Source organism: Oreochromis aureus, linkage group 17, assembly GCF_013358895.1.
Source record: "Oreochromis aureus strain Israel breed Guangdong linkage group 17, ZZ_aureus, whole genome shotgun sequence".
In the NCBI taxonomy this organism is placed as follows: domain Eukaryota; kingdom Metazoa; phylum Chordata; class Actinopteri; order Cichliformes; family Cichlidae; genus Oreochromis; species Oreochromis aureus.
In genome coordinates this window covers 3,898,718-4,142,510 of record NC_052958.1, presented here as the reverse complement: position 1 = coordinate 4,142,510, position 243,793 = coordinate 3,898,718, and the positions used below count along the sequence as shown (strand labels likewise).

Sequence of the window (243,793 nt, the reverse complement as noted above, 5' to 3'; positions counted from 1 at the left end):
AAACAAATTCACTAAACGCAAAAACAAATTGAAAAACGCAAAACAAATTGAAAAGCGCAACAACAAATTGAAAAGCGCAAAAACAAATTGAAAAGCGCAAAAACAAATTCACTAAACGCAAAAACAAATTGAAAAGCGCAACAACAAATTCACTAAACGCAAAAACAAATTGAAAAGCGCAAAACAAATTGAAAAGCGCAAAAACAAATTGAAAAGCGCAACAACAAATTGAAAAGCGCAAAAACAAATTGAGAAGCACAATTACATTAAGAAAACCGGAAAGGGTAGGTACCAGTCGGCAACAGGAGACATCACTGATTGGATGTCCGCGCTGTTCGTCTTTGGAACCGGAAGTTACTCTGCCTGTAGCGCATTTCGTTTGAAGAAGAACGGCGGAATGTTTTGTCCTAGCTATGGGAAAAAGCTGGTTGAGGAGTCACCAAACTTTTGCAGCGGCTGTGGCGAGAGGCTTTATCACGCATCTTGCATCGGAGACACTTCACTCCCATTGAGTAAGTTAATAAGCATAATAAAATGTTTGTTATTTATTGATTTATTAGCCTAGCGTTAGCTGTTTCCAGACCATAGCAGACCAGAGGGCTGTTCCACTAAGCGAGCTCAGAAAATCGAGGCTCATTTGAAAGTGCACGCAGCTATCAAAATGACTGCTCAAGACCTTTCTAGTAGTGAAGGTTTGAGGGCAGTTCTAGTGTTAACAAACCTCGCAGCTAGGGTGCCACGGACCAGACTTGTCCACAAGCATATTGCATAATGAATGAGCAGAAAGACTGCAGGTTAGCCTCGTTCCTGGAACCGAATTTGGGGCAATCGAGCCTGGATTTTCAGAGTGAGCCTGGCTTTTGGGATTAGCTTGCTTCGTGGAACAGTCCTCTGAGCATTTCCATAACTGAAACGATAATAAATTAGTTCATTTATTATGTTTGGTTAACTTTAGGAACTAACACTATTATGTGTCTATACATTAAAACTTACTGGTGTAGAATTGTATTGGTCAATAGTATCAGTTACATTGTCATTCCTTGGTAGAAATTTTCTAGTGAGATTATTCAGTGTTGTCCTTATTTGCGTGTTGTGTGGACAATGGAATGTCACATGAATGAATGTCTTTAATGTGTGACATTGTAGTACATTTTCCTTTGTTTCCTTTAGCATCACAGACTACCTCAAACTGCCCGACTCCAACCTTCAGCACCTTCTTAGAATACAGAAAAAGAAAAAATGAAGAAGAGAGGCAAAAGTTTTCTGAAGGAGGAAGGGCTTAAAGAAAAAGGAAAAAAGAAAGGTTCAGGTAGTTTGGCTAGCTCTGTCTGAAAACAAGTTGAGGTTAATTTTCTAATGACATTCTTTTGTTATTCCTTAGGGAGTTGTGTAAAAATGTTCAGTGTAGTAAAGCTATCCAGAATAAGAACAATTGTTTACGAGTAATTGTACATTTAGGTTGTCAGGAAGATCCCTCTTTTGCAGTTAATAAATATTCAAGTTTGAATAGATCTGCTTAGAGTCATATTAGTATCTACTTGGCCCATTGTTCATGTCTTTTTCCTTACAGATAAATGTCGGCTTGATGACCATTAAAAAGGGTGGTTTGAAGCCATACCGTGGAAAAACTATTTTCCTAACAACAGACCCTGACGCTACTGCCACAAGTCTGCTCAATCAAGCTGTTAAAAAAATGAAGGACTTTAACAAAGATCTAAAAGATGGACCTTTCCTTCTTCTGTATCCGGATGGCACTGAGGTCATTACTGTCCCTGGAACACAAAGACCATTTACACTTGAGGCTTATAAGGCTGAAGTTGGCAAGCCTTATCAAAGAATCACTGTTTTCATCTGCTTGAAGAGTGACTTTGAAGATGGTAAGCTGCTAATGTTTGTTTGGATTTTGACACACATTCCCTTAGTTTCAACAAATGCTAATTCTGAAATTGTGAAATGATAACATTACGCATAAAGCACCCAAGTCAATAGCATACCTACATTAAAATGGTGAATGGCCTGTATTTGATATAGCACCTTCTAGGGTTCTACAACCCCTCCAAGACACTTCACAACAAAACCAGTCATTCACCCACACACATTCACACACTGCTGGTGATTAGCTACAATGTGGACACAACTGTCCTGGGACTCACTGATTGAAGCAAGGCTGCTGTACACAGATGCCACCTATCCCTCCCACTACCACCTCCTGGCATGGAGGGTGAAGTGTCTTGCCCAAGGACACAACGACTGTGACAGACTGAGCAGGGCTCAAACCTTCAACCTTTTGATTACAGGGCGGGCTTTTAACTCCTCTGCCACCATTGCTCCCTAAATTAGCTTGTATATGTTATGTTTCTTCCTGGAAACATGAAATTCAGCCATTTTGGATCTACTGAGTCATGAGTTTTAAATGCTAACTTTATGCCTTTCGTATTAATCTATTATTGATGATCAAATAAAGTTTCATACATTAGTATGAATTTAGTTAGCTTAGCTTAATTTGTTTTCATGTTTTGTAGTTGGAGAAAACTCAGACTTGTCTGACTCTGACCCAGAGATTGTTATTAAAAGGCCCTCTGAGTTTGATCTTGCTGATACACTGGTAAGTACAATTTAAAATTTTTAATAGAGTTTTCTTGTTGTTTAGCCACCACCATTTGCCTCAGTTCAGTAAAACAGTTAATAGTTATATGTGAAATACATTTTGTGTGTGTGTGCGTGCTCGCGTGCGTGTGTTTGTTTGTTTGTTTCAGCCATGGGAACTTCAACATGAAAGCAGTCCTTTACAGAAAGCGGCAGAATATGAGTAAGTGATATTTGAAGAACATGTAATCTTTTACTGTTTTTGCCTACACTTTGTATTAATGAGATATACACTTTTGTCATTCATTCTGTATATGGTTTTGGAACATGGACTACATAATACTTGTATTGCTTGTTTGTTAATCAAGATGCTTAAATATTCTCAAAGTGTCAATTAATATTTTCACAGTACACAACAAAATGCTTTTCTTTGTTCTCTAAGGAAGGGTGCTGGGGATCTTGTGCTTGCTAATGAAGTACAACAGGTAAAAGCTATTTTATTAGTAAAACAGTGCAGCAGACAATCTCCACCGCCTTTACTTTGCAATTAGATAACGATTCACTGTTTGCTGAGCCCCAGAAGAACCTGTGTTAGTAATTTAAACATTTGAATCAATTAACCGCCATCTTGTTCTGTACAAGACATCATGCAATCATGAGAGAAGTATATATACCTTTAAAAAAAAAAAAGTTTCCCTTTTCTTTAGAGACACCAATTTGCAGGCACATGGAATTATTGCAAATTTGGCACTGGAACTTGACCACAAGAAGGTCAGCAGGTTCAATATATCAAGGTCAGCTGTATGGGATGGAGCTGTTAGAGGATTTCGACGCAGCACATACTCTGACAACTACGACATGTTCATCAAGTTTAATGATGATGCTGGCAGCTTTGAAGAAGGTTTGGATACAGGTGGCCCGAGGCGTAAATTCCTCACACTTCTTATGGGCAGTTCATGAAATCGCCCCATCTTTGATGGACCTCCAGAGAGCCGTTATCTTGTATATAATTCAAGAGGTGGATGTTTTCTCCGTAATTATTACAATGGAAATTTTAATAAAATTGGCGTATTTTTTCATTAGCATATTTAATAGCAATTAACCATGATAATTATGTGCCCTGTATAACAGCTGCCAGGCAAGATGAGTACTTTTTAGCAGGAAAGATGATCGCTGTATCCATTGTGCATGGGGACCAGCACCACATTTCCTCTCCAAGAACCTGGTCAACCACATCACAGGGAATCAGAGTTTCAGCGCCACTGTAGAAGATGTGCAAGATGAGGAGATCACAAAATTCTACATCAGGTAGAAAATTACCTAGGCTCAGGGAATGGGTTTACTTAGAAGACACTTGGGGCCAGTTTAAAAGATTTAATCAGGATAAAAGTTATCCGGGTTGGATCATATCTTGAAAGTAGGTTCAAGGTAGATTCTGTAATCTGAAAGGACAGATTTCCAACTCCCAACAACACAAGTGAAATAACAAATTGATTATTTTTTAATCCAATGTTTGAATGAATCGTAAAAGTAGTGAAAATTATATTTTTGTTTTTCTTACAGTAAACCTTTTTTTTTTTTTTTATAGGTCCTGAAAGCTGAATCAGAGAGTCTTTGCATAATCTTATTTTGCAAAACAGCACAATCTTCAAACTGCTGGATGCCTCAGAAACGTCAAGCCTTTCGAGAAACAAGCATTTGTGGAGGAGTACCTCAGATGGTACATCCTTGAAAGAAACCAAAGTGTCATTCAACGGTAAACTCATTACTCCTTTTAAATTCAGGATGGCCAGTTGCTCATCACAGCAGCCACTGACATTTTCAGACCTTCAGATGTATATGAAAAAACTGATTCAGTAGCATCCGTGTGATCTGATAAACAACAAGTTAATTCCTGAGCCACTGTCGCACGCTATTAACCTTTTGACACTAGAACTCTAATTTAGTATACATTTATTGTTCACAATGACCCATAATAATCATAGTCATGCAACATGATTAATTTTTCAGTTATTTATAAAAAGAGGTGATCCCTTGTTTGACACACTTGTTTATTCCAGTGTGAAAGCACTATTTTTTTAAATGCTAACATACCAATGAGCTCTTCTTTTTTTGCTGTCACAGTTAATTTCTGAGCGCTATGAATTGTTTTTGTGTATGAGTGATTCTATGCATTTGAAATCTGTCCAAATTTATAATGAAAGATCTAGTAGGTAAAGACATTTAAACACAATTTAGAAGACTGCAATAGTTATAGCTATAAACCAATTATTAGTTATTTGTCTATCCTTTGCAGATTTAAAGATGGACTGGAAAGTCTGAATTTTTTAAGTGCACTGCAACAAAATTCCAGTGTGCTGGCCCCACTCCTATGCTTCTCTGCCAAGGCCCTGACTGCTTCAGAACTGGAGAGCATGTTCAGACCAGATCTCAGCCCAGCAGGAAGCAACAAGCGGCATAAGGAGGTCCTAACACTTGGCTTTTGGGCAGATTATCTCCTTGATTGTGAAGGTTTGAATGACCATTTTTATTTGTTTATAGTTTTATGAAAGGAGAGGTGAGGAAATAAATTTTCTGTAATGTACTACAGTGTTTACTTTCTTCTTTCAGAGAAGGCAACAGCAGTGTGTCTGGAAGATTTGATGATGTTTGCCACAGGGCTGACGGCAGTTCCACCGGCAGGAATGACACCACCACCATGCATCCAGTTTTAAGTGTTTTGCCTTTTCCAGTTGCAAACACCTGTGCAAATACTCTGAAGCTACCCATCTGTGACTCATACAGCATCTTTAAGGCCAACATGGACTTTGGAATTCAAAATGCTCCAGGATTTGGATGTTCTTAAATCAACAAGGTCATCAAGTTACAGTTACTGAGTTACCCTGTTAGGTTCAGCTGCCGTTGGCATACTACTTAACACATTCATGTGACAAGCAACTTCCATATTGTTAAACATTTAGTTGTTTTTTCTGAATATTGTGTATGTTGGAAAAGTGACAGAAATGCTGGACACTATTTGTAAATGGTTTTATTAAAGAAAATTTTAAATGTTTCCTTGTGGTTAAATGTTAATATTTAAATCCATGCCAGTTGCTATATATTATGAACAATATTATATTCAATTTAGCAAGAGGAAAGGAAACACTACTAACATTTAAAATGAAGGAAAAACAGAAGGGCTGGAGCACTCAAGTAAGTCCAAAGGTTTTATTAGGTGCAAAAAAAAAGGAAAGAAACTAACGTTTCAACACCGTGTGTGTCTTCGTCAGAGTAACTCTGACAAATGTCATTACAAACTGAAGTTCAGTTGGTATCTAAAACCCAGCTATGTCCTTCAGGGCCAAATACAGTTCTGTGGCCGATTCCCAGTCTTGTGGCTGCTGCAGTGTGTTTTGTTGTACAGCCTGTTGTAAATATTCCCCAATGTTTGGATCACCACACAATCCAACCAGTAGCCCCTCCTCGGAAACACATCCAGTTCCTCTCCTCAACAGCAAATCCACAGTCTCTTGAACCATATCTGCAAAATGAAAATAGAACAGTGAAGGATTTTTGCTGACAATATGGAACTATATAAATCAACGCATGCAGTGACATGTTATAAACTGCTCTATCATACTTATGTGTAAAATTATGAATATATATTAACCAACTTAAGCAATAACAACACCTTGCATTTAGTTTGATGCAAAGGTTAATTTTGTTAAGAACTCAAATACCTGTGAGGCAAGAGATAGAGTTTGTTTGGAATCCCCCCTGGACACGATGCAAGTCTGCTTGGCCGGATCCTGTGTTTGTTCCAGAGGTCTTTGCATTCATCCAGGTCTTTCTGTAGAACCCCTGTGAAGCAGAATCTCAGCAAGCATTGGCGTTCGTGGCTTCCATTGAAGTTTCCAGAGTCTCTTAGGTCTCCAAAAGTCCATCCAAAACTGAGACCTGGGTATATAATTAATATTTAAGAATCAATTTAGCTTTGTTCTTGGTCATTTTATAGGGTTTGTTACATTTTGGTCCCATTTAAAACATGCCACAAATGGATGTCAAACAAAGTAATGCATATTAGTTTTCCATAAATATTGTAGCGACCCTGCAGTAATGTTCTTGTTAAAAATGCTGTATTCTTTTCACTCTGTTCTGTGTGTTGATTGTGAGGAGTGGAGAGTTTGGTCTGAGTTTTCATTTTGTATTGGCGTCGTTAAATCTAGGCAAGCATGCTCATTTCGGCACAACAGCTGACAATGACCATTTTGAGTTCCTGCAATAAAGTGACGGCTGTTAACGTCTATCTCATCCAACTTTTCAACACGTCCAGCAGGGACGCTACTCTATTTTCTTAAATGCATGTAAAAAAACAACAATCTGATCAGCTTTCACTGTAGCTTACACCTACCACACACAAATGTACCCACCTTCCTCTTCTGAAATAAGACCACCATGACTCGATGCGCTGATTCCCAGTAGATGATCCGTAACTGTGGCTTGACGATCCAGCATAATAGTCCGTGTGCGCGTGACGGAGGGTACACTGTATTGCTGCCATAGTCCCATTCTCAGTCCCGAAGTCTGTTCGTAATCTCATTGGTATCACACCAAGACTCTTTACACAGTTTATATAATTGTGAGCTATAACAGCCGGGTTGTTGTTTGTTGCTCCACACACAAGCCACATCAGTCTTCTTGAAAAGCCATCTATACATCCTGACAGGGTTTCAGTTTATCATAGCCATCTACATGCCATATGTAATTGGGCCCCATGGAGTGATACGTGCGTCTTGTGAACCTCCTTCGAGTTCTCAAAGCGATTCCTTGAGGATTTAGTTGTCTCAACAGCCTCATAACTACATCACGCTTGACACGCAGCTTGTGTTTTTGTTTGAGAACTTGCCACATGGTCCGATATCCAAACAATTGTCCTGGTCCTCGAAGCTCGGACAAAATGGCACGCCTCACCTCAGGAAGTGGAGAATAGTTGCCTCGTCTGTACAGTCCAGATTCTTTTAAATGTGTTTTCCGTGTACGCATACTAATTGAAATGTCATGATTACACTTGAGCATATCCAGTATCACCTCGTATGTATGTCCTGAATCAAAAATATTCTCGAATAGTGACAGCTATGTTTGGGTCACCGCTAATGTTCATGTTTGAAAATAATGCGCTACAGGCAGAGTAACTTCCGGTTCCAAAGATGAACAGCGCGGACATCCAATCAGTGATGTCTCCTGTTGCCGACTGGTACCTACCCTTTCCGGTTTTCTTAATGTAATTGTGCTTCTCAATTTGTTTTTGTGATTCTTCTTTTGTTGTTGCGCTTTTCAATTTGTTGTTGCGCTTTTCAATTTGTTGTTGCGCTTTTCAATTTGTTGTTGCGCTTTTCAATTTGTTGTGCGTTTTGTGATTTGTTTTTGCGCTTTTCAATTTGTTTTTGCGTTTAGTGAATTTGTTTTTGCGCTTTTCAATTTGTTTTTGCGCTTTTCAATTTGTTGTTGCGCTTTTCAATTTGTTGTGCGTTTTGTGATTTGTTTTTGTGGTTTGCACTTCAGGGCCACCGTAGGGGGGGGTGAAAACGATGTGCCGGGAGTCTGCTGTTGAATTTTGGACAAAATGCATTCTGGGATATATAGCTGTCCCAAGTCCACACCGATGCATGCTCGATAAAACGGGCGGATCGAGAACACATCCGGGACTTTTTCGCGTTCTCGGCTTGATGCGTACTTCGAATTGGAACAGTACTTGGTCTCCGACTGATGACGTATCACGAGTACACGAGAACGCAAGTACGCACAAGTACGCATATTGATCAACGCCCTAGATCTCAACAATGTCTCATCTAGGATGACAGGTTTTCAAGCAGGTCAAGTGCCTCTATGCACTTAATTAGTTTACATATTTTCTTTATTTTCTTCATTTCATATGTCATTGTACTGAATTTGAGCAACCTTAAGCTTGATGCAGACTACTTTTAACAATTATCCACCTCACATCATAGCTGACTGAGATGCCTCTTCATATTAATATTATGTTATTATTAATGTTATTTTATATTACAGCAATAGTATATTACAATATTTTATTTATATTTTATTTTGCATCCATCGAGGGATGGGGGTGATCTGCAGTTTCACCCCTTCCCAAGCTGGAGACATTTTCCTTTTCACACACTTTCCTTGGCTGAACAATGACAAAACCTTAATATACATCTCTCTATTTCATTTAATATGTGTTTGTGAGTTATTTTCTTTCATTCTATTCATTCTGGGCATGGTCTTCATCCTAACTATGTTTCATTGTTAATACCAGTTTACAGGTTATCCTTGCTTTTATTAGTTTGAATACAGTAGAGATAAGCTCTAATTTAACATTTTGTTTATTCCACTTTATTCCTCTTGTGTTTATATGTATTCAGTTGGGTCTGTATCCAGCCCTTTTTAAACTTTGATCTCTAATCTTTTACTTGACGAGGGATTATTATGTTCTTCCTAGTCTGAACTGCTTCTTTGTTTCTTACAGTCACGTACAAAATGTCCCTCTTCTCCACACCTCCAGCATGTAGTACTAAAACCACTGCTTGGTGTGTGTCTAGGCCTGCCTCTACCTCTTGCTCCTGCCCTGTGCATTCCTCTCCCTTTCTTTTGGATTACTCCTGCTCCGGTTTGTTGTTTTTCTAAACATTCCTCATCAGGTGTTAATTTTGCTTGTTTATTCTCCATGTTCAAAGATTTTGCTGGGCCGTCACTGGCACGCTTGACTTCAGAGTGGTTTACTGATACGCCCTTCGACTTCACTTCTAAAAAATGAAGCGGTATCAGTTTTACGAGATGAAACTCAACTGTCTCCTTTGTCACCTGGGCCCTGTTTCAGAAAGCCGGTTTAGTGCAAACTCTGAGTAAGTATACCCTGAGTTAACGAAAACTCTGGGTTTTCGGTTTCACAAAGCGAGTTTAGATTAATTCTGAGTGAGTTACTATGACGACACACTCCGTGAAGCTAACCTGCCCCCTAGCAGGTTTACTTCAACCCTGACCTTCTCCGCCTCTTTGTCGGAAACCTGACTGTAGGAAGTGTCAGACATGGCGTGCCCCTTCCTTGAAGAGCCAGTAGATGTTGAAGCCCAAATTCTCCGCAGAGCTCTCCGCCAGGAGAGAGTGATTAGAGAGCGTTTGGACATTTTATCATTTCCTGATGATTTTCTGTGTGAACGTTACCGTTTTTCAGCACAATCTATAATTTATTTGAATAACATCCTCAGGCCTTATATTGCTCATGTGATACATTGCGGACATTCTCTCAGTTCTGTACATATTATTTGTATTGCACTTCGGTTTTTTACAAACGGGAGCTTTCTGTATAATATTGGTGACGCTGAGCACGTTTCCAAGGCTACCGTCTGTCGGGCAGTCAGGAATGTTACAGTTGCACTGAAACATCTCCTGTACTCGTTTGTGGTGTTCCCCGGTCATAGACCCACAAGATTTATCAAAGAGGGATTCCACAAAATTGCAGGTATCAGGATGAACAAAAAATTCATGATGTGGTGATACTTGAACTACTACTTAAATTTTACATTTATTTTCAGGGCTCCCAGGCGTGATTGGCTGTATAGATGGCACTCACATTCCAATCATTGCTCCTTCAGTAAATGAAGGAGACTATGTGAACAGGAAGTCTTTCCACAGCATTAATGTACAGGTACATAGTTCCCTGTAGCATTTCAAACTGACAAATTATTTCATTATAGTAATGGAGTATAGTAATTTACCTCTTATGTAGGCACTTGTGTCTTGCGGGGTTATTGACTCAGAGGATGTCCCCGCAGAGATGCCTTCAGCCACAGGGCGCCCACTGCTGAGGGCCAACTGCTCAGCCTCTGTGAGTGGTGGTGGTGGTGGAGGACCCCCACCTGTTTTTCGGCCCTCCGCTTTTTTTCCTGTTGGCTATAACGGGTCACATTTGAGCATACAGAGTAAGCAAATATGTACTTGTAATGTGCTCAGATAATTTCAATAAGTGCTTACAGAAAGAAAATTAATGTAGCCTCTAACTGCAATTGATTTACATAGGACAAACAGACCAAGCACTATGGCTCATAATGCAATTACACCTTACCTGTTTGGACTATATTTTTATATTTCATTTTTACTTGCTGCCAGGAACGTTTGGGGCCTGTTGGGTTGCACCTGCGCTCACATCACAAAATAAAATGTATAACATAAAAAATAAAATGAAATATAATAAAATAACGTGTTAAATGGGTGGAAATCCCTAGATCAATGTTTAAATTAACACTCACGCATTGACTCTGTTGGCTATGTTTTGCCATGCGTGCTCCCTTTCTTTGCAGCTGAGGCTGTGTTACTTTTTTTCATAAAAATTTGCATGTTATCGGTATATGCTGCCATCAGAATTTCGGCCTCAAGCGCTGTAAAATACATTGACGCGCCTTCTTTCCCTCCGTCTCCATGGTGACTCGCTTAATCTGTGCTCCACTAATCAGGGCTTTATGTATCCTCTCGCGTGCGCGCTTAACTTGGGGTTAAAGCAACTCCGCGTTGATTGAACTAATTGTTATCAGCCTTTCTGAAACCGAATATTCCGAGTTGGACAGTTCGGGGTTACTCAACCCTGAGTATCATTTTTAACTCTGAGTTTTCTAAACCCGCTTTCTGAAACAGGGCCCAGTACTTGAGCCTCAGCAAAAAACAAAAATAGAAGTAGTTCAGCAGCGTATTGTGCTGTAAAATCAACTTACTTCCAGACACACACACACAGAGACATTTGCGCGCTTTTACAATTTGTTACGAAGTATTTTATGGCTACTTCTAAAAACCAGTCTAAACAGTCCCTTTTGGCGAACGTAAACCTAATTTGAATTCCTTTGTCTCAACGTGTTTTAATTTGCCTAAACGTATTTTAATTTGTCACGAAGTAATTTTGGCTACCTCTAAAACCCTAGGTCTAATTCAGTTCCTTACAGTGAATCCTAACCTATTTTATTTTTCACAAAGTAATTCCGGCTACAGCAAACCTATTTTGCGCATTTCTGAAAACCTTCTCGGCGGTTTTATATATCAAAATAGTGTTTCTCACCCTCAGACGTCTCACTGGTGGTTCGGATCGTCAGACTGAATCCCGCCGCCGTGGACCAGAACGGCCCGGACTCGAACGTCCCGGGTCCTCCTCTTAAAGGGCTGTGCACAGTCTTCGGTGCTGGCTCCACGGCGTCAGGAAACAATGTGCCAGATCCTGGAACAGAGTCACAGATAACAGTTCTGATATTTCTGATCCGGCTCTCGAAGGACCAAAATAAATGTCAAGAGATTTATTCTAAAGACACTTCTTCAGCTAAGAGTCTAAGGGTAGAAACACACACAGACGCTGTGGTTTTCACTTGTATACAAGGGCGGTCACAGAACGCTCACACCAGAGTGGGGGCCCTGTGATGCGCGCCCTGTTTCCACTCTGGTCTTTATTTATATACAAAGCAATACGTCTATTCATAGGCAGAGGAATGTTAGTGCGTAGGGAGTGAAGATAAGAGTGGTTCAGGTGTAGGTGTGTGTGTGTGTGTGTGTGTGTGTGTGTGTGTGTGTGTGTGTGTGTGTGTGTGTGTGTGTGTGTGTGTGTGTGTGTGTGTGTGTGTGTGTGTGTTGAGATTCAGAAGGACGCAGCCCCTCTTTTTGTTAGAGAGCGCAGATAAAAGTGGCCAGCTCTCCTCTTCCTGCTTGTTCAGCTATTATCGCTGTGAGAAAGAATTTATAAAACAGTCTTGTAGTGGACAACAGTCTAAGTCATCAAAAGGTCAACATACAGTATTCTATCATATGCAAACTTATATCATTAAAAGCTTATACTGACTACAATTTTCCATTGACAGTAAGCATGAGGCACATTAGAATAAAATTGTGACTGATTGCTTAAAAATTACAACATAAAAGCAATACTTTGAGTATTCTATTTGTTAGACCCCCATCTGATCTTCTGCTGCAACTCTGTTAAGCATAGTCATCTTCAAATGGCCTTCATTTGTCTCCTATAAAAAGGAGAATTTCATTAGGCCAAGAATAATTTTTGAACTACTGTGACAAGAAGTGCAGTAAATGTAATTTGATGTAGAATTCTGAATTTGTGTTCCTACCTCGGTCCCACCCTGTTCGGCCCTCCTTGGCCTTTTTGTGACCTAAAGGGAAAATAAAGTTAGTAACTGTGAGCTTGCCTGTTAAACCTTTGTTTCACACTACAGCACTTACCTTATATTTGATGAGCTTGAACAGATGATAGGACAGCATGTCCTCTTTCATCAGCATAAGACTGGGATCCACTTTCTGTTTCAGTCCACCTGAAGACAAAGGGGCCATATGCAACAGTGATACAAGGTTCGGTTTCCCTGTCTAATGCTTGTAATCAGTTGTGATATTTTTACCAGTGTACAGACTGACTATCACTCCCACAATCACAGTTGTGATGAATCCAATGACAGAGAAGTAGAGGTAAGAAGGAGAGTGCCAGTTACGTGCCAGCAGATGTCTGGTGAGAGAAAAATTGAGCTTTTGTCAGCACAATCACACAATACTGAACTACAAAGTTTCTGATCACATGATATACACACTCTGCCACACTTACGTGGCACCATCTTGCACTTGAACCATGGTAAATGAGTTTCTGTGTTGGAAGAGCAGTAGTCCAGTTGAAACTCCCAGGAGTGGTGAAGTTACAACCCTCGGTGCTTAGTGACAAAGGTCGGGTCATCTCAAGGTCAGCGTAAGACCGCATGGATCCGATGCTTACAAACAGGGAAGCAGCGAACCCAAACACAAGACCAAACAAACCGCCCTGCAGACAGACCAGTAGCTACACAGTGAAGTTTCCATGTGGTTCACATCAGGGTAGAACTGAATTCAAATATTGTCTTCCTGTGACTTAACAGGACTGTCCACCTCCAGCCTAAGCCTAAATGCAGTTTGTTTTGTTTGTGGATTTTTGCTGTGAAAGTTATTTAATTTCTTCTTTAATTCAAGTGTCACTTCTAAATGGAGTGCCCCGTTGTTTAAAAGGGAAACAGACAACTTCACATGCACCATGCCCTGAATTTTTAATAGACAAAGCATCAGTGCGATTTGTCGTCTGCAGTTCATGGGGATACCATTTAGCCAATTTATAATCCAGATTCATTTCTCATGTTAAGGCAATATAATGAAATCAAAGCAGAAGGAAGAAGTCGAAGACGTACCGTGGAGTTGGCAAATGGACACCCAACACAAACAGACCAAACATAGGACTTCCACTGACCCCACCGATGATGGTTCTTGCCTGTGAGAGACATCTGAAGTGAAACCTTAAATGCTTTATATACACACACACACGTTTAAGAAGTTCATGTGTTTGGCAGGCCACATTTAAGATTTATGCATTTTCATGTTGTGACTTGTATCAACAGATTCTCACTACCTGAGCAAGTAGTCCCATAAGTGATGGCAGGTCAGCCATAGAAACACACAACACTCCGATACCACAACAACATCGTGTAACAACTGACATTTTAATCATGAAGATTTATTAACTAATTCAGCTTTAACCTCAGTCACATACCAGTGCTCAATGGACAGAGTTAATCATGTACACCATGTACTGTGAACAGATCAGGTACGTACTCAGTGCTCTGGAGATGTGAAGCAGTTGTCTGTCAGTCAGTGTGACATTTGGCTTGATCAGGTCCTCTACAGTCACTGCAGCCAGTGTGTTGATGATTGATGAGACTGTACTGAGTTTAATAAAAGTTATTAAAATGTCTGCAAATCATGTACTTAATATTTGACAATCATTTAAACGATGAAACAGCTAGGAAACAAGATGCATTAAGTACAAGATGAGGCCCAGCTTTTGATGCTGGGAACTGCAAGACTTTATTAGCAAATCTAAGTGTATAAAACCTTAAGGTGCCACTGTATACTGCTGCAAGAAATAGTCCTGGGAGGCCAGGGTAGCCTTTCAGGATATCCATGACCAAATATGGCAGCAGCTATGAAAAACAAAAAAAAGATCAACTTAGTGCTTGTAAAACCAAAGGCAGATCCATTAGTACTTTAAGTGATATTAAGTTATGACAGAACTCCAAATACCTGATCAGAAAAAGAAACTTGTCCAGCTGTCCATGGATCAGTCCTTATAGAGAGAGTAGAGGCACAATCCTGAAAACACTGCAGATCCCAGGAACAAAGAATAACTTACCACGCTGATGAACACAGCTCTGAAAGAGACCAGGTGAAACCGTTGAAAGGATACCTTTCCATTCTGGCCAGGCTGGCATTAAGAAAAATCTACACTTGTTTATGGGTGCACTGTATCCGGGCCCCCTTAGTTACAAGACTGAGGGTCCTTAAATCATACCAAGTCTAGACTGAGTATTCTAGGGTCTTGTTTGCAAGTACACTGCACTTAATAGATTAGATAAGCAGAAAATTGACTAGCACATTTTTTACACTTCCATATGCAAGCCTGGAAATTTTCCACAATTCAGTCTAAATTCACACATTTTAAGTGATAAAATAGCTGTTTTAGTTACAACAAAATCCTCCCATCAAATTATGACTCACATTCTGGCATGAGTGATGCTCTTGCAGGAGTTGTATCTCTGAACCTGAGTCTGGCTAGTTCCACTGGCCATGATCCAGCCAAGTGTCCCACCGAAGGCTATGGTCCAAAAAGTGTGTCGTCTCAGAGGGTTCAAGTCAAAACAGTATACCTATGAATCATCTAAAGTGGAGTGAAATTTGTGTAACTTTATTCATATTTAAAAACAAAAGCAACTACATCCCCTAATCATTTCACGCAAATGCATCAATATGACCCGTAACTACAGGTTATGAAGAACATAGAAACCTCCTTAGCCTGCTCTAGTCTACTAAGACTAGAGTAGCCTAATATCGGCAAACCTGCCAGAAGTTGAAGGAATGTGAAACCCCTAACACTGCAGGACACATGGGCCAAACCAGTCAAACTTCCTTTCTGTTAGTGTACAGTTTCATTATACGTTTAAATACATCTGCAAGTCTATCAATGGACCATCTTAAAATGTAAGAAATGTGTAAAGTTTTAAAATTGTTGCTAGCTCATTGCAGAAGGTCTTACTGTTGACCCACTTTTTTTTTTTTTTTAAATTGATTTTTTCCCCTTCTTATCTACTTTGCTCAGAGTCTCTGGTAGACCAATTATGGCCCCTTGGCCTTACGTTTGACACGCCTGGGCTATTGACTCGTTTTGACTTATTCAATTTTTAGAGCCGTTTTGTTTGAGTTTGCCTTTACCTGGACAATCATTCCCTCTATTGGGCTTCAGCCAGAGTTCTTTGGCTTATTTTCAGACAATAGTACAGAAGCAATTCGTTTCCAGAAGTTCAGTCTATCAACGTGCCTAGTTCAAGTACTATGATTTAAATGCAAGTAAAGAAAGCAGTGCTTTTGTTGCACTCAGTTCCAACAGTGGGGCTCAAATATACAAGTACACTTAAGTTAAAATTTGAAATACTTTAATTTACTGTGCATTTCTATCATTTGAATTAAGATGTTGCAAAATTGTACTCATCAATTTGCTAAAACAATTCCTCAGTATTGAGATGCAAGGGTTTGAATATGCAGGCTCCTGAAGTCACTTTATTTTCTCCCCTTATACTCACTCCAAAAAGTTCAGTCTTCCTCCTTGTTGTGAATTGGACAGAATTGAGACTCCTCCTAAGAGGAGACACTTGAATAGGACACACAGAAGGCCTGCTAACATTATTCCAACCTAGAAGATAAAATTGGATCATTACATCAAGACATTTACAACTAGAATTCAAGTTTAATTGTGATTTAGAGTTAAACGTCCTGGCACTCAAAATGGACTCATTTGGTATTCTTCCATGGAGGCTATGCAACATTAACAGTAAGCTTGCATGTTGAAACCTACCTGGAAAACATCTATCCAAACCACTGCCTTCATTCCACCCTGCAATAATGAGCCCATTTAAATGCAGACAGCCAAAGCAAGAAACAGTTCAGTTTAAGGGAAATGTATAGCAGAGAGAGATGACTTGTGCAGCTTTTGTTGTTCCATACCAATGCGCAGTATACAGTACAGAGTATTCCTGTTACCACAATTACCCCCCACAGATTCCAGCCAGTCACTGCAGAGAAGTGGGAAGACTTAAAATATTGGTCACTCAAGTTCCTGCAAGTGTCCTCGTGCAGTAACGTTTCCTGAATCTGTCAGCTTTGGACTGAACATACCTTGATTTAAAGCGAGGGCTGGAGCATAAATCACAAGTCCAGACAAGAGGAGCTGTGGTAAAAAAGGACAAATGGCCATCTGGTTACAGATATGTGGCTCAAGCCAAACAAGTCTTAAACTTGCTTACTGCCATACTCACGGTCTGAATAAAAGTGAGGAATGTTACCAGCAGACGGGTTACTTTGTTATAACGCAGCTCCAGATACTTAGTAGAGAAGACCGTTACTCATACAACATCCAAACACACTTTTTAAAAACACAATAGCAGTAGTAGTGCATTTATTGTACGTTAAACAGTCTTATTTAAAAAAAATAAAAAATTAAAATAATAATAGATTAAACCAGTTATGAACTATTGTGTAACCAGAAGCCAAATAAGCAGATATCTTCCCTTTAAAATATGGACGTGCTTCTGTTTATTGTACACAATCTGCAAAAAGCTGCTACACTTACCTGAAAAGTGCTGGTAATGGGCAGCCTGTAGAAGACTGGGAGAAAGATCTCAGATGTGAACACCTGGGCCAGAAAATGCCCAAAGCAAGTATAGCCTATGATGGCTCCATAGCGGTATACCTACAGACAAGGAGCGTTTCCAATTCATCAAAGAGGAAAAGAAGCAAGACCATGACACACATGCAGGTTTATGAGGTTTAACAAGTCACACAGTCGGGCTAATGGAGTTGGTGCAGTAGACTTGAAATACTAACAGAAGTCCAACCCTGAATAAATGTTTTTACTACCGCATGGACGTCAAACTCATTTTTCATCGTGGGCCAAATAGACTGGACCAGTGAAACTACTGTCATGTAATTTAATTCGCATTCCATCTGAGATATTTTAATATAAAAAGCATTCTTCCAATAATACAACTGGAACATTTTATTAGCTAACAGAATGTTTTTACTGTAAACTCAAATTTCTATAGAGCTATTTATGACTTTGAACTGTACTTTTGATAAGTATAAAGTCATAAATAGCGGCGGGGAAAGTTAATCTCAGGAAAAAAGGAAAGCGCAATGAGAGAATTTGAATCTGAGGCCAATCCGCCACATTACCTCCACCGGAATGGATATCAGCAAGACAGACGACAGGACGCTAAAGGTCAGGGACAGGGAGACGGGCAGAGCGGTGAGTTTTCGACCTCCAGTTAAGAATTCCTGGGTATTTGGCTGCCCTCTTCCGATCTTAGCGTAGTATAAGCCGATGGTTGCGGACACCAGCAGCAACGAGTCAGCTCCAGTCAAGTCCTCACACATTTTGTTACAAGTCAGAGCAAAACTAACAATAACGCTAATTTACTAAAACTATAACGCCAGATAGGCCTTTACAAAGCACTGCGAACCCTGCTTTCCATGAGGCACAAGCTCGCTATGTGTCCAAGCTCTTCAGCTTATATATTCCTAAACACCTATAGTTATGTTAGTTGTTAGCCACAACCTCCACAGGTGACGCTGATTAAGACTCCTCACCTGGCGGCCGTGCACTGATTGGAAACAGGCGGGTTCCCGCTAACATTTCATGATTGACAGGGGATTTCTTTAAATCACCCTGCCGTTCTTTGTTCAGCTGAGACACCTGAGTTAGAAAACACACAAACACTGCAGATTTTCTTTAACTCGCGAGGGCAGCCATGAAACACAGGATCTGCACCTCATGACTGTCTGCGTCCTTTATTTATACAAGATGTTTCTGTGTGTGTGTGTGTGTGTGTGTACAAAGATAACAACGTCGCTCAAAACAGCGGGGTTTTCCCCTTTTCTACATCTGTATGTTCTTGTAAAAGAGCTGAGGTTTCACTTCTCAATATTTAAATGTTTTCTGAAGACAGGAAGCGGTTAGTAGCTGCACACAAGTTACTAGGTGAAAAGTCACATAGACATGTGCTTAATGATAAAATAAAAAGATACATTTCATATAGCTGATCACATTATACAATATTCTCCTTTGACAATGATATATGGAAAGCCCTCAGTGCCAAACATAGCCACTTTTCTTCTTCTTGTTTTCTCTCCCATTTTTTTCCCAGACAGGTTGCAAACATGGCTAATATGACTTTCGGCAAATGTAACCATGATATAATCTCAAATGTCATATGATATGAAACAACCTGTCCAGGGCGTACCCTGACCCCTTCCCAATCACAAGAATGTGACTAAAGTTTTTATATCAGGGCCTAGGCCCTGTTACATTCTTTCAAAGGGTGTGATTGGCTGGTTTAATAACGTGTTCAGCTACTAAATAAATAATCCAACTTTTCCAAATACTTTCACTCAGTCGCAGCAGATGGACGTCCCTCCCTGAGCCTGGCTCTGCCGGAGGCTTCTTCCTGTTAAAAGGGAGTTTTTCCTTCCCACTGTCGCCAAAGTGCTTGATCATAGGGGTCATATGATTGTTGGGTTTTTCTCTGTATGTATTATTGTAGGGTCTACCTTAAAATATAAAGCGCCTTTAGGCGACTGTTGTTGTGATTTGGAGCTGTATAAATAAAATTGAATTGAATTTAAATTGAATAGTAAGATATGTACACTACATTGGCTAGTTATTTGCACAGTAAGGGCATTTCTATAGGCTAGTGTCTCAAACTGAACACAGCAAGTTTTGCAGTAATTTTTTGGCGAACATTTACAAGTTGATGATCTTCCCAACAAATACTTATCTCCTATATTTTAGGATAATAATTAACACTTATAAACTCCAATAAACACAGCAAGACATTCAATGTAAATGCCTGACAAAACAAACAAAAAAACAAAACAACTATCTACTGGTCCTGTAAGGTGAAGGTTTCTGAGGCCCCAAGCCTCCTAATGTACACTGAGGTAACCTGGTCTCGTTGAAACTACCTGGGGTGGCCTAGAATGTGATGATGATTGAATGTGCCCTGTCCTGTGGAAGTGGGTGCATTCATGATTCAGGTCACTGAGGGAAATGCATGTGCAAAGTAAGGCTGCATTCAAACAACATCTGCTTTGGGGGGACCATAAATTAACTGATTTTTTACTTCATCTTCCTGCACTTGCTCCTACAGGTGTAAGATGTGAGCATCATCTTGGTGACTCCCATTTGGACCACAATTATGTAGCCAATTGCATTTTTCACATAAGGACACCTCTGGGAGCTCCTGGTCTAACAACACTTTCAGTCAAAGGCACTTGGGACACTTTTTCAATCCTCTGCAGCATCAGGTCTAGACGTGGCTCCTTAAAGAGCCAAGTTTCCAGCTATAAGGTTGCCCAAGTCTGTGATTAGTACCCTGTACATCAACGCTTACTCTCAATGTTACCATATTTACATATATATTAAGCAGAACTTAATCTAGCAACTGAGGCTACAACCACTTTAAAAATATTTTTACTAAGATTACAATAGAAGTGAGAATTTAATAATTTTTTATAAGCAGTCGCACTACTGGCCACCACAAAATAATCCAGGTTTAATGCACCTACACCCATTTAATTCACTTCACAAACCTAAATGCCACGTCCATTCAGAAGAAGGGAAGAAGTAAGCAGGGCAGCCTCTGCAGAACTGCATGCACATTGGACATGGGGCTCTGCCTTATGGGCCACATGGCACGGTGCATCTCTAGAACAGATTTGGAGGGTCTTCGTCAAACCCATCAACTTTCATCAGGTTGGAATATGGCATTTTGCAGTTAATGTGATGAATTTTCACTGGGCTCTGCTGTGGCCCAGGAAGACAGAGCTCGAAACATATCAGCGCCCATCAGTCTCGTAATCAGCATGGCATATTGGTACAATAGTAACATTTTCCACCAAGACTATGAAGATAGTTATTTTGTTCCGATGGCACACAACGGATCACACTGGAGAGAACCAGGCTGAGAACCTAGCTGGCTTTTCATGACTCCACAGGAGCATGTCAAAAATACAGACTCTAATCAATTTAATTACATGTAATTTTATTACATAACAATATGTTAACTTTAATGGAATCTGATTAAATGAAAAAATGATTTAAAAAATTAATTAATTGAATAAATAAACCTTTGATTTTTATATATTTCTGTGGCATTATTAAAATTATTGCCTCATATTTATTGCTGATTGGTCAGTACATAATAACTATTGCACAATTTAAATTCAAACAAGTGCTAGTCTGCATTTGCAGAAAGTCCCACCATAATTCCTCTTCTACATTGCATTTCCTGTATAAGATCATAGAGTAACAAAGAAGCTTATACTTTAAAAAAGCAGCTACATTCTTAGGTGGAAATGCTGCTTTGTGGCAAATCCAGCTCAACATCACAGAAAGCAGGATTAGGATTGCCGAATGTCTTCTTCCTGTCCTTTTTCAGATCAAGCTTTCTTTTTCGTCTCATGGCCTAAAAAAAGGGAACACAAAGCAGAAACTCACTAAGTTAACCTGTCATATATGATATTCGCTTACTGCAACAGTACTTACTCTCTCTTTGATAATTTTAAACAAGTAGTAAAGACTTGTGTCTTCTTTCGTCAGCCTGAGCCTGGATTCTACATTCAGCTTCCGACCTCCTGAAATGTTCAATAAAACACACACAAAAAGCATCAATAACCTCCTTAGAGGACAGCATTAACCATAGCGAGCTGAATAAAAATGTTATTTACCTGTCACCACGCTGACTATCAGTCCCACACTTATAGTTATTATAGTTCCAATTGGACTGAAGTAAAGGTAGGAGACTGAGTACCAGTCTGCCAGCGCAGGCCTGCTGATGGGAGTCCTGAAACCAGAAGTGAAATCTTGCTCATACCATCAAAAGAGCAATTGTCATCAAGTTTTCTAATGTCTACTCATCAGTGTGCTAAAAAATTATAAAAAAAAAAGTTACTTTATGGATCTTTTCTATTAGCTACACTTACTTGGTATTGATAAGTACTGGGGCTGTTGTTGTGGAGCTCGGCAATGTTGGGAGATCAGTGGAGGTCCAGCTGAAGCTGTCCGTCATTGTAAAGTTACAGCCTTCAGTGGTCAGTGACAGAGGCCGACTCATTTCAGGGGGAGGAGGGTATATCTGAGCTCCGATGGCCACCCAGAGAGACACAGCCAGCCCCAACACAACACCTGACAAAGCTCCCTAGAAGACATTTTAATGAGTGCAACATGAAAAAGTGTAAAATTTCAGAGAAAAAGATACAAAGGATATGCAAAAGTTTTAAGGGGCGATTAAAGAAGAAGCCTTATTAAATAACAGGGATATACGTAGTATGAAGGTAGATAAAGTACCGTGTTTTTTTGCTGCCGTCCGTCAAATTCAAAATGAGCTGTTATTTTTTAAGAAATGGCACATTTTCTGGGTCTCTATGTTCTAATGTGACTAAAATATTGATTTATGAGCTTTGCAAATCATTCCATTCTGTTTTTATCTGAATGTTTATTGACAGCCTTTTTTGGAGTTAGGTGTGCAGGTAAATAGGGATATACTTACTTTTGAGGTGGCAAATGGACAGAGAATCCCCAAAGTGAACAGTCCAAGTAAAGGACCTCCAATGACCCCGAATATACTGATGACTGCCTATATAGAGGAAAGCACATACCAGCTAAGCTGCAGACGGCACATTCTATCATTAACAAATGCATAGATCCTGTAATAGTTTTCCTTTTTTGATTAACTAAACCGTGGAGTTTACACACTGACAGATTTGTACCTGGAAGATCGGTCCTAGAAGTGAGGCCAACCCAGCCATCCCAATGCATAAAACTCCATACAGGAGGCCTGCAAACAATAATGGTGACATATTAACATTCATTTGGTAATAATTTTTCATAACTGCTTTTTAGCAATGCCAGTCTTAAACTGAACACAAGGATTATCTACTTACTCGTTCCTTTTGAGATCCAGGCCAGTTGCCTCTCTGACATGCTGGCATATGGTTTGATTAGGTCTTCCACTGTCACTGCAGCCAGTGCATTGATGCTAGAAGAGACTGTGCTATGGGTTCAAATAGTTAGAAACCCAAGAACAGTCGAGTCAAAAACGAGGCATGATACAACTAACTTGCCTTTTAGATAGCAATCACAGCATTATACTGCAAGCTGCTACAGTAAACACTCTAAGTTCTCATTGTGTACTTAATCTGTTGAAAGTATTATCTTAAATATTCAATAACCTTAAAGATCCACTAAATGCTGCTGCCACAAACAGTCCAGGAAGGCCAGGATAGTCTCCCAAGACGTCCATCACCAAATAAGGCATCAACTACAGAGAAACAGTGAGACTGGGTTAATGGATCAAGAGGGCCAGAGAGTAATACTCTATACAAACTACTGATAATAATGATATTAAACTGTCAGTTCAATAGTACACACACAGTTAAGTAATTAAGTAGCTACTATTTACTATTGATTAGTAATATTCAAATTTTTGTTACTTTGTAACTTTTGTTACTTTTGTAAGGTTTTATCACTGATAAGACACACACCCATGATTTCAAATAAGATGATAGTGTCTCAAAGATTAACACAGGGTGTACTTTGGCACTGGTGCCATTACACATTTTTCATCACAATAGTGAGTCTAACTATCAAATGTTGATATAAGGGCCTTGGTTAGGACATTTTCATATTACAGTTTAATGAAGTGAATTCTCAGTCTTGAGACACTCGTTTCTTTATATGCTGCTGGGAAAAAATGGGAAATGGGTGCAAATTCTAATGAATAAAAGTCAATATTTAATATGACCAAATTTATTCTTCAAATGCCTGAACTCTCGCAGACAGCTTTCTTGCTTGTTTTTTTTTAAGTAGTCTTCAGGAGTAGTTCTCCTGGCTTCTTGAGAAACATTCAAAGCACTTCTGTGGATGCGTGCTGCCTTGTGCTCTTTTCTCTGTCCACATGATCCCACACTGCTTCAATAATCCTGAGGTCAATCCATGATATCCATGACTAATAGTGTTCCATTGTGGTTTTTCTATGCAGGTATGCTTTTATTAAATTGTCATGCTGAAAAATCAAGCTATTTCCAATCCATTCTAAATTTTGCACTACTGGCTAAACCGCAGCCATAAACCATGACTGTAGTTTTCTGTAGTTTCTTAGGCCTACCACTTCTTTGTCATCTATTTGTCCTGTTTCCCAGTTTGCACCCAAAAGAGCACACTGCACACCATGCTGAGATGAAGTTTCTGACTAGTAGCTCTTTGGGAATCACCTTGTTGGTTGAAAAATACCATTTTATGCCCGACAAACTGTGTTAGTTTTGGGATTAAGCTAAAGAACCTAGGAAAATGATGTGTTTTTGGCACACAGTGCTGGTAATAGAGTGCCTAAAGATATTGTTTAAAATGAGTTCTTACTGGTTTATTTCTCAAGTTAGGTGCCTTGATGCTTGTTGGGGCAGTTATAGCAGAATTATAAGAAGTAATATGAGGTGAACTTTCTATCATGTGTGAGTGTGTGTATGTAATTTGTTACAGTGTAACTCTCAACTTTGTCATACCTGATCAAGTGCAGAAAGCAGTCCAGATGTCCAGGGGTCGCAGCTTTTATAGATTGAGTAAAGACACATGCCCGCAAACACTGAACACAACAGTATCAACCACAGACCTAACAGGTTGATGAACAAAGAACTGAAGAAGAAAACAGAAAATAAATGTACTTAAATTCATTTATTTTTATAAAAAAATTAGTTATATAAAATATATTATATATTTATATATATATGTATTTTATTTATATAGTGCCAAATCACACCAACAGTTGCCTCAAAACGCTTTATATTGTAAATACAATAATACATACAGAGAAAACCCAACAATCATATGACCCCTTATGAGCGCTTTGGCAACAGTGGGAAGGAAAAACTCCCTTTTAACAGGAAGAAACCTCCAGCAGAACCAGGCTCAGAGAGGGGCGGGGCCATCTGCTGCGACTGGTTGGGGTGAGGGGAGGAAGACAGGACAAAGACATGCTGTGGAAGAGAGCCAGATTAATAAGAACTAATAATTAAAGGCAGACAGGTATATGAACATAAAGTGACTACAAAAGGTGACTGAAGAAGAAACACTAGACCTACTGCAGCATAACTAAGGGAGGATTCGGGGTTACCTGATTCAGCCCTGACTATTTGCTTTATGAAGAAGGAAAGCTTTAAGCCTAATATTAAAAGTATGGAGGGTGTCTGTCTCCTGAATCCACACTGGAAGCTGGGTACACAGAAGAGGAGCCTGAAAGCTGAAAGCTTCTTTTAAATATGGATGAATTTTTATATTAGTCTCTGCAGTGTAACATTCTAAGTATGACTGACCACTAACTGGCATGTTTAAAGGCAAGTTTTTTGTTGAGAAGCCAAAATTGCTAACTCTAGTGTCTTTAGTGCCCCCGTACATACATCGTACAATAAAACAAGACTCACAATCTAGCATGAGTGATGCTCTTGCAGGAGATGTATCTCTGAACCTGTGACTGGTTGGTCCCATATATACTGGTCCAAAGAAATGTCCCTCCAATGGCAACAGTCCAAAAAGTGTGTCTTCTCAGAGGGTTTGTATCAAAGCTGATGAGACATAAAAAGGGAGAAATCTGAGTTTATTGATCGCTTCTGAATTCAAGAGGCTGGTTAGCTAATTTCCAATGTGCACATTCACAAAAATTTGCTTTAAAGGAGTTTACAACAAGTGAAATCACTAGCAATAAACTAGTAATGCTTCACAGTATGAGACATTAAATTTCCACACAACTGCTACAGTGCTTAGCTGCATTTGTAGAAAGAATTGTTCCTATTGGTGTGTATGTAAATTGTTGTTGATTTAATGTTAATATACTGAGTCAACCCATAGCATGAAAACTGTCACTGTACACTGTTGTTACTGTTCCTCTTCTGCCGACAGCTGACTCTTTTCCTGCTGCTAAATCGAACATTCATTTTAATATTTTGGTGAATACTCACTCCCAGAAGTTGATTCTCCCTCCGTGTTGTGAATCTGAAAAGATGTTGATGACTCCACCTTGTAGGATCACAGATGCGATGATGACAGACAGAAAACCTGCGATCATTACACCAAGCTGGAGGAAAAAAAATACCACTTTTAGTTTGCTTATTGAATGTTGATGGAAACGGTGATAAAAACTAGTGTTTGATTTGTAAACAAGAGCAGAAAATGCTGGTGTTTTGAATGAAGTGTGGCTAAGCAAGGATTCATTTCTTGCTGATGTGGTGTGCAGTTACTATTTATGAAACACCAGTGTACATTATTGTCTCTCCAACCACAAGCAGCATGAGGCATGACAGATGAGCTCTGATTTAGTCAGTACCACACCAACCACCTGGCGTGTTATTATTTCCCTGAGGAGCCTACCTGAAACACGTCTGTCCACACCACTGCCTTTAGACCGCCCTGTAACAATGCAGACCAAAGTCAGATTTCACAAAGGACTGCTGTATATTTCCATTCGAGGTATGACTCTTTTCTTGGACCTTCAAGAACCAAATAGGCACCAATAACTGCAGATATGATACTGATTACAATTATTGAGTCAGACATTGCATTAAAAGGTAGAAGGTTGAAAAACCTCCACATGTGCATGAGTCTAGGGAAGCTTAAGTAGTGCACACTTTCTGAGGTTTCTTAGGTGTGTAGAAGTGTATCATCATGATGACACTGAGATCCTCTGATCGATGGTGATCGGGGCTGAGCTCAACTTTGTGGCCTGCCTGAATGAACCCATTTTGTCCCTATTTAATAATTCTTGTCAAAATGCATTTAAAAAATTGTGCACGGCAGAATTCATTCAAGCAATTTGTGTTACATACCAGTGTGCAGTAAAATGTACAGACCACTCCTGTGGAAATGACCGCACCCCACAGATTCATCCCGGTCACTGAGGAATGAACCACTGGTCAGTCAACTGGATAAAACCGAGTACCCGTAAGTGCCCTCGTGCAGGAATGTTTTATGAATGTGACCACTGTGTTGGACCGCAAGCAAACATACCTTGGTTTAAAGCAAGAGCTGGAACATAAATGACAATTCCACTGTAGAGGATCTGTCACAGGAAAAAAAAAAAGTTCCCCGAGTGACTGATATGTGGTTTTACCTACACAGGTCAAAACCCTGTAATTATGTGTAGACAGGCCTCTTACTCACTGTTTGGACAATGAACAGCAGTGTGCCCAGCAGACGGGTTGCTCTGTTAAAACGCAGCTCCAGATACTTCATAGTGACAGAAGTAGAGAGACAAGATAAAAGTATGAGTAAGGTGATGCATTTCTATCAAGCCATAAAAGGTTTTCGTCTCATTTTTACAAATTAACCAGCGTCTTAAAGTTGAACCCAGTCACTCCCTTGACTCCTCTTTGGTTTGGATCTATCGATAATCTTAAAGAAATAGTTTTTCATCCCCATGCACCGTAGTTTGTGACATAAAGTGACACAAAAGTAACATTTGAAACTTCAAAACCACACACCATAATGTTTAGTAGCTGGGGCTCTCTTTACAAACCACTTTAGAGTTTCTTTACCTTTTACCAAGTTATTGTTATCTAAGTCCACAAAAAGGACGTGATCTTTATTATTTCAGTATCATTTTTGTTTTGTTTTTTACCAAGCCTAACACAGGCCTTTTATTTGCACAGTACTGTGACGGCGATCAGCTGTCTGTGTCCCTTTCTCGATAACTGTTTAAAATGATCTTTTACATATAGACATTTCATTCCTGTATAAATAGAGGCCGTTGGATTGCGAAAGAGAAATCAGACGATCCACACAGCACACCACCGATGCTGGCCTGAAAAAAAGGAAAGAAAAAGGAAAAAGTACTCTTACCTCAAAAGTGCTGGTGATTTCCAGCTTGTAGAAGATGGGGAGGAAGACCTCAGATGTGACCAGCATCGCCATTAAATAGGAGAGACCATAAAATCCAATATTAGCTCCGTATTGGTAAACCTACAGAGGGATTGTATGAATTATTGTAGCTATTAAAAAAAAGAAAGTCCAGCCTTGCTTCCATTCAATAACCGTCACATTTTGGATTTGTCCCTTGTGAATCTGTGTTTTACCTTACCTCAGCTGGAAAGGACAGCACTGTGATGGCTGACATGAAGCTGGCAGTCAGGGACAGGGAGACGGGCAGAGCTGTCAGCTTGCGGCCCCCTGTTAAAAAATTCCCGGGGTTTCTCCGGCTCCTGTCCACCCAGGCGTAGTAGATCCCGACAGCGGCGGACACCACCAGCATGAGAGCGAACACCACATAGTCCGCCAATGCAAAGGAGGCAACTGCCATTCTAGTCAAAGTTGGAAACAAAGCTTTGAGATTTAGTCAGAAAGTTATTCAAACCTCATCCATGTGTGGAAGTCCTGGCACATCACCTTCTCACTCAACACTGAGCTGAGAGCAAAATCACACTGCAGCACTGTGGGTGTGTGTAAGGGAGGCAGGGAGGGAGAGAGATAGGTGGAGATAGAGAGCGAGTTAGTTAGTTCCAGGGAAGTACAGTAGGTGCAATATATGAAAAGTCCACAGGCCAGCAAATATTTGTGATATCAAGTCTTCGTGACCGCAGTAAAAGTGGTTTTTATCAACCCCATGCTTGTGTTTCAAGAGGTTTTTCTGTAGAAAACTGTGTGTTTTTGACACTGTTTTTGCCTTTTTATACTTCCATTTGCAGAAATACACACTTAAAGAAATGAACATGCCACTAACACAAGAAAATTATTTTTTTTATTAAAAATTGCAGTGTGTCATAGAGACAATCATTTTTTGTCTTTATCTTGCTCCTCATTGTTGCTGTTTCAGTATAAGAAAAAAGCCCCTCTTCAAATCATACTAAAAACACTACTGTCCATCAATGTAACAATAACCGGAGTTAGCAGAGCGTATCTTTTTGAGCGTGTCTGAAGTGTGTGGTAGTTTTTGATAAGGGATACACGCCTCAGAATTCAGCAAAGCAGATAAAAAGAGGGAAGGGACTTGAGAAGTTGTGTAAAGTGTGATTTTACTGGCAGTTTTGAGAATGTGGAGTAGATTTTGAAAGCAAGCTGTAGGACTGGATTTTTCTGGATTTGAATCCTTGTTGTTGCTGCAGCACCAGAGTCAGCAGGGCTACAGTTTATCAGACTTTATCTTTATCAATCCTTGTGTGGGATTCATTAATCATTTCAAAAATAGGTATATAGCAATACTCATTTTTCTAGAGTAGACTATGATATAAATGAAAATAATATCTTATGTTATTGTCTATAAATATATGCTATAGTAATGAAATGTCTGCACACGCACAGACTATAAACACATGGATAATCACAATTAAGTCTTTATTTCAAATCTATATGTAAGAAATGTCAATAAAGATAAATAAATGAACATGAAATAAAAAAAATGATGAGAAATATTGATCATTCCCTGTTTGAAAGTCACTAGGAGGTAGCACATGCTTATTAAGTCCAGCCCCTATTTAGCTAATTGTGTATATCTGTTTCGATTATACAGTCTAATATATAAATTCTTATCTTAAAAAAACAACCCCCCCCCCCAAAAAAAACGAATTTCCCAGAGGAATCCACCCGAGGGATTAATAAAGTTTTATCTTATCTTATCTTATCTTATCTAGACATTATCCATAAATAAATTTACATTTTTTTTTTAATTTTACCACATGTGACCTTAAAAATAATGAGTGTTTGTGCTCCAAACCTTGTTAACTATACTTAACCACCCTTATTTCTATTTCGTATGACATGGTGTACTTTTGTGAATGGTAACCCAAATCTCCACATAGTAACTCAAGTATGATAAAACCAATGAACTACATCAGGTATGTAATGATCTCTGGGGAGTATATAAATGATTATGTATAATATTATATAAAAATTCACTCCCAACATAGTCCCCACAAAGGGGAAAATATGTGTTTTTGTATGAGGCTGCAAATAAGTTAATTTATGACTGAAGATGAACATTTTAAAATTGGGGACTGACTAACTTTTGAAGCCATCCTCAAATAGCCACTCAAGAAACTAAACTCTTTCCAAATAAAGCTCCACTACCATGAAAAATTAATATAATTCTAACAATTTATAAATTAAAAATAAACCATGAAGTATGTTTTTTTTCTGTTTACAGCAAGCCTCTCACTTTCGGTAAAGACTCAAATGTTATTATGATCCTTCTCACAGTGTGAATAGTTGCCTGAGTGGCACGTTTACCACTCTGGTCACGTCTTATTTGGATGGATGGGCAGATATGATGATGTCCTTTTAGGAAATAACAGGGACGATCTGATATCCTCGTGTTGGCGTTGTTCCCACATCATCATAATTAATGTTGTTCCAGGGTCCACATTACAAGTAACCAATCACCTTCTTGTGACGTCATACTTTTGCGACTTCGAAAAATACCCGCCTTAAAAAAACAAATGTTCTTCGGGAAACCGCCTTTTCTCCGCCGATCCAGCAATTTCAATTCCTCTCAAGATACTTTTCTTTAATAAACGGTAAGCATAATACATATGTTTTCCTTGAAATGGATAGCTGTTTGTTTGCTAGTGATAGGCTACTTGCGAACCAGTGTTCTCCAGACAGAGAATTGCGTGTCAATGTATTATGATTTATTATGAAAGTACAGGTGAATATAGCTCTCCCGTCAATATATTATGATATATAATAAATGTACAGGTGAATATAGCTGTCAAAACAATGTCAGGCAAAATTGCAGTAGCTTCCCTGATCATTTTACAAACATAAGTGAAGAGAATTTGAACTAAAAGGCCTAGACTAATGGTTGTGTGCTGAATCTATGAATCAAACTATCACCTGGAAACATAATTACCTGGTCCATAGCCGTGAAACTGGACATGAGTTCTTGATTCTATGGAGATTAACAGTAATCCAGAAATTTACAAATTTGTCCTGGGCCATCATGTAAATGTTGTCCCAGGGACATCGTGTTAAAGTTGTCCCTGGGACATCGTGTAGATGTTGTCCCTGGGACATCGTGTTAAAGTTGTCCCTGGGACATCGTGTAAATGTTGTCCCAGGGACATCGTGTTAAAGTTGTCCCTGGGACATCGTGTAGATCAGCGGTCCCCAACCTTTTTTGCGCCACGGACCGGTTTATGCCCGACAATATTTTCACGGACCGGCAATAAGGTGTCGCGGATAAATACAACAAAATAAAACTAGTGCCGGTACCGAAAAAAAGAAGATTTATTCATAACACACGTGAAAAGACCCAGGAAAACCGAGTTAACGATAAAAACGATAACAAAATAACGCTGAAAACCGATAAAAACCCTGAAAACCATACATTTCACACCTGAGCCTCAACTCTCGCGGCCCGGTACCAAACGACTCACGGACCGGTACCGGTCCGAGGCCCGGGGGTTGGGGACCGCTGGTGTAGATGTTGTCCCTGGGACATCGTGTAAATGTTTCAATGTGGCCTCAGGTAAAGACAAGAAAAGAGACTATTACAAATTCAACTGCATCAGAGCTGGAAAAAAAAGTCGAAACAGCTACAGAGCAGTGGGCTGTAAGGCCTATGTTTCATTTAAAGTACTCAAATGTTGGAAAGACCACACAGTCATCGTGCAGCATACATATGATAAGCATGATGGGCATGATCCTTCGGACCCAAAAGACGCACATTTCAACAATATTTCCAGTGGTTTGAGGAGGAAGATTGAGGAACTGCTTTCCCTTGGAACTAAGCCAGCCATCATACTAACCGAATGTCATAAATGGGCCAAAGAACATGGACACAGAGATCTTCACAACAGAGAGCATTTTGTCACACCACGTGACATTGACAGTGTTAGAACCTGCATGATGAGGAAGAAGCACTTTAACTGTAGAGACAGTCAAAGTGTACATACCTTACTTAATGGAAAACATCAAGAACATGTTCTCTTCTATCAACCATACACATCTGACCAAGAACTAATGATTGTTTTGCAGACACCTGTAATGAAATCAAACATGGAGAACTATGCAAAACAGTTAGTATTTGTTGACACCACCCACTGTGTTAACCAGTATTCATTTCCCTTATTCACACTTGTTGTAAGAGATGATCATGGGCGTGGAGTCCCTGTGGCCTATGCTATTGTCAGCAACGAAAGTCAGAAAACCCTGGAAACTGTTCTTGGAATAGTTTGTGAGCATTTCCCAACTTCCCCGAGGTAAATAATACATTGACAGCTATTAATTTTGAAATAATTCCTTTTCAAAAAAGTTATAACATGCCAGAATCTAATGCTATAGCTGCAGCATGGGCTGCAAAAAACTTTCCTTTCCAGTTGTTAAAGTTATTCCTATAGGCTATATGCAGTATTTTATATATCTACTTGTGAGTTGAAATGTTTAATTTGGCATTGAAGTGGTGCTTTGAGATAGCAAAAACATTTTCATACTGTTTAATCTCATTTAGTGTTTTCTTGTTTTCTGTAGAGCATTTATGGTTGACAAAGACTTTGCGGAAATAAATGCTTTGCAGAAGGTTTTTCCAGAGTCAGCTATCCTTCTATGCTGGTACCATGTCTTGCAGGTAAACCACATTGTTTTCTTTTCACGTTGTCTAAGATGCACCTGAAACACATTTTTACAACAGGGTCACTGTTGTTATGATTTGCCTCATTGTGACATTCACCTACTCAGGTTAATGAATATAAAGGGATAAAATGTTGAGTGACTATGTCCATCCATTTAAGACCACAGTGCACTCATCTTCTGGTGGCTGCTTCCCAAAGCTCTTTTTGACATTTAAAAATATGTTTGCCTGGTAGATTTCTGTAATGCACAGGTCCTCTTGTCCAGTGAGTGACAGTTATTTTTGTACGTCAGCTTTCTTTTATGCTTTTTGTACAGCTGCTCCTCTGTCTCTCTCTCCAGATTAACTTTTTTTCTCTTACATTGACAGGCTGTTAATCGATGGCTTTCAAAATCTGAGTCTGGGGTCCATGGGCTTTCTAACACCCAAAAGAGAAATGAAATCATTTCTTTCTTTGGTAAGCTGAAAGCTTGCACATCTGTAAGTGTAATTTGTCTATTTCACATTTTGATTTCTTGATTACACTAAGAGCATAATAACTTTCAGTTGCTAAAAAAAAGTTACAGAGAGATACAAAATAGATTTTTGAAATGATTTCTAAAACTGGCTTCTTATCTTGCTTATCAAAACAAGTACTTAAGCTGTGCAGACTATCATTGTGTCGCCCACAGTGCAGTAGAACTTGTGAGTGGGATTCTTTCACAGACAGATGCTGAAACCAAATATGCTTATAGGTTTAGTGTTCCTTCTTAGCCATTGTAAGGGAAGAAATAATTGCTTCTTAATACAAAAACACGACATATTATTAATAACTTAAAATTCTTAATGTTATTCAATAAAAGGAAAAGGGCTTCAATACATAATATTAAAGATTTCAATAGGTCTGTTAAATGGATTGAAATATATTCTGTTGCATCCAATTCTCTTAGGAGGAAGACTTTAAAGCCACATCAGCAGAGTTTTGCCAGACATTTAAGCAAAACCCTTATTGGCCACATGTGGTGTGACTACGGCCGTCGCTTCAGTCACGCTCGTTCTGAAACAAACAATGTGATTGAAAGGTATGATTTATTATTTTGACCTCATTCAATTTTATTGATGAAAAAAAGATGTTATGCATTAATCCAAGAGGCTAAACTAAGTAGGTTCTTCATGTCATTGCCAGAACAGCTTTTAGGCGAATCCTTTAAATTCTAGCAGTGTTTTTTATGTTATCACAACAAAAAACAGAGTAGGTGGATTTGCCTAAACCAGCTAAACCGGCACAGAGCATTCCTTTATAAAAGACGTGTGCAATAGGTATTCCAATTTTTTTTTAAATAATACACTCTTGATTTAAACTTTAAATTCCTTCAATTACAGTTATTAATCATTTCAAATAACTTTTTTTCAGATTTTTCCACCGCCTGAAATACCAGTTTTTATCTGGCTACAAGAATAGGCGTCTGGATGATCTAGTCGAAGTGCTCCTAGGGAAGGCCGACGACTACTTCTCAGTCATAAAAACCCTGCAAGATGTGGGCCGCATGAAAAACAGGTTTGCTGACACCTTGTCTCAAGTTTCAGACTCTGCTTCAAGACTGATGAAAAGTGGTTGGGCTCTTAAAATTACAGTCAAGAACAGCCATGGAGTTAATGCATATCAAGTCCCATCTGAGTCAAGAGAAGACATAGTGTATGTCTGCCCTGTTGAGTCCTACTGCAACTGTACATATGGCTTACGAGGACTTCTTTGCAAGCATCTAGTGTTACTTGCAAAATTAGCAGAGGTTGACAATGACATCTATCCAAACATGGAAACAGACATTTCTACCTTGGCAAGAATTGCAGTGAAAGAAAGGCGTTACTTTGTACACTGTGAGGACTTGAAAGTGATAAAAATGCCAAGTTTGTTTGGAAATCTGTTTTTTTGCATCGGCTGAAACACTTCAGTGCACTTGTTGTACGTTCTCTCACTATAACACATGTGCTTGCCTGAAGGTGGCTTGTAGCCATTTTAAACAAATGAAAAACTCTCTGAAAAGTCCTTCATCAACTTTGAATGACACTCCTGTAGTTGAAAGCACAGACAAAAAATGCACAGAAGATGCGGTTGGAAAACTAAATGCTGTTTTAGACACAGTTAAACAGTGGGCATTCATTCCAGAGGGCATTACTGCAATGATAGATGAACTGCATACAAATGTCTTAAAAATAAAACAAGAAGTAGGCAAAGGTATATGTCAGTACGAAATAAAGACGACAGATAATGCACGCAAAATTAGGCCATTGCATTCTAGCAAGAAACGTTCGGCCAGCATCGACATTCCAACAGTCTGTGAAAATGAATGTGAACAATCGATAACCACTGAAAGGGAGACATCCTCTGGAGAAAATGAAAACCTTTTGGAATACAAAACAAGAAAGAGAAGAGTTAAAGCTAAGTATATGCACAAGTAGACTTTTGTGTAGACATTTCAAAGGGACTGCATCCATTACTTCTGTTTATTGAAACCTAAAGCTGAATAGCTGTCTTAACTTTCTGCCAAGGAACAGATGAAAAGAAATTGTTTGGTCTCTCTCAAGCAGTTGTTATTTATGTGTGTTATTCATTACTTTGGCTTGGTTGCTGTTTTTGATACAAATTCATCTGTGCCCATTGTAATACTATTTTTATATTGCTATGTATTATAAATGAAGGATTACTTATTACTAGTAAAAGTCTGCATTTGTAATAGTTGGTATTATTTATAAAATATGTGCTCTTAACTTTTTTGCTCCATAAAATGGTACCTGTCACTTTTTGGACATAGAGTATCAGCTGTTGAGGACCCCTGGCTCATACAAAATAGAAGTAAAAGGTTTCAACATCCAGCCTTTTTATGATTAAATACAAAGTGTAATAACAGAGTTATTGGGGTGTGATTTTGTTAATAGTTAATCATCCTTAATTGTAATTTAGAGTATGACTAAGTATAACTTTAATAGTAATGATGAGTAAGAAAATAAAAAATTCAATTAACAAAGAAATGGGGTTTTTAACTCCCGAGAAAAAAAAAAAAACAGAGCAACCAAAGCAAAGCATTGCTGCTGAAATGGTTCAATCTACAAAAAAAATTGAGATTTTACCATCCTGCCTCTAAAGCTTTAAAAACTGAATAGGCAAAAATGTAAACCTTACTTACATAGGTTAAAGCTATAGTTTTCAGTACCATTATGACATGCACTCCACATGAGTTCCCATCCTGTTGATGTGGGTGGCTCACATGTGACAAAGTCCACTCTCCAGTGCAGCCTCTTGCTGAAGCAAATGAGCTGAGAGATCGCAGTTATTACAAATAAAAAGCATATAGAGAAATCAATAACCACGTTCGGTAATGATTTCAATTAAATTAAATATGTTATGTTAAATATGTTGATTAATTACCTCCAGTTTTTCAACACCGCACTTTTTCTGACCTCCGACTCTCCAAATGAATTCATATAGACTATGGTCCTCTTGGGTATGTCACAAAACTGTTTTGTAAAAAGATGGATATGGTAGGCTTGGGCCTTGAGCCTTCCTAATGAGGGACGCTGAAAAGTATCATGCACTAGAGAGAGTGCAAAATCTGTGCAACTTACAAACAAGGTCCAGTGGCTGCCGTTTTCCAGACAGGCTCCAATCAATTTCTCATACATCTGAAAGATGTTTTTCTGGAAATAAAAAGAATGTGACAAGTATGTTTTTCTGTCAAGAATGACACTGCAAAATTGCGAAAGCTTGTCAGGTGAGACTTGTAATTAATTCTGCAGATACACAAACATATAGAAAGTGTCATTTTTTTGTTTACATTAATTAAGTTCTATAGTGTGTACGAAACAAATCAAGACCACAGACTCACCACAGAAGTGGAAAAACTAAAGACTTTTCCACTAAACTGTTAGTGGACACCAAACTTTGTCGTCCTTGTTAAATGTAGGTAATCGAGATACTATCATATGATTTGGACCCAGTGGCGCTCCGTAGAACGATTTTAGGCAGGGTTAAATAAATACTGCTTTACTATTGTCTTCTTTGTGTTGAAGTCTATTCTGGCATGTCTAACAAAGTCTAACAAAATTCCTTATTTATTCTTTTTTTGTGCATTTACAACGTCAATGAGTTGAGAAGCAGAGAGGCGAGAGATAGCAAACGAAACCGGAAGTAAATAGGGGTTACTTCTCTCGCCTTTTCTCCTCCCCGTTAGTCTTCGGTCTAACCACGCGGAGAGAGGAAAACTTCCCATAATTCTTTGCTCAGCATGGCTGCCTCCTGTTGTCGGCGTGTGTGTAAACAGTTGTAACATTTGATAAACGAAAGAAAGAAAAAAGTGCAGTTTTCATGAGTCTTTTAAATCGCACACAGATCTCTGGAAATCCGCTCTTTTCTTATCAAGCGACGAGGCCAAGATGAAGATCAAATCCAAGTCTTCGTATCACAAATCGGAGAACACCTTCAGGGTAAGAGCCCACAAACACACTGCGGCGTGTTAATAGTACAGCAGCAAAGACAGAGCTGAGAAAAGCTAGTTTGATGTGACTCTGTCATATTTATAATAATTTATGTACCATCTGCAGCACGTTTAAAGTCATGTGATCTGAGGTTCTTTTGGTCTTTTTTTTAGTTTCTCACATTTGCTGAAAGACTCGCCAACGTCAACATCAACGTGATCCATCGCATTGACAGAACTGGATCTTACGCTGAGGTCTGGAATCAAAATATTCCCCTTCTTATTACGAACACCACTCTCATTTGATTGCATTCATCTGTGTCTTACTGCTGAGTACTGTTTTGCTCTCTTTGCAGGAAGTAGAAACATACTTCTCTGAAGGACTTACAAAATGGAGGGACCTCAACTTGACCATACATTTCAGTATGTATAAAGAAACATGAAATATCCCATACCCTGGGGGAGCTTGTGTGTTAGTATTCTGGAGGAGAGATTTGCACGTGAATCTAATACTTTTCCTTCACAGCCACGTTTCTGAAAGAGGTTTCCAACAAGAGCCAGTCATTCAACATGCTGGTTTTCCATCAGAAGTCCATCGTGGAATCTCTGAAAACCCACCTGGCCGTCCAGAACAGTCTGGCCTACCAACCCCTGCTAGAGTAAGAAGTATTTTATTTTTTGTAGCTGTAGACTTGCATAGAATCATCAGGCTGCAATCTAAGCGCCTAATTTCTTCCTCCAGCCTCGTGGTGCAGCTGGCCAGAGACCTGCAGACCGACTTTTACCCCCACTTCCCAGATTTCTTCCTTCTGATCACCTCACTGCTCGACACAAAGGACACAGAGCTCCTGGAGTGGAGTTTCACCTGCCTCTCCTACCTATACAAGTACCTGTGGAGGCTTATGGTGAAGGATATGGCCAATATCTACAGGTGAGACTTAACATAAAGTCAGAGGGGCGAGTACATTTTATTTTTTAATGAAATTTGAGATAATCAGGAATCTATTTTTAAGACTTAAAATGACTTAAGAAGCTAGTTTTGGGAAGCAAAGTGGGTGAAAATGGGTGTATGCTTTGTAATTTGACCTTAGAAGTGCTCTGGTTTTCCTTCTGCATCCTTCGCAGGTTACTTGTGTTACTAGAGATCAGATGCACATGTGATGGTTAAATGTGAAACCTCTTTCCACCCCACAGTTTGTATAGCAGCCTGCTGGCACACAAGAAGGAGCACATCCGCATCTTTGCAGCAGAAAGCTTCTCCTTTTTGATGCGAAAGGTTGGTGATTTGGGTTCATGTCTCCATTTCTTGTTACTTTTGATTTACTTGTCATCTGCTGCAGTACATTTCCATCGAACATCTTCTATTATTATAGACGGTTCTTGTATAGCACTTTTCTACTCTACACTCAGCACTTATTTCTTCCTCTAAGTGCACTTTTATCTAACGCTCATACACATTCACACTCCGATAAACTTGTTGGGAGGAACTTGGGTTAGCATCTTTCCCAAGGATAGGTTGGCATGCATTGGCATGCAGACTGGAGCAGCCAGGGATCGAGCCGCCAAACTTCTGATTATAGATGACCTGCGCTAACCACTGAGCTTGTAGCAATTTCTTTCCTTCTACTGTATTTCTTTATTTGTTGTCGTTTTCCCTGATGAACTGGTGTGTCACTTTGTCCTGCAGGTTCCAGATCTCGATGCTCTGCTCACCCACGTGTTCTCCGACCTAGAGGAGCACCCTGACAAGGTGGAGGGAACGGGCCAGCTGCTGTTTGAGATGTGCAAAGGAGTGCGAAACATGTTCCACTCCTGTGCTGCTAATGTGAGTTAACAGAGTGACTGCACGGGATGGACGTCACTTAGGTTGAATTAAGCACTTTTAGGTGTCGCTTATATAACTTGATGTGCTAAGCAACCTTTTTATCTTTCCAGGCTTTCTCTGTGGCGTTGCGTAAGCTTGGCCCAACAACCAGCCGTGGAGTCTGTCTCCCGTGGACCTCTGTTAGGGACGCTCTGGATCACATGGTCCAGGCAGCAGCCGATCACGTGGACAGAGAGCACATGCTGGTTTTGTGGGAGTCCCTCCAGGTAAGGCTGGACTCTATTTTGTGTCTTTTCTGCACTTTTTTTACTCCCTGCCACGTGTTTTGATGGGGGCGTGTCCTCTTCTTAAGGCCAGCATGTCGGAAGTGCTGGACATTATGGAGGCGAAGGGGAAAGATGCAGACCCCGCGACAGAGCAGCTGGAGAGCCTTCTGTTCATTCTGCACACCCTGGCATCCCACAAGGGTGGAGCCAAGGTCACCAAACCGGAGTCTGTCTGCCAGGTGAGAGGAGAATCTAAGAGATTTAATTATATATAGAAATGCGAGAAATTCCGTGCGTTATGTGCGTCTGATCGTACGATCTCGTCCTCACAGATGGTGTTGAGGCTGATCCAGAGCTCGTGTCTGTCAGCTTCCTGCTCCCGTCTTCTTCTCCAGATCACCTCCTCTCTGCTCCTCGGGGAGAACGTCAGCCTGCCAAACTCACTCATCCAAGAGACTGTGCAAAAGGTTTGTGCATGTAAACATGGCTTTTTTGCATCTGGTGTCACAGTGTGCGTAAGGACTGCATTATAAACACGACCAGAAAGAGAAAGTTGCCCGTTGCTTACGTGCAGACTCTCTGGAAATCTTCTTTATCAGATATTTCGGAGCACTGTGGGGCACGATCTGATTCTGGAGTTCACCAAAGAGATGTTCACCATGAAACAGTTTGAGCAGGTGAGTTGACTTTTTTATTTTATGTTTCTTTTGAATCTCGCGGACTAACTCGCTTCCTCCTCTGCTGTCCTCCAGCTCTTACTCCCCACCCTGCTGCGCTTCACCACAGGGCTGTTCAGCCAGGGTGATGCCCTCTCTCGCCACAGCGGCCTGGATGTGTTGGTCAGTCTGATCCTCGCTAAAGCTCCGCCCCCCACAGATGGCTCCATGGCCTTTGAAACCTACCCACTGCTTTTCACCGGTCAGACAACAGGGTGAGAGTCTATGGTGAAATGTTATTTTCTGCTGTTGTCGTGTCATTTTCCACGAGGTAAATCTGTTTTCTCCTCCAGCAGAGTGTTTAGCAGGAAGTTGGAAGTTCAGCTGGGCCCTGCCGAGTCAGAGCAACTAGCTGTGCCTGAGCTGGTGCTGTCAATCATTAAAATTCCCGATGAGCCGAACCAACCCGTCAGTAACCTCTCGCTGCCGTGGGCTGCACTTGTACTGCTGCCTCATCTCAGGTAACTCCTCCCTGCAGTCAGACTCCTTTTGGTCGTGTGTGCAACAGCATTGGTCAAAATGAGGAGGTGGTCAGGAGCAAGGTACAACAGTGAGCGTCTACGGGCATTTGTAAAGCATCTTAGCGGTTCTGTCATGGTTTGGGGCTTTTATCAGCCAGTGCTGTTGGGGATCTTGTCAAAATTGATGGAAATATGAACACAGAAGCACTATCAGTCATGGACTGACCTCCCCTGGAGCTCGAAGCTCAACATTGTTTAAGTCATCTTAACTGAGAACAAAACAAAAGGCAGCCAACATCCAGAGAAGATGCCTGGAGAGGATTAGTTTTGGTTCTGCAATGTAGTTGCGTACATTTCTTTTTCTTCTGTCTGTTCAATGCGTAGAACTGGCTTTTGTCTGGCTTTTGTGCTGGGAGCCTGTAGTTTGTGTTATGAGTTCAAAAGTATTGGAGATGGATACAAGAGGAAAACCAAAATAACAACACTGGTCCGGCCAGGTTGAGTCAAACGATGATTTTAATGAACACACGTGTGGGAGAGGAACACTGTACGCAGACAGCATCGGATCTCAAAATGGTGGAGCATTGCTCAAACTCTTATAGCCTCTAGTGGCCCCACCTAGTCATAAAAGCCTAAACATTCACATTCTTTCTCTCACACAGCGCCTAAGCTATGACCTCGGCTCCCTGTTTATCTGCTCCTGCTGAGATGGGGCAGAAAACATCTCCAGTATATTCTGTTCTCTTCTAATGAGATCATGACTCTCTGAAAACAGTATTTCTTATAACTCGGCCGTATAATGCATCATAAAACAATATCATTCATTCACAATAAATCAGCAGTCTAATGTAATGCAAAACACTTTAACAAATGTAATAGTTATCACCTTCTTCTAATTCAGGAGAATAATGCAAACTAAATATTTCACAATCTTTAATTAGGGGTATAACATGGCATATGGTAATATTATAATCCCACATTCCCCCTTACACCCTACAATCCAGTGTTGCAGGGCACTCTGTCCCCCTTTAACGTATGGACCATATGTGAGATGACCTCTGTGTTTGCGCAGTTCAGATGCAAGAAAAACTATGATTACAACAACAACAGTAGTTACAGATGATTCCCCTCACTCCCCAGTTCTCCCACAGCTTTATTTTGGTGCTACCTTATACCCTTGAAACGTACTCAGACTAGAACCTCTGTCCGAGGAGCTTTTAGCCTTTATTTTATTGCTGCAGCTACCAGAGTCTTCCAGTCGGGTGATTCTCTGCTCTTCTTTCTTCAACCTCAGGGGTTAGACCACCCTTCAGTCAGTGCACAGATCAGGGGATTATTCTGCCCCGATTTCAAACGATGATCTGTGTATTCTGGGGTCACAGATGTGTCCCCCAGAGAAAGGAACAGGAACGTGTCCCCCTTTTTACCAAGAGCCTCCCGAATCTTGTTGGTCTGGTGTTCCTGGATTTCCGCCAACCCCTTCATGGTTATTGCTGTGTTTATGGGATCCATCCTCTCCAGGTCACTAGTCGGAGCCCAAACGCCATGACACTTGAACCCAGTTGGTGTCTTGGCAGTCTCTGTGTCTTTCTCTGCTGCGAAGGATCCTCTTATCTCTGTGACCTCGTCTGGTGTCTGTTCCTTTCTCTGTAAGAGACAGTAAACCAACACACCTCTCTTCCTGGCCCTAATAATCTAATGTTGTTATCCATTGTTCCTCTAATGATTCAAAATCGGTTCAGCACACCATGTTCAGGACTTCCTGACCAGTGACTTATTCTACTCATAATTTATGTGTGTGTAAGCGTGTTTGCATTTAGCCCTCTGCACTCAAGTCATTTCCTACACTTTATCAGTCCGGACATCACGCCGAACGAAGCTTATGACCTTCAAAAGACCGAGTGCCAACTCATTATGAGCACATTTGCAATGTGTGTATGAAAATTATTAAAACCACTCATTTTAAAGGTTGCTGTGAGCTAACTCTGACAGTTGCGGCTCAAAGTTGATGCTACCAGGGAGCAGAAGTGAGGCATTTGGGGGCCAGGGACCCATGACTTCCTCTGGATTTTCATGGCAAACTTGACCCGAGTGCTTAAAATAAAAATCCGACCACACTCAGAGGCAACCCAGAGCAGCGGTTCCCACCTGTTTTGCACCACGGACCGGTTTTTTCTGACAATATTTTCACGGACCAGCCTTTAAGGTGTCGGGGATAAATACAACAAAATAAAACCAGTACCACAAAAAAGAAGATTTAGTCAGCGTTGGGGACCGCTGACCCAGAGAGTTGGGGAGAATTTCAGTTTTTTTTTTCTTTGTCACCTTACAGTGTATTCATACACAGGCAAAAAAAGAGAGAAACATGTTAAATGTTAATATTTACACTCTTTTGCTTCAGGCCTCTGGCTCCAGCTGCTGTCGTACCTGATGTGACAGCTTTCCTAAACCGCCTCCTGTGTGAGATCGAGGCAGAGAAACTAGGGAAAGGTTTGTGATTATTTGTTTGGTTGGTTTTTATTAACACAAATGTTTTCATTCGGTTGCACTTTCATACGGCTCAGTGGGATAATTAACAAATACGTCCAAAGCAAATAAAATAAGGACTGGAATTAATCATTTACCAACAAGTTAGAATGACTGGTTGTGATTTTAGTTATTTTTTAAAAGTCCGAGTTAACCTTAAACTTCATGTCAGGGATTTCTACAACCCTAAATTTGGGCACCAAAGCAAAAACAGATTAAATGAAGAGGAAAATTAAAATACTTTATATATTTAATCCCCCAAGATTTAATGAGGTTTTCCCCAAAAGTGGTGAGGGGTGAAAAAGTAAACAATGATTTTTTTAAAATTGCAAATTGAGTGACTCCTTTCTTTCCTGTCCTCTCTCCAGCTGCTCTGTTCGTAGCCAGACAAGCCCTGAGCTGCCTCCTGTCTCTGGACAGCTCTGCCCAGCTTCTCTCACTGGTCACGGTGGAAAAAGTCAACTCGATCCTACGGTAAGCTCTGCGTGTGCGACCTAAAAACACATTTAGCACCCTTTCTCTGTTGCTGAATGAGTCTCAATCTATTGCATCAGATTCTAAACATCTTTCAACAACCTGTAACTGCTGTCGTCGTGATTGTCACAGGAAATTTCCCACAGACCTGTCAGCTCTGCTGCTAGCGGACTTGTACTACACTCGTCTGTCACTCAGTGGGGTTTCGGAGCACCTATCCCACAATGCCTTGCTTGAACTCTACCAGATGCTGTACTGCAACCTCTCGTCCAACATTTCTAAGGTTTGTGCCAGATCACAGAACATTTCGGAATAGTTTACAGAACAAATTTTTCCCCCTTAAAGTTGAGATATCTCACAACCTGAAGGCGCTGATTGTTTGGGTGTTGGTAAAAACAGACATATTTAAACACAGTTTTGTTCTTTTTTCAAATTCAGATTCGTCTGCTGACTCTGAGGCTCTTCTCTCAGTTCGATGCAGAGCTCCCTCCACAGACTGAGGTACAACACCCGCAGATTCTCATTAAACACATTTAAAGTTCGGAGTTGTTGGAAATGTTGTTTGACTGTCTTCGTCCAGGGTGAGGATAACGTGGAGGTGCAGTCGGTGTTCGCAGTGTGTCTGCAGGCAGAGTTGGTGCCGGCTTCAGTGCACGACTACAGAGAGAAGCTGCTTCACCTCCGGAAGCTGAGACACGACCTGGTGCCGCGCAGCCTGCCCCGTGGGCCTCCTGGCACCGTCCAGCAGGTGTGGAGAAGAGCAGTGATGAAAACATGACAGGATGAATAGTGATGCATGTCCTTTATCATGTGATAAGTTGTTTTTTTTTTTATTGTTGCAGAGAGTATAAATACAGTATGTTAGCATATATAATAATGTTATGGTGGCCCTGAGAGGCCAAACGGACTGCAACTTAAGAAAACACCAGCAATAAGTTAAACGCTGCAAAAGCACACAAAACACAAAGGAAATAGAAAAAACAAAAATGGAAATAGGAAAAAACAGATTTCCAAAAGCATAGGGGAAGTGTTTCTGGGGAGACAATAGCCCGACGGACCAGTTGCAGGAACCAAAATATGCTATGAATTGTGCTGGGAGACACTTAAAAGAAGTGGAGGATCTGTTAGTTTTGTGATTAAAGAAAAGATGAGAGGTAAGTGTGTTAGCCTAACTATTAGCCTAAAAATCCATCATCAGTATTATATGAATCATGAGATTAAAACACACTTACCTAGCATGTTTTGGTTCCTGCAACTGGTCCGTCGGGTTATTGTCTCCCCAGAAACACTTCCCTTGTGCTTTTGAAAATAAATTTCTGTATTCTTTTTTTCCTGTTTCTGTTTTGTTTTGTGTGCTTTTGCAGCGTTTTTCTTATTGCTGGTGTTTTTTTAAGTTGCAGTCCGTTTGGTCTCTCAGGGCCACCGTATAATGTAGTTATAGAGAAGTTATACGGTTCCCATACATGAAGGGAACTTTTTTATTTTTAGATTCTTGGGTGGATAACCTTCCTCTTGTTTTGCTTCAGGTTCCTCTGCGGTACCTCATTGCAATGCTGTTTGTGAACTTCAGGCCTCTGTGGGACCCAGTCATTGAACTTATTGTGTGAGTGTAAAATAATCACGCTTGTTTATGCTTTGCCACGTACGTTCCATCATCTATGCTCCCGTCTTGTTACATGGGCCTTTCTAAATGAGTATGCTGCTATAGAATGCTTAGGATTTCCTCTAAGCTGGCCTTTCTGTCAAATTACAGCCTTTTTCTGCATTTCCTTTAAAACTACGTTGACACTTTGAGGTATCCATGGAATACATTTGGCGTAAATGGGTTTCTATCTTTCCTCGTTGCAGGAGCCATGCCAGAGGCATGGACAACAAGGACTTCTGGATGGTGTACCATGAACATCTGGAGATGGTGGCCGGGCTGGCAGGTAAGGCTGTTTGGTACTTGTGTCACAGCATGTAATTATGATGGCATATTTATTTACCTATGAATGCCTTGAACTGCCAAAAACACATTAAAAGGGAATTCTGCTTTCTGCATGTAACAGAGAAGGAATTGGAAGAAGATGATGATGATGATGATGATGAAGAAAAGCCCAGTGTTCAGAGCGAGCCAGGCTGTGATGTCATTGAAAGCGGGGATGTGGGGACTCTTTTCCTAGAGCAGCTGAAGTTGGCCTCCGACCCCAGTGAAAGGACAGACTTCACTAACTTCCGCAGTTTACTGTGGCGCGCTATGGCCCAGTTTACCGACAGAGTAGAGCCACGCAGCCGGGAACTGACCCCGCTGCTGCTCAGGTTTATCAGGTCAGTGTCAGCTGATCGACCATTTTCCTTAAATTTTATTAAAAGAATATGTTCTGTTATCTGATCTTAATCTTGGCGCTTGTTGGCAGGAATGAGTTTTATCTCACAGACCTGCTGGTGGCGCCCACTCAGGACCTGAGGAAGAGAAGCGATGCTGCCCTGCAGGATAAATCAGGGATGACTGAGCACATGGAAGAAGGGGAAGAGGAGGAGGAGGAGGCAGAGGAAGGAAGCAAACAGCAGAGGAAGTCACTTCCAAGAAGAGCAACGGCCAAGTAAGAAATATTTGTAATACTGCAGTCCTCAAAGCAATGAAGTTGTTTTCAGGGATATGATTTGCAAACTGTTTTTGATTTTACCATAATTTTTTTAATCATGTTGTTTCTCTGATGTCAAAGTGATAGCTGCTTTATTATTTGTAGTTACTAGTATAATGTCTGGTTTCCATTTTCACTTTAGACTTCATGTAAAGTCTGTTTAAGGTATTTAACTGCACAGCATTCAATTTATTTGTTGGATAATTGCATAAAAATATCTCCCAAAAAGTCACTTAAGTTTCTTGTTACTTAGAGACCACTCTCCTAAATTTCCTTGATATGGTTTAAAAGAGCAAGTTATAAAAATACATTTCTCTCCAGGTTTTATGGGGTTGAAAGTGACCAAGAGACCAAAAATGCAGACTTCATTTCTGCTCTGACGTTTGCCATTTTACCATGGAAGTCTGTGGATTGAGTCTCTTTTGGATTCAGCCTCAAGTGGCCAATCAGGGAACTGCAGCTTTTGCCACAATTTTATTTTATTTTATTTTATTTTATTTTATTTTATTTTATTTAGCCCTATGGGTTACCTATTCAGTTCAATTCAGCTTTATTTTTGTAATGCCAAATCACAAAAACAGTTGCCATCTGGGGCTTTATATTTTAAGATAAAGACCCTGCAATAATAGAGAGAAAAACCCAACAATCAGACTAGCCCCTATGAACAAGCACTAGGTGACAGTGGGAAGGAAAAACTCCCTTTTTACAGGAAAAAGCCTCCGGCAGACTCAGGGAGGGGCGGCCATGTGCCGCAAGCGCTTGGGCGTGGGGGTAGTTTTTACCTAGTGTGCATAATTAAATCAACTTATATGTATCAGAAAACTTTCATTTTTAAATAAAACTTTGATATAATAACTATAATATAATTCTAGTGTATTGTGCAGTAAGTAGAACATAATGAACTGAATTTGTCTTTTGTTTCTCAGACAGCTCATCGCTCATCTGAAAGTATTCGCCAAGTTCACCAACCCTCGGGCTCTCTATCTGGAAAGCAGCCTCCATGAGCTCTATAATCAGGTAGTGCCCAAGTCTGTAGCATGCAGCGTCACACACCCTGTCCTTAAAACATATGAGTTGTTCCTTACTTGAGTCATTTTGAAGCGGTTGCTATTTTCTGGCAGTTGTATCATAGATTTCTTCTCTTATCTGTCTGTGTTCAGCTGCTCACCCATCAGGATCAGCAGATTCAGCAAGTGACCCTGGAGTGTGTCATCACATACAAGGACCCCAACATAGTTCCGTACAAGTAAGGAAACTACCCTAATCACCTTAGGAGATGGAGAGGAAGTGATTACAGTGCAATTCTCTTTGGCAGCGGCTCTCTCTCTCTCCCTCTGTCTCCTCTTCAGTGGTTTTATTGTTAGGGCTCTTATCATCAGCCCTCTGTGGTTACAGATCTAGGAATGCAGAGTTCCACCTCTGTGCTGTTTCTGTCTGACATTATGTTCTCTGCTGTCTGTTATCAAGATATCCATTTACCACACATTCAGCCAAGCCACAGACAGACGGTCTGATCCAGGGGCCATTACAGATGCTCGTGTGTGTGTGTGTGTGTGTGTGTGTGTGTGTGTGTGTGTGTTTGGTGCTTTGTTCAGGATCAGCCTGACACACTGAGCTGCTTTCAGAGTCTTAATTACATTTTTTTGTAGTTTTTTGCCACTTGTAGATCGAATTCTAATTCTTTCATACAACACATGTATTGTTTGTGCTTATGAAACATATTACAATATGGGAGAAGATATTTTAGCAAAGGTCCTGCAACACCTTTACTGAGTGTGTGTTTGCATTTTTTCAGGGAGAATCTTGAGAGGCTGCTGGATGACAAACACTTCAAAGAGGAAATCGTCCATTTCAACATCTCTGAGGAGACCGGAGTGGTTGATGCTTCCCACAGAGGCAAACTTATACCACTGCTCATGAGGTACTGTACAAGTTCCACTATAAATTTTCAACTGTAAAGGTAGAGGCAGCATAAGCATGCACGAGCAATATCAAACTTTTAATTTACCACACAGCAACAACGAGAAGGTTTTTTTGCCCCAAACTTCTGACTCTTGCACAGTCTTGGTTGTTAAATAGCTCTATTTGGGTTACATATTGCCTTCTTAGTTCATAGATTTACTCTGGTGTCCTCGAGAAAAAGAGGATGTTGCTTTTGTTCACACTCTGGCTGTTTGTCTGATGCCCTCCAGTTGCTGAACATTTCTTCTGTGTTTTGCTTAGAAAGATTTTTTGTTTTGCTCTGCATTACATCCATCCAGTGTTTTACATAAATCAGCATGATCGCAGCTTCATGCTGTAACCCATCTGGAGAAGTAGTAAAACATTTTTACTACCTTTAACTTTCATTTCTAAATTTATTTTGGCTTTAAGGGGAAAATTTCTTTCAGAAAATCACGTATTTTATTGTAAGTTTGTACAGCTCAGTGTTGTGTTGTGTTGTGTACGACACAGGATCCTGTTTGGTCGTCTGCGCTCCAAAGCAGGCAGCAAGTTTCAGGGGAAGGCGAGCGCCACCTACCGGTCCTCCATCATTCTACGCTTCCTGGCAGGATGTCAGGCTGAGGAGCTGGGGATGTTCATTGACCTGCTTTTTGAGCCAGTCAGCCATCACTGCCAAGGTAGGATATGAAAACGTCACAAGTAATTTATAAAAACAGACAGAGTGTCAACAGGTTGCAATTAATCTGAGTTGGTTTGTGATAAAATGTGCTTCTTGTCTGCAATGCATCTCTTTGTAGTGGGGGACTTGATTCACCTGGTGCATTCCTACATAAAAGGAAGGTTGCAGAGTGCCTGCATCTTTTTACAGTTTATATATACAATTTCTGTATGTGTAGATGGCAACAGATGCTCGACTTTTAAGGCTTTATTAGAAACAGATGCCATGTAGTTTTGTTGAGAGCCCGAAGTAATATTGGACAACATTGTTGCACGTTATCAGATAATCCAAGCGAGATCCGCTAGCAAAGTGCTTTCACAGACTATTTGGGTACAACAGGCACTCACAGATAGCTGCTATCTAATGCAGATGTTTATAAAAAAACAACAACAACAAAAACGAACCAATATTTCATCCATCGTTTCCTCCTCCTGCGTCCTCAGGTTCCTGTCTGGCTGCAGTTCAGAGGGCGATAGCAGATACCGACCTGGGTGCTGTCCTGCCGCTGGGCCGTCTTCACAGCCTGCTGAACACAATAAATGTGGTGATCCAGAAACTGGGCCACCTCATCCACGTCTACCTGCCCAAAGTGCTGCAGATCCTAGTGTGTGTCACAGCATCCGTGTCCACCATTTTGGACCAGAGAGACCAGGTAATCAGAATTATTCTTTCAGGCTAGAAGTTGTTTAATAGTCCTAACACTTTTTAACCGTCCTTATTCCTTTCTGTAAAACATAAATATAAAGAAGTTCATATCTGCTCTCTCAGCTGCGAGCAGGCTGTATTAATCCTCTGAAGAACCTGAGGAGACTCGGGATCCTGAGGATCCTGGACTTCTTCGATTGCTTTGACACCTACAGCTTCAGGCCGGATGAGATTGATGCTGTGTTTGAGGCAGCGATCTGGCCTCAGGTACGTGTTGGAGAAAGATTTATGTATTCTTACTGAGTATTTCTTTACTTTGTCCCGGCTTTCTGTTGAGTTTAAATTTGTTTTTATATGCAGGTGCGCCGTCTCCAAACAGAGAGCACCTACTCCCCCACCCCTCTGCTGAAACTCATCCATGTGTGGTCCAAAGATGCCAGGTCAGCATCCTTCACAGCGTTGGCTGGTAGCTTCATCCAGGCTTAGTAAACCGTGCTCAAAGAGATTTTTTTTTTAATTGTTTCAGGTACTTCCCCCTCCTTGCCAAGCAGAAGCCAGACCACCCAGAGTGCGACATCCTTCTAAACGTCTTCGCCCTCCTCTCAGCTAAGAAAGTATCTCCAGCAACCATCACAGTAGTAATGGACATAGCTGAGTATTTGGCAACAGCTGCAGACTTTGTTGCCTCGGACACTGAGACGGAGCTCAGTGTCAACGCCTGTGTGTTCCCACAGCCTGCAGAGGGAGCTCTCATCGCAGCAGGTTAGCACATCGTAACGAGAGTTTGGTTTGATTTCCCTCTGCTGCTGATCACTGTTAAACGTGCATATGTTGTATCCTCCAGATTCACTTACTCAAGGCTCCAGATTGCTGCTGCCTCACATTCCCACGCTGCTGCGCTACTTCAGCGGAATTGTACGCAACACAGACAGACTCAAGAAGAAGAAGTTCAGGGTACAGGTGGCCAAAGAGCTCAACATCCTGTCCAAGTGAGTTGAATGTCAAGTGACTCATTTTGGGTCGAGATAAAGGTTATGATTGTGATTGTGGTTATTGTTATACACGCGGTTGACTCTTCCCCAGCTAACAGTAGGATGTGTCACTCTCTCGCTGCCAGGGTCAGCCGATTTGTGAGCAACAAGGAGCAGAGCTCGATGCTTATCAGCCTGCTGCTTCCTTACCTCCAGAAAGGCAACAAATCACAAGTAAGACTTACAACTGAGTTTGTTAAATGACTGTAATTTCAAGGTTCAACATCTGTAGTAACGACATTAATTTATAAAAACTTTTACATAAAAGATTTTGTAGTGTTAGGGTGTGTGCTCGAGAGGTTCTGCTCAAGATGAACTTTGTTTCAGGAGACAGAAATCGACCTCCTGGCCACCATACAGAACCTGCTGAGACAGTGTGACAAGCCCTCCGTCTTCCTCCGGCCGCTCAGCAAACTCTTCTCCATCATTCACAACAAGCTGCCAAGGCAGGCCCTCACCAACGTCTTCCAGGTACAGCAGAGAATTAATGCAGCGTTACGCTGTCTGTAACTTATAATGTAGGCATGGTGAGATCAATCATCAGCGTATGGACAGATGCAAACCCAGAGCACTTAATCTCACCATTTTCTCCACCACAGTCCTGCTGTTAGCCACTGTGTTAAAATGTGTTTGGCTTTGTCTTATTTTTATTTATTTATTTATTTAATTTTTATTCATTTCGGGGGGAGGTGGATGACTGTGTTTGAAGTTACCAGCTAAGAGTAAATGATACTCAACAAAAATAAAATAAAAAATCGACTACTTTTCCAGTTCACTGCACACCAAGCTAGCTAGCTGCTATAGCGGCCATGTATTTGCTCCCGCCTGTCGTTCTGTCATTCAAAGCAGCCACGCCCCTATTTAGGCCTAATTTTAAGCCTTAGTTGAAAGCGGTGTGTTATGTAAAAATTCAACATCCGTTTGGCTGTTATGAACTGAGAATTTTGTACCAGACGTGTGAGTTGGTGAATTTATCATGAGAGTCTATGGGGATTGACTGTTTTTTAAGAGTCAGCCTCAAGTGGTCATTCAAGGAACTGCAGGTCTTGGAATTTCTTCTTGTTTTCACTTAGCTACACCGCACTGAATATCCTTTATGCTCGCTAAACTGTTCTGTGATAGTGCATCAAGTAACATAAAATAAAAAGAGAAATGTGTTCACTCCTGTACAACATTAGCTGTTGGAACTATTGTATGTCGTTGCACTGGGTGTCCAAAAATAGTATAAAACAGTGGTGTGAAACATAAGGACTGGGGCCCAGAATTGGCCCGGCACTCGAAAATGTGAAGGGGGAAATCAATTTTGAACTTTGAACCGTATTTTCATAAGTTTTGCAGATTTTTCTACTGATACAGAGCTTTCCCATAACCATTCATACTACACTAATGTAATTCAGTAATAGAGTTCTGTAATTTTAAATGTTTACTGCTTACAGTTTAAGCCGGTATTCCTTCATTGTGTAGAAAGTACTATTGAAACTGCACTTCTTTTTCTAATAATAAAATATCTCAGGGATCAAATGTGTAGTTAAGCTTTTGTACACTGACAGAAAGTGGAGTTTCACCAGTCTGGTGAGCTGTATGTGGCCTGTGATGCCTGGTGTAAATGAAGACAAATTGGGACAAATAATCAAAATAGGAACTAATCAATTTTCTTATAAATAACAATTAAAAGAAAGTTGTTATTATTACTTTTTGTAGCCCTTTTAACTGACTCCCTGTGTGCGCTGCTCTGTTCTCAGACTCTGTCGGATCTGGACCCTTCACTCACATACATCACTGACTTGGCAACAAAGGTGAGATGACTTGCGATATTATTATTTAGACAATTATGAGGAACATTAGAGAGGAAATAACATCTAACTCTTCTACAGGTCTGAACTGTAACCTCTGCCGTCATGTTCAGTCTGGGTCACGATCCAAAGAGCAGCAACTAACGGGCTTTTCTTGTGCTCACCTTTGCAGCTGAACGCGTTTGACAGTCGACACTTGGATGAGATCCACTTCGACGTGCGTTTGACGGCGTTCCAAGACGCCACCAGACGAGTCAAAGGCATGCAGACTCTGGACCTGGACTACATCAGCACCGTCATTCACAATTGTTTCCACACTTATGAGGTAAATAAATATTCACTGTGACACTTTCTAAATCATTTACCTTCAGGATAAACATTTCATTGGCTGATGTTTTGCTTCTATTCTCATGTCGCTCCTCTGATGCAGATCGGGGACATGTCACTGGGAGACAACGCCACCTTGTGTCTGTCTGCAGTGATCACCCAGCTGGCAGCGGTCGGGCCCGGAGAACAGATCTACAGGGACGTAGTGCAACACATCATCCTGGACGCTGTGCACAAGGGACTCCGCAGCAAAACGGAGGTAACGGCTGTAACTATGGTTACCGCTTTGTTGTTTCTGTCAAATGACACAGATGCTTGCTATGAAGCCACTAAACTCACTTGCTCCCTCTGTTGTGCTTCTTTGTCTTTCAAGAGTGTGCAGCATGAGTATACAACCATACTGGCCTGCCTGGTGAAGACCTTTCCTTCCAAGAAAGAGTTTAGAGACCTGGTGCAGCTCGCCAACTACAGCGACCTCGAGTCTGACTTCTTTGAGCACATGAAGCACATCCAGGTAAAAGAGAGAACACAAAAACTCACACTTCTGCCTCCTCCTCCTTTATCCGACTGATCGCCTTTTCTCTCTGTTCAGATCCACCGTCGGGGTCGTGCCTTGAGAAAACTCGCCAAACAGCTGACCGAGGGTACGGTGGTGTTGACGCCCCGTTCCCTCCAGAACTACATCATGCCGTACGCCATGACGGCCCTGCTGGACGAAAAGATGCTCAAGGTTACTTGATTGTGGTTTCATTTGAAAGTTCAGGACGTATTTTTTTCCTTTTTCTTTGTGTCTAACATCTTTATTATTTCTCCTCCTCCATACTGCAGCATGAGAACATGATATCAGCATCGGTGGAGGTGGTGGGCGCGGTATGTCGCAGGCTCACCTGGTCCAAATACCTCTACTACCTCAAGCAGTTCATCCACATCCTGCAGACAGCGCAGGCTGAACAGAAACTGGGTGTCAGGTAAGGTTGCACATATCTGTAGTCACACCATATCTTTTTTTGTCGCTTCTTTTTAAATTACCTGTTGTTCTGCTTTACTTACTCCAGTTTGCTGGTCACCGTCTTGGAGGCTTTCCATTTTGACCACCAGACCCTCAGCAGAGAAATGGAAGCCGCCAAAGCCAGAGAAGGTGAGTGAATCGGTGGGGTGACGTGAATTTGCTTGACTAACTAAATGAATAAATGAAGTAAAGAAATATAAATGTGTGTCTTTGGGAAGCTGGGAGTGTGGAAATCAACGCAGACGACAAAAACGTAGCTGCAGATGACGAATCTGACGCAAGCGACGATGAGGAAGAGATGGAAGTCGACGGTAATGCTTCCACTGATGTCCCCATGGAAATGGAGGAAGCTCCTGCCACTAAAGTCAAGGCGAGGGCAGCTTCTAAATTATCCACGGCAGTGAGTGGACTGCCGCAGAGCGCGGAGGAGCTGGAGTCTCTGATCGGTTTGATCCATCAGACTGTTAATGAGAGCGTGCTGCCCCGTCTCCACAAGTGTCTCAATGCAAAGGTACGACGGACACGAACGTTTGGATGTGTTGGTAGTTTTTCTAAAAACCTTCAGGAGCAGAGTGATGGTGATAGTGTGTGCGTTTCCTCCAGGTGAAGCGTGACGAGGAGCACAAGGTAGTGAAGTCAAAGGATGTGAAGGATGAGGAGGTGGTGCGTATACCGATCGCCTTCGCCATGGTCAAACTAATGCAGACACTGCCTCCGCACATCATGGAGGCCAACCTCCCCGGGTACGCAGCACAAAAAAGATCATCTGTTGTGTATTTCAAACCTTAGACAGTAATATGACATCCAATTGATTATTTCTGCTTCTTTTACAGGATTCTGATCAAGATTTGCGTTCTGCTGAGGAACCGTTTCCAGGAGATCCGTGACGTGGCGAGGGGAACTCTGGTGAAGATAATCGAGACTTTAGGCTGCAGATATCTGCAGTACCTGCTCAAAGAGATGCAGGGTGTTCTGGTCAAGGGATACCAGGTTGGAATACACACACCCACACACACGCAACAATGCAGTCCTGCAAACACCAATAAATGCTTCAGGTCACCTTAGCTTTATTAATATAGCGCATGCATCATGCAGCAGTATGTGCTTAAAAGAGTACCACAAGTAGAAGTATGCAAACATAAGTACAAGTGTAACGTGATAAAAGACAGTGACAGTTATCTTTTTATGTGCATGCTCAGACTTGTATGAGTACATCTAATTCAGCTAACCCTAGACAGGATATATAATCTAATGTTACATCTGATATCATAAAAATGTGTCACAACAGTTGACATGAGGCAAACCTGATCAGCCTAATATTTGTCTGTTTTTGTCCCTCCTCCATCCAGCTCCACGTGTTAACATTCACAGTGTACCAGCTGCTCTCAGCTCTCACTCCAACCCTAAAGAGCGGAGACCTGGACCCCTGCATGAACATGCTCATTGATGTAAGCTTGACGTCTTTCAGGAAAATTTTTTTCTTTTTACTTTTTTGTATTTATATTCATCTCTGTCCCCCTATTACACCCTCCTCCTCCCTGTTATTGTTGCTCCACTGACCAGATCTTCAATAACGAGCTGTTTGGGACGGTCGCCGAGGAGAAGGAAGTGAAGGGTATCGTTTCCAAGCTGATGGAGGCCCGCCACAGTAAGAGCATGGACTCTTATGAGCTACTGGCACAATTCTGCAGCAAGGAGAGCATCACCAAGCTCATACTGCCCCTGAAGGAGGTGAGGAGGGATTTGAATTTAGAAACAGGAGATAATTGGTAATCAGTCACAGCGGAGGGTAATCTTTTTAAGAGGCCAACAAGATCTTTTTGTTTGTTTGGTTTTTGTCAGTTTTAAGATTACCTTTGAAAGGATGAAGATGCATCTAAGTGTGCCAAATAATGAATTGACTGATTGTCAGGTTATCAAATATAAAATTTAAAAAAAGATTTTAAAAATCAATAATTATAAAAAAGTAAAAAATAAAGATGGTTACATTTGGTTACATTTTTGAAAAACTTTTTTCCAGCAGTCATATTGACATGAAATATTTGGCAAACAAGCACTACTGATCACATAAATCATGTTTCTTGCCTTTGCTAAGACTTTGATTAATGTACAAACACATGGTTACCTACCTAGCTAAATAGCCTTTGTGAAGGCCTCTAATAATGACTTTTTTTTTCACAATTAGTTTTCTGTTATAACTTATCTTCACTCCAGTAATTTTTTCAGGATAAAATCACCTGAACTCTTTTTCTTCTTTTTAACTTGTAGCTTTTAAAAACTCTAAAATCTATTATTATCAACACAAAGTAACAACTTTAAACACAAAAACATATAAACAATAATCATAGCTAGTACTTAAATCGAGTTTACAAAACATTGCAAAGCATTTTTTAACATCAGTGGAGTAACAGAGCCCTACTGTGTGGCTAATTTAGCTTAATTAAAAATGCTATCTAACATACTTGAATTGTCAGCTAGTTAGCTACCTAGCTAAAGCTAACTAGCTGCTGGATTGAATTAAATATAACCATATATTTAATATATAACTCTTGTGCATAAATAAATTTTGTTAGCTGTTTTAGCTAGCTAGTGTCTTTAACATTACTTAATAGTATTTCATTCTTAATTTTTGAGTCCTATTGTTTCCTATTGTTAGCAACAACATTTTTAACAAATGTGTTAATTACTAACAACAAAATTCATAAGTCGAACAAAATGCCGTTGTTGATACAAATTTCGGTGACGGGTAAATTACGCACGGGCGACATAATGTTGCCAGTGTTTTGGTTTTTTTTTGAAATAGTGAATGTAATATAAACTCTTCATCTAAATTATTTTTCATTTTTATTTCTCTCAAACCAGATCTTGGAGGCTACATCGAGTTTGAAGGTGTGTAACCGGGTGGCTGCTGTACTGCGGCGACTGGTCTCAGGTCTGCTTGTCAACAGCGGCATGACTTCACAAGACATCCTTCTGCTGAGCCACGGCCTTGTCAGCCAGAGCCTGCCACTTCTAACGAAAAGAGACCGGTACACACACACACACACACACACACACACACACACAGTCTAAAATCAGAGTACAATAAATTATTTCTAATATTTTTCCCAATTTTCTGCCTATCTCATGTTTGCTTGTAGGGACAAAGCATCAGCTAAGCCTCCCCCAGATCCCAGACTGCCCCCTCCCAGCTGTCTGCTCCTGCCTCCCACTCCAAAGAGAGGAGGTCAGAAAGCTCCTGTCAGCAGCCGCACCAACATGCACATCCTGGTGGACGCCGGCCTCAAGGTGCGCTTTCTCTAACAATACGAATAATCTCTGTAACATGGCACCCTGTACTTTTATCTCAAGAAGGAATAAATGTGTGTTAATGTGTGTATGTGTCTAATGCTCAGCTGCTCCACCTGAGTTTGAAGAAATCCAAAGTGACATCATCCGATCCCTCAGCCCTGGAAATGCTGGATCCTTTTGTGCACTTAATGCTCACCTGCCTCGACTCCATGCATGTCAAGGTACTAACACTTACCTGGGCATCTTTTTATTTTGTTTATCATGGATTGCTTAAATAAATCTCCATCAACCTCTGCTTGTGTCCCTCTCAGGTGATCACAGAGGCTCTGATAGCGTTCACTTGGCTGTTAAAGTTCCCTCTGCCAGCAGTGGAGCAGAACGCTGGGCAGCTGACCAAGCAGCTCTTTGTCCTGCTGAAGGATTACTCTAAGGCTGGAGCCGCCCGCGGGGAGAACTACCACCTGGTCCAGAACTGCTTCAAGGTATAAAATGCATCGTACTCTTTAAAGTGAGGTTTAAAGAGTATTCTTTAATAATCAGGGATGAGGTAACATGTTTCTTTTTCTTAGGCCATGACTGTTCTGGTGAAGAATGTCAAAACCAACAACATCTCTGAGACGCAGCTGCAGGTGCTTCTGGGATACGCCGAGGAGGACATCTACGACCAGTCTCGCCAGGCTACTGCCTTCGGTCTGCTGAAGGTAAACCAGTGGAGCTGTAGTCAGACACATTTCTAATGTAATGTGCGGTGTGCTTACGTGTGCGCGCGTGTGTGTGTGTGTGTGTGTGTGTGTGTGTGTGTACACTCCAGGCAATTCTGTCCAGGAAGCTCGTTGTTCCTGAGATGGAGGAAGTGATGAAAAAAGTGGCCAAGTTGTCGGTGACTGGCAGCAACGCTATGATCAGAATCCACTGTCGACAGGTACAAACTCCTTTTCTGCTTTCACACCGACTCATTTGCAGAATCTCAGGTCCAGCTTCTAAGTGAACATGTTTTTATGTGGTGCAGATCTATCTGAAATACCTGTTGGACTACCCGCTGGGGAAGAAGCTGAAACTACACCTGGAGTTTGTGGTGGCACAGCTGCGCTATGAGCAAGACACGGGCAGGGAGTCAGTGCTGGAGATGCTGGCATACATCTTCCAGACTTTCCCTCAGGTGTGTAAAAATGTACAAAATAATAGAAACGGCAGGATAATGAAATCCAGCCACACTGTACGATTAATTCCTCAAACATTCACAACATCGATCCTGTTGTCAAACATTGCTTCTTTTTTTCTTTCCCTCCCATTCAGAAAATACTCTTGGGGCACAGCGCTCTGTTCTTTGCCCCGCTTGCTCTTGTTGTGGTCAACGATGACTCTGCGCGGTGCAAGAAGATGGCAGCCATGGCCATCAAGACTCTGCTCACACAGTTGGACTCGAACAACCAGAACACCCTGTTCTCCATTGTCAGCACTTGGCTGAATGCAGAAAAGGTACATACAAAAAAGCTTGTTTAGACCTCATTTACTCTTCATAAGTGCTTCAGTTCTTGGTGGCATAGTTTCCAGTTCTTAGCTGAAAGGAGTGGCCCTCACTGTGGTCTTCAGTTGCTGTAAACCATCTGGTTCATTATTAGACGTGTGCGTTCAGAAATACTCCTTTGCATATTGGTTGTGGGGGGTTTTTTTTAGTGACTGTTTCCTTCCCATCTGTTCAAAGCACTCTGGCCATTCTGCTGAAACTGGATGTTTTATGTTTATCGGACCATTCTCTCTGTTAACCCTGTTGATGGCTGTGTGACCAGCAGCTTCCGAAATACTCAAACCATCCCATCTCGCACCAATAACCACACCACGTTACTTAAATCATCTTTCCTCCCCATCCCATTCTCATGCTCAGTTTGAACTTCAGTGGATTGTCTTGACCATGACTACAAATGTGTGGAGTTGCTGCCATGTGATTGGCTGATTAGATATTTGAATTAATGAGAAGTTGAGCAGGTGTACCTAAAGTGGCCCGTGATTGTGTATATTCTTCCAGGGGAACAGTTTTACTAGTTAAAGTGAACCGTTAGAATAGATAATTTTTAAGATTTTGTTTTGTTTATCCCCGGTCTGGCAGACCGGGGTGGTGGTCCCCATCTTTAAGAAGGGAGACCGGAGGGTGTGTTCCAACTACAGGGGGATCACACTCCTCAGCCTCCCTGGGAAAGTCTATGCCAGTGTGCTGGAAAGGAGAGTTCGTCCGCTAGTCGAACTTCGGATACAGGAGGAACAATGCGGTTTTCGTCCTGGTCGCGGAACACTGGACCAGCTCTTTAGCCTCTCAAGGATACTTGAGGGTGCATGGGAGTTTGCCCAACCAGTCTACATGTGTTTTGTGGACTTGGAGAAGGCATTCGACCGTGTCCCTCAGGGTGTCCTGTGGGAGGTGTTGCGGGAGTATGGGGTGTCTGGCCCATTGCTACAGGCCATTTGATCCCTATACAACCGTTGCAAGAGTTTGGTTCACATTGCCGGCAATAAGTCGGACTCGTTTCCGGTGGGTGATGGGCTCCGCCAGGGCTGCCCTTTGTCACCCGGTTCTGTTCATAATTTTATGGACAGGATTTCTAGGCGCAGCCAAGTGGCGGAGGGCTTTCGCTTCGGTGGCCTCAGAATCTCATCTCTGCTTTTTGCGGATGATGTGGTTCTGTTGGCTTCAGCAGGTGAAGGCCTCCAGCTCGCACTGGAACGGTTCGCAGCCGAGTGTGAAGCAGCAGGAATGAGGATCAGCACCTCCAAATCTGAGGCCATGGTTCTCAGCCGAAAAGGGTGGAGTGCCCACTCCGGGTCGGGGATGAGTTCCTGCCCCAAGTGGAGGAGTTCAAGTATCTCGGGGTCTTGTTCGCGAGTGATGGGAGAAGGGAGCCGGAGATCGACAGACGGATTGGTGCTGCACCGGTCCGTCGTGGTGAAGAGGGAGCTAAGTATAAAAGCGAAGCTCTCAATTTACCGGTCGATCCACGCCCCTACCTCACCTATGGCCACGAGCTGTGGGTAGTGACCGAAAGAACGAGATCGGGGATACAAGCGGCAGAAATGAGCTTCCTCTGAAGGGTGGCTGGCCTCTCCCTTAGAGATAGGGTGAGAAGTTCAGCCATCCGGGAGGGGCTCAGAGTAGAGCCGCTGCTCCTCCACATTGAAAGGAGCCAGTTGAGGTGGTTCGGGCATCTGACAAGGATGCCTCCTGGGTGAGGTGTTCGGGCATGTCCCACGGGAGGAGGCCCAGGGCAGACCCAGGACACGCTGGAGAGATTACATCTCTCGGCTGGCCTGGGAGCGCCTTGGTGTTCCCCCGGGTAAGCTGGAGGAGGTGGCTGGGGAGAGGGAGGTCTGGGCTTCTCTGCTTAGGCTGCTGCCCCCGCGACCCGGCCTCGGATAAAGCGGATGAAGATGGATGGATGTTTTGTTTATATCTTATAGTGTGGTAATGTCAAAATGAGTGCAGTCAGCGTTAATCTCGTTAATACGAAGTTAACGCCATAACTGCATTAATGCGGCAAATCCTCGTTGGCGAATTAACACGGATTGCCCCGTGTGAGGGCTGCACGGTGCTAACGCCTTAACAACCTAACCGCGTTGACACCGTGCAGCCCTTGCTTGGGGCGATCCACGTTAACTCGCTAACGGGGATTTGCCGCGTTAGCACTAGTTAAAATCTATGAAGGGCCAAAATCCACAATAAATAAATCATTGGTCACATTTATTTTCTATAAGCAGTTAGGAGATGATTACATAACTGACTGGTTGATGTAATTTGTTTAATTGTGCATGTGGTGGCTACATTTAGAAATAGTGAAATTAAATAAAAGATTACATTTTTTTAACAGAAAAGCAAACTTGATGCACTCATATGTAATGTGTCAATTATTTATTTATTCAACATTTGGCAGTTTTGGTCCTCCATATATTAAAGGTCTTATTACAAAATCTGTCCTTATATCCGTATAACTTCAGAAATGTTCTCCTTCCCAGGTCAGCCTGCGGCGTCTTGGGGCGCAGATTTGCGGCCTGTTCGTGGAGGTGGAGGAGGAGAAATTTGCCCGTCGACTGGAAGACCTGCTGCCGCTGCTGGAGAGGGAGATCAACCCCGACAACTATGAAGATGTGAGTCATCACACAGGGAGAAGCAGAAGTGCGATTGAAGGCAGTGAGTTCAGAATAAACGATCAATTTGTAACTTTCTCTTTCAGATCGAAGAGGAGCAGGAGGAGAAAGGAGCTGACCGGCTGCTCTTCAGTTATCTGACTCTCCTCACTAAACTGAGCAAACACTGTGGATTCCTGGAGCTCAGCAAGCCTAGTGACACACTCCGGAACATCTGGGGTAAAGAGCGCACATGCGTTACCTCGCTGTTACTGACATATGCATTCTGCACATGCTCATTAAAACATGTCCCTGCCTTATTTTAGGTCACATCGAAGCCCACCTGCGGTACCCTCACTGCTGGGTGTGGCTAACGGCCTCACAGCTTTTCGGCCAGCTGTTTGCAGCTCACCGGGCAGAGCAGCTGGTCACCGTTTGGAGAGGTGAGGGAGATGCTTCATCTCAGTTGGCAGCCACCGACTTTATCACCTGCAACCTGGATAAGAAGGTAGAGCCAAGATGCTTTTTTTTTTCTCTTGCAGCAGATTTGATTTCTGCTAATATTTTAAATGAAATCTTCCTCTTTCCCTGTTTTCTGAAATCTAGATGAGAGAGTTGGCGCTGTCTTTTTGCTATCAGCTGCAGTCCAAGTATCTGGACACGGCCTCGGGAGAGCAGGTGCGCAAACCCCACTGAGCCACACACCTGCCTTCCTGCACCTCAGACATTTAAAGATCAGGTCATACAGGTGTTTGGCTAACAGAGGCCCTTCTGCTTCACCCACAGGTGATCAAGAACTTGCTGTTCGTCGGCAAGGTGATCTACCTCATTTCCCCCGAATCCCAAATCATAACTCCTCAGGAGGAAGAGAAAGAGGGAGAGGAGGAGCAAATGGAGAATGGTGATGAGGGAGATGAAGAGGAGGAGGAGGAGAGAGAGGAAGAGGGAAAAGAAGAGGAGGAGGAGGAAGAAGATGACAAAGAAGACAGGCCTCCTTCCCTGCTGTGGCTGATGAAGAAGCTGTCTCTGATGGCAAAGAGAGAAGCTGCATATGCTCCTAAAGTTCCCCTCAAGGTACACTTAGAAACACTTTTTTTTTCTTTTTAACCCAGTGATGATTTGAAGTGTCCATGCTGTGACACTGTTTGTCCTTCACTGTGATTTCTCTCAGAGAACATGCGTGTTTAAATTCCTGGGAGCGATGGCCATGGACTTGGGGAAAGAACGACTCGCCCCGTATTTGACCACGATAATCACACCTCTGTACAGAGAGCTGGACAGCACATACGCAGACCAGGGTAACTGCTCTGACCCAGTGTTGCCAAGAATAAAAAAAACATCCTGAAAAAAAAATGTTAGATTTACTGAATGACCCCTGTTGTCTCCTGATCTCTGAATCCAGATCCCACACTGAAGAACCTGGCTCAGGAGCTCATCGAGCTGATGAAGAAACAGGTGGGCCTGGAGAGATTCTCCCTGGCCTTCTCTGCCGTCCAGAAGGAATTTTCACAGAGACGAGCGGCACGCAAACAACACAGAGCCATGCAGGTATGATGGACATCGGAATCAGACACACACATGAAAAACTGCTTTAATTTGCCATCGATCGTCCTCACAATTTCTTCTCCGGTCTCTGCAGGCGGTCGCAAACCCAGACATCGCTGCAAAGAAGAAGCTGAAGAAGCACAAGAACAAAATCGAAGCCAAAAAGAGGAAGATCGAGTTCCTCCGGCCTGGATATAAAGCCAAGAAGCAGCGAAGCCACGCGCTCAAAGACCTGGCCATGGTGCAGTGAGCCGAGGACACTAGGCCAGCTGATGCAGAACAGAGACTCAAAAGGAAGCATGGACAAGAGTATACCCAGAATCCTGTGGGCTTCCGATTCAGCTTAACATGAAAGACCAAACAGAAGCTTGACTGTGTGTTTTGATAAGTGTGTACAGAGCAAGGACGCTGTGAAAAACCCAGATTAACGTCTGTTACACATCACGGCGCATCACTCATTCATATGAATTGCAATTTTTATGTTCCTGCTGTGAACAGGCTACAGTTTTGCTCCGATTTCCATCCCGTGCAGTTAAATGTACATGTATTTGTAATTAAAAAAAGATCCATCTGTTTGTCATGTCTAACGTCACTCTATGAAAATCAAAAAAAAAAAAAAAAAGTCTCAGCGCTGATACAATCACTGAAAGCAATCTTTACTGAGAATTAGTTTCACTGTACAAGCAGATATAAATATGCAACCATAAAACTTTGAGCATACAGTTAGTGTTCAGTAACTGAAAGACTAATATGCCAAAGCTGCACCCAAAAAATTTAAATGAAAAAAAAAAACTTAACCCCTAAATTATTTAAGACAAATCAACAGAAGGAAAAATAGAAACTGGTGACAAACCATCTGCCTGCTATATAGTACAAAAAATGGTCAGGCTGCAGTAACACTTGGCTAGACGACGGCTGATACAAAGAAACATTATGTGTTCTTTCACATTCTGAGTCAAAATTATTTTTTTGTGATTTAGTGAATGTTCTGTTTTCAACCAGGAATGGAAAATCAATGTTGTGAGTCAGTCCAGTGCACTATAAATATTGTGCACTGAGGTGGACGTTCACCCTCTCAGGAGCAGGACTGTCGGGTCTTGTAATGTTTGTGCCTTTAATGGTGAAACGCTGCCTCCTGGTGGATATTTGCTGGATCTTTTCAGTGACTGTAGTGCTCGTCACATGGTCAATGCTGTCTGGCTGTAAAGCATCCTTCAAGAGGACTTAAAACCTGAAGCTGACTGAATCTTTTTAATCCACGATGACTTCAACACTACTGCTAATGTATTAATAAAATTAGCAACATTTATTTATATACGTCAGTTATCAGCTGTAACTTTGTGTTGCCAAAATATAGGAAAATGTTGACACCACATTTAAACTGTTGCTCATCCATCGCTGCAGTCTTACAGTTCTCCCAAACCTTCATATGTCTGTGTCCAGTCCACATGTTACTGCAGCCTCTGCTGCTCGGTCCCAGGCTTCAGAGACGTTTGGCATGGGGAGGACTCGGCCAAGGCTTCAGATGGGTGTAATGTAGGGAAGGTGATGGGGAAGGGTAGGAGTGCAATCACCTGTCCAATGGAAAAGGGGAAATAGGGAGCGGTCCATTACAAGACTTCATACAGAACGGGGCATAAACAGAACAGGTGCCAGCCTTTTACTGCCGACTCTTCAGGGAATCCACCAACCTGCAAGCAGTGAGAGCAAATAGAGTTCAGAGGAGAACATGAAAATGATATCCTTCCATTAGTCTCATTTCTCTGTGTGATTAGCAGCCTACCACTCCATAGCCTCGTCCAGCCCTGTGCCTTTGGTGGCTGAAGTCTTAAAGATCTGCCATTTTCTGTCTTTAAGGGCAGGCAGGCCCAGGGCGTTGGCCACCTCGGTCGGTGTCATGGCCTGATCCATGTCCTGTTTGTTTGCAAACACCACAAGGATCGCCTTCTTCAGCTCCTCTTCCTGAACAAGACAAGGTCACAAAACTCCAGCTTGAAAAGCAGACCTTTTTGTTCCAACTTTCAATAAGCAGCTGCTCCACATTATCAGACGAACGGAAACAAATGGCAGCAGCCATTTACAGCTCCAGCTGCTGGGTTCATTATCACCTGCTAGCTGACAGTTAGCACACTTACCTCCAACATAGCAACCAGTTCAGACTTTGAGATGCCCATCCTGTCACGGTCACTGCTGTCGACGACATAGATGACTGCGTCTGTGTTTGAGTAATAACAGCGCCAGTAGGGCCTGTGAAGCAGAAAATTAAATAGAAGTGCTGATAAACTGGAGACTGAGACAGGTAGGACGAGAGGAAGGGGCTCCATCAAAGAGCGAGTGAGAGGTGGAGACTGAGTGCAAACATCCAAAAATAAAGATGAAGGCAAAGATCTCAAACACTTGGAAGGTGAAAAGACTGTGAGAAAATAATGAAAATGAATGACGGTGAGCTAAGAACACAGCTGCTTCTTACAGCAGTAATGTGTGCATGGTCTCAACCAAAGATGAAATAGTTTTGCTTATTCAAATGAAAAGAAAAATGTAAATCTGCAGTTAGAAACACACGCAGGCCTCAATTCTCTACTCTTAACAAATCCACAGGAGGCTGTGTTCTTGTTCCACTTGCACTGTCACAGCACCACCTACCTGATACTCGTCTGTCCTCCCAGATCCCACACCTGGAACTTCAGGTTCTTGTATGTGACCGTCTCAACGTTGAAACCAATTGCTGCCGAAAAAAGAAAATATTATTCATGTTATCAAGTTATGCACTATAATAACGAGACAGGGGGAGAAAATATATACTGCAAAAATATTTGTGGTGCTTTTTAAACATGACATAGAAAGACAATATTAAAACACTTTATTTAGGAAAAAACTTGTGTGAAAGCAGCTGAGTGGCTCCAATCACTTCAGGTGTATTTAAGGGTTTTTATTGCTATGTTGTATCAAACTGTTTCCTGTTTGTTATGGGAAACAACAAAATACCCTTATCTTTAAATAAAAGGCACCCCTGAATGGTCAGGTATCTTACAAAAAAGAAGTAAAAAAAGATTCTCCCTCACTGACACAACATGGCTTTGAGGGAAGTTTGGGTTGGAACTGTGATTAAGAACTACTAAAAATGTAAACAGCCTGTGAGGTGAACTTTGCACACAGAAGACAGTTTGAGTTCTTAAAACTAAATTAAACCAAAATCTGATTAAAACCAGTCTCAAGGTCAGCTGAACATTTTTGGATATTTATGGTGTTGATCTTGATTGATTTATACAGGCACCTATGTCTCCATAGCAATACATTTAAACCTTTTCTGTCCTATCCAGAACTCAACTCAAGTCAAGTGGCTTTATTGTCATTCCAACCATGTGCAGTGGTACAGTACAGAGTGAAACAAGACAACGTTTCTCCAAGACAAGACCATGGTGCCACATATGACATATAACAGACAATCAACACAGGACAACATAAAGTGCAATGTGCAAAAACTGCAACAACCCCCCCCAAACCTGTATTCATATCTACATATAATAGCTTCCGTGTCATCTGACATGCTGCCAAGTCAACTCAGCTGTGATTGCATAAAACAGGTTTCTCACAATGGCCGTTTATCAATGCCCAAGTACGCGAATACGTACTCACGTTCTCGGTGAGTACGTACTCGCTGAGAACGCACGGAAGTACGTACCCGCCGAGAACGCGAGCACGGACTCGCGATATGTACAATTGGAACACCTGCGTACGTGATGATGTCACAGGTCCGGAGTTTTTACTGCCGTCCCCTCCTAATTTAACTGTGAGTAACATGTTATGAAGCTTAACTGTAATCACAGCCAAACCGATTTACTCAGGAACAAATAAAACACTGAAATAAACCAAACATTAACATTTAGAAGTGATCTAAGTGACTTATATATCATTTTTAACCTCAGTAGTGAAACCTCTATTAATAAAAATAGTGTACATGTACATACGTGTACATACCTTAATAAAAACAAGCAGGTGAGATGTTAGAACGCTTTTATTTCTATTCTAGTGGACACTCAATACTATAGACAGCTGCTGGAGTTTCTTTAACCTGAGTAGTGAGAAGTCCGCGAGCGGGGGGGTTGAAAACGATGTGCCGGGAGTCCGCTGTTGAATTTTGGACAAAATGCATTCTGGGATATATAGCTGTCCCAAGTCCACACCGATGCATGCTCGATAAAACGGGCGGATCGAGAACACATCCGGGACTTTTTCGCGTTCTCGGCTTGATGCGTACTTCGAATTGGAACAGTACTTGGTCTCCGACTGATGACGTATCACGAGTACACGAGAACGCAAGTACGCACAAGTACGCATACTGATAAACGCCCAGTGTTTGGTTTCAGAGTGCTTCGTTAGTTTGCTCGGCTCGCTGGCCTTTGATGTGTCAAACTTTGATAACTCCCACTGTCTGGCAGTTGATTAAAGGCATATTGCACGAATTACACTGGTTCTCTCTTTTTCTCTCACTGAACCACATTACATTTTCTTATCATTCGCCAACATAAAACCTGAGCCATGGAAATCAGTCACGCCATTCTTTGCCAAATGCACTCATTTTATCTGGCTGTGGATCAGGTCATCTGTGCTGGAGATGCTGGGTTATCTTAGCAGGGAGGCGCTTCATGTAACAGTTAAATCCACCTATAATATCTCACCACTTTTCCAAAATCACAGTACATGTGACCAATCATAAAACGGTTTATGTATTTCCACCAGCACGACGCACCACATAATTGCTGGGCCCAAAGTCAGTGGCACAGTTCTTTGCTGCATGATTTACCTCACATGGATATCAACGCTACTTGTGCCAGTAATACTATGTACAAATCATTCGCAAACCTGTCAAAATATTGGCTGGCTTTCAAAAGACACCAAGGCAGAACAGGCTCTGCATCAGCACCACACTGGCGGAAAACAAGCATGTCTGATACGGGTACAGGTGGAACAGGCACTGCAGCATTTTTCTTCACAATAACAAGATCAGTAGCTTTTTTCACTTTGAATTACTGGAATGTGGGAGGAGGGGAGGGGGCGTGGTTTCACTTATACAAATATTACTTGAAGCAGACATGCAGCAGGACTTTGGAGCTCATGAGCGTCAGGCACACGACTGTGAAAATGTAAAGTTGCACTTGACATGGCACAAAAATGAAGGCATAAAGACATTCAGCTGCTCCCTTATTTCCAGAGGCGTCACTACAGCAAATCTGCACATGGAGCCCCACATTTTATATGGCACAGATTTAATGATGGATGCTTCCCAGGCTTGGGAATACCACAGAAAAACACTAGCTTGTGACTCAGTTGAAGCTGGGTTTGAGTCTCCTCTTGATCTCAGTCTAGAATCTCTAAGGCGAATATGCTAACCGCTACACTATGGAGCCACTAAATGTGCAATCCAGATACAGACAAAACAAATACGTACTGGGAATTGTGGTCACCACCTCTCCGACCTGCAGTCTGTACAGAATGGTGGTTTTCCCGGCACCGTCCAAACCCAGGATCAAAATCCTCATCTCCCTGGTGCCAAACAGGCCAGAGAAGAGACTAGAGAAGAAACCACCTGAAGAAGAAGAAAAAGAGTAGTGAGAAAAAGGATGAATGGGCAGAAGAATTTACTTTTCATCAAACACCTAGTTCACTTCGATTTTAGGGGTAGTATTCCTTTTTCTTTTTTAACGTTGACAGTGTGCTGGTGTTGGGCCAAAAAGTGATTCCGATGTTTATGTGTTTTTTTTAAAAATGTGTAATGTCTCTGCTTGCACTGGTTAAAAGACTGTAGTCAACAGGATTTATATGGGGTTTTAAACCCCAAACCTTTTTGGCCACTTCAAATATCTTTATACAAATATTATGTTGTATTTGTTGCAATTTCTCCTACCCCCTTAGCCAGATCCTTCTTAAAGGAGACATTTTCAATGTCAATAATAGTTTTTAACTGGGTAAATAAAGGATATATAAAAGTCACTTTGCCATAAAGTGACTGCAGCTTCTCCCTTGTGACAGGAATATTGTTTGTATCTCAAGATGACTTAATTTCATTCATGGTTATGGATAAATTTGAAATATTTTTAACATAGTTATTTATCTAATCGTAATGTTATTTAATCACTTTTTGACAGACGATCAGTTTTTGGCACAACACCGGCCAAAATAAAAACCTTCACTGACAGCAACGAAACTATAAGTTAGCAAAGAGATTAATTCCAGAGTGTATTAATGATAATACACATGATACTGTAGGTATACTGTACATACGGGAGCTTAGCTGCAGATGCTTTAAACGCAGAGACATAATTGGACAGATAAAATCATGCCTTTTTATCACAACCATAAATGACCAAACAGGTACAGAATACCAAATATAAAAAATACTATACAGGCTCCGACAATGGACGCAAGTCTTTGCTTTTCACCTTTAAGTGGGTGAAAATTTATGATGCCCTGTGCTACAGATTTCACTGCTTCAGTTCTTAACACTTTTTATTGAAATGTATATAATTTACGATTTTTCCTCACCAAAGTGAAAAAAAACTGTAAAATAAAAGCAAAATTTCAGTGGTTTTAATTCAAGCGCTTTGAGGCAACTGTTGTGATTCGGTGCTATATATATGTAAAATTGATTTTATTTGATTTGACAAGCAGAAGTGACCAAAAGGGCGAATATGCCGAATAAATTTGTAGTTCTTTACTCTCTTCCTGATTTCCATGGAAGCTAGTTACCCGATCTACTGTCACTGTCAACCAGGCAAACTGGCTAACTGCAGTTACCTAAGCTACACACACTAGTGTTATGGAGTACTGGTATTAGCAGAAGATGAAATGCATGTCATCCTTCATGATCAAAGCCAGTTTGTAGATGTTTTAATTACAAAAGAGCTGTGTGAACAGGGAATATTAACAACAGCATGCCGTTAATAAAGAGCAAAACGTATTCACTGTAAATTGCTAATGTTGGCTAACTGGCTACACTCACACATTAAATTAAACAAACCCAACGGAAACAGGGGTATACCGAGATATAATCATTAATACACTTGGAGATTACATGTAACTACACAAAATCACGTTTTGCTGAGCAGTAGTGAAAATACTCACCCATTTTGATAAAGCCAGGGTCCTTATTTCCACGCTAAAGTGCCAGATTTCACTGGATGCGGATCTTCTTCCGTCTGGTTGACGTGTCGCTGAACGACGTCATCAACTTGTCGCTTGGATTTTGCTTATCAACATTCGTCACACACAAAAGCGCTAATAAAATATAAAATAAAGAAATCGCTACAAATGGAGCAAACTTCAATAATTCTGGCTAATTAATTAATTATTTGACCGTTTATATAAAATTATTACTATAAAATGTGTCGTATTGGCTGCACTGCTTTATAAAAATATAATCGTAGTGATCGAAAGTGCGGCACGCGAAAAGAAGATGTTAAAGCCCAGGCTACATTCAAGAAGACAAAACGGAGTCGCGTTCCCACTTGTTTTGAAGCCAGTCTCAGCCAAGGGAATGTAACAAATAAAATTGCGAAGAGTTTTGAACGCAACTCGCATTAGACGAAGGAGTTGCCCTCTCTGAACAGCATCAAATTTATGATCACCAGATACTGGAAAGATTTTAAAGCTCGGCTTTCAAGCTGCTAATGCGTAATGTTAATTTAAAGCGAGATGCAGCCGTTATGAATAGCCGTTATGAATTAGGAGTAACTTCGCTGTGAAGAAATTGCTCTGGGCTCTAATTATCCACGAATGGACCTGGTCACTGTCGGCTGAGACATCATTTACAAATCCGTGGTGAGACTGAGGCGGGACCGCCAGGATGGTGGAGCGGTCGGACCGAGCCCCTTTGCTGGACTGGGAAGAGGTTCCGTCCGCGGAGAAGCCCGGAGGTACTTCTCCGACGAAGGAGCGACTGTCGAGCCCCTCCAACAGCCGTGCCTTAGGATGCTCCGCGCCCGGGTTTGGGTGGAGCAGCGGACCGGGGGGTCCCATTGCCAGCAGGTCTGTCTCCAACGCAGACGGCTGCAGCGCCCCGCCCGCGACCTCCAGCGATCTGGCGGGTACAGACGAAGCGCTGCCACCCAACAAGGAGGAGCATCTCTCGGATACAGGACCGAGGGAGGTGTCGCTAGAAGACAGGATGGTGAAATGGGAGGAAAAGGACCAGATAGTGTCGGTATTTGTGGTTACATTCAATACCAGATCAGGTGGGACATCAAATGTACTTGTATGGAATCAATTTAATCTTGTAAAAATAAATACAGGCAGGCTTTAAAAGAAGGGGAATGATCAGCTTATAGACAGGGCAGAATAAACAGATGCAGCTTTAAGTGTTGTGTCTGACGCCCAGAATGACCAAGTCTGCAGACCACCACAGGTGTGGCTTTTTCTAACCTGCAACAGTAGTTTGGAGACATTATCTAAAGGCACGACATCTTCTGCAAGCCTGGTGGCAGAACAAGCCATGACAAAATGTCAGGAAGAGTGCTGTGGTAGAAAATCAATCAGCTGGTGCTTTATGGACAGTAGAGCCATACATTTTTAATGACAGATATGTTAAAGACAGGGGCGAACCCACTATGAAACAGTCACTTAGGAGGGGGGGAGATCAGGTCAAGATTCACTGGATTTAAGGCTTCATGATGATGCTTTGGAGGCATGCAGTGCAGGATATTCCCTACAGGGTGGAGCTGGACACTTTATGATTTTGCTGTGTGTCTGGTTGAGTGAAGACCAGGAGGATGGTGTAGTGAGCAGTTTTATTTTCTAGATTTGACAAAAAGAATCATAAGTACCTGTGTCACAGGGGCTTCACAGGAAAGACCTCGATTAGAAACCAGCAAGCTACCAGATAAACTGAATGTGAATCAGTTCCCAGTTCCCACTCTTCAGTGTTACTGTGGACTTCCAGGCCATTCATGACCCGATCCCACATGTTTGCTTATTGCCGGAACCACGTGACATCTCCACAATATCATTTCCAGTTGCATCATTCTGTTAAGGAGTCTAGTTTGTGGTATGATAAACACAGGATGACATTTGTTTGTTCATTTGTAGGATTTTAAAAGAAAACCGAGATAAAACGAGCAGCAGCACATTGGACAAAGTCTTCTTTAACCAACACTTAGAAACATCAGTGCCTTTCTAAGTCGAACGCCACCCAGATATGTTTATAAAGGATGGATGCATCGATATAGAAGTATAGTGTCTCATAATGGTGGGGTAGAGTTGTCACAACATAACAGTAATGGCAAATATTTTTATTTGAAATAATCCAAATCATTATTTGTATGATGAAATACTAATGACGTGTTATTTACACATACATATACAGTTACTTACAGTGAATACATTTATTTTGTCAACGCTCATATTTTGAGTGTTATTCATTATTCATCACATATCAAACAAAGCAAAGTTACAGGTGGAGTTATTATGATTATTTATCATGATTTCTTTATTAAAGTTTTTATGCACATTACAGTAACATGGTTAAAATATCGATGTGTATATATATATATTTTCTTGTGACACAGCTATCTATACACTACACCAGTGAAACTGACGGATTCCCCGTACCAGTTTGACCTACCAGACTCACTTCAGCGTGACTCCCAGTGGTGGCACTTATCAGATGAGTGAGATCGAAGGGAACTGAAGTGAAAAAAATTTGTATTGGATAAAAAATTTAATAATGGAAAAATGTCAGACAGTGAGGAACAGCAAAGTAGAGCTGATTAATTGAACTGATATACCGTTATAATTGGAAAATAATAACACATATACAGACAAACAACATGGTGAATAAATGCATATATTTCTCCTCCTTAAGTTATAGAAACATATGTGTCCTCAGGACCTCATGGTACTCTGCAAATATCTAATTTTAATACTTTATAATGTTTTTTAGGAAAAGGCATTGTACTGAAGTTATATAACACGAGTTCTTCATCAAGGTTGTTTTCTGATACGCAGCATTTGATGTCAGATACGAGATGAAGCGCCGTTTTATGACTCATTCCTTGCATCGAAATGAAACATAATAACACAGAAGCAGATGGATGCATGGAAAAATAATCATCATTAGTTTGTACTTGAAGGTTCGCTCCCTAAGCTCATATGTGCTCATGTTAGTAAATAAAGCAGTTTATTGCAAATATGCTTATGAATTTTGACTTAAATTATCATGCAATATATCGAGTATCACAGAATCGCTGTATTGTCGTTGTGGGCAAGTGTTCGTGGTTTTCATTGCTGAGTAACTCCTCTCGTATTTGCATCTGGTATGTGCATGTGGTGTTTGGGCAAATGTATTTCTGGAAAGTGTCAGTGTCCTTAGGTGCACCGGGTCCTAGACAGAATTCAGTATAATTCAATTTTAGTCATATAGCATCAAATTACTGGAACAGGTGCCTCAAGCTGCTTTATAACAGAGAGAAAACCCCAACAATCAGACGAACCACTGTGAGCAAGCACTTGGCAACAGTGGGAAGGAAAAACTCCCTTTTAACAGGAACAAACCTCAGGCACACCCAGGCTCAGTGTACAGGGTACAGGGATTTTATTATTCCACCTATAATAATGCTGTAGGATGCTGTGAGAATGTTTAGACAGAATTTGGACTTTAGGATAATTCCTCCCCAGACGTTAGTTGTGCATCAGCAGTAATTTTTGTAAAATTACTTTGACTTTCCATTCTTAGCAAGACCCTTCAGTAACATCTGGTCCATACAGAAGAACACCTAGCACTGCATGAGAGTCGAAGTTAAACACTTGAAGTCACTACCAGCTGTCAAAGTGCCAGTAAAGCATCTTTTCTTCGTGGATGACAGACACCTGCAGCTTCATTTTAAGCACTGATCAGCTCATATTTCAGCAGAAACTCTTACGCACAGATCTCATGATGAGATTGAAAGGCACACTGGCTGAGTCACCTTCAGTTTCTCAGCTCCTGTCAGCTCATATTTGCTCAGCTGCGTCAACCAACAAGTAATGAATTCCAGAGAATATAGTTGGACTCCTGAAAACACACTGTCTGTCCCTGTATCAACCTATATCTATTTATTCAAGTTTTATCATTATTATTGTCTCTGTGCTGTTTGTTGGGTGTGATAGGAAACATGCTGGAGTGGTGTCTGCCCAAAGACATGGACCTGGAGGGAGTGGAGTTCAAAGCCATTGCCAGCGGCTCCCACCGAGTCAGCACAGACTTCATGTGAGGATCAGTATCTGTGTCTCTTACACTCTTACACAGCCGAGTCGCTAATTCGCTAATTTTAAGTATTAGGATGCACCCCCATGTCCTCATCCTGGCAGGACGGAGCCGAGGAAAGTGTTGCCTGGCAAAAAAAAAAAAAAAAAGGAACAGCCATCTGGCAGCATCTTTGCTTTTCATGACTCACGGCCTCATCTGTGTCCCTCTCCCCTCTTTCCACAGCTACTTCCGTAAGGGCTGCTACTTTGGCCTCGCCTGCTTTGCCAACATGGCAGTGGAGAGCACGGTGGAGAGGGGGGCAAGGATGAAGTCGGTTGGGATCCTATCTCCCTCCTACACCCTGCTCTACCGCTACATGAGCTTCCTGGAGCACCAGGTCAGGTAAGAGCACCGAGCTTGTACAACGGAGAGCTCTGCTCATCAAGATCTATGACTTTCTATCAAAAAAAACATTTAGACCAACCAACTGAGCATACTTTTTAGTTGTTTAGTAAAATAATAGAAAATAGCATATTTGTGGGAATAGTGATCACTTTTATTTATATTGCATGTTTAAAAGCAACAGGCATTTACCCAAAGTGCACATGAATTAACAATGTAATTATCCCTGCAGTGTGCAAGCCCTTTTTTTTTTTTTTTTTTTCAGAGGGGCGGGGTGGTTTTTTTCCTATCAGTTTTTGGCCCAGCACCTATCCCCTTTCTTTGGTAGGGATGTGCATGTAATTTTCTAGCTTTCATAATATTTCGAATACAGAATACTTCAAAAACAGTAATGCCAACAAAATAAGATAAACATCAAGCTACAGTTGACAGAAATTTAAAACCACTACCGAACGGACACAAAATGCAAAAGAAACTTTTTAAAAGACAGTGGAAATTGGATTTATGTGATGCCTATTTTGATCTGGTTTAAGTCCATTGAGTGAGTGACTTTTTGTTTATGATGAAAAGAGTCGACTTTCATTTTAGTCGACTGTTCAAGTTGAACTCTGTGAGAACTGGTTTGAAAATTCAAAAGGACCTAAAATGGAACCCTGTGGTACACCACAAATAATGTTACTTGTGCACAACGTGTAATTACCTGTAGTGACTCAATGCAGTGTTGATTAAAAGTCTTGAGCCACCACCATTTTTTTTTTTTTTTTTGCTTCCTAATAGCCAGACTTGTAATTTTTTAATGTCCACTTAAACAATAGTCCTACAGCGTTTCTGAAGGTCCTTCAACAAATTTTCTTTTGGAGCTTGACTGCTTTTTAACTCATTTTTAGTCCTTGTACCCGACCATTTCAGGGGAATGTTTTTTAAGCCACTTGACACTTTTAACTACTCAACTATCTAAACAGGTGAATCAGTGTTTTGTCTACACACAACATCCGTCTTCAGATACTTTTGTTATAAGCAGCAGGTCACATAACACATATTTTGTTCCCATTTGTTTTGTTGAATCTGCAAAAATGCCAAAGATAACCTTGAAATAAGTTTGCAAACAAAGTCAATCACAAAGGGATCTTTAGCTGAAAATTTGGCATATCATGGTATTGTGTGCAGTGCGTCCTTAAAAAAATCTGAGGAAACTGGGTAAGTGGAGGATAGGAGAAGAAGTGACAGGACTAAAAACTAATACAGCAGACGAACAGAATCTGAAAGTCGTGTCCTCAAGAAATAGGCAAAAATCCAGTAACACAGGACCTGAGACATGTTCCCGGACCTGCAGTTGATCTGTTCACTGAAGCCTCATCAGAAATGGCCTCAGTGGCTGTCAGGAATCTCTGTCTCAGGCAGAGATTACACAAGAACTGGACTCAAGGACAGTGTCACCATTTTCAAATTCCAGACGACAAATTAAACAAATGATAAGAAAGCTTACCTTAGAGAGTTAAAGCTAAAAAATAAAGGTGGGCAAACCAAATATTAACTTTAAATCGAGAATTTGTATTATATAAAATATTTCCTTTTATGTTTGGATGTTACAATAAATTGCTGCACCTGTTACCAGTTTTTCTATAAAAAAACAAACAAACTATAAGGAAATGAGTACGCAGTACTGTAGGTTCTTTTTGGTCACTTGGTAATAATCCAGATAAATGAAAGGATGAAGATGTTTAAATGTCCGGGTTCCATGTTTCAAAGTCAGTGTTTCTCTCAAAGCTGAGATCAATCGGTAAGATAGCGAGAAGTCATAAATTCAGCAAATCTTCAATGTTGAAAAAAACTGCAATCAGTTATTCATTGCTCAATAAATGTTTATTGTTATATTGTGTCTTTATTAGAGATTAGACTCACCCTGGGTCAGTATTATTATTCACAGCCAAATGTAGCATTAAGAAAATGGCAGATTTTGGCCAATTCTGAGTTGAATATTTTTGCTCACTAGAATAACAAAAGGTTTAAAAAGATTATCACTAAGTGTCCTACAAAGAGACAACATCAGTGTCTCTACAGCTATTTTTGGTATGTGGAATTGAATCTTGTGCTTGGCAACAATGAAGCGCTCATTTTCACCTCTCTTCACTGTTAATCTGTGCAGTTGTGCAGAGTAGAGTGCCGTGCAACATGCTGTGAACAGAGATACCCTCAGTCCACGTGCACAAAGACTAAATTGGCACAGAACCAGGCTTCCTTGTTGATCCTCTGTCATGTGATCTGTACCAGTGTATCCCGTACAATCTTATCGCCTGTAGTTCACCTGTCATTGTTATCACACAGTGCAGTTTTGAGACTTTTTAGACATCAGATCTACTAGATTTAGTATTTAATGTCAATCAGGACAGATGGTAAGGAGCTGCAGGAGACCAGTGACACTGAGACTAAAGGCTAAAAGATCATCTGCATATATCATTATTTCATTAGTCACCAAAAAAAAAAAAAAAAAATCAGTAGCTTAACAGTGAGCATTCAGTCTCCATGTTTCCTTCTGTGCTGAAACAAGGCTGAAAAGATGTAATCATAAGAAATTTCTGCCTGATGTGGGTGTGCAAACTTGCCTAGTGGGAACACCCTTAGCACACAGACACACCTGGTGCAGACTGGTCTGTTTGCTGTCGAGCAGCTGCACAGGGAGCAGTTTGGGGTTAAGGACAACGTGAAGGAGCAGGCGGCGCCGTTTTACTTCCACCGCTCAGAATCGCTCTATCTCTTCTGTACAAATAAGTGAGAGCTCTAGAAGAAGACACCGGCTTGCTCGCAGTAACAGCTCGCACTTTCCATGCTTCCTGTTTTTTCTCTTTCAAGCAGCACATTCCTCCAGACAACACTTCACTTCCCTTTATTATTATTAGTGGTGTGCACAGGCCCTTTTACTCCCGTGCCTCATCTCAAGCCGTGCCACACTTCCTCCTCAGCAGCTCCTCGAACACATCTCCCTCTGTTCTCGGGCTCTCATCCTCCCTGCTTTCCCTGACAGTCCTCGCTTCCTCTTTCCACAGTTCCCACACCCTGGCCTCTCCTGGCCTCCAGTCATGCAGCGGTCATGCTCTTTACTCACCAATTCCCCCATAGCTCACTCCACATTCCCCATCTGCTGACTGCCATGGTAGTCGTCTGTTTCTTACATAATGGCCTCTCTCGCTGGTCACAAGGCAATTAAGATATTAAGCAATTTGCGAAGAGTTTATCCCGTTTTTCCCCCTCGCTCGCTCGATCTCACTGCTTTTTAAAATATTTTCTGTTATTTGTTTTCTCTTTGCACTCGCAGCTTGTGGAACTCATTAGTTTTGCAGGGCAAAGCTAAAAAAAGAAAGGTGCGATGAATGAAATTGTGTCTTGGCATAGAGTAACTGCAGCCTGAAAACTCTAAGCAACTCCCAGTGCAACACAAAACACATTAAAACATTTACAGGTGATAAATGTGACCCTTTATCTTGTAGTGGAGCCAGAGCCACTACAATTCTACCTTGATTTGAGATTAAGCACACACATCTCTTTGATAAGTAATTACCCTGCGTGATGAAGTTAACCTTTGAGGCCTATAATAAGATTCATTGCTGAAACTACTGTTTGACTAGTTGAGTCACAGAAAATGAATCCACAGTAAGTTTACAACAACAATAACAAAAAAGATTTATCAGGCCAACAAAGGAGCATTTGGTAGTTTTAGTTTCTAATTTGGAAGAAGAGAACATTTGGAAAATAAGACATTATTAAATCATTTCTGAGGTTCAGGAGTTAAGAAACATGCTAAACTTAAAGTTTAGCTCAAATCCATGAGGAGTAAGCTGCATATTGGGTAAAAAAGAAATGAGCTAGCGTGACTTTCCCTTTGGTAGCACAGAGTAAGAGTTTAATGCAGTTTATTAATGTTAAAACTGAATATATTACATTGCTGTTCCAATCTAGTTTTTCTGTGAAAACTCAGTGAAATTCATAGACTGTATATAAAAGATGGATGCAGTTGCTCTAACTTCACCCACTACCCCTGGTAAGCGTCAGCATTGTCATTTTGGCTGCTGCAGCTGAGGCAGGTGCTAAGTTATCAGATAACACCAGGTAGCTGACATAGACCATAGGAGTGCATGATAAAGTTACCAGTTAGCTACAGATTTTAGCATTTCTGCAGTGACTTCATTTTACAGAGGTTCCTGCCACCAACAACACTACAAATTAAATAATCAGCTGATCTGAGCAGAGTAGGGTAAACAAGTTAATAAATCACTGAACATAACAAGTGTTTTAGAAATCTTTTATTTCTTTCATGTGTGAAAGAAAAAGATATTGTCTGAAATATCAAGATATCAGACTTTTAAATCACCAAATATCGGTATCAGTATCAAGCTTCCAAAATTCCGGTTGGGCTCTATTTATACTGATGTACTAGTATAAAGTTGATACTAACTGGAAAGGAAGTCCTGAAAAAAATTGGCAGCTTTAAGTTGGTTAGTGAGACTTTTTTTGGTAGCATTTTCTTTCCCTCAGACTGACGACCAGTCCACCGCATATTGATGGGAATTTGACCCACATTAAAGTGTGGTTTAAGGGCCATACAGAAATTCATTGGTATAACAAAACCCTGCAGATGATCATTTGTTTAACAACACCGCTGTGCTAATGAGCGAGTGTTACGTGTTCCATATTTTATTTTGAAATCACAGCTCGCTCTGATGAACAAGCGCATGCACTGTTGTGTTTATGTATGAGCGAAGTGAAGGTGCGCGTGCATATGCAGTGTTTGCCTTTTAACTTAATTAGCTGATGGCCTGAGCAGCACCATCTGTGCAGACACAGAGTAGTGAACTGATTTGAGACAGTGTCTGTTAAACTGATCATATGGTATCTGCATTTTTTTTAATAATCCGCTGTTTTTGTTTGTTTTTTACCTCTTTCTTTTTTTTATGCCATTCTTACCTTTCTCTAGGCTCCAGCTTCAGTCCCCGGGCCACTACTCTCCCCTTGAGGCCTTCTATGAGGACAAGAGAGCACTTCTGCCCCCTAGTGGAGACGGTGTTGTCACTGCATTACCAGCCAACGCTTGGAGTGCAGCAATCAACCACAGCATGCACCCCGAGATGAAGGTGGGATGGACCATTTTATTCCTAAAACAGTTTAAATGATTATTTGTTCTTCAGTAATGCATATTTCTTCACTTGGATACATTTGGAGCAGATCACCCACCCGGCCGGCTGCATGTCCCACTTCATCCGCTTCTTCGGAGAGCAGATCATGGTACTGTGGAAACTGGCTCTCCTCCGCCGACGCATCCTCATCTTCTCTCCTCCACCCGTGGGTGTGGTCTGCTACAGAGGTGAGAAACATCTGGATAAAGGTTGACTTCCCTGTTATTGTTGTCATCTGGTCCTCAGCAAGGTAGTGAAAAATGTCTCTTTCCCAAAATGTTAATCAAGTCCTTAAAAAAAAAAGAATCAGCCAATTAAATCTTTGTTGTTTACTAAGCTGCCACGGTGTGGGGATTTCACGTCACAGTACAAACAGTTCCTTTCCAGCTGTAGCAGCGTTTGACAGCCCATACATCATGCCCACATTACCTGCTCTGCTCCTCTCGGTCTCCCCCACACTCGTGCATCATTTCTCTAATTTCTCCCTTCACCCCATCAGTGTACTGCTGCTGTTGCCTGGCAAACATCTCTATCCCCGGGGTGGGCGTGGCCGTGCCCGAGTTCCGGCCCTTCTTCTACGTTAATGTGGCTGATATCAGCGCCCTGGAGAACGAGCTTTCCTATGTCGCGTGTAAGTAGATGCTCAAAATAAATTGGTGTTTGTTAAAAACAAAAAGCCTCACTAAAAAACCAGACTCGTCAGGGTGATGTGGAACCAGGAGAGCTGAGCATGTTCTTAAATGTGAGGGATCCTGCATGTTTGTATGTTTAGGCACCACTGAGAAGATCTTTGAGGAGAAGAAGGATCTGTACGACGTGTACGTAGATAACCAGAATGTAAAGACCTACAGAGACGGCCTGAAGCCGCTGCTCCGCCTCAGCACAGCCGACAGGGAAAAGTATCGTAAGCTCACCGAGCAGAGGTAGGCTAAAGTCTGCTTTTTAAAACATTAACAGGCTCTAAAGTTTGAGTTTTTGTTTTGTTTTTTACAAATATTCTTCTTCACTTGGTACATCTTGCTAGTACGTTTTTAGCTTCAGAACTGCCTTAATTCTTCATAGCATACATTTATTAAGCTGACAGGAATGGCAACCGCTGCGGTCTTCTGCTGCTGGAGCCCCTCTGCTTCAAGGTTCAATGAATTGTGTGCACAGAGATGCTCTTCCGCATACTTTGGTTGTAACCAGCAGGTATTTGAGTAAGCTCACAGCAGTCTGGACATTCTCCTCTGACCTCTGACCTCCGAAAGGCATTTTTGCTCACAGAACTGCTGCTCACTTGCTGCTCACCCCTACTGTACTTACATGTAGGAGACGTTAACATGATAACCCAGGAGAACCAGTTTGCAGCTTTAGCGTTATGATTTAACTCTATACATTTAGTCGTGCTAATGTTGGTGGTTCAGACCTGCTGGCTGGTGGGGTTTGCATGTTAAGCCTACATACAGCCTCACAGGGCTGCTAGCACCTGCATGTGTGCACGCTGGGATGAGTTTGTCTTACGAGAACCTCTGAAAATTGTGTGTGTGTGCAGACAGATGCTGCTGTACTCCCAGGAGGAGAATGGAGACTGTGTGTCCAGTGAAGAGGATCTCTTTATTCTGTGAGTACAGAGCAGTTTATTTAATCGGTCTAGTGACAAACCACAGTACTCTGAGCAGACACGGCTCTATCTTATGAAGATTGTGGAGAAAGAACAGTGAACAGGCAGTGAGCCTGCTTTATTATCCTCGTGGTAGCTGTTACGTGTCACAGAGGGCCGTTTTGTGCTGATTTTGTGATTTCTCCACAGTTACTGATATGAATAGTGGGGAAAAAAGAACAGATTGAACAGATTTCAGTGACTGACTCGTCTGCCTTGTCTGCCTGGTCTACCCGAGGTTTTTCCTGGAACAGAACAACAGGATTTTCCAGACGCTGAGCGAGGTGGCAGGAAGCCCCGACCCCACCGTAACCCAGGAGAGCGTGAGGGCCATGGGCCTGGATCCGCACGGAGACAGGCTCTTCCTGCTCCACCTTCTGGAGATCTACGGCTACGACACCCTGCTGGTGTCAGAGCAGCTGTGCTGCAGCTGAGAGTCGCCGCTGCTGGTTTTTAAAGGTGGGCTGATTTGCCTCGAGCCAACTGAGAGTGCTGCACTTCATGGAGTCTTCAGGACAGTTTGAGTGTCCAGAAACGTCTCTGGAGCATTTGTTTCGTTTTGTTTTCTATGTCCACCTGCTTCTTTTGTTTGCTGTAGTTGTGCTCCTTCATAACCCTGCCTGTTGGCAGGCTCAACAATAAGTCAGCTGCTGTGCTACAAATGAAAGTAACGTAGTTAGTTTTACTCAGCGCAGCTTCACAGAGGCGATAAAGTCACTGTTTGAATTTCTCAAACTCGGCTGAGGAAAGAGATGCGTCGTTTGAACACCGTAGGGAGCCTCTCCTAACCCAGGATCGATGATATAACTGATGCTAAACTGGAACAAACAGAACTGGGGCATCTAGCGGAAGATGAAGACAGAGAGATGGAAACTTTTATTCAAACTTGTTCTGAAAATTAATGTATCTAAGTGAAAGAGTTAGGGTTGTTGTGTAAAATCTCGATTTTTCCTTTATGTGTCATATGTCCATGTGTGACTGGAGGGCCAAATTTCAGCCCACTGTTGCTCTCCTTGTATCAATTGCTGGATTTAAACATCCAATTAAGAAGCCTTTATGTCGATATCAGGGCCTCCTTTTTTGTATCCTCACTAACAGGTCAAACTGCCTTCCTCTTAAGTCTGTAAGCATCAGTGTTTAAGTGGCATTTAAAGCAGCTAATGGAAGATGTTGCTGAGTAATTCCATTTACATCCCCCAGGCAAAGCTAAGACTACAGATCATTTGTCTCCATGCACACAGAGGAGTGTTGAAATGGCTTGTTTGCACCCAAAGTCTCTTTCATTTTTCATTTTAATTTACAATCTCCAGTGTCAAGAGAAAGTAAGGAAGAGAATGAACTCACTATATATTTTCACCTCCAGCAAGTCAGGGGTGAGTGCTTTAGCTTTTTATTGCCTCAATTTCTGGATGCTGAATATGGAGCTGACAGGCAGGAGGAAAAGAAGAAGACCACAGAGAAGATTTATGCAGAGGGTTGTTGTGACAAGAGGATGCTAGAGATAGGGTGAGATGGAGGCAGACGATTCGCTGTGGCGACTCCTAAAGAGAGCAGCCGAAAGAAGATGATACTGTGAAATACTGAGGTCAGTGTACGTGCAAAAAAAAAATCTCTTTAAACAAAAGCTCAGGTCTTAGACTGATCCTGGCTCTGTATGATGTCAGTAAGAGAGGATATACCTAATATGGTAGCAGATGCCCCACCCACTTGCTGTCTGGAGGGGCAGCCAATCAGAAGAGAAGGTGAAAGTGAGCTAAAACTTCAGACACAGGATGAACTCAAGGGCTACACCAAGGCCCCGTATAAGATGAGCAAGGATCCTTTTTGAACTACATCCCAGACCTAGAACAGAACCATTTAGCTGGAAATGAGAATATAGGTTCACTTTATTTAAAACACTAATGCATTTTTTATAATTATACATTTGTTTGTTCAGGGTTTTTGTTTTTTTTTTTTTAAGAGTTCCTTCGTCTTCAAAAGCTCACTGCTAAAATAGCATGAGTAAGCTCTTTTAGCAGATATGACCATGACACCAGCTAGCAGCAAAGGTTGTAGAGCTGTTTTGTAAGCTGCACACTGGATTTATTAGTTTTTGGTTAAAACAACTGTTGACCGTAGATAAAAGCTGGCTTAAAAGTGAGGTTCTACTGCACAACCAACATGTATAAAGGACATCAGAGCTCTGGTGGCAATTTTATCAAAAGGAAAGCTTTTCCTGTCACAAATGTTCATGTAAAAGTGAAAAACTATCCTAATGGAGCTTTAAATCTGCTTTCCTTCTTGTGGGATGTTTTCAGGTTTAGCCTGCACGTTTCCATGAGTCAGGTACAACTGCCGTCAAACACTACAGCCAATGTGTGAGGAAGTTTCTTTATTGTCATCACCACATGACCCCTTCATGGACATGCAGTCAGACAGGAACATTTTTATTCATCATCTCAGTGACTGAAACACACCGTACAGTAAATGAACCTGGTGCTTTTGGTTTCTATGTGCTGCAGACGTGACAGGATGTAAACATTCCTTTTCCAGTTCTTTTCTTGTTTTTGTTGCTTAGCTGTAAACTGTTGAGTGTAAATATCCACTTACTGTAATAATATGTGAAGAAATGGGATCAGCTGAATGTGTTTTATAAGGCGATCGTGATCCCGCAGAGCCTCCATGTGTCACTGGAACTCTTTGCAATCGTGCGTTCTACTGTCTGCTGTAAGAAAATAACCTTGAGCACATTTTCTCTCCACTTGGCACCTTAGCACTTGTACAGAGCTGAAGCAAATGCATTTGTAGTTGAAGGGATAGTCTGACTCACGTTAAAACACCTTCACTTTATTTATTTTACTGTAAACCATTTCTGAAATAAAGTGCACAACACATTTAAAGACAGCACAGCTTTCAGAGTACTGTAACCTTTATATTCCTGAACTTTCATTTTACAACAATGGACATTTGTTCTGCTGTTGCATACGTGACACACTACAAACATTCAAGAGTGATGTTCCTTGTTGCCATTGACTACCGAGTTCTCACCACCGAGACTCCCATTAATGCCAGACCTGATTCCTCTGCTGTTGTCACAAACAGCCAGTGAGCATGCTGTACGCCATCCTGTCATGGCAACTTTCAGAGCACTCAGCCAGCTGCGTTTGATGTCCAGAGAATCGCAGGTGAAAGTGTGGCTGGTTTTGGACTGGGTCAGACAGAAGCAGGACTGACCCTGAAACGCCTGGGGGAAAGCCTCTACGCTGCAGCCCAGTAGAGGTATAGTGAACAGGGGCTTTAAATCCTGGAAATGTAGGGACAAAAAACAAACAATGATTCAAAAAGGTTGTTTTTTTTTTTTTTTTAAATGACGAGTCAAATAGCAGGGCTGCAATAAAAGACTGGAGGCTGAACCCTTTTATAACATGACACCATCCTTCACCTGTGGGAGGGGCAGCACACCAAACAGCAGTACATTTGTTAAGAGAAAGAAAAAGCACGTGCACCAGGAGACCAAAAGACTTGTGGAGGGATGTATTCAAAACCAAAGATTTTTATTTAGAATTTACACGTTTGCCTTTCTTCCTTTACCAATCACAAAATATATTTAGAAAACTACTGGTGGTGGCCAGTGATACCCCTCAACCCCCAAGTGCAGGGGTGGGGGAACTCCAGGCCTTGAGGGACGGTGTTCCGCAGATTTTAGATGTGTCCTTGATCCAAAACAGCTGATTTAAATGGCTAAATGACCTCAACATGTCTTGAAGTTCTCCAGAGGCCTGGTGATGATCTAATCATTTGATTCACGTGTGTTGACACAGGGTGAGATCTAAAACCTGCAGAACACCAGCCCCAGAGACCTGGAGATCCTCACCCCTGCCCAAGTAGATGCCCCCTTGGTGTCAATTTGAAAGTGCTACATTACTTCGTTCTCGAGTTATCGCATTCACAAACTTGCGTGTCCATGTTGCCCACCTGCCCAGCAGGGTGACAACGACACCCCATCAATCTTTTACAGCTGAGGGGCAAACATTACTTGTACCATACCATCTCTACAGTCCCAGCTGCATTTCAACCATTTGTCTTCATTTGACCATATGACATATTTGCTGTGTTGCAACATAACATCCCAGTGTCCCAAAGAAACACAGTTTTACCCTTCTACTTAAAAGCAAAATCCCTTCAACATCATTATTATTATTCCGACTTTTTCACAGAGCGGTTTACCTGTGAAATGGAGTACAGGTAAAGAACCGGAGGCTCAGCCCTGGTGAGCACGGACCACACTCGCTGCCAGGTCTGGGGGTTGTCCCCATACTGCAGGAAACCACTCATTACACTGTCAGCAGGCCCTGGAGATGCTTTGGACTGGGGAAAAAAAAAAAAAAAAAACACACACACACACACACACACACACACACACACACACACACACACACACACACACACACACACACACACACACACACACACACACACACACACACACACACACACACACACACACACACACACACACACACACACACACACACACACACACACACACACACACACACACACACATAAGGCAATGATCAAAATTTGTTAGGTGGCCTTTTTGATCTAAAACAACCCATAAAGTTTAAATAGTTGAAACGACTGCAAACGACTCGAGGCTCACCTCCAGCATTCTTCTCTTTTTTCCATCCAAGCCCTCCCCTCTCGGGCCAGTCAGGATGGCGTAACAAGGTTTACACACTTTGTTCAGTTTGTAGCCGTCATACTCTAAAGCCACTTTGTAGTCTGAACACTTCCAACACACCACCTGTAGGAACAGAGAAACCATCATCCCTGAGCCATCCTTAGATAAAGTTCAGTTTTGTGTGATGAAAAGCTGCAGTTTATCATGTCACCCACAAAACCACAGGCACGGCAATGATGTCTTCTTCTGGTAAGGGCGTTAAAAGGCTCCATGCAAGACATACACAGGGTCACCTCATTGTCTCTGATCCAGCGAGGGGCTCGTTTGCCAAGTTCCTCCGTCTGTGGAACACATTTTGTTTTAAAACAACAGTCTCCAGCCCCCCTGCAACCTTAAATTACATAAGCTGAAGAGAATGGATGAATAAACAGTGAAAGAAAGAAAAAAAAAAAAAAAAAAAAAAATAATATCCTTCTTTACTCCATATTCCTAGAATTGATACAACGTACTGGTTCTGCTACAGTAAGCTCCCTGGAAGCCAGTCTGAAGGTCTCATTTTTCTTCTGAAACACATCAATGGCTTCACGAATCACCTAGAGACAAAACTTGCTTTAGAAGATGAGAAAACTTTTTTCAAATAAATGTATCATTTAGTTTGTAGAAAACATAAGACAATTAAAAAAAAAAAAAAAAAAAAAATACAATCTGATTATACCTTTATCCATTCATCTCGTTCTTGTTTGGAGCTTGGAAAAACAAAATTGAATGCATTTACAGTTAATATAAGTGTAACTGTTCAAGATAATGTGTGTAAACAGTTTAATAAACAAAAAGAAGAACTGATGTGCTTCAGCTAAAAAGGATATTACTGCCATTGTTCAGTCCATGAAATGTCTTATTTCCTAGGACTCAATATGTGCTTGAACAGAAAATGTAAAGTGTACTAGACACATGTGCCCACTTGCATAACTTCAGAATTTCTTTTGCAGCAGTAAATCTCAATTCAGTAAAATGGATATTTAAAAATATTAAAAACAATCATGACATCCACCTGGCCTGCAGCTCAAGGATCCTTTCCCTTCCAGATATTTGGAAGGTGTATGGATGGTCCTCATTGGTGGTTTGCTGCACCTGCATCCCATCCATCCCAATCCTGCAGCGCACAGTGAAACGCTGCCCGACTAGGCTGAACTTTGGAGAGCAGCACAGCAGGAAGTTGTTAAACTGCAGATAAAAGTTACCAAGCAATCAGTCAGTTTATGCAATGAACTAGTGTTAGACTGATGGCAGCTGAAGTGGAATAAAGATATAAATTTAAGCTAGTTATGTTTTCATGAATGCTCAATCAAGGTAAGTTAAGGAAATCCCAAAAAGTTCATCTGGACGTAACATTTTCAGTGGGAGAAACGTTTCGGCACTCATCCAAGTGAGGAGTGTCCAGGATGTGTACATCCTCATCATTGAAAGAGTGTCCACTGGCCTGTAGGTGTGAATAGACTGCAGAGTCCTGGCCTGACGAGGTAGCTCTTCTGTGTTGTGCCATCCGCTTAGCCAGAGGTTGTTTGGTTTCCCCGATGTATAAATCATGACAATCCTCCTGGCTCTTAACAGTGCACACTATGTTACTCTGTTTGTGTCGGAGGACCCGATCCTTGGGGTGGACCAATTTTTGCCAGTGTGTTTTGGAGTTAAAAAGCCACAGAGACTCAGTGTTTAAAAGAAGAAAAAAATGCATCTCAACTCTTCCAATACTCCAGACACAAAGGATCACTAAGGGTTTTAGCTTAGGGAGCGGTTGTCCTTCTCTCCTGGATCGGCTGAAGTTTTCCTTAGGTGGCCTCTCAGCTTTGACAAATGTCCATCTGGGATAACCACATTTATTCAGGGCCTCCTCATCAGGCCAGGACTCTGCAGAGTAGTCACACCTACAGGCCAGTGGACACTCTTTCAATGATGAGGATGTACACATCCTGGACAGGGAGGAACGCTGGTTTGAGCGCGGAGTCAAGGAGGCGACTTAAAAGGGAAAGACCATCTTTGAATCGAGGAGGAGTCTAAGGGTACATCTTTCACCATCTTGCAATGCTGTGATTGCAGCCATTCCCCAACTCTCTGTGAATGGTACTCATGGCCATTGATCAGTGGTTGCTGATCAATGGTCACAACAATTTGGATATTAATGATCAAGAAACTGACTTCAGTCATTGTATAAATGCACCTGCAGTCAGCTGAGACTGAAGAAGTCACTTGGATGAGTGACGAAACATTTCTCCCACTGAAAACGCTACGTCCAGATGAACAGAATCAACTTTTTGGGATTAAGCTAGTTATACTACTAACTTTATGACAGAGATAACAGAAAAATCCGTCACAGATAGTGTGCATGTGTTTCTATATACACCAACCAGGAACAGGTGTCTCTCCATGGCTGATGTGTTCCTGGCAGCAAGCTTGAGCAGACGACCTTCCCTGAGAAACTCGTTGGTTGGATTCACGACTTCCTCCTCTCCAACCATCTCGTAGATCTCCAGGAGTCGCTTCAGACCCTCCTGTTAAGGAAGCGTACACAGATAAAATACTGGAACAGTTCAAGACAACATGAGAAAAGTCTACAACATTGGTAAACAGTATCGGTAATGTTACATACGGCTTTTTGGATGGCACTGTTTGAGTGTGTGGCTGCCATGGAAATGGTCTGCAAGGACTCTGTTGGAGGAGACGGAGGAGGCTTTACAGACAGTAGGCAGAAAAATGGGGCAACACTGATGATGAATGTCAGATAATTAAGAAGGCAAAACAAAAATTCGACATAAACACCCATCACTAATGGTGTGACAAGACCATCAGTAACAAAATGAACAGGTCAATAGATGGTATAAATACACAGACAACTTGCTCTGTGTAAACTCATAATCCGGGTCATCTTCAGGCAGTTTCTTCAGGTAATCCTTCAGCAGCATCTCATAACGTGGAACCCTCTGGATTGGCTCCAACATGTGGTGCTGCAGGGTGAGTTTGCTACAGATCCCCTGACTCTAAAACAGACATACAAAACCTTGTGATGAGAGAGGAAAAGGAATTTGCAATGATCTACACCGTGCAGAATATTTCTTACCTGTATGTCCTGGATGACGTTTCTGAAAGCAGAGGAGCGTTCGGTCCAGGTCCTCACCAGCTCCATTGCATGGTCAAAGTTTCTGACGTAGTCAGCATACATCCTCAGGAAGGGTGCGTGCTGTAGAAGAACCTTACCCAGGCCTGGGCTCTCACACCTAAATTTAGCAGATCAGAGGGCAAATGTAGGGAGCTATTTTATGTTGGTTCACATTGGCTTTAAAATGAAACAATAATTTTGACAAGAGTGTAAAAGTATTTAGCTTTATGATAAATAAATAAAGCCAAATATAAATAATAAATAAATATTAATAAAGCTAAATATAACTGATCTAAAGTTATCAGCTTTAGAAAATATGATCCTTTTATAACTTCCCAGGTTAACTGTATAAATAGCAATAAGGCAGTTTGTATTTGGGTTGCAGGTTTATGTAGTGTAAAAACTCTGAAAGACCCACCAGTGTCTGATGCAGTTCTCCAGGTCAGGCAGCAGAAACTGGCTGTGGAAAGAGTAGATTGAGGAAATATTCGCAAAGATATTTCTTATCACCTCGGGAGGAAATGAGCCTCGACCTGCTTCTTCTGTTAGGCGTGAACAGAAAACCTGAGGTGGGAGGCAGAGAGATGCAACACCACATTTAGTGTCATAGTTATTAATCTTCTACACAGCAAGTAAACATCACTCATGAACAACAGTGATAATGTGATTAATCTACAGCATTAAACAGTTTTTAAGTTTCATTTCAATAATCTCTTTTTAAGCATTGTGCACATATTTGTCTTTTAAAAGTGCCAACAGCATAAACACTCACCTGGTCTAGCAGGTGGAGGCGGGTCACATAGGCCTTCTCTGTTTGCAGGAGTTCAGTAGCGATGTTAAACAACTTCTGCTCTGTGCTCTCTTTATTTTTCGGCTCGTCTCCATCCCTATCTTCTTGCTTCTGTTTCTCCTCCTCATTTTGTTCAGCTCTCTCATTGTGAATCTTCTCATCTTCTGTGGTTGCCACTGTCCACTGGCAGCAAAACTTGGAGCCATACCCTGTAGGTATCTTGCCTTCTTCCATTTTGTCATTTTGCCTCATCCCATTTGCTGTTGGCTGTTTGTTCTCCTGCACAATGCCATTCATTTGTCCTGGGAAATGCTCTATGCCGCTGTTTAACAGATGCTCTTCATTTGCGGTTAGACTGCGTCTATGCTTAGCTGATGCTTTGACGGTGATGACAGGTATATTAAAATTGGGTGAGTGCAGCAGTTTGGGTGGAGAGCGCTCAGCTTTATCTGAGGGAATCCTAGAGGGGGAAAAAAACTCTTGAAATAAATGTAATCAATTAAAAAGAAAAAAAGACTTTTACACATGCTATGCAACACGCACTACAAGAACATATCACAAACTGAACAACTACCTGCTCTCATCCAAATACACAATCAGGTCAGGCACACTCAGAGACTTCCCTGCTCTCTTCTCCCGTCTTTCCATTTTCTCGCTTGAGATTCTGTGCAGTCCTAGCAAGGATTTAGAACTCTTGGCGGGGCTGTAGCTTCCCATCTTCCCTTGAACAGGGCTAGAAGCACGCAGTTTTCCCGTGAGAGGTCTGTAGTTTCTTGGGGACAGCTTACCGGGGCTGTGGCCTCCTTCTCTCAGAGGGCTACAGCTCTGAATGCCTCTTTTGCCTGGGCTTGGAGATCCTGATAGTGGCCTGCTTGTAAAATTCGGAATCCCCTGAGCATGTCTGGCAGGGTTGATGTGTGGATCCAAAACCCCATTCAGAAAATAACTTCCCCCTTCTTTACTTGGAAAGTCTAAACAATTCTGTGGGCTTACACAGGAAATAGAAACCCCATTGCATCTTTTAGGATTCTGGTTCTCTTCTGTTAAATTATTTAGCTGGGGTGGGACTTTCCCTGGAGTGAGACTGTAGGCTTGATCTTGTCCTACCCTCGGAGGGCTCTGGAGGTGATCTGGTTTAGGAGGCACTGCAAAGACAGACATTGTAGTTGCTGAGCATCTTTGCAGAACAATGAACAGCTACAGTGTGAGGCAACAACATTGTAAGTTGTGTATGCAGGTTGCCGGATTTTAAACTTACCTTGGGGTTTAAAAGGTGATCTCTTTGTTGGGCTTTTCTCATCATCTTTTTCTGTACCTATTTTTGCAATCAGTTCTGGTCCAGAAACTCTGTCATGAGCATGGCCACCGTTGTATGAACCACACACACCACTGCTCACATCTGAAAACAAACACCGTTACTACACCCACACATGCTTTCTGTATGTTGTAGTCATTTGGTTACACAATCAGGAAACAAACTAAACATTTAAACATTGTAAAAATCATTGAGCCACAATTTAAACTTTTCCCTAGTATCAGCTACAGCCATCGACCAGGAAGGCCTGCCTCACACATCCTCCTTTTTGTTTTCGGGGAACAACATAAGACATCTCTAAACTGAAGAGGATGATTCAAGGTCATTTTCCTTTACCAAAATTTCTACTATGGTTGCATTATTAAAAGCTCTGATTTTGTTTTTTAATTTTGTTATATGTTTTAATGTATGTGTTCACTGGGAATGCATTTTTCCTGGTTATTTTAAAGCATTTCTTCTTCAGCTGCTAAAAATATTATTTTTACAACCTTGATTTATGAAGAGTGCAAGTGTCATTCATAAATTCTTAGCTTTTTTCTAAATTTTATAAATGAAGAAAAGTTGTTTTTATTTCCAAGTAAAAATATTTTTTTCATTTTCTGAAAATGTTTGCTGCCCCCTCCAATTCTTAACTAACATACTTAAAGGTTTTAGTAAATTATAAGAACAAACTGTTAAATTGTGGCTGTTCATTTCACGTGCTAGTCCATTTCATGCTTTAAATCACATGGTGATTTTCCCACAATGATATTGTTATTAACCATCTTGTTAATATTAAAAAGTCAAGTAACTGAATTCTGAATTCTCTGCAGTGACTGAAAAAAGCTCCCTGTTCATGCATGCACACAGTAAGGAGTATTCTTTTACTTTCCAAATGCTCCACAGGCGTTTTTTATTGTTAAACTGGTCGTAACATTTGATCTAATAAGAATCCTCGTTTGAAAAAGCCATAAAAGTCCCATTTTACAAAAAACAAACAAAAAACCCCACAGTATTTATGGCTTCATTGAAATCTGACCTCTAACCGTATTGACTGACATCCTTACCCAACAACAACTACTTGTAATTGAGTAACTTATCGTTTCCTTACCTGCATATGTCATAGCCAAACCCACGCAGTAATATTAGTTACTTGTTAGAGAGTGTAAAGCTTTCCAGCTCACGCCTTGCTGAAGTGTGGTGGATTGAGTGGTCATGTGGAGGGGCTAAAGCCGACACTATGTAATACTTCCTCTCCTTACTTCTGGGTATTTCATCACAGAGTCTAACCTTTGCCAGTCTTATTAGTTACATCAGCGTCTACAAGACAACATGCAACTCTTGAGAGGAACTGCAAAGAAACACACTGACTTTTTTTTTTTTTTTTTTTAAATAAACTATCATAAAGTGAAACTGTGTCTGTAAGGTTTTTAAAGGGGATGTAGGTAGATCATTTAACAATACAATTCTTAATAACAATCAGCAGCTAATTTGGGAAATTTGTCATTTTCTTTCTCTATCAGCTGGAAGCTACTGTTACGGTTTTCTTACCTTTAGATGGAGCCAGAGTGGGTTATTCTGCCGTGCATAGGGCACTGAGCATAATTGCATCATACAGTAAAGGCAATGTTTTAAGTTATCTTAAGGAAATCTTTGCGTTTTCTTCCCATTTCTGAATATGCAATGAAAACTACTCTACGCAAAGAGCTGTGTTCTTATTAGAGGGCTGGCAGATTGAGGGATTTACAAAGGATTTACAATTCTAAAATAAGAACCTAAAGAATAATTTGCATTCAGAATATGGATGCCACTCTTGCATGCGACAGTACCATTGACACCAACATACTTCTAAGCACATAATTCTGCCTCAGTGAGGGAACAGTAAGACTTTGTGTGGATGCTTTTGAGTGGAACTGACAAATGGTGGTCTCAAAGCACAAACTGCCAAAGTCCAGGCTGAATCAGGGGGAAGAGATTTCACAACAGTAATCCAACAAGCTAATGTGCCAAATGTGGCTAAAAAAAATTCAAATACACACACAGAGAGCAGTCCAAAGGGACTGGACTGGATTTACAAAGCAACCAAAATAGCATTAACTGATGTAATCTGTGCATAACGAGGAGGGTCAATGCCCTTACCCTGCTGCCCTGGTCACCCTCATACAGAGCCCAAACTGCCAGTGTTAGCTGTGCCTTTTGATTTTTAATGCGGTTTCTTTGCTCTTAAGCTTTTCGACTTGCAGATAAAATATTAGAAAGCCCTTTAAAGTATAAATATTATATACACAATTACAGCACCCCAAACAATGGCCTCTGGAGGCTAAACATTACAAACTTTATAGCATGCAGTCTCTACTGCTGGACTGATGATTTAGAGTTTACTAGTATTAGCTTATGAACCTGTAACACTGGCAATTATACATAGAAACAGGATAATACAGAATATAATGAGTACTAGTTATGATTTTATTGGGAATATTAGCTTATATCTACTATAGCTTTCACTGCAGTTTACATTCGCTACAGCCTCTTGAAAGGATAAACTACAAGCATCAACACAAAAGCTAAACTCTCATCTGTTTATTTATTTTTAATTAACACCCAAACTTGATGCAGCCTAGAAGCCAATAACATCATAAATAAGACAAACGTGATTATTAAAGAAAAACGACATTAACGCTTGAGGACAAAAAATAATTATCTTCCAAAGCGGAAAGTCTCTCACCTGAGGTTTGACAGTCACCCACAGGACCTTGGACTTTCCGTCTGACCGCCACTCGTCTGAACTCCTCCGTCCCACGGCTGTCCCTCAGAGTCAAACTATTCCTCTTCTTCAGGTCAAACATGGTGACAGAGCAGCCCTGCTTTCAAATTCTGCCCACGGTCTCAAGTCCACGACCTCTTAATCAATCGGAGAGCAAACGCGAAATGCCAGCGAATACAAGATTCTGCTTCACCTGTTTAATCAGCGTCACTAACGTCACGTCCAGCTGCTGATAAAGCCCCGCCTCTAATTGAAGTCGGCACGCGACATACAACCAGTCCACTGGAGGAGGACGCAGACCAATCAGAGAGCGCAGTCACTTTCACCACTGTGGATGGAACCGGCGAACTGGATGGAAATGACTGAGCAAGCAGCCAATGACCAAAGCAATATATATATATATATATATATATATATATATATATATATATATATATATATATATATATATATATAGATGTTGGACCAGTGAGACCGTGAGATGGGCAAGGTCTTTTGAGGAAGCCAGTGCATTTAAGACTGATGAAACAGCATTTTAAGATACCACGATGACAGTGCTTATTGATTACAACATATTTGTTTGTAAGTATTACCAATACACCCACGAGACCATTAGAGCACCATGGTATCTGTAATTTTTGTGTTTAATAATGTCAAAAGAACGTTAACAGAAAATGGCTACTGAATGTCGTCTAAGGATCTTGGAAAGAAAAGCGTCTTGACTTCTTTAAGTTGCTTGAAGACATAGATGCTTCTTTCACTCCTTTTTCAAACCATCTGTCTTCTCTGTCCAAAATGTGAACATTGGCGTCCTCGAAAGAGTGTCCTTTAGTGTCCTTTAGTGTCCTTTGTCCTTTAGATGCAGGTGGACAGCTGAGTCATCACATGATAAGGTGGGGCTAGGTTTCACAATGGGTTCACCTGAAACCTTGGCTGATTGTGGCCTACACCTGTTTTCACACCTTGACTCGTGTGATTAGGTAGAGGATCAATAGGGGGTCCATGTCCCTCTTGCAGGGACACTCAAATAGGGCTTAAATCTGGGACTCTCCACCATTTGACCCTAGAACTTAAGAAGCTTCTCGGATGAGAGGTGAAACGTCTTCAAGCAACTTAAACAAGTCCAGAAGCTTTTCTTTCCAAGCTCCTTATGAGATGACCTGGATGACTGAGAACCTTCAAAGGCGCTATTAATTGTCATATCACTGCACATTTCATAAACCTAGAATAGAAAAGCCATTGTCATTCAGTAGATTTACCAGTTTCTGTGCATTGACACCCCCACCCCCCCCTATTATTAAATGAAAAACTGTCGAGGATCTTTTAAATAAATATATTGGACAGCAATATAGGGGCAAAAACCAGTGCACCAGTTTACCCAACTTATTCTAATGCAGTGCTTCCCAAATGTTTTTTGCTAGGCCCCCCTTTTTTACAATAAAATCCCCCCCGGCACAAACACATCCTCCAACCACACACACCCATGTTTTGTTTTCAAACTCCATTGCAGTTCATTTCACACCTCCAACCTTTTGCAATAAAAAAATAAATAAAAGGTAGCAATAATTCAATTCAATTCAATTTTATTTATATAGCGCCAAATCACAACAAAAGTCACCTCAAGGTGCTTCATAGGTACAGAGAAAAACCCAACAATCATATGACCCCCTATGAGCAAGCACTTTGGCGACAGTGGGAAGGAAAAACTCCCTTTTAACAGGAAGAAACTTCCGGCAGAACCAGGCTCAGGGAGGGGCGGGGCCATCTGCTGCCACCGGTTGGGGTGAGAGAAGGAAGACAGGATGAAAGACATTACCATTAAAATAAAGTACTACCTCTTTTTTTAAATAACAGAAAAACAAACCATCTTTATGGTGTAATTATTTTATGTGTAGTTGTTTTTTTGTTTTTTTTACTGTGTAACATTCAACATTGCTATCGATACATTTTTCAAAAAATGGGTTTAAAAACATAAATTTGGACAGCCCAATTCTGTTGGGGATACTTACCTTGGCACCACCATTGTGCAGCCAAAGGCAAGATATGCTTCATCATATTTTCTAGTCTTTGGTTTGGAAGGAAGTTGGTTTGGAAGCATATGTGGCGATGCTTCATCTTCTGCTTTGCGTTTGTAGGAGCCCCGTTAAAAACCCGTCCATTATGCAAGCAGTGTCCAACCATTCTTTTTTTTTTATATATATAGGGCCCACCTTGTGCCCCCCGCTTTGGGAACCACTGTTCTAATGCATTTTAACATATTGCAGCTACACTGTAATTATAGTGCTAGTGTCATAGATTTGGACACTTATTTAAACTTTCACAGTTATCAAGATAATTACATTATTTACAGTTTTTATGTTGTGCCATGAGGATCTGGTTTTAGCTCTGATGTGCCTTAGCACCAAACATGCTGTAAACAGTATGAGAGACAGCAGTGACAGTGCAGGCGTCCCTGAGGGTGACACTTTTTGCCAGTTGTGCATTTGACCCATGACACTGTAGGTCAGGAAAGTTGATGCTTTCCAGTAGATGCCAGAATAAGACACTTTAACTTAGTGGAGCCAGGGCAAGTTCAGTCACAAGTATGGGACACGGGGCAGTGTTTGCTCCATCTTGGACCTCGCTTGATTTCTCAGTGCTTTTTATTTCTGATATGATGACAAAGTTACGGATCTCCTGAGAGAGCTCTTTGGACTGAAAATAAATTTGCCTTTTTGATCACAACAGCTGAAGCGTCGAGAGCTAGAAACAGTACTAATCCAGAAATGACAACAAAGAACAGAAGTTTGACAGAAGCAGTAGGAAATGAAACAAGCACCCAGAAATTACCAGGCAATTTCTCTGCCTGGTAATAAGATGCGTAAACAGTAGACAGAGTGGAATACATGGCTGTTAAAGAACATAGAGCATATATAAAAGACAGACTGTAGCTTCTAGATCTGAAAAGTGCTGCCATTACAGTGCATTGAACCTGCATTCTTTCCAAAAGCCAGCAGGGGGCAGCTCCTAACGGATTAGGATTAATTAAGTCTCATCGTATAGAAGTACATGGGATTCAGGCCTCTACTGCCTAGATCTGTGATCTAGAACAAGCACTTTGTGGATAAGTTGTATTGTATTGTTTGGTATACAGCATGATGGTTACTTTAATGTTTGGATGACAAACAATTTTTTGCAGCTGAACGCAGACAAGACCGAGTGCTTAATCCTTGCTCCAGAGAATATCAAGCCCCAAATTAGTCAACATCTGGGTGCCTTTTCATCCTCGATAAAAGCTACTGCTCGGAATCTTGGGACAATTTTCGATCAGTCTTTGTCTTTTGATGCTCATATTAAATCTGTGACCCGCTCCTGCTCTTTTCATTTAAGAAATATTGCCAAACTCAGGACTATTGTCTCCACAACTGAACTGGAGATGCTTGTCCACACCTTCATTTCCTCCCGGCTAGACTATTGTAATGCACTCTTCTCCTGTGTATCTAAGGCTTCACTAAATCGGCTCCAAGCGGTTCAAAATGCTGCAGCAAGGCTTTTAACCCACAGTAATAAATTTTCCCATATCACTCCTATACTAAAATCCTTGCACTGGCTTCCGGTTGGGTATTGATATAAGTTTAAAATCCTCACCTTTACGTTTATGTCTCTACAAGGTGAGGCCCCCACCTATATCTCGGAGCTTCTCCAACCCTACTCTCTAAAGTGGACTCTTAGATCCACTGATAGTGGTCTTCTATCTATTCCACGGACCCGTTTGAAAACGAAGGGGGATCACGCTTTTCAAATCCTGGCTCCAATACTGTGGAACGGTTTACCCTCCCCGCTACGCACCATCGACACTGTGGCTTCTTTTAAAAAACAGCTTAAAACACATCTGTTTAGACAGGCATTTGGGTAATGTTCGTGGTAATATGTTGTTTTATTCTATATTTATACTGTACTATTGCTTTGTTTGATATGCTTTTATACTTCCTTTATATTGCTATATTGTTTGTTTGTTTGTTTGACATGCCTTCATTTCCATGTGAAGCACTTTGTAACAGTTTTTTGTCTTAAAAAGTGCTATATAAATAAATTTTACTTACTTACTTTGTAACTGATGGTCGCCTCTGGACTTAAAACGGAGGTTAAACTTCAAAGTAACGTCGTGATTAACACATCACTACCCTATGAGACTTCAGTAGCTCAGGATCAGATCCAACACTCGCTTGTCATGTCCAGTATTTAAAAAATCCAGCCGCAGGATTCAGGTTCATCTTTTAAATACAGTCAGTGTCAAGGATCAAAACATATAACTGACTCATTTTAACAGTAAATAACAATAGATGCTTGATACATGCAGTAATTACCAATAATAATGCTATTTTTTTCTTTAGTGCTGTTACTGTTTTCCACCTTCATCTATTATTATTATTATTATTATTATTATTATTATTATTATTATTATTATTATTATTATTATTATTATTATTATTATTCATCTGTCCCGTCGTTGTCACATCACTATCATTCTTTGTTCACGAGTGGTCTTCCATGTCCTCCTCATTTGCCGCAGCAGCATCATCACAGACAGCTGATGATGAAGATCATCAGCAGTGTTAAAGCTACATTCATCACATGTGTCTACTAAACTGCAGCATGGGAAATACTGTACTACTCAAAGGCTTGTTTAACCCCCTTTGGGTAAATGTTCTTTTTCAGTTATACCCACTAAACAACAATAATCAGTGATGATTCATTATTTTCATTTGTTATCAATGAATCTTATGAAGTTATTCTTCTGATAAGGATTGTATTTGTACTGTACTGCCAGATGAAGAAACAAACAAACATAAAAACAAGTGCTAATCAAATGAATGTAACCAAGCTAATTTAACTGCCAGTGAATAAGGTCTTTCACTCTGGTTTTCCCTGCCCTCTAGTGGATTTATTGGTTAAGGGTTGAGGAAACAGGAAGTTATATTACATTATATCATGAGATTATAGCTTGCACACCTTTGAAACTGCTCAGTAATTTAATGGCAATACCATCAGTTCAAGCTTGTATAATTTTGCCTTGGTTCTAATAAAGTTTATTCAGTCAAATTCACTAGTATCACATTCATATCTCATATGTCCCCTTTAAAGCTTTTCTTCAGGCTGATGTCATCAGAGGTTCGACTGCTGTACGTAAAAAAAGAAGCTGCATCATCAGCTAACTAACTAGGCATGCAAACGCACACGTTAGACAAAACATGCTTCTTCTCCTTAAAATATGCTTCTTGTCAGAGGTTGCTAATAAGACTATAAAATATTCTGACAAAAAATGCATCTAAACTTGTGATGGAAAAGGTGGAAATTACATGTAGTGAGCTGGTGATTGGACTTTTAACACAAAGCTCTTGTCCCTTGCTGAGTGTCTTTTTTAGTATTTCTTAGACCAGGTGCACAGATGTCAAGCTGCTTGATATGGGGTTACAGCATTACTTGAATAGGCGTCAAAATCAAAAGTTCTAATCAACAGCACTTTATAATCAGCACAGACTCTAAATATCTACTTACATTGCATAAGAAACACTCCAGCTTCTAAACAGCCTGTGTTTCTTTTCTTTTTATGAGGTTCCACTGAAATTTGAACTCAGATCATTGGATTCAGAGTGCAGGGTGCTACCCATTACACCACTAATGGCCCACTCAGGTTTGGTCTTCTTTGTAAAGGTGGAACACGTTCCAGTCGCTCTAAACTGACTCAGTGTAACTCGTAAGGCCCCAGTATTATTTTCAGCAGAAGGAAAGCTGCTTGACTTGCGTAACCACGTACATAATTGGCTACACAAGATTTAAGAATTAAAAAGCAAAGCTATTGCTTTTCAAGTGTTTCCCAATAAACCTTGAAGGCCTATAGGCTGATATATGCTAGACAAAAGCAGATAATTCATGGTGTTACATTCAGCAACCTGGTCTGTAAAAACAGTGATATGCAAAATAGGTTTGTCACTGATTTTTGTGGTGAATGCACCATTAAGTAGGTTTCCTCAATGGTAATTTACAAGGTTGTTATGACCAAAAATAACCGGCTCATAAAGAGCTAGTTCTGCTTTGGTGCCATTTGAGAATCTGGTTTTAGCAGGTTTGAGAAGTGAGCATAACACGTAGAAGTAACACACAGAGAAGTCAGCATAATATCAGAGAGATATCAGCTGAGGTTTCACAGAGCAGCATTACTTAAGCAGTCTTTTTAGAAACACATCAAACATTTACACTGCTATGGAGATGAAGCCAGACAACATCAATTAATCTGCTAATCTACAGCTACGTGTGGCCCTGCCTTCTTCATTTGAGCAATATTGTTAAAATTGTGACCATCCTGTAGAAGAGTGTAGAAGAGACTGTGTAAGAGTGATGGTGAAAAACTAGTAAATGCATTTATTACTTGTAGGTCAGATTATTGTTATTCCTTAGCAAAAAGCCTTCATTTGATCCAAAATCCTACAAACATATCCCTCACTGATCATCTTCACTTTGTTTACTCGCTGCTACATCCAGAATTGAATTTAAAATCTCTGTTTTCTTCGTACACAAAGCCCCGAATAACCAGGCCCAGACATCTCAAACACATCATATCATCAAAACCACCCAACTAAACACATTTCTCACAGACTGGAGGCTAGCTTGTGCTTCACAGAGTGTCTAAAAGTATAATGGGAGGCAGAGCCTGCAGCTACCACCCTGCTACTACAATGACTGATCACGTCTCCCTCACCCCTGTGTTTTTAGTCCCCATGCATTTAACTTTGGTCTTCTCTCTCCCATAGTCTATGTTTTGTCCTGTTTGTTGCTTCTGGTCTTTCCACACTTCTCTTTTCTGTCATCATCAAACAGTTAAGATTGATAGCTGCCCATCCCTGAGCATGGTGCTACCACTGGCTGTAAAACGAGAGTTCTTCCTCCCTACCTTTGCCAGGGTCAGGTTGGTCGCAGGAGATCATCTGATCTGGAGCTGGAAACTCTTTATTTTGCAATATAAAAAGCCTAGAGATGAAATAAAAAAATGAAACTGCATACTCAGCTAAAATGAAATATAATATAATATAATATAAATCTTTGTTTTGGTTAATGATGGTCTATTATCTTGTGTTACAAATTATTGGGTGTGTATGAGTGGGAGAGAGACAGAGAGAGCGAGAGAGAGAGCGAGAAAGAGAGAGAGAGAGAGAGAGAGAGAGAGCCTGTCACTGGCCGGTGCAGTGCTTGCAGCAGTAGCTCGGCTCAGTCAGCAGACGGCGGCCAATCTACCGATTTCCTCCTCTCGTTTCTATTCTCCCCCTCTTCTCCTGTATTGCACACCTTTTATTTTCTGTAGCAGGCTCGCAGAAATGTCCGCCAGACCGGGATTTTACCGGCAGGAGCTGAACAAGACAGTGTGGGAGGTTCCGGAGCGCTATCAGAACCTGACGCCGGTGGGCTCCGGAGCTTACGGCTCGGTGTGGTGAGTGTGTGTGTGTGTGTGTGTGTGTGTGTGTGTGTGTGTGTGTGTGTGTGTGTGTGTGTGTGTGTGTGTGCAGTGAGAGTGGAGGGGCGAGGCTGAACAGTCACAACATTTACGGTATTTCTGCTCATGATGCATCAGTAGACTACAGCGCTTTCTGTGTGTGTCTCTCAGGACCGAGCTGCTTTGTTAACTGATTGTTTGGGAGGTTTTATTGTCTTCACTGCTGTTATTACTGGCGTTTTGTTGTTATCATGCTCCCAATATTCAGCAAAACACCTTCAAATTCCATTTCCACCCCTGTTTGTGTGTGCATGAATAAGATTTAACTACGTGAACTGATGTCAGCCTTATAGAAAGACAGGCAGGTCTGCAGGGCTTGTTTTTGTCCCACCGCTCACTGTCTGTGGGTCTTATAGCCTGTGTGTGGGAGGGAAAGACAGAATGAGACAGTACAGGAATTTCCCCAATAACCCTCTCCTCACCCCCACCCAGCCTCTACACACAGGAATAGTCTTAGAAACAAGTCTCGAATCTTAAGATTGAATTTGGAGTAGCACAGCTCAGCAGATATTCATATATATATGTGTGTGTGTGTGTGTGTGTGTGTGTGTGTGTGTGCGTGTGTGTGTTTGTGTGTGTGTAGCACATCTGGAACGGGAACACATAAGCACAGCTGCAAGTTTGATGCTGTATTCCTTGCACCTGCACACTCACTCTCCTTTGTTTATAACCTCCACGCCCTGTGTGGATGCACTATATAATCAATCTTGCAAAATGTAACTGCCTTAGATTTGGTTAAATCTGCCTCAGCCGGTGGGATGCCGTTGCCATGGCGATATGTCATGGCGATAACCTCCTCTGACAGTTAATATTAATTAAGCTGTTACCAGCAGGCTAAGAAAACGCAGACAGAATTGTTATTGTGTTTGTGTGACAGATCCCAGAGGAATAATCACATTGTGCCACATATTTAAGCGGATTTGCATGTTGCCAGCTTCAGTGGTGTCAGTGAGAAGTGACTATTAAAGCTGCGAGTAGTCTGAAAAACCTTCCACTACAAATTGATTGATCCTGGCAGCTGAGCAAACACTTATCTATGAGCCGAAACGCCCAAACACTGTAGAGAAGTTTACAGATATAATATAACGGACCTTCCTCTAATAACTCTAAAAGCTTTATGAGAGGTAGTTAAAAGCTGTGCCATCACCTCCACAGTAAACCGGGTAGACACCAAGTGACGACATCGCATGACACAAGCATAAGCCCACTCAGCCTTTTCAGGCTAAAATGAGAAACTCTAAAATTTTAGGTCAGCGTTGCTAAGTTCCCAAATCCTGTAAGTCTAAACCCAAATGCTGTGATGCTTTGTAGCAAGGAAATAAAAGAGGCAGAGGATCTAATGGCAGGGAGTCCAAGTTTCTACAGATGGAGCACTCACTCTGTGCAGCCAGTTTGGAGTTGCCTGTTCAGTTTTGATGTGTCATTTTCTGTTTGAGCTTTCTCTACACAGGCAAAAAAAACCAAATGTGCATAACCGATACCAAAACAGGGCTGAATTTCATGCATCTTAGTCTCACTTTGTCATCTCCTTTTTACACAGTAGTAGTGGGAGTTTGTGTCCAGTCACACATATACAGAGCTCATATATTAGCCTGTTAAACCACACCCAAGATGTCGCTGCCTGTGTCCTCACAAAAGCAGTTTATGTCTTGACGGCTAGCATCCTCTCCTGTCAGATTTTAATTAAGGCAACATTTGAACTGGGATGGGATGATGGGATGTGCGTCTCACCCACTTACCCCACTTCGTGATAGAAGCTTTCACAGGAGTACTGACCATTAGCATCTTGCCTGTTTGCGGCTTTAGAGTTCTGCTCAGAATAGCAGCAGACTAAAAATGCACAGGGGTGGATCATGACTTTGCCTTTCAGCCTCGAGGTAATACTCACATGGGCATTTTTAAAGTAAGTTTAAGGTCTGATTCCCATTTTGGATACTCATGGTACAAAGGACGCATTATGAAAAAAAGTCCATTCAACACGTATCTTGTCCTTCCCGAGAGAAAAAAAATGTTGCCCTAGGCAATGTGGCATTCACACTTGTTACTCATATTCTCTAAAAGTGCAGTGAGCTTGTGTAAAGACAGAAAAGTCAATGCCAAAAGTAGAGTTATTATTTATAGCTATCTACTGCCACAAGACGCACTTTCTAGACTTCTTCTCTGGTTACATAAAAGGATGATTATGATTTTATGGACTGTTTTCTTGAGTCTTAATTACTGAAGTAAACATTAGCATTGAGAGTGACTCTCATAATCCCCCCTTTGAGGACAGATTAATGCTGAAAATGATACATAACTGTTGTCAGTAGGCTACAGATATGAGCTAACACATCACCACAGCTCTGACTGGTGAACTCACAGAACCTGTTCACTCACATCACTCTGGATCATCAAACTATCGATTTAAATGAATTTTTCTCCTTGTTTATATATAAAAATGGACAATGGCGCCCTCTTAGAGTTAGCATGTAACAGTTTATAGCCAAATGAATCAGTTTATCTAAGGTTTAGTGGTAGCACTTTAGAATAATGTCACATTACTAAGCATTATTAAGGTATTAGCAAGTGCTTAATTCATCCTTTATATAGCATTATTCCTCCTTAGTATGTCATTTAAAAATATTTATTTATTTATTTATAATTTTAGCTAACTATTTAATCCATTTAACACCTATTTTAAGTTAGCCCAGTTCATCCATTATTTAGCTTACTTACATTCATTTTTTAAACTTTTGGAATATTGTTGTGGTCATTTTAAGCTACATTTTTCAAACATTCATTACTTTCAACTGTTTAAGTAATGACCACATATTAATTACTTATCCATTATCCAACGATCCATTTTTTTAAGTGCTTCCAATACTTATCAGCCAACTGTTTTAACCCCTTAAAGCCCAGCGTATCATATTTGATACATGTGTTTTGGGGAGTTTTTGAGACTTCTGCATCATCAGCGTGACTTTTTTTTACCCCCCAAAAATTATATAAATTGCATGACACATTTTTAATGACTAAATTGCAAAAATATGGCTAATGTAGCAAATGTGATACAAATTAAAACTCATATGCAGATTAAAATTTTATATATTTTTATATATATTTTGTCTCCATTATCAAAAAATTAAAGATTTCTGGTTTCAAAGGGTTAATCAGCTTTGTTCTAGATGTTTTAGCTAATTAATTTAACAATTTATCCACTGTTTTTAGCTATCAAACCTTTCTTCCATAGCAGGTCTCTTAATCCGTTTATCTTACTCAATTGCTTCTCAAAGCATAATTTCTAGACAGGCCAAGAATGGTTGAGCTTTAGATTATTATACAATTATACAAATACACAAAGAGCATTCCTCCACACACATGCTGACACCGAGTGCTTCCCTGCATTGTTAATGTTGATCTTGAGCTATTGTCACTGACTTTCTCATGGCAAGACTTGATTATCAAACAGTAGGGGGATGGGGGTTAAGGGTATGGCATCTGTATCTGTCGTGTCGTGATGGGGGGAGGTGGGGGGTGTCAATACGCACGCAGTTCACGTCTTGAAATGTGCACAAATGATCCATGTTCTCAGTGCAATCTCCCGAGAAAATAGGCCTTAGGTCAAGGACCCGACAAGCTCATATAATCCATTATAGCTGGAGCTGAAGAACATCTATCCCCCATCCCTACTGGGAGTAGGGGGAATCAAGGGGCAGAATTTAGAGAGAAAAATAGAATAGTTGCATGGAAACACATAAGGAATAACTTTGGAGTACAGACACTAGAGCAAGTAGCACCAAGAATACAAAGCTGTTTTAATAATTTACCATTCACTGCTTCTTGAATTTTGCTGTCATACTCTATGTCTAATATAGCCTCACTGTCTTCTCAGCTTCCTGCCTTGAGCCATAATCCCAATTAATATTCCTTTTCTGCTTCAGTTTCTCGTAACCAAAAAATGGGACAATTTTGGACCGTTTGGTCGAGATTGAACATTAAGACAGAATATGTGTTGAGCTGATCAAGGCTGCTTTCATCGCATGTGAGCATATGCAACATCTGTTCACTAGACCTTGGGCATGAAGCCTTTCATTTGGATTACTATGAATAAAACATGCCTGCTTCATTTTCTCCTGTCGAGATTGTTATGTCTCTGCTTGTCAGATTGTTGATTGGAAATTTGATAAATTAGGGAGGAAAAAGCACACTGGGATTCTGAGTTGTTGTGGATCTTGCATGAATAAATAGCACGTGAATGATCGCAGGGTAAAAGCTGTGAAATAAGCTTATTGGAAGACAAATTTAAATGTAGCAGCTGTTTGCGTAGCTTTGCATAATTCCTATAAAAAATGTGAATAACACAAAATTCTCTAGATGCAGACAATTTGATTTAGTAACATGCAGCAGCCTCCCTCAAATCATTTTTGGCTTTCTCTTAAATTTACTCTGAATATATCACTGTTTAGACCACTAGCTATCTTATCTATATGAAACATTTCTCCTCATTGCAAAAACAGTTTACTTCCACCCTCTCCATCTGAGAAACCCGATGTGCATTAAGAGCTGGGATATTAAAGGCATACTGAGACAAAAGGACAGTGGAGAAATCGATGCCTTTGCTACCTTGTTTGTGTTGAGAATGGTGCATCATACCCATGTATGGAAGATGGCAGGGAGGAAGATATGCTCAAGGCGGTGAGGCCTGCTTTATGTCAGACGGAGGAGGCTGGCTGCTGACCTGGACGTAGCCCAGCTGGGACATCCGGGCTGTCAGCAGGTGATTTGGAGACGGAGAGCCTCATGGATGCACTGAAGTGTGCAAAAGTGTAGCAAACTCAAGCATGTAAGCAGGAAATGATACAACAATATTTATAGTATGTATAGAAAAAAAAACAGGACACATGCATCGTTTCATGGGCACCTCTACTGTAACTGTCTGAAAGTAAACAGACGTTATACCTGCTGTTTGCTGAATCTTTGCAGGTCTTAAGGGTAAAAGAAAAAATGTATTAAGCTTTTAAATGGCCTAAGAACATCATCCACAATCTCTGGAGGGAATAGTACTTTTTACCTGCACAGGAGGATACTCAATAAAATACAGATTATTATGAATTAGAAGAATAATTTGATGCTTTCTGGTTAAAAGCGTTTTCACTCCCTTGGCATCTTAGATGAGAAGATGAGGCCACTCATGTCTATATAATAATCACTAACGTACACAGGATTTCTAAAGCTTAACATGTAGGCACGGTGATGTCACCAATCACTTTACACAGTCCCACTCTGAAGCCTTGACTTATGCATTTTTGACTTGATCTTGTTGTGTTTCTTGAAATCAAGGACACCACATGGTCATATGGTAGCAACTTCCCAATTACAAAATGAACAATACTGAATAAATGTACTATAACAATGTAATAATAATATAGAGACTAGCAATTGAGACCATAAGCTCATCAGGAAAATGATAACTGAGGTCATGAATCAACTGAGCTTTAGGGAAATTTTCCCAATGACGTCTGTAAAATCTAACCTCCTTTTATGACGCTTTCCGTTTACCTCAGAAGTCAGATGTCGAAACTTGGGAGTGAAATCACTCTGAAGTTAGTGCATTCCAGTAGTAAAGATAGAAAAGCAAGAAAAAACTTGCTTAGTTCTTAACAAAGTAGAGTCATTCAGGTATCACGAGTAATAGCGCATACTACTTTTTTGTTTTTAGCTTAAAACCACTACTGGAGCACATTTGTGGATAGAGTCGAGTCAGTGCTAGCCATATGTTTTATTTATTTTATTTATTTATTTATTTTATTCAGAAAGAGGGGCAATACATATTAATGAACATTTTAACAAATGTAAATATGCCAGATTATAGCCTTGGGCTAATTTCCACCTGCAGACCCTCTGGCAGGTTGGTGTTAAACACAAGTTAGGAAAAACATACAGAGACACTATTTACAGGTCATGTGACAAGGACAAAAACAGTCATCACATTATAGTAGAACAAACAATGACAAGAAGAGTGGACAACAGAGGACAATATAGATAACAATAACGGAATAACGGAAATTTAGCAAGTCATAAATTGACAACAGTGGCAGCACAGATTAGTTTTAAAGTTTTACTACTATTTATGCTCACTTATGCAACCTTGGACTGTTAGCTCGGGGTTGGCAGGGCTGCTCTTACTTTCTCAGTATGAAATCCGACTTGAAAGGGCGTTCCAGATAAAGAAATTCAGACTTAATCAGGAATGCGGCATTACGCCCAAAGGAGTCGCCCCCCCTGCTGGCTAGTAGACATAATGCAGGTTTTAAAGCGCTTAGCGCTGGCTTTACTTAGCCATCCTTTATATACAGTGTGTCATCATAAACCGGAGTAAAACATTTCATCCATACTGCCAGACATAAACGATATTTGGTTTAAAATGTCAAATGTTCACAGTCATTTGTCGTTCTAGAACTTTATAGCAAAAGAAAGTTGCACACAGAGCATCCACTGTTTAAGATTCATTATTGGACCCCAAAGGTCCCACAGTGAAAGAATAAAACAGACCAGATCCCGTGCAGCAAGACAAATTCTGTTATGAGTATGTTGGTATGGCTTTCAAGTTTAGCCTTTCAGTAAAAATATAGTGAGAAGCCCTAAAATGTGTCCATCCTTATAGGAAACAGAAAACTACCTTGCAGTATAAACAATAAAAGAATTCTGTAAAGTGTTGTTCATCACATAGATTTTCAGGTGATAGTTCCTTTTCTTACTTCTTGCTCTATTTTTGCAATGTTATGCATTGTTACTCAATTCCCACCCGCTCTTCCTGTTGGTCTGTTCCACCCTCTGATGGCTGTATTATTATTCCTTCTAAGAGCGGTTGCAAAGCTGGCAGGCCTGAAAAGACACTGGCACCACAAAGGCATTCAGCATGAGCCGCAGCAGGGCTCAGTGTTCAATATGTGGAGTGACATCTACATTTCAAAAGAGGCAGATGAAAAAAACCCAGCAGCACTTTTACAATATCTGACATCCTCACTTCCCTTGTTCCACCACATCCTCTTTCACTCACTTCTCCCGTCTGCTTGTGTTTCGTACTCTTCCAGCCCTTCTCTTTATTTATTTTCAACTTTCAGGCATTCATCACAGCTTGAAGTAGTAGCTTAGCCTAGCTCGGTGTGTTAATGACACTGCATTTAAGCATATCCACACACATGTTAAATGCTTTATCTGTTTGCTCTTTGCAGTTCGGCGTACGATGTGGTCTTAAGGCAAAAGGTTGCGGTGAAGAAGCTATCCAGGCCTTTCCAGTCTCTCATACACAGTCGCCGCTCGTACCGGGAACTCAGGCTTCTCAAGCACATGAAACACGAGAATGTTAGTGCTCCTTATAAAAATACCCAGAGACAGACAGACGTGGCTCTCTGCATGTTTTCCGCTCCGTTATTGATCAGCTCTGCTTCTGTTTCTGTCTCTGCAGGTAATAGGGCTGCTCGACGTCTTCACACCTGCTGCCACATTAGAAGACTTCAATGAGCTGTAAATCTTTGTTTTTCCCTCTGTGTTTTCTACAAGCTGTACAGCTGTCCACCCTTTTAGATATTTCTCTTATTAGAGGGCATACTGATGTATATATACAGGCAATCCTAGGGGGATTATAGGCTTGTAGAGATGTCAGATGGTTGCTATGGCAGCACCTCCATGTTCTCCTCTGAACTGAGACGCCTTCCCCCATTCACTCATGCGTACTGTCTCCTCTTTTCCAGCTACCTGGTGACTAACCTGATGGGCGCAGACCTCAATAATATAGTCAAATTTCAGAGGTTGTCAGATGAGCATGTGCAGTTCTTAATTTACCAGCTCCTCCGTGGCCTCAAGGTAATTTACTGCATCACGAGTATCTCCTGCATGCCACACTGCAACATGAATAATCAGCTGTGTCCGTTTAATGCCAGCAGACACATGTAGCAGCAGTTCCAGCAGCGAATCATAGACTGTATACAAAAGACAGACAGACTTCTGATTTGAAGACAAAAGTCTGGAATTTTGGTCATCGCCATCTTGTTTTTTTCTTCTTTCGTTCTTTATTGTTTGTTTGTTTGTTTTTCACACCACTTTTTTGCATGTTTGTCACACTTAAATGCTTCAGATCATAAAACAAATAAATATTAGACAAAGGTAACACAAGTAAGCACAAATTGCTGTATCTAGGTCACAAACAGGATGTTTCGGTGGACAGCCCTAGACCATCACACTACCACCACCATAATTTATTGTTGGTACAATAATCCTTTTCTAAAATGCTATTAGTTTTATGCCAGATGTAACGGGACTCAAACCTCTCAGAAAATTCAGCTTTTGTCTCATCAGTTCACAAAAGTCTTTTTGGCAAATTCGAGACGAGTCTTTCTGTTCTTTTTGGTCAGCAGTGGTTTTTTCCTTGAACTCTCCCATGGATGCCATTTTTGCCCAGTCTCTTTATTATTGTTGAACCATCAACTCTGACCTTAACTGAGAAATGTGAAGCCCGTAGTTCCTTAATGTTGTTCTGGGTTCTTTTGTGACCTCCTGGATGAGTTGTTGATATGCTTTTGGAGTAAATTTGGTCAGCTGTTCACTCCTGGGAAGCTTCACCGCTGTTCCAAGTTTTCTTGATTTGTGGATAATGGCTCAAACTGTGGTTCAATGGAGTCCCAAGGCCTTAGAAATGGCTTTTTACCCCTTTGCAGACTGATAGATGTCAGTAACTTTGTTTCTCAGTAGTTCCTTTAGATTGTGGCATGATGTGTTGCTTTTTGAGCTCTTTTAGCCTACTTTACTTTGTCAGACAGCTTCTATTTAAGTGATTTCTTGATTCAACAGGGCCGCCAGTAATCAGGCCTGAGTGTGTTTAGTGAAACTGAACTGAACAAAAACTGGTGGTAAATTACAGTTAATCAATGATTTAACAAGAGGGGAAATTACTTTTTTGCACACAACCAGGTAGGTTTGGGTAACTTTTTTTTACTTTATCAATGAAGTCATTATTTAATAAGTGCATTTTCTATTTACTCAGATTATCTTTGTCTAATATTAAAATTTGTTTGACAATCTGAAACATTTAAGTGTGACATATATGCAACACACTAGCAAATCAGGAAGGGGGCAAACACTAGGTCCATCTTTTATACTGTTTATGCCTAAAACGTGCTGAAGACTGGCTGAAAAAAACCCAACTTCTCACATCATTTCTGACATTTTTCGGGTGACTTTTTATAGCAAGACATTCGTTTTATACATCCCATTATGTTTGGTTTTGTTTTTTGTTTTTTTACTGCTACCATAGTGTAGCACTGACATGTGACTTCAAAAAACAAAAGATGGTGGATGGCGAGGCTTCAAAACAGTTCTGTGAAAATAAAATTGATAACTTTCGATAATTTATATACAATGTAACGTTGAAATCACTACACTGAAGTGCACACAGACTTTGAAATCCACAATTCCAAGATTTGCCATCTAACACTGAATCAGTCTAGCTGCCTGTAGAGGCTGGCTCTTCGTTCTCTGATAGACAAAAACTCTCCCACGAGGCAGAAAGTAACATTCTGAGCTGCACTGTTGACCCCCATCTTCTCTGTCTCTCCTCCCCCTGTACCCCTGCCACACCACCTGTTGAACAGTACATCCATTCAGCTGGATTGATCCACAGAGTGAGTTCCTTCTTCTTGCCTTTCTTGTCTTTTTTATGCATCAAGAAAACACTGCTGCACTTTGGTGGTTGAAACAGCAACATCTTAAGCATTTTCCTATTTCGTTTCTTAAAATGTTTTAAGGTGATAAAATCACCTCCAGACTGTCCGGCATTATCACATAAACATATCAGCATGTTTCATTGGGTGAAATTCTGAGAACACATTTCACATTTGAAAAGAAAAGTCGAACAGAAAATGGGATAATGGTTATTTTACTCATGCTGCTGAGCTTCAGATATGTTGTAATTCTTGTGATGTTTCTCTATCCATTTAACCAACGTCCTCAGGACCTCAAGCCAAGCAATGTGGCAGTGAATGAGGACTGTGAGCTTAGGGTAAGACTGGCCTTTAGTTCAACCCTACAAATGCTGCATTACACCCAATGAAATCCATCAATCTGGAAATAAAATGTTCACCTGTCCTACAGATCCTTGACTTTGGCTTAGCCAGGCAGACAGACGATGAGATGACAGGTTATGTGGCGACTCGCTGGTATCGAGCACCAGAGATCATGCTGAACTGGATGCACTACAATCAGAATGGTAAGGTGCCATCGAATGAAAGACACTGAATAAGGTTTTCAAGGTATTTTGCATTTGGCAGCAATAAAATGGTCAAATGCTGAATGGCTGAACCTGTAGTGTTTCTGTTTCAGTTGATATCTGGTCAGTGGGATGCATTATGGGAGAGCTACTGAAGGGAAAAGTCCTTTTTCCTGGCACTGACTGTATCCTTATCATCGTGGCGTGAGTCCACCGCAATTTGCAGCTTTTCTTCTCTCTTAGCGGGAACCTTCCATTGCCTCTTTAAACCGTCCCATGGATGCGGACCTCTTGTGGATTTGCATTACAATCATAGGCCTTTCTATGGGGGGAGCTGCTTCAACAGAGAGAAGCTGGGGAATGAATAGGAGCAAACACAAAAGACTGAATTGTCTAGGTTGTTGTATTCAGTGTCTCAGAGGGGCTCAAAAACAAATTTGATTTACTGATCTTTCTGTGCTGTCAGACTTCGAGATGTCTTTTAAGCAGCGATCTGCCTCGGTATGTGAAAAGATACTCTAATGAGCCAAATCTTGCGAGTTGATGACTTCCGCAAATCTCGATGGCCCTTAACTCCTCCTGTGCTAAGATATCGACCAGCTGAAGAGAATCATGGAGGTGGTGGGAACTCCAACACCAGAGCTCTTAAAGAAGATCTGCTCTGAACATGTGAGGACTCTACAAAGGGATTGGGAATGTCAAAATAATGCTTTCTGCAAAAGCTGTTTCTACTGACAAAAGCAAACTGCTCTGATTGATTAGTCACTCCACTGACCTGGCTGTCAGTATGTCTGAGTGTTGGACGTGATTGATCACCAGTGGTTTGACATCTTATCCAAATTGTGACTTGCCATGAGTTGAACATTGTTGTGTATTTGCAGGCACAGAAGTACATCCAATCTCTGCCCTTCATGCCCCAACAGGACTTGGAGAAGATCTTCAGAGGGGCAAATCCGCTTGGTGGGTGATGGACTGCAGATTGGATTATCAGCTTCTCAAATTCAATTGAAAGCCATTAAGACTCTGCTAAAAGTAACTCTCTCCAGACTGCAAATTTGAAATGCATTTTAACCATCTAGGCTTAAATTAATTTTTGGACCTCCTGCTATTTCCTTCTTTCATATATCTAGTTTTTTGTCTCTCTTTTAGCTGTTGATCTGCTGAAGCGCATGCTGGTTCTGGACTGTGATGGGAGGATCTCAGCTAGCGAAGCTCTTTCCCACTCCTACTTCTCCCAGTACCATGATCCAGATGACGAGCCAGAGGCCCAGCCCTATGACCAAACACTGGAGAGCAAAGACCGAACTTTAGAAGAATGGAAAGGTAAAGCCTCTTTTTAAAATTTGGTGATTTTATGATTTAAAACAGCTGACAGAAGATACCACACTCACACGTTACCTGAAACACAGAATTCTGCCGTAGTCCCTGCCGTCAAACAAGAAAATATGACTATGAAAGACATTTGTCCAGGTTTTAGATTTGTGGTGCCAGTAGCAACTTCCTCTTCTGCAAATAAAAAAGTACCATTTGAAATAAAAGTCTGCTGGAACTAGAAGACAATATATTTAAGCTGCACAGATTTTCACATTGGATATTGCATGGGTGCTGCAGAAATGCACCATCTAAGCAATATGGTGAAATATTGGAGACTAGTATTCACCACAACACCACCTGCCTAATACTGTGCTGCCAAAACAACTCTGACCAGCCAGGGCATAGACACGTGACATCTGGGAAAACCTCGTGGTGTCTGGCAAGAGCACACTGGCAGCTAATTCATGGGGTCCTGTGGGTTGCAGGACGGTGCCTCTGTGGATGGAGTTTGTTTTGGCAAAACCAACAGAGGCAGTTTGGAGAGTTTTGAGCCTGGATCTGTGCCTTGGGCTCTTTTTTCATCGTTGCCAAATCATTCTCTAGCAGTTTTAGTGGGTGTAATGAGGTGGATTATTCTGCAGGGGGGCAGCACTGTCATGCCTATAGCCCCACATGGTCTTGACCTCAAAACGCCATCTGTACCAATGTTATGGTGGGTGGTATGTCTGTGAAGGTTCTCAGTCATCCAGGCCATCGTAGTCTAAGGAGCTAGGAAAGAAAAGCATCTGGACTTCTTTAAGTTTGTTGAAAACTTAAAGAAGTCCAGACACTTTTCTTTCCAAGCACCTTAGGTGGGTGGTAACATCCACCTGAATGCAGGATCCAAGACATCCCTTTCTATTCAATTCAGTCAAAATAGTTGCTAAAGGCAATTTCTATTGAACACAGAGATGACACTCCAAGGACCTCAGGGCAAGCACTTGGCAAAAGTGGAAAGGAAAAACTTCCTTTTAACAGGAAGAAACTTCCAGCAGAACCAGGGAGGAACAGCCAACTGCTATGATCAGTTGGGGTGAAACTTGGTTACTTTTTAGTTTATGCTTTATGTTTGGGTTTTATTGACTGTGATATGTCTTAAAGGTATTGTAAATCATAGTCTTGCATTGCTATTTTGAGTGTTTTTGATGGAGCAATATAGCAACCTGAAGAAACCTTACAGTATGCACATTATATTGTCCTGTGTTGTTGCCATGAAATATCAACAAGGTGCTTTTGCAATGTCACAATTTCTATTGTTTCTATTGTTACATTCCAAATATTGAGCAGCACTCCTAACAGTGTTTCTTCTCCCTTATTCTTCATTTATGTCCACAGAGTTGGTATTTGAAGAGGTGAACAGCTTCAAAGCATCTGGCAGCAAGACTGACAGCCTTCAGGTGGAGCAGTGAGACTTTTACTGCTCTGCCTCCTCCTCTGCTTGAAGAAGGACCATGTAGTCAATAAATGCAAGGAGGGCTGGAAAAACAAGCAAAGGAAATGACTGTGTTTGATTTCCTGTCATGAGTTTGTCTGAGCAGCAGGGCAGGATGGATTACATGTGCACATTACTATTACAGGGAACATTTTCGAGTTTAAAAAAAGGATTTCACCAGTGCAGAAAGTTGCTTCCTGTTATGGTTCCGCACACTGAGGGTAAAATAAGGAACTGCTCAATATCAGGGGCCACGGAGGACGTGAGGATTCATGTGAGGAAGCAACTTTAAGCAACTGAACTGTGTTTAAAGACCAACAGAAGGTGTGGGAGGAGGAAAAAGAATGCACACTAGGATTTCCAAAGCAACAACAGGAATGCTGTGTCATCATCAAGACGAATGCCATGAACATTTAAAGCTTTCATATATAAAAATCATGCTTAAAGGCTTGCAGTGATACCATTTCACATCATAGAACAGCTTAGCATTTAGCCTGCATACTACTGATGCATGATTTCTGTGCATTTTATTGTTAAAGCATATTACTAGTGGTGTATTATAACCACTGCTTACTGTGTCTGCCACACTGCTATAAAACCAGTTTGGGGTTGAGAAAGAGGCATTGCCAGAAAATGTGGCCAGTGTTCCACCTCCTCTGTCTTTATAATTCATGTAGAAAAAAATCTGAAAATGTTCTTCCATGGATGAAAAGTCATCCCATTCTTACAGAATAGTAAACACCAATTGTGCTATTAATTAGCAAGATAATTAATATATGCCAAAGCTGAAACAGAATGACTGCCCTGCAGATCTGTGTTTACAATGTGAGTCTCTTTCCTCATATACAGTTTCCGCTGTCAACCGATCACCTGTTGGCTTTGGCCCTGCTCCGTAAGGTCTCTCTACTGCTCTGCTGTCTTATACAGATCCCCATTTGTGTTTACAACTGTTAACATTACAGACATTGTGCAAACTGTCAGAATCAGTTCCCAGAAGGTGTCTAACAATGCTGGATAATAATCTGTTATGCAACTTGTAGCTTCATCCAAGCATTGACTGGTCAAACACCACAGACTGATGATTCACAGAAAGCAGCCATATTTGGCTGCTTGTGGCAACCAGGGAGCTCATTAGTCATCTTTCATGTTACCTAAGCATCTTTTTCTTTTCTTTCCATAATTCTTGGATCACCTCTTTTTTTAACCTCCATTGCATGTATTTTAGTTTTGCTGCAGTTAAAAGCTTGATGCAACATTATAACATAAATATTCATGCTTAGCAACTCTGACTGGAAATATTTGCGTAAGCACACAAGCTGAACGCATATATGCATTTTTCTAACAAATGGCTGACTTCCCCACTGATGTGTCACTCATCTTGCCACAAACTGGAGTTTCAGTTCTAGTAACTTTTTTTGCTGCTGTTGGAATAATAGTATGGTATTAAACCACTGTAAGCACAGCCAACAAACCACAGATTTTGCCCTGAAGGTCAGTGAAAATATCAAGTGAAAGATATTTGAAGTTGAATGCAACAAACTAAATAATAGGTTTAAATTGTAATTGAATCATTCTAATTGTCCGTGTTGAACAACAGAATAAGAAGCAAAGTAAGCCAGTTAAACACTCTATTCACATCTATATCTGACTGCTGCTGATGTTTTAATTCAATATGTAAACTATGTTGACAAATGTTGGCTAGAATGTCAGGTATAAAGCAAATAAGTGAATTGGTTTGCCTTCCGATGTTCAAATGTCAGGTAGTAGCGCAGGCATTCACAAGACTAGCTAAGGTGATACTGTAGCTGTTGTTGTAGCCTAGCTAGCTTGGTTAAACTCTAGCTAGAATAAATGTACTGATACAGTTCTGTCAGTAAAGAATGGTCTATACACATCATTGGTACTTATTTAAGGTTTAATGCTACAGCATATGAATTGAATTTTAGCATGTCTCTCGACACATAAACCACTCCTAGCTACATAAAGTGGATTGTAACCCGGGCTTGCTCATATGTACGTGGGCATTTTGGTAAACATAGCTTCATTCTCTGCATTTGGCCTTTTGTCCACTCATAATTAAGGTAAATGAGCATGACATTGATTGTTTTTCATCTGAATACAGTTTTTTTAACAACAAAAGCAGAAAATTGCTGTTTTTAAAAATAACCATGTACCCGTGGACGTATCCACATGTGCTCCAACACAGTAATGCAAAGTCTTCTGAGTTTATTGATTCAAAATGCTCACGTTAAACTCAACCAACAAGATTACTTCTGCATGAAGACTAATTCTTTAAGGACACAAGAAAGAAAGTTTATTCTTGTATTTTCCCTTTTTCCCCCCAGATTGGTTCACACTGGAGTGCTACATGTAGCCTGTTGTGCAAGTTGTCCACTAACACTGGATGAAAAATGTTGAATTTGAAGTCTAAATTAATCAAAACTGTGTCTCAGTCAAGGTGTGAGCTCTGAATGTTACAGTGTTATGTGCTTATGTTGTATATGTGGTGGATTTAATTAGCAACTGCAAACTGAATGTATATGTATGTATGTTTGTTAAAAGTTATAGGTGACCTTTGAATACATGGTGGCATGTGAGTCAGCTGTAGTCCTGAGTTTCAAATCGCTAAAATGAATGTCAGCTCTTAGTTTCCACATGATTCAAAGGATTTCCTCGTCATCGGACAGTACCATGACTTTTAAGCTTTGGCTTCAACAGAATAAACTCGATCATCTCTGTTTGCCAAAATGTCTCACATAGAGTACACATCATTCTTGTACACTTCATATCATTAAACATGTGATTTTTATAGTTTGGACTAGAACCATTTATTGTGAATAAAATACATTGTTGACATAAATATATACTATAAAGACATAAAGCAATCCAGATGATGGTGGTTTTACATCTAAAACTCAGACACTATAAGCCTCATCATTTAGTATTTGTTTTCTGACTGAATGGATTTTCTCACAGGGAATTTGCAGTATATTTTGTATATTTCAAAAATATACAGTGGCCCTGTGAGGTCAAATGCACTGCAATGTAAGAAAACACCAGCAAATAGAAAAATGCTGGAAAAATACACAAAGACAATCGAAGTTGAATAAAAGAGAACAACATTGGAGAAAAGAAAGAGCAAGAGCCCACACACAAAAAACCCTCAAGAAACACAAAAATTGTTATTGGGGGACAGTATTTCAGAGATGACAGGCTAAACAGTAAATAGTAAACATAAACAGTATTTTATGAATAATGTAATTAAAAGACACATTACCTTGCATCTTTTCTCCCTCACATCACCAGTGAATCCTCCTCTTCTTTTAAGCATGTTTCAGTAAAATCCTTCGCATATTTGGATTTCTGTCATGTCTGCAGCTGTTCCGTCACATCTTTGTCTTCCCCCAAAACACTAGCATTTTATTCTACTTCCATTGGTTCGCTTTTTCTGCTTTTGTTGCGTTTATTTAACATCCACTGTGTTTTTTGTGCTTCCCAGAATTTTTCTAAAGTTGCAGTGCGTTTGAACTCTCAGAGCCACCGTAGAAGGAATTAAAAAAAAAATTAATTTGTGTAGCAAACACTGGAAATTAATTAACATGGATGAACATGGACATGATAATGGGTTTTGCTCAGACATCCTATATTTTGGATTTGCAGTCAGGGCACCCCATGCGCCCACTCTGGACATGCCGCTGCTAAAGGCACGGACACGTATATCAGGTATTTAAACTGAGGTGCACACCAGGTGTAAAAGAAAATACAATTCAAAATAATATCAAGATCCTAAAAAAATCCCCCAAAACAAATAAAAAGAAAGCTTACTGACTTTATATTAGAAGCCAAGGTTAGCTCTGAAGGGACGCATAGCAGGGGGAACCTAACCTTATAGGGTGGACAGATGTTTTGCAGTCTTTCCCCCACATTGTAGACACACCCACGGAGTGCCATGGGCGACCAGAAACAACCACTAACAATTCAGTGCGCGTGAGTCTGCGTGTGCTTGCGTGTGAGTCCTGGGGGGCCGTGAGTATCGACCCTCCAAAGCGCACAAGAGATCGCATCTGGAGGAATTTGCGCCCCAGCAGTTTCTACAGCTGCTCTTTACTGTGGAACTTTTATTTCTTCACATGAGAGTTTGGACCGGAGCCGCAGCCTTGTTCGTCGGTAGGGTATGGCTGTGCGCTCCAGGACAGGGTTCTACCGGCAGGAGATCAACAGAACCGTGTGGGAAGTACCGGAGCGGTACCGAGACTTGAAGCAGGTCGGAACGGGAGCATATGGGACTGTGTGGTGAGTTTTGCAAGTTGTAGCTGAAACAAGTATTGATAGAGTTTGATTAAAAAAGAAAAAAATCTGTTGCGTTTGACTGATTGGTCAACAAACTCAACCTATCCTGTGGTGTTATGTAGTTGGACACGTCTGTGAGACTTTAAGCAACGTCTGTGTACAACATATTGTGAAAGGCTAAAACAACTATAAAGTACAGTACGGTCTGAAAAGTTTTGAGCCTCTTTTCATTTCCTTATATTTTGCTTCCAGGGAGCCAGGTTTGCTTGTAATTTTTAAAGTGGTTCTCCGGGGTTTCTCAAAATCTTTCAAAGCTTTTCTTTGGCTCCTTTTTGACCCATTTTCAGTCCAGTCCTTGTACCTGACCATTTTCAGAGGGAGTATTTTCCTTGCTTGCTTGTTTGCTGATTGGTCAGCAAAGCATGAAGAAGACACCGAACCCAAGTGTTGTCTACAGATAACAGTTAGCTTAGCAAATAATCAGTTTTGCACTTTGTTTCTAGCAGCCTGTTGCAAAAACACAACATTTGTTCCTGTTTCTTCAGTTGAATCTATGTGAAATACCAACGGTAACACAGTTGGACAGGCATGAAATGTTACCTTGCACCAACAATGTAATTCCCTTAGCATCATGTGCAGTGTGTTGTTAAAAAAAAGAGTCCTGTCCTTAAGAAACTGAAAAAAAACAAAAAAAAACCAAGCTGACACAGGACCTGAGAGATGCACCTGACTCTTCAGTTGATCCATTTACTGTTTATTGAAGCCTAATTAAAAATGGTCTCAGTGGAAGGGCGGCTGTCAAGGAAGGAGGACGAAGAGAAATTACACCAGAACTGGACTGAAAATCAGTGGAAACGGTTATTGTGGGCTGATGAATACAAATTCAAAATTTCTGATTCAGAGGACAGCACAGAGGTACAACAGCAAGTGTCTACAGCCATCCATAGAACATGCTGGAGGCTCTGTCATGGTTTGAGGCTCCATTTTAGCCAGCGGTGTTGGAGATCCCGTAAAAATGGATGGAGTTATGAACACAGAAAAGTACAATCAGAGTTCGGTCCACCATGCAGTGATCTGGGATCTTCATTTTTCAGCATGATAATGATCACAAACACATTGCCAATTGTATGTGTTTGCATTGGCCTCCCCAAGAGTCCGGACCTCAACATTATCAAAGCAGTGTAGGATCAGTCAGTCAACATCCAAAGAATGTCCGTCCTGAAGACTTCTTAATGAAACTACAAGGAAACTTGCCAACGAGAGATCAGGCTGTGTTAAAGAATGATGGTGGACCTACCAATTATCCACTTTCAAGCTTATTAGAATTATAAATTCTGTTTTTGCATTATATGCTTTATTTCCATGTATGTTTTAACACATGTCTCAATAAATCTCTGTTTCCATTTCCCATTTTTCTAGGAAATTGTAAATAAATGAAAAGTGACTCAAGATTTCTACACAGTACTGCATCTTATGTTGCAATAAAAGCCCAGGTTCTCCCTGGGTAATTTGACTGATCACATTTTATTTTTATTTTTTTAATATTATACACCGTCTAAGCATCAGGTCCTGGTTGTATGTGCTGTTTTGGTCAGTGGTCTCTCCACAGATGGCTGTGTAGGGCCCCTCTTTGCATTGTGTAATGTGACTGAGGGTCAACAAAGAAAACCCACCCCCAACTCTTATTGTTAGGGTCAAGCTAAAGACCCTGAGTTAATTCCTCAGAATGCACTTTGTCTCCAGTCACACTGCAGTCTACATTTTTCCCACTGCAGACACGGTGACTTGTCCTGCTAGGAAAAGCACAGGTTTGCTTAACTGGGAAATACATCCACACACACACTAAAAATGGGGCAGGTGCCTGACTGAAACCAAGAACACAACAAAGAAACACATTTCTGGGGAAAAAAACATGGAAAGATGCAGTTGTTTCTGGGTTTAATTCAGATCATTAAAAAAACGTTTCATTGTGCAATAGGGGTTTGTAACTCCAGTTTAAATTTCAGTCTGACAATAAAACCTGTTCTTGCGTAACACTTTTATGCTCATCAGTTCAGCATGGGACCGCCGGACAGGGACACAGGTAGCCATCAAGAAACTCCACCGGCCTTTCCAGACCAAACTTTTTGCCAAAAGGGCCTACAGAGAGCTGCGACTTCTCAAACACATGAAGCACGAAAACGTAAGATGGGGAACAGCAAATAGGACTCACATTATAGCAGATGTTAAAGTTCATGCTTGAAGGAGAAGAGATTAAATGATTAAATATTATTCAAGTCTGATTTTAATTGAGCTTTTTTTCCTCCTGGCTGGCTCTTGTCAGGTCATTGGGCTGTTGGATGTTTTCACTCCTGAAATCTCACTCGACCGGTTTCGTGACTTGTAAGTTTCTCTCTGCTCTCCTTAACCACTCTTAAAGAATCAGACAGAGCTCATTTGAATTGATCCCATGCCTCTCCGCAGTTATCTGGTGATGCCGTTCATGGGCACAGACCTCGGCAAGCTGATGAAGCTGGAGAGGTTATCGGAGGACAGAGTGCAGTTCCTCGTCTATCAGATGCTGAAAGGACTCAAGGTGAATGAAACCTTCATGAAAGTTCTTGAAACAACAGGAAAGTGTTCCAGTGAGCTGATCTGACACCCCCTCTCTCTGCTTTCTCCACAGTATATCCACTCAGCAGGGATCATTCACAGGGTGGGTGACCTTTGACCTTTCAGACTATGAGCTTTGGGGGTGGCGGGGCTTTTTTCTCTTTTTTTATACTCGGTCCCATTCATCTCGACTCCCACACAGGGAGCTTTGTTATGTGAGTGTGTGCGTTTGTGTCTGATACGCTGACTGTTAGATCGTGTTATTGAAATGTCTATTTTCAAAAGCCTTTCCTTGATTTTTCCCGCCTCTCAGAGAATTGCTTATTAGAGCAGAGAACGTATCAATTACTGCTAAAAATGTGTCCTTTTTTCACCCTTGCTAGCCCTGCTAAAGAAACAAGCCTTCCAATTCCAAATCCTTTGTCCTGCCTCTCTCTGTTCTCTTCTTCTCCCCTCACCACCAACTGCTCACGGCAGATGGCCGCCCCTCCCCAACCCTGGCTCTGCCAGATGTTTCTTCCTGTTTAAAGGGAGTTTTTTCTTCCTACTCTCACCAAGTGCTTTCTCACAGGGGATTATGTAATTTAATCTAATAAATTTTAGGGTATTTATGCGTACAATATAAAGCGCTTTGAGGCAATGTCTGTTATTGTAACAGCAGTCTGGCAGGAAGGAGCGGCTAGCAGGTCCAGCAGGCATGTGGTGTGGAGGTTAGCTGGATAACTCGAGGCCAGTCAGTTAAATCGAACAACAGATCTTTATTTAACGTTAGCAACATAACACCATACAAGCCAGGTCTCCACGGCTCTCCTTTGTCCGTACATACATGTGCAGGGATGGGTAGTCGCGTTACAATGATGAGGTCTCTCTCTGAACGGACTGCTCGGCTGTCATGGCTGCCGCTGCACTCACACACACACTAGGAGTCTCCCCAACTACTACAATAGCAGGACAACACCCCCTAGCGGTGCTGTATCACAATAATAAGGGTTGTTACATTATACATTTGCAGAATGTAAATAAAATTGAGTTGAATTCCTACTTTTAACAACTAATGTTAAAACTGAATCACATACTGTCTGTATCTCTTAGTCTCGTTTGTCTTAACATTTCTTTTTACCACAGGATCTTAAACCTGGAAATTTAGCCATTAACCCAGACTGTGAGTTAAAGGTAATGCCGAATAACATGAAGATGTATCGATGTGAAGTCTCTAGACGTAGTCACGTTCTGTGTTAAAGTTCAGTTATTTCCTCCACTTCAGATTCTTGATTTTGGCCTGGCGAGGCAGGCTGATTCTGAAATGACCGGCTATGTGGTGACACGGTGGTACAGAGCACCAGAGGTTATCCTCAACTGGATGCACTACACGCAAACTGGTACAGCTATCTTTCTTATAGGGATGGGGGTAAAAATCAGGGGGATATATTTCTTTCTTAATCCAAAATTGCAGATAAAGATGCTTTGCTTTGGGTTGCAGTGGATATCTGGTCGGCAGGTTGCATAATGGCAGAGATGCTGCTGGGAAAGCCGCTGTTCAAAGGGAACGACCGTATCCTTCACTGTGTTAGTCTGGCGTGTAACCCTTGCCATCTTTTATATGTAGTCTGTTTAAGACTAACCACCTGAATCCTTCACTTCACAGCAAAATTAAGACTAATTCGCCCTTTTCCTATTTTTACTGTCTCGTCATGTTGATCCCATTGTAGTTGCAAGTTGAAAAGAAAGCTCATAATTAAATATCAAAAATCAATGAAACACACCCTTCTTAACCATATTTCACTGTCAGACCTGGACCAGCTGAGGGAAATCATGAAGATTACAGGAACCCCATCTCCTGACTTTATTGTGAAACTACAAAGTCAAGATGTAAGTAATAACCCGGGGTTACGGTTCCCTTTGAGTATGAAACACTGGCTGTAAAGTTGAAAAAGGGGGGGGCTGTAAAAGATGCAATTTGCTCTCTCAGACCTCAAAGGGAAAAGCAGCTGTGGTCAGTCTGGTTTCATAGTTGCTATAATGCATTCCAATACAAAGTTGGTCACAGCGTTTTCACAGTTCTAATCACAAAACGACGCACAGAAATTTATCAAAGCCATTCCTTTTTTCTCACTGTATGTTTGAAACACATTTTTTAGATTAAAAGCACAGGAGTAGCTGTGTTTTGGACTTTCTCAGCACTGGGAGTCGAGTGCAGTGCATCTTCCTTACCTATTTTCTTAGTTTCTTTACTACTTTTCGCCAAACTGGTGCACCCTTCTTATTCTTATATTCCATATGAGTAGCATGAGTCTCATGATTGGCTGCCCCTTGCAAATAGAAGGTTTGAGCAGGAATGGGTGGGGCTTGTTGTAATGACAATTGTAGACATATGTGCTGTCACTGATTTAATATTTCGAAGTATCAACCAGTAGCACCTTCTTCCTCTTCCTCTGCAAACAGGCCAGAAACTACATCAGAAGCTTACCAAAAGTGCCAAAAAAGGATTTGCACTCAATTTTCTCCAAAGCTAGCTCAAATGGTACGTTATCACACATCATCCATAAATTACACTAAGCTACTATCATCCAGAATATGACATGTCTCTGCATTACAGCTGTATGTGTCCTGGAAAAGATGCTGCTTCTGGACCCTGACCAGAGGCTGAGCGCCTCTGAGGCGCTCGACCTCCCTTTCTTCAGTGAGTTCAGAGATACAGAGGAGGAGACTGAGGCGCTGCCATACGATCAGACCCTAGACAACACAGATCTGCCGCTGGACCTGTGGAAACGTAATAAAAGAAATACTGGAGTTGTTCACAAATATTCTGTAACGTGAATTAATCGAATTTAAAGTCATGTTATCTTAGCTCTAAAGACCTCATAAAACCATATCGCCCCAACATCACACTCTCAGACTGCTGGCGTACTTGTGGTATTTAAAAGTAGAATGGGAGGTAGAACTGTCACGACAGATGGCCCCGCCCCTCCCTGAGACTGGTTCTGCCAGAGGTTTCTTCCTGTTAAAAGGGAATTTTTCTTTCCCACTGTCACCAAGTGCCTTCTCACAGGGCTCATCCGATTGTTGGGGTTTTCTCTGTATAATTGTAGGGTCTTTACAACATAAAGCGCCTTGAGATGACTGTTGTTGTTATTTTACATTATATAAAGTAAAATTGAAATTAATCGAGTTGCAAAAAACCTATTACTCAGCTGTTAATGTTTTGGCACAGACCTTTACTGTTTTGGTCCTTTTTCCCAAATTCTCCTGTTTTTGTTCTTATCTGCAGCCAGCAGTTGTTTCTCAGGTTAAAAAAAAAAAATCTAAGAAAGGCTCTAATGCTTCCTGATTAACACCAAACAACCAAAGTGGGGCATTTAACTGCTGAAGAACCAGATTTTTCCTTTAGATAACCCCAAACATTCAGTAAAGATGTATAGATAATATGTAAAAATTGGTTTAGTACTATGACAATGTGAACGACAGTAAAAAAAAAAAAAAAACAGACTAGAAAATGAACTCGTTCCATGAAGTTGCAGTACCTTTTGTAGGCCAGAAGAGGTCAGTGTAAGCTAATCTTACTTGATGCAGATTTCAAATCTAATAATACACAGAAGCTGCCTTGATTCGTAACATAATAAGCAAGGGGGGCAGTGTTTTAGTTGTTGAACTTGAGTTTAGCATTGCTGTTAATAACAGTTTCCTCTTTTGTGTTGTGCAGGTCACACTTTCACAGAAATACTGACCTTCAGGCCACCCAAGGACTCGAAGGAAACGTCACTTTAAGAGCACACACACACATATTCTTACAAATAAAATTGCACCTACACCCAGAAATATTCTTTTCCTTTGACATGTAGTATTTGTGTAGAAAGATTGAATGTTATTAGTTTGTCAAATTGTTACTTTCAATAAATGTGGTATATTCAGTTGTTTTAAGTTGTGTTAAGTTGTTGTGTTGTAGTTTATGTGCATGTGTTTGATTAGTTTGAGATATATAAAGTGCTTTGAATTGTCAATAAGACTAGAAAACTGCTATAGAAATGCCTTTCTATTTAAATGTTTGCTGTTCGAGTGGTCAGACCTGTGACATTTCCTTTTTGGGCTACTCTCTACAACTATCACCACCCTAGATTCAAAGCACTCCTTTTATCTGGCTCTGAGCCTGTAGCCCAAAGATGGGAGTACTGCTGCACTGTAATCCTCCACTCTTTAAACTCAGCTTCTGGAAAACTGACCCAAGGTGCACAAACTCATCCATCTAAATCGGTTATATGTAGCTGATGAACTTCTGAAACCTTTGTGTAGCCACTATGAGTCGCAGTGTGCTACGAAACAAAAGCAATGGATTGCTCGGTGACGAAGAAGGGTGATTTCTTTTCAGCTCTTACTGATATGAGCTGTGTGCTTAGTCATGTTGACTGGCTGCCTGACTGCTCTGTGTCAGTGGACTGTTTCCCGGAGATACACTTCAGCTTCGTATAGTAAAATGGATAATACCTACACATCCAAACCAAACGGAGAAAACACAAATGTCATCAGAATTTCGGTGTTTCTGTTTCTGGCAGGTAACACAATCCTTTGATGAACTCAAATGTAGCTGTGATAGAAAAGTTACCGTGGCACACTTTACAAAGACTAACGCGTTTCTATTGACAGTTAACCTTTTCCGCTTTTTCAGTTTTGTTGCTGTTTTTCCAAATTCTTACGTTTAACATTCTACATTTATCTACAAAAGCATGATACATAGAAAAAGTAAATTGAATCAAGTTATACTTTTTTGACATTATGAGCACTATTATTTATGATTCTTAAAATAAATTTTGCTATCTTATATTTTTTGGGATAACTTTAAGCTCAACAGCTGCCAAGTTAGTAGTGGGTAACTTATGGATCCATGTGAAGAATATTCATAAAAACAATTTGAAGGCTGTGCAATTTATGTGAGCCTCCCAACTAAAATAGTTACTGCTAACATCTAGTTATCAGCCTGTGTAAGCATATGCATCAGTAATCCAAGGAGCTTGGCAAGAAAAGCGGCTGGACTTCTTTATGGTGAGGTGAAATGAAGTCCAGTTGTTTTTCTTTCCAAGCTCCTTGGATTAGCATGACCTGGATGACTGAGAACCTACACAGACATATGCATAGGTCTATGGCCATGATTAACAACATAATACTAACACGGTGTAATTATAAACACAAGTACAGAGGAAGTGTAAAGTCAGCACAGGGCCTGCAGTAATGCTACACTTTGCTAACGTTAGATGATTCTTCACATACCTGTTAGCTTAAAATAAGCAGCAAGTAGAGTTGATTAATAAAAACAATCCCAAATAAAAAACTTGTTAACAATCTGTTCCTTACAGACCTTGTATGACCGAAAAACCCCCAAAATAGCTGAACCTTTGTTTAGGCCTAGATTTTCTTGTAAACTTAAAAGCTTACATGTTTTATTTAGTATGCTTTACTGGTTCTTAGGCTTTCACCCAGTACTGTCTTCAGATGGAAAGCCCTCTCAACTGGCTGACAGTGGTAAGTGATTTTACATTTAATTCAATACAAGTCTTATGCTAATGCTGTTCTAGGTATCATCATAAACAATATATAATAAATGAACTGTAACTGTAAAGAAATTTGAACATTATGTGCAAGAAAGTATTAATTTTTGTGATATTTTCTGAAGGCTTGAAACCAGTCATTATTGGCCCAAACTATGTGACGGTGGGTGTGCCAAGCAGCATTGAGTGTGGTTCCAGTTGTGGGCCATGTACCTACTCCATGTCTCTGGATGGACAGAGCGCCGTGGGTCAAAGCAACATGCTAGCCTTTACTATTAATAGTTGGGTACCTTCTTTAACAGTGACATGTACAGTCTCAGACGACAAGGGGCTGAGTGCTACGGCAACAAAGAACATCCAGGTGTTAGGTATGAGCTTGTTAGATCTTTTGCAAAACTAGGAGCAGTTCACTGAGTTATTGTCAGGTGAAAAATTACGTACACTAGCCCATACTGGTTCCACTAATGACAAATATATTTTTTTTCTATCATAGCTGGACCTACCAATGTTTCCATTTCAGGCCCCAGTTTGATGAATCCCACAGTGAGCCATACCTATAATTGCTACGCGTACTGTCACCCATCCTGCTACTACAGCTGGAGGACAGATAAAGGCCCATGGATACGTGGTCAAGGAAATGTTGTTTCTATCACTCCTCGGGAGATGGACACCTCCAAAACGGTCACCTGCAAAGCCACCAATAACGTGTCTGGGCTGTTTGCCACTGCTACTCAAAACATAGCTGTGACATGTAAGTCAAGATTTGGAGACAAAGATGCAAAACTGGGAGCAAATACCTTTACACAAAGATTATTTTACTAATAAAAGAGGGATATGGTCATAGCTACTTCTTAAGTTCCAGTAATTTTTTTAACAGAAGAAATCTGGAAGTTGAATATTTAAAGAAGATTGTCACAGATGGTTAGCCTGGCCAAGCAGAACTGCAAGCCTTTCATTCGCTAACTCTAAAGTTTATAGGTTTAGATGTTTTGTACCATATTTAGTCTTCTACAAAAACAGAAGTGTCAAAGGGACTTGTTTTATGTAGTGATGCACCAATTCATTTTTTCTAAGAACCATAACTGACAGTATAGACAAAAATCATCTTTTCTTCAATGCAAAACTATTAGGTTCATAATAAAGATGTTTGCCAATTTACCCCAAACTGTTAGCACACTTAAACAACTTCAAACAAAATCACCTACTACTGGAAAGAGCTACAAATGATGAAAACATGTTTTTCAAATATTAAAATAGTTGTTGTACATCCCATTTTACCTTACATATTCAACCATACCAAACAAAAGCAAGAGATTTGTGTTACAAAAGTTGCACTGATCCTCTTCATTCATCTCACAACTGCTTCGGTCCTTGTCTTTTACCAACCCTGCTGGCTGTGGCTGGCTCTCACCCATAGGTAGCTTTAATTTTAGCCACGTTTCCTTTGTTAGCATCTTTAAAATGTTTAAGTGTGTTATCAGGTTTGTTTCCTCCACAGTTTACTTTAGTGAACTTTGCGTTTTCACTCTCTTTCATGCTAACGTAGTGCGTTGCTGAGTTGCGGACTGCTTTGTAATCGGTCATACATGAAGCTGACCAGTCACCAGTCTGGGCTCAGAATACTGGACGTCGACCGATTCAGTCAGTGTATTTCTAGTTTTATGATGTCGTTTTTAAAGCCTGGGCATTAACGGATTTTGTGGTCAATACTTCTGCAGAGATATAATTTAATTATCAGTATGGCTGTAGCGCTAGATGGTTAGCTAGCACCTGGAGTTAACCTTAATGTAACTTTTTTAAACACATATAACAGCTTAAAAGGGTAAAGCTTGATGTAGAGAAGTAAAAGAAAAATTTTTCTATCTTTATTCTATCTAGTAAATTTGTATCTCAGAATTATAAATGGCTAACAATAACCCTAGCTGTGTCCCAAAACGTAGGCTGCATCCCCCGGAGGCCGCATTTGAAGACCGATTACGTCACAGCCAGGCGACGAAGGCTGTCCCAATTCGTCGACTCCTTCAAATGGAGCCGACAAATGCCTCCTTCATTTCCCCGAATTTGAAGGATGGGTAGGGTGTGTCCTTCATGGCCCACCATATCCCAGAATTCATAGCGCGGCCCAGCCAGTTCCAGTTTCCAACAATGGCGGCAGCTACTAAGTTTTAATATTACTCTTATTAATCTTTCTGGGTCACAAAATAAACTTTTAACATATTTTCAGGCGAGAAAGTAGCTGTGTAAACTTCTAATATCTGCTTGGTTTATCAAGACATCGCATATTTGCAAAAGTGCTCCGATGTTTTCGGATATGTCAGTTACCCACCTGCTCGATAGCTAGCCGGGGGGTTCAATGGTCACTCGAGCCGGCGAGAGCAGCGGACTCCTGGCTTCATTGTTTTCAGATCCCCGCGGTCTTTCGCTACTCAGGTTAAACATGATATATAAGTCACTCGGATAACTTAAAAATGTTATTGTTTGGCTTTTTTCTGTGTTTTATTTGTTCCAGAGTAAATTGGTTTGGCTGAGATCAAAGTTATTAGATTAGATTAGATTAAATTAAACTTTATTAATCCATCAGGTGGGTTCCTCTGGGATTTTCACACAGCTGAATAAACGTCAAACAGAAAACTGATTAAACAGAAGTGTGAGATGGTCGAGAATTTACGCCAGCGTCCGGTTATATTTAGATAGCAAGGAGCAGATGGCTGAGTTTATTTAACTCCACCGAGACAGCGGTGACGCAAATCTGAAGGCTAGACCGTCCCATTTCACAGCCTCGCACTTCCAGCCTTGTCGGTCTTTGAAGGACCCGGCCCACGTAGACTGTGAAGGCCGGGTCCTCCCAAGGATGCGGAGTAGGTTTTGGGACACAGCTACAGTATAGCTAGCTACTAGCTACCTTCCTAACCTAAGAAACAGAAGTGATAAGCGAATGTTTGCTGTCATGACAAAGGTTTGTTGGTAGTGTGTTTAAAAGAGATATTGACGAGGTAATTGTATATTAACTTTGTACGACAATGTTTTTCACAAACCATGAAGAAACAACTAGACTCAGCCCCATCATTTGTCTGCTATCATCTTTACTCTGGTACATGTGGCGTAAACAGTGTAGATAATTGATGAATTGATTTATCGTCACTATCTTTCTTTCAGTTGGACCATCAAAGGTTCAGATTGAAGGCCCAGACGTTGTAGAAATTGCGGAAACGTATAAATACGTGTGTACTGCTGAATGTCACCCGTCTTGTCGCTTCCTGTCGTCTGTGGACAGTCAGACCGTGAGGGGCAATGTGATCGAGATGACAGTGGATCATCCGCTTAAATCGGTGACTCTCAAGTGTGAAGCACAAAATACTGCCTCAAGGAAGACAGTTACAGCCCTAAAAACTGTACGGATGAAAGGTAGACAGGCTGAAAACCATGGTTTGATGTAAAGCTTACAGGATATTAACTGTTTTTACTGATACTTGACTCAGATCTTTGCTTTCTGCTTGTGTTCAGTGATAGACCGCAGTCTGTCCACTCGCCCTGAAGAAACTTCAGCCCTGCTGCTCCTGGCCTTCGGCATTTCTGCTGCCTTCACACTGTGATTGAGTATGGAACAGGTGAGGCTCTTCATGTTGCACGGGAGACGATCAGTTTATTATCATTATTAAATATTACACAAATAGTTTTTGGCTGTAGTAGTAGCATGTTTATTATTATGTTTGAGTATTATTATTATATAGTATTTATTATTTGGTAGCATCAGTATAGTGTCAATAAAAATATTTTATTTCTTATTTTCATCAGATAAATAATTTCTCTTCTTGTCTCCGTGTTTTTTTCTGTCAGATCTTTTTTAGGCACTGAGGATCAGTTTTGTGAAGAAATGGCGCTGAATTGCTGACTCACCTGTAGTCTAGTGCACGTTGATTTTATGCATTTGCCTCACATGTTGATAATAGGCGGATCCCTGTTTGTACTTGATAAATGAACTTGAAAGGTTGTCAATATCAAAGTATGCGAAGGGAGTGTGCGGACAAAGCTGACATTCTTCTGCACTGATACAATTTAAATGTGTACAAAGAACACATTCTTCTTCTGACATGTACAAAATTATCATCTCTATTAATAAAAACGGACCTACTCTGGAACTCCATGACAAATATACTAATGCCGGCTTTACTAGTCGTTTTTTTTAATGGTTTGGGTCAAACTAGAGGCAAACACTTATATCTTTATAATCAGTGCTAAAATAAATCATAAATAATCACTATTAATCCGTGTGTGGTGTTATCAGCTTTACTACAGGAGCTGAAGCTTCTGAAAAGGTAGAAGTATTTCTAGATCTAGACAAGCTGTTTAAATCATAAAGACGTAAAATATATTTATATAAAGCGCCTTGAGGCGACTGTTGTTGTGATTTGGCGCTATATAAATAAAATTGAACTGAATTGAAAAATTGAATATTGTTCAGTTACAAAAGTTGTACCTGGGAAATTTTTGCTATGTCACCCAATCAAACCATCAACAAAAGAGAAAAAGCTGGTGAAGTCACACATACTTCAGTCATCTCAGTTTCCTACTAAATCAGTAAATAAGAAAAATTAATTTAATGAGAAAAAAACTTTTTTTAGTGTTACATTTTTAAAGGTGATGGGTGGCAGCTGTGTTTCACTTGGCCTTAGCAAGATTTAAAGCCAGGAGAAAATATGAAAAAGTTCAAATTTCTATTATTCATGTATTTTTAATATTATGCAGCGTGTTTACAGGTTTGTCACACTTGAGATTAAATGAGGCTGTTTGTGATGTGAACTGAAATGACTTTCACGCCCCTGCTTTATCAGAAGAAAGAATGAGTAACCAGCGCAGCCACAGTTTCCTGTTGATAAGAATCTGCACTTAATGAGCAGTCAAGTGTTAATTAATTTCACAATGTTTGCAGTCTCAGGAAAAATGTCATATGTTTCATAAATCTTATCACATTTAGAACTTTATTTGTGGTTACCTATGGACTAATCTGTTAAATGTTTCCCACACTTGTGCATTTAAAGGCTGTAATCTCATGTCACAAAGAGCACTGACAGTTAAGACTGAGCTGCTAAAGACGCAACAAACTTTTCATTTTGGTTTTATAAAAAGAAATTTTGAAAACACCAAACAACACCTCCACACTGACACTGTAAATCATCGCAGGAAGATGACCTGCACGAATTTGCTCTAACTGCAATAATTAGCAGATTAAGTATTTATTAATTCTATTTCTTTTTCTGCATAAATTCAAACCTCTTCTCAGTAAAACTGTTGTGAATTATTTTGCTGAAGATGTGATGAATTTTAAGTGTCCTAATACACATTATAAAAAAGTGTAATATTAATGTCAAATGATTCAGCTCTGTATTAGGTCTCATTACTTTTAAGATGTGCAGCTATTTCCTCATAAGCAGTAAAAAAGAAAAAGACTAGATAAAAACAGAAATGTGACTTAAATTTGAAACAAACATTAAAACTGTGATTTCCAATTAGCCCAACTATATATACATGGTTATACAAACAGAACTTTCTGTTTCAGATGTGTGGCCTGTGGTTATAAGCATCCAAGAGCGTCGGAAATGCCACCGTGCCGGTGGTTAGCAGTGTTGCCTTACAGCAAGAAGGTCCTGAGTTCAATTTCACCATCAGGCCGGGGTCTTTCTGTGTAGAGTTTGCATGTTCTCCCTGTGTTTGAGTGGTTTCTCTCTCGGTACTCTGGCTTCCTCCCACAGTCCAAAGACGTGCCGTTACTGGGGATAGGTTAATTTAACTCTAAATTGCTCATAAATGTGAATATGAGTGAGAATAGTTGTCTGTCTCTATGTGTTTGCCTGGTGACAGACTGGCGACCTGTCCAGGGTGTACCCTGCCTCTCGCCCTAACACAGCTGGGATAGGCTCCAGCGCCCCCAGCAACCCTGAAAAGGATACGTGGAAGAGAATGGACAGATGGAAAAAAATTGTGACTATGAGACAAATGGATACTGTAAGTGTGCAGTCTCATTTTAATCTAATTGAAGATCATTTTCAAGAGGAACTAGAGCCTTAAAGAAACAAAAAGGAAAATCTAAAATAAAGTGTGAAATACAGAAAAATAAATAAATAATTCTAGGAAAGAAAGCTAGACTAACCATTGTGTGTTTGGGATAATAATTTTGAAGTTTATAAAAATCCTGGCAACTTGAATTACAACATATCTGTGATTAACTAGGTTAACTATAAAATTTTAGCTTCAATGGCAAATGTTTCTACCTTGGGCACATAATACATTTATTTATAGGCGCCTTTAAGACCCTCAAGGTCACCTTACAATAACACAAAAACAATAGCAGCAATAAAATACAATAAACATGGCAAAATAAGATTTAGACATAAGGTAAAAAACAAAAACACAAGCATGAAAGTATAAACGCGAGTATAAAAGCTGAGCAAGGTAAAAATGAACTAAGATCAGGTGTATGCAATTCTGAATAGATGGGTTTTGAGACGTGATTTAAAAGTGGAGAGAGACTTTGTGGTCCGGAGATCTGGTGGAAGTGAATTCCAAAGTCTCGGGGCAGAACAACTGAAGGCTCTGAGTCCCACTGCAGTCAGGCAAACAGGTGGAACAGACAGAAGGGAAGCTGAAGAAGAGCGGAGTGTACGATGGGGTGAGTATGTATGGAGAAGATCGGATAAATATGGAGGAGCGAGGTTATGAAGCACTTTGAAAGTGAGAAGCAGGATCTTGAAATTGACACGGAGGTGAACTGGAAGCCAATGGAGCTGTTTAAGAACAGGTGTTATATGTTCAATGGATCTAGTTCTGGAAATAATACGAGCAGCTGTATTTTGAACTAACTGCAATTTATGGAGGGATGTATGAGGTAGACCACAGAGAAGAGAATTACAGTAATCTAAATGAGATGTGACAAGAGCATTGATAAGTATGGCGGTACTGTTTGGAGTGAGTGAGGGACGAAGGCGGTTAATAGATGAAAGTAGATGAAAGTAGGAAGACCGAGTGATATTATTTATATGTGCTGTGAAGGACACAGTGCTGTCGAGGATGACACCAAGACTCTTAACCTGAGGGGAGGGTGTGACAACAGTAGACTTGTAGTCAAGACCGCCTAAACCAAGACCAAGACAATACCAAGACCAGAGGGTATCGAGACCAAGACAGACCGAGTAAAGACCAAGACAAAGTCGAGACGAGACCAAGACCGAGACAGAGACAAAAAAAGCCTTTAAACTGCAGCCAGATGCTGCTTCGTTTACGGGTGTCAGGCATATTTATGTGTTTTGCATACTTATGTGCGATGCACTCGCACAGCCCTCACCGCTGTCTACTGTCTGACTCACTTACTGAGAGGACAGACGCACGCTCCATTTGACTGTCGCGTCTCTCACCCTCTCTGTTTTTCACATAATGATATTATCCTATATCCTAACATGTGATTGGCCACAATATGGAGGGATTGGAGCATAGCTGAGCCACTGTGTGAGAGCTGAGCAGCAAAAGGAAATTAAGTGAGGAGCTGGCTCTCGCTCAATGCGAGTCGACTCTTCTGATTCACTACAAAGCACTCTCTAAGCTCGGCTCTTAGAGCTGATGCTTTTGCACATGACACATTATCGAACGTTACGTCATGTGTCATGGATACTGTTGACTCCAAATCTCCCGACCACTATGTCGATCTGAGACCGAGACAGCGAGACCAAGACAAGACCGAGGGATCCCAGACCAAGACAAGACCAAGACCAAAGTCCGTCGAGACCAAGACAAGACCAAGACCACGTCCAAGACCGGTCTCGAGACATCCAACTCTAGACACCAGAGTTATCAATGGATAGTGAAAGACTTCTGGTTGTTTTGATCTGGTGCCTATTAAAATAAATTCTATTTTATTGCCATTAAGCCTAAGAAAGTTGTGAGTAAACCAGACCTTGATTTCACTTAAACAGTCAGAAATGGATGTGGGTGGGAGAGTAGCTGTGGGTTTGGAGGTAGAGCTGGGTGTCATCTGCGTAGCAGTGAAACTGGATGTTATGCTTCCTGAAAATATTACCTAGGGGTAGGAGATAGATGATAAAAAGTAAAAGACCCAGGATAGAGCCTTGAGGTACACCGGAATTAACTGGAGTAGATCGTGATTTGTGAGTGAGTAATTGAACAAACTGTGAGCGGCCACAGAGATAAGAGGTAAACCAGGCGAGTACTGTACCATTGATGCCAATAGATGCAAATCTGTGAAGAAGGATGCAGTGGGAGATAGTATCAAAAGCTGCTGTAAGGTCAAGGAGAATGAGAATGGTCCAGATTCAGCTGCAAGCAGAATCAGATCATTAGTGATTTTTACTAGAGCTGTTTCTGTACTGTGACATGAACGGAAGCCGGACTGAAACTGTTCGTACAAGTTATTTCCAGTGAGATGACGATGAACCTGTGCAGCCACTATCTTTTCCAGAATTTTGGCTAAGAAAGGCAGATTTGAAATTGGCCTGAAATTATTTAGATTGGAAGGGTCCGAACCATTCTTTTTCAGTATTGGGGTTATTATTGCAGCTTTAAGAGAAGAATGAACAGAACCAGATATAAAAGAGGAGTGTACGATATTAGCAATCAGTGGGGCAAGAGACAGGAATGAGAGTTTAACAAGATTAGTCGGCAGTGGATCGAGTTTACACGATGACTTTAACTTAGTAATTCCTGTAAGCACAGGATTTTTTTTTTTTTTTTTTTTTTGTTGCAGCTCTGTTCAGAGAAAAAAAAGAAACCCAGACAAAAGAACCAGCTGATAACCAACATGTACTTCTCATGTACTTCTTTTACCCCTCGAGGTTGTTTGCTTTTTGTGTTGAGTGGTTGATAACAGTGGGCATACCATTTCTCCCATGTATTATAAGGACTGTACAGTCTGTATGATCATAAGAGAGTGGATACTTCAGCATCTGCGGACACCATGGTTCATCAGTCAGCCTGTCTGCTGCTGCTCACTTGTCTGCCTGGTAGGAAGATACACACACACCTCACATCCGCTTGCATCAGTTGGAATTATATAAGTGCGGGTTATCAGATTTTTATGAAACTGGTATGGTGAAACTTTTTTATGGACTTAATGAATTGAAAGTTGAATTTTGAAATTATTTATTGTAGTGTGACCTGGAACATATGGAATATATGGTGTTAATTTGACGTGCAATTTGTACATTTTTCATGATAAAGGATTTTATGGCAACACAACTGAGCTACTTAGAACCACAGCAGACTCTACATGTAAGATTCTTCGATCACTATGTTTCTAAAATCTTTTAAAAATTGTGTTTTATCTTCAACTTTTGTCAAAAATTATAATCCAATAACTTACTTGAATGTAACAGCTTTATCTGTTCAACCATTCCCAACAGATGGACCATCCTCAGTGGTGCTCAGTGGGGTTGACGTAGTGACTCTGGGCATACTGTACAGTTTTCAGTGCTCGGCCAGTTGTTACCCTGCATGTCAGTTCACCTGGACCTGGGGGAATGTGACTTCCCAGGGCCCAGAGCTGAGCCTGCAGCTTACACAACTACAGGCAAACCAAAACCTGACGTGCACAGCTGTCAATCCTGTTACCAAAACAGCAGCCACTGCCCAAAAGATGCTGCAAACAGCAGGTAGAAACAGCAAGATTCAATTTGATCTCATAAGTTTTCTTAGCAGCAATAACTTCAAGCAAATGTTTTTTATTTTCAAACTTTTCAGCCGGACCTTCAAACGTACAGATACGTGGCCCAGGATTTCTCACTACAGGAGTTGCGTCCAACTTCACCTGCTCGGCTGAGTGCTACCCCTCCTGCAACTATACATGGAGAGTTGACTTCGATGGCGTGACATTCAGTACTGTAGAAGGAAACCCAGTTTCCATCGTTCCACCTCCCAGTACTCTCTCTGGGTCTCTGACCTGCAAAGCTAAGAACTCCCTCTCACATCTTTACATCTCCACAACTCTGCCTCTGCAGGTGGCATGTACGTAAAGGTTTTTAAGTCTATGAGTTAACAATAAAGACACTGAGAAGTTCTTATTAGGCAGTGCATCATTTGTGTTGCTACTTGCTAAAGTAAAGTTAAGTTAAAACCAAATATCATCTGATCTTGTGGGGACTTTTGTCATTTGTTCATCTGTTTGCTGTGAGACTTTGAATCACGTGATCACAGTGACTCCCAGAAAGTTGATTGTGTTCATCTGGATGTTACATTTTCATTGGGAGTTTTGTCCGCAAACCTTATAAACACTATATTTGCATAATGACTGAAACTAGTACCACTGACGGGCTGTGAGGTCAGCGTCACAATCACTGATATGCAAATTGTTTCAGAGATGGCGTTCCTCCTGGTCCAGGATGTTTACACCCTCATCATTTTCATTGAACAAGAGTGGCCACTCGCCTGTAGGTGGAAAAAGACTGCAGAGTCCTGGCGTGACAAGTTAGCTTTTCTGTTTTGTACCATCTGCTTAGCCAGAGGTTGTTTAGTGTATAAATCCTGCTGGCACTTAACCCTGTACACTATATTACTCTGTGCTGGGGGACGCAGTCGTTGGAGTGGACCCATTTTTGGCGTAGTGCATCTTGGGGTTTGAAAGCCACTGAGAAGCGATGTTTTGAGACAATACGTCTCAGCTGTTCTGATACTCCTGACACATAAGGAATCATGAAAGGATTTTGCTTAGGCAGTTTTTGTCTTTCTTCTCTTCTGGATCACCTGAAGCATTTTTAGGCGCCTTCCCAGCTTTGACAGATGCCCAGCTGGCATAACCACATTTACTCAGGGCTTTTTTGACACGATGTTCTCCTGCTTCCCTGGCCGCTGTGTCGGTGGGGATGGTGTTCGCTCTGTGTTGTAGTGTCCTGATGACACAGCGTTTGTGCTCCAGTGGATGATGAGAGTCAAACCTAAATAAATAATTAGCTGTATCCATTTATGGTACACATAGATTTTTAAATTTCCTCTTAACTGATAGAAATCTTACAGTCTAAGTCCTATTGGCTGTGAATATTGTTCAGTTTCTTCCCAGAAAGCTTCAACCCATTCAGTATTCTTGTTCTACACATGACAGGTATCAGAGTTCAGTTTAAAGCTGAAAGTTAGTAAGTGTTCATGAAACTGAGCTTACTGTTTGATATTTTAGCTGTGTTTACATGAGCATCCATCATGGTTTGCTAACCATGCGTTTGACTATCAAAGCAACCTCTGTTTCACTGACACCTCAGTCATTGCCTCTGTGTCAGACTACATTGATGCAGCAATTTGTGATAAAGGCAAATCATACAGTGGCTAAAAAAGCAAAACAAGGAAAAAACATATTCCACAATATAACTGAAATATGTATCTTTCTATTAGCAAAGCATTTGCAGCGTTGGGTAAGAAATGAAACTTTCTATCTTGTCTGTTCTGCTTCTAACCTCAGATGGACCAGCTTCAGTAGTCATGAATGGGGTTGACGTAGTGACTCTGGGCATACTGTACAGTTTTCAGTGCTCGGCCAGTTGTTACCCTGCATGTCAGTTCACCTGGACCTGGGGAATGTGACTTCCCAGGGCCCAGAGCTGAGCCTGCAGCTTACACAACTACAGGCAAACCAAAACCTGACGTGCACAGCTGTCAATCCTGTTACCAAAACAGCAGCCACTGCCCAAAAGATGCTGCAAACAGCAGGTAGAAACAGCAAGATTCAATTTGATCTCATAAGTTTTCTTAGCAGCAATAACTTCAAGCAAATGTTTTTATTTTCAAACTTTTCAGCCGGACCTTCAAACGCGTAGAGACACGTGGCCCAGGATTTCTCACTACAGGAGTTGCGTCCAACTTCACCTGCTCGGCTGAGTGCTACCCTCCTGCAACTATACATGGAGAGTTGACTTGATGGCGTGACATTCAGTACTGTAGAAGGAAACCCAGTTTCCATCGTTCCACCTCCCAGTACTCTCTCTGGGTCTCTGACCTGCAAAGCTAAGAACTCCCTCTCACATCTTTACATCTCCACAACTCTGCCTCTGCAGGTGGCATGTACGTAAAGGTTTTTAAGTCTATGAGTTAACAATAAAGACACTGAGAAGTTCTTATTAGGCAGTGCATCATTTGTGTTGCTACTTGCTAAAGTAAAGTTAAGTTAAAACCAAATATCAGCTGATCTTGTGGGGACTTTTGTCATTTGTTCATCTGTTTGCTGTGAGACTTTGAATCACGTGATCACAGTGACTCCCAGAAAGTTGATTGTGTTCATCTGGATGTTACATTTTCATTGGGAGTTTTGTCCGCAAACCTTATAAACACTATATTTGCATAATGACTGAAACTAGTACCGCTGACGGGCTGTGAGGTCAGCGTCACGATCACTGATATGCAAATTGTTTCAGAGATGGCGTTCCTCCTGGTCCAGGATGTTTACACCCTCATCATTTTCATTGAACAAGATTGGCCACTCGCCTGTAGGTGGAAAAAGACTGCAGAGTCCTGGCGTGACAAGTTAGCTTTTCTGTTTTGTACCATCTGCTTAGCCAGAGGTTGTTTAGTGTATAAATCCTGCTGGCACTTAACCCTGTACACTATATTACTCTGTGCTGGGGACGCAGTCGTTGGAGTGGACCCATTTTTGGCGTAGTGCATCTTGGGGTTTGAAAGCCACTGAGAAGCGATGTTTTGAGACAATACGTCTCAGCTGTTCTGATACTCCTGACACATAAGGAATCATGAAAGGATTTTGCTTAGGCAGTTTTTGTCTTTCTTCTCTTCTGGATCACCTGAAGCATTTTTAGGCGCCTTCCCAGCTTTGACAGATGCCCAGCTGGCATAACCACATTTACTCAGGGCTTTTTGACACGATGTTCTCCTGCTTCCCTGGCCGCTGTGTCGGTGGGGATGGTGTTCGCTCTGTGTTGTAGTGTCCTGATGACACAGCGTTTGTGCTCCAGTGGATGATGAGAGTCAAACCTAAATAAATAATTAGCTGTATCCATTTATGGTACACATAGATTTTTAAATTTCCCTCTTAACTGATAGAAATCTTACAGTCTAAGTCCTATTGGCTGTGAATATTGTTCAGTTTCTTCCCAGAAAGCTTCAACCCATTCAGTATTCTTGTTCTACACATGACAGGTATCAGAGTTCAGTTTAAAGCTGAAAGTTAGTAAGTGTTCATGAAACTGAGCTTACTGTTTGATATTTTAGCTGTGTTTACATGAGCATCCATCATGGTTTGCTAACCATGCGTTTGACTATCAAAGCAACCTCTGTTTCACTGACACCTCAGTCATTGCCTCTGTGTCAGACTACATTGATGCAGCAATTTGTGATAAAGGCAAATCATACAGTGGCTAAAAAAAAGCAAAACAAGGAAAAAAAACATATTCCACAATATAACTGAAATATGTATCTTTCTATTAGCAAAGCATTTGCAGCGTTGGGTAAGAAATGAAACTTTCTATCTTGTCTGTTCTGCTTCTAACCTCAGATGGACCAGCTTCAGTAGTCATGAATGGGGTTGACGTAGTGACTCTGGGCATACTGTACAGTTTTCAGTGCTCGGCCAGTTGTTACCCTGCATGTCAGTTCACCTGGACCTGGGGGAATGTGACTTCCCAGGGCCCAGAGCTGAGCCTGCAGCTTACACAACTACAGGCAAACCAAAACCTGACGTGCACAGCTGTCAATCCTGTTACCAAAACAGCAGCCACTGCCCAAAAGATGCTGCAAACAGCAGGTAGAAACAGCAAGATTCAATTTGATCTCATAAGTTTTCTTAGCAGCAATAACTTCAAGCAAATGTTTTTTATTTTCAAACTTTTCAGCCGGACCTTCAAACGTACAGATACGTGGCCCAGGATTTCTCACTACAGGAGTTGCGTCCAACTTCACCTGCTCGGCTGAGTGCTACCCCTCCTGCAACTATACATGGAGAGTTGACTTCGATGGCGTGACATTCAGTACTGTAGAAGGAAACCCGGTTTCCATCGTTCCACCTCCCAGTACTCTCTCTGGGTCTCTGACCTGCAAAGCTAAGAACTCCCTCTCACATCTTTACATCTCCACAACTCTGCCTCTGCAGGTGGCATGTACGTAAAGGTTTTTAAGTCTATGAGTTAACAATAAAGACACTGAGAAGTTCTTATTAGGCAGTGCATCATTTGTGTTGCTACTTGCTAAAGTAAAGTTAAGTTAAAACCAAATATCAGCTGATCTTGTGGGGACTTTTGTCATTTGTTCATCTGTTTGCTGTGAGACTTTGAATCACGTGATCACAGTGACTCCCAGAAAGTTGATTGTGTTCATCTGGATGTTACATTTTCACTCATCCAAGTGACAAAACTCCCTCTAAAAACGAGTCCAGATGAACAGAATCAACTTTTTGGGATTTCCTTACCTGGATGATTGAGCATGTGTCAAGACAGCACTGTGTGTAGAGTCCAGCAGAGGCTGCAGGAACTCATTTGTTTCCACAGTTAGTCCAGTCGTGTGGTTCAAGTGTTGACTTGACACATATTTTTGCTTTTTTCTTGTGTTCAGCGGCAAACCGCAGCCTGGCCACTCGTCCTGAAGAAACTTCAGCTGTGCTGCTGCTGGCCTTCATCATTCCTGCTTCCTTCACACTTTGATCGAATAGCGACAGGTGAAGCTTTAGATTTTGCCTGAGATATGATGTAATCAGCTGTTGTATTGTTGTTATTTTTGCAATTATCTGTCTTGTTAGTGGATCTTAAAATGAAAACTTAGAATGTATATTTAACGAATATATGAAGCAACAGTCCAAATTAAAACAAAGTTTAAAAGGTAACAAAATCCAGGGAAAACATGAGAGCAGGAAAATAGACAAAAAACTAAACTAACAAACGCACAGACAAAGAATGAGGGAAAACTAAAGCTACTCTTACACACGAGGCTAATCAAGGGAAGAGCTCACAGCTGGGGAACAGCACACAGGTACAAACACTCAGAGGCATGAGGAAGTAAAACTAAATACAAAACGCTGAAGACAAATAGGTACCATATTAAAACAGGAAGTAACTAAAAGTGGGAACATCTACCTTGGTAGTGGAGCCCAAAATGGAAGGCACTGACTAAAAACAGACTGAGGCCAGACACTAAGAAACTATGAGATAGTGGACGTAAATAAAACAACCTTGTAAATTCCAAAAGTACAGTGGCCCAGAGGAGTCAAACACTGCAAATTTCCATTTGACCTCTCAGGGCCACCGTAAATAAATGAATAAATAAATAAATAAATGAATAAGCTTTGTCAAAACACCCAGCACTGTGACAATCTATTATTAATTTTCTAAGCATTTTTAAAATTATTATTTGCTACTATCATGTTAACTACTATAAATATTTTTATCTTACTGTTAGATAACTTTTTCTTTTTATATTTATGTGTGTTTTTCTCTGTCAGATTTTCAGGCCTTTGTGAATCACCTCAAGAAAAAATGGCTTCGACCAGTAGAGGGTGAATGACTCACCTGCAACCTGACAATGCAGCACTCTATGCTTGTCTCACTTGTTTACAATGGGCCGGTCTCTATTTGTACTTTCTAATCAGTGAAGCTGAAGGGACTTTCATATCAGACTGTACAGAAGGGAGGGCGCATACGAGGCGTAGCTATTAAGATATTTGTGACATTCTTCAGCATGTGAACAAGAACGACTTACACGTGGTGAGATATTTTCTTCTGTATCCTGAAAATCTGAACAAATAAAATCTGACCGTGCAGTGAAATCACCTGTAAGAGTGTGTGTATAATCTTAAAACTGCTCTGGAACTCTAAAGCATGCCCAGTTTCTAATTTAGCTAGTCTTGTTTTAGCTTTGGCTCCACCTGCTGTACAAAGCTAACATCTGCATTTAAAAATATGCAGACATATGCAACAGTTTGGCAGGCATTCAACAAAGTTTAGGCTGGCATCTCTTCTGTGCCAATCAGGAAATGGCTCGGCGTTTGAAGCTGTTGTTCATCTGCACTGATTTATGTGGTTTTCACTGCAGAGCCTCACTGACATGGAGACACTGGAAGAACTGTGCTCAGTGGTCTGCTCTGCACAAGCATCAGTAACATATATACTGTATGTGCAAGGCTATGTTTACACATTCTGTAGCTGTACTACCACATTTACTATTTATCACTACCACATACTCTCATCACCCACTGGAGCACAAATTGGGTGTCATCAGGACACTATAACACAGAGCAAACACCATCCCCACAGACGCAGCGGCCAGGGAAGCAGAAGAACATCACATCAAGAAACCCTTAGTGATCCCTTACATGTCAGGGGTATCAGAACAGTTGAGACACATTTTTTTTTCTAAACACTGCGTCTCTGTGGCCTTTAACCCCCAAAACATGCTGCACCTAAAATTGGTCCACCCTAAGGAATCTGTCCCCCGACACAAACAGACTAATATTTTGTACGCTGTGCCGGGAGGATTGCCATGTTTTAAACATCGAGGAAACCAAACATCTCGTTAAGTGGATGGAACAACATAGAAGAGCTACCTCATCAGGCCAGGACTCTGCAGGCTATTTACACCTACAGGCCAGTGGACACTTTCAATGATGAGGATGTACACATCCTGGACAGGGAGGAGCGCTGGTTTGAACGAGGAGTCAAGGAGGCGACTTACGTGAAAAGGGAAAGACCATCTCTGAATCGAGGAGGGGGCCTAAGGGTACATCTGTCACCATCTTACAATGCTGTGATTGCAGCCATTCCCCAACTCTCTGTGAATGATATTCATGGTCCTTGATCAATGATCATGAAAATTTGCATATTAATGATCAAAGAACTGACCTCCCAGCCCATCGTTCATTCAGTGGGCTGGTTTCAGTCATTGTGAAAATGTCCTGTTTATAAGGTTGGAAACCTGCAGTCAGCTGAGACTGAAGAAGTCACCTGGATGAGTGACGAAACGTTTCTCCCACTGAAAACATCCAGATGAACAGAATCCACCTTTCGGTTCCACGTTTACCTGACTTTTATTAAGACTCAACAGCTTGGGTGTTTACTAAAACTCATTTTCTACCATTTCTCACACGTGGGGAGACTCATCAAATTATCTAAGTCCAAACACAGTAAAAAAATTATTCTTTATTTGGTGTTCAGTTATTTAGTATTTAGTTTTCTTGGCTTACCTCAAACAGACCCATAAATGATCCCATTAATAACTTGGTGCCATTTACATTTCTGACCAATTTCTTGTTATTGAAGGTAAACATCTGCTTTTATTGCATTTCCAAGTTGCAGTGTGTATCTTAATTGACAGTCAAGTGAACTTCTGTGAAAAGTTTTTCTTTATTTTTTATTAAAATGCAGCTGAAACTTAATTACAGACGATAAACTGTGAATTTTCAGCCTCCAACTTTAAATAAACTCAGTTATGACAGAAAACGACACCGCCTTTCCAGAGGAAAGATTCACAGCTCTGCAGTCTTATTAAACAAAAGTTTATTCAGCAAACAAACAACAGCGAAATTATTTGGTTTTCTCTGAAATCCAAAGTCTGTTGAGGCGCCAAATTTCCACTAAATGCAATTAGACGCCATACTTCTTCTGCAAAGCCGTGATAGACGATCTGTCCAGGTCGGCTTGGTGAAGAAAGTCAAACAGTTCTTTGAGCACTGTGAGGAAAAGAAAAACCCCCCAGAAATTATCAATATGCTGGAAAAATGTGGATGAAAAAGACAAAGTGAAACTATAAGCCGTTTGCAGCGGCGCATCATGTAAAGACTCCACCTTTCTTCTCTGGTGATGACATGAACATAACAGCCATATCGAAGCGCCTCACGCTTGCAAGACTCCTGAGATTCTCCAGTATGACGGCCGGCTCTTCATTCCTGCAAACAAAGCTGTTTTTTAAATCCACCATAAAGCTACACGTGTTCACTACTTTAAGAGTTTGGCTGCACCTATTTGTCTGAGTATGACTGAAAATAGCAGGATGCTTAATGCATAATAATTTTACTATTACCCATAATTTTGATGTAAACACCATTTTAAAAAAAAAAAACTTACTTGATGTAGAAGTCACGTAGAGTCCTCAGGATAAGATTGAGGATATCAGGTTCAAGGGAGTTTTGGAAAATCTTGGCGTAAGCCTCAGATTTGATTTGCTGTACATAAAAACACAAGAAACAGAAAAAAAGCAAAAACAAAGACGATTTTAGCCAAAAATCTTTGATAACTTGACAGCAATTCAATTCAATTTCATTTTATTTATACAGTGCCAAATCACAACAACAGTTGCCTCAAGGCACTTGTAAGGCAAACACTCTATAACAATACAATGAAAACAGAGAAAGCCCCCAAAATCATGACACTATGAGCAAGCGCTCTGGCAACAGTGGGAAGGAAAAACTCCATTTTAACAGGAAGAAACCTCCAGCAGGACCATGGTTCAGGGAGGGGCGGCCATCTGCTGCGACCGGGTGGGGTGAGAGAAGGAAGACAGGACAAAAAAAAAAAAAAAAAAAAGCACACAGAGGCTCACCTTCAGATATCTGTAAACAGTTTCGGGCTGGTTTCCAATCCTGCGGAGGTCCGCCTCCAGCTGGAAGCTGTTGGTGGGTGGAGGAGGCAGGTCTGTTCCTGTTGAGGAAGGTTCGGTTGATGGTTCAGGAGGATGAACGGTTCCTGCCTGCTCTGGTTGTTTGGGCTGTCTGGTGAAATGAAGAATAACTTTTAAAAGGACAAAAACTGATACAATAAAATACCATCTGGTGCAGAAAAGTTAAGAGCAATACTCAAAAATGCTGACACCTACTTTTCTGATGCCTGTGAGGGGAAGTCTGACAGCTCCTCGATTTTGATCATCTTGGCGCTGGGGGATGTAGACAGGGGAGAAGACCCCTCCTCTACTTCCTTCACCACTTCCTGCACCAAGGGCTTGTATGCATCTGATTCCACCTCAGGCACCACAACCTTTCCGCTGATTTCCTCGATGTCTATCCTCCTCAGAGGTTTCTGCAGAGAAAAAAAAGTAAAAGACCCCACCGCTGATTCTGATCATTCCAGGAAAGATTAAAATTAACATAATAAAAGTCATGTGTGCACTGAAGATTTTTATGGGTCTCCAAAACAAAACAAAACAATAGCATGCAAGCAATGGGAAAATAAGTGTTTGTCTTCCCTCAGCAGCGTATACAAACAGAGCTCCACTGGATCACAAATCCACTTTCACATAGTTCACATTAGAATACAAATACACTAGTCTAAGGGGTGCCAAGAGTAGGGATGGGTATTGTTTAGGTTTTATCCGATACCGGTGCCAAACCGGTACTTTTGAAACGGTGCCGGTGCTTAAACGGTGCTCGAACTGGTGCTTAAAGAATGGAGAACACAAACTTTGTCCAAAAACCTCTCATGTTCAGCTGTTTTTTTTGTAAAAAGATAACAATGTTAGCCTTTTCTGCAGCTATAGGGCCTATATGGTCTCACTCTATCAAACAAGAAGACAGCCGCATGTAACTACGACGGTGTTTGCTAGTTCACCTTACATGCATTAATGTAATAATGTGGTTAGCGTACTCAACGTAAATTACACACGAACAACATGAAGCTACTCACGCAGAGAAGAACGGCTGCTGCTGCCATCATCATCCGTCATCATTTCTGCTACGCTGACAGGGCTAGGGGCCAGGACTCTAGTCTTTTGGGGGGATGTTGCTAACTCCGGGTCCGATAACAGGCACCACACCCGCAGTAGATGTGCACGGTGTGAGGTCTCGCAGCAAGCTATCAAATACGGTGCATTTCTCGGCTTTAAAAAACCGCTATGCGTCGCCAGGTGCTTCATCAGATTCGAGGTGTTACCTCCTTTGCACAGTATCACAGTATCAGCTTAAAGCACTTGTTGCAGGCTGCTGAGTTTGCATCTTTAGCTGTGAAGTACAGCCAGACTTTGACCGCTTTGCCTTGGGCATTTTTAATCTGTAGCTCTGCTCTAAAAGAACGTACGTACCTGGGCCCGCCTACTATCCTTGGAAAGGTAAAATGATTGGCTAGAATCCAAAGTGTATGACATCTCAAGAAAAAAAAAAAAGCACCGAAATAAAACACCGAAATGTGCGCTGCTTTTCGGTCTGGTTACTACCGTTTATGTCAGAACCTACTGGTACCCATCCCTAACCAAGAGTGATGCTTGCAATCCAGGAAATGCTTCTTAAACAGACATTTGCTACTCACGGTTGAGCGAAGGTGTGTTGGTTTATCTACTGGTTGGACTGTTCTCATCTGTGAGCTGTTCACTGTCTGCAGACGGCCACTGGAGCCTGTGTCCTAACACCAGGAGAAAGACTAAAGTGAGAGGAGAAAAATCTCAAGCCTAATAAAGACATCAGAAGCTAATGGAGCTAATGCTTTTGACTCATTATTTAATTGTTTTTCTTCTTCTATGACTACTTCTTAGTTTTGGGATAATGACTGGATTTTGACACATACCATCTGCAGTTTCTGGAGTTCGTTAAGGGCTTGCTTGTTTCCAGGTTCCAGTTTCAACAGCTGCTGAAAATCTGTGACACACACAAACAGAAGTGAAGATTAAAACCAACCCAACAGCAAACAGACAGAAGACACAATGTCGTTTCTTGGGCTCATAAAAACACAAACACACTGCACCTTGTCTGGCCTCTTCCAGCTTTCCTAGTGCAACTCTGGCTGTGCCTCTCCGGGCGAAAGCCTTGGAGTAAGTACTGTCTAGGAAAATGGCTTTACTGCAGTCCTCCTCCGCCTCCTTAAACCTGCAGCAGAAGAAGAGGAAAAACAAAGCCAGTCAGAAACAAGAAGGAAAATCTCCAACAGCCTTTTTAATCTGTGTCAAGAAAAAGTGTCCGTACTTCTCCAGCTTGAGATAAGCCATGGCTCTGTTGGCGGGCAGCAGGACGTTCATGTGGTCTGCCTCCATGCCTCGGGTGTAGCACTCTACAGCTGCTTCATACTTCCCTTCTTTGAAGTAGGCATTCCCCTAGAGACACAATAACCCTCATCACTTAAGATCTTTGGGAAGAAAGCAGAAACACTGCTAAAATCATGAAAACCTTCATGAATCATCATCAAAAATCCTACTCTGTCCTTCTGGAAAACCGCCTCCTGTCTCCTCTGCTGCTCCTCTATCCGTCTCTGTTGATCAGGATCGACTGCAGGGGCCTCCAGGGGCTCTGCAGCTTTGCTTGTGATGGCAGCCGCCTGATGTCCAAGGGCCTGAAGCGGACACAGGAGAAGATCAAAGACGATGAACCGCCAAGCTGACTGTGTGCACACAAACACACGTTGTGCACTAACCCACCTCTCTGATTTTCTTTATTTCATTCTGTGCTTCCGTGTTGTCAGGCTCGAGCTTGAGAACCATCTCGTAATCTACAGAGGATAGTTTTACTGTCATCTAAGGGCGCTCAAATTAAAATATACTGTCTTGTTGGTACGCTTGTTACCTTCCAATGCAGGTTCATACTTCTTCAGTGCAAACCGAGCTGCACCTCTCCGCGCGTACGCTTTGAAGTACTTGCTGTCAAGAGCAATTGCCAGGTTGCAGTCGGACTCAGCCACAGCGTATCTGCACAAACACAAAATGAAAAAATAACAAAAAAAATGAAATGAAAAAAACTACACAAACATCCTAATTGTGTGATTTCATTCTTGGTGCTTTGACTCACTTTTTGAGCCTGAAGAATGACGTAGCTCTGTTTGTGGGAAGCACGGGGTTGTAAGGATCGGCAGCCATTCCTCTCGTGTAACATTCAATCGCGTCATCGTACTTCCCATCTTTAAAGAATTTGTTACCCTGAGAATTAAACAGAAACTATGGCTGTAAATTTAAAGAGGAAAGTGTGTGTGTGTGTGTGTGTGTGTGTGTGTGTGTGTGTGTGTGTGTGTGTGTGTGTGTGTGTGTTACATATGTTATGTCATAAGACATAACATATGTAAGTGCCAATTAACCATCTGCAGATATATCGGTAAAGATGAGACGATAGAATCACTGCTCATCCAAGTTATGAGGGGAATAGGGATGGGTACCAGTTCTGACATAAACACTAGTAACCAGACCGAAAAGCAGCGCACATTTTGGTGCTTTTTTTTTTACTGAGATGTCATACACTTTGGATTCTAGCCAATCATTTTACCTTTCCAAGCGTAGTAGGCGGGCCCAGGTACGTACGTTCTTTCAGAGCAGAGCTACAGATTAAAAATGTCCAAGGCAAAGCGGTCAAGGTCTGGCTGTACTTCACAGCTAAAGATGCAAACTCAGCAGGCTGCAACAAGTGCTTTAAGCTGATACTATGATACTGTGCAAAGGAGGTAACACCTCGAATCTGATGAAACACCTGGTGACGCATAGTGTTTTTTTGAAAGCCGAGAAATGCGCCGTATTTGATAGCTTGCTGCGAGACCTCACGCCGTGCACATCTACTGCAGGTGTGGTGCCTGTTATCGGACCCGGAGTTAGCAACATCCCCCAAAAACCCGAAGAGTAGAGTCCTGGCCCCTAGCCCTGCCAGTGTAGCAGAAATGATGACGGATGATGATGGCAGCAGCAGCAGCCGTTCTCCTCTGCGTGAGTAGCTTCATGTTGTTCGTGTGTAATTTACGTTGAGTACGCTAACCACATTATTACATTAATGCATGTAAGGTGAACTAGCAAACACCGTCGTAGTTACATGCGGCTGTCTTCTTGTTTGATGGCAGATGCTCCCTTCACCCTGGCCAAAAAGGCTAAAATGACCAAAGAAAATGTGGGAAACAGCTAAACATGAGAGGTTTTTGGACAAAGTGTGTGTTCTTCATTCTTTAAGCACCGGTTCGAGCACCATTTAAGCACCAGCACCGTTTCAAAAGTACCGGTTTGGTACTGGTATCGGATAAAACCTAAACGATACCCATCCCTAGAGGGGAACATTGGATATGGAATGCCCCAAATGAATAATCAACGACATGTGACAATAAAAAATGTTGTTAGTAAGGACTCATAAATGAATACACATGCACACTTTCTATAAGAAACTTGGAATGTAATGGGATAAATCATAGTTTCAGGTAAAAACTGCAATAATCAAATGTCTGTGACAGAGTAATCAAATAGATCTGCATGTTTGATGTGTTTTTACCTGGAAAACACTTTAAAAAGGCAGTTTTTGGTTATAATATGACAGTATTAAAAAAATTATATTGGCCTTGAAGGAGTATCAGACCCTTTCAGATTATATAACTTATTTTGATGTATCCTGCATGATCACCTGATTGGAGATTTATCCTTCAGCAGGACATCTACACCATATCGTGAATGCAAGCCCCTGTAAAACCCTAAGTCGTACTTTACAGTGTAACCAGATGCACACCTGTAACAACACATTGGGTTGATTTTGATTGGCCTGTCCAGTACCACATCTATTTTTCCTTTTTTTAATGCCTCACATATAATATCCACCTTTTCCTTCTCGGCCTGCGCTTTCTCCGGATCGACTGGAGCTTCCTCTGAGTCTGACTCGTTGGACTCTACAGGACAATCTTCCTCCTTGTCCATTTCTTCCAGAACCTTTTCCTGCCACAACAAATCAAACAAATTAAATAAAAGTTGTAGCTGATAGCATAAAAGTTTTACTTCTAAAGCCAAGTGTGTTTTATAGGCTTTCAAAGATACCACATCAAACTTGTCCCAGGATTGATAGTCGAATGATTTTATTCTCGAAGCCTGTTTGGCCTCCTCTGTTTTTGTGTCACCATCTCCAGTAACCTCCTCCTCCTTCTTGTTTTTCTTTTTCTCCCTCTTCTTGGCTCTGTAGTCCTTGTTCCTCACTGGAGGGAGTTTTTTCTACAACAGAGACAAGAAGCTGCTGACACCTGGACGGACTTCAGTTCACCAAGAACCTCGCGAGCTGTCTGCAGCGGGGGGCATACCTGAACCTCCTGAACCACCCCCGTCCTCAGCTCCTCATCCTTCCTCTTGATGTCCGCCTCCCAGTTCTCCAGCTCTCTCACGAAGCTGTGCAGCTCCTCCACATTTTGCCGCATCTGAAGCTGTAACTCGGCGGCTTTGTTTCCCACGGACATGTCCCTCCCTGTGAAACACACATTTGTTTGGGGGACAAACTCTTAGCGGCACTTGTCGCCTTTGGGTCCGTGCGGCAGTCGGGAGGAAAACACGAGAATCACGCCGTCACGCTTCTTTGGCTAGAAGCTAGCTGGCTAGCAAAAACATCGCTTTACTTAAATAAAATAAAGAAAAATGACTGTTGCTGCTCAAAACGTGTGAAATACCTGTTACTTCTTTTCCCGCTTCACAGTTAGCGTTTAGCTTCCGTTAGTTTGGCTAAAAACTACAAGAAAAAAGTGCCGTTTATTCACAGCTTTCTGTTTACGTTCGCAGCCATGACAGCAAAGTCCCAGCAGCCTTTGCTCTTAATGGAGCAGCGCTACACGTACCCAGAGATCGTCTATGTTAGTGTGGGGTCACTTTGGTGACTTTAATGTGCGCCCAAACATGAGAAGTTTAAAATTACAGGCAGTGTATTTTTATTGCAAGTAAAAATATCTAAGTTCCCTGACGGTGGATGATTTCAAGCTGTCACTGCAGTGAAGACTCGCCAGTGGATGCTAGCATCAAAAAACAAAATCGAAAACCTTTGGATATGCATTTTGAACTCACATTTCTAAACCTGCACTGACTCTGCCTCCAAATCTATATTTTGGATTCCAAATCTATTGACTGCATAATAAAGGCACAAATGTCATTCCATATAGTTTGTTATAAGCTGACACGCCTGTACATTGACAGTACATTAGCTACGAAACACAAAATATACTCAGCATATAAATTAAAACGTTTGATACACTAGTTTTAGTTTTGGTCCTTAGACCCACTTCGAGTTAACGACTTTTCTGCCCATTCCAAATAGACGATCTTCACTGTAGTCTTGCCAATTAACTATATAAAAGGCTAATATTTTATTGATCTCCGAATTTCTTTGAATTATATTTCAATATTTTATTTTTATTTTTCATAAGAGTGACGCCAGCAATAACAAACTCAATTTCCATATTCATTACCTTTGACCTAAATGTCCCACGTGACCTACAAAACAGTGACGACCCCTCCTGCTAGCTGTCTGCAGCTAACCAAGAGGACCTTCATGCTGACATTTTAATATTCTGGGCATTTCACACAATGGACCAGACTAAACAAGAGGAGGAATATGGATACGACTTATTCCCGGAGAGAAAACCGGGAGAGCACAAAAAGACCTCAATCGCAGAGAGCCTGTTCACTTTCAACCACAAGTGTCAGGTCATGTTACAGTTCGCAGTGGAAACCAGTGAGTATCAGTGTTAGCTTTTTTTTTTTTTTTTTTTTTAAAGGGAACGTCACCTCAGCAGTAAGAAGTAGATACCTGCCGGTTCGGGGGACTGCATGCCTTTGTAGTGTACAAAGTCACAGTCTATATTGGCAGCACTTTTAGCGTTAGCTGATTCAGTTAGCAGTGAATGATAATGCTAACTAGCTTGTGTGCTTCTCTCTCAGGTCCTTACGCCAAACTCCTCCTCAGTGCCATGAAGAGTTCAGGATGGTACGTGCCATTTCAAAATAAAGTACCACGCTTGACCTTCCACTGTTAATCTCATATTACTGTAGTGATACCTATATACAGAGCAGTCCCAACAAATGGGAAAGGGGGGATACTCTTGCTATTGCTTTTTATTGGTAACAAACAGTCGAAATGAACAGTTTTTCAAGTTTAACTTTGCTGCAGATTATTCGTTTTACAGCTACTGTATACCTATAAAATTTTTTAGTACAAATGCTCAAAAAGCCATTTTAAATTTTTCCAGAGTAACAAATTCACTGACATTTTCACTTCCCCAAAACTTAAATACATTTTTGCCACATGTTTCAGATAATCAAATTTTAAAATTGGCTAAATTATGCAAGGAGAATTTCGTTTTTAAGTCATTACTTTGTTAAGGGAAAAAGCTATCCAAACCTTCTTGGCCCAAGTAATCGTCCACCCTACATGAGTTAACTGTCGTTAATATTTCAACATTTTTGTTTTTGTTTTTGGAAAGCAGAGTTAAATTTCTTTAACCACATCCAGGCCTGTTTACCACCAGACCTTTAAGAAATCTCTTAAATAGAACGTGTCCACCAAAGTGAAGTAGACTGAAAGCTCTTAAAAAGTGATGTGGTGAACCCTCCCAGGAGTGCCTCTAAGAGTGCACTGATGTCTCATCCAGGAGGTCACAAAAGAACTCAGAACAACATCTAAAGAACTGCGGGCCTCACTTGTCTCATTTAAGGTCAGAGTTCACGATTCAACAATAGAAAAGAGACCAGGCATCCATGGGAGAGTCCCAAGGAGAAAACCACTGCTTGATGATTCCCAAAACTTTTGGGCAAATATTTTCTGAACTGATGAGACAAAAGTTGAACTTTCTGAAAGGTTTTGTGTCCTGTTACATCTGGTATTAAACTAAACAATCAAACATGGTGGTGTGATGGTCTGGGCGACTTGTAAGCTCGGTCATCATTTCATGCTCCGAACCTCAAGCACACTTGGGTTCTGCAGCAGGATCCAGCAAGTCCACCTCTGAATGGCTAAAAAACACCCAAAATAAATTACAATGCTGTAAAGAAGAGTAGGACAAAATTCTTCCCCAGTGATGTGAAAGACTCATTACCAGTTTGTTTAAAAAGCTTGATTGCAGTTCTTGTTATTGCAGTTACTTTTTCACACAGGGTGAGGGAGGTTTGGACAGTTTTTTTCCCTTAATAAATGCACTGCACTTTGTATTAACTCGTTATCTTTGTCTAATAATACAATTTGTTTGATCTGAAACATGTTAGTGTGACAAATATGCCAAAGCACAGCATTACAAAATAAACAGCATCACAGTGTTTTCACTTTTCCTCTCTGGATGCAGTAAAGTGTTTAAAGATCGGCACTTTTCCTGTGAGGACTGTGACGGGACGGTCAGCGGTGGATTTGACGCGGCCTCGTCTCAGGTAGGAAACACAAAAACACAGGTGTTGCAGAACGTGCGGACCTATGAGAACTGACTGTATTTGTGTTGGGGTTTTTTTTCCCCCAGATCGTTTTGTGTCAGAACAACATCCACCAGCAGTCCCACATGAACCGAGTAGTCACGCATGAGCTCATACATGCCTTTGACCACTGCCGGGCCCATGTGGACTGGTTCAATAACTTCAGACATCTGGCCTGTTCAGAGGTGAGTGGTGAAGTCTTCTTTTCACAAGAAAACTGGGACCGAATAACAAGAGTGGTTCCGTAAGGCTACTAGTGTCCAAAAGGTCCACTGAGAATGACCTGACAAAGTGTCTGGAAGCATCGTGAAGCTTACTGATGAGTAGTGAGACTGGATTCTGGGAGGATTTGGTTAAGCCTCACAGAGTGAAGTGTCAGTGTTGTGCTGCCCTCAAAGATTCTAGTTTTTGGTGCCTCTATTTCAGATCCGGGCAGCTAACCTGAGCGGAGACTGCTCCTTCACCAACGAAGTTGCTAGATTCAACTTCGGCTTAAAGCGGCATCATCAGGTACTTTGACCGGTCAAAAATTATTTGCAGATTTTAGCGCGCAGCTTCCATTTCAAACCAAACTCGTGTATTTTCCTTCGACAGGAGTGCGTCCGAGGCCGCGCCCTTCGCTCCATCCTGGCCGTGAGGAAAATTAGCCGAGCCGAGGCAGAGAAAATAGTCGACGAGGTCTTCGACTCATGTTTCAACGACCATGCGCCGTTCGGACGGATCCCGCACAGCAAGAGAGACGCCAAGTTTGCGTACAGAGATTACATGAACAGGGACCGATATTATGCAAACCTTTAGTGTTGCCACATTTTCATGAAACTCCCAAAGGGTGCTGCGCATGGCCGACTGGAGCTTGGCAATATGGTCAGCCTCAGCAGAATGACTGTGTCAAAACAATCGTATCCCTTCAAAAGGGATTTTCGGAGGATGATTTGTCCTTGGAGGAGAAAACAAAGGAAGGAGCTGCGTACAGATACATTTCACCTGCTACCTTTTGGACACTAATTCAGTGTAATGGGATTGTAAGGACTGATTTTACTCTGGAAGTGTTAGTGATTTTTGTCCTTTGTTTTTAGGTGATCAATGGGTGCTGTTAAGGAAATACAAGATTGCCTTTTTGTACATCGGTTCGTGTGCTATGATGACAAATAAGGATGTATTTCTCTTGGTGGCTCATCAGCTTGTTGCCACGTTGACCTCGATCAGTTTCCTCTAAATATACTTGATTGTATGTATATTAAATAGAATCAAATTGTATGTGAATTAAAGTTTATTTCCTCTGGAAATGCTTGATTTGGGGTTTTTGTGTCTAGATTTTTACCCCTCAGCTGTAAAAAGCTGATGGGGGTCTTGTCATCGTGGCTGGGACACTTAAGTTTGTGAATGAGATAACTCAAGAATGAGGCCATGTAGGAGCTTCAAATTGATGTCATAGGTGTGTCTACTAAAAATCTCGGACGAGTTTGAATCTCAATGACCTCGACCTCAAGCTCAGAGTTAAGTTTTCTGAAAATCTTGTGAGTGCGAAAACTTGACAATGAGGTGACGTAGGATTTTGTGTGTCTACTAGAAGGCTGAGGGGTACCGCTGGTGGTTGCCAATATTTTTTTCTTGCTAGACTCAAGCAGTACCACAAAGTTATTTTGAGGACAGGACATACCCGTTGCATCTGACCTTGTTTGAATATAAGAAGGATAAGTAAGTATACGTGTTTAATCCCAGTAAAGGATCTTTCAAATTAACATGTGAGACAAGTAAGATGAGGCGAGTGGGAAAAGTTCTTCTACAACAACACAGTCAACCTTGTTCACATCTGTGCAGTCACTGTAAAATGTCACCGCTGACATCTTTATTGGACATTAGCATTTAAAGAATCTCATGCCCTCCAAAAAGATTAATGAGGGGAAAAAGTTATGAGGGAATTAGTCTCATAATCCCTCCTCCTGTTTCTCCTCCACCACTTCAGCCTATCTCAAAGACAACAGTTCCTGTGCCTAATGACTAGTGTTTGAGCGCAATATGCTACTCAATATTCTCCTCTTAGAAGACACTACAAAACCACACGATACGTGGGTGGGACGGGCAACGGAGATTAGGTGAATTTTAAGAAGCCCAACAGAGAAAATGAAGCTTCAAGGCGGTGGGATTAATGTGAAAAAACCCCCCCAAGAAAACAAAGGACAAAAATGATATTTGGATTTGTGCAATGTCATACACACAAGTAATAAATAAGTACAAAACAATAGAATTACTAGTGGAATTGTGTACATATCAAATGCTAGCAGCCAAATACATTTGATACAATTAGCAATGCAAAACGACTTTTAATTATTAAGATGACTTATTTTAGTTTTCCATAATGTAGTCAGGATTTAAGGTCATTCAAACCCTCTCACACATTTAAGTCTCTTAGGAATACGTTCATTTATAAATTACAGAAATTGGCTGATAGAAAAACTCACCATATTAGCATTTTAATTAAAGAATGCTGAATTTTACTCAGGTTTCTAAAGTGCCAAGTAGGTAGAAACTGCAGAGGATGTGACCTCAGTGATACAACAGCCCTGCTGTTGTATTCTTATCAGTATAAAGATGCATATAAGGGAGACATTTAGGATTATGTGCAAAGAATCAAGATTTAGAATTGAGCATTTTAAGCTAGCAGTTACTGCTTTGAATATATCTGTGAGACACAAAACAACATTAACATTAATTTGGAGTTTTGTTTCAGGCCATTTAATGACTGTAAACTAAATAATAAGTGTTATTTTAACCTTGCTTTGGTCTCCAACATCTCCGGAGGGAAATTGTATATGCTAAAAGGCATGTTTTGTCCAGAGGCTAACTGCTAACTTGTATGATGGTGTTTAGGAGAACAGAAAATGCGCTGAATTATATTTTCAGCTGGAAGGAAGTGGCAAGTGGCAGCAACAAGAACAGTGAGAGTAAATACAAAAGAGAGAGAGAGAGAAATCAGTTAATGCAGACTGTAACATCAAACCAATGAGCTAAAAGATGCTAAAACACTTTTTGGAGCATTTTAGGACCTGCATTGATCTTTATTGTTGGAGGACAATTTGTGTGTCGCAATCACTTATTTTACACTACAAATAGCTTCAGTTTTTTTGTTAATTCTCTTAATACTAATAGCTTAAATAGTATAGCTATAAAAGAACATAAAGGTATTGAATATCATTGAGGTTAAAGATTTTTTGTAGGTACACTTGTTCAACAGCTCATTAATGCATATTTATAATCAGCCAATCACATGGCAGCAGCTTGATGAATTTAGGCATGTAGACATGGTCACGACGACTTCCTGAAGTTCAAACTGAGCATTAGGATGTAGAAGGAAGGTGCTCGAAGTGACTTAGCATGGTTGTTGGTATCAGACAGGCTGGTCAGAGTATTTCAGAAACTGCTGATCTCACTGGGATTTTCCCACACAATCATCTCTAGAGTTTCTAGAGAATGGCCCCCCCAAAAAAGAGAGAGAAAATATTCAGTGAGCAGCAGTTTGCTGGGTGAAAATGCCTTGTTGCATGTCAGAGGAGAATTGTCGGAGTGCTTCAAGCTGATAGGAAGGCAACTCACCAGGTGACACTGCTGTAAGATAAAAACAGAAAACATACTACCATACATCAAAACTCAGCTACACATTGTAAAATCATTTCCTGCTCTGATGTTCTCTGTTGCCACACTCACATGGTATGATCAGAAATTGCCACATACAACATGCTACTACCAAGGTACAAGTAGTGATAATAAGTGGCCAGTGAGTAATTTTTAAGCAAAAATGGAAGGAGAACACATAAACATTATCATGTTTTTTGTATAGAAATGAATTATTATTAATACATTATGTATTACGGTTGTTCAAGAATAAAACAGACTGTACGAAAGAGATGATCATTCTCTGTAACTTTAGATGCAGCATTTGTGTATTCCTCTGCTGCATGCTAATTACTAATCTCTCAGTTATGGTTTGTTACGCATCGAGGTTAAGGTAATACTGTTTCTGGACACAAAATTAACAATTTATAACTGCAGTACTGTCTCAGTCCTTTAGATGGCAGTTTTGGCCCAAGAATTCTGATCATCACAGTCAAGTCAGTCCAACTCAAACTTAAAAAGAAAGTGCTGTTGCTGTTTTATTGATACATATAATTGAATTCCTTTCACTGAGTCCTGTTCCAGGTGAATGTGAACCTTTTATGAGCAGAGATAGGGCGCAGTAATCAAGTTGCTGCTGAGAAGAGTGACGACTTTCATTATTCCATCTATTTAAGCAGGCAGCACCCACTGTGATCTAATTAGGTACTCCAGCAAAAGTGAAATCCCTTCACTAATCTGTGGAGGACAACACATTAACCCCAAGAGCAGTAATGAACTCATCTCATTAATTAGAATAATGTCAGATTTAGTTGTAGCATAGAGAGACAATGAAAAGCGAGGACGCCCACTTGCCTTTGTGAAGTTTTAAGGTGTCTGCTCTTCACGGGAGTGGAGCTGATAATGAGAAACCGTTGAATTATTTAGTCTTGAAAGTACTCTGAGACTGTTTGCACAACTCTTTTTTCCCTTGTTCTTTTTTCAGAAAAAAACATGTCATTTTTAAAACATTTCAGAAAAGAAATATTTTTTCCCTTTCAAGGTCTCGGGTGACTTTGAAATGACTGTGAATGAAAGAAAGCAACAGAGGAGAGACCTAGGGAAAAGAGTGGTTGACTTGGCAGGCTGTGGCCAAGATGGACATTTTTCTGTCCTGACTCCAGTACTCTGGGGAAACCCGTGAACAATAGCAAATACATTGAGCCCAGTCTCCTGTCCTTTAGCCTGAGGAGAACAATCATAGTCAGATGATTGAGGACAAGAGTGCATATCTAAAGATGGCCACCTTGTTTTATCTGCTGATGCTATGCTTCAGCACAGATATTTAAGGGTAAAAAAATACTGAACAGGTAAAGCACAAATGTGACATGAAAAGAACAAGCTACAAAACAGACAGCTATATAATGGGGCAGTACAATATGACTTGCAAAGTTTAACCTTGTAAAAACAATACAATGTAAGAGTATTACCACTGTAATTATTACACAATTACTGTGACAGCTATAATTGTAGCTGTAATACTAAAACTATTTTAGAGATATTTGGGGGCAAAAAAGGCAAGTTGCTTTCTTAACAAGAGCTAAATGAAAGGCTAATGCTAGCTAAAGTTGTTCGGCACAAAAACTGGAAACAACAATTAATTTAATCCTCCTACTATCAACAACAGAGCTACTAAGTCACAAGTGTTACTAAGTGACAATTCTAAGTAACTCATTAGTTTAATATCAACAAAATGCAGAAAGCAAAAATAGCATACTGCGTTTCTATCTTTGCGCTAACTAAGCTAACAGGCTGTGTCGTCTTCACAGCTACGAAATTGTTCCGTAGGTACGTAAAATTGTTTCATTTAGATTTAAGAATAATGAGTGTCAGAGCCTGAATCCAGGATTAATCACAGAGCAGGAAGATGGCTTCCATACAACACAGCCCAGAGTCTCTGATTATGGAAGCACAAGACAGTCAACACATAGTAGCAGGATGTCAGATGCAAGCTAGGACACTGCACAGAAAGGAACACCCAGGTGGCTAGGATGGTGTACAGGAATATTGTAAATGGACTGGTTCTTAAGCATTTTTAACTCTACTTGAGCACTCAAACCAGGTTATACAACAGATACGATTCACCCACACACATACATACATACAAGCACTTTTTTCCCTACATCTAAGAGCTTTCTATTCAACATTTACACACAAATTCATACGCTGATGAAAGCATCGGGAGAGCCACAGCCACCCCATTGGTGCCACATATGGAATTGTCCCTAATGAGCGACACTGCCGAAGGTGGTTGAGAACAACATGGCTAAGATCCTGTGGGACTTCAAGTTCCAGACAGACAAGCAGCTGCTCCCAGCGGACAGCAACATCAGGAAGGAGCATGAGAGAACTGGGAAGCACCAGAGCTTGACGGAACAACAGGACAGCAGAAGTGGAAGTGCAAAGTAGTCCCAGTGGTAACAGGAGGGTTAGGAGCGCTAACTCCCAAGCTGGAAGACTGACATAACATCAGAGGCAATACCAGGAACAGCTGTGTACATACTTGAAGCAATTTGCTTGTCACGTCAAGCTGACAACTGATCACTTGTGGACGTTCCAAGTTGTGATTGTCTAGGTTTAACTATCGGATCATATGTCAAATAGCATTATTCTGTGCTCTCACTGGCAAGTCTTGAAAAAAGTTTATCTCCTTAGCACTGCTAGCGTTTCTTTCGGATGTAGTCGCTTGAATTCACTGAATGTCACTGACTTTCTGTGGTGTGTGGTTGCCACAACACTACAGATTCTTCCAGTGTGGATGCAACTGAAGACGCTGAAGACAATGACAAGTACCAGATCTTCTTAAAACATAAAACAGCCTCCCCCTTAGCAGTAAAAGCAGAAACATTTCTTGTTGTAGTGTACCCAGTACAGCCAACAAATAGCATTTGTTGTGCTTCATAAACTTCTTTATGTAAGTGTCACAGGATAATTCATTAGGCTGTTGACTGCCAAAACGCTGGGAAAAAAAGCTGAAATCATTATAATTCAGACTGCAAATTCTCAGGGGGTGGGGGGGACTGTCTAACCTGACAATTAACTTCCCCAGCAGGAAAGCACTGTTTGAGACTGCTGTGGGGAGGTGAGCATGTAAATCAATTAATTATGTGTGCAAGAGGAGGATTAATTAAGGAGCTGTTTAAAGTTGGCTGAGATCATCTTCATATTACTATAGGTTTATAGAATTTTAACACAGCCCTCTTTGGCTTCACTCCATTACTGTTGGGGCACGCATAATTTAAATATAAAAACACTGGCTGACCCAAATACCCCCCCCCCCACACACACACACACACACACACACACTGTTTTCATTCTTTTACCACAGAAATGGTGCCGACATAAATTGCTATGAGCTTGTTCTGTTAGTTGTTTTGTGTAACAGGGACACTGACTGACTTGGACTGAAGACAAACTTCTTTATCCTGAACTGCGCTGACCTGTAGGCACAACCTAAACCCACTGAAGCTGCATTTTCCTTCCATACTACAACTATATATTCCTACTGAGTAAATCTTTATTGCTCATTTGGATGCAAGAGTTAAAAACGTGAATAAGGTGAAAACATCTGCATGCAGACTTATCACGTATAGTCGTTTGAAGTCAAAGTAGGAGGAGGTGAGCCAGGTAAGTGCCCTTTTCCTTTTCCCACGTTGCCTCAATAATAACAATAAGTCGAGGGATTTGTGGCTCATTGAATGGTGTTTGTTTAGAATGAAAGGACTGGAGCTTAGATCAGGAAATCCCTCTAAAACGCACACAGATATGCCCACCAGATCGTGGATCATCTCAAACAACCATTAAACATCCTGTGTACGAGTTAGGCACCGTTTTAGGGTGGACAGTCAAACAGTAGAGGCACTGAAAAGCACACAGGTAATATGAATTCTGTATTAAAGCGATGCAGTTCAGTTACACCTCAAAGTTGCTGTTTTTTTGTGGGTTTTTTAAATGCACATTTTATCCTCCCTCTCTCTGTTGACTCTGTAAACTTATACAATAATTTCTGGCGCTGATGAGAGAGCTTCAGGTAAATTAGCACTGGCAGACTGTCAAAAATTCACAGGAGAAATGTAGGCTAGAGGACTTCTGCAGCAGTAATTAACGCATGCTGGCATTTGAATGTTCATTTTGCTAATAATATGCATGGTATTAATTAGGCCTAAGTGATTAACATAACAACCGCTGGACAATGTCCCAGGGTAAGAGCGGGGCTGTTTTTTCTTTTTATTAACTCTCCCTAAAGCCACAGGCTCATTAATAAATCCTAGCAGCCACCTCTGCTAACCTTGACAAGTGAGTCATGTATTTGTTTGAAAGTAATTTGATAAACTCTGCAGGTTGAACTAAAAGCCCAGGAAGATGCAGTTGAAGTCGTTGAAGAAGGACAAAACCCCCAAAAGCTAAGAGAATTATAACGAAAAGAAAGGAAGCAGATGCACGATTAACCCAGATAAATAGAGAAATTAATAAAATAAGGCGAGTTAACAAAATAGAAAAGAAGGAACTGGAGGAAAAACCCTTGAATACAAAAGAAGACAAGGCTGAACTGAAAAGCCGAGGAGAGAAAAGCAAAATGTTTTGTGTTATTAAATTAGCGTTAGCTCCACATTTAGAGGGTAAATTTGTGACTTGAACCTTGCCACACTTGGGCTTTGCTCATTCAAGGAGACTGTAAATCAGAGATATGAAACGTTAGCATTCCCTTCCTGGTATTATGAGAAGAATATTTTGGGGGGTTTTTAAGCCACAAAACACTGACCTATGACTCATTTAAGTTTAATGAATTCAAGGGATAAACCACAGACAACTTGGCAACAAACCAACTTTAAATTGTATCTTCTGTTGCAAAAACGCAGATTTTGTTCTCACTTCTTTAGTTGAATCTATGAAAAATGTCAATCATAAGACAGTTAAAATAAAATTGTGCTTTTGCCGACATCTGCAGTTAGTATCTACAACTATCTGTAAAACAGTGGTGGCTGTGTCATGGTTTGGGGTTCGATTTCAGCCAGTGCTGTTAAGGATTTTGTTCAAAACTGACGGCATTATGAACACACAAAAGTGCTGTTAGATTTTGATCAACTATGCAGCACCATATAGAAAACATGTGATTGCCAGTGGCTTCATTTTTCAGCATGACAATGATCCCAAACACACTGCAAATGCAGTAAAAGCATACCCAGATGGACCTCCAATAGTCATGGATTAGTCTTCCAGAGCTTGGACCTCAGTGTTATTGAAACGGTGTGGGCTCATCTTTACAGACAACAGAACAAAAGGTATTCAGCAAGAAGAGCTTTGAAGCCAACCTCTTCTCAAAAGAACTATTCCTGAAGACCACTTAAAGAAAGCTTACCTATGAGAGTTCAAGTCATGTTGAAGAATAAAGGTGGTCATACCAAATATTGATTTTCAAGCTTTTGTACAAGCTTGAAACTCTTTTTTCCCCTTTCCACATTTCAATAAATACACAAATCCATTTCCTAAAACATAAAGAAATGAGGGATGGCTCAACTTTTGGACAGCACTATTTACATTTAGGGCTTGCTTAGCCTGCTTTCATTGATGTCTTAGAACAGCGGTCCCCAACCTTTTTGCGCCACAGACCAGTTTATGTCCGACAATATTTTCATGGACCGGCCTTTAAGGTGTCGATAAATACAACAAAATAAAACCAGTAGCGGTACCAAAAAAAAGAAAATTTATTCATAACACACGGGGAAAGACCCAGGGAAACCGAGTTAATGATAAAAACAATAAAAAATAACGATAAAAACCCTGAAAACCATAAATTTCACACCCAAGCCTCAACTCTCGTGGCCCGGTACCGGCCTGTGGCCCGGGGGTTGAGGAACACCGATCTAGAAGACATTAGTATAAATTTGCAATGTAACGATTACTTTATCTTTTAGCTTTTTGGTTTACGTCAACTATGCAAAATACTCAGATTATTAATAATCTCTGGGTCTCTTCCACAGTGTGTCTTTTGTCTCTTTCTTGAGATGGCTGCCCTGCCCTGAGCCTAGTTCTGCCGGAGGTTTTTTCCTTTTAAAAGGAAGTTTTTCCTTCCTACTGTTGCCACGCGCTTCCTCGTAGGGGATCGTCTGATTGTTGGGCCTTTCTCTGTAGGGTCTTTATCTAACATAAAGTGCCTTGAGGTGACTGTTGCTGTGATTTGGCACTATCTAAACAAAATTGAATTGATTTGAATTGAAACTAACTCTTTAGCTGCTGCATCTTACTTCACCTCTTATCTTATTTCACAGATTTAATATGTGTTGTGTTTGGTATTGGCAGGTAGCATAAAGTTAAATTAATTTCACCTGCTACATACTAGGTTGATTTGAAAGGTGAGATCGAACTCAAACTGTGAAGTTGTGGGCTGTCAAACTTAAACAAAGGTACTTAAATCTCTCTGGTGAGGAGTGTTAAAAATTGCACAGAGAATTTTGCAGATTATTCTCTGTGGGTTTGTCACCAAAAGTGACAACTTTAATATAAACGCAGGCAATTTCTCCATTGCTGTTACAAAATTATCAATTAGTGCAGCTTTAAAAGAACACATATCAGCTCTAAAGTCACAGCCTTTGTTGTACCAATCAGCTTGGCATCATGCTGAGAGGAAGCTGTGGAGTGAGAACTTAATTAGGTAGCATTCAAGATGAAAGACTCTTGAGGATCAGTGGAGATGTTAAGAGCTCTTTCTGTGCAACGCTGTGCTCCTCTATATACATAAAAATTTGACTGAATAACTAATATGTTTAACTTCCTGTTTCTTCAGGAAGAATTATTGATTTTGTTATCAAACTCTGACATCTTTTGTCTTTTTTCTTTGTTGTCCAAGGGACCAGATTAGCGGTCTGGAGACTGGCAGCCTTGTGAAGAAAGCTAAGACTGAATGCTCTCCTGCCTTTCGATACTTTGTCATGCGAAACTCCAAGGACGTCGGAGGATCACCTCATTCTCCTCCTCGCCCCATTTGTGAAACGTGGCCGGCCTTCTCGGAGCCAAAGCGGGCCACCGGTGGGACTTCCAATTCATTGAAGGGAGGAGTAGGAGATTGCCTGAAGGGTGGACTCCACTCTCTGGTGAGCCAATTTAGTCTGACCTCTTGTCTCTTGCGTCCCAAGTCCAGATAAGTGTCCCCCAATCTGAAGGCTTTGTCACAGTTGTGTGACTGAGCTCTGGCAGCGGGCGGAGCAGCTGAACCTGAACATCCACAACTGGAGGGATTACCGTGTCTTCTCCGAGGGCCCGTGTGAGGGAGGGATTAATTCTTTTTTTTCTTTTCTTTCTTTTTTGCTGACATTTTCCTGTCTCTGACATCGTAGATAGGAACTGGGACAACAGACTGAGCGTTTGGCAAGACACAGACCTACTATTCGATAACTGAAAGGTCAAATGTTTGATCACTTAAACTGCTGCACTGTGTTCTTGAGCTTCATACATGCAAAGACTTGGCAACAAATATACTTTTGCTTTTCTTTGTTGGTATTTACTGGTAGTTTGTGTCTTTTCACGCCTTTTCGGTCCAAACTGCCCAGTTACCTGGGCTTATAAAGGTCACACACCTCAGAGGCACTTATACTGTTTTTGATTGCAAGGACAAATCACTGGAGTCCTGACCAGGGAAAGAGCACCACAACAAACTAAGGTTACAATGTTGCCATTTATCATCAAAACACGACTTTAAATGAGAGCACATCTCGAACTCCTGCAGCATTCTGTCTCATTATCATTTCCCAGAGTTAACATGCACTCTAACTCAGCATGGGGTTCATTACTCAGGAGGGTGAGGATGACTCTGACCCTGTATCTTCAGCACACATCACACTCATTAGTCAGCGACGGATGAGGCAGGATCGGCCCGCTACGCCGCTTTTAACGCTGCACCCACCGCTATTGATCAGCCACTGGCTCAGGCACTTCTCTGTCTCTCTCAGTCGGCGGGCAATTACAGAGTAAATAAAAAGAAAACACACATAGAATATGACCTTAAAACGCTCTACTTATCACATGTGCTGGAGTGAGAGAAACACATCGATCTTGGAGTGAACCTAGGTGGCTCGGATAAAGGCTCAAAGTGAAGTGACAAAGGCAGCGCATGTACAAAGGCTGCCTTGACTGCAACAATACCAAAAGGAAATGTGGTTAAAACTGATTCTCTTTCTATAAATGATTATATTAGAAGGCTAATCTTTGGTTATTTTGCCACTGGCTATCCTTGTGGTTGAATACAGACATTGATTAAGTGCCTTGCTTGAGGGCAACGCTACCAAAGCTGATGAGGAAAGGAAGAATATTTTGATTTCCCTGGAGACACTCGAGCCTGCTTCTTAACCTTTCACACTTTCATTAATAACATCTGTACACGCCTTTCTGTATTTCATTTGAAAACGTCATCAAATTAAATGTGTCACATTTTTCAGGAGAATGACATCGTTTGCAGAATCTGTACAAAAAACTCCCCAAATTTTTCTTCCTCTTTTCTCTGATTACCTACTAAAATTACACTTGCATCCACTAGAGGTCGCTCTGACGCTGCTTTCTGTATCATGTACTTCTCTGTTTTGCCTTAATCCATCTTATTAACCCTTGCATTAACATGAGGAACAGTCACACAGTGCACACCAAATCCTGTATTTGCATACAGTGTCTAAACACCCAGCATGTGAGGAGATGTAGGAGTACAGAGGAGGACCTGAGCATCAACCAGGCCTCCTGAATGATTTGTTTGCATTTTAAATCCCTGCATTAAGTTATAAAAAAAAAACTGCACACAAGACTGAACCTGAAGTCAGGAAAAGACGCCAGACTTCTTGCTAAAAAGTCCTTCCTTTAATGTAACTTGAAGTGACTCATCTCACAGTTCATTAGTTAGGAAAACACTCTTGATTGGTTTTCCCCCACAGGCCAGGTTGACCTTCTTTAAGTTGCCCGTTCCCATCAGTAAATTTTGGTCTGCGCAAATTCAAGACTTTGTTGTACCAGCGTGTATGAGGCACGTCTCACTTTTATCTGCAGCTCTTACCTCCCAACCCCCCTCTCCTTCCTCCCCTTCCCGAGGAAGACAGGAAAGAAATCCATCTCCTGAAACCACTTCTGATGGAAAATGCAGCTGTTTGCAAGTTTGCTCGCTGACAGAGCATGGAAACGGCTTGCAAGGCACGCTCCGACAGTCCTGCAGGCCTCCTGGCAAACTAACACAAGGGCACAGAGCTGTGGTTTCACATGGTTCAACATGCTGCATGAGTCATAGACCAGAAACATGCGCGCCCCCCAACACAGTGAGGCTCGCTAACTCAGACAATAATCCAGAGGTTGAATAATAACATGTGTGAACGACACATACATACACAATGAAAAATACATGTCAAATGCTTGCTAATGCCGAGAAATGACCTTTAAAAACGCCGCAAAGCATGACAAGCCACACAGTGGGAGTTGAACTGACAGCACAATAAATTTTATTTTCCATTAGGTGTTTAAACATTTGTAGTCAATTAGGTCACACTGTTAAACCTTTAAAAAAAATCAAGAAACAAAGCTTCTGTTGTCAATATTCTTCTTCTAACAATGACTAAAATGAGTGACTTGTAGCAGCAAACACACAAATGCAGTTCCCTTCAGCTCTTCAGAGAGTTTTCATGTTTCTAAGTTGTTTTGGTTTTATAGCCCACAATTTTACCGTTTCACACTCCCTAGTCTCAGAATCATTTTTACACGCAGCTGTTTTCACTGACAAGGCTCTAAAACCCTCTAATTGTACAGCCCAGTATGAAGCTACATTTTCATCTAGGTTAATGCTAAAAGTCACGGCTGTTCCGGCTACTCCAAGGACAAAGTTTAGGTGTCAGAACCGCAGTGGGAGGTAACGTAGCTGAATTATGACTACTGTGACAGTAGGCATGTTTACTAACTCTTTCAAGCTGCTAAGGAAACAGGAGATACAATTAATTCAGAAAGTATATAGTATTTAGTGATGTGCAATACTGCACATTTTGTTATGGATCTGATACCAATTAAATACAGGGCCAATATTGCCGATATCAATACCGATACTAAGGCAGCTTATATAGGGGAGAACAGTGTGTCATGACTTATTACATGAGTCATCATCAATTTGCAAATGCTGAACACACTTTAATAACCACTAAATCGATGCAAGTTTTCCTTTCCACAATAATTAATTAACTGGGTCAACTTCTGTTGTCTCAAGGTGCTATAGGCTATAAATAAAATCAAAAAGGTTCAGATATTTTTCATAGGGCATGTTTGGGATACAGTATTTTCCACACTATAAGGCGCACTTAAAATCCTTTAATTTTCTCAAAAATCGACAGTGCTCCTTATAATCTGGTGCGCTTTATGTAGGAATTCTGGTTGTGCTTACTGACCTCGAACCGATTTCATGTGGTACATGGCGCTCTAAAATCTGTCAAAAAATGTTTTAGCACAACTTTGGTAGCTACCATGGATTGTTGGAGCATTACGGCTACCGTAGTCAGGAGCCTCACGGAGTAATCTGGGTCCTAAACTCCGTCCGCTTCAGGACCCAAAGTCAAACGAACACTGCGGCATCACTAAGAGTTAAAAACTGTCTAAATTCTTTCATCTTTAATAAAATTATCAGTTGCTGCTTTACCAGGTGTCACAATTAAGTTTAACATCCAGGCATCCATGAAAACAGGATTTATTAAATTTAACTGAGTTAGAAGTTAGCAGGAAGTTAGCTCGCTAGCTTCCACCTAAACATGATATAGCATGTTCTGACTGAGGGATTTCTGAAACATTCAAACGTACAGCTCTGCTATCACTTCCAACATAAATGAAGACAGAAAACTAAACAGCAGTGACGTTTGTAGGGTTACTGAAGTTGGGCTAGCTGGTATATAATGATGTGCTACGTGATCGCTAGCGACACAGCTATGTTAGCATAGCATAAACACAGTGAAGCTGGAGGATGAACGCTAACTTTTTTCCACTTGATAAAAGTTAACGTGAGGGTTCCCGATGGTTAGGGACAAATGCAATCGCATGGCAGGATGCTGTAAACGGACCAAACTTCAGTCAGGAGAACAACTGAGATAATCCATCCACAATACAAGGTTAGCCATTAATATACTGCAACAACATGGGAATAGAGCAGCTGCAGTGTTGCCAACTCCTCAGTAAGGAAAATCGCTATTGGTTGTCCTAAAAGTTGCTAGAAGTCACCAAATGAGTCATCACCTAATTTGCATAATTGGTCATGCTAATATAATTGTAACCTATGTTGTTGGAGAGAGAAATAACATCGTGGAAGAGACATAAAGTGAGTAAAAAACGTCCTAAATGCATTTAGAGTTTATTTAGAATTACAAATTAAATTTCTTTTAGCAATTATTGTTTTTTTTAATGTCACAATTCCAACCGTGCTCCTTTACCCGGGCTTGGACTGGCAAAAGCGATCCGAAATAGGCACTCTGGTGGAGTTACTTTGTGTGTGTGTGTGTTTATAAGTAGTTTTAAACCTTGTGATCCACAAAACAGCATAAGAGTAAAAGAGTAAAAGAAGAACTGACTGTGTTACAGCACCCGCTGCTTGTTGAGAGTAAAAGCGATACGCGCTTTCACGTCTTTTCTAGGGGGTCTGAAAACTCGCTAAATATAGCGACAAAGTCGCTAAGTTGGCAACACTGGAGCAGCTGTGAGAGAATTAAACATTAATGAATAAATGGTACGGAAGTGGAGGAAGCAAGAAGAATGAGCTGAGTAAAGTTTGACTTATCTGACTGTTTTCTTTCGCTTAATGCGCCTTATAATCTCGTGCGCCTTATGGTCCGAAAAATACAGTGTGTATACATATATATATATATATGTATATATTTAATTAATTTACTGCAATTCAGTTTATCAGTTTCAGCTTATAATCGTCTGGAAACTCCACAAATGCATTATAGATCTGTGCTGAAGGAATACCTTTTGTATATGCAGTGTGTTGAACTGCACTGGATGAAGCCCAGCTGTAAAGTTACAGGAGCACAAACTGTAAACATCACATTATCACTGGAATTTGCATGTATACAACTTTTTATGTTTGGTCATCATCTGCTGCCAAGTCTCTCTTGGAATTCTCTCTGGAAATGCAGCAACAAGAATACGGATCATTTACACTGGTAGGCTTATTCAACACCTATTCCATCAGTAAAGTGAATTACTTCTGAAAAGACTGAATAACCGCTGATGTTTGAATGTATCACCATGAGCTCTAATGTCAGGCTTTTATGTTAGAAACAAACAGCAGAATATGTTGAGTTGACTTTGTAGGACTAGCACATAAACCCTATGCAGTCAGTGAGGAATTTTCAAATGCCATAGTAGAATACATCAGTAGTTGTTAGCAGAAGATGCAGAATCTCATTAATGGACGTCATGGCGCTGCCCTCTTCTGTTTAACTATCTAATGATTTCTGGGAGGTCAAGTACATAAGCAACACATTTTACAAATTCCCCGTGGTTGAAACCCATGTCATTGTGGTCAAGTCTAAGATTACACAACTTCTCCCTGAAATATCCCCCCTCCCCATGTCATCAAAATGGAAAAAAACCTACATTTTTGTGTTATTATTTGCGGATTGTGGAGCTGAACTAATGCTTTGTTTTGTTTTTTATTTGCCTGCGTTCATTCTTTTCAAATTTACTGCAGGGATGAGAACTAAACAACACAGTCATTTAAGACTGCTGTGCATTCTATAAAAAATAATAAAATGAGCTGGTGGCTGTCATGTGTTTTTTTTCTTCATTCCCCGCTCTAAAAATTATAGTTTTTAATATCCTACTTTTCCTCTTTCAAGCATTTAGCTCTCAGCTATTTTGTGGGTGTCAAAACGATTACTACGGCCATGGGGAGGTGATTAAAGTCAGGTGTTGCCGTGTGATTGATGCAGTGTGTGTCACATGTGCGCTGCATTCATGTTGGCAATTACAACACTTTCAAAAGATGTAGATTTTGCTTTTGATGTCGCCTACATCTGGGACTGAAAAGAAAGTGGGGGGAAAAGAGAGAAGGAATAAGTGCTTCTGTCACATTAATGTCTTGCAAAGGGAATGTAGCATCCAAGGCTACATTATGTGCCTGTTGGATATACTGAAAAAGCAGAAAATACAGACCTTGTTAAGGTTGTTTTTTTTTAATATATATGGATTTGTATGATATTCTTTAAACACAACTTCTATATAATTAAAGGTCATCCAGTTTCTCTTAATGTTAGGTTATAGCCTTTTTGCTTTAGCAATTTATTATTAATTAGATGTTAAATGTTGATTGTTCAGTGAGATTGCTATAAAATAATCACAAAGCCGAGTGAGAGTTGGTGGCTTTCCTTCTGTAACTGAAATGGTCAACACTGGAAAAACGAAGGTTTAGTGTAACTTCAAACAAATGTTCTCATAAAATATGAGACGAATCCTTTTGGAGAGAAAGCAAAGAGTAGGAAAGACACCTAAGAGCAGTCTGTTGCAGCAACACGTTTCAATCTCTTCTTTGAAGACTGACCAGAAAGACAAAGCAAATACTAATACATCTCCTGCAAATCTCAAATATTCTATTTAATGTTCTTGGTAAAGATCTTGTATTAAATTCTTAACTCACAAACCTGCACTGATGTTCAGCAACCCACTTCCTGAAATAGATTTAGTAGTAGCAGAAAACAAGCCAGAATTTCCTTTTTGTTTTAAACAAAAAATGTTGCTTTCTACTCCTTCAACCCTCCTTTTACTTTTAAAACTGCTGAGAGCAACAAGTCCAGTCATGTTCCCTTTGGGGTAGTTGGAGGCAATTCTGGGAAATGTAGGAAAGTATGTTGAGAACAATAAATGATTTCACTAATTAGATTACTTTAATGAGATATCCTTTCCTCATAGTTTAAATAAAGACATGCAATTGTACATCTTACACGACAATAAAAATCTCCCACCTCACCAAAGCAATTAGCATCAATCCTCATCATGAAACTGCACAGAAATCCTCGACTTAAGGCAACATCTGGCTGGTTTTAAGAGTCATGGACAGTTTGCCGCAGGTGGTGGTGGTGGTGGGTGGAGGTTCATGTGGGTTATATGGACCGTGGAAGTTTAAAAGGGTCAATACCGGCAAGTACAACATAGCTTATGCTCATGTTAACTGGAAAAAGGGGGGAATAAGAAAACAGCAGGAAAAATGTGCATTCTTTCCCATTTGTTTTTATGAAATGACCTTTAAAGATAAAGTAGTATATTTTAGCCAGTTATTATAGCAGTAACTAGAGGTATAACACTGTTTCCTGAAATGTTGGGACCCAAAGTAAAACAGAATGCAATTATTTGCAAGACATTTCAAACATATATTTAACTGAAAATAGAACAAATTAAACATAACAAATATTATACCATGTGTATACATACATACATACATATATATATAGATATATCTATATCTATATAGATATCTATATATCTATATAGATATATATACACCTAACATTAGTTTTATAACAGTTAAAAGTGCAAAAACAATCCATAAGACATGACATAGACAGCTAAAGAAATCTGTTATTGTTTCAGCCCTAACTGAATATTGTTCAGCCATCTGGGCCCTAGTTAGAGGCTAATGCACTGCATTGCAACTACGTAAAAAATGCATTTTGCTTCTTAAACAACAGAAACTGGAGTAATTTTCAAAAATCAATCAAACAAACAATATTAAACTTTACTAATTTGCTTTCATCAATCATCTGTTTTGTAGTTCCTTTCGTTAAGGTTCCGTTCAACTGCAAATGCAGACAGAAACTGTGCAGCAGCAGAAAATGCAAACTTCAAAATATGACAACCAAAATCCAAAAACAGCAAAAGGTCCAAACTATAAAACATGAAGGCACAAAAATTTACATAGAGGAAACAGGTTACACAATAAAGCCTTAGACAAAAACCCAGAGGAAGACATGATTATAGCAGCTTTCTGTCAGGGCAACCAAGACAGGCAGTGCTTGCCCTGTGGTCTCTGGTGTGCTAGACAAGCTGCTTCTGGCTCTGCTTTCACTGTTCTGAGATGAGGTACAATTTGAGCTCTGTGTTTTTCTATTTTTAAAGATGCATTCTCACATGCTAGCCACTTTTCAATCTTATGATTTCTCTTAGAATAAGATGTGTTACTGGAGATATAAAGTATTTCAACTTTTAACTTAACCTTAAGTTTCTGCAATACTGATCTATGTAACACTAGTAGGAACATTTTTCTGCAACATAAATAATATGACTTTTATAATTTGATCCTTTTAGTTAAATTTGTAAATACAGTTTTATGTGCTGTGAGATATTTTAATGATGCAGTGTGCTACACAATTCTCTTGCACTCATTATTGTCAGCTAATAGTAAAGTAATGTTATAATTCTTTAGCTTAAAAGGAGTGCACAAGGCTGTTGACATATACAGAATATGTAGAGCAACTGTGGTTGAGTGGTTGATATCCCATAAGCAAAAGTTATTTATTTCTTTTGCTTTATATTGTTCAAGCGTGTATACTAACTATCACAAATGCCACCAGTTTGGTTGAGAAAGGGCACTGTCCTGTTTGAAGCCGAGATGGAAATGATTATGTTCCCCCGCTATCATGGAAAGTAATGCTTGGCAGCAATTTGTCCACCTGCACTTCTGAACAGCGGGCTTGGTAACAATTACTGGTTCAGGAAAGAAAACATTACAGAGTCATTACAATAATGATAGTAATTCAGGCCAGAAGACATGTTAGCCTCTGCAGGGCCTTCTTTCCTCGCTTTTCTTTCGCTCCAACCCTTCCCCACCTTTACCTTGACTTTCGATCTTTTTCCTTATATGAGATGCGCCCTTTAGCTTGTTTGAAACCATTATTAATTTCATTTACTCTGCTATACTCTGCAATCATAGCACGTCAAATGGTACTTTTCCATTTTTATTTTCATTGCTGTTATTTTACTTAATAACACCATAAATCCACATATATTGTAAAAATTCACTCTGAGTTTGGACAGAAATAATAGATTGCTGTATGCCTTAAAAAGTTACGCTACTTAAAACATGAGAACATCTACCTATTTTCAGCAAACAAGAGCATGTGAACGCCCCTTCCCACAAAGGGAGGGGGCACTGAACAACTAAGTAGGAGGCTTGTTGGAGCCCCTTTCCAACAGGCAGCCAGTACTTGTATTTATGTTTCAGAAATCTATCCCAGGGTGCCAAGACATCATCCAAGACGCTGATGGAGTCGCCACACAGAGGCTGCTGCCATCCAGTCTGGAAAACATTTAAAAATCTTTGTTATGAAAAGAGTGCAGAGATGCCTGTCCTGCATGCTGGAGGAAAGATGGCTCCATTTTCCATCTGGAGTTCGCTTAGTCAGCGTGGGAGGACGTGTGTATGCTTTCTGTACAACACAGTGGATGATAAAATAGTTTATGAAAAAAAAACAAATGGCTGCAAGTCACTCTTCTGGGTGGGCCCACAAGCGCATGACATATTAGGCCTGTGAGGGATTATTTTTGTATTTCTCAGCAGTTTTTTAATACATTTGGACTGATGTATGGGCCATTAAATATCAATCATGGATATTCTGCTTCAATATGAGGCCGTTCTTTGTCAGATTGTTTTTTAGCAGTTATTTAAACAGTTCTCATTCATATGTCTCTAAACATGGCAAATGAATCCCAGATTTCAAGAAAGGAAAAGTGGTATGTGCCTATTAGTTTTAAGCTTTATTGTACTTTATGACTTCTTGGCAATCCTAAAGATGTGAGAAATAAGTGGAAATATTAACACAGAGGTATCGGATGTTGCCTTTTGTCCCTGCAAATGTTGGATTTTTATACACATCAGCTGTCACCACAAAGAGGAAAATTGTGGATTTACACTGATTTATTGAATAGTCCTAGGAGATCTTTTGGGTCTTTTAGGTTTGTGAGATATACAAAGATATCATGTGCATAAGCAGATATTTTTGGTGATAGTTAATGGTACGCTATGTTGTTATACTAATTCTGATGAACAGCTGCTGCTATACCAAAATACATCATTGTTAGCACAAGCAGAACATACAGCAACTCACTACCACACCCACTTTCCAAAATCTCTATGGCTAGCTTGGAGAGTGTGCATCCTTCTCTTATGCAACACTGATGTTTGAAAGCCTGGTGAGTATAGTGCCGCTACCCAAATGCCACTACACGTGCCTTTTTGAAAGATCAAAACATTCACATTCTGCCACGGAAAAGTCAACTTTAGAAGTCTGAAATCACTCCACAGTTGTTGTTTTTTTCTTAAATAATTTTCACAGATACCAGATACTATATTTCAGTCACATTTCCTGGGTGGACATCAAGTATGGCCTCCAGTATTTTATTGTTTATGGTGAGCAGATTACCTACTATTCACAAGGTTAGTGGTTCGATTCCCAGCTCCTGCAACCCTGTATTGAGATGTTTTTAGGCAAATACCACGTGGGTGTGCACAGTGTGTGAGCATTAAAAATGGGTCTGTGGATGCAGCTTGCAGTGTAAAATGTGCTTTGTGTGCTAGGTGAGAGTAAAAAAGAAGAGTAAAAGTTGCAGTCTACGAACACAGAGGACAAAGACATGATTAGATTAGTCATGTGACTGGTTGCTTTGAGATAGGAAGTTTCTTGGAGTGAACCCATCCACAGACCTGCTTGTCAGGTTAATTGGTGACTCTAAAGTAGCTGCTGGTGTGACACTAAATAGCTATCTGTCTCTCTGTGTTAGCCTGTTACATAAATAAGCATTGTGCCAGCAATGAGAGAGCTGCGCCAAGGGTAAAGGAAAGCCTTCATGCATCAAATACATGACATTCGTTGAATCACACGGGAATAAATTAGCACTGGATGAATGTTAAATGTCTGAACGTCATGATGCTAACAGAAGGCTTAAAGGGCAACCCACTCATACTGACCTGTCATCGGACCATTGGAGCATCATGCAGCATATGTACCACTGCAATGACTTTAAAGACTCTCTGGCAAAGTTATGAATTTGACTTGCAGTAAAAATCACAATTCAAGAGTAAAACCTCTGAAATGTATCTAATGTCTGAAATGTTGCTTCCTAAAATGGAAATTATGGCCAAATAGGAACATTTTGAAATTTTAAAACTTCAGAAGGCTAATGATATTTTTCAAATGAATGGCTCCAGAGGGCCAAACACTGCAAAATCTGGTACTTTTATCCACTTTGGAAAGGTTGATTCAGTTAACTGCTGCACTAGTGCGACTTTGGGAGTTTGGAGTGCAGTGAAAAGGTGAAAAAGTATGGCCAATTAACTCCATCAAAGGCTTTTTTTCCCCTGCATCCAACTTTTCTTTTGAACTCTCCTGCTGTTGGTTTACAAACTATTAAGACAGTGTACTGAATTTATCCGACCTCTAAGGTGAGAACTGCTTTTTCATCAGTCAGGTTTCAGGAGAGAATGACGCTTTATCACCCTGGTCATTAAACTAGTTTCAAACCCAGAATATTAGCACACGGTCGCTTTGAAAAGCCTGTTTTAGGTTAAAAGAGAATCAGTCAAAGACAGACCCATCAGGCCTCAGTACAGTACTTTTGGACAGATCTGTGGATTTTGACTCAGACAGGGTTTGTCTGAGGAAAAAGTGGGAAATCCCCCCTTTCTCTCCCATCTCCTCAGCTCCTAGCTGTTGCTCCTGCAACTGATGTCATAATTTCTCACTGAACCCTTAACCAAACAATAAATATTTGACAGCTCAGTTGCTTTAAAAAAGCCTGAGCTGTTTGCACAACAGTGCCTGCCAGAACATGTTCACAAAGCTCACTGGGTATGATGGTATTGTCAGAGACCAGGTTAGAAATGCAAAGCTGCGTTTCTTCTGTACAGCAACTCGTGATTTCTGTTCTTACACTCTACTCGAGTTTAACTTCTTTGGATCTGGATTCACTTCCCACCCAGCCAAGATGGAATCCAGCGGCCCGACTGGCCACATTGTACTCATTAATGACTGGCACACATGAAGAAAGTATCAAAGAATTGCTGTGACATTTCAGCTAACATATAAACTCAGCGGTCTAAACATTCCTTCTCAAAGAAGCTGTTGAAATCCAAGTGAGTTGTAGGCCAACCATCAGAACATCATTAAACCTTTGTTTGGAAGTGTCGCTCCCCAGTGTAGCACAGCAGGTTTCACATGCACCATTTGGCGTCCCTGGGTCTCAGTAAATAGTAAAGAGGTTAACTTATGAAAACACTCACACCCCGTTATCAGATTAGGACTCTACAAAGAGCTCTCAGCATCAACAAAAGGGAGAGAATTTTTTCAAAGAAAGAGGCTCGATGAACACTGTGTCCTGTTGGTCTTTGCCCCCCCACCACCACCAATCCCCATTCCTTCCTTTGCTTTCATTTGTTCGAGCTGTTGACAGCGGGCTTGGCCTGAAATTAAAAACCTTTAGTGTTTGTTTGCTCGTTGTCAGCGCTAGGCTTTTCCCATCATTTCCCAGAGACAGCATCACTCACGTCTTTTGAGAACAGCTTGCGGTGGAGGGGATGGCATCCAAAAAGGCAAGGAGCGTCCAAATATTAAAGAATGCATGAAATTGATCATTTTAAAAAAGGAATACAGCAGAAATACAGCATTTGCTAACTAACAAACAAAATCAGTTTTAGCATAGTTTCTATGGCAAGTTTGCATCCGTTTGTAGGTGTGAGATTTTTAGCACATAATCTGGGGTCAAGCACACACTCAGTGTCAGTGTGTTTGACCCAGGAGTGTCTGAAGTGTTGATGCTCCATAAGGTCAAAAGTCAGGCAAAGAGTGACGACTGAGCTATTCTACCAAAGGCCCCTTTAAAAACAGTCTAAAAGCAGGGAGGGTCTACACAAATCCATTTGTTGTAGTTTTTAGTTGACAAATTTTAGCATTTAGATTTCTTTCCACTGATATTTATTATTCGCTTTATTTAAAGTCACTGCTTGCTGCAGTGCATTACCCCACAAGGATCAATACATTGTTGTATAATTGTTTAAATCCCTCTTCTACCAGCTGTGTGTGCAGTGTACTACTGAAAAGATACTATATCACAATAGGCTCTCTGAGAGATTACTTAAGTATTCAGTAGGAAATAAGACAGTAACGGCACAGTAAGCACTTTGCACTAAAAAATATGGGTAGATGTGCAACTGAAGCAAGAGCCCACATGTAAAGATTTAGTAAGATTTAGAATTGAGTCAGCGTTGGGCGTGTTGCAACACGACATGGCAAACTGATTAGTTTGCTGTTGTGTGGATCTTTATTTCTGCCTCTTAAAGGTATTACTGCAATCTACATTTCTGTCTGTCTGAAATATACAGTATGTGGCTAACCATGATTCACCCTCTATACTGTATCTGTGGGTGTTTTTATCATCATCTGCTTTGAAATGGCTCTCCATATACTCTGTCAAGGGGATCAGACAAACTAAAAAGATAATTGCAGACCGTTTGCAACAACTACTAGCCACCATAGCACAGCTTTCTTTACATACAATGAAGGAATGCAGCCTGTCTGAAGCATCAGATGGCGATGACAGGATGAGCGGAAACCACCTGGATCTTAAACTTAACCCACAAGGTCACCTTTCTTCATTTCTCTCCTACTGTGGCTTGTAAAAAAGAGAAAAAATATGGGTTAGTGCTTCACCAGCCCTCATTTATCCAGACCGAATGGTTAACCTAAGCTAAACATCAACAGCAATTACTTCCTAATTGGTAAATTGTTGGAGAGTTTCTGGGTGTGTAACAATGGAAACAATATCAGTTGTTCTCATTAGTGTTCCTTTCACTTTAAAGATAATTTCAGATTTAATAGAGACTTAATTATATGGTATCAAAATACACAACATACAATTTGTTAGTTTGCCATTTGCAATATGTAGGTATTTGAGAGGTAATAAGTAGGAGCTGTTAAGAAACAAAACAAACAAAGCAACAATATCCCAGGTGCAGGGAAATAGCTAACCCTTGGGCAGTTTGTTGTCAGTGTCTCGCTTATAAACCTCCACTCTCATCACTACCAGACCTCACACCTCACTCCCACCCACCAAAACCTTACTATAAAAAACAGCATCTAAAACAAGGCTAGAAGAGCACAGTTGAACTTTGTTAGAGAACTAAAGATAATCTAATAGCTGAAATGAAATAACTGAAATGATTTATGCTAAGCTAACTAGCATCCTCATCACAGAGTTCTCCAGGCAGAACTCTGCCCTTAAGATGCCATGAAATTAAGATGCCAATTACAGAAAGTTTAGTAGATAAGTAAAAGAAAAAATGAACAGGATTTAACCTTGGTGTGCTAATAACACTATGAACCTGTACAGTAGCTTAATGCTAAAATCTACTTGCTAATGCGCTAATTAATCAGGTACAATGTTTATCACCTTCAGTGCACCTTTAGACAATTATGTAACTTTATAACTTATACTATATAAATATCGCAGTTGTCAGTGAGTACAATTGTCCAGTTTTTAATTTTATTTTTTAAGTTTTGCTATAGGTGTTGCCAAACGCTTTTAGCATGCTAATATTTGATCGCTTCCAAAAGGTAAAGCTAATAGGAGTGCAAAGTTGGTAAATATTTATTCATAAACTAAAGTTATATTGAACCAGATGACTCTAGATGAAGCATTAAGGCATCACTAAAGTTACTACAAATTAGTCAACTTTGAACAGGGATTTTTGTCCTCTGTTTCATGGCAATACATGCATAAAAAATGTTGAGACATTTCTTTTGAAATCCTTTATGTCTTAGGGGTTTTAGAGGAAAAGTCAGGGGATCACCAAAGTAATTAGGATTCATCCTCTGGGTACCTTGGATATCTGTACAGAAATTTCATGGCAAGTCATCCCACAGTTTTTGAGACACTTCACTCTGAACCAAAATACTTCCATCCCTGGAGCTCTGCCTTTATCTGTCTTGTTAAATCTGTGCACTAACTCTGCTCCCACTCTTTATGATAAGCTAATCACTCAGCACTTAAGCTTTGTGAAAATTTGGATATTTTTTAATGTATAGTATGATGACTGGTCCACACTGCCAGACACTTTTCTGTAACTTTTGAATCCCATGATTTCAAACTTTCCATCCAACTTTGTCAGCCACTCCTCAAATCAATTTACAGCGTAAAATAACCTGCAGAACAGGAAAAATTGGACTTCAGCTGTCCAATTCCAGCGGCCCTTAATTGGCTTCCCCTCCTTGTCAATATCAGTGTAAAACTTTTAAAAGTTGCACGGATGGTGGTGAGGATTTAAGCTTTGAAAGTTGCCTACAGACAGCATCTTGCTCCAAAGCCCCAGAGACTGTGATTCACAGCCTGGTCTCCATCTCAGCCATTATGGTCACGTCTTTTTTACGGGCATGGGGGTGTCGGTTACAGACACACAGGCAGACTGACTGATTTAGCTCTTTAGATTTGTGTGGAATTAGTCACAGTGGAGGGCTAGCCAGGCCAGTGGGGAGTTTAAGACATTGTGGGGGAAAGAGAAAGCCTGGAGTGGGCGGGCTTCTTTTCTTTCTAGTTTTACGACCCCTCAGGTTTCCACCTGTGCTGACATGGCTGAGGTTTTACAATAGTCCTGAAAGAGTTACAAGCAGCCGGGTAGAAATTCCAGACTTCTTTCTTTTTTTTTACCCCCCTTTTCTTTTTTTCTCTCTCTTTACTGGAAGGGTGGGGTGGGGGCTGTCGTTATTGTGGAGCATTTGTCAGGCAGCCAGTTGCAGAGGCAGGGCCAACTGGTGATTTATAGTAACATCTGCAAGATGCAAAGCTCTTGTATATGCTTTTAATCATACAAAGAGCAAGAGATTGAAAAGAGATGGGCTGATGGGGGTTTATGGAGTCCATGCTGGGATTCACACTGATGGCAACTCGTGTGAACGTCTCACACGGCCGGGGGATTTCTCCAGCTCAGTGTTTCCAGGCTGAATTTGGCACTGGTGTGATTTTGCCAAGCAAGTGCTGTTTCTCTTGTCTGATATGGTCAGTAGATTCTCTGCAGGCTTGAAGATAATCTGCAATGATTGAAATGTTTTGCTACATAAAAGGATAACCCAAACGGACAGCCAGGAAAGGTGAAAACCTTCCAAGAAAACAGCACTACACAAATCTCTTTGGATTCATCTGTCAGCGGTTGAGAAGTCAGAGTGAGTGTGACCTTACATACCAACAATCCAGGGTCACCTCATTTTTAAAATCTGTTTTCTAGTATCGACAAAGCATATATAATGTTGGAAAAACAGCTCAGCAGTCGTAAATTTCAGACACCAATCCCTGAGCAGCTTTCCCGAGCTTCATAACAGAGGAATAATCATTTCTATGAGCTGCCCGTAGCTATTTAATATAATAAACATCTGTCTGCATGTCACCACATCTGGTAATAATGAAAGCAAATTAGCTACAAAATTCAGGGTGTCTGGCAGTTTGATAAGAACATGGCATGCTAAATTCATTTTCTTGGCTCAGACCCTTGGGGGTTGAGAGCAACAATGACCTAAGGAGCTGAACCTAGATTGGCGTGCAACTACTATTGTATGCACAGTACAGTCTGAAAATGGAGATCAGAGTCTGATCTGAGACCAGGATTAGTGGGCTCCAATGTTTGTCTGCCAGTCATTGGTGGTCTGGAGGAACAGTCAGCTTCCTGTCTCGTTTCTCTGGACACAGAATCAAAGAGGGGAAATTATTCTGCAATCTGGCGGGTGTTTCCCCCGGCTGGAAATGGGAAGGTTGTCACTGACTGCTGGAGACTTCTGGATACACAGTCTTGTTGTTTTTTTTTTTGTAAGAGTGGGAACCTTCCATGCCTCAGTCGCTTGTTAGGCCACAAATTGTTTTTTGGTTGCAGCAATTTCAGAGACTTTAGGAGTAAATAAACCATTCTGAGGGGAATTACATCCACCCACTTAATTGTAACATGCATAGTGTAAAACCTTGCTTTCAAGAGGCAGATCACATATTGTTGATAAGAAGACTTGAATCCAGCAGACCAGCTGTAAAATACTAAAGTGGAGTTAAAGTTATTCCCTCTGTTACAGGAAAGGACCTCGAGCACAGCAGTTGGGGTGGAAAAAAAAAACTCCAGAATTTCTTGCTGTCAGCAGACTTTAATCTGAGCTTTTTAACATAATTCTTTCAGTCATTTTATAGGATGTGAAAAATTTTGTTTTCCATCAGCCTAGCTGGCCTTTCTCTTCACCAGCCAAAGATATAAACTGAAAACTCCAGTGAGATAGATGTGGATATTCCATCAGCTGTATTTGGCAGGTAGAAAATGGTGGCTTTTAATAATAATCAAAAACTATTTATCAAAGATGGATGTAGCCACAGCGATAGAACCCACTGGCTTGTGGAACACAAAACTGCCCCAAGCATTTTGGATATCAACATATTGGTGTTTAGGGGCCAGAAATTAGCAAAAGGTCAAGTAGTAGGCTATCGGGTAACGTTGGTTTTGGAATGTGAACGCATAGACTGTATGGGTGCATTTCAAACATACCAGCCAATTTACTATTCATATATAAATAAAACACTCAGAAGATTTTCTATTTGTACTCTATTGACTACACAGAAAGTTGCAATTTGCTGAATAGCAACATTAAAAATACTACTAACACCACAAATATGATTGGGAGATTGAGGACGCTGAGTTTGGTTAATCAAGGCAATGTCTAATGGAAACCTAGCAGCTGCCAGCACTCAACTGTTACCTAAAGCAGTGTGGCTCACTATGTGGTTAATTATACTAACAGACCTCTCAGGTCTGTGGTGCATTTTTGATAAGTGAAATTTGATTATATTTATCTATTTCATAGCAACAATTAACACTAATAAGTGTCTGTGCTTTGGATGTGTACAGTTTATTGCACTTTGTTAACCGAGCTTGTTTCAATTAACTGATTACCTAGTGCCACAACCTTAAAAAAAACAGGCAAGAGGCTAATTTCTCAGTTGAAACATGAAGTCCAAAAACTAAAGGTGATGTCACCGTGGCTAAGTCTAACTTTATTCATTTTCTATATTTTATTTCTGCTGGGCGATTTAACATGGAGTCAACAGATGGGCACACTTTTAAAGCCAGCATGGTAAACTCTGAATCTGCTGGAAAGGTTTTATATGTCTGTCATGCATGGCTTGGGAATGCTTTGGGATACCCCAGGATGAACTGGAAAGTGCTGCTGGGGAGAAGGACTTCTGGAACACCGTGGCTCGTGCACCTCTCCCGTGACCTGAGTTTCGGTAACTGGAAAACAACGAATAGATGGATGATGACAGTATACTGTATCAATCATTATTTGTGTTGTCATTTTCTACAGAGATCTAAAAGATCTCTAGACAGGAATATCTGTAATGTTCTGCAAAACACAAAGCTCGTTGTGCGCACCCTCTTGGGTGTACCAGGGCCAGCGTGGAAGCTACTAAATGAAATATGTTACTTTACAATGCAAAAGATTTCTACTGTTTATGCACAGATTTTGCAACAAAAGACAAAACAAAAAGTTGCCAAGATAACTCTCCAGATTTCCAAACTTCTCTTCTAAAGTACTTCTAAGTATTGTGCAGTGTTTGGGTATCTGATGCACATTCATAGTCATAAATCTACCATTCAAACTAGATTTTTTCCCCTTTCTTCTTCTTCTCCTTCTTCTTCACCACTACATCTCCTGAAAGTACATTTTCTCCTCTGTTCCAACATCTGTTTATGAATGCCTTACATACAGCACCAGATCACCATATATCATCGAGCTCACGCAAAGGTTTGACTATTTACTTGCAAAACAATACAATGTGACACTCCTATAAATATCACCACATTTTGTCGAACAAGAAGTGTAATCAGAATCCACTGAGTTTATCATTTATCACTCCCCAGCCCCATTTTATTCATGCTGCAGGGCCGTGTTTGTGAGAAGTCCTTTTGTGACGTGAACTAGCTCAACTCTGCGCTGACTTTAGATTATTAGACAAAAGTGGACCAGTCCTTGAATGTTGCTTCAGCAGCAAAAGCACGGCAGCTGTTTCCCAGGTGTTTGGACGTGTGTGGCTCCACCATCTTGTCTTAATCGCAGCCTCCTCGAAGAACTGGCAAGACTTCCAACAAACCCCCTCATTCCTTTAGACTGGGGTAAAAGCATACAAACCAGACCAGCGTAGCCAACAGCCAGGTGTACTTAAACATTAGTCAACCAGAAGGATGAGAGAGAAATAACACATCCTATGAAAGCAAAAGTCTACATCAGTGTTTCCATACACAAACTGAGTGCATGAATCCAAAGAACTTTACGGTGAACATGACTACAAGAAAAGCAGTCAGTTTCACCTCTTTCCTCTACAATGCTTTTCACACAGTAAACTGAATGCAAGACTAAAGTTACTGCTCCTGAATAGGGGATCTGATTAAATCCTCTTCCAAACTGCTGGCACCACCATCGTGAATCTGCCATTTCATAAACACACAGCTCCACTGTGGCAGCCAGGGAGCTGCAAGACAAGTTCCAAGTGCAAGTTTCAACAGCTAGCCCGGCGCACAAGCACACCTTTTTTCCTCATGTTGAAGAGGAGAGGCCTGAAAAAACAAACCGCCAGGCAAGAAGGGCTGGGGGGATTAGGGGAGGGGGATGAGTCATCCAGCAAACAGAGAGTCTAGTATGGAGTAAGGTATATTGTGCCATACTGTTCTAACGGCAGTTTGTGGGTTTAACACAAATTACATGTTGTTACTTAGTTATAAGCACCGTTATTTAAAGAGCTATTATTAATGATAGGATACTGGCCCCTGTCATAGTCTTTGCTGGTTTATCTTTTTGTATGACATTAACACTTTGTTTTCCTTGATACTTTGCCTGCTAAGCTGAGGTTGGAGGGGTATTAACAACATTTCGGACTTACAAGATTTATTCGTGTGGTGCAGTATGGGTCTCTTCAGTATTCAGACATGAAAACGTATAAGCCAATAAAAAGTAAGCAAAAGGCCAGTATTCTGCCAGTGAGACATGCCGTCTTCTCGTTTCAATATTTATTAGCTCTGACTCCAGTGCAGTCCACTCATGCAGGATTTATGGCCCCGCATTGATCTTCTTTGTTTGCAGCTTTTTGGCTACGTAGAGCGACAGAGGGATTTTGAGAATTCTCATACACTTGTGAGCAGTCCTCCAAAAAACCAACAGCATGTAGCCCCATGGTGATGACACTGTGAGTAAATCGAATGGCGATTGGTTTAAAAGTTGGCTTGAACATGAAAGCAAACCACAGCGGAGTTGACTACAAAGAGGGATTGAAAAAACAAAACAAAACACCATCAAAGATCAAACAGGCACACACGAGAAGCATGGAGAATGGCTGCTGTCGACAGTTTTGGTTGTTGTTTCTAACACTCAGTTTCACTCTGATACAAAGAAGTTTTTTGGGGCAAAAAATGACTTCTGCTCTTTCTGTGGTATGTGGTAAAGTATCAGCGACAACGCAAGAGCAGCCCACCTCGTGGGTTCAAGGCTCACTTTGGTACACAGTTACAACACGTAGACACTGGTCTGCAAAGCTTTGTTAGCATCTGTAGATTACCAGCTTACAATCACGATGGGTTCAACTATGCTGAAAACATTCCTCTGAGAATCTGGTTCATATTCACACGACAGCATCATACAGTTAATGCAGATTTGATGATGCAAATCTCCTGTTGCACCATATCCCTAAGTTTCTCTTTTGGATTGAGATCCGGTAACCATGGAAACCATTTTAATAACAGTGAGCTTATTTTTTTCAAGAGGCCACTTTGAGCTTTGTGCATCTTGCTGGAAGCACCATCGGAAGATGGATGCACTGTGGTCATAAAGGGATAGACATGGTCAGCAATACTCAGGCTTTTAAATGTGTTTAACTCTTTAAACCCTAACCCGTCGCTGGCAGGTGGGCAACTCCAGGCCTCAAGGGCCGGTGTCCTGCAGGTTTTAGATCTCACCCTGGGTCAACACACCTGAATCGAATGATTAGTTCATTACCAGGCCTCTGGAGAACTTCAAGACATGCTGAGGAGGTAATTTAGCCATTTAAATCAGCTGTGTTGGATCAAGGATAGATCTAAAACCTGCAGGACACTGGCCCTCGAGGCCTGGAGTTGCCCACCTCTGGTTTAAAGGGTTAAATGGTGCTGAGTTGGTACTAAGGGGCTCAAAGCGTGCCAAGAAAATATCCCCCTCACTATTACATCACCACCAGCCTGAACCGCTGATATGAGCCAGGATGGACTCATGCTTTCATGTTGTTTACAACAAATTCTGACCCTACCATCTGAATGTGGCAGCAGATATCAAGACTTTTCCATCTCTTAATCTTTGTGAGACCATGTGAACTGTAACCTGTTCCCTGTTCTGAGCTGAGAGGACTGGCGTTGTGGTCTTCTGTTGCTGTAGTCCATCTACTTCAAAGTTCCTGTTGCCTTCCTACCAACTCGAAGCAGTCTGGCCATTCTCCTCTGGCATCAAGAAGGTATTTTCTTCCGGATAAACATTGCTTACAGGATATTTTCTCCTTTTCTGACCATTTTCTGTAAACCCAAGAGACGTGTGGGAAAATCCCAGCAGATCAGCATTTTCTGAAATACTCAAGTGATTTTGAGTCGCATTTCAATCACCTTTCTTTCCCATTCTGATGCTGAAATTAAGCTTCAGCAGGCCATCTTGACTACATGACTTAATGGATTGAGTTGCTGTTGTGTGATTGTTTGCCCAGATATTTGTATTAATGAGCAGCTGAACAGGTGTACCTAATAAAGTGGCTGGTGAATATCCCAATATGGCACTGAAACATGAATTTGTATGATTACTATTAGGGATGCAACGATACCAATTTTTTCAAACCGATCCGATACCGATACTTGGATCTGAGTACTTGCCGATACCGAGTACAAAAACCGATACTTCTACCACACACAAGTTAAACTTAACCAGTAGTAAAGAAACGACCCCAGACAACTCTTTAACCCAAACGAAACGTTTACTGAACGTAAGGGCAGAGACAAATACTGTACAACACATCCCTTTTTTAAACTCAAATGATATTCCAATTCCTTAACCAAATGAAATACACTGTATAAATGAAATAATTCCCTTTCAAATTATATTAAACAACCCAACTTATGTTATCACCTTTTGGTAAGTGACTCACTAATATACACTCCAAAACACGTTATATAAATCCACTAAACACACAATACTCACACATGGGCGCCACACACGCTCACATTCACACTTGTTGCAGGCCTGTTTGCTGCTCACGCCGGACGATGGAGAAAAATCCTCTTCTCCCCAGTAAGAGCACAAAAGTCTGACTTACAGTTCCGTTGCCCGGTAGATCGCCGTTCACCAGTCCCACACTAAATCCACTCCCTGCGGACCCGATGCTGTCTCTGCTACAGCACGTTAGCGAGTCACTGTCCAGCTCTCCGACAGTCCATAGCAGCTGCCTCCTTGGCGAAGCCAAGCAGTCCGGGCTAGCCTTTAGCCTCGGCGATCGTAGCTAGAAACACAGTTTTCCACGGTGGTGCGACCATTGAAACAAAAAGTCACTTCACCCACACTCTGTTGTGAAGCTCTCACACGGTCAGTTTTCTAGTCACACACTCTTTTGTGCTGGTTAACCTCAGTAAAACTAGCCAAGTCTCTCACTTTGGTTCAGCTAACCCTTGTATCTCTCCATGCCGTTCTCTTCTCCTCCTCCATTGCAACAGATACACAGGTCCCGTTTTATGCTACCTTCACGGGCCTCCAGAAAATGAGAACTCTGAAAAATATTTTAACTCCCTTCAGAGTTACATACCATAAAATAATACTTTTATGATTAACATAACAGTTTGATTGCTCTAATTACCTGTATTTACCTTGCGACATATTACAGGGCAAATTACATTCAGGGTAGAGTTACATCACATAACATCAACTGTGAACACCTTATGTTACCGTGGCGTTTAAGTCCATGGGAATTATGAGTATCCACTCCCAAATTCCCATACGGGCTACATTAGTATCGGTTCATGGTATCGGTTAACTTTTACGAGTACGAGTACGCACACATTTTACAGTATCGGCCCCGATACCCGATACCAGTATCGGTATCGGTGCATCCCTAATTACTATGAAAGTCAATAAACAGTAATACCCAGTTATTCCCAAGCTGTTTCTGGAGTTAGACCATGATACTTAACAGTTAAATATCCTCTCTGTGGGGGGGCTCACTGATGACAGACCTAGACCGTCCTTGGTGGTTTGTGGTTCTAAAAAAAAATGACTGGGTATAAAAGGCCAGCATTAACCTCCCACCCCCCGACATATGCCACATGGCCACACCTCCATCTCTTGCACGATGAAGCGAGTAACATCGTGAAGCCTTACTTCAATGAATTTAGCAGCACACATTTAGGTGTTTTTATTGTTTACATAATGTATGTGCAAAACAATGCTTCATTCAAAGCTGGAATAAGTGAATAGGCAGGGCTGCAAAGTACTCAAAATGTAAGCAAAAATAATGAAATCTTTTTTTATATACAATTTACAAAATATAATAAACTTTGATAAAAAAAAATGTATATATTGATCTTTAATATTTAACAGAATCTGTGTCCTCAACAACAGCTGGTAATATGTTCCTTTTTCTTTCTGCAGGAACACTAAATTGTCCTTTACATTCACTCGTTGTCCACATGAGGAGTCCTTTTATTGCAAAAGTGTACATTTAGTGAGGTAGAAATGTTCTTTTTTTTTGGTTCTCTTCATGAAAAACACTAGCTCACTGGAGCTCAGTCACTCAGCTAAGTGCTTGATAGACACTGTGAGGTGGAATCAGTCCGAGTGTTGTCAAATGGCTGTTCATACACGCTGTTGCTCTGCTCTGATGAAGAGTCGTTGAACTCCTTGTGGTCTGCCTCTACATCCGGAGCAGTATAAGGATTCTCGTGCAGAGTTATGCCATTCTGTGTTACTGACAGTGGGGTGAATCCTGGATGAAGGTCCTGCTGAGGCCTCCAATTGGGAGCTTTCCCAAATGTTCCTGAGTGAAAACGTGCAACAAGAAGTCAGGCCAAAGCACAGGAAATTCTGAAGTAAGAACGATTTGGGAAACATGAATTTAAGACCTACCCATGAAGGTGTTGCAGGGAGAGAGACATTCATTAGGTCTCCCATAATCACTCGTATCCCCCTCCTCCACTGATGAACGATGGTCACTCTGATGGTAGGAGGAAGCATGATGCAAACTAGCATTGGGAAGTTGGGTCAGGACAGTGGACGAGCAGAGGTCAAAATGCTCGGTCAGGAAGTAGTCCCTCCTTTTAGAGTTTGTCAGGCTGCCGTTGTAGGAGTCGATACAAGCTGGCCTTTGGTCGGTGGAACAACCTGAAGGGTTTGAAAAAGAATTAGAATCTTTATAAAGAGTCGGACATTTTTAAAGTACGTCACATAGACTTGAATGCATTTTTATAGCTGAGCAACAGTAATGTTGCCAGACTATTTTACAGACCTGTAAAGACTTCTGCTGGGTCAGTCAAGTACATGTTATCTCTGTGAAGCAGTGAGCCAATCGGACCTTGGTAATGGCAAAGCAGAGGATCAATGGCCACTTCCATATCCACTTCAGTTCCTGTATCCAAATGACAAAGACCTGTCAGGACAAATGAATGGGCTCGAGTACGAAACCCTACTGTTTCTACAGCTTTCACTAAGGAAACAAAGAAGAAAAGGCAGCTTTTTACCGATCATTTCTTTAGGCTGCAGATAGAAACCACTAATAGAAGACGTCATGTACTGATGGCTGCTACCGCTCTCAGACGGTATATAACCATCCTGTCGGTCTGCTAATGTGCCCTGAGAGGACAGGTAGCTGGGGATGTCGGCAGGCAGGTTGGTCTCATCTAAAGCAAAGGACATTTGGTTAAGTTTTGCTTTCATTATTATATATTAAATGTGCAAGGAAAAAGAAATCAGGTACTGAATGATAGTTAAATAAGCCCCATGGACTGACCTGTGTTGGTGACACTGCAGTCTTCATTCCTTCGACGGGTGTGGTAGATGATGACTACCCAAACCAGGGAAGTACCAACCACACAACACACCACCGCTATGATGACAATGCCTACTGTGGTCCACCCATCATCGTCAGATCCTGCCCCAGTTCCAATACCCACCCCAACGACGCCCTGCGCTCCAGAGTCACAGTTGGGATTCGGCACAACCGTCAGTCGAATGTTGCCCCTCTCTGTGCCCAGAGTGTTGGACATCTCACAAGTATACTTTCCTGCATCTGCCTCTGCGGCGTCAACAATGATAAGGAGTTGGTTGGCAGCTGCGAAGAAGTGGCGCTCTGTAACCACCAATGGACTGTCATCTTTGGTCCAGTTCAGCTTTGGGGGAGGACTACCGCCAGCAATGCACTGAAGGACGGCGGTCTCACCTTTGGCCACGGTGCGATCCATGAGTGGACGGAGAAATGACGGTGTTTCTATAAACAAGCAGAAGAATAGAGTTTAAAATGGGCCAATAACTTCTACATATAAGACTTTGGACCTGAAATTGATGCCTTTCTCTCACCTAGAACTGTCAGTGTAGCATTTGCAGAAATGGCTCCAGCTGTGTTTTGAGCTGTGCAGCTATAAACGCCAATGTCTTCAGTCTTGACATCCACTATGAAAAAGACATCATCCTCAGGCATGACATGCATCCGGCGTTCACGGGCGGCAGGAAAGTCGGTGCCTCCATCTTTCTGCCAGGCGATCTGGGGGGAAGGGTGGCCAACAGCAGCGCACTCCAGCCTAGCTGTTGCCCCAGCGCGGATACTCAAGTCCATAGGTGTCTTTGTGAAGGAAGGGAGCACTGAAAAAAGACCAAAATACGTTCTGATTAGACTGTTTAGGATCTTTAAAGGTGCGAGCCCATAAAATGATGCATCCCACTCGAAACTCACTGTGGACGGTGAGTCTGGCCTTGGTAGAATACGAAGATCCAAAATGGTTGGAGATCACACACTGATACCTCCCCTCGCTGGAGAACTCGACGTTTCGGAGCTGCAATGTGGTCGTATACTCCGTCACCTCCGTCTCACCTCCTGCTCCCCCCTGCACCCGTAGGTGGGCCTGGTTGTGGATCTCCGCATCATTAAGGACCTCATTGTCTTTTTTCCAGGCGAAGGTCATCGGCGAGTCGCTTGAGCTGGCCGCAGAGCACACAAACGTCACATTGGCGCCTTTGAGGGCCGATTGGGTTTCCGGCTGCACAGTGATCTGAGGCTTTGGAAAATCCTCTGTGTGAATAACAAAAAGGAATTTGAGCTACAAGTACATATATAAATATATAACATGTTTACATTTTCTTAGCTCATTCCAATTTCCCATTTTTAAGATTTTGGATTTTAATAACTGACATTATGTCCTCAGTTGCACAAGGTTTGAGGACCTCCTATATCTCTTAATCAAAGAAAAGTCTTTCAGATTACTTTTTCATCGTCAGGCTAAACGACTCCTTGCAGATCATCTTTATTATGTTTTTAGTTTTTGTTAGTCATTATTATTATTTTAAAGAACTCAGACATGAGTGTAAATCTCATGATTTTATCTGTAACTAAGAGCAGATGGGGCCCTGGAGGAAAAATGTAGTAAACTTCTATCATATTCCTTCTCGAGACCCATTCATTTGTCCAGAAGTCAAGGAGGAAAATACCCAACAATCTGGGCCAGTCTGTGAATGGAAAACCTGTCGTGGATAAATGGCTGTTTCTCAGACATTACGGGACATTTGTGTCAAGGTCTCGCACCAAGTGGATGCATCACTCACCACACACAAACTCCTCCTGGCGGACGGCGAACACGCTCCTGCCCTGCAGCATTTGCGGGTGGGCGCAGCTGGCATTGACGCAGTACAGGAAGGTTTGTTCTGCCACCCAGATGGGTAGCCACTTCAGCTGGCAGTCGCACAGGAGGCTGGAGGTGTTTAGACGCCTGCCGGGGGGAGAAGATACCAGAAGCATTTAATTCACTTTGCAGTAATATTTAGAATGGCTGGTAGTCTGCGTTTCCTCACACAGCCGATGAAGGTAAAGCTGCGTGTCAAATAAAGACCACAGTGGAATCTACAGAGGGAGATTTTTATCAGTACAAGACCATCGGTTTGTGTATATGAATCAGGTAAATGTGGAGTGTTTTTCTTAGGAGAAGTTAAAACGTTTAGGAAAAAAATAGATTCATATATTGTTTGGTATTTATACTGGATATTTAATGTAGATACAGACACACAAAGATACTAAAATATCACCTAAAATCCAACTACAATCCACCTGTTTTCTTTAGGAAACATTATTTCGGTGTACTGTGTATGTAATTTGTCAAGACTTGCACTGAATTTGAATACATTTAAAGGTTGCTTTGCTTGGGTTTTCCAGCGAAAGCTATCCTATAATGAAGGACACAAAGAAAACCGTGAACCCGTTATTAACACTGGAGTAAGCACTGTTTGTTGCAGACTTTTCCCAGCAGACCATAATGAGTTTCACCTGGTGTTCTGTCCCACATCAACACTGAAACACTAACTGAAGCTGCCCTTAGACACTTACAGCTCCTGCAGGTTCTTCATCTGGGAGAAGGCATTCGCTTGAATGGACATGATGGCGTTATTACTCAAATCTCTGCGGAGCGGAAAGAGAGAAGAAAATTAGGGCCACTAAGATCCCCACACAAAGATGGCAGCTTTTTCTGCCGACATCAGCCGTGTGGAGCGAAGGCTACAAAAACTTCAATCGAGTGAAGAAAAAGGTCTGGGCTCCAGAACAATAAAACTCTGTGCAGCAGTTTGTTGCGTTAATCAAGAGAGGCCCAACGCTGGGCTGCTTTTGAGCTCTGGCAACGGCTGGGAAAAAACTCTAATTAGAATCAAATGCAGCTGTTGCACCACCATCCCCAACACACACACACACACACACACACACACACACACACACACACACACACACACACACACACACACACACACACACACACACACACACACATTTACACACACTGACTTCTCTCCACTTGCCTCGGTGATCGATATAGTCTGGCACACATGTAAAGATACTAATGGCAGAGTTTTCTTCTTGATTCCACATCAAAGCGGAGGAATGGGAGAAGAAACAAACAGCCTCTCTGTCTTAGTGTGATTCACCCTGGTTAGTTTACAGCTCGGAATTTGGAAACAATCAATGAAACACGAGGCCGACTCACAGGTGCTGCAGCGCGTCCAGGCCTGAGAAAGACTTCTTGGTCACCGAGCGGATCTGGTTCCTCTGCAGAAATCTGGGAAAACAACAAAAGTCTTATCAGTTTCCAACCTCACTTTTGACTCGGTGACCTTACATTGTTTGTGTGTTCCACTAGGATTATGGCAAAATGATCCCACACTCACAGTTTTTTCAGCTTGTCCAAAGCAGAGAAAGGTCCATTCATGTCTTCGATAGTCCAGGAGATTTCATTATTTTGGAGATCCCTTTCAGGAGAAGCAAACATAAAAAGCACTATTTAAAAAGAAGGAAGAAAAAAACATCCACACCCAGAAAACAACTGCGCTTGTGATGTTAATAAAACTTTATGCGGCTTTACATTTCGCGTGATGGAGGGAAAATGCTCGAGATGTTAAAATTACAAAGTGGCCCCATGCCCAAACAGGAAGTCACGTCTTGGCCGTCGTGGCACTTTTTAAAAGTCTAACTTGGCATTTCTGTGTTGTATAGTGGAAAAAAGTTTTACAAGCAATATAAGCTGTGCTGCATTTTAAACTGCATTCGGGGGGATGATATATTCCATGTGCAATTTAAATCTGTATGTAATCATTGCCAAAGGAGTTTACCAATATCTTAACATAAACAAAAACACTTTGTTTATTCTAAATGGACCAAAACTAACATATCCTTCTATATTTACTGGTTAAGTTCGCCTGACATTAATTACTCATTTTGCTATGTCCTTGTGAGTTTAGATATTTCAGCCATTTTCAGCGTTATATTACCTTGGCTTTGTGAAAACGACTCAACTACCTAGCATGTCTAGTTTCCACTCAACATTTGAGTTAGGATAACTTTGAACTTCAGAATTACCCCCGTGGGAATAGAAATAAAACACGAGGTTGAAAAAAAGAAACATTACACAGAAAAAAAAATGTCCCTTTGAAATCGAGAGACTGTAACCAACTGTTGATGTTCGCTGAAACATTTTCTGCTACCAAAACTAAAAACTCCTGGAAAAAAATATGGTTACATTTATCCTGCTATCCACAGAAAGAAAAATACACGAAAACAACTAAATACACAGTTTTAGGGTATGAACATCAGTAAAAGCCAAGCATTTCCCTGAGAAATTGCCTGCTTTGATCCCCGAGCGGCTCTCCTGCTTTCAAACAGTTCTTTTTCTCCTCGACACGCCTGCTATGGCTGATACAAACTGAGGAAGTATGTATGTGTGCGTCTGTGTGTGTGTGTGTGTGTGTGTGTGTGTGTGTGTGTGTGTGTGTGTGTGTGTGTGTGTGTGTGTGTGTGTGTGTTGGGGGCATTTGGTTTGAAGGCCTGAAGCAATTTACGTCTAACTAGGTGCACACCTGCCCTATGATGACCTAAGGAAGACATTTGGTTCTAGTTAAAAAGACCTAACTGGGAAAAATGTTAGGGAGCCTCTCTGTGGGAACAGGGGACGATGGGTGTATGGTGTGTATGTGTGTGGGGAGGAGGGGGGGGGTGTTGAGGTTGGGTTTGTGGCTCTCTGAAGGGTTTTTTTCCTTTCTTTTATACAAGCTGTGTTCTTTTTCCCTAGCATGGAGAACCTGAAAAGAAAAGTTTGAAATCTATTTTGCCTCGATATGTTTGCTTTCTGAGTTACAATTATGCCAATGAACTTTGGGTTAAGACTGGGGACGGTAAGGATTTTCTAAGTGTTCTAGCAATGAAACATGATTAGTGGTACTGCTGTTTTAAAAAAAAAGTAGAAAAATGAAACACTCAGAACAACAGTGTGAATAACGTTCTAAGTGATGATCTAGAAACTACTTAACGCAATCAGCGCTAGATGTAAAGCAGTAATCACATTACATTTACTTACATTACATTAACTTTGGTTTGTAGTGCAAGAGGGCAAGACAAGTGCAAACCGTGATTAGGCCATGAAAGACTCCACTGCTGGTAACACAACACTGACGCTTCGCTAGCTCTTGCAAACACAATATGGTAACACAAAGCTGGAGATCTTTGGAGTGAGAACAAAGTTAAAGCTTTTGATTTTTTTTTAATGTCTTTTTTGATTTGTCTTTTAAACTTAAAGAAAAGATCATGTGCATGTCCTTATTTTATAAGGATTTATGTGTGGGCATGGAGCCCTGGGTTTATAATTTTAACTTGCAAATATGTAACGATTCATCTCAGGCATAGACAGTATAAGAGATGGACGTAGCTGCCATGACGCCATCCATTGGTTCGTGCAGTCCTGTTTTAACCTCCTAGGACCTGCTGTCCACATATGTGGACATCACATTTTGGGTTATTTAGACCAAAATACTCAATTTTGCTCTTCAAGGGCCTGATATCCATTTACGAGGACATGATACTGCTACTGTTCTATCAAAATTTTAAACGAATATCCTCATATGTGGCTCTTATTTTTCATAAAAACAAAAATAAGGTAAAAAAAAAAATCTGGTAATTCTTTGTTTTTACATTTATCGGGCCCCAATATGCCCAAATATCAAAGAGAAATTAAAAATGCATGCCGTGGAAGAGTTCGGGTCTTAGGAGGTTAAAGCATCCAGATTAGCGTTTTTACCATCTGCACCTTGGCTTCCAAAACCAAAAAGACCTAGTTGTTTATTCAGTATGGCCCAAAAAAAGCTCATCAGGAAGACTTTACAAAGGTCAAATCAGAAGGCAGTTTCCCACAGATTTATACACGACTGACAATCTTATTGTAACCCCGGCTATCACCATGGTGTGGTCTTCACATAGAGCGCAGGTTACACCGTCTATCATCTCGGGCCATGTAAAAGCAAAATATAACGCAACAAGTTGTGTAAGAAATTATTCTTGTTAAGAGAGTAAGGCACTACTTAGTCAACAGTGAATACAACTTACAGCATCTGCAGATTGGAGAGACCACGGAAAGCTCCATCAGCGATAAAGCTCACGCGGTTGTTTCCAACATCAAGCCTGTCAAGCACGCCGAGATTTGCGAATCCCGATTCGTCCAGCCTGGACAGGTGATTGGAGGACAGGTTGCTATGGGAAAAAGAGAAGGTAATGTTAAATACATTGCTGCAAAGCGCTGATTACAAACTGGCTCGGCTGTTGCGATGCTTCATGTTTTCATATTTTTAAAAAAACAAAACAGAACTGCCATTTTTTCCCATCTTTATATTTCCAGACCAACCTTATCTCCAATCAGTCTGCAGAGATCAAATTTTGCATCAAAAAAAGAATTTGTGAATCACTCCGAACAGACTTTTTTTCCCTCAAAGTAAACTCTGATGAGAACAAATCAAGATAGCTGAACACGTTCACAACCCACAGGCGACTTGTTTACTCTCAGGCTTGTGTGATAAGAGCGAGAAAAGCGGGGAAAGAGAGGGAGGAAGAAGGAAGAAAAGAAAAAACAACCTATCCGTGAAAAATGCTCCAGACATGGCGAACACTAAAACCGGCCACCGCTGTAAACAACAACCACAACAAAGGAAATTCAATCCGCTCGCAGGAACGTGCGTTGATGGCTTGAGAAATCAAGTTTGTGGGTATTTCAAAGAAAATAAAATGCAACTAATAATGGAATTTCCAAAAAAACAAAAAAAACAAACAACTAACAGGACTTCCAGAGGCCAATGTTTTGGCTCAAGTGACAGCAGAGCAGAAAGGAGGCAAAGGGGTGTGTAATATTTTGGCAGTGCTTTAATGTTGGCACTGACTGGCAGAGCATAAGAGACGCTGCTTTGTCTACGTGTGTGTGTGTGTGTGTGTGACATGGGTTTGGGGTGTAATAGCAACGGGAGGAACTGGAGTGTGAGGAAGGGCAGGCGGGAGTGCCAGAGAGGAGGAGAGGGCAACACGGAGAAGTGTTGGGAGTTCAGAGTGTGAATAGAAAGTGGGGGGAAATATCCAGAGGAACGACAGGGAAAGCAGAAAAAAAAAGGTGGACTCACAGCTCACTGAGTTTCGGGCAGGGCTCCCAGGCGTCAGATTTGATCTTGCTGATGGTGTTGTGGCTGAGGTGGAGCTGCTGCAGAGACTTCAGGCCGTACAGCCAGCCTTTGCTCACCTCTGTCAGGTTGTTGTAGTCCAGCTGCCTGCACACACACACACGTGCACGCACACAATGAGACTTTTTTCTGCAAACAACATTACCTCTCAGGAACAAAACATATCACAAAAAAATGCTTACAGGACTTCCATATCGCCGAGACCCCAGAAACATCCGTCCATCAGGCGGTTGAGGCCGTTTCTCTGCATCTTCAAGGAGCGAAGACTTGGAAGGTGTTGGAACGTCAGCCCATCCACCCTACGAACCCGGTTTCTGCTCAGCTCTCTGAAACGCACGCAGAAAGTTCAAAGTGGAAACAGATCATTTACATGGGCTCAAACTATTTTCACAGTGAAAAGCAGTACAAGCATGCCCCCGCGCTCACACTACAACTCAGTCGAGGAGGACAGCTCTATTGTCGAGGTGTCACCAGCATACATCTCTCATCACAGGTAGATACACTATACTGCTAAAAGTAATCACGTCCATGGCCACAGGTGGATGAAATCAAGCTCTCAGGCATGCAGATTGCTTCTTCAAACATTTGTGAAAGAATGGGTCGCTCTCAGCTCAGTGAATTCCAACGTGGTACTGTGATAGCAACCTGTGCAACGAGTCAGGTCGTGGAATATGGCAAAACAGTGTGCGAGCTTCCTTCAGGTGGATTTTAGTATAAAGGAGACAGTTCCTACATGAGACTGCCTGTGGATTTTGCCACGTGAGCCCAACGTGGCAAGTGACAGCCTATATGTCCAAAATCGGGAAACCAATACCAAATCTAGATGGATAAACAGCCTTTAGAAGCCAGAGGAAAATGTGGAATTACGGGGCAAAACAATTTGGGAACACCTCGATGGGGGCTGGGCTGTTCTGTTTAGACTATTACCCCTGTGACCCAGAGCCAGAGAAGTCCTAGAAATGGATGGATGGTCAAACTGTTTAGCAAGCCTTTGTAATTTTTTTGCTTACAGATGTTGTAGGTGAGGCAGCGTGAAGATCTTGGGTCCTATGTTGGAGAGGCGGTTGCGGTTGAGCCGGAGAACCTGCAGCGTGCTCGACAGGTTGGTAAAGCAGCCGGGCTCCAGAGAGGATAACCGATTGTTGTTGAGGAACCTGAAAAAGAAAGATATGCTCGTAAAATCTGCTTTAAATACAAAGGTACTGCAGAAAAACTGCAATATCTACTGTTGAACTAGATAGAGTGATTAAACCTGCCTAAAATTGGTGTGCATCTGCAAGCTGCTTTGCAACCCACCTCCGCTCATTTTCATGCCATGTCTGACTAATAACTGTCATCTCTGTTGTGATCAAATGTATTGTGTTGTGTGCCGACTGACTGCTGTGGGGTCCCAGAACAGAAATATGCCGCCAAATATAAATGACTACAGTTGGCAATACCGCCTTTCTTTGGCTCTGAATGAACGAGTTTTATGACAACGCCATGCTTGTGCTCTGATCTAAATGCTTTTCTTAAGATAAAGAAGATCATAACACTCACAAGTTCTTGAGAGGCAGCGCAGGGAAGGAGCCGGACTTCATTTCTACAACATTGTTGTTACTGAGGTCGAGGGTTTCCAGGGCAAGAAAGGGCCGGAGCTGAGCCTCGGAGATCGCAGTGATCTTGTTGTTTGCTCTGAAAATACAGACACCATTGCTCCAATAAATGACAAAAACACCATGTATTTGGCTAGCGGTGCGCATCGGTTTCACGTTTCCAGATACACAAGCACTCACGTTCCCAAAATTAGGCTGCGGAATTAAAAAATGACAAATTCTCTCGCTCTTGTGAAGCTTAAACTTACCACCCAACATGAAGCTATGTCATCTTTTTTTTCTGCTGAGGTTGCACGCGCATTTCATAAAAAAGCCAACAAATTATTCAATATGATTAATGTTGCTGCTCTTCACACCAAACAAGCTTTCACTTTACTGATGTGTTATTTTGTTTATAAGGTAATTACCAACAAAGTATTTAAAAAAGTAACCTGCCAATTACTTGGCTGATGAATACCATTCCCTCAGTGAAAGCATGCCTCAGCAGAGGCCAGCAATTTCCTGAGCTGCACGCCTCCTAAATTGCAGTGCAGGGACTGCTTAGTTATAAACAGAGCCTCTACAGTGCCCTCTTTGTGCATGAGACTCGGCACCAGAGAGGGAGAGAGCAAGTGGAGTGGAGGGGGGGTTTCCCTCCAAAGCAGCAGACTACAGGCCTCGTTTTCATTACTTACAGTCCCTCCTCCAGCTACACCTTGCTGACCAGGAGAGAGGTTTTCCTGAAGCCTCTTTCCAGCAGCCAAAAAAAAAAAGAAGAAAGAAGCAAGGACAGTTTTATAATTTAGGTTTAATATGAGATGCGGTGCCATTAATATTTAACCAATGCAAATTAGCTGCACCAATGCAAATTAGCTGAACCTGCACCACGCTGCTATGAAACTGTGGTGTGCTGCAGATTCATAGAACTGGGTGGGAACTGCAACACCTTTTTGTAAACTTCTCATTCATGGGGTGATATGATGGGAAGCAAAGAGTTGGGAGAGACGGAGGAGTCTGGCGGGCATGGAGGCTACGTCCACACTATTACATTTTCGTTTGAAAATGCATCTTTTTTTCACCGTTTTGGCCTTCCGGCCACACTGAGATGGCGTTTTTGGTCAAGGAAAACTGAGCTTTTTGAAAACGCTCTCCAAAGTGGATAAATTTGAAAACACTGTTTTCGCGTCGCAGTATAGACTGCATAAATGGAGGCTTTTCGAAAACGATGACGCATTTTAGTCATGTGATGCAGTCATGTGACCAATTCAACCAAGATGGCGGCATCGTCCAGCAGTTGTTTTGTTTGCTCTCAATTTTGACAGCCCTAAAAAAGATTAATATCAGTTTGTACATGCTCCAGATAGCTTTTCTTCAAATTCTTTAATTCTCACTCGCTTTTGCAACTTTGTACTTTTGTGTTACTCACAGCAACAACTCCACCTCATTGTTAGTCCATTTAAAAAACTTGGTGCTTTTTCTCAACATTTTACCGCAATGTTTCAAAGAGCCGGAAAGTAAATAAAAAGCAGACGGAAATGACGCAGGTCGAATCATCTTACCTTTCACGCATGTGCAGTACAGGAACGTAAACGATTCCGGTCGTTTCAGTGTGGATGAACAACTGTTCGGAAACGATTGAAAACGATAGTGTGGACGCGGAGTGTTTTTAGATGAAAACGTTTTCAAATTTATCCGGATTAGTGTAGACGTAGCTGGAGACCTATATGTTCATGAAACACATGAAAACATTGCTCCATTAAACTGTCACACAGAATCTGGCGAGCGTGCCTTCACTTTCTTTTCTTGTTCCACGTTTTTCTAATTTGTCCGGTCTTCTTCCTCTCATCCCAAACCGGCCATAGCAGATGGCCGCCCCTCCCTGAGCCTGGGTCTGCTGAAGGTTTCTTCCTGTTAAAAGGGAGTTTTCCCTTCCTGCTGTCGCCAAGGGGTCGTCTGATTGTTGGGGTTTCCTCTGTATTATTGTGGGGTCTTTACCTTACAAAATAAAGTGCATAGATGTGACTGTTGTCATGACTTGGTATAATTAAAATTCAATTGAACTGAATTGTCAAACCTAAACATATGTTGCAGTGTGCACGAACTACATTATTACAGAAGTAAAACACATTGGATCACTGTCAGCAACTTTTGTTTGGAGATTTGCAGCGAGCCTTCCGTGCATCACAGCCCTCGGGTCCCAAACAAAAGTGCCGCACACCACCTGTATCTCAGTTTTCATGTTCCCCTGACTGGTCGCTGAGAGAAGGAGGGCCGCCTGGTGAGACAGAACCAGTCTTTCCAGTTTTGCTCAGAGAGAGAGCTCAAACAGGGGACAGGTGGAGGGGCTCGGTGCCTGCTCCTCGCGCCCGGGGAAGAGCTCAGCCTTCGATTTGACTGCTAGATGGTATCATCGCTGTCTCCCATGTAATTATTGCACAATCCTATCCATTATTTTGCAGTAGAAAATATCTTCCGCTGTTCATCTTTAAACATTAACCCAACCGTGAACTCTGTGTGTGACTCTCTGTGCGACTACATGCCCAGACAATTGCGGGACTGTATGTCAAGACCCTGCTTTCAGTCTCAACATCGGCACTGCCACTCAAAGAGTCTTTGCCACACACAAACAACCAGAGCTCTGTACACTTTAAATCCGCTCACTCCAAACTTGTTCATTCAATCTAATGTGATTATGGAGTCATTACTGGTGTGATTGCAGGGCTTTGCTGCAGCTTCTGGAAGTCCGTGGAAGGCCAAGCATGTGTCAATAACAGCCCAATGGATGCTGAATACTGATGAAATCTGCACTAATTATTAAACTATGGCAACGTTTTTGTTGTGCAGCTTTCGTGGCTACAAAACGATTTAATCGCATGTAATGGTCTTTTTTTCAAACCTTCTCAAATGCTTACAATGTGTAATATAATCAGGTAAAGCCTTTTTATACTTGCAGGCCTATTACACCAATAAGACAAAGGTTTCACACAAGCTTATACCTGTCAGCACTTGTTGCATAGCTCGATAGTATTTCTGGTCTCAGCCACCATCGAGCTGACCACATTTACTCACTGCAAAAACATGAGATCCTCGATGAGCCTTTTTATTGTTACTGCCCCGTGTTCAGCAAAGTTCAGTACAGTGACTGGCAAATAATACTTTTGGAGGGGGAAGTTCTTTAAATGGAAAGTCGCTTTTTTTTTCTAAATGTATCTTGCCTGTGGTGTGTGTGTGTGTGTGTGTGTGTGTGTGTGTGTGTGTGCCTGTGTGTGGTATTTCCTATTGGAAAAAGAACAGAGTTTTCAGAAGCCATCTGATGACTCTCCCTCTCTGCAGTGGCGCCTGTAATGAAAACCAGCGCTGTGCTTTGCTGTTGAGACGCCATATTAAACTCTGCACATATCTGCATATCTCACTCAAATGGCAGATCATCTTAACACGTCAGTTAGTGAGAAGAACACACTGTGTTAACGTGAACTGAAGGACGCTCGCGTAGATCAAGGATGTCTTTAAGACTGTACATTTCTGCACTGCACAAAGTACTAAAACACACTGATGTATTTCTTAAATTCTATCAAATACATAATGTTAGAATGCTGAATAGCCATAGTGAACATAGTCAAATAATAACAACCTCAGGTTTCAGACTGCTCTAAGAACTCTGTTTCTGACACTTTTTTCTACTCTTGGCTCTGTGTGACATCAGCAAGAGTGTATAACCCTAATATGGTCTTACACACAGCAGTTCTGCCCACAATCTGTAAATATATTTTCTGGTGATGAGGGGCAGCCAATCAGAAGAAAGTTGGCTTAAAAAACAGAGAGCCTTTCTCCGGCTACACATTCACAGGTATTTGTTTCAAACAAGTTCATTTTGAAAAACATCTTTGTCCACAGGAAAAAGTCGAGCTGAAGCGCTGTCAAGAACATGCCAAAGCAACTGGTGGCCATATATCCTTAAACATATACACACGTTTGCCAATTAAAAGCTTACAAAGACTAACACGGCACACAGTATTACATTAGTAAAAGAGATACAGGCACACCCCTTTTAAGTTATAAGAGAAACTCTGTTTTCTTTGTCTACATACAAACGTAGAAAGAGTTGTGAACATCTCAACACTAGAAGGAGCTCAATTTTCAATTTTTACATGTGGCTGAAAGGCCAAAACACAGAACAAGTTACATTTAATAAAATGCCTGAGTATGCATGGACAGGGCCTAGGGTAGAGGAGCAAAAACTGCTTGTATCAGAAAGACAGGTAGCAACAAGGGCTGGTATACGGATTCCTCTGAACTATTAATCATACAATTCTACTGGAGTAGATCCCACCAACCACAGTATGGAGCTGGAAGTAAGCATAGGTAAGAGGGAAAAAGACAACAACAACAAGAAACACACAAACTTTTAATCCCTCCTTTAATTGCAGTTTCTCAAGCTTAACTATCCATCAAACCATCTGGTTGAAGCACTGAGGAAGACATTTTTAACTCTGAGTTTACAGAAATGCTACAGTGACACACTTTTCTAAATCTAAACATATCTGACCAGCTAACACGACTCACACTAACCTCACAGCCATCTTCCTCACATAACAAAGCTGCCATAGTCTTTTATCTAGAGTACAACAACCTACTCAATTAGCATCAAATCATGTTTAGCTTAACCCACACTCAGGCAAAAACAACTAAACACCTTGTAAACGAATACCGCTGGGATTTTTAAAGAACAGGTTCAACAAAACCCTTATTTATCAAAAGCAAACCAACAAACTGAACATTTTCATTAGCAGCTGAATCTCTATCACATGAAAAACTCAACAAACAATTACTTTAACTGTGCCAATTTTGCTTTGGATCTCTTAATTTCAACAAGGTTCCCATTTCCTGAGGCATGTAGAGGTTCACCTCCTTATACACCTAATCCAACCTGGAATCTCTATGGTCATTTGTTGAACCCCTCCTTGAACACAAGTAAAGGGATTTGGTGGTGGTGGGGTTTGCCCCCTCCATAAATTCCTGGGAAATTGTTCAATTAATTAAACTGATCACGACTCAATTACTACCAGCTGCAGGGTTATTGCCGTTTGTTTTTACTCAGAGCAACGGGGTCAAAGAAGTCGACGAGAGCTGCCGCTATGTCTGACTGGCTGTTTGAATAAGTGGTATTCGATACCCCGAGGTCTTTTTTCCCCCCTCTTTACAACCCTCCCAGCTTGGAGAAACTAAAGGAGGGAGAGAAATTCTGGAAAAATATTTCACTGGAGGGAAAAATCACACTGTGCCATTTCATCGGAAGGAGGAGGATGGCAGCCAACAAGGATAGTGTGAGAGAGCAAGTGTGAAATTTCACTTCTTTTTCTTCTGCGTGAGCTCGTTTTCTTCACTCCGGTTTTTGCATATTTCAGATGAATTGTGCTTGACAACAATAACAAAGTTACAATGCGGTGTGTTCTGGGTTTGACAAATACGGGAGATTTTGAATGCTGGCAAACCCGCTGATAACCACAGTTTTGCAATGTGATCTTTTTAAAGGCAAAATAGCCAGTATTTACTTAATTATATAGCACAGGCAATGTTTCACAGAACATTCTTTTATGTTTCTCAAATTAAAACAGACCTTGAACTGCATATTGTGAGCTTTTTGGTTAAAAAAATTTGTATGTCAGCAAAATAGGATTCATGAAGCACCACGGCACTATCCGCTTCCAGAAAATTAGCATGACAAACTGTATCTATTAACTAGAATAGTTTGTTAAAATGAAAGACTGTTTAAAGATGGACATAGCCCTGCGTGGGCGTTGCCATCTCGTTGGGTTGAATATGACCGAGACAAATGAGAGCTCACCTCACATTTATTTGCTAACGTGTTGTGATAGACAAGTTGTTAGCCAATGAGCATAACCTTGATATTTCTCCTTTCTGACTCTTAGAATTACCAAAATGTATGAAACTAAACTTCAATTTTTATTTAGCATGACCTAAAACTAGTGACTGAACCCATAAACTCATCAGGAGAATGTTTGCAGGAAGGAAAACAAGAGCTGTTTTCCTTTAAACCTTATGTCTTTTTGTAACCCCAGAAGTCGCCCACTAGTGGCAATTAAATAGAATACACTTTAAAGGTACTTCAGCTCTGGCTCCACCTCTCAAACCTGGAAGCTAGTTCCATCTGTTATACAGTCCATGGTTAAGACTAGCAGAAATGTGTATTAGCTAATATTAGCTACAGCTTCTCGTACATCCTTTTTTTTCCACTAATTGTCAGCATTAAATGGTATATTTTATTTCAAACATTTGCAAAACCATTTGCAGAATCAGAGGCTCCAATCTGGCCCACTGTATGGCTTTGAACAATACGAAGGAGGGCATAAATTTTAACTTATGTTAACAAAATTTAACGTTTCCTACTGATAAACACCTCCCCCTTGGCCATTCATACTAGACCGAAGTAATTACGTAATAGACAAACAATTCACATTCACTAAGTGCTTAGAAAGCGCTTGTTTTTAAACAATGGATCCACAGTATAAATAAATATATCAGACATTTTCTCTGAATGAACAAAAACGTTCTGTTTTATAGTTACAGGACAGTCTCTGCAGTAGGTTATAGAACTTTTTTTCATTTATGATAGCAGCATTTTTTAATCATAGATAAAAACGAAGATGTACTGTTGCAATCGCACTTGTTTATCTAAAATATGTTAGAGATTAAATGTGTAGTTACACTTCTTTACAATGTAAAATGAGTGTGACATCCCTGCTCTAAAGTATGAAGGTGTTTTGGGGTTTTTTGGATTTTAAAAAAAGGCTAACCTACCTACTCATGTTTCTGTGCTAAGAAACTTATAGCTGGAGGTGACGCTCCTGAGTGAAATCTGCAAACAAATTGTCAATTGACTGACTGAAGACTGCACGCCCTGTGGCAACCGCGGGGTTTCGTGTTGGGGCTTGATGAGGAAAAGGCCTCATCTAGCTCAGAGTGGAGGCACATTCCTCCACAGTAACTTCACTTTGGCTGGTTTTGAGAGACGTGCCACAGAAAGCAAATAAAATTGTTGCGGTTTCACACACTAATATCTGGCGTTGCCCCGAGAGCACGTATTGCACAACAAGATTCTTCTGGTTAAAGTCTGACAGGGACCGACTACGACAAGTCAAATCACCTTTTGCATACTCAGCATCACTCAAGCACACGAAGTGATCGTTCTCAACAAAACTTAGAAAAACTGATACAACAAGGCAAGGTTAAAACTTGAAGCATTTTCTTCCAACTCTCTTTAAAGGACTGGATGTGACCCATCCACTTGGGATCACAAAAAAAAAAAAAAAAAAAAAAAAATTTTCACATGACAGATTTTCTTTCTTCCCAGTCTCACGTCACTGCCTCCAGTTTAAAAATACACTAACAGGCAGCGAAAGCCACCAAAAAAAAAAAATTTCCATTTCTGTTGATGGCATTTGTCTCGAAACACGTGACCTGTCTGGGGCTGACTGCCATCTCTCTGACTGCCCCGTCTGGGAACCAGCTCAGTCAAATTGGTTGCTCTCTAGAGAGAAGGAGGAGGGGGAGGAACCACTTCCCTGCTCACTAGTTTAACCAGCAATGACAGCCCTGGCGGAGAATTACCCTCCACACCACACTGAGGTGAGAATCCGGAGAAGTGTTAGAATTTAAAGGAAAGGTTTACTTACAGAATAAGAACTGTGATGTTTGAGGCGTAAGGGCCCAGATCCGGTATCTCCTCCAGTCCATTGTGGTTCAGCTTTCTGCATATATCATCAAAAAAGACACGGTGAAAGAAGAGTTAGTCACAGACTGTTTTGGAAAAGCCAGTGTTTACTCTAAAATGTGCTGCGAAACACGAGGCATACTCACATTTCTTTTAAATGTTGTAGTTTGGAAAACAAAGTGCTGTCGAGCACCTGCAATTTGTTGTGGCTCAGGTCCCTGTGAAAGAAAAAAAAAGGAAAAATTAAGGGAAAAGTATACCCCACGCACTGTAGTTTTCAGCTGCTACAGTCTTACATTTGGGTCTGTGCAGCAAACATAATTACATACAAATTTGGTGTGTTATTGTGCCTTAAAACTGTGAACAGTGAAAGCGGATCAAAGAAAAACTCGCTGTAATGTAACTATGAGGTTAAAGCTCCAAGACGTAACAGAATGCTTAGAGTTGCATAAAGTCACAAATTTTAAACAAAGTCCCTCGACTGGTTTGAATTTTAGTTCCAGTTGTTTTTAAGGCTGGGCGTGACTTTGGTTTCAAACCACAGGTATATCCCTTTGAAATACAGTCAAATAACAGCAACATTAAGATTGTTTAAGGTCTTTTAGAGAAGTGCCCAATATTGGACAACATCTCAAAGCAAGACAAAAAAAAGTTCCAATACAATTTTTTCCCCTCTGAATGCTTCACAAGTGAAAAGCCTGCTTCTGACATTTGGTCTCTCCCTTGAAACACAGCAGAAAAGGCTGATGCCAAAACAGCTTCCTTCAAAACCAGACGTCAGCAGAGAAAGTCAAAACCTACAACCTGATAACTTATTGTGTGTGTGTGTGTGTGTGTGTGTGTGTTATAAAAAAGACGCCAAAGCCTGACGAGTGGAGCCGGCAGAGGTTTGTTAGTGACTGAGTCTCTGTCCAGACGTCTTTGTTGGTGTCTGGACTCGTAAATCCCTTTTTTCTGACTTCGATATTTACAAATCCTGAAAATCAAATCTAACATGTATTAAACATGTACTTTCAGTGTTATTTAGTTGTGTAGTGGACCTCAAAAACCCCTAGCAATCACAACAAGTTTTGACAATTCTGGAAACTCCTGAATATAATACTCTATTTAGAAGTATGAGTACATAGGCTGCACGTTGTTTGTTTTAGTCTTGAATATTGCTCAATTTGATCTGGTCTATGTCTTGGTTTTGTCTGAGCCCCATTTGGATGGAGGTCTGGCTCAAACCGAGCCTGGTCTTGGACTCGTCTGAAGCAGCTTTGGCTGCAGCTCACTCGGGGTGAGACTCTTGTTTTTGCTGCCTGTTTTTCTGAAAAGGAGCCTGAAAACCAGCTCAAGAAATCTGGCAAGCAGAGCCTCGTGCGCCATAAAGCACTGGAGTTATTGATGCTGCTGCGCACGATCGACGCTGTGGTGCCAGACACTTTTTTTTTTTTTTTTTTACACCTCCCCTCCTCCTCTTCGCCCCCCTTACCTCCCTCATCTGGAATCCATCAAGCAGCTCTGGAAGGAGGGGGAAAACCTAACAACTGCTAATGTATTCTCAATGCCGGGAAAAGTGAGAGGGACGCCTTTCATATGCCTGAAACACCCCTGTTGAATTTTCTGGGGCCTGTTTTTGTTCTTTGGTGGAAAGTTTCTCGAGCCACTCAACTAGAGTTTTACTTCCCTCGCTAAAGCTAACCCGCCCCCCCCCCCCCGAGCACGCAGCTGTGTGTTGTTGTTGTTGTTACAGCTCCAACGCTGGGGGCCATAAGGGAAAGGTGTCCTATCATACTCTCGAGATAAACCCTGAGTAGCCATGACACTTTCAGATGCCTCACAAAGCAGGCTCTGAGAGGAGCAAGATAACAGGCAGCGCTGGGTACAGGCTGCAGAACTATATCTGCTGGGCTGGTGAAAATGTACTTATCACTCACTAAAAGAAAATGAATGAGCTACTCTACACACTACAAGAGCTGTCATTAACATTTTACAATAAAAGGAGAAATAGCAGAAGATTTCAAATTAAATATGACAACTGTTTCTCTTCATCACCAAATAATGATGCATAAACACCACAAGTTAGCCAAATTTGATCTTCACATCACAAACTACAGTTAAAAATAAAATAAATCATTCTCAGCTTTTTAAAATACCAACCACAAAAAATGAGGATTTTGGAGGGCATGTGGCAATTACTAGCTTTCAGATTTTAGCCACTAAGCTAATATCCACACTAAGGAGTTAGCAGAAGTAGCAATCATAATTAGCATCAGCTATCACGTGACTTTTTAAGAAAATGTTCTTATGGTTTTTACCTGGTCAAATGAATATCTCAGTAAAGTTATCCAATAAATGTTCAATCAAATATATACTATTTGTCATATTTCTATGACATTTAAATGCATTTATGGATGATAAGCTAATACTTTAACTGGCTAGCAGTTGGGGTTCACTAGTTCTAGCTAGTTAAACTCAGAGACATCAGGTGCTGTACTAGTAAATATCTTCATGGCATCTCCTCTCTGTCTTTTTTCACCTCTTTTTCCCTTTTATCTCTTTTTCAGTGTTGCATGTCCTAACAAAGTTTATGTATAAGGGAGCAGCCCAAAGTAACTGTTAGTGTTGTCTGTCCCTGTGTTAAAATAAGCAAAGCCTGGCTAAAATCGATTGTCAATACTGGTTGCCCCTAAAATGTTCTTGATTCATTATGACTCTTATATTAAAAGCAAGATACCATAACATTGCATTGTTTAGTACTTTACATACTGTTGAATAACCACTATCTAGTTAAAATCAGATTGGCTAATGTGCTAGAAAATTCACATTTAGGGCATGCTAACATGTCATTACTACATTTCAGAGACCAGTACTAGTCGACTGACACTGGCACATGACAGATATATCTCTATCTTAAATGTAGTGTCTGAGATTCACTCACATAAAAACTATTTTTAAAACACAAAAAGCAAACTAGATGTTTTAATTTAGAAACCCTGTCACTATCTGTATATTTATCCATCTGTGATATTGTCTCTCCCTAAAAAAATAAGACTATGGCCCAAAAATCATGTATTTGTCGAGCTATATGTTTAATATTATGCAACCAAGACTTCTTTTTAAGGAACTAAAAATCAAATGGTGCTTTTCCATTTAATAAATATGTTCTCAGTTTAAAAATTGGACTAATCTTTTGCCTTTTCCCTCAACAACCCGTCATATATGTGCGGCTTAATCCTACTTCTCCATACTTTCTCCATGCCCCCCTCCTCTTTCTGAGACTAATCCTACACGCTCCTCCTTAATCAGTACCATCGCTGGCTCTTGTGTTGCTAATTCAGCAGAAATAATGGGGTGCTGGAAAACAAAGGGTCGGGCGGTCTAAGGGGTTTAAGATGTGCTGGAGAGCCACTCGTAAATTAGCATGCCAGAGTGAAAAGAATTTTCCCCCCCATATGGAACTTTTTTGTTTTTTTGGGAAGACTGGGCCTCGGTTATGAGGCTCAGGCTGGGTCTGTTTTCTCTGGCAACTTCAAGTTTCCAGAGCAGCACATTTTAGGGAGAGAGAAAACTCAATTCAGCAGCAGCAGGGCAAGAACTACAACCAAGCACCAAATCAAGTGCTGTAACACGGGGCAATAAAAAGCCAGGATGTAAAAAAATAAGTCACTTAGAATAATTATCCAAGTAGAACACATCTAGGATCACGCTGTTACTGCTGGCTATGGTGTCTCAGCTTAAAAAAAAGGCCGCAGGCCGAGCTCAACCAAAAGCAGCCTGTGGACAGAGTAATGGAGGTCTGACTCGAGGAAAGACTTCAGTGCTGCAACCAGACTGCATCTGGTTTACGCTTTTATGGCTGTAGGGAGGCCCGCGGGGGTTTGTAACACTAAAAATCTGGACAGGGAAAACACCGAAACACCCGATCACCGTCTTTCAAAGCCAAACGCAATACTCTTCTTTATTAACAGCACTTATGCTTATTAATAACTGCTTACTGGCAGCTTCTATGATGCGATCGCCCACGGGAGAGCCTGACTGAACGCCCAGTACCTGCAGTCGCTGGGTGGATTTGTTCACAATTAACTGCAGGTTATGTAAAAAGGGGGGTTTGGTGTATGTATGATGTGTTTAACGCTTCCCTCACATAAATGGCACGTTGCTAAAAAGCATCAGTGAATATAACGCACACAAGCAGATTCATGACTAAGGTCACCATTACGCGCAACTTTTTCTGGACTCCTGGCTGGATCTACAGCAAATCACAATAAAATCAAAGCAAATTAAGTCAGTCTTCTACTACTTTTTCTACTTTACAACCAGTTCCCTTTTCAGTGCGACAGGAATGCGGATCATCCCATCTCATCTCAAGAAAACTAAACATGTTCCCCAAGACGTGCGCAGAGCTTTAAACCCTTATTCACAGCGATTTAAATCAAAAGCTGATCCAGTAGACTCACAGTTCAACTGTCCACTCCGGGATCACGGCTGGTAGTGTTTGTCCCCTTTTCAACCGACCGCAGTCCACGAGCTCCCTGAGACAAGCGCAGGGAGACGGACACGTCCTGGCGTTAGTACCAGATCCGCTCTCCACTCTCAACAACAGCAGGAAAATCACAGCGAACTTTGCAAAAGTGCGAGGCAGCGTAGAGGAACGCATTTTCCCCCCAAGTGAACACCTCCCAACTTGTTTTGCTTTTATCTTCAGATGAATCTAAGTTATCCAAGTTATCGCCCCAGAAAAAGAAAAAAGAAGAGGAAGAAGAAATAAAGTCCAGATCTGGAGCTGTCTGTCGGGGCGCAGTCGATCCTTATATCCAATCCGTTGTCGTTGTGGGGATCGCGGGGGTGAGGTGTAAAAGAAAAGCGTCCTTCTCAAACTTGCCCATTCCTGTGGAGAAACTTTTGTACCGTGAGCCTCGCTGCTTCTGTTGGGGCAACTCGCGCTGAGCAGGATCCCCACAGCGCAGCGTGAGCGCACACCAGAGGTATGTGGGAGGGACGACAGGGGTGCACGGGAAATGTAGTCCATACGACTGCTGCTGGCGTAAAGTGCTGAAAATCTGGACCATAAACTGTGTCCTTTAGTGCAACAATAATAGAATTCTGCTTTATTTTATGTATCAGTAATTAAATATTTGTAAAATGTAGAGTTTAATCATTTTTAATTACACACACTTTGCACATACTGTTTGTAATTCTCCTGGAACTTGTATTTAGGGCTCATAATCATACTGGATTGCGGTCTTGCTTAATTGATTATGTTTTCAGTCTATCAAACGCCTGATAATTGCGGGAAAATCCCAGCAATCAAAAGGGAAAATTTGGTAACAGTGACAAATCCAAATGAAATTCACTTAAGAGAGAACCTGTAATATTCACATTTAGGAGCTGGAACCGGTGCACATTTAGCGTTTATGCTCAAAGAAAAGCAACTAAGCGATTAATTTTCTGTTGCCTGACTTGATTAAGCGACTAATCGTTTCAGCTCTACTTGCAATTGGGTATTTTCCATCGTGGCCTCATTACTTTTAATTAAGGGAGGTTCTGAAATCTTCCTTTGCAGGTCTTGTTTGTGCTGGTCGTTGTCGGCAGACAACATAAGCCACTGCCTGATGCAATGGTTAATTACACCCAACTGTAACCTATCAGTAACATCTGGGTTATGGACAATAATAAACCTGCAAAACTGTTGAAAACAGACAAAAACTACGAGATATGCTTTGTCATTTAGACGGTGGCTGGAATTGAGGTTTTGTTTGCATTTCACTGTGTAATAGTGCAGGGCTTAATTCATCAGTAGTGCTAATTACACAGAAGGCCAAATTTCTCTTGTTGTAGGACACAAAACACCGTCCTTTACCTTAAAGATAGTTATTAACAGAGGATTTAATTGGCATTCAACACTTGAAAGCCCATTGATATTTTCTAATTTGCAATTTAAAAGGTGTGAGTTCTTTTATAAATTTCCACATGAAAAGACCCCTCACAGGAAATTCATGCCCAGGCAGATGTGTTAGTTTCACCTCAGGCAAAGTGTGGAGCAGTTTCCTGTGTGACCAAGGGCATGCTTTCTCTGCTGACTGACCTTTCAACTTCTCAGTGAGGACACAGACTCATTATTACTTGTCTTGATGCTGAATAAAAGGTAAATGCCATCGAGTCACTCTGTATGCTATCTGTGGCTCAAAGAGGCATAATATGCTTCAGACAAAGATCATGTGTTTATATATTTTTTAAAAGTGCCCACTTGAGGTATGATTAATATTCAGCTCTGTATTAATTAAATGATGGGCGATTTTATTAGACTGTGTTTTAATGGAGCCCCTTTTGCAGTTTGCATGCTAAAACCAAAAAATAAAGGTTTTACTGCTTAACACAATGTAATCTACAAACATTTATGGAAGCATTATTGACCATTTACAGGACATTTTTATGAAAATCAAAAATGAAGTCAGAATTGCATGATGATGTTAGAATAGGACCATAAAATTGTCGTAGGGAGGAGACTGGGGTGGATGGATGGGTCTGAAAGATACTAAAGACTGCTGTTTGTTTTCAGACAAGCTGATGCTATTTCTTTAAACCACATCGTTTAAAAACTTAAACTTTCTTTGCTGCAATCAAGCTTCTAATATTTGAAGCTTTTCTACGGGTCAAATAGTGTGAACCTTTAAAGCCGACTATTTCTGAAGGCTTATTTAGCTAAGCTAGTTAGTAGTATAAATTTTAGTTTGTTACATCTAACAACTATAACTATGCTCATCTTAAGAGTCAAATTAGGGCATTGTAGGATTTTCAACTTGCTCACCCACCATATAGTGTCTGCAGAATAGCAGACTATGTAACTGTGGTATATATATAGCCTAGGTTTCACTTGATCTTTTAACTTCTAAAGTGCATTTTAAATGACGTGTTAGTTCCATCTCTGTGGTCAGCTCAGCTAAAACACCTTTCTGCAATATGTCAATAAGCATCAGTGTCTGTACCTCACCAATAAACATCCAGTGTATAGAATACCCGCCCGTCAGTAACTAACATTACTCTGAGCTAATACGTTTCAGTAAATTCAGAGGTTCTCGTGTGATGGGTGTTGTGATTTTACAATGCAGGCAACTGATGGTAAGCAGCTCCATTGTTTTTGCTTTGTTTTGTTTGCTGCCTTCTGAGTGGGTTTTATTGTCTCAGTAACGGCTACCTATTGGTGCGAGAGTCATCCTCTAATCAAGCAGCAACTCATTTATGTTAACGAAAAAGCGAAGCGAGAGCAACAGCCAACGGAGAAACATCCCTGCACACTGCTTAGAACTGTGAGGATCATTTATTAAAATAGACAATATTGTACAAGCACATTTATACCAGATAAATGTTAATAAATATCCCCACATTTAATATCACAGTTTAATCAGATGTTAACCTCAGTTGTTTAATGTGTTTATGCCTCTTTCAGCGCCTATCAGCTGCTTCCTGTTGCTCCATATGCTGCCAACTTCAGTCATTTTTAATTACAAATTTTCAATAAATTGGATTGTGCCAAAAAACCCTGAAAACAAGGTTGTTGAGCAGTGTATCGATTCCACTCTTATGAAGCAGGATGCATTATCAGTACTAAATGGTTATAGCTGGAGAGAACACAAAGACATTAATCAAATGAACCCAAATCCGTGTTCATTTTTTTTAATTAAAACAAAAAAACATCTCCTAACATTAGCAGAAACGAATTAAAAGGCAACCAATTCCCAGTGGATGGCACAACTTCTTAGGAAATACACAAATAAAATCTCTCGGGTGGTTAAAATAATGAAAACTGAATTTCTGCAGTTGTTGTTTGCGGCAGCATCAATCTAAACTATTTGTGTAAAGATAAGTTTGTTTTTCATTTGAACAGATGAAAAGTTTTTCTGTTTGATGTCAAATTTGATGTAAAAGCCATGTGGCATGATGAACTGGCAGAAATGTAATAAAATTGAATCTTTACTGGAGCTGAATAACGATAAATGTGCCAATAGACTCAACAGATCAAAACTACGGATAATAACTCACTTCTTTTTTCAGGGAACATGCTGTTCTTCACTAGCTCAGTATACTGATTTGCCAGTTGGGGGAAAACAACTGTAAACTTAGCAGGAATGCAGGACAGGAATGGCATGTCTGAGTATTTATCCTGCTTGTAGTGACTGATTGGATTTCAGCAAACTCCTGGAGGATTTTGGAGAGCGGAGGAGGGGTTCAGACATCCCAACAGGCCCACTCATCGATGGGCTGATTGCTTCCTCATGGCTTCATCTGCTTGAAGTCTCAAGCAGGAAACCAACACCGGACAGCAACAACAACAGCAGCACCTCCCTCCGAGCTTAACAAGTCGCTTAATCTTGAACCTAAGGAGAAAATCTTTGCTGAGTATGTAACAGTAACTTGGGGTAATTTCTCCCACTTTAGCTTTTTTTTTTTTCTTTTCTTGAAAGTTTTGAACAGCCTAAAATCAAAAAGCACAACTGCAAATGTTCAGCCCAGACCCCCTGAGCACTCAGATGTCCTTTAACGTGAGCCCTCACCAGCTGCAGCCCCGCAGAACCTACTCATCCCATCCTGCCGTCGTTCTCACACAGCCATACAGTGTGCGCCAGCCTTGAAGCGTCTCAGCTCCCACATTCCTCCCCTGGTGAAATCATATTTTCTAGCCGCCGCTGATTTGTTTGGTCACAGCGGCGCCTGCATGATAGATGTTTTTCTGGCTGTGAAACACCTCCTGTACCCCTCTCTGCATCCCCTCCTCCACCCAACCCCCGGCCCCAGAAAGTTTGGAGGTATGTGGACCTAAAAAGAAAAAAACGGTTCGTCAGTCTCTGCAGAGTCTGTGTGAAGCACCTACAGATGTTGGCAGCGAGCTCGTGGAGCTGCTAATGCTGTGCATGGCTCGCCGCCAGACATTATACTCAGAATAGCAATGGCACTGAAAAATGCTTTCCCAGCATGCTCAGCTCCAGGTATCACTCTCTGCCAGGAACAACATACAGCAGAGGAGTGGAGCGCTAGGAAAGGTTTGGCTGAACACGCAGCCAAACTTTAAGATTATTTCCTAAATAAATGAGTAGAATTGTGCGAACTCATCAGTTTTTTTTTCTTTCTTTTTTCCCAAAAGAAGACGAAGAAAATCATCTGGGAATATTTTGGGTAAACTGTGGCATCTTCATTACGTAATACACTAACCAGTCATTTCATTAGGTACACCTCTTCACCTGCTTGTTAACACAAATATCTAATCAGCCAATCATATGCCAGTAACTCACTGCTTTCAGTCATGCAGACATGGTCAAGACGACCTGCTGAGGTTCAAAATGAGCATCAGAATGGCAAAGAAAGGTGAGTTAAGTGATAAAGTATTTCAGAAACTGCTGATCTGTTGGGAGTTTCACACACAAGCATCTGTAGGGTTTGCAGAAAATGGTCCAAAAAGAAATGAACGTCAGTTTTCCGGGCAAAAATGGTTTGTTAAAGTCAGAAGAGAATGGCCAGACCACTTGTTACAGAACAGCATCATTGAATAACACATGCATGTTTAACCTTGAAGCAGATGGGCTACAGCAGCAGAAGACCGCACTCCTGTTAGAAGATTGGAAAAAAAGCGTTCCCTGGTCTGATGAGTCTGATTCCTGTTGTGACATTCAGATGATAGGGTCAGAATTTGGTGTAAACAACACCATCCTGTCTGTGGTGTAATGATGTGTGGGATGTTTTCTTGGCACACTTTGGCCCTCTTAGTACAAAGTGAAAAATATTTAAATCCCACAGCCGACCTGAGTGCTGTTTTTGACCATGTCCATTCCTTTATGACCACAGTGTACCCATGTACTGACGACTGCTTTCAGCAGGATAACGCACCATGTCGCAAAGCTCAAACCGGCTCTGGAACATGACAATGAGCTCACTGTACTCAATGACTCTGGGTTCCTCTGGCTCTGGAGGTAGAGGAGGTTCGACACCCAGCTAGACCGGTCTGCATGTGGAAGTATACTTACTACAGAATGAGTTTCCCTGATGAATCCAATGGCGTGTGAGTGTGTCTGCAATATTAGTGTTTCCTGGTAGAGGAGCCAAGATTAAGGAATGCAAACATGTCATAATGCTTTTAAGAATTTCTGACTGGTTGTCCTTTACAAACAGAAGGTTTTTATGGTGTGGAGTGGGACTGCTTTAGAGCTATATTAACCCATTTAATCCCAAATTTTTCCCTGCAAAATAAGTGCATGCATTTTACTCCTTAGACTTCCCTTATACACAATATGTTTAATCTGGTTCATGTAATCAGGGGTTAAAACGGTGGGATTAAATGGGTTGAGAACATCCTTCTCTTTACCTCATTTACCACTAAATATAATATTATGAAGCTTTAATGGAGGTTTCTGTTTTGAGGTAGGGTTTAGACAACGTAAAACAGGTCTGTCACTAACGACTCATAACATATGGCTCTTGTAAAGTAGTCCTTGGCATGTTGTTTAAACATCCTGGTTAAGAGTCATTTTTCATTCACGGGGTTAAAGGTGTGAAAAGGTGCACTTGAACCCAAACTATAGTTTAGGTTATATGTGGCATAGTGTGTTGCTAAAGTAAAACACAAACCAGTCTGAAAGCTGGGTAAAAAAGTCTTCAACACAGTGCCTCCCAAACAAGATGCCTCCACCGTTTGGCCCTCTTACACTGCAGAGGTTATTTGCTCTTTACTAAAGGACTCTTTGCTCTCGGTCAACAATATTATAACAATAACAGCTGATAACAACTGATGTGGCCTTTCAGTCAAGGCACAAATGCCAAAGACCACTTAGTACAAGCATCGTCTGACTGAACTGACAGCCTGATGTGAGCATTCACTGAATGCTGGCTAAAAAATGACTGAATAGATAATTTGGGGGATGATTAATAGGGAGCATCAAATTTCTAAAGCAATACATTGCCTTACACTGTATGGTGGGTTTATGCTTCATGCTATTTGACATTTCCTGAAATGAAATAGTTTTCTCATGTAACGTGGGATCCCTTTTATATCATTTCAGGAATACTCACCTGGGCCGTTTCAGTACAAAGAATGGGACAGAACCTTTACTGATTTTGCTGAGAGTCACAGCTCTCATTGACATTTACAGCTATGTAAAGTTCAAACAAAATTAAATGGCAAACATGCTAAATTAACAGCTCGTGGGGTGGGATTTAAAGGCTAAAAAGAACGTATTGACCCAAACAGAAGCTAAAATGGGACTAACTGGACTGAAATTACAAGAAACACATAACTACATGACTGATAATGTTTCTTTGTCTCTGCCAATTGTGTAACTAAACAACTACTCACACTTTTTCATCATCATTTATTGAAGACAATGTCAGTATTATGTTAAGACTTGTTTTGGTTTAATCCAACCAGCATCATCTGCTACCACATCACTTTCACAAATGAAGCCCAAAGAAAGTTGTGTCATGGAATCTGGTTAATGAGACTTTTGGGAATTCTCATGTGCTCATTTCTTTGTCAGCAAGTCAGAAATCTGGTTTGATTTGTAGCTCGGTTGTAAACTTTCTGATGCTTTTTATTAATATTACAACAGTCTGTCTTTTATTTTTTTAAATGAACCTGAAGTTCTGCGGGTTAAATCATGTGGTGGTCTGACTGTTAATGAAGACAAAACGCTCTTTTGGACAATCGAGACCTTTTTTTTTGGTGGTGGGGTGATGCTGAGGGTATCAATGCTCCTCCATGGCGATTAGTTGTGTATTTTTAATGCTACACTGGTGCAGGAGATGTTCCCTGGATCGTGCCGCATCAAGTCTCATTCCAGGTGTCAAGCCATATTTGTGCTCTCTGTACCTAACACAGGATCTTTCAAGCATTAAAACAGTGCGTGTGTTGTCAGGGCCGAGCCTGTGTGAGGTTGATGTTGACGGGTGGCTGAGAGGCTCCAAAGTGGACCGTGTTAAGGTCTGCGCTGTGTGGCCTCCACCAATTACAAATCTCCGAGCCCGAAACAAAATGTCTGCTGTGCGAACAGGTCAGCAGGAATAAACGAGGCAGTGTGCGGCGCTCGGTCAGGATGCCTGCCTCTTATAATTAATGGGACGATTGACTTTGGCATGGAGTACGCTGGCCCAGACTGATGGCCATATGATTTGTCAATATGTGTCCTTTCACCTCATAATTCCACCCCCAGCAAAAAAACACACATACAAACACTGCCTGAAAACCAAGCAACAGTTTCGCCTTTGAGCAGCTTTCTTATCATATGAATCGTACCTATTTTCACTATCTTGCCCTTGACACCAGTGTGAAGGGAAATTTCACTTTTAATATGGAAATAATTAACAATATCAATACCAGTTATTCAGCTGTGAAAAACAAACAAACACCCATAGCATATACGTCAGGTTCAAGGTCAGACGATATAGGAATTTAGTGTGAGGTTAGTATTGATTGTAATTATCTTTCACCCTGAGGTAGAATTGTTGCTCATTTGTAACCCAATTGTCCCGTATTTGCTAGCTCTTATTAGACAGGCACGCCTATCATCCAATAATCCTGCTCTCAGACACACTGACCGAGATGCACACAGCTCAGTCAGCTCAATATCCAATTTAACTTCCCAATCAACCTTTCGCACTTTCCTTCACTGACATTTACTTCACATCATACTCTGGTTCTCCATTTAATGAGCGAATATGCATTTCTAAAATGTTAATTCACATGGATAAACATATCGAACAAGGAGCAGTGAATGGGTATTTGTCAGAAAAAAGTAGTTATAAAAATATTTCCTTGCTAAAGATACGAGGGAAATCCCCAAAGTAAGGTCTCCGTTTTAGAAAAAACAAACCATTTATTTTCCACAATATTTACATCATTTTAAAGCTTGAAGACTTATCTGTTTGTCTACATAATCGCCATTTCGGTCGATGTATTTTTGTAGACGCTGAGGCAGTTTTACAATGCCCATGTCATACCCACTCTCTGCCACTGCATAATTGCCTTCCGGATAAATGTTCGTTTAACTTTGGGAACAGGTCATAGTCACTGGGTGCGAAGTCCGGACCGTAGGGTGGGTGGGTGATGAAGTTCCAACCAAAGTTTTGCAGGAGAGCGACAGTTTGATGGGCGACGTGTGGACGGGCGGTGTCTTGGAGAATGCTTACGCACAGTGCGCAACTGTGTTTTGGGATCAAAAGGGGGTATTGTTGGTTGACTTTCTGCCTGTTGGGAACACAATACATGCTGCCAGGTACTGTGAAATACTGGAAAAACTCAGAAGGGCATTTCAGAACCGGAGTAATAGTGTAATAGTGCATCTTTGGAGATGTTAACAGTGAGCGCCTCAAGACGGCTCACTCTAATGAGTGTGTGTGCGCCATTATTTTGACAAGTAAGAAGAAACACGAGAATGCATATGCTTCTGATGTTTGTTTAAAGTGTTATTTAAGCACGTCCAAAGTCATCTAAGTTCTAATCTAAGTTATTACTGCAAGGACTATGGACCAGTGACTGGTCAGCTTAGGCTTCTTGTGCTTTTGTCTTCTAAGTTTCTTGTTGAAAGTACAGAGAACAAGATCAAGTTGAATAATCTCAGTTATTCTGCTAACTTCAAATCTTCTGCACAACATGACAATTACCATTGATTTCATTGGCTGAATGGAAAAACTTTCATAGAATGATTACAATGACTGTGCCATTACTCATAAATAACAAGAAAAAACGATTCTTGCAGGATTTCTTTGAACCACATGTTGTGAAAGGCCAGGGCCTGAATCCTTACGTGACCCCTGTAGTCCACAGTGGATCTCTGTCCTGGTGACTGTGAGTGTGTCCTGTGAAAAAAAAGGTGTTATTTTTCTTTTCACTAATATATACTAAGTACTTGTGCTCCAGTGTTCATCATTAACCAGAGTAGTGTAAATCTCTTGGTGATGCCTTATCCTCGACTGAGTTCAGCCAAACAAGGCACTAGTCACAGCCCTCCTTCCTGCTGCGTGCTTCCAACCTCGGGACCCCCCACCTTAACTTATTCACCTCACTTACCCCTCCCAGCAGGAAGAATCAGCGGTAGGTCCACAGCAGTGATAAAGAAAGCCCAGCTGTTCAAACAGTTGGAAGGAATACAGCGGGGATGGTCGAAGGAATACATCAGCTTATTTAATTTACAGAAATGAATATCCATGCATATCAACAGACCACTGATTAATCAGAGCAAAAGCCTCACGTCAAACATGACCCTGAAACCTCTCTCACTTGGTGAGATTCTGTTTGCCGCTATTTCAATTTCTAACTAAGAGACACATCTCCAAGAAGATGTTTTACATGTTTTCCTCTCAAAAAAAGTGCCAAATTTTTCTTGTTTTCATGGAAAACTAAGGAACAACTTTATTAGCAGACTAACGTGCTTCAGTTTGTGGCCTTCATCTGGACCATTACAAAATACCAAACAGTTAGTGTTTAAATAAAAAAGTATACTACAGAAAAAAAAAAATCAAATGAACCAATCACACATAAACAGGCTAACCAGTCGGCATTTAAGGGGAGGGTACTCGCTAACTGGTTGAAGCAGAGCCCAAATAGGCACTGGATTGAACCACTACAAATTTAAAGGGTAAATCACCCACAAAGTCAACCACGGAGCCAACAGTGAGCCCCCAGCATGAGGCAGAATTTAATGCAAACTCCACATAAGGACAAAAATACAATCAAAGATGTCCTGGAGTTAGCAGCTGGGAAGGTCTCGTGCTGCTTGAATGCTGCTATATTGAGGTTTCTCATGTGACATCAAGTGCACAGTTCTCAAGAGTTAACCCACCATATTGGATCAGATAGCAAAGTTGCTAGCAGATTGCCATGGTAGCCTGCAAATAATCACTAACCACTAGCTGAATGATAGTAAAATGTGCAAAAACAAACCAGAAATGGAGAAGATTCGCCTTCAATGTAAAATCTGTGCTGTAGCTAACATGTATGAAAAGCCCCAACTTTTACTCTGAAGGAAAAGGGTCTTAATTTCCAGTTCCTGTTTACAATTTAACTGGAGCTCAGAGAGGAGCCGTCACCGTTTTTTTTTTTAATAAGTCCATCACTTTTATTTAAACTAGCATTAAAGCACAATGTTAGCCAAACCAAAGCAATCACGAGGACATTTTTGCTGTTTGGGGAATACACGTTTTCCCCTAGCAACAGGTGGTTACCAGCTGGTTCCTGACATGTCTGTAGGCCTATGTGACTCAGGCCTTATTCACTTTATCTTACAGTGATGGTCACACATTCAAAATAGGGGACAAGCTAACGCCACATGGTTAAAAGACACGTGTTTGCAAAAGCTCAGTACGCCAACTGACTGTATAGCATGACATACATTACATGCAATAGTGAATCTTAACAATTCAGGACAAACATGTCTGCATCTCTTCACCGTTTTTAATAATACTAGTTCACACAAAGAGTGAGAACCTATGCTGCCTGAAGACATGGATACAGTTTTGTGAAGATCCATGGATGTCATTAATTACAACATTTTTTCACTGGCTATACAGAAATTAGAGTATGAGGTGCTCTAAAATGCTACAGCAGGGATGTCAAACTCATTTTACATTGTAGGCCACATTAAGTCCACTTTGAAGTTAAGTGGGCCGGACCACTGAAACGTCCCTTTTTGGCACTTAGCTCTTTGCTCAGATTATCCTTCATTTAATTTGTCATTTAATTGTTAATATATAAATGAGTTTGAGATAGTATCAACAGCCATGGGGGAGGTCTTTCAGTAGAAAACGCTGCAAAAGTTATGAAAATACACTTATGAGTCCAAAACTCCCCTTCACATTTCCCAAGCCGTCCAGTAGGAATGGATTGGAGACTTTGCTTATGTTTGACACCCCCATGTTATAGTGTCCGTAACAAATGTGCTAGGATTGGGTACGTTTTGAAATAAGATGATCAAAAAAAGAAAAGCAAAGTCTATACCTGCAATTACAAAGGAGCCTTTATTGAAGTATACAAAGGTAACATAGCCAGGGTCACACATTTGATCTCAACAGCTTGTTCAGTGGCAGCCCCGGGGCACAACCCCTCACTGAAGCCCACAAGTAAGAGTTACTGGAACAAAATATCAAAAATAGTTGATCTCGCTCACCTGCTGATCAGAGCTGAAAAAAAAACCCCAAAACAGTGTCCTTTTGGGGTTGACAGGACTGTGTTTGCGCATGTCTGCTCCGGTCATTGCTTTTGCATTTCAAAGCATAGTTGTTTGATTTAATAGCTTGGCTGTCAAATCAGTAATGGGTTAAAGGGTCACTGCGGAAAACAATGTACTGCTAATAAGTGACTCATTTTGAATAGAATAGAGGAAGCAAGCATATCTGATGGGAGATAACAGGGAGAGAGCCTGCAGGGGACACGGAGTTAATGAGGACTTTTACTATAACACAAATATACAATGGATGCTCTTTATGTTTTGGTTTGATAGTTTTTGAAATGTTCTGTGTTGAAACAAAAGACTTTGAATGCCCTCGAAATATTTTGCATTTTAAGTTTTAAATTTCTAAACATTAACTCCTACACATTATCACTTGTTATAGCGTAACACCTTTACAATAGTTAACTATTAGCAGTCTAATCAGGAGTGGGGCAGTGCACCTTCACAGGGATTCTGACATCTCAACCCAGCACCCCCTCCCGGCTTTTATCCCCCAGAAACCTCCTGCTGCTTTTCTCCTGAATGCTTTCCCTCCTCCTTTCACCTCTTCTGTTTTTCCATCCTGACCTATTGTTTGCCGACTGATGAAGCACAACATTCAAACCGGCTTGAGCTCTTTGTTTCCAGAGCAGCAGGAGATACCTGGTCAACCACCCGAAAAAAGGAAAGTATACTCTTTAGGTTTGTGGTAAGTACATTTAGTATTGTTTAGTTACTTTCCAAGAAAGAGTATGAGCTCTGACTGTCAAACACTAGACTATGTCCTCCCCGAGAAACACCCCATAGGTCATTTTTACAAGATGTTATCTGAACCTTCTGAAGCTGAGATTTTCATTTGCAGTGACCAGAATCGACATGGAGTTAATCATCAGAGAGACAGATCAGGTCAAGGTGTTTGAAGACAAAGTTAAAGAGGTGAGACTGAGGCTACGTCCACACTAGCCCGGATAGATTTGAAAACAGGGTTTTCATCTGAAAACGCTCCGCGTCCACACTAGCGTTTTCAGTCGTTTTCACAGAGTCGTGCGTCCACACTGAAACGGATGAAAACGCTTACGTTCCAGTCCTGCGCATGCGCAAAAGCGAGTGAGAATTAAAGAATTTGAAGAAAAGCTATCTGGAGCATGTACAAACTGATATTCATCTTTTTTCGGGCAGTCAAAATTGAGAGCAATCAAAACAACCGCTGTATAATGCCCTCCGCTATCTTTGTTTATTTGGTCACATGACTGCATCACATGACTAAAATACGTCATCGTTTTAGAAAGTCTGCGTTTTCGTGTGTCCACACTGCGACGGGACAGCTGCGTTTTGAAATGTATGCGTTTTCGAGAGCGTTTTCAAAACGCAGCGTTTTTCCTTGAGGAAAGTGTGGACGGGGGGCCAAAACGGAGAGAAAACGATGCGTTTTCAAACGAAAACGCATTAGTGTGGACATAGCCTGAGATACTTTGGACAAATGCAGAGAAAGGATAGTGAATAAATGGGACAAAGGATGTTAAAGATGAAGGCAGGAGGAGAAGGATGTAGTGAATGAGGACATGCACAAGGTTATGAGTGATTTAGATTTAGACCGGACGCCCCTCTTAACCCTAAACGTTGACCTGATGAGTAGTTACATTTCTCAGGAGGTGGACGTCAGGTTATGTGGAAGGCATGTGCGGCTGTGTCATCTGGGGTAAAAATTTGCGCTTTTTGGTCATTTCAGGCAATAATAACACAACATTTTAAAAAAGGAAATTACCTCTTAGCACTCTTGCCTCAGAACAAGAAGGTCCTGGGTTTGAATCCACCATCTGCCCCATGTCTGGGCTCTCTCCAGGTACGCTGGCTTCTTCCCACAGTCCAAAGACATGCAGTTAGTGGGGTTAGGTTAATCGGTGATTCCCATAGGTGTTAGTGATAGTATGAATGGTTATCTGTCTCTATGTCTTAGCTATGCAACAGACTGGTGACCTGTCCAGGATGTACCCCACTTTTCTTACTCTATAACAGCTCCAGCCCCCCTGTGACCCTGAACTGGATAAGCAGAAGAGAATGGATGCATGGATGAAAAACAAAATCAGTTGTTCAGTTTTCACTTTGCTTTTCTCTTGGTTTTTGGTCCCCAAGGTGTCATTGTTTGTTAGCCGTAATATCTGCACATCCTTTACAGAGAAAATAGCAAAGTCAGTATGATAAAAAGAATACCTCAATTTCAACTTTGTCAATATTCAGTTTTGTGTATCATACTGTATTGGGATATATTAGAGGTATTTGTATTTGCTAGAGCAATTTTGTAATATATTGTATTATTTAATATTATAATCACTCTTGGATTAATGAAGGATTCTGATCAGGATGGTTTCAGTGATTATTTTTTTCCATTGAATTAACCAATATTCATATTGAAAGTATTGATTTGTATGGTGCTATGTATGAATCACTACTTAACAAATTTAGGAAAACATCAACAAATAGAAAAAAGCTGCAAAAGCACACAAAACAAAACAGAAGTTTAATAAAACAAAATTACAAAAAATGAATGAAAACTCACAAAACACAACCAAAGTGTTCTTGGGGAGACAATAACGTGAAAATATCACATGTGGAAGTGACAAGCTAACAGTAATCGACTAATCAATCTTTGGCATGTTTTGGTTCCTATCACTTCCGAAGCTGTTATGTAACATTGTTGTGCCCCCCAAATACACTTTGTGTTTTTGTTATTTTTTTTTTTTTTTTTTTTTTACATCTGTTGTCTTTTATTTAACTTCCATTGTGTTTTTCCCCTACGTTACAGTGAGTTTGTCCTCTCAGGACCACCATAGATCATGCAGCTTTCAGCGCTTATTTTACATGAATGTGAAAACCTTCAGCTAAATGTATTACTGGACAAAACTCTCATCTCAGACGTGCCGCTAAATAGACCATGTAAGGGAAAATTTGCAGTTCTTTTAGAGTTGCTTTTTGAAGTGTATTGAATGGTAATTTGACTGTGCTGTAAAATAGGAATGTGTTGGTGTGAAAAGCAGAGACAGGTAGGTACAGCTGTTCGGTGTCTCCTCTCTCCTTCATCCCCACCCAAGTGGGAGGTGTTGAGGTGAGAATGAAGCCCTCCCTCCAGCTGCAGCCCCTCTGACCCAAACAGTCAGGGTCCTCCCAGCTTTTGTGGAAACAAGCTGACAGGAAAGGTAAACATCAAGGTGTGGAAAGAGCCTCTTCCTTTGGTAGTCTCATCAGTCACAGAGCCCCACACCAGTTTAACTGCAGCTTTAAATCACGAGCGGAGGCCGTGAATTCAAACATCGGCAGGAGAGATGAGAAATTACGATGTGAGAGCTGATGTGATGATGTGAGAGAATGGAGCTGCTTTTCGCCTGTTGTCAAGGAGATATCTGGTGTATTGTGACCTCTAGGGGTGGAGATCATGGAGAGGACGGACTTACTGTACATTTGTACATCGCTATTAAAAACTACACTGCATGTTTCTGTGTTCTACGGAAGCAATATTGTACGAACGTGATAATTATGCATATTGTAATAACGTGATATTATGTTGTACAAACATGAAAAGTATCTTGTTAGAACAATAAACTTTTCACGTTATAACGTGATATACTTCTATTTTTCTTTTGCCTGGGTGGCAGCTCTACGCTTCCGTAGTGTTCTTATATATCTGTACAAAACATGGAAACACTCCAGTGACCAGTCTGCTTACTGTTGTTTTAGGTAGTTTTTTTTTTTTTAACTACGAACTTGAGCTTCTTATTTTCTTAAATTTTTCCATTCTTATTTAACTTTTTATTTTTTATGATGGCAAAGCTGTCTTTACAGCAACGCGCCAAAAACAAACTTAGAACAATAAATACAACTTAATACAACTGATTTCCGGTATGTGCAAAAATGATTGTGGGAATTTAAACTGTTAAAAGGACTTTTTGACCTAAAATCTGTCAAAAATACATGAAACTAGGGTTTCCAGTACGGGAAATCCCATATAATGAGCAAAATAGGTTCGTCTCTTATTCTACCTCAAATGTCCTGTATATTGCCATTACCCACAATGCCACAGATGGCACTCTTACAAATACCAAATCTGATATGACCGCAATTGTATCAGACAAGTGCTTGTATTTGAATATTTTTTCTTTTTTCCTTATTTATCAAAGGAAATGCCCATGTGATTTCTGTCATCAGTTACTGCAGCTTTGTGTATTGCTTTAGATGAGGTACTGATTAAACTGAATACCAACATTGTACTGCATTTTTATTATAAGAATATGAACATGCAGTGCATATTTACACTATGCCCAGCTGTCTGTGCATTGTGCTTCTGCCATGCCAGTGTCCCTTATTTGGTAGTTATAAAAGTGGCAACCCTAGGTCAAACATATCTCTCATGACTGATATCAAATCATTTTGAGCCAGACGTAACATTCCCATCACCAAGTAGAAGCTGCAATCAATTGTTGGCAAAATGACTCTTCTGTGTAATTTCTGTAACTGGGTAAAAAGTCTCATTGACATTAAAAATGTGTTTTTTAAGAGAGATCTGGTCAAGAGAGCACTAGAAATTGTAAGAAATATAACATCACAGTTCTATAAGCACAGTTTAAGTTTCCAAAAAAGGACAGGATTGATTGTAATCTGGTACAATGAGTAAAGTAAAAAAATAAATAAATACAGAGGCAAAAAGATACTTGTCTTTATTTTATATATAATCCCTTCATAAATACTCTTTACTTCAGTCTATTTACTCATTTAAGTAAAGATATTATGCATAAAAATCACACAGAAACAAATCAGTTTTTGGCAAACGATCACCAGAACAGTGCAGTTGTCTGTAAGTTACGGTCACGGCATTTCAGCATCCAGTTAGTGCTGCCAAAGCATAAAGGGAGTAACATTTTTTCTCCCAAAGTTTTTTAATTCAACGTTTCTATTAACTCAACAAACATCAGCAAACACACAAACTGTTTGTGTGCAGTTTGTTGTACAATGTGTTGCTAGCTAAAGTTCCAGCTGCTGTATTTCCATTTGTACTCACATTTTTTTCAAATTCTCTTTCACTGCTTTTGTCTTATGCAAGAAGATGCATGAAGAACCGGATTTATGTTTAACAGAGTTAGAAGTTAGCTTGCTGTTCCATCTAAAGATGATCACTGACCGAGGGATTTCTTGAAAACTGAGACGTATAGTTCTGCTGTCAGTTTGAACATAAATGAACACAGAAAACTAAACTGCAGCATTGTTTAGGATTACTGCTGTTTGGCTAGCTGGTATATAATGGTCTGCTACGTGGTAGCCAGCTACAGTGCTATGGTTAGGATGAGTTGAACGCATTAGCACAGTGAAGCTGGACAATGAAGGCCACTTTTTTCCCCTCAATAAAAGTTAAAGTGAGGGTCCCCAATGGGCAGAAACAAATGCAGTTGCATGGCAGTAAAATATGCTGAAAATGAACCAAACTAAAGTTAGGAGAACATCTGAGATGATCCATCCATAACACAGGGTTAGTCATTAATATACTACTGCATGGTTTGGATGAGTGCTATCTAAAATTCTTACTCCTCAGCTTCATTTACCCATTCTAATCTTTCTTTGGACTCAGAGAGATTCTTTTCTGACCCATTCAAATATTTGGTGTCTGGCACACCATGGGGTGATGGACAAGGTTTTAAAAACTGAGCTTTAAGACATGCTGCAGATGAATCCTGCTATTAAAAAATGCAGAGAGGCCAGATCACTGACTATTTTTTAGGGCTTCTTCAGATTAAATGGAACGAGACAACAACCTTAATGAACACAATAGGTGTTTGGACCCAGAAGGATGGTCTATGGGTTAACACTTAACAACTGATTACAAACTGTGGCTGTTATGATCCCAACTATACAGTCAACACAAGGCTGTAAATGTAAGGCTACGTCCACACGTACCCGGGTATTTTTGAAAACCTTTTGTCCACACGTAAATGGGGGTTTTTGATCACTGAAAACGGAGATTTTTAAAAACTCCTGCCAGGGTGGAGATTTTCGAAAAACTCAGTTTTTGCATTTATGTGTGGACGAGGAAAACGGAGATTTAGTCACGCAACGTCAAAGGTGTGTGCCAGTTTTGACATGACGCTGTGCGCCACGTTATTGTTTACATGCGATTATTTCTACAATGGCAGAGAGAGACAAAATAGTGTTGCTGTTAATCTGACTATCTGCAGTTTTAACACACATATACACACACGGTTACTGTCCCTCCATTTACAAAGACAGAGGCGTTGGGGTGAACTTTGGACGTGCCTTCTACATTCAACACAGCCGCTCTCACAACCCAAATCCCGACATCGGTTTTGAATAAATTTACTTTTTTTAAATATTTAAATTTATGTATGCTGTATGCATTTTTTTCATTCCTAAGTTGTGAGTCTACACAGACCAAAATACTGTCTTTAGTTATTAACATTTGAAATATTGAAGGCACTTGAAAAGTAACAAAGTTAGCTGCCTTTCCAGGAAAAAAACTTTTCAGAAGTACTTAAGGTTTTGTGAGGGTTCAAAACCTTGTTCAGTTTTTCCCTCCTAGGCTTCTGTTTGGCCAACATTTCGTTTTTAGTGTTTACATGTGGACGGACATATTTTTTCAAAACTGCACGTGTGGACGGGATTTAAAAAAAAACAAAAAACCGGAAAATCTGTTTTCAAAAATACCTGTGTACGTGTGGACGTAGCCTAAATCTGTAAATTAATAATTTTTTAAGTTCAGCAGGTCCAGTAATAGTGAATAATGTTTAACTTCCTGTGACAGGATGTAAAAAGACCAAGAAAGGAAATAATAAAACTTGTGCTTGTTTATTTGTTAATTCTGTTATAGCTGATGAGTGTATTTATGCTGGATAGCTAGTTAGCAAGCACTGTTACTATAAGCTAAAATGGTCATTCACTCTGGTTTTTGTTGTGCCCCTAATGAGGAATGAGGGATTTCTGTGTTGATTTCCTCGTTCCTCATCAATCAAGTGCTAAATAAAGCTTTGAAGGAGACTTGGCTCTCTGTGGTATGTGGTTGTAAATCCAGCATGGTGGACTGGAAAAACCCGTGTGGGTCATATTTAAAGAGCAGGAGCACTGCATTGGAGCACTTGTTGGTTTACGTCATAAAATAAACTGTATGCATAAAATAAAAGAAATGAAGTTTAGCTATTAATTACTGTAACATATTTATGAATTATGTGATAATTACCCTTATTGTACATGAACATTGTTGGCAGCTGCAAAATCATGAACCCCACAAAAAACAACAACTTGTTGAATTTGTTTCAGCACACAGGTGTTAAAAATATGGGTTAAACTAGGGTTACATCTTACAAAAAGCTATTTTTTTCCTTTTTGAAAAGAAAGAACTACAGTTTAAAAATAAACTTTAAGAAAAAAAGATGTAAAGTAAAAATATTTTTATTTTGACACATGTTCTAATGTACAATTGTTGAGTAATTGCAGTATCTCTAACCAGAGACCTGCACTATATGCATTAAATATTTAATACATTTACAGAGAGTAAAGCAACAGAAGGAAAGAAAGAAAAATACATAAAAGGGAAATAACAGAAGAGGAAGAGTGGCTGCGGGAGGATTGACGAGCGGGACACAGGTGCAAACAATCAGCTGATTTTAAATCCTTATGTTTCGATTTTGCAGCCAGGGGTGCTGTTGACTTTGTTCCAGTGTTGCTCACTTTTTTGGACTTTGAGTCAAACACATCTGCAAAAAAACACAACGATCGGGATAGAAACTTCAGTGATAGTTTGGAACTTGTAAGTAAAAAGTACTGCACAGTGTTAGCACCATTTTCCTTTTTCTGTCATGGTCTGGGTGGCTGGAAACTTCCACTAGTTTCCTGAACTTCCCTGGTCTCCGCCCATGGGCATGGCCACCACACCCTCTACCACCTGTAGCTGATTGAGCTAATTAGGCTGGCAGATTTAAGATCTGCGCTGACGTCTCTTCTCCGCCAGTTTGTTGACTACTCTATGTCAGTAACCAGACCTTGTGTCATGCTTGTGATTGTAGGTGCTTTACTTACCTTGTTGTTTTTGTGTGTCAGTGCTCCCAGATGCTCCACAGTTTTAAACCACACATCCTTTTGGTCTTTGGATTTTCCCCTCTATTTCCTGGGATTCACTCCTTGCCTCACCTGCCCGCCCTCCTGCTGTCCCTCGGTCTTGGAACCACAAGGAACTCCAGTCAGCCATATTCGCATCATCAAACTCACCCGGATCTACGCCGCCTCTCCTTCAACACATCCATCTCTCACCTGCAAATTAAGCTGGAAGAATAATTACACATACTTTCTCCGGAACTCCCCTCCGGCTAAGCATTAATTTGGTTTTCCTCGATTCCCAGTGTGACTATTCCCGCTCCGGTTACCCTCTCAGTTTTGCCCCAGCCATGTTGCCATGCCACCCAAATCCTGTATAGTTTTGTCACTACCAAATATTATTCTTGTGTTGATCAATAAAACTCCGTTAAAACCTTTTCTCTGCCTCTGCTCTGGGTACTGTGCTTGGGTTCAGTTCCAGTTACTGGCCTCTGGCCTTCTGTGACATTTTCTCACCTTGGGACATCTCAATATTAAAAGTGGTCGTCGTGCAGAGATACTTAGATGTGGTAAATTGTTGCTTTCCATCCAGCATGTCATATAGCAACATGCCCAACTGCCAGACTGTGGTGGGGCCTCGTATCTCCCATGGGTTAAACTCTGGGGGGGGAAGCTTTGGCTTCTGCAATGAAAAGACAAAGTGTGAGGAGCAGGCTTGGACTGAAACCAAGTAACTGAGCTCTTCATTGTCAAATGTCATACCAGAGAATGGAGTATGGTTCTTCTTGAGCCAAGCAGCCACATCCAAAGTCAATGACTCTGACTTGATAGTCATGGGGGCCAGTTTCAACAAGTACATTTTCTGTCGTTATGTCTCGATGGAAAACACCGTCTGCTTCATGATGGTCTGAAACACAAACAGTTGCAGAGCTGAAGAACAAACTGGTTCCTGTCAGTGTGGCAGCTATCAAACAAACAAGCTCTGTGGAGCTTCTCTGGGAAAGTCTACAACACAAATCTGTATAAAACTTAAAAAAAAAAAACAAAAAAAAAACTTCCTTCACTCAGCTTCAGTACCTCCTCCTTTACACAGGGGACTGTCATGATGAGAAGAACCTTTTTCTCAAGCTCATGCCAGTCCAGTATGGAGACTGTGGCAGACTTCCCTACAGAGGTGGTCCACTTCCCGGTCATGGGTAGAACTTCAGTGGAACTTTGCAGGTTTTCCCACAGAAATGCTAAAAAGAAGAAAAGTGAATGAGTACATGAGTTTTTCAGACAAGAAAGTGAAACATCTTTATTAAAAAGTTCTAATTACTCACCACTAGTTCACATTGTACATCTTCTTTGTGGATGTGTTTGATCACCACCTACAGGCCAGTCAGGAGTACTTTGGTTACTGCAGGGAATGCTATAAGAGATATAAGAATATGTATGTTATACTCACTGGCGAATTACCTCTTTTTCTTCTCCCAGCAAAAACCGATCCAAAGCCGCCGCCTCCGACCATTTCAAGCTTTGTATATTCGGCCTCAAAGCTGGCTACACATGCAAAGACAGATACATGTTTTACACACATGAACTTGGGATAATGTCCAGATAAAAGGTTTCTCCTTGTCAACTGTATCACAAAGCAGGAAATGGTCCATTTGGTTTGTTTAATGGAGAAAGATTCTGTAGATGGAAGCTCAACAGGCCAAGTGTTGGTGTAAAATATTACAAATATCATTTCAGAGTACTTACATTGCTTTTTGTTATAGGAAGTAATATGAAACGTTACTTTTGGAACTTAAGTGATCAGTTCTCATTTACTTAAAAAAACAAACTTGTTAACATAACATGTCTTAAGCAAATGAGAACATCCCAAATCTGTCCAGAATATTTCAAGATATTTTTACACTTTTGTGTCTGAGTCAGCATTTTAGGGCATCCGATCATGTTGATTGATACGAACAGTCTGGGTGATGTTCAGTGTCACTGACTCTTATTGTTCACCATTTTACAAATGAAATAAGTATTTAAATTTAATTAATTATTCAACACAGCGACAGTTTGGTTAAGTAGAAGTTATTTAACTGAAAACAACCTTAATCAAAGAAGATATTAAACTAATTATATAAAATTTGTTTTTATATAATAAAATTATATTTGCAATATAACAACATTTTAAAAAGTACACAGACGTGTTTTTATCCTTTAACTTGAGTAAAAATCTTTAGTGAGTGACCTGTGTGTTCTGAGGTGCTGCGTTTTAATTCTGATGAATCAGGTTCCTTTCTGTGATATCACAAATATACAAGACTGAACTACCCAAATGAAGAAAACAAAGACTTACTAAAAGAAATGTATTGTATGGCATTAGGCAGTTTGAAAATGATTGATGATCAAACTGTGTTACGTTTCTTTCCAAATGTAACCCTAGGACACAGAAACTATAAGAACTGACCACAAACAGAAGTACTGTACATACAGAGTACCAGTAAGAATAGTTTCCTAACTTGTTATCACATTAACCTTCTATTGTCTATTCTTCTTTCACACATTAAAAACAAGTCTCCCTTTTTTTTTTTTTTTTTTTTTTGTGGGTGATGGGGAGCAGCAGAACCAAAGCATCAGCATTTTACATGGCAGATATTCCCATATTTTCATTTAGCAACAGGTGCACATATACACATCCAGGAATGTTAGCTTTCATTTGGTGTTTTGTTTCTGCCCATTTAATAAGTGTAACATAAGTTAGCTCTTTTATTACATCTGTGTTGGTCTCAACTGCGGTACGTCCACAGTTTTTGAACACTGAGATTTTCGTTTAAAAAAAAAAAAAAAAAAAAAATCCTGTCCACATGTAAATGTCTGTCGGTCCCGTCCGGTCCGACTTCCCTGTCGGGCAGCATAGCGGTCTGCAGCCGGCTGCTATCTCTCCTCCGGCTCCGCTGCCATGCTTGGAAGAACTCTCCCTCACCGTTTTGTCCTCCTCTGACGACCGACGTAGGTTCTCAGTCTGTCCTGGGATGGAAAGCTGATGCGTCGGGGCGATCTGCGTCCGCTCGTCCTGGCCGTTCAGCCACAATCTCCTCTCCGGTCTCTGCGCCGTCGAACCACGGTTCACTGCTCATATATAGTAAACGTGGGCATGTTTGTGGCACCACTAATGGCTTTAGCTATACTGTGGGGTCACTAGTGACCTTACTTGATGATGCTAAGCGGTTCTGTGCTAACGGATGACACGTGCTACTGGCCTCTGGAGAACTTCAAGCAGTGTTGTCAACTCCTCAGTAAGGAAAATCGCTTTTCGCTGTCCTAAAAGTCGCTAAATGACGTCATCGCCTAATTTGCATAATTGGTCATGCTAATGTAATTGTAACCTAAGTTGTTGGAGAGACAAATAACATCGTGGAAGAGACAAAGGCTGTATCCCAATTCAGGGTCTGCAGCCTTAAAGTACGCAGCCTCAACGGTCCCCAAGGGCCGCGTACTCAAAGACCGCTAAGGCCGGAAGTGCGAGGCTTGTGAAATGGGACGGTCTAGCCTCCGTCGCGTTGCCCAGGTTGCCTAGCAACCATGATAGCTGGAAACGTGTGGTTGACAGAAATGAAGGAGAACATATTTTATGGGCTCAAAATGTGGTCATAAATATTTTGTACTTGTAAATCAGTTTTGTACTTGTAAATCAGGATTTGTATGTGTAAAAAGAATTTGTGCGTGCGTAAAAAAGATTTGTATGTGTAAAAAAGATTTGTGTGTGGACTTAGCCAAAAAAACACCTGCAAGTTACAAGTACGAATTTTGACCCTATTTTTCTTCCTGTCATCTGATTGGTCAATGTCATGTCAATCACAAATGTAACAATCCAATCAGAGAACAGATGGGTTTGGCTGTCGGAGGGGCACTTTTTGAACTGCAGGTCCTTGAAGGAATAAATGCCCTTTACATGCCAACCCAGCGTTTTCCTTCATCACCACGAAGGAAAACAGTCTGTGGTAAATCTGAGTTTGGTGATTTTTGTGTCACAGGTCTACGTGCTTAATACAGGGACTTCCACAGCCTTTTCAACAGCGCTGCGGACCGGGGGGGCAGTGTTTTGGAAATGACAGTCTTCATTACAAAGCTTTCTTCGTTATGCATTAGCATACATGTTTTTATTGAACATTTCAAGAACTAGCAAAAAAACCAGAAACTGTTGTAGAGGACATAAAGTCAGAGATAGAAACGACAAGGAGCAGGTGCATCTAGTACAGGTAGAGCTGCTGCAAAAACCCACAGAGCTCAGCAGCCAGCGCAACAAATTCTGGATCCTTTGCTTTTAGTTAGCAGTTAGCATTAGCAGCACATCCTGCGTCCGATGTGAAAGGACCTTTATGCTGCGCACTGTGACTCACTCACAGCAATGGTCCCGGGTCAGCCCTGACTTTGTGTTAAACTGATCCTAAAGTAATAATGGTATTTCTAACCACTGACATACCACAACTTTATCCTTTCAACAGCTGCTGAAAGTAAGGGGACCTAGCTGCTATCGGATATTTATATAGAGATCCTCCAGCTTCAAACTAGTGATGCGCGAATCATGAACGAATCGTTCAATACTCGAGAATCACTTTACTGACTCATGAATCATGATTCACAAGCCCAACTGACTCACTGACTCATCCCTGTTGCTGTTAGCAGCAACATATCTAGCTTATAATTAAAATTGTTGAGAAAAACACAACATCCAGTATCTTAACAAAAACATTTCTGCTCTGAACTGGAAGAAAAAACCCTGAGTAGAAGCTCACATCAAGACAATAGCTCCTTGGTTCACAGTAGCATCGCTCTGCTAACATGCTAACAGCACATTTGAGCTACTCACCCCCTCCTTTCCTGTGCTGAATCGTAGGGTAAGCAAATCACTCAGGACTCGCTTACCCCCTCCCTCCTGTGCTGAATCATAGAGCCAGCGAATCACTCAGGACTCACTAACCCCTCCCTCCTGTGCTGAATCGTAGAGTGAACGAATCACTCACTGACTCACTAACCCCTCCCTCCTGTGCTGAATCATAGAGCCAGCGAATCACTCAGGACTCACTAACCCCTCCCTCCTGTGCTGAATCGTAAACGTAAGCGAATCACTCAGGACTCACTAACCCCCTCCCTCCTGTGCTGAATCATAGAGCGAACGAATCACTCACTCACTCACTCACCCCCTCCCTCCTGGCTCACAGCTTCTTCTTCTTCTTGGTTGGCAACCAATGTTAAGGCGCATTACCGCCCCTGGCTCACAGCTCAGTGGACATTTAGATGAGAAAATATATATTTGACACATTTAAGGAAAATACTAATAAAATAAAAATAAACAAAATAAATGTTCCTTTAGAAATTTTTTGCTCTTTTTTGCTCTATAAAATAGTTGTTTTCTTTTAGAATCACTCATCTTAGCAGTAGGATATACATGAAAAGAGAAAAGAAATTAAGTTTGAGTGAAAATGTACATTTTTTGCACTCTCTGGTCAACTGACTCAGTGAATCAAATGACTCAAAAAACCCGATTCACTTTGGTGAGCGACTCATTAAAACTCGATTCAGTAAAAAGAATCAAATTTACCATCACTACTTCAAACTGTATTACCCAAGGACCTGCAGTTCAAAAAAGTGCCCCTCCGACAGCCAAACCCATCTGTTCTCTGATTGGATTGTTACATTTGTGATTGACATGACATTGACCAATCAGATGACAGGAAGAAAAATAGGGTCAAAATTCGTACTTGTAACTTGCAGGGGTTTTTTTGGCTGAGTCCACACACAAATCTTTTTTACGCACGCACAAATTCTTTTTACACATACAAATCCTGATTTACAAGTACAAAACTGATTTACAAGTACAAAATATTTATGACCACATTTTGAGCCCATAATATTTTGTTCGTTTGTTTCTACACGAGCTTTGTGTGATTTAATAAGTATCTGAGGCTGAGACCACAGGGCTGTAAAACATGACTGTTGGCCTTCATATCTGTACTGAACAGTCATTTAAGATTAGCTAGTAAATAACACTTAGTTAATGTTGTTCATGAGACTAAAGTCAGTGTAAATATGATATGGCCAATATTATAGTTATTTATTAATCACTATTAGTTATTACAGCAGTGAGTTTGAAGTCTCAAATCAAATCACTTTTATTGTCACATCACATGTGCAGGTACACTGGTACAGCACATGTGAGTGAAATTCATGTGAGTGAACTCTGTGTCAAATACTGAGCTTTAGTAAAGATTCAAGTTGCAGTTATTTATATTTCCTATCACCTTAAATCTTCACTCAAAGACACTCAAGTATCTTTGACAGTGTATATATATAGGTGTATTATATATAATACAAGTATGTTGGCATTACTAAATTTGGCTCAATGCTTACATATATGTGTAAAAAGAAAATGTACGAGCTGTGATAACTGTCTGATAGAATGAAGAGTAGACTGATATATGAAATATTCCTTTACTGGGTGAGAAAATCAGACCATGTCATAACTGCTTTAAGTCATACAGAATAGATATCAGAGCCTTAAACAGGCTGACTTCTGCTAAATGGGTCAAACTGGGCAGAAAGTACACAAACACATAACATCCTTATAGAATATGATGTAACACTATAGATCAACTTACCTCAGAATATATAAAGCATATAAACAATTACAGCAATATGATGCAACAAACACAGCAGTGCTACTAATCCAAAATACTCAAAGCTTCATAGAACTGAAACAAACATTTATTTTTAGCTCCATTCTGCTGCTGATACATACTTTAGGTTTCTGAATATTAAACTTGTTGCTGCCTTTCATAGTGTGTAACTTGAAGGCCCTGAGTACTTTCTCCCACACTGAAAACACTGGAATGATAAAATTATTTGAACATTATCTAATAAGACTGATTCAGGACAGACATTTAGTTATTCTAAACTTTCCTAGCAGTCCTTCACAAACAAGGAACAGTCTGTCTATTCTCTCCATCTGTCAGCTGGTGCTGGCTCTTCCTCCTCCTCTTCCTCACACACTGAGTTTGTCCTGGTGGATCATCAGGGGTGCAAAGCCTCACAGATTCAGTGCAAGTCATCAGAGTAATGTAATGACAAGAATGTATAGTTGTAATGTGTAATATGGGTTCATATAGTTATGCAAGGTACGTCAGCACTTATTGTACAAATAAAGAATACTCTGTTTATAAATAAATCTATGTTTTGCATTTTTTTAGTAGGTAGATAATTTAGACTTGGTCATTTTACGAGTCGCTCGCATGCTGAAAAAGTGTGTGAGCCTCTGCTCTAGGAGTTGCAAACAAAAGGGCACATAAATAACACGGTTGGTTATTTCTGGCAACTTTCAAAGACGTGTAAAGATCAATTTTATTGACTTTGGGTCAATAATAAAGTATGATGAGCAGCAGCAAAGACCAGAGTGAACAACCATTTTAGCTAAAGGTAACGGTGCTAGCTAACTAGCTATCTAGCATAAATCTGGCCTGACATTAGCATTAAGTCAGATAATTGACAGGCATTAAGTCCACATCCCAGCAGTCTCTTCATGCTCAGTTTGACCCACTGTTGGAACTGTTGTTAGTTAGCCTCTGAGCCCTCACTCTGAACCACAACACTGGTTTATTATGCTAAAAGGAAACACTAGCTGTGTCCCAAAACCTAGGCCGCATCCTTCGGAGGACCCGGCCTTCGCGGTCTATGTGGGCCGGGTCCTTCAAAGACCGAGAAGGCCGGAAGTGTGAGGCTGTGAAATGGGACAGTTTGGCCTTCAGATTTGCGTCACCGCTGTCGGTGGAGTTAAATAAACTCGGCCATCTGGGGCCTGTTCTTCGTACCTCGCTAAGTAAGTTAGCCGGATTTGAATGTTGACGATTTCGCGTGATCTTGGATCGTTCGGTTCTCCGAAGCTCATCTGGGACTTGCTGTCATAGCAACAGATCCTTAAGCGTAAACCTGCTCGGGAGCAGGTTTACTTTATGTAAACAGGATTAGATCGCGGCCTCTCAGGTATGTCCGCTGCAGTTATATGAAAGCAAGAGCGATATTTCGCCACTGTTTTACCATAAATAAATATTAGCAATGTAACTAAAGATAATGTATTTGATTCTTTTATTGATTTCATACAGATACATACAGGTCATTTCGAAAAAAGGAAATGTACTATTAATCATTCTATTACATGTAGTAGATCATGTCAGATGTAATTCATATTTTAGAGTAGTAATAGTAAATTACTACGTGCAATCAAGATGACAGACCACGGCTAAAAAAGCGAAGGTGGATTTGGGAAGTCTGTCGCAGCCATGTCCTGTATCCGTTTGTACGCGAGCAAGGAAGGTGCAAGATTGATAAGGAGAGTTTACAGAATTTAGCGTATATTGCGGGATAGACGGGATCCTTTAGCTCGGCGCGACGGTGTGCTCATAGAGAGATATCGATTCTCCCGTGAGGGTATTATTATCTCTCTCTCTCTCTCTCTCTCTCTCTCTCTCTCTCTCTCTATATATATATATATATATATATATATATATATATACATACATACATACATACATATATATATATATATATATATATATATATATATATATATATATATATATATATATATATATATATATATATATATATATGTATGTATGTATATGTATATATATATATATATATATATATATATATATATATATATATATATATACTTACTGTACTGTATATACTTACTCCCGACTTACTGTGCATGCTTCAGTCACCCCTTGCATGGGAACAGGTAAAAGTGATGGAGTGTTATGTCAAACTACACACAAAAAACCCCACAATGTCAATAAATGTCACAGTACGAGGTGGTGACGAGGGGGTGCAGGACCACCACCTGTCTTTATTTGCTCTGCCCTTTTCTTGGTTGCTGTTATAAACAAACAAACAGATTATTTCAGGGTCTCTTGTCATAGACTAAAAGCAATATAAGTGATAAATATTACCATTCTGTGGAATATTTTTATATTTCACTTTTACTTTTTCCCATGTTCTAGTGGGTCCTGTTGTGGCTCTAATGTGAAAGAGGATATGATGTAATATAATATAATGTGGAATAAAATAATATCACATGATATAATGTAATATCACGGATCACTTACGAGTTTAATTTGTCAGCAACTTTCTGCCAGCCCTCTCTCCTTGCTTTTGCAGCCTTTGCAGTGTTCCCCTGCGTTTTAATTAAACTCTGAAACTCCTGATATCCCTCAATCAAGAGTTCTTGGTCTGCTGCGTGAAATACTGTGCGCACTCCTTCGACATCTTCGCCGACCAATCACAGGGTTGCCGATCAATGTTTCTACTATCGATGCGTAGCCCCTTTTAAGCCACCCAGTGATCTCAGATTACTTCATCCAGCTATACTAATCGTCAACAACAGGTGCGTTCGGAGAACCGGATTAGCGAGCTCAAAGTTAGCGCGATGATTTGATCTTGGATGTGTCATTTGATCTTGGATGTAGTAAGCGAGGTACGAAGAACAGGCCCCTGCTCCTTGCTATCTAAAATATAACAGGACACTGCTGTAAATTCTCGATCATCTCACACTTCTGTTTAGTCAGTGTCCTGTTTGACGTTTATTCAGCTGTGTGAAAACTCCGGAGGAACCCACCCGAGGGATTAATAAAGTTTTATTTAATCTAATCTAATAACTTTGATCTCAGCCAAACCGATTTACTTTGGAACAAATAAAACACTGGAGGAAAAAAAGCCAAACAATAACATTATTAAGTTATCTGAGCGACTCATATATCATGTTTAACCTGAGTAGCGAAAGACCGCGGGGGAGTCTTTCGCGGACTCCTGAAGCCAGGAGTCCGCTGTTCTCGCCGGCTCAAGTGACCATTGAACCCCCCCAGCTAGCTATTGAGCTGGTGGGTAACAGACGTCTCAGAAAACATCGTAGCACTTTTCTAATATCTGCTTGGTTAATCAAGACATCGCATATTTGCAAGTTTACACAGCTACTTTCTTGCCTGAAAATATGTTAAAAGTTTATTTTGTGACCCAGAAAGATTAATAAGAGTAATATTAAAACTTAGTAGCGGCCGCCATTGTTGGAAACTGGAATTGGCTGGGCCGCGCTATGAATACTGGGATATGGTGGGCCACAAAGGATACACCCGACCCATCCTTCAAATCCGGGGAAAAGGAAGACGTGTTTGTCGGCTGAATTCGAAGGAGTCTACGAATTGGGACAGTCTTTGTCGTGTCACTGTGACGTAATCAGTCAACAAATGCGGCCTCAGGAGGATGCAGCCTGCGTTTTGGGACATAGCTTATACCAGTGGTTCCCAAACTTCTTTTGCCAGGCCCCCTTTGTTTTACAAAAATGTTCGCGCCCCCCCCCACAAATACATCCTCCAACCACACACACCCATATTTTGCTCCATTGCGGTTTATTTCACACCTCAAACATTTAGTAAACAATTAAGCAAATACAAGTAATCTGCAATAAATTACAGGTAGTAATAAAATATACTACTAACTCTTTTACACTACGTCCACACCTACACGGGTATTTTTGAAAACCTGTAGCCCAACAGAAAGCTGTTTCTGTGCGTTTGGGCTTTTTGTCCACACGTAAACGGCGTTGCGATTCACCGAAAACGGAGATTTTTTAAACTCCTTTTTTGCGTTTACGTGTGGACGAGGAATACAGAGTTCGTCACGCAACGACAAAGGTATGTGCCTCTTTTCACGTCACGCTGTGCGCCACGTTATTGTTTATATGAGATGAATGGCAGATAGGGACAAAATACTGTTAATCTGAGTATCTTCAGGTTTTACATGCTTACATATACACACGCAGTTACTGTCCCTCCGTTTAGAAAGGCAGAGGCGTCACGGTGTAATTATTTTACGTGTAGTTGTTTTTTTTTCCTGTGTAATAATATTCAACATTGCTGTCATTACATTTTTTCAAAAAATGCCTCTCTGTGCAAAATGGGTTCAAAAACAAAAACAGCTGTAGGATACTGTTTGTCCGTGATTTGAACCGGGGGAACAAATTACAGCAGGATCAGCCTGATATTATTTGTATCCCGCTGTAACTTTACTGCATAAAGAGCTAACATGTCCAAAATGTCAGGAGTAGTTATTACAAGAAGTGTTTGTGAACTAAAAATCAAGAATGTGGGATACTGTTTGTCTGTGATTTGGAGAGCCCAGCGCGTGCTCCCGACGCAGGGAAAACTAATTTTGCAGGGGAGACCTACCTTGGCACTTGTGCAGGTGAAGCCAAAGGGAAGATATGCTTCACCATATTTTCTAGTCTTTGGCTTAGAATGAAGTTGGTTTGGAAACATATTCAGCAATGCTTCATCTCCTGCTTTGCGTTTGTGTGGGAGCCCCGTCAAAAACCTGTCCATTATGCTAGCAGTGTCCAAGCTTTCTTTCTTTCTTTCTTTCTTTCTTTCTTTCTTTCTTTCTTTCTTTCTTTCTTTCTTTCTTTTTTCTTTTCATACCGCCCCCCCTGCAATGGCTCTGCGCCCCCCCCTAGGGTGCGGGCCCCACACTTTGGGAACCTCTGGCTTATACCATGTCTGATACCATACAGCAAATGCATGCAACTGATTTGACTGCTAACGGGTAATTGCATTAAACATTTTACATATTTAAAATCTATAGACGTCAACCTATATACCCCTCCACCTTTCTATTTAATATCACTCCAGATCCATGCCAGTTATTACAGTTAGAGTTTAAAAATAAAGAAGTACTAGTTTTATTATGCTTTACTGTTTATTGTGGCAGTTTTTTATCCTTATTTGTCCTTTGGTATCAGTAGCGTATTTCTCATGTGACTTAGTTACTTCAAACCAACACTGATATTTGTTACTGCAATGCACACATGATACACACTTCTACACCTTTACCACACTTTCATAAACTGAATGATTCTCCTTTTGAAGCTAAGACACTTGATGTGATGTTTTAGGAAACACTTATTTAATTCACTTCTTCACCAAGAACAAGAAATGGACTTGAATAAATTCCCTGTCCTCCAAGGACACTAAAATCATTTGTCCATGCAGTATGACCTTGTGGATGAAGTCACCACACCGCCCTCTGCTGGCTGGATTTATTACACCCATTCCTGGGCTTTCATTAACCATTTGTTGGCACCTTTCTGGAGTCAATATTGCTAAAGGTCACCTAAAAAGTAAAATGTAAAAGGGCACCAACAACTTGCCATGATTTCTATGAAAGCACATGCAGGACACAAATATTAACAAAATATTTTACCAGTATGCAAATGAATGGGGCGAAAAGACACTAATGAAATAACCACAGCGGTCTCTTACTTAATGTACACAGTATTTTGTTGGTTTAATTTTCATTACCATCAACCAAACTTTGTCACTCACATGTTACTCAACACCACAGCTGAAGCTGCAGTAAATCTGGCGATTTTATTTTTACTTTCTAAAAAGTTGTGAAAAGAATCAGTTCAGTGTATTATGATGTATTCCACTATTAATGTTCATGCTCAGAGCTTAAATAGCATAACTGCAGCATTTTCTTTTCTGCTTCACATATTTCTTTCTAAAAGCCGACCAGTTAGTTTCAAGCTTGTTTCAAATTGCTTTCAGATTTAGAAAACAATACTCGGCCTAAAAGTTTTGTCCCATCAATCTCAAGGATCCTCTGTTGTTCCCCTTTGGCCTCCGTTCACACCATACCTGTCTGAAGTTTCTGTTTTGCTTTTGGGAGTGCTGTATCTCTGGTAACCGGAGCTTCCATGTTTTCATTTTCTTTTTTTTCTTTCTTTTTTGTTTTTTACATATGAACCTGTAAACATGGAAGTTTCCACAGACTTTGTTTTGATGAGAAGAAACTTAAGGAAGTTGTTTTTGTATCCTCAGTGGAAGGTACAAAGGGATGTGATGTCAAACTGAGAGAGCAATTCTTATATAAATGCATACCATGGAGGAAATGATTATTTTATCCCATGCTGAATTTATAAGTTTGCTGATGTACAAATACATTTTTATAATAATTTCATTTTAATGGAGAAAAAGACAGAATATCAACCAACAATCTGGAAAAAAAAACACATTTTAAAAGTTATAAATTGATCTGCATTTCACTGACTGAACAAGTGTTTCCAAGAATAACATGTCTTAGTACTTAGTGGAGAGACCCTTGTTGGCAAGCAGAGTGGTGAGATGTTTTTTTTAGTTGGTCACACAGCTCAGGAGGGATTTTGGCCCTTTCACTGAACCCAAACTCTCTTAAATCCTTTAGATTTCTTGGATACCGCTTGGCAACTCGCCGCTTCAGCTCCTTTCACAGATTTTCTATAGGACTGAGGTCTACAGACTATCTAGACCACTCTGTGACCGTAATATGCTTCTTTAGACACTCCTTTGTTGCCTTGGCCACTGGCCCACTGTTATGCTGGAAGATCCACCCACCACCCGTGTTCAAGCTCAGTTTTTTGGCCAAACCCTTATAGCACCTGTGCCCATCCATTGGCCTCTCAATGCGGCAAAGTTGTCCTGTACTCTTAGCAGAAATATAGCCCAAAGCATCATGTTGCCACCTCCGTGCTTACAGGATGGATCACAGATTACAGTCAATGGAATTAGGGCTGCCATGATTTGTCGACTAGTCACGATTACGTCGACTATCAAAATCGTCGAAGACTAATCTAGTGGTCGATGCGTCGTTTGAAGCTGAAAGACGCAGGAGTAAGTAGTAGGATTTAAGAGTGTAATAACGGACTGAAACAGAAGATGGCAGCAATGCATCTACAAGGATGCCAGCTGCCGTTAAACACCAAAGAAGAAGAAGCAGTATGGAATATTGTATCTGTGTCTACATTTCAGGGGCCACATCCTTCAGAGACCGCATTTGTAGGTCGATCACGTCACAGCGACACGATGAAGGCTGTCCAAATTTGAAGACTCCTCCAAATGCGGCCAACAAATGCGTCCTCCTTTTCCCCGGATTTGAAGGATGGATCGGGTGTATCCTTCATGGCCCAACCTATCCCAGAATTCATAGCACGGCCCAGCCAAT

At 40.9% G+C, this 243,793-nt stretch overlaps 12 protein-coding genes, 2 long non-coding RNA genes and 1 pseudogene across 20 annotated transcripts; 7 read left to right on the top strand and 8 right to left on the bottom strand.

The window, feature by feature from the left end:
• Positions 1-3,752: 3,752 nt before the first annotated feature.
• On the top strand, positions 3,753-5,638 carry LOC120433988 (G2/M phase-specific E3 ubiquitin-protein ligase-like). Its single transcript, XM_039601326.1, has 4 exons — positions 3,753-3,761; positions 4,227-4,342; positions 4,883-5,097; positions 5,197-5,638. The coding sequence occupies exons 1-4, from the start codon at positions 3,753-3,755 to the stop codon at positions 5,298-5,300; spliced, it is 444 nt and encodes a 147-aa protein (XP_039457260.1). The 3' UTR covers positions 5,301-5,638.
• Positions 5,639-6,066: 428 nt separating this feature from the next.
• LOC116323187 lies at positions 6,067-18,259 on the bottom strand (annotated as a pseudogene).
• A 2,492-nt stretch (positions 18,260-20,751) lies between these two features.
• Positions 20,752-28,181, bottom strand: slc5a8 (solute carrier family 5 member 8). Its single transcript, XM_039600961.1, has 17 exons — positions 27,849-28,181; positions 27,611-27,730; positions 26,933-26,998; positions 26,780-26,831; positions 26,599-26,666; positions 26,144-26,182; positions 25,735-25,850; positions 25,201-25,341; positions 24,286-24,415; positions 22,957-23,045; positions 22,669-22,778; positions 22,495-22,562; positions 22,275-22,361; positions 21,709-21,923; positions 21,454-21,569; positions 21,272-21,360; positions 20,752-21,191 (listed from the first exon to the last, which is right to left on the bottom strand). Exons 1-17 carry the CDS (start codon positions 28,065-28,067, stop codon positions 21,072-21,074), a joined length of 1,845 nt encoding a protein of 614 aa, XP_039456895.1. The 5' UTR covers positions 28,068-28,181; the 3' UTR covers positions 20,752-21,071.
• A 5,550-nt stretch (positions 28,182-33,731) lies between these two features.
• On the top strand, positions 33,732-62,881 carry utp20 (UTP20 small subunit processome component). Of its 2 annotated transcripts, XM_039600951.1 has the most exons (62): positions 33,732-33,867; positions 36,697-36,791; positions 36,956-37,036; positions 37,138-37,204; positions 37,308-37,440; positions 37,524-37,712; positions 37,976-38,057; positions 38,469-38,606; positions 38,717-38,872; positions 38,959-39,111; positions 39,205-39,339; positions 39,472-39,549; positions 39,625-39,803; positions 39,885-40,049; positions 42,451-42,539; positions 42,944-43,049; positions 43,182-43,332; positions 43,488-43,550; positions 43,630-43,797; positions 44,576-44,652; positions 44,898-44,977; positions 45,098-45,356; positions 45,446-45,631; positions 46,600-46,690; positions 46,834-46,919; positions 47,469-47,594; positions 48,128-48,294; positions 48,779-48,987; positions 49,104-49,247; positions 49,341-49,420; positions 49,507-49,742; positions 49,825-49,969; positions 50,098-50,185; positions 50,339-50,482; positions 51,754-51,807; positions 51,977-52,129; positions 52,235-52,390; positions 52,505-52,645; positions 52,724-52,861; positions 52,960-53,099; positions 53,187-53,269; positions 53,359-53,651; positions 53,744-53,883; positions 53,974-54,130; positions 54,490-54,588; positions 54,704-54,871; positions 56,003-56,169; positions 56,281-56,428; positions 56,536-56,652; positions 56,743-56,913; positions 57,001-57,132; positions 57,243-57,353; positions 57,441-57,590; positions 57,728-57,910; positions 60,434-60,565; positions 60,652-60,784; positions 60,871-61,052; positions 61,151-61,222; positions 61,331-61,618; positions 61,716-61,842; positions 61,947-62,092; positions 62,184-62,339. In XM_039600951.1, the coding sequence occupies exons 2-62, from the start codon at positions 36,741-36,743 to the stop codon at positions 62,337-62,339; spliced, it is 8,439 nt and encodes a 2,812-aa protein (XP_039456885.1). In that variant the 5' UTR covers positions 33,732-33,867; positions 36,697-36,740. The 2 variants fall into 2 exon arrangements, with proteins under 2 accessions (XP_039456885.1, XP_031599328.1); XM_031743468.2 differs by lacking the exon at positions 33,732-33,867 and having other exon boundaries at positions 36,602-36,791; positions 62,184-62,881.
• On the bottom strand, positions 35,464-36,075 carry LOC120433915. The gene is made up of 3 exons (XR_005608837.1): positions 35,934-36,075; positions 35,737-35,825; positions 35,464-35,624 (listed from the first exon to the last, which is right to left on the bottom strand). It is a non-coding gene; the product is annotated as an uncharacterized LOC120433915 (long non-coding RNA).
• On the bottom strand, positions 62,725-69,330 carry arl1 (ADP-ribosylation factor-like 1). Its single transcript, XM_031743467.1, has 6 exons — positions 69,212-69,330; positions 67,539-67,676; positions 64,733-64,814; positions 64,225-64,336; positions 63,873-64,051; positions 62,725-63,780 (listed from the first exon to the last, which is right to left on the bottom strand). The coding sequence occupies exons 1-6, from the start codon at positions 69,213-69,215 to the stop codon at positions 63,750-63,752; spliced, it is 546 nt and encodes a 181-aa protein (XP_031599327.1). The 5' UTR covers positions 69,216-69,330; the 3' UTR covers positions 62,725-63,749.
• Positions 69,331-69,464: 134 nt separating this feature from the next.
• Positions 69,465-83,402, top strand: LOC116323192 (DENN domain-containing protein 11-like). Of its 2 annotated transcripts, XM_031743466.2 has the most exons (10): positions 69,493-70,320; positions 73,229-73,328; positions 73,551-73,709; positions 78,679-78,835; positions 78,927-79,065; positions 79,377-79,508; positions 79,650-79,800; positions 80,412-80,480; positions 80,758-82,104; positions 82,817-83,402. In XM_031743466.2, the coding sequence occupies exons 1-9, from the start codon at positions 69,933-69,935 to the stop codon at positions 80,951-80,953; spliced, it is 1,491 nt and encodes a 496-aa protein (XP_031599326.1). In that variant the 5' UTR covers positions 69,493-69,932; the 3' UTR covers positions 80,954-82,104; positions 82,817-83,402. The 2 variants fall into 2 exon arrangements, with proteins under 2 accessions (XP_039456900.1, XP_031599326.1); XM_039600966.1 differs by lacking the exon at positions 82,817-83,402 and having other exon boundaries at positions 69,465-70,320; positions 80,416-80,480; positions 80,758-80,940.
• On the bottom strand, positions 82,464-93,390 carry LOC116323197 (FYVE, RhoGEF and PH domain-containing protein 4-like). The gene is made up of 16 exons (XM_039600954.1): positions 93,146-93,390; positions 90,385-90,525; positions 89,701-90,271; positions 89,109-89,586; positions 88,755-88,900; positions 88,298-88,454; positions 88,079-88,217; positions 87,830-87,888; positions 87,588-87,731; positions 86,234-86,406; positions 85,898-85,928; positions 85,692-85,775; positions 85,398-85,523; positions 85,162-85,305; positions 84,726-84,866; positions 82,464-83,802 (listed from the first exon to the last, which is right to left on the bottom strand). The coding sequence occupies exons 1-16, from the start codon at positions 93,264-93,266 to the stop codon at positions 83,503-83,505; spliced, it is 2,955 nt and encodes a 984-aa protein (XP_039456888.1). The 5' UTR covers positions 93,267-93,390; the 3' UTR covers positions 82,464-83,502.
• A 7,029-nt stretch (positions 93,391-100,419) lies between these two features.
• mapk11 (mitogen-activated protein kinase 11) lies at positions 100,420-116,549 on the top strand. Of its 2 annotated transcripts, XM_031743474.2 has the most exons (12): positions 100,420-100,649; positions 107,927-108,056; positions 108,160-108,218; positions 108,446-108,557; positions 110,342-110,371; positions 110,701-110,748; positions 110,841-110,955; positions 111,069-111,140; positions 111,545-111,624; positions 111,837-111,915; positions 112,105-112,278; positions 113,644-116,549. In XM_031743474.2, exons 1-12 carry the CDS (start codon positions 100,537-100,539, stop codon positions 113,715-113,717), a joined length of 1,086 nt encoding a protein of 361 aa, XP_031599334.1. In that variant the 5' UTR covers positions 100,420-100,536; the 3' UTR covers positions 113,718-116,549. The 2 variants fall into 2 exon arrangements, 1 of the variants encoding a protein (XP_031599334.1); XR_005608834.1 differs by lacking the exon at positions 113,644-116,549 and having other exon boundaries at positions 111,837-111,987; positions 112,105-112,216.
• A 1,121-nt stretch (positions 116,550-117,670) lies between these two features.
• On the top strand, positions 117,671-124,530 carry mapk12b (mitogen-activated protein kinase 12b). The gene is made up of 12 exons (XM_031743479.2): positions 117,671-118,033; positions 120,083-120,212; positions 120,354-120,412; positions 120,494-120,605; positions 120,696-120,725; positions 121,748-121,795; positions 121,887-122,001; positions 122,103-122,174; positions 122,412-122,491; positions 123,065-123,143; positions 123,219-123,392; positions 124,323-124,530. The coding sequence occupies exons 1-12, from the start codon at positions 117,915-117,917 to the stop codon at positions 124,385-124,387; spliced, it is 1,083 nt and encodes a 360-aa protein (XP_031599339.1). The 5' UTR covers positions 117,671-117,914; the 3' UTR covers positions 124,388-124,530.
• Positions 124,531-124,756: 226 nt separating this feature from the next.
• LOC116323204 lies at positions 124,757-130,885 on the top strand. Its single transcript, XM_031743481.2, has 7 exons — positions 124,757-125,169; positions 126,080-126,133; positions 126,285-126,527; positions 126,653-126,910; positions 129,316-129,564; positions 129,664-129,767; positions 129,997-130,885. Exons 1-6 carry the CDS (start codon positions 125,016-125,018, stop codon positions 129,750-129,752), a joined length of 1,047 nt encoding a protein of 348 aa, XP_031599341.1. The 5' UTR covers positions 124,757-125,015; the 3' UTR covers positions 129,753-129,767; positions 129,997-130,885.
• Positions 130,886-143,464: 12,579 nt separating this feature from the next.
• Positions 143,465-151,683, bottom strand: rpap3 (RNA polymerase II associated protein 3). 2 transcript variants are annotated; one of them, XM_039600959.1, is made up of 17 exons: positions 151,568-151,683; positions 150,078-150,238; positions 149,821-149,991; positions 149,608-149,721; positions 147,839-147,966; positions 147,617-147,738; positions 147,472-147,542; positions 147,252-147,386; positions 147,023-147,150; positions 146,805-146,926; positions 146,628-146,698; positions 146,373-146,465; positions 144,952-145,151; positions 144,679-144,847; positions 144,204-144,301; positions 143,925-144,025; positions 143,465-143,809 (listed from the first exon to the last, which is right to left on the bottom strand). In XM_039600959.1, exons 1-17 carry the CDS (start codon positions 151,587-151,589, stop codon positions 143,724-143,726), a joined length of 1,992 nt encoding a protein of 663 aa, XP_039456893.1. In that variant the 5' UTR covers positions 151,590-151,683; the 3' UTR covers positions 143,465-143,723. The 2 variants fall into 2 exon arrangements, with proteins under 2 accessions (XP_039456893.1, XP_039456894.1); XM_039600960.1 differs by lacking the exon at positions 151,568-151,683 and adding an exon at positions 150,438-150,584.
• Positions 151,178-154,502, top strand: atp23 (ATP23 metallopeptidase and ATP synthase assembly factor homolog). Its single transcript, XM_031743475.2, has 6 exons — positions 151,178-151,492; positions 151,699-151,744; positions 153,096-153,177; positions 153,264-153,401; positions 153,643-153,726; positions 153,811-154,502. Exons 1-6 carry the CDS (start codon positions 151,345-151,347, stop codon positions 154,012-154,014), a joined length of 702 nt encoding a protein of 233 aa, XP_031599335.1. The 5' UTR covers positions 151,178-151,344; the 3' UTR covers positions 154,015-154,502.
• Positions 154,503-187,326: 32,824 nt separating this feature from the next.
• On the bottom strand, positions 187,327-210,416 carry lrig3 (leucine-rich repeats and immunoglobulin-like domains 3). The gene is made up of 19 exons (XM_031743476.2): positions 209,909-210,416; positions 205,613-205,684; positions 205,429-205,503; positions 197,700-197,834; positions 197,171-197,314; positions 196,343-196,486; positions 196,104-196,247; positions 195,046-195,189; positions 192,342-192,422; positions 192,161-192,232; positions 191,512-191,583; positions 190,737-190,900; positions 189,871-190,206; positions 189,498-189,779; positions 188,932-189,408; positions 188,663-188,821; positions 188,431-188,550; positions 188,052-188,306; positions 187,327-187,962 (listed from the first exon to the last, which is right to left on the bottom strand). Exons 1-19 carry the CDS (start codon positions 210,106-210,108, stop codon positions 187,724-187,726), a joined length of 3,315 nt encoding a protein of 1,104 aa, XP_031599336.1. The 5' UTR covers positions 210,109-210,416; the 3' UTR covers positions 187,327-187,723.
• An 18,836-nt stretch (positions 210,417-229,252) lies between these two features.
• On the bottom strand, positions 229,253-233,030 carry LOC116323206. Of its 3 annotated transcripts, XR_005608836.1 has the most exons (8): positions 232,689-233,030; positions 231,174-231,268; positions 231,049-231,096; positions 230,804-230,964; positions 230,489-230,633; positions 230,161-230,408; positions 229,712-229,954; positions 229,253-229,389 (listed from the first exon to the last, which is right to left on the bottom strand). It is a non-coding gene; the product is annotated as an uncharacterized LOC116323206 (long non-coding RNA). The 3 variants fall into 3 exon arrangements; XR_005608835.1 differs by having other exon boundaries at positions 229,712-230,408; XR_004199690.2 differs by having other exon boundaries at positions 229,712-230,408; positions 231,185-231,268.
• Positions 233,031-243,793: the final 10,763 nt, after the last annotated feature.

Coding starts and splice junctions, on each gene's coding strand:
- LOC120433988 (XM_039601326.1), top strand. Junction 4,343..4,882: donor AACCAAAGTGTCATTCAACG/GTAAACTCATTA, acceptor TATCCTTTGCAG/ATTTAAAGATGGACTGGAAA. Junction 5,098..5,196: donor TTATCTCCTTGATTGTGAAG/GTTTGAATGACC, acceptor TTCTTCTTTCAG/AGAAGGCAACAGCAGTGTGT.
- slc5a8 (XM_039600961.1), bottom strand. CDS start 28,067: ATGGCAGTTGCCTCCTTTGCATTGGCGGACTATGTGGTGTTCGCTCTC. Junction 21,570..21,708: donor CCAGTACTTATCAATACCAA/GTAAGTGTAGCT, acceptor TTCTGGTTTCAG/GACTCCCATCAGCAGGCCTG. Junction 21,192..21,271: donor TTAAAATTATCAAAGAGAGA/GTAAGTACTGTT, acceptor CCCTTTTTTTAG/GCCATGAGACGAAAAAGAAA.
- utp20 (XM_031743468.2), top strand. CDS start 36,741: ATGAAGATCAAATCCAAGTCTTCGTATCACAAATCGGAGAACACCTTC. Junction 53,884..53,973: donor ATGGAGGCCAACCTCCCCGG/GTACGCAGCACA, acceptor CTTCTTTTACAG/GATTCTGATCAAGATTTGCG. Junction 56,653..56,742: donor TCGACTCCATGCATGTCAAG/GTACTAACACTT, acceptor TGTCCCTCTCAG/GTGATCACAGAGGCTCTGAT.
- arl1 (XM_031743467.1), bottom strand. Junction 64,815..67,538: donor GGTGGTGACCACAATTCCCA/GTACGTATTTGT, acceptor TTTTTTCGGCAG/CAATTGGTTTCAACGTTGAG. Junction 63,781..63,872: donor CTGGACGAGGCTATGGAGTG/GTAGGCTGCTAA, acceptor CACTGCTTGCAG/GTTGGTGGATTCCCTGAAGA.
- LOC116323192 (XM_031743466.2), top strand. CDS start 69,933: ATGGTGGAGCGGTCGGACCGAGCCCCTTTGCTGGACTGGGAAGAGGTT. Junction 70,321..73,228: donor TACATTCAATACCAGATCAG/GTGGGACATCAA, acceptor TGGGTGTGATAG/GAAACATGCTGGAGTGGTGT. Junction 73,329..73,550: donor CGAGTCAGCACAGACTTCAT/GTGAGGATCAGT, acceptor CTCTTTCCACAG/CTACTTCCGTAAGGGCTGCT.
- LOC116323197 (XM_039600954.1), bottom strand. CDS start 93,266: ATGTTTGACCTGAAGAAGAGGAATAGTTTGACTCTGAGGGACAGCCGT. Junction 90,272..90,384: donor ATCACCTTTTAAACCCCAAG/GTAAGTTTAAAA, acceptor CTGTCTTTGCAG/TGCCTCCTAAACCAGATCAC. Junction 89,587..89,700: donor GTGTATTTGGATGAGAGCAG/GTAGTTGTTCAG, acceptor TTCCCCCTCTAG/GATTCCCTCAGATAAAGCTG.
- mapk11 (XM_031743474.2), top strand. CDS start 100,537: ATGTCCGCCAGACCGGGATTTTACCGGCAGGAGCTGAACAAGACAGTG. Junction 108,558..110,341: donor AGCTCCTCCGTGGCCTCAAG/GTAATTTACTGC, acceptor CCTGTTGAACAG/TACATCCATTCAGCTGGATT. Junction 110,749..110,840: donor ATGAGGACTGTGAGCTTAGG/GTAAGACTGGCC, acceptor CCTGTCCTACAG/ATCCTTGACTTTGGCTTAGC.
- mapk12b (XM_031743479.2), top strand. CDS start 117,915: ATGGCTGTGCGCTCCAGGACAGGGTTCTACCGGCAGGAGATCAACAGA. Junction 120,726..121,747: donor CAGCAGGGATCATTCACAGG/GTGGGTGACCTT, acceptor TTTTTACCACAG/GATCTTAAACCTGGAAATTT. Junction 122,175..122,411: donor GCTGTTCAAAGGGAACGACC/GTATCCTTCACT, acceptor TTTCACTGTCAG/ACCTGGACCAGCTGAGGGAA.
- LOC116323204 (XM_031743481.2), top strand. CDS start 125,016: ATGTTGACTGGCTGCCTGACTGCTCTGTGTCAGTGGACTGTTTCCCGG. Junction 125,170..126,079: donor GGTGTTTCTGTTTCTGGCAG/GTAACACAATCC, acceptor ACTGGTTCTTAG/GCTTTCACCCAGTACTGTCT. Junction 129,565..129,663: donor AAAAACTGTACGGATGAAAG/GTAGACAGGCTG, acceptor GCTTGTGTTCAG/TGATAGACCGCAGTCTGTCC.
- atp23 (XM_031743475.2), top strand. CDS start 151,345: ATGGACCAGACTAAACAAGAGGAGGAATATGGATACGACTTATTCCCG. Junction 151,493..151,698: donor ACAGTTCGCAGTGGAAACCA/GTGAGTATCAGT, acceptor CTTCTCTCTCAG/GTCCTTACGCCAAACTCCTC. Junction 153,727..153,810: donor GCTTAAAGCGGCATCATCAG/GTACTTTGACCG, acceptor TTCCTTCGACAG/GAGTGCGTCCGAGGCCGCGC.
- rpap3 (XM_039600959.1), bottom strand. CDS start 151,589: ATGCAGTCCCCCGAACCGGCAG. Junction 146,927..147,022: donor GCTTATCTCAAGCTGGAGAA/GTACGGACACTT, acceptor CTTCTGCTGCAG/GTTTAAGGAGGCGGAGGAGG. Junction 146,466..146,627: donor AACTCCAGAAACTGCAGATG/GTATGTGTCAAA, acceptor TCCTGGTGTTAG/GACACAGGCTCCAGTGGCCG.
- lrig3 (XM_031743476.2), bottom strand. CDS start 210,108: ATGCGTTCCTCTACGCTGCCTCGCACTTTTGCAAAGTTCGCTGTGATT. Junction 190,901..191,511: donor ATGAAGAACCTGCAGGAGCT/GTAAGTGTCTAA, acceptor TCCCCCCGGCAG/GCGTCTAAACACCTCCAGCC. Junction 188,822..188,931: donor CTGCAGTGTCACCAACACAG/GTCAGTCCATGG, acceptor CCTTTGCTTTAG/ATGAGACCAACCTGCCTGCC.